The following is a 288,358-nucleotide window of genomic DNA, read 5'->3' as shown; positions in this document are numbered from 1 at the left end:
GTAAATAAATGTGGATAACCAGTTCCAGAGTGAGTGATGATCTTGTGAAGGATTATTTTCCTTGCCACCTCATCAGCACGGTGGGTCATTGATGTTTTTCTTCCATTTTAGATTTTTAATTGGTTTATTGATGTACAAAAACTGCACACTTTAAGGTGTACATGTTGAAAAGGTTTGACATGTGAACCTGTAAAACTTTCATCGTACTCAAAATAATTAACATATATATCTCCCACTCCCTGAAGTCATCTCCCTTCTAATGTCTTCCCCATTCTCACTGATACTTTTTGTCAGTGTATATTATTTTGTATTTTCTAGATTGTGCATGAATGGAATCATATAGTATATATTTTTTTGGAGTGGGGGGTCTGGCTTTTTGGAGGTCTTCCTTGTTGCTTGTATCAGTAGTTCATTTTTGGTGTTGTTGTTGAGCAGTATTCCACTGTATGGAAATGTCAAAGTTTGTTTACCTACATGCCTTTTGATGGTCATATGTTGTTTGCAGTTTTTAGTTATTAGAAATAAAGATGTTATGAACATTTGTGTATAGGGTTTTTTTTTTTTTTTTTTTTTTTTTTTACAAAAAGGTGCTCTCATTACTTTTGGATAAATACCTGTGACTGGAAGACTGGAATGGCTGGATTGTATGGTAGGTTTATGTTTAACTTTTAAGAAACTGCCAAACTATTTTCCAAAGGAGTGGAACTAGTCTATAGTCCTGCCAGTAATGTCTGTAAGTTCCGTTGCTCCACATTCTTGCCAGTACTTGGTACAGTTCAGTCCTTTAAAAAAAATTATAGACATTATAATAAAATGTGTAGTTATTTTAATTTCTGGTTTTAATTTGCATTTCCCTTACAACTAATGATGTTAAACATCTTTTTGGATGCTTATTTGTCAGTCATGTATTACTCTTTGTGAAATGCTTGTTCATTTTTTTGTACTTTTATTGGATTGTTTGTTTTTCTTATTATTGTTTTTTAGGAATTTTTAAAAATATATATACTTGGACATTAGTTTTTAACCAGACATGTGAATAGGAAAATATTTCTCCCTGTTTGTGGCTTCTTGTCATTTGCTTAACAATGTCTTTTTAAAAGTAGAAGTTCTTAATTTTGATGAAATGTAACATATCAACTTTTTCTTTCATTTAATATATATATATATTTAGTTGTGGATGGACACAATACCTCTATTTATTTATTTTTATGTGGTGCTGAAGATCAAATCCAGTGCCTTACATGTGTTAGGCAAGTGCTCTACCACTGAACTACAACTCCAGATCTTTTCTTTCATTTTTTAAAGACTTTTTTCTTGTTATTACATCGAAGAAATCTTCATTATGTAAAGTGAGTGAATAACAGACTTATAACTAAGGTGAAATTAAATGAAATAAAAAGTGACAATAGAGATCTGGGATATCCAGTCAACCCAATCTATCTATCTATCTATCTATCTATCTATCTATTTATTTATTTATTTTGCTATCGAATTTCTGAAAGAGTTCATTAGTTAGTATTTTCAATAAGTAGCATGATGGATTTTTATTTTCGATATGTAACAAGATGGAGTCTCACTTATTTAAAATGTAAGCTGGTTCAAGGCTCCTTAACTGAAGGCATAACCATGAATGAACTGCCAGATTCTGAAAGCAAACTAAGTTGAAAGCACCTTCATGACAGCTCTCTTTCCAGCCCAGTTATGTGTCTGTGGCTCTTAGGTAAACTGTGACTCCTTGAATTAATCTCTGACTCTCTTTTAGGCACTTTCTCTTTTCAAGTAGATATTGTATTTTGCTGAATGACTGGAACATTTTTTCAACTGCTGTGTTTTCTTCTCAGATGCCAGAATTATCTAACATATAAATGTGATCACACCGTGTTTTTATTTATAATTCTCTCACGGATTCTTCTTCTATACCTTTAAAATAAAGTCCAATCTCCTTCATGTGGACAATTAAAGTGACCAAACTATTTTTGTTCCAATGCTTTTATTAATAGCAACTCCATTCTGTTTCTAGAATGTTTGTTTGATAAGTGGTATGGTTGCTCCAGTTATTATAAGACCTCACTCTTCTGTACTACATTTATACCAAATTCCTTTCAGTTCTATTTTTTTTAAATATGAAATCACTCACCACTGAGCTTTGGGGCACTCAGCTCTTTCCTCCTGAAACACTCACCCTTTTGCCTGACCAGTTCCATTTATTCCAGTATATATCCTTCAGATGTCAGACTGCATTGAACTTGTTCTGCATAGCTTTCCCTGGTATTCCATATTCACTGGTCTATGTGCACAACTACTAAACGCATTTTGTGAGCAGGAGAATTGTCAGACCCCTTTTCTAATATATCCAGCACTTAGAACAAATAGTTGTCAAGTGCTTACTGATCACAGCATCTGCATATTAAGATCTGGAGACAATAAAAAGCACCCTTCCTTAATTAAAGAACCTAGAAACCTCTGATCTAGAACAAAAAACGATAGGGCACCCGCTATATTCTAAATAAATGAAAATACAGCCCTTCCAAAGACTGAGTAAAGTGCTCCTCTAATGATCAATGCCCCTGTGTGAGATTTAAATGTTCCGCAGTGTCTTTTGTGAATCCTTGCCTTTCTTTGTGGCATCTATCACTTTGATTCTCACTGCACATCTTGACTCTCAGAATTCAGTTTTTTTTTCTGTTTAGCCCTAAATATAAAAAAATTCTTTTATTAACTGAACTGAAAGAGACTGGAATTACTTTCTAATAGATATGTAAAGACCAATGACAGCCCAAAGAAAGGAAAAATCAGGAGAAAATAGCAATGCTACAAAAATTAAGCATGTCAAAAGTAAGGATGTCCTTAAAACATAATTTTTATCTTAAGTATTTGGTAAAGACAGCAGTAAACTGGACTGTGCCTCACATTTCTTTATTCCCTTATCATAATACAATGACAATATTAAAATCTCAATTCGGTTCCCAAAGTATCTTATCTGTTCTTATAGAAGCCCCGTTTTTTATTTCGTTTCCTCAGTATCTGGAAATATTCAGTTTGGACATCCTACCCAATTAAGGGCAAATATCAACTTCCTTAAGCTAGGAGTTTTTCAACTTTTCTTGAGGGTCTTTCTTTTAGACTTGATCTTAGTGTGAGATGAAAGCTACTGATTGCCAGCTGCTGATTGCCAGCACAGGACACTATAAAGCACCATAGGATTGTGCTGACTTTTAAGTTCTATGCTTTGGTTCTGTACTCCTGAAATCTGGAGTGCCAGCTCATTGAGTCCATAGCATATTTATTTATGAAATGATAACATGCATATACAGTGTCATTCAAATTTACCCACTGCATTTAAAAATTATAATAGTGCTTTTGCCATAGCCATCACTTGCATAATACAAGATTGAAACTAATAATTACACATGACCTAATATCTAGATTTTCATTTATTTGATTTGGTTTGTATAACCTGCAGAGTCTGGTAGGCTGTTATAAAAGGTTGATCTCAAAATGTGATCTCATTTGCTTCATTCCAGATTTGCAGAATCAGAACTATGGAGGTGGGACCCACATATCTATGTCTTAGCAAGCCCTTCAGGTGAAGTCTTAGACAGTTTTAAATATAAGAAGCACTGTTTTAGAAGAATAATCTCCATTTTAGAATGATATGTAGAGAATTGATTGCATTCAACTATTAGCTGCTTTGGTAAAAGGAAGAACTTTAAATAGCAACCAGCGAAACTTCACCTCTTCCAGCAAATTTCTGTGGGCCCGTTAAACATTTTTCCATTGCCAATAAATTTGGAAGGAATGGAGTGAAGTTCAAGGAGGCAGATTACAATCTCTGAACTAGTGAAAAGTTAAAATTATCCTTGTTGCGATTACAGGGAGGAAAAAAAATATCTCTAAAGCCTGAGCCAAAACTGTAAATGGACAGTGGCAGGGTGCTCCTTGGAATGAAAGGTAGAACAGGCCTTGGCTGTGGGATTGGAGAAAACTTTCCAAGATAGGTTGCAAATGGTGTTAATTCTGTCCCTATCTGTCTTTCATTTATGTGGCTTTCATTTGTGACTGGGTCTGCCTTACAGGTGCCCTGTGTTCCAAAGATTGAAGATCAAAAGAATTCATAGGAAGACCCTTCTCAGGATATCAGCAATATATAGCCAAGATATGAAATTCTCCTTTGGTATTGTCATTTTTTTTCCTACTAATGAGGCATCTAGATTTCTCAGAGAAAGAGAAGATAAGGGAAGATAGTTTAGGGCAGGTATCTTTAAGGGAAGATATTCTCTAAAACAACAACAATAACAACTCCTGTGTAAAGGCTTCAACATGCCTTCAAATTATCACTGTTCCCATTATCACTGTTTTTCCATAATTGTTGCAGGGCGCTTGAGTTATAATAAACCCAGGGAGAGTTTCAGCATTGTCTCACTCGCCAAGAGCTTTTAATGGTTTCTTGTTGTATGTATTTTACATAGTCCCACCCTGGTCAAGCCGTTGGCATGTGATGGAGACTCCTCAGAGGCAGCAGATTCCTGAGAAAGTGTAGTGGGTGTCCTGACACAGAATGACCTGGCAGGGGAAAGAGAAACAGACATTTTTTCCACCCTCTGCCTATGGAGTCACGCCATATCCTGTCTGGGAGAGAGTCATTTTGGCTTCCAAACTTGGTGTTTCATCTGGAAACCAAGTTTTTTTTTTTTTTTTTTTGTCTGACTACTTATGTTAGGATTGGTGTGAGGAGTCATCTGGGATCCTATTTTATTGACTTGACTATACTATGTCCATTCCAACATAAGTTACTTGTGCCTATTTTTTTTCCCCCTCAAATCTTGGCATTACATTTGGGAATTAGAAAAATGTTAGCTAGTTTTAGAAACAAATCTTTATGATTGCTATATATGAAAAATGCCTGTGGATGTGGGTTTTTAAAATGGTGCCCTTGAATCTCCAGACTCATTCCAAGGGCATGCTTGGCAACATATTATGTCTAACATATCAGCCTGGGCTTCTTCTTGGACTTCATTTTTTTGGTGGGGGGTCGTAATGGGAATTGAACCCAGGGCCTCATGTATGCAGGTGCTCTACCACTGAGCTACACTCCCAGTCCTCTTTTGTTTTCTATTTTGAGATGAGGTGTTCCTAAAGTTGTTCCTGGGTTTTCCATTTCATTCTAGGATTAAACCATTCTCCTCTTGGAGGGCAGTATAGGTCTAGCAGATCTAAATTTACCCATTATGTATTTATTTTTGTTTCTATATTTCAACAGTATAGATAAAATGCAGAATTTAGACCTCAGCTTTTAAGTAAAATTTGTTAATTTTTTAAAATTGAAAAATAAAAAAAATTGCCTATATATTGTGTAATGATGCTTTGAAAGAGGTATACATTTAAATAGCTAAATCAAGTTAACAGATTTATTATCTCACATATTTATTATTGTGTTATGATAAGAACACTTAGAATCTTCTCTCTTTGAAAACTTCTGTTTTTATGTCAGTACCATTCAGGTTTGATTACTATAGCTTTGTGGTATAATTTAAAGTCAGTTAGTGTGATGCCCTCCAGCTTTGTGTTTTTGGTTTGTTTTCTCAAAACAATGGCTTTCAGTATTTAGGGTCATTGTGGTTTCTTTTGAATTCTTTTTCTATCTCTATGAAAAATGTTATTGAAATTTATATAGGAATATGAATTGACACTGTATATTGCTTTGGGTAGTATGGATATTTTAATAACATGAATTCTCCAGTCTGTGAACATGGGGATCCTTTCCATTTACATTTATCACTTAGTTTTCATGGGGAACAGGTTCCAGGACTCCCCATGATACCAAAATCTCTAGATGATGCTCACCTCTTTGATGTAAAATGGCATATAACTTATGCATATTTAAAATGGTTTCTAGATTACTTATAATACCTAATACAATGTAATGCTATATAAACTGTCATTATACTAGGGATAATGTTTAGGGAATAACAACAAGAAATTAGGCCGCATGCATGCCAGGCGAGCGCACTACCGCTTCAGCCACATCCCCAGCCCAAGATACACTTTAAATAAATCAAATGTTCTGGCACACCAGTAAGTAGAAAACAATAGAATCATCTCCAAGTAAATTTGGTGTCAAGTGGGACAAATAGCTATGGTTTCCTGGAATTCTTACCATTCCCAGAACTCCATTTTAAGACCATCAGGTATGTTGCAAAATCTTATAGAGCTGTATACATTGGATTAAGAGGCAGGAGATCTGGTTTCTTCTTGTGCTTGTGTGACCAGTAGGCTACTGTCAACATGAATGAGGCAATTGCCTCTCTGTGCTTTGGTTTAGTCATTTGGAAACTGATGATTGAATCTCTTAATTTTTAAAATACTCATGTTCAAGCGGTCTAGGAATCTTACTAATGCTTTTCAAGGATTGTTAATAAGTTCCATCTCTATGTTACTTTGTCCTTCCCCACTTGAACATCTCTTTCCAACTCATCAGAGGAACTTGATTGAGGGAAAAGGCAAACCATAAATTAAAGAGAAAGGAAGATCTTGTTAATAGGTTATTCACAAACATCATCAGTTCCTGCCTCCTCACTGCCATATTATCAAGAGCTTTACCATCTAGGATCAGATCTATGGAGTTCCAGAGGCAATGGGAACCAAGCCAGGTATCTCCAAGAGCTCCACCCCCTCCATCAGAGGTGGGGAGGGGAAAGATGTGTGAAGTCTCTAAATCTAGAATGTGCTGGTCTTGAGGGAGGCTCTTGCTTTACCAAGGCACAGCTTTAAATTCTTTGCCTTTCACTCTATTACTTGAGTGTGCCTAGTTATCTGCTCACGAACCAAAAGGTCCTGACCTTCTATTAAGTTGTTATTTGTTAGAGTCTGTAAACAAGTCAGGATGGCGCCTGGCATTTTGCCAGAGAAATGTTAGAGTCCCTAAACAAGTCTGGATGGCGCCTGGCAAAATGCCAGAGGGAGTGGTTTGTGAAGTAAGGCCAGCGAGCCATTAAGTGTGGAGATTCCTTATTGGTTGACTGATGTATCAAGTTTATGTTAATTAAGATAAGCTGTGTGAAATGTATAAATACCTCTACAATAAATGGCTCCCATTCCTGCTGTATCAACGTACACAAGTTGTTCGTCATCCCCTGGTTATTTTGCTGCAGCTGGACTGCGGCAGTTATTAGTTCCCTGTTTTTTTGTTTTTTTTTTTAACTACAATAAATGTTAATTTCCAGTCCTTACCCCTTTAGTCACTGATGGAAATCTGATTTCATGGGAAATGGGCCTCAGTAGAACCACGATGTTTTCTCCCAACAGACTAAAATTACTGAATGCACCATGATGACTTCTGCTGTCAGCTTCCTTTTACCATATTGATCCTTGGAATTTGGACACAAGTCTTGATTGATCACAAAGTTTCCATATGTTCTTCCTGTGCACTTTGGACTCTAGATCACCCTTGACTCATAATTCAGGCCCTAGTTTAGTCTTTCAAATGAATGACCATTGAAATTTTTAATTTTCTGCCAATAAACCATATGGAGTTTGACTAACATGAAAATGAACTCCCATGTTAATGCCATTTTAGGTTGTTCAGAGAAGTCTTAGTTTTATTTCTTTTTTTTTTTTGGCATATATTTCCCCTGGAAATCTGAGAATATGAGCATTCTATAAGCAAAATATTTTAAAACTAGAGTTGATCACATCAACAAAAATGCTTTTATATTTTTCTTGTCTTTAAGAGGTAATGACTGAATAGAAAATTACCCTGTCAGAGCTAGTGGAGAAATTAATTGGTTGCCCATTTGTAACACTTGGACTTATTCCTGAGTATCTTCATTTGTCCAAAAATAACCCTAAAAATGAATTGCACATTAGAATTAGTACCTACTCTTTTGTATTTTGTAAGTACAATGATAGAAAGCACTACTAATTTATTAATTTAGAAAAAAATTGGTATAGTTGAGTGGTGTTAGAGTCTGTAAACAATTCAGCATGGCACCTGGCATTTTGCCAGAGAAATGTTAGAGTCCCTAAACAAGTCTGGATGGCGCCTGGCAAAATGCCAGAGGGAGTGGTTTGTGAAGTAACGCCAGGGAGCAATTAAGTGTGGAGATTCCTTATTGGTTGACTGCTGTATTAGTTTATGTTAATTAAGATAAGCTGTGTGGAATGTATAAATACCCCTCCTGTCCTACAATAAACGGCTCCCACTCCTGTTCTCCTGTTGTATCAATCTACACAAGTTGCTCGTCACCCCCCCCCCCCATTATTTTGCTGCAGCCGGACTGCGGCAGAGTGGAAATAAAAGTATTAAGAATCTGTTTTAGGGGCTGAGGTTGTGGCTCAGCGGTAGAGCACTTGCCTCGCATGTATGAGGCACTGGGCTCGATCATTATGCACATAAAAATAAATTAACAAAATAAAGATATTGTGTCCATTAATAGATTATTAATTAAAATTTTTAAAAAATAAAAAAAAATTTAAAAAGAAAAGAATCTGTTTTAGCTGGGCAGGGTAATCTGCACATGCCTATAATCCCAGTGGCTCAGGAGGCTGAGTCAGGAGGACTCAGCATCAGCAATTTAGTGTAGACCCTAAGAAACTTAGTGAGCCCCTGACTCAAAATAAAATATAAAAAAAGGGCTGAAATGTGGCTTAGTGGATAAGTGCTCCTGTGTTCAATCCCTGTTACCAAAAAGGAAAAATAAAAAAAAAAAAGAAAAAAATGTACTCAAGTTATAGTGAGAAAAAAATTATGTACTCAACTTTTAGGAAATATTTATGAATTTGATCAGAAAAAATTCTCATTTTGTGGTAACAGCTGCTCACTGAAAACATGGCAAGTTTGCTACATTGCAATACTGCTGCCTAACAGCTTAGTTGTCAGGTCAAAAGGTATGAGGCAAAAATCACAAGATGTTTTTGAGTATTTGAAAATTCTTAGGGAAGTCATTCTTATTTAAAAGGGGGTAAGTTTTTTTTTTTTAAGAGAGAGTGAGAGAGGAGAGAGAGAGAGAGAGAGAGAGAGAGAGAGAGAGAGAATTTTTTTAATATTTATTTTTTAGTTCTCTGCGGACACAACATCTTTGTTGGTATGTGGTGCTGAGGATCGAACCCGGGCCGCACGCATGCCAGGCGAGCGCGCTACCACTTGAGCCACATCCCCAGCCCCGGTAAGTTTTTTTTAAAAAAATAAATATTTCTTTTTTTTTTCTATTTGAAAGAATTCTTGGGACATCATTATTTATAATTGCTGTAGCTCTCTGACCCAATGTGGAGGAAACTCAACTTGAGACAGAGACCCCATGTGGTGTGCCAGTAGGACTGTTCCAGAACATGAAGGCTTGCTGGACTTCAGGACTTGGTCTGCAGTAAAATTGATTCAGAGGTTATAGAAGATTGCAGCTGCAAGTGTCCTTTCAGATCATTTAAACCAGACCCGAATTTTAAAGTTGAAGAAATTGAGACTCAGCAGGTTAAAGGAGTTGATCAGATCCCACATCTTTTTAGCAGAAGTGGTTGTAGAATTTAGGACTTCTAAGTTTCATTTTGATTGTCCTTGTACCAGATGCTGGAAAGGATTAGGACTAAATGAGAAAAACATGGGTGAAAGCATTGCTTTCATCGGTGCCTTCATGCAGACTTCTGGTGATGAAGCTGAGCAATGACATTTTAAAGGGATTTTTAACTCAGCCACCTTTCAGTTTATTGCCCTTTTCTGAGATAGGTCTATAGTTAGCGTGTTCCTTGTATTCCCAGTTTAGTATTTTGACCTCCTTTGAATTTTGCACATAATTAAAATAGATGGTTCCTTTGGATTTAGGGGTTGGCTTTTGTTTTCTGTCAGTTTATGGAGACAAAGTCAGATAAAGGAGTTCAAATGAATTATGTAAAGTTTCTGTGAAGAGAGGGATAACTGTCCCACATGCTGAGAAAATGTGCCTCTGTGTTCTGGTTTGGGACTGTGTGTATTTAATTATGCACAGAATGTGCTGCTGGGAGAAACTCTGAATGGATGGACTAGGCTGTCAGTATCAGCAATAGTGGTGTTTTGAATCTGAGGCCTAGCAAGAGGCTCAGGAAGGCAGCCAGAGGGAAGTGAGCCACCTCATGGGCCTCTAGAGGGCAGTGAAAACGTAGAAGTCATAGGTCAAGATCTGCGTGTGAGGCCACAAGGAATAAGCAGTACTGAACGTCCTCTTATCCACTCTTCTTGGAGTTCTCTACATGCATAAGAATAACTCATTGTATTATGTGCTGGTATTTTTTTTTCAAGCCTGGATGTCTTGGACTCATTTTGGACTTTTAATCTTTGTGATGTAGAGAAAAGGACACCAAAGTATTAGCTGGTCTGGAATCTTCTTCTCTGTCTGCCAGGGTTGTTTACTTCAGAGGTTTAAAGAGGTTTATCAAGATGTCTTGAGAAACCTCTTCTGCCATGGCCACCAGGTCAGAATCCTCTTACAGGATTGCTTCCTGACAATGTCACCCTGCCTAGCTAGTCACCAATATACCTGGTTAGCAGAAATTCTTAGTGAGGGTATAACTGGTTGGCAACGTCAGTAATTCTTGACCTTGGATTATTGACCCTCGTTATGGGTTGTATTGTGCCCATTCTTCAAATGTACATGTTGAATTTCTAGTTTGCACTATCCTGGAATGTGGTCTTATTTACAAATAGGGTCATTACAGATGCCATAAGAAAAAGTTAGGATGAGGTTTTAATGGAGTAGGTAGGCTACTAACTCAAAATGACTCAACTGGTGTCTTGATGAAAAGTAGACATTTGGTCATATACTTGCACACAGGGAGAATGTTATGTGAAGATTGGGGTTATGCTGCCATAAGCCAAGAAATTGCCAGAAAACAGGAGAGGTTCCAGGGAGAGATCCTTCCCTAGTGTCTGAAGAAGGAACACAGCCCAGCTGACCCCTTGTCCTTAAGCTTTTATTCTCTAGAATGCAAATCAATAAATTTTTGTTGTTTTAGCCACTTAGTTTGTGGTACTTCATAACAGCAGTCCTAGAAAATGAATATAACCATAATAGAACCTGTGGATCTTTGCACTATGTGTTAAATGTAGTTTTTCCTGGATGGCTAGGAAATCATAATGACTTGATCTTGTTTCCTGTAATGCACTGTCAATATCAAAGTCAATATCACTAAGGTTGTTCAAAATGACAGAAACTTTTCTATTGCATAGGCTATGTGATAATTTTAGTAGGAAGAATGCACCTATTTGAGGGTTATAGAATTTATTTCTTTAATATTTTGTAACATTTATGTGCTCCCAACTTAAATTGCCTTCTGAAGTCAACACAATGGGTTGGTTGGTCAGTGATTAAAAAATAATTTTCAATTTTAAATAGTATTGAAATTCAGGAATTTTCATTTGCCAAATAAATAAGGACAAAATTTGAACTTTAGCTTCTCCTAACAGAATAGGTCAATTCACAACTCCAGTTTTTGATCATAGCAATGAAGAGAGGGATTAACTATAGTCACTTATGTTACTGGAACCTGTCATCTTAGTCTGTCTCCAAGGATACCACCAAACCAAAATATACTGAGAAAACTAGGGCAAAGGAGGTATGCCAGGGACTGGGAGGTGAGGGTGTGAGGAGAAGAGCTTGGGGAGAAAGGCACGTTTTGTCACACTCTAGATTCCTGCAGGAAGCTCATTAACACTCATTAAAAGTTCTTTCACTAGGTATCCTCTATTCTCCAAACGAGGCAATATTTCCTTTAAATCAACATGTGCTGCCCAGAAAAATCTGGGACTTTAAGATATTTTGGAAATCATTTGGAAATTCTATAGCTTTGAGTTACATTATGTTGGTGTTGTTTGATAGTCCCTGAAGCAGATGTTGACTCTGACTTTATGCTGTCAGTTAAATTCATCCCTGATTTCTGTACTATTTGCATCCCCTTTCCATCATTGGATACTGTCCAAGGCCCAGATAACTACAGCCTGGGAGACAAACCAGCAGACCAAAGTCTCATGGTCATGGTTGTGAGTAAATATAATTCTCCAGTTATACTTTTGATTTTGATGGACAATTTTCATGAGTTCCTTTACCTTACAAGCAGGGAACAAAAGGTTAGCATTATATATATATATATATATATATATATATATATATATATATATATATATATATATATATAATTAATATAATATTTATATTAATATAATCATCTATCTATCTTTCTATCTATCTACAGGGAGACCTTAAATTATATATCTTTAGCCCTAGACAGGGTATAGATCATCAACTACTTATCCTGCTTTAGAGATACAAGGACATAGATTTTTGTTTTTCTTGTTTTTCCAAATTAACTTAAACTCTAAATTTCCTACCAGAAAAAGAAAATGAATATATCATGATTATGAGTATTAATATTTTTAGTGAAAGAAAGCATACCATTCATTTCATGAATAAAGGATTAAGTAACTAGACTTGGTTGATTGGAAAGAACTTGGCATTTTGGTGACATGTACCAAGTTGGCAGAAGTCTTGGCAAGATTTATAGAAGGGTCTGCACTAAGTGAAAAGATACTGTAAAGATACTGTTTTAAAAATTAGGTGCAGATTTATGAATAACTGTGTTTAAAATAAGTTGATAATAAATTTTCTTTGACAAAAGCAGGGTGCCTCATTTAGAGTCTGTTTCATGGAGCTCTGTTTACTTTTGGGCTTCTGTGGGCCATAGCTCCTCAATATCACCTGAAAATTGTTAATTAATTATAAGCCATCAGTTGCAGTCACTGAAATGTCTTTGTTCACCATTTTATTCCACAAAGTTAATTATGGGTTGTATGAGTTCTATATAACCCCATAACAAGTTATCCCCAAACTTTGTGGTTTAAAGTAACAAATTTTTGTTACCCTTCAGTTTCTGTGGGTCAAGAATCTAGGCACAACTCAGGGTCTTTCTCTGGTTGTGATCAAGGTATTGGTTGGGGCTGCCTCATGTCTAGCTTGACTGGAGAAGGATCTGCCTTCAAGATCTTTCTTGTGGGTGTTGGCAGAATTCAGTTGCTTGCTGGCTGTTGGCTAAAGGCCTCCCTTTTCCATAAGGAGCTCTTTTCCATAGGGTCACTTTCAACATGGCAACTGGCTTCCATCAGAGCAAGTGAGAGTGTGAGAGAAGGTAAATTAGATAGAAGCCATAACTTAATCTTGGAAGTGACATTTTATCACTTTTGTAATATATATATATTTTTATCTTTACTAGGTCTAGGCCTACTACCCCTACTAGGTCCAGAGGGAGCTACACATTAAAAGTAGGACATGGGCTCCAGTGAGAGCCACTTAAAGGCTGCTGACCACATGGACAGTAGGTTTTGTTGAATGAAGTAGCTGTTTTAATTGAATAATTTTCAAGGGTTGTGTCATCGCTTTTCTATTTAAAAGTAGTCTATTCCACAAGGACTACCTAGAAAAGCATATAATCAATGATCTATTTTTCTCTACCGTTTGATAAGGTGAAATGATATTTGCATAGTATTTTATAATTTTCCAAGCATACAAGTACTAATATCCTCAAAAATATCCTCTGTGAAGGACAGATTGCTACAATCATTTTGAAGGTGAGATACATATTGGAGAGATAAGTGGACTTTTACAGATCCTATGGCTAAAATATGACTTTCATGGTTATTTTTAAATGTATTATTTATGAGGACTTTTTGTCAAAAGTTCTTCATGACCCTAGGGAAAAACTGTTTTAATTGTTTCTTTTGACTGCCTTTTGGTCCTCTATCAATATAGGTAGCAAACAACACGCGTGGACACTAAAACTAAATTATGTTATTTGGAATCTCTTCAGCCTTTCCTCGTGATCCTGGCCCAGAATTCGGTTGCAGTAGATTGGGGCTATTTCTGTTTTTTTTTCCCCACATATTTTAACTGGTGCATTATAGTGGGATTTGTTGTTACATAATCTAACAATATAATTTGGCCAATATCATTGGTTGGGGATATTTCTGCTATGATTTTTTAGGGAATATCCGAGTACATAAATCATTGTAGCATAGTTCTATCTGGGGATGACTGAAAAAAATGTAAGATATTTTCCCCCAATAGTATGAATTTTTGATCCACTCAAAAAAGAATCTTGGTTTTTATCTTTTCACTTACTTTAGAAACCTAGAGGATAGGGGCTACAACTTGATAGAAAATAAAATAAAAGAGAGGTTGAAAAAAATTCAGATATGGTAGACAACAGGGCAGGGCACATTCTGGATCTCTAGCTATGCACTCAGATTTAGCCAGGCTGGAAGAGCCACTGCCTCCGTTGTGGTATGCTGCATGGGGAGTGGCTGCTCAACATGGGACTGACTAACAGATACAAAAATAACACCCTGGTTGTGTCAGTTGTAAAAAACTATGCAAAACAGACAGAAGACAATGGATTGTTTGACAGACTGAGATGGTTTTATATGGATTTTTGATGACCGTAATGACTAAATCAGTTGTGCATGTAGAAACTGTCATGTTTATGGTGTACTTGAGAAAAAATAGTAGAGTATGCCTCAGAAATTGTGAAGAAACATCTGAACTTTATAGCCTCCTTAAGGTCATAGACAGAAAAGAATTTTCAATTTCTTGCTAGTGTTCTCAGTTTGAACTGTGTTTCTGTGGGAAATAGGTTCAAAGCTCCGAACTGAGGTGGATGACCTCAGTTTCCTCCTAATGGGCTGCCCCACCCCAGCCTGTGTTGGCTTCTTTCAAACCTATACCCTGCAGTCTTATTAACTTCTCTAAAACACCTATGTCGCTATGTGCACAGAAACGTTTATTGGCTTCTTTTCCAGATTAAAGGCCATATTATTAACATTTATTCCAGGCTTTCACAACCTGCATAAACTTTCTTGTACCTTTGTAACATTGCTTAATGAATATGTGACCTTACCATATGTGACCCAATCTTCATCTCCAACTGGCAAGTTGATATCTTGACTTAGATACAGATAAACCTTCTATGTTTTGTGTCTGAGACAAAGACTTCTGATTCCCTTACCTGCCCCTCTGCCAGGGTTTCCCATCTCTGTACAGATGGTTTTCAACTAATGGTGGTTGGACTTAAAATTTTTCAAATTTATTACGGTGCAAACGTGATATGCATTCAGTGGAAACTTCAAATTTTGAATTTTGATCTTCTCTCTGGCTAGCAATATGCAGTGTGATAAGCTCCTGTCATGCTGGGAGCAGCAGCAGCAAGCTGCAGCTCATAGTCAACCTTGCAATCACAATGGTAAACAAAAGATGCTCTGCAATGTACTATGTTGCTATGCTATGATCTCCAGCAAGTTAGGTGTATTCAGCGAACTTTTGACTTATACTAGGTTCAAATTATGATGGGTTTAAGTGAACATAACCCTACTGTAAGTTGAGGGGCCTATGTATAAATATATCTCCATCTATCATGAGATAGAAAGGTTGGAAGTCATCCTGGATTCCTGTGCTCCCCTCGTGACTCTACCATAATCAGCCTGCCATAACTTTCTATTAGATCACCTGTTGAATAGTCCAAATTGTAATATTTCTTATCACACCCAGTGTGGCCACTGAGTCCACATTACCATCCTCTTTTACTTGATGATTCTTATAGTTTCCTAAATGTGCTCATGGAAACAAGAGCACATATTAAAATCTAAACTTCCATACATAAAGAAGAATCATAAGATTTAAACATATATTTTTAATTGATGCATAGTAATTATACATATCTATGGGTTACAGTGTGATAGTTCAGTGCATATATACTATGTGGAATGAGAAGATAAGGGTAATTGGATTCTTTATCACTTCAAATATTTATCATTTCTTTGGTTAGGAACATTAAAAATCTTCTATACTAGCTAGTTTGAAATATACAATGAATTGTTGTCAACCAGAGTTACCTACTGGGCTATAGAACATTGGAATTTATTTTTTCTTTCCAACTGCTCTTCTGTACTCATTAAACATACTCTCTCCATCCCCTCCTTCCTTCTCAGGCTTTGGTTACCACTGTTCTCTATTTCCATGAGATGAATTTTAATTTTTTTTGCTTTCATGTATATATGGGAACAGTTGGTGTATGTTTTTCTGTGCCTTACTTATTTCACTTAAGATAATGTCCTTCAGTTTCATTCATTTTGCTGGAAATGGCAGTGTTTCATTATGTTTATAACTAAATAATATTCCTCTCTCTCTCTGTGTATATTGCATTCTCTGTATCCATTCTTCCCATAATGGACCCCTAGCTTGATTCTATATCCTGTGTGCTGTGAATAATGCTATAATAAGCATGGAGCACAGTTATCTCTCTGACATACTGATTTCCTTTTCTTTGGATATATACCCAAGAATGGGTTGGTAGAATCATATGCTAGTTCTGTTTTTAATTTTTAAAGGAATCTCCCTGCTGTTTACCATAATGGCTGATCTAATCTATATCCCCACCAACAGTGTATGATAGCTCCCCTTTTGCCAAATCTTTTGTTATATTTTCCCACAGCACTTGTAATTTTTGTCGTTTGAAATAGACATCCTAATGGGGGTAAAGTGATCTCTCATTATGATTTTGGTTTGTATTTATCTGATGACTACTGATGTTGAGCATTTTTTCCATAGATGTGTTGGCCATTTGTATATATTCTTTTGAGATATACTTAGATCATTTGCCCATTTAAAAACTGGATTGTTGGGGCTTTTTGTTGTTGTTGAGTTTTTTAGTTTTGTTTATTCTGGATATTCATCCCTTTGGATGACTAATTTGCAAGTATATTCCTACATTCTGTAAGTTTATCTCTTTACTGTGTTGTTTTTGTTGCTATGTAGAAGCTTTTTAATTTGATGTAATTCTATTTTCCAATTTTTGCTTTTGTTGCCTGTGCTAACCCCAAACTTAGTCTATTCCAATGTCATGAAAATGTTCTTCTCTTCTTCTAGTAGCTTCATGTTTTCAGTTCTTAAATTTAACTCCATCTTGAGGCAGTTTTGATAAGAATGAAGTAGACCTCCATCTCTCACCATTTAAAAGAGGAATATTTAAAACAACGCATAGTCATGTATTGCTTAATTCCAAGAACACATTCTGAGAATTTTATCTTTTATCTTTTTGTCATTATGTGAGTGTCATGGTATATGCACACAAACTAAAACGGCTATACATTTAGGTAGATATTATAATCTCATGGGGCCACTGTCATATTTGTAGTCAATCACTGACCAAAACATTGTCATGTGGCCCATGATTGTATATATCACTCCCCTATTTAAAACTTTCCAGTGACTTCCCATAATGTACACTCGCCATTCTATTTTCCTGTTTTATACTCTTTGCAGAATTTACCACGATCTCAAATTATTTTTGTTCACTTATTTATCATGTACCTTTACCCACAAGACTTAAGTTCCCTGAGAAATGGAGCTCTTGGCAAACTCAAACTTTTTCACCTTCTGAAAATTGTTCACATCTTTCAAATCTCCATTCAAAGCCTGACTCAGAGACAGTGCTTTAATCATTACACTGCACTGAGTGTATAAATCTTAGGTAGAAATGGTACTCTTCTGGTTTCGCATTACACAGTGTTGTTATGGAAGACTGGCTTATAGGAAAACTTTATCACAAAAGCAGAGTGGTCTTCTGCTACCTGGAAGAAAGAGAATGGGTGAATGAATGACCGCAGTTCATTAGTTTCCTATTGCTGCTGTAACAAGTCACTACTAGCTTACTGGCTTAAAATACCAACAACTTATTATTTTACAGTTCTGGAAGTTAGAAAGTCCAAATTTAGTCTTATTGGGACAAATCCGAAGTACTGACAGGGCTGGTTCCTTCTAAAGATTCTGAGGGGAACATCCATTTCCAGGCCTTTTTCAGATTGTAAAGGCTGCTCACCTTCTTTGGGTCATTACCTTTTCCTCGCATCCTTTCATCTTCTTTCTTCCATTGTTGCATCTCTTACATGACCCTAGAGGGTCTTTGATCCTCCAGCTTTGCTCATCTTTATATCATTGTGTGTGTGTGTGTGTATTGGTGGAGAACTGGATAATCCAGGAAAACTCCACATCTTCGGATCCTTAACTTAATTAAGGATCTGTGAGTCCTTTTTGTAATTATAGTAACAAATTGATATTATGGACATCTTTGAAGGTTCTTTATTCAGCCACCACATCTACATATACAGATACCTTTGAAGGTAACTTGTATACTGATGGAGTCAATGTTTTAACAAGACCCCTGAAACTCAAGAAATAAAACCTAGACTTAATAAATGGGATGGTATGAAATTAAAAAGCTGTGTGACAAAGGAATAAGATTGTGGAGAGCCTACAGAATAGGAGAAAATCTTTTTCAGCTACTCCTCAAATAGGGGATCAAGATTCAGAACATATAAAGAACTAAAAAAAAAAAAAAAAAAAACCTTAACACCAAACAACAACAACAACAACAACAAAACAAAACACCCAAACCCAAACCCAAACCCGAACCAAAGCCAAATAACCCTGTCAATACATGGGCAAAAGAGCTAAACAGACATTTCTCAAAAGAAGAAATACGAATGGCCAAGAAAGAGGATCTCAGGTGGGTGGAGTAATATGTAGCAAGATCATGTTAAGGAACCATAAGTGTGTGGTATGAATGGGGAAAAGTATCTTTCTCTGGAATTACTCAGTGAGTCATGTGTGGATGTCCTGTAAGAGGCAAGTTGATTTACTCAGTGTCTTAGACAATTTGGGCTGCTGTAACAGAATACTAGACTGGGTTGCTTATAAATATAAATACATATTTATAATCCATAGTTCCTGAGGCTGAAAGAGATTAAGATGCTATCCCAGTCAGATTTTGGAAAGGGCTGTTTTCTGGATTGGAGACTATATACCCATGGTAGGAAGAGAGGGAGAAAGCTCTTTTTTTATAACATCACTAATTCCATTCATGGGGAGCTCTACCCTCATGATCTAATTGTCTCCCAAGTACCTTCCCTCCTAATATCATAATATTGTCTGTTAAGATTTTAACATGTAAATTTTGGTGGGGAGGGAAACACAAAAATTCAATTCATAGCACCAAGGTTTAGAGTTCTGCTGTGATGTTGGGACAGCAGGTCAAGGGGGTTTAGGATGGTGGTAAAGGCACATTTGAAATAATGGATCTAGTAGACTGTGCAAAGAAATGCTGCAGGAAGTGAGGTGAAATCTGGGAGAAAAAAATATGGTAGAGACCTTCATGAGGTTCTTTCCAGGTGTGGAACAAAAGAGCTAGCATGTTCAGGAAGTCAAGCCTCAGAACTGAAGGCTATAGAGGTGGAGCCCTTCACAGTGTGATTCTGGGAAGATAAAAAAAATTTAAATTGACCTTGAGGAATGAGAATGGGTACAATCTGGACTGACCAAAAGGAGGGTAACAGGTTGATCATAATGCAGTTGGTTAGGTTTGGCTATTTTATCCCAGAATTTGAAAAAAAACCTTAATTTATAGGAACCAATTTGTGGAAAGTAACATACAATTTGGAGATTTCTTTCTTTTATTTCCTTTAAGAGTACATCCATTGGAATCTATAATTAAAAACATTGTTTTACAATGTACACTGAATTGATAAACATGAGGATGAAAACACTTTGCTTTCTGTTTATAGTTAGAAGACTTCTTATTTCTCTTGGAAGGAAATGCCTGATAACTACTGCATAGATGTCTACCTTTTGGAAATGACTGCCTCTGGCTATGGTGAACCTCTGGGGAGAGGCCACCCCTATCTCCCACTGGGGCTATCCCCTGTATTGGAGATTACAGAATGTCAGGCTTCTTCCAGTGAGACATGTGGTATGAACATTTTAAAATATGTTTCTCTGTGAAATATGTTGAAACCACCTCTAATCATTCCAACTCACACACTGTTAGCTTCATTTGGAAGCAGTTTGTGTTCCCTAATTAATCATAATTATAGGGAACATTATAAAGAAAATAAAAATGTTTAATGAAAAATTGACAACAAATTCTACTCCAGAGTTCCAGGGACATAATATGTAATATTATCATTTATAGTCCCTTCAGAGATTTGGTTCTGACAAAGAGCTGCTGGTTATTAGTCTCAAGTTATTTAACATCTGTTAAAGCAACAATGCTGTGCTATGGTGACTACACACTGAACAGGCCTGAAAAAGAGAGATGGACTTCTTAAAACAGCATTCAAAGAGGATCTTGTTATTTCAGTCTTGCCTCATGAATCCAGTTGTATGTGTGTTTTAAACAGTCCAGAGTACATTTTCTTCATTTTCCATTCTTGATACTGTGATTTTTTTTGGTACAAATATTAAGCAGAACTGAATCAGTTCTTCGTAGTTCCTGAGGATCTTCAAAGGAGTTTTCCAAATGATTCATACATTGATAGCTGATTGACTCAGCTTGGCGGGGCATTTGTTTGTTGTGTCTTATAGTCTGGATCCTTCTTCTTATAAACAAATTCCTTTTGAATAATAAGGGACATAAAACCTCATGCTTGTGGCCCAGAAGCTGGAACTCTTTTAGCAGTTAAGCTCTGCTCTCAAAATTTATGGGGAACTGCTGATTGTAATTACCTGAAAACATTCAGAAGTCTAACTTTAAATAAAGACTAAAAATTCTCAGAGTAGTTATTTATTTATGACTGTGATTGTGGGGAAATTTCAAACCAATAAATCTAACACATCAAGTCAGGGAATGAAAGAATTCTAGTGGTTGAAATAAGTATGTAAAACATTTGGCTTGATAAATCTGTCTTTGCTTTAAGAACAAATAAATATTTGGACCCTTTTGATTTATCTAATAGGGTGGAAAACAAATTTCCCCTTAAAATGTGTCATCATTATTAGCCTGGATTGTGATAACTAGGCAGTGAGTTGAGTATCCTATTTTTGTTTTTATATAAAAATTCTTTTTAAAAAACTCTTTAAAGGTTTATATACTGATTATAGAAAACCCAGAAAATAAAAAAATAAAAAAACAAAGCAAAACAACAAAACAAAACCCAGTAAACAAAAGCAGCCTAAAATATCCTCATATTTGAATCCAAATACCTTGTCTTCTATCTTGTCTGTTAGTTTTCATTCTCTTTACCCATGACTTTAACTGGCAGCCACTTTAATGTGGGGGATCACATTCTAAGAGAAACTTGGGGTGATGATAAACTTTAGAACAGTTATGAGTGGCCAATGAAAGACAATGAACATTACCTACATGGAACATGGGATAATCACGTTCCATATCATTCATAAATCTTTAAAAAATTGTACACAAGTTGGGCACAGTGGCGCATGCCTGGAATCCCAGTGACTCGGGTAAATAAGATATAAAAAAGGGTTGGGGATGTGGCTCAGTGATTAAGTTCAATCCCTGATACAAAAAAAAAAAAAAAAGAAAAGAAAAAGAAAAAATCTAGACAAATAGGTTTAGTGTACATTTATCATGATTTAGTGTACATTTATCTATCTTTTCTCGGGAAACTGTTCACTTTTCATACCTTTTATCTTTTGTCTGTGGTTAATATAAACTATGTATTTTCTATTCTGGTTAGAATATCTTATATTTTAAATTGTAGAGATTATGCTAGATGTGTCTAATAATGGTCGTGGGTTATAGGTTATACACAGCTGTTGGAAACTAAACTGGACCAAGACAATGATAGCAGTTTTGCTCCATGACCACTAATCCTGAGGCTGCAATGGCCCCTTCCAGGTCTACCTGGAGAGATCAGTATTGACCATTTTGCAATAGTGAGCCTAGAGCTAGGAAAATTGAATACATTTTGACTTACTTTTTTGTGTTAGGGGTAAGGATCTTCAAATGGCACCAGAGCACAGGAACTTCCATGGCTCTATAGATCTGTGCCCAATTAATTTGCTTTAAGAAATGTAAGTAGTTTTGGAAGCTAAAGGCATGATGTTAGTACATTTAATCAATTAAATTTATTTGGGAATTCCAAATAGGGAGTAAAAAGGAAAATGAGGTAAAGAAGTTTTTTTCCTCCTCATACATCTAACTCTTATTTAAATTAAGCAAATTGAAGAGATAGTGCTGAAAGTAGTCACTGCTGCCATGGCTAAGATAGAATTGGCATGGAATTCAGTAGTAGAAGGGAACGTCTCCTCTAGTAAACATACTGTATTGCCTAATCTTGGAGTGACCCTGAAAGCCAGCATCAGAACAGTTGCCTGATTGGCAAATGATCTGAATGATTGAGATGACTTCAGTGAGAACCATCAACTTCTTCCCTGGGAGTCTGTAATACACTTGTGTGAGCAATGTCAGGACGGGGTTGGGCCGGCAGGGGCTCAGGAGAGAGCCAGACAGATGTCTGAATTAAGCCAGAAATTTGGGAGCCAGAGAATGAAGACCAGGCAGTTAGTAGCTTATTGTAGCCAAGAACAAGATGGAGGTCAGAAAACGAGGACAGACAGGGTCAGGGAGGAGTAATCAGGCCTGGGCCATGAAGGATGAAAGAATAAGAGGTTCAGAAGTTCATGTCATTTGCAGATCTGGTATAGAACAGGCAAGGAATGAATCCAAAAGAGAATCAAAGCAGACTCTGTCTGGCAAGGTTAGGCTTGGAGTATTTTACCAAGTAACTCTGGAGACTTGGGAGATGTGGTCTTGTCTAAATTTCTACATCCTCTAATTACCAACAGCATACCCTTGGTCAAGTTATATAATACCCCTAAGCTTTAATTTCTTCACCCATTAAAAGGAGATACTATTGCCCACATTCCATGAGTCTTCTGAAAGTGTGTTTGTTTTGTGATAATTTGTCTGAAAACTTAAAATACATGTACTTTTCTGGTGATGTGGCATGTATAAATAACATATTTATTTAAAAATCTGCCTGGTAGATAGTGGAAACTATTATTAGTGATTTAAAATTTAATGCAGGGAGTGGCAGTTATAAATAGATTCATGAAAAAGTCACATTTGAGATAATTCTTCAAACCTGGTTGTATTATCAAGAAAGCAATCCCATTTTCAATAGCTACCAAAAAAGTACCTGGAAATAAATTTAACTAATGAACTTTATAATTAAGGATATAAGATATTGATGAACTAAATTGAGGAGGAATAATAAACTTTAAAAACATCCTTTGTTCATGGATTAATTGAATCAATATTGTTAAAATGTCCACACTACTCAAAGCAATCCACAGATTCAACTCAATCCCTATTAAAACACCAATGAAATTGTTCAAGGAACTAGAGAAAACAACCCTAAGATTTATATGGAATTTCCAAACACCACAACAACCAGACCCATCTTGAACAACAACAACAACAAAACACAAACCAAATTGAGATAATTGAATAAAAATTTTAAAATATAGGGCTCACAAAATAGAAAAAAATATTCTTTAGATTTAAAGCTTTTTAACCTCTGAGAATTTATTCTTTCATGAATATTTATTACTAGCCTACTATGTTCTTTATGTTCAATATTCTGGAATACATGAATGTTAATAATTTTATTTATGAACAAATAACTATGACCAATATTTTTGATATTAGCTCAATGAAAATTGAAATATTTGTTATAGCCTGGACTTACCTCTGACATTGGTGTGTGTGTGTGTGTGTGTGTGTGGTGATACAATGTTGGAGCTTAAGCACTGAACTGCTAACTTGTAGAGAAAAACACTTAAAGATGTTGTTATTTCACTCTTCAATGTTCCTTTTGATTTGATACTTTTTTTTCCCTTTTTCATCTTCTCAACATTAATGTCTCTAGCAGACTGAAATAATGGTCATCCTCTAAAGCCAGTTTAACTCAAATTAATTTTAAAATGCAAGATGACCTATTTAATCAAGGTGAATACATAGGTGGTCATTTGAAACAATATTTTTAAAGGTGACTTCACCAACCAGACAGTGCCTTGAAGAAACACTCTGTATAAAGTAAGCATGGATTGGCTGTGAGCAGTAGATTACTATCCTTACTCCACTAAGTATGGCTCAGAACAGTGCACTTGAACCCAACCCAAAATAAAGGCTCCTGCACTGGGTATATGATGGTGGTGATACTGGTCTTTGAAAATTAGAATCGGATCCTCATTCCCTTGGTGTTGAAGATGGAACACCTGAGAAACGCTTAGGCAAGAGCAAAAAGTTAATTTTACTTAAGAAACAGGAGGGGATGGGGTGGAGGAACAGACAGACACAGACCTCCAGAGAGGAGGGAGCCCAGAGCTGGTGCCCAAGGAACTGGGGGTGTCTTGACCCTTTTATATATTTCAGGTTTCCTTTCTTTTCATGACTCCTCCTCCTCTTATCTTCCTATGTGGTGACCTAAAGGTAGGAAGAGAGCTGTCTGGAGGTGATTGCTTTGTTGGAAAGCCTCCCCCAGAGGCAGTTAGCAACTGCCTGATGGGGAGTGCTATCTACCCATTTCCTTTTCTTTGGCAATCACCTTCCTGTCCTTTGCCCTAGCCTTAGTGGAAAGGCCAACATTACAGGTGTAGTTTGCCTCTGTCCAGGGTCCCACTCCCCTGGGGGACTCCAGATCATAGCTGTCCAGTAGCTAGCCTCTTTCCCAAGATCAGTTCCAGGCTCATAGTGTTAGATGGGCTCACTGCTCTGAGCCGAGGAAGATCCCCTACTTTTCTAACACCCCCAACCCCACCACGCCCTGCCATTTTCAATATTAGTCTTCTTTACTTGGGAGTGGGAGGACCTCATATTTGGTTGAGGGTATGGGAGAAAAATGGGCAAGAAGACCATTTTTGTTGTTTTAGTTTTAGGTTACATATGCTTTCTTAACTTTGATATGGAGTCTACCACAGCTCAGGGTGCTGGTCTACCACAGCTCAGAGTGCTGGTCCAGACCCAGAGCAGTGAAATGTTTACTTAATGGCCATTGCCTTCTGTGCATGTATTTTCTGTGTATATATGTAGTTCTCAGAGAAGCAGGAAGGAGACAGTGTAAGGACAGGATTTTGAATCAAGTTCCAATGTCTGAGCTATGTTTTCCTTCATTTTCATAACTGTAAGTCTGTACCATTGTTGAAATCCTTCAGATATACTTTGCAGGAAACTAGACCTTCAAATATAATAGGGAGAAGAGTTGGATTTTATTTGTTTACTTATAATGAAAAATGAAATATAATAAAAATCAAACAAAAATAAGTTCAAAATGATTATACCATCCATAACCTTGAGTTCCACTCACCAGAGGTAGTTCCTTTCAACAATTTCTAATGTATGTCTCCAGAAGTTTTCCATTCATGTATACTCATGGATAATTTTGAAATATGTGAATAAAATTAAAATAGCATTTTAAAAACACATGTTCCTGAATGGAATTAAACCACTGTGCAATTTACTTCTTAAAAGTTAGCAATATCTTGAAGATTGTGTTATAATAGTGCCTGGGGACATACCTCATTCTTTTATGGCTGCATAGTTTTTCTCAGCAGGGGACGTATAATAATTTATTCAATTGCTTTAATGATAATAATTATTCAATTGAACAGAGTGTTTTGGATTGAAGATATTTCTCCCAAAGTAAAGATCTCCTTTTATTTCTCCCTGGAAAATAAAAATTCAATTGTATATATATTGTTGGAACTGTGAGTTTTGGAGATTTTAATGTTAGCATCAGTTAAGATAATAGCAACACAAAGAAATACACAGCAACAAAAACCTTAACTGTATAGTACCCAAGACATTGATCTGTGTTTTGAATATTTCTTTCCTTTGAGTACCTTGACAACTCTTCCTTCTCGATTGTTGTATAGGCAACAGCCACCAGCATCTGAAGCATTCTCCAAGTCAGGGAAATTTGTACAGAGAGGCTAAGAGGCTAAAATGTCAGGCCAGGAGATTCAGAAATATTCTCTTTGGTCTCAGAAACTATATAATACTTGGGTTGGGATAAAGAATCAAGGAACTACTCAGAGAGAGGAAGGAGTGGGGAAAAACCTGGGAGAGGAATAGAAAAGAACCATTCTGGGAAGTGGAAATTTCCTTTCCTGTGTAGTTCTCATTCTCCCCTCACCTCCTCTAGTTTACCACCTGTGATCAATCCTGGACAGGAAAATTTTCTATTGTTGACCAAGGCATGACTGGACAAAGTAGTTGGGAATATCCTTGTGTGCTACCTCAATGGTAGACACAAGTCTTATGGCCAGCACTGAAGCCAAAGCTTGGGGAATGCAGAAGTGAGCAAAGACCCTTTGAGAAATAAAGTCAGTGTATGTGGACAATTCTTTGGAAGAGTTTGGCTATAAAATTGAGCAGAGAAATGAGACAGTTGGGTTGAAGAAAGGTAGTAATTAAAATGTAAATCAAAACACAGACATTCATATCTTTAAAGGCATTCTATATACACATGTTGGGTTGAGAACTTCATCTGTATTATCTCAATGAATCATATCAACAACTGTAGAGCATACTTCTATCTCTATCTCTTTATATCTACATAAATCAGGTAAGAGATACAACTGTAAATACTTGGTCAAAGTCATGATAAATCCCTAAAAAGTAACATATAGAGAATTTGCAGCCTATTAATAGCGTTGAGTTATAAACTATTCTGTAGAACAACTGGTTCCATTTTTAGTTTCAGTTCAATATTCATGTTATGTGAATTATTCCAAGAGATATGCTCAACAGCGATTTTCCATGGTTTAAAAATTTGGAAATATATTATTCCTATTTTATTTATACCAGCCATTAGTCAATCTTCCATTTGTCAAATGTAAATAATTTAAAGTGAAAGATAAAATGAATAAATGATTTTTTAAAAGAAAATAAACTTTATATTTTATTTATTTCAAAATATTTATATGTACTGTTTTTACATGTATTTATATTGTTCGAAAACAATTGTTGCAATTTTGTCAAGTTTTTATTTTGACTTTTTATCCACATAGAATAATACTTTGAAATTCATAAAATTCCAAAAGCAGTAATTTTCCTTTGAACAACTTATCCTATGCCAACATTTCATGCTTAGAAAATTATGGCAAATGTACTATAATAGAGAAAAATTGAAAAGGGTTTCTAATGGTAATTATTTTGTAACTAGGTAAAAATTATTAAATTTGTTTTAAAAGCACTTGACTCCTTCTATCTGGAGAACAGAATCTTAAGCTTCTAAATTTCTCATGATATTTTGGAGTAAACTATGGAGTTATTACCTTAAGATAATCAAGGATGGGCTTATTATTGGAAAAAATGAGTATCTTTTTAATTTCATTAGATAATTTTTTATTAAAGTTATATCCATTTTGTATATTAAATCGGTAAGTTTATTTTTTCTCTTCATAATAACTTTAAGTATATTTTGTTTTTATAAAAAATGAAGATGTTTAGTTTTTAATAGGAAAACCAGCAAAAAAGGATTGATGCCAGAAAGCACTGAAGATATCACCTTTTGGCTTCCTGCATTCCCAATATTTTCTACCATGAGTGAATAATTTTTAATAGCTTCTTCAAAAGCATGTATTCATAAACTCAAACTCTTTTCTTCCATAGTATCCTTCTAAAATACTAGCATAGAAGGGAATGACCACAGCAAAACTCTTTGTATCTTATTACTAGCTTTGTCTCTTTCTATATTTCAGAAGGTTAAAACCGTAAAAGAAGATTCTGCATTTTTCTGTGTGGACTTAAATCATTATATGGTGAGAATGATAGGAATATAATTTTTATTTATATGGTATTTAAAAGAAAGCACAAGTTTGCCTAGATTTTAGCAAACATTTTTTATAGAAGACATTCATTTGTCTGGAATCCAAGTGTCTAGAAATCTGATATAAACACCTCTCCATCCCCCCACTGACTCCTCAGGAGAAGGGGAACTGGAGCAGTCCTCTTCTGGTGGGTGTTTATCTCTCAACAGTGGCAAGTGCTGGGAACTTGGTCATATGGAGACAGAGAAAGAGGGGAAATCTAGTTTTTGTGAGAACCAGCATATTCACATTCTTATGAGGATTGTAAACTCCTTGAAAGTAAGGGGATGGGTTTAGTTTGTTTCTGTGATCTCTCTAATATACTCTTTGTACATAGTAGGTACTAAATACACTGGTATTAAATAAAAAGGACAGAGACCCAATCTTCTCCTGGGGCACCCATAAAATGATTAATTAACTAAGAATCTGAATGTACATGAAGGACTTAGAGGTGATATAGGATTCAAAGAAGAAAACTGAGCTTTGGCTGATGGGAGGATAATGTATCAAGACACAAGTGATAACCATGAATTCATTCACCAAGAAATATTTATTGAACAATTACTCTGTTTTGTACATGCACTAGACTTTTGGGACAGAGGAATGAATAACATGGATGAAGTTTCTCTGGTAGCACTTAGTCTCTATCAGGAAGATTTAACATTTGACAAGTAATACAATATTAGTGATATATGCTCAGAAGACATGCATGGTTCTATAAGAACATGGGGATGCCTAATAAGGTGAGAGTTAGAAGATCTCCTTAGATGACACTTAATCTGATTTCTAAAAAAAGCAGTGGTCAGGTGAAGAGGAGTCTGTTTAGGTAAGGAGTGCACCATCTGCAAAGATGCTGAAGTAGATAGGAACTTTGTTCTTGTGACAAACTGAGAAAAACCAGTGTGGCCAGCAAGAGACATTAGAAGGGAATAGAACTAGAAAGTGGTTATGAACCAGATTATGCCAAACCATGCAAGACACTTTAAGGATTGTTTTGCTTGCAAACAATGGAAACATTTGGCTGACTTGAAAGGAAAGAAACGGGGTTAGTTATTGCAAGTATGATATTGGGTTGGCTTATAGATGGAAGGAAAGCTGAACAATCAGCACTGTGCAAAGCAGAGACTGGGCAGCTCCAGAGATCTTGGAGTGTTGAGAGCCACAGCCAAAGGGGCCCCAGCAAACTTCCAGCTGCCAGCAAACTTCAGCTGCCGGCTGATGATTGGCTCACAGCGGCCCCAGCAACATCTAGCTGATTGGCTCCCCTGCGGTGATGTTCATTGGGCTGTTTCCCCGCCCTTCAGACTGCTAGCTGATGATTGGCTCACAGCGGCCCCAGCAACATCTAGCTGATTGGCTCCTCTGCGGTGATGTTCATTGGGCTGTTTCCCTGCCCTTTCAGACCACGGAGCTGCTCATTGGGGGACTTCTTTGGCTCTGCCCACGCGACCCAGCCAATTGGCCTCAAGAGCAGGAGGATATTGGGAGGTGGTGAGGCTTGTGTGGGTGTGAGAGGCTTGTGGGAAGCCTGTGGTGGCAGTTGGGCTCTGAGGGTTTTTTCCTGAGGAGCTGTTTTGTTTGGCGTTTGTAGTTCTAAAAATAAAGTTAGTTTCTTTTGACAAGTGGCTCCTGAATTGTGCCCAGCCAGACTGTGGCTTTTGGTGGCTCGCACAGGGAGTGACTGAGGGTAAGTAAACTGCTCGCCCCTGAGGGCAGGGCGAGAGGATGGGTAGCCATTTTAAGAATTCTTTTGCTTCACTTTTGTTTTAAGTTGCCTGTCCCTGGATATGTGTAAGGTGGAAGAAAAACCGCTCACATCTGAGGAGCAGATAGGGAGAAAGGACGGATGGACATTTCAGGAGGCTATTATAATGATTTTGTGTTGTTCCAATTTTGTTTCACTCTGTTTAAGTTTTGTTAGGCGTTATCTTGTTGGGTTGTATTATAGTAGAAATATGGGATCAGAAATTAGTAAAAAACAAACTGAAAGAGTGTTAAGTAAATTGTTAGAGGAAGGAGGCATCTCAGTAAAATCAAGAACAGTCAGGGCATACTTGATACAATACAAAAATGTAGCCCATGGCTTTTTAAGGAGGAGTTGTTAAATATCTCACAATGGAACCATCATGGTGAAGATTTAAAAAGAATAGAAAAAAAAAGCCCAGGGACTCTGCCAGTTGTGGGCAGCTTCAGAGATCTTGGAGGGGGGATGTTGTATGGCAAGTACTGCTCTTAAACTTGAGCCAAAACTGTCTCTGTCACGGGTCCTGTCCTTTGGAGGGTCCTGCTTTGGTCTCCCTAGCTACGCCCCTCTGCATGGAACAAGGGGTTCTCAGGGCCAAGGGTAAATGCCTACACTATGGCTACACCCACTCTCTAGCCTTTATAGTTTGTACCTGTGATTCAGTCTTATGTCCAAAGGTTTCATACCTACTTTTGTAATTTGTGGGGATCTTTTCCTCCAGAGGGTAAAAAATTCACTGAAGGTAAGGCCCTAGAAATAGTCATTAAGAGGTGCTTATGTTTGAAGATAAGATGTGAAGGCTGAGATAAGCTGGTTCTCTAATATATTGAAGCATTGCAGGTACTCAATACATTGCCAATCAATGAATGAACAGTATTAAGCTGAAGAGGTATACTGGCATGCATATAGGATCTTTCAGAGCCAGAAGATGCCAAAGCTGAAAGAGAAGGGCATTTGTTTCAGAACTTTTAGGAATTGAAAAAGTGAATTTAAATTGACCTTCCAGATTTTTATGAAAGACTTAATATATCTTACTTAATGTATTGTAAGCTCAATTTATGACTTTTAAACATTTTGAAGTATATTGTAAGCTCAATTTATGACTTTTAAACATTTTGAAGTATGGTATATTGGCCTCCATTTGTATTTTTCACCCTGGGTCCTGCAAATATTATGGGTGGGTCTCAGTGTGGAGTTTTTCTAAGACTCTTTCTTGTATTGTGTAGATTCAGGAACTAACTACAGTTCTTGGCATCTTTGAGACTCAGGCTTCATATATCCAGGAAAGAAAATCAGTTGAGGACAAGGCCACATGAAATATATACTGTTTTAGTCAGTTTCTACATCATCACTGTGACTAAAATGCACAATGAGAAAACTTAGAGAAAGGAAAGTTTATTTGGGGCTCCTGGTTTCAGAGGTCTCAGTCCGTAGATAGCTGGGTTCATTGCTCTGTGCCCAAAGTGAGGCAGAGTATCAAAGGGGAAGGGCATGACAGAGGGGAGCTGCTCAGCTCATGGTGGGGTCAGGAAGTATGGGGGAGAGGGGGCCAGAAGGAAGAGGATCCCTTCTAGGGTCTATCCCAGTGAACTACTTCCTCCAGCCATACCCCACCTGCCTACAGTTACCATCCAGTAAGTCTATTCAAACTAAGATGGACTGATTAGGTTATAGCTCTCGTAATCGAATCACTTCCCATCTGAGTACTCTTGCATCAACAGGAGCTTTTGGGGAAACCTCATACCCAAACCATAACAGACACCAAGATTAGGAGAAAATTCTGAGTATCGAATAGCTCTAGGTATGTGTTTTAAGAATTTTGAAGTTTATTCTGAAACCGGTACAAACTATTAAAATGCTTTGAAGGGGAAGGTGACATGGTTCCATCTGAGTTTTGAAAGGATCCCATTAGTTTCTTTTGGAGAATAGACTGGAAGGCACCAGCAGTGGTTGTTGTGGGCCTCCTAGGAAGTTATTGAAGTAGTGCAGGTAAGTTGGCTTGGACAAGAGTCTTGGGTGGTGGCAGTGGACATGGAAAGAAATTGACAGAGACATGTTCAGAAATATAATCAACAGAAATTGCTGAATCATTGATTGTAGAAGGAGAATAAGAGGGTGATGTCAAGTATTTATCCTAAATTTCCAGCTTAGGTAAGAAGACTGACACAAAGCTAACATGAAGAGCTATATTCTTTTTTGAATCCAACTCAATTAAAGTTTTGTCTTTACCATTTCTGCCAAACTCTCCTTATCAAGGCCATCAGGGAATTCCATATAGTCAGATTAGTAGTTAATTCTAATCTGTCTTCTTACCCTTCTATTAGGAGAACTGGACTGAGCTGGTCACTCTCTTTAAATCACTTTCTTAGGCTATAATGGAATCTTCCCTTCAGGTTTTTTCATCTCATCAGCTGTTCCTTCTTAGGCTAATTTGCTAGAGCTTTCTCATTTTTGCAACATTCAAAGACTAGATGAACTTCCTGAGTCCTTGGACCATTTTGTTTTCTTTATTTTTGTCCATAGGTAAGTTTATTGAGTCCTGGCTTTAAATTCAACCAGATACTTGCAAATTTATTATTCCCTTCCTCATTTCTGTGAATTGTAGACTTATACCCCACGCTGCTGCCTAAATCTACTACTTCCAGAGTTTTCCCACCCCTTCCATATTTGATAGCTTCCTTCTCAGGCCAAAAACTATGAAGTCATCCTTGATCCCTTTCTTTCACGCCCACATGTAATTCATCAGAAAATCCCGACAGCATGCTCTTTGAAACATATTCAGAATACTCCTGGGACCCACAACCTGCTCTGTCCCAGCCACCACCACCTCTCACCTGGAAAAGCGCAGCAGCTTCCAAGTAGCAGGTACACTTATTCCAGTTCAACCATTCCCCTCCATGGTGGTCTTTCCAAAGAAGAAAAGAAGCCAGTCATCTTTCTATTAAAAATCTGCTGCCATTTTATGTTGGATAAAAATCAAAGCCCTTATTAAGGCCTACCTGACTCCATGTTATTTGACTGTCTGCTACCTCACTAATGTCATCTCTCATCACCTGTATGTTTCTCTGCAGTAGCTACAAAGGCCTCACAGATATTCCTCAAAGACCCGCATCTGCTTCCACTTCAGGATATTTCAATTACTGTTTTGTGTGTCAGAAATAACAATTGCTTCAGGTATCCACATTGCTTTCTCTTTCACATTTGTTCAGGTCTTTGCTACCAAACCATTTTATTAGTAGGGCTTTCCAGACTCCCCTTTAACAACCAAAAACTCACGGCCCTCTGACCATCACCAGCACCATCTTCTTATTCTGATTTATTTCTCTTCACAGCACTTACCACCATCAGACCTGTTGATGATCTCTCTCCTTTCTCTAGAATGCAAGCTGTAAGTTCACTGGGATTTCGTCTCTGTTTTACCCCAGCAGCAGTGCCCAAGTTGCCTGCTACAAGTGTAAGAGTACTGACTAGTTTTGAAAACAAGAAAGTTCAGACATTAGTGCAAAGGTGACGAAGGCAGAACTGAAAGAAGGATTTGGGGTAAGATGAGGAAACTGCAAGGCTGGAAAAGTGAGACTAAATTTTTATGTGGGGGATTCTTGGGAAAAAAAAAACAGAATAAAGCAAAGTTTAATAGGAAAAATGTGCTATTTTCCAAATTTTGCCCAGGGCAGACTCAGCCTGACTCATACTCAGATTTTTGACTTCCAGAACATGTCCTTTGACCACTGACCACTCACTGAAGACGTAAAGCAGCTGGGTCTGATGTTTAGAAGTTTTGTGGCCTGGAAATTTCAAATGATAAATGGCTAATCTTACCATAAAATAAACAAGATGCATCTTAAAATAGCTTTTAAATACACAGAATCTCATATGCTCTCTGATTAGGCTTGATAAGGTCTTGGGAAAATAATTTCAGTCCAACAGAGAAAAGAACTACAAGGTTGGGTCATTCAAGATTGATTTGTTGGTCTGCATAATTCAAGCACTTTATTAAAAAATAAATATTTTTGGTGACTAAATTGAAAGATTTATGAGACAATGATATCAGTATTGGTGTACAAATGAAAAATGCTGTAAGAGGAAATGGAGATTAAGAACTTGATAAAGTTTGGCATTATTTTATTCTTTCCACATAAATATGGGGATTCAGGGCTTGTAGTGTGCACCATCCTGTTACTGTATCCATCATGTGCTAAACAAATATTTCTGGGCATGATAAAGACCCAACAAGGGTTGATTGGAGCTGATAGTAGTTTTCTCCATGAGAAAAGAGAAGTTTCTTGAAGTTTTGTGGTTGTTGAGCTTGCCTTATTCGCTTGAACATTATTGTCTTGTTTATTTATCCTGTCCCCATGCCTCTAATCAGTTAACATTTTTTTTTTTTTTTTTGCAATCTTTCCATCCTCTCTCACATCATTCCTCTTCCTCCTTGCATCTAAGCTCTCCTGGTGCTTCATGTCTTGGTTAACATAAAGACTTTTCATTCACTTTATTTTAGCTAGTATGGTAAGTATGAAATGGTATTTCTTTTTTCTTTTTTTTAAAATTTTTTCATTGTTGGTATACCTTTATTTTTTATTTGTATGTGGTGCTGAGGATAAAACTCAGTGCCTCACACATGCTAGGCAAGTACTCTGCCACTGAGTCACAACCCCAGCCCGTGAAATGCTATTTCATTGTGCTATTAATTTGAGTTTTTTGAGTGATTGGTGATTGTTAGCTTCTTTTTGCCATTTGGATATCCTTTTGTAAAATACCTTTGAAATCTCTTGCTCATTTTTCTACTAGGTTGTCTGTCTGATAACTTAACCTTTTTGTATATTATGGATCAAAGCTCTTTGTTGATTGCATGCATGGTAAAGATCCTCTCCCAGTCTGTGGCTTATTTGTTCACTCTCTTAATGAAGTCTTTTGCAAAACAAAAATTTACTACTATTAATGTTGTTCAATTTATCAATTTTATCCTTTGTAATTGGTATGTTCTATGACATGGTTAGGAAATAAAACAATGTCCTCTGCTGTATTCCAGAATCTTTGTCTTTATTTTTGTCACCTTTAGATTCATAATACATCTGAATATATTGTCATGTATGGTGTGAGATTATTTTATATTGTTATTAAATTACAAATGATACTATTAATAAAAGGGCTTTATGTACTGTCTACTTTTCAGTATCAACTTTAACAAACAGATATCATGTTCCCATGTACATGCTTGTATTTTTCTTGACTTTCTGTTGTTCCATTGGTCAGCCTGTTAAAATGTGCAAAGTCATGCTGTTTTTGTTGTTTTCTTGGAGAGAAAAGAAGTACTTTGAGTCTAGATTTATGTCAAGAAAATACAAGTGAAATAAAATATGTGAAAAATTTGTGTAAATATGTCATGATATATATGTGTCACATTTATAAAAAGGTATAATGTATTGTGAATATACAATTATATATATGAACTTTATATATGTCATATATATTGAGGTATAATTTACATATAGTAAAATTTACTTCTAGATATTTAGTTTAGTGAATTTAGACAAATGCCTACAGCTTTGTATCTACACCATAATCAAGATTTCTATTTCCAACATCTCTAAATTTTTCTCAGTCCCCTTCCCGCCAATTTTTCCCCTACTCTCAGTCCTTGACAAGCACTGATTGCCTCTGTTCCTATAGTTTTCATTCTCTTAACAATGTGTTTTTCAGGACAGATAATTTTAATTTGGATGAAGTCCAATTTAACAATTTTTCTTATAGATCATGACTTCGGTGTTGTATCTAAGAAATCTTTGTCCAATGTAAATTTTTTCTCCTATTGTTTTATAATTTTAGGTTTTATGTTTATGTATACGATCAGTTTTCTTTTTCTTTTTTTGTACTGGGGATTGAATCTAGGGGCTCTCAATAGTGAGCCACATCCCCAGCTTTTTATATGTTTTATTTGGGGACAGGGTCTTGCTCATTTGCTTAGGCCCTTGCTAAGTTGCTGAGGCTGGCTTTGAACTCACAATCCTCTTTGCCTCAGCTTCCCTAGCCGCTGAGATTATAGGCCTGTACCACCACAGCCAGCATATGATCGGTTTCAAGTTAATTTTATATATGATATGAAGTAAGTCAATATTTTTTTTTTTTTTGCATATGGGTACTCATTTGTTCAAGTACCATTTGTAGAATGTGTATATAGGTCTTTCCCATATACTTTTTATTTCTTTAAGTCAAATAATATAATATTCCAAAAATCAAATGGTAGTACAGGTATATATAGTATAATTTAGGTACAATGTGTGGTTCTATTTCTATTATATAACCATATAAAGAGTTTTTCTCCTATTTAATATACATTTAGTTGTGTTTTAATTGAACACAAAACCACCCTTGTATCACCACTGATAATTGACAATAGCTCTTTCCCCTATATTTTTAAAAATCAGCATGCCATTTTGTGCAAAAAATGTCCTCCTGGGATTTTAGTGGAATTGCACTGATTCTATAGACCAGTTTAGGGAAGGTTAACATCTTCACACTATTGGAATTGTTCAAACCACAAGGCAACTGTATCTCTCCATTCATTTATAGTTTTAATTTATCAGTTTTATAGTTTTCAACATATAATCATGTATACATTTTGTAAGATTAATATCTAAATATCTCATGCTTTTTGGTGGTGCTTCAAATGTTACTTTTTCAAGTTTTATGTCCAGTTATTCTTTCTAGCATGTAGAAATTCAATTAATTTTCTTTTAATACTGGCCTTAAATATTTCCCAAAGATAGAGGAGGGGAGGAGTAGGGAGGATAGGAAGGGCAGCAGAATAGAACAGACAATATGATTGATGTATGTACATTCCATGTATGTATTATATGTCAAAATACATTCTGCTGTCATGTATGACTAAAAAAAATAATAAATCGTATGGTTAAAAAAAATCCCAAAGAGACTTATTTCATTGCTTTTAAACATTCTGTAGGATTTTTCTTTACAGACAATTGTGATACTTTGGATCTGAAGTGTCACCCAAGGGCTCATATATTGAAAGTTTGGTCCTCACTGGAGTAATTTTCATAGGTAGGACCTCCTTGAAGGGAAGGGGGTCCTTGGGAGTGTGTCTTTAGGGACTATATCTTGTTCCTGGCCTCTTTCTTTCCCTGCTCTCTAGCCATCATGAGGTGAGCTCCACCTTGCTTCCTGCCCTGATATTTTGCCTCACTGCAGGTCCATAGTAATGGAACCAGTTGGCCATAGACTAGGACCTCTGATACCATAAACCCAAACCAAGCTTTCCTTCTTTAAATTGTTTTTCTGAGGTATTTTATCACAAAAATGAAAAGCTGATAAATATAATAATCATCCTGTGAATAGAGACAGTGTGATTTCTTCTTTTCCAGTTTGTTGGCTTTTATTTCTTTTCCTTGCCTTATTTGCATTGCCTAATACCTCTGTGTGATGTCGAATATAATTGGTAAGAACAGACATCCTTGCCTTATTCCTGGTCTTAGGGAGAAAGAGTTATCTTTCACCATTAAGTATGTTACCACAGGAAGTATTTTTTTATAGATACTTTTTATTATGTTAAGAAAGTTTTCTTCTTTACCAAGTTTTCTGTTTTGCTAGGTGTTTTTTTTTTGTTTGTTTTAAATCAAGAAAATGTGTTGGATTTTGCCAAATGCATTTCCTGTAACAATTGAAATAATTATATGATTGCCTTCATCAGTTGATATGGTAAATTATTTTTGAACAATTTGAGGTTTTTCAATATTGGATTAGTTTTGCTATTCCTAGATAAAATTCTCTTGTTCATAATGTTTATGTTTTTAAAAGTAATATTTCTGGATTAAATCACTAGCATTTTATTGAGAATCTTTGTGTCTTTGAGCAATAGCCATTTTTTAATTTTAATTTTTTTAGTCATACATAACAGCAGAATGTATTTTGACATATAATACACACATGGAATGTACATACATCAATCATATTGTCTATTCTATTCTGCTGCCCTTCCTATCCTCCCTACTCCTCCCCTTCTCTCCCATCCTTTCTCTCTATCCAATCTAATGAGACACACTTTTTTTTCTTTTTCTCATTACAACATCATATATGTATTCTGTATAACAATGAGGTTCTCCTTCCATCTTCTGTGCAACTCCCCTTCTCCCTCTTTTTCCCTCCTACCTGTCTTCCATATTTAGTGGTAGTCTTCTTCTTATGCTCTTCCTCCCTATCCCATTTTGAGTCACCCCCCTTATATCAGAGAAGACATTCGGCATTTGTTTTTAGGGATTGGCTAACTTCAGTTAGCATAATCTGCTCTAATGCCATCCATTTGCCTGCAAATGCCATGATTTTATTATTTTTTAGTGCTGAGTAATATTCCATTGTGTATAAATGCCACATTTTTTAATCCATTCATCTATTGAAGGGCATCTAGGTTGGTTCCACATTCTAGCTATTGTGAATTGTGCTGCCATAAACATTGATGTGGCTGTGTCCCTGTAGTATGCTCTTCTTAGGTCTTTTGGATATAGTCCTAGAAGAGGAATAGCTGGGTCAAATTGGTGGTTCCATTCCCAGCTTTCCAAGGAATCTCCATACTGCTTTCCAAATTGGCCGCACCAATTTGCAGTCCCACCAGCAATGTACAAGTGTACCCTTTTCCCCACATCCTCACCAGCACTTGTTGTTGTTTGACTTCATAATGGCAGCCAATTCTTATTGGAGTGAGATGGTATCTTAGAGTAGTTTTAATTTGCATTTCTCTGATTGCTAGAGATGGTGAGCATTTTTTCATGTATTTGTTGATTGATTGTATATCCTCTTCTGAGAAGTTTCTGTTCAAGTCCTTGGCCCATTTGTTGATTGGGTTATTTGCTTTTTTGTTGTTTAACTTTTTGAATTCTATGTATTCTCTGGAGATTAGAGTTCTATCTGATGTTTGAGGGGTAAAAATTTGTTCCCAGGATGTAGGCTCCCTATTCACCTTGCATATTATTTCTCTTGCTGAGAAAAAACATTTTAGGTTGAATTCGTCCCATTTGTTGATTCTTGGTTTTAACTCTTGTGCTATAGGTGTCTTATTAAGAAATTTGGGGCCTGCCCCCATGTGATGAAGATTAGGACCAACTTTATCTTCTATTAGACGCAGAGTCTCTGGTCTGATTCTTAGCTCCTTGATCCATTTTGAGTTGACTTTTGTGCATGGTGAGAGAAAGGGGTTCATATGGATTTCCAGTTTTGTTGCATATGGATTTCCAGTTTTCCCAGCACCATTTGTTGAAGATGCCATCCTTTCTCCAGTGCATGCTTTTAGCACCTTTGTCTAATATAAGAAAGTTGTAATTTTGTGGATATGTCTCTGTGTCCTCTGTTTTGTACCATTGGTCTACCAGCCTGTTTTGGTGCCAGTACCATGCTGTTTTTGTTACTATTGCTCTATAGTATAGTTTAAAATCTGGAATCACAATACCACCAATTTCATTTTTCCTGCTTAGAATTACTTCAGCTATTCTGGGTCTCTTGTTTTTCCAGATGAATTTCATGATTGCTTTTTCTATTTCTGCAAGGAATGTCATTGGGATTTTGATGGGAATTGCATTGAATCTGTAAAGTGCTTTTGCAAGTATGGCCATCTTAATAATATTAATTCTACCAATCCATGAGCAAGGTAAATCCTTCCATCTTCTAAGGTCTTCTTCTATTTCCTTCTTCAGGGTTCTGTAGTTTTCATTGTATAGCTCTTTCACCTCTTTTGTTAAGTTGATTCCCAGGTATTTTACTTTTTTTGAGGATATTGTGAAAGGAGTAGTTGTCCTCATTTCCATTTCCATTTAGTTTTCTTTTATATTTATATATATATTTTATTTATTCTGAGTTGTTATACATGATGGGAGAATGCAAATCATTTTATATTATACATATAGAGCACAATTTTTCAAGACACTGATTGTATACAGATATTTTTACACCACTCATGTCTTACACATATATTTAGGGTAATGATGTCTAACTCATTCCATCATCATTCCTACCCCCTTGCCCCCTCTTTCCCCTCCCTCCCCTTTGCCCTATCTAAAGTTCCTCCACTGCTCCCTAGCTCCCCTCCTCCAATTGCCATTATGCTGTCTGTGTCCTCATTAAAAACAAAACAAAACAAAACAACAACAACAAAACACTGGACTTTGTTTTTTTTTCGGATTGGTTTGCTTCACTTAGCATTATATTCTCTAACTTATCCATTTCCTTCCAAATGCCATGATTGTATTCTCTTTTAATGTTGACTAATGTTCCATTGTGTATATATACCAAAGTTTCCTTATACATACATCTACTGAAGGGCATCTAGGTTGGTTCCATAAATAAGCTACTGTAAATTGTGCTGCTATAAACATTGATATGGCTATGTCCCTGTAGTATGCTGCTTTTAAGTCCTTTGGGTATAGACCGAGAAGAAGGATAGCTGGGTCAAATGGTGGTTCCATTCCCAGTTTTTCAAGGAAACTCCATACTGCTTTCCATATTGGCTGCACCAATTTGCAATCCCCTCAGCAATGTATGAGTGTTCCTTTTTCCCCACCTTCTTGCCAACATTTATTGCTGTTTGTATTCTTTTTTTTATTGGTTGTTCAAAACATTACAAAGCTCTTGACATATCATATTTCATACATTAGATTCAAGTGGGTTATGAACTCCCATTTTTACCCCAAATACAGATTGCAGAATCACATCAGTTACACATCCACATTTTTACATAATGCCATATTAGTGACTGTTGTATTCTGCTATCTTTCCTATCCTCAACTATCCCCCCTCCCCTTCCCTCCCATCTTCTCTCTCTACCCCATCTACTGTAACTCATTTCTCTTCTTGTTTATTTTCCCATTCCCCTCACAACCTCTTATATGTAATTTTGTATAACAATGAGGGTCTCCTTCCATTTCCATGCAATTTCCCTTTTCTCTCCCTTTCCCTCCCACCTCATGTCTCTGTTTAATGTTAATCTTTTCCTCCTGGTCTTCCTCCCTGCTCTGTTCTTAGTTACTCTCATTATATCAAAGAAGACATTTGGCATTTGTTTTTTAGGGATTGGCTAGCTTCACTTAGCATAATCTGCTCTAGTGCCAACCATTTCCCTGCAAATTCCATGATTTTGTCATTTTTTAGTGCAGAGTAATACTCCATGGTGTATAAATGCCACATTTTTTTTTAATCCATTCATCTATTGAAGGGCATCTGGGTTGGATCCACAGTCTAGCTATTGTGAATTGTGCTGCTATGAACATCGATGTAGCAGTATCCCTGTAGTACGCTCTTTTAAGGTCTTCAGGGAATAGTCCGAGAAGAGCAATAGCTTGGTCAAATGGTGGTTCCATTCTCAGCTTTCCCAGGAATTTCCATACTGCTTTCCAAATTGGCCGCACCAATTTGCAGTCCCACCAGCAATGTACAAGAGTACCCTTTTCCCCACATCCTCACCAGCACTTGTTGTTGTTTGACTTCATAATGGCTGCCAATCTTACTGGAGTGAGATGGTATCTTAGGGTGGTTTTGATTTGCATTTCTCTGACTGCTAGAGATGGTGAGCATTTTTTCATGTATTTGTTGATTGATTGTATGTCCTCCTCTGAGAAGTGTCTGTTCAGGTCCTTGGTCCATTTGTTGATTGGGTGATTTGTTATCTTATTATCTAATTTTTTGAGTTCTTTATATACTCTGGATATTAGGGTTCTATCTGAAATGTGAGGAGTAAAAATTTGTTCCCATGATGTAGGCTCCCTATTTACCTCTCTTATTGTTTCTCTTGCTGAGAAAAAACTTTTTAGTTTGAGTAAGTCCCATTTGTTGATTCTTGTTATTAACTCTTGTGCTATGGGTGTCCTATTAAGGAATTTGGAGCCCGACCCCACAATATGTAGGTTGGAGCCAACTTTCTCTTCTATCAGTCGCAGAGTCTCTGTTTTGATATCAAGCTCCTTGATCCATTTTGAGTTAACTTTTGTGCATGGTGAGAGGAGGGGATTCAGTTTCATTTTGTTGCATATGGATTTCTGGTTTTCCCAACACCATTTGTTGAAGATGCTATCCTTCCTCCATTGCATGCTTTTAGCCCCTTTATCAAATATAAGATAATTGTAACTTTGTGGATTAGTCTCTGTGTCCTCTATTCTGTACCATTGGTCCACCCGCCTGTTTTGGTACCAGTACCATGCTGTTTTTGTTTCTATTGCTCTGTAATATAGTTTGAAATCTGGTATCCTATACCGCCTAATTCACACTTCCTGCTTAGAACTGCTTTTGCTATTCTGGGTCTTTTATTTCCATATGAATTTCATGATTGCTTTATCTATTTCTACAAGAAATGCCGTTGGGATTTTGATTGGCATTGCATTAAACCTATAGAGAACTTTTGGTAATATCACCATTTTGATAATGTTAGTTCTGCCTATCCATGAACAGGGTATATTTTTCCATTTTCTAAGATCTTCTTCTACTTCTCTCTTTAGGGTTCTGTAGTTTTCATTGCATAAATCTTTCACCTCTTTTGTTAGGTTGATTCCCAAGTATTTTATTTTTTTTGAGGATATTGTGAATGGAGTGTTTTTCCTTATTTCCGTTTCAGAAGTTTTGTTGCTGGTATACAGGAATGCCTTTGATTTATGCATGTTGATTTTATATCCTGCCACTTTGCTGAATTCATTTATTAGTTCTAGTAGTTTTTTTGTAGACCCTTTTGGGTCTTCTAGGTATAGAATCATGTCTTCCGCAAATAGTGATAATTTAAGTTCTTCTTTTCCTATTTTTATGCCTTTAATTTCTTTTGTCTGTCTAATTGCTCTGGCCAGTGTTTCGAGAACTATATTGAATAGAAGTGGTGATAGAGGGCATCCCTGTCTTGTTCTAGATTTTAGAGGGAATGCCTTCAATTTTTCTCCATTCAGAATGATGCCAGCCTGAGGCTTAGCATATATAGCTTTTACAATGTTGAGGTAAGTTCCTGTTATCCCTAGTTTTTCTAGTGTTTTGAACATAAAGGGATGCTGTACGTTGTCGAATGCTTTTTCTGTGTCTATCGAGATGATCATATGGTTCTTATCTTTAAGTCTATTGATGTGGTGAATAACATTTATTGATTTCCGTATATTGAACCATCCTTGCATCCCAGTGATGAATCCTACTTGATCATGGTGCACAATTTATATGATAACATGAAAATTTTAATAATTTAAGTATGATTTAATTTAATACACTTAGATTTATAGTCACATACTTGCTTTTTCATGCTGCTCATGTTACCTCTTGTTCTGTTTGACTGCTGAGTTACTGTTTACTCCTATAAATTTATTTGATGCTTGGGAGGAAAGGTATTAGAAGGGAAGGGAAGAAGTCACTAAAGAGAATGAGAGTAAGCAGGTAGAATACAAGGAAGGGGGTATAAGAAAATTGAAAAGAAATGAGAAGACAAAAGAAAAAAATAGAAAATAAAAAAATTTAAAAAATTTAAAAAAATAAAAAAATTAAAATAAAAAAAATAAAAATTTTTAAAAAAAATTTAAAAAGCAACAACAAAAAATGAAAATGAAAAAAAAACCCAAATTAAAAAAAAATTAATAAATGCAGTCTTAGAGTTTGATTAACTTCTCTTCCAGTAGGTGGAGCTGTGCCCACCGGGCCAAGCTTCTCCTCTCAATACGTGGGAACCAATCACTGTGCAGCAGCTCCTCCTCCCAGACTGGGTGGGTCTCCAATCCTGAGTGCCTAGGGCCTTCTCTTGTGTCTAGTCACTTTCCCACTTTTCCTCAAGCCAGGCCCCGCTCACTGGTGACACTCTCTACAATACTGGCTACACGCCAGGTCTGCTGTTCCCGGGAGCCCTGTTTTCATGAAAGACTGGGCACACTCTACCTGTTTGCCTCCCTCAGACCCTAAGTTTGTAGAGCTTGGGGCTGAGAACGCTCAGCGAATTTTGCTTGCCCTCTGGTAGCCACGCCTCCGGTAGCTGGTGCAAGAGACCTCAGTTGTCAGCACTGGTGGGAGCAGTAGCCTGGAGTTCCGCGCTGCGCGTCCCGCACCACTCCTGATTCCCTGGGTCTGGCTATCGTGCTCAAGGGAGAGCTGGGAGGGGCCCTTAAGGTTTCCCCGCTGTGTGGAGAGGGAAGGCTGGGGGTTACACACCTGTCGCTGCTGGTTTCAATGAAGTTATCTCCTCCACTGCATTCTGGTGACGTCAGTTCTCTACCATGGTGGTATCCCATGCAAATGGCAACAGTTCATTTCCCTTTGCTGGGTGACCAATGCAACGGGTGGGTCATGACTGGCTCTCCCCATCCCCTTTTCAATCCTGTGGCCACTGCCTATGAAGGCTCGGTTGGCATTTACATCCATAGGTTCAGAAGGGCCGACCAGTTGTTTCAGCAGGATCCTTTAGTGCTGAGTCACAGCAGTTTGTCTGCGAGAAGCAGGCGAACGGGAGCTTGAATTCAGGGATCCGGGCTTGGTGTGTGTTCTAAGAGGCCCAGACTGTTCGCCCCAGATCCATGTCAGCTCAGCATTGCCTAGTGATCCTAAGAAAACAGCATTTAGACGGTTTATGACTCCCTATGCCCGAGCAGCTGAAGAGGTCAGAGACTTGATCTCTCCGCGCCCACCGCCATGTTGGATCGCCTCTGCTGTTTGTATTCTTAATAGCTGCCATTCTGACTGGAGTGAGATGAAATCTTAGAGTGGTTTTGATTTGCATTTGTCTAATTGCTAGAGATGTTGAACATTTTTTCATGTGTTTGTTGATTGATTGTATAACCTCTTCTGAGAAGTGTCTGTTCAGTTCCTTGGCCCATTTATTGATTGGGTTATTATTATTTTTTTGTGTGTGTTAAGGTTTTTGAGTGCTTTATATACCTTAGAGATTAGTGCTCTATCTGATGTACTTGTGGTAAAGATTTGTTTCCATTCTGTAGGCTCTCTATTCACCTCACTGATTGTTTCTTTTGCCGAAAAGAAGCTTTTCAGTTTGAATCTATCCCATTTATTGACTCTTGGCTTTAATTATAGTGCTATAGGAGTCTTATTAAGAAAGTTGGGGCCTAATCCAACATGATGGAGATTTGGGCCTACTTTTTCTTCCATTAGGCACAAGGTCTCTGGTTTAATTCCTTGGTCCTTGATCCACTTTGAGTTGAATTTTGTGCATGGTGAGAGATAGAGGTTTAAATTCACTTTGTTACATGTGGATTTCAGTTTTCTCAGCACCATTTTTTTTTTCTCCAATGTACTTTTTTGATGCTTTTGTCTAATATAACTGTAGTTATGTGGGTTAGTCTCTGTGTTTTCTATTCTGTACCATTGGTCCATATGTCTATTTTGTGCCAATACCAGGCTGTTTTTGTTACTATTGCTCTGAAGTATAGTTTAAGGTCTAGAATAGTAATACCACCAGCTTCACTCTTCTTGCTAAGGATTTCCTTGGCTATTCTGGGTCTCTTATTTTTCCTGATGAATTCCATGATTGCTTTTTCTAAATCTATGAAGAATGTCATTGGGATTTTGATTGGTATTGCATTGAATTTGTATAGTGCTTGTGGTCATATGGTCATATTAATTCTGCCTATCCAAGAACAAGGTAGATCTTTCCATCTTCTAAGGTCTTCTTTAATATCTTTCTTCAGCATGCTAAAGTTTTGATTGTAGAAGTCTTTCATCTCCTTTGTTAAATTTATTCCCAAGTATTTTATTTTTTTTAAGACTATTGTAAATGGGGTGATTTTCCTAGTTTCTCTTTCAGAGGATTTGTTACTGATGTACAGAAATGCCTTTGATTTATGGGTGTTGATTTTATATCCTGCTAGTTTGCTGAATTAATTTATTAGTTCTAGTAGATTCCTGGTGGAATGTTTTGGGTCTTTTAGATATAGAATCACATCCTCTGCAAATAGTGTTTGCTAATTTGACTTCTTCTTTTCCTATCCATATCCTTTTAATTTCATCTGTCTGACTGTTCTGCCTGGAGTTTCAAGAACTATGTGAAATAGAAGTGGTGAAAGAGGGCATCCTTGTCTTGTTCCAGTTTTTAGAGGGAGTGCTTTCAATTTTTCTCCATTTAGAATGATGTTGGCCTGGAGCTTAGCATAGATAGCCTTTTCAATGTTGAGATTTGTTCCTGTTATCTCTAGTTTTTCTAACATTTTGAACATAGAGGGATGCTGTATTTTATCAAATGTTTTCTCTACATCTATTGAGATGATCATATGATTTTTATCTTTGAGTCCGTTGATGTGTTCCTTATGTTGAACCAACCTTGCATCTTTGGGATTAACCCTACTTGATCATGGTACACTATCTTTTTAATATGTTTTTGTATTTAACTTGCCAGAATTTTATTGAGAGTTTTTGCATCTATATTCATTAGAAATATTGGTCTGAAGTTTTCTTTCTTTGATGTGTCTTTGTCTGGTTTTGGAATCAGGGTGATATTGGCCTCACAGAATGTGTTTGGAAGTGTTCCCTCTTTTTCTATTTCATGAAATAGTTTGAGAAGTATTGGTGTTAGGTCTTCTTTAAAGGTCTTGTAGAACTCAGCTGTGTGTCCATCCAGTCCTGGGCTTTTCTTGGTTGGTAGGCTTATGATAGTGTCCTCTATTTCCTTGCTTGAAATTGATCTGTTTAAATTGTGTATGTCATCCTGATTTAGTTTGGGCATATCATATATGCCTCTTAGAAATTTGTCAGCGCCTTCAATATTTTCTATTTTATTGGAGTACAGGTTTTCAAAATAATTTCTAATTATCTTCTGTATTTCTGAAGTATTTGTCATAATGTTTCCTTTTTCATCACAGATGTTAGTAATTTGAATTTTCTTTCTCATTTACTTCATTAGCATGGCTAATAGTTTATCAATTTTATTTATTTTTCCAAAGACCCAACTTTTTGTTTTGTCAATTTTTCCAGTTGTTTTTTGTTTCAATTTCATTGATTTCAGCTCTGATTTAAATTATTTCCTGTCTTCTACTGCTTTTGGTGTTGATTTGTTCTTGTTTTTCTAGGGCTTTGAGAGCTAATGTTAAGTCATTTATTTATTGACTTTTTCTTTTTATAAGGAAGGAACTCCATGCAATGAACTTTCCTCTTAGAACTGCCTTCATAATGTCCCAGAGATTTGGATACGTTGTATTAGTGTTCTCATTTACCTCTGAGAATTTTTTAATCTCCTCCTTAATATCTTTTCCAACCCATTTTTCATTAGCATATTATGTAGTCTCCAGATGTTGGAGTAGCTTTTATTTTTTATTTTATCATTGATTTCTAATTTCATTCCATTGTGGTCTGATAGAGTGCAGGGGGGTAGTAGCTCTACTTTTTTGTATTTACTAAGATTTGCTTTGTGGCATAATATATAGTCTATTTTAAAGAAGGATCCATGTGCTGCTGAGAAGAAAGTGTATTTGCTTGTTGATGGCTAATATACTCTATATATGTCAGTTAAGCCTAAATTATTGATTGTGTTATTGAGTTCTATAGTTTCTTTGTTTAGCTTTTGTTTGGAAGATCTATCCAGTGGTGAAAAAGGTGTGTTAAAGTCACCCTGAATTATTGTGTTGTGATCTATTTGACTCATGAATTTGAGAAAAGTTTGATTGATGAATGTAGATGCTCCACTGTTTGTGGCATATATATTTATAACTGTTATGTCTTGTTGATTTATAGTTCAGTTAAGCAGTATGAAATGTCTGTCTTTATCCCTTTTGATTAACTTTCGCTTGAAGTCTAGTTTATTTGATATGAGAATGGAAACCCCTGCTTGTTTACATAGACCATGTAAATGGTATATTGTATCCCCAACCTTTCACAATCTGTGGGCATCTTTTCCTATCAGATGAGTATCTTGAGACAGCATATTGTGTTTTTTTAATCCAATCTATCAGCCTATGTCTCTTGCTTTGTGAGTTTAGGCCATTAACATTTAGGATTATTATTGAGATATGAATTGTATTACTGGTCATTTTTGTTTATTTTTGGTATTTCACTTGTTTGGTTTCTACTTTGGTTGGCTTTTACTTTATTGTAGTTCTTCCCTTTGCAGATTTTCATTGTTGCTTTTCATTTCTTCCTTGTGGAATATTTTACCAAGAATGTTTTGTAGCACAGACTTTCTTTCTGTAAATTCTTTTAGCTTTTGTTTATCATGGGAGGTTTTAATTTTATTATCAAATTTGAAGCTTAATTTTGCTGGATAGAAGATTATTGGTTGGCATCCATAATCTTTTAGAGCTTGGTATATGTTGTTCCAAGATCTCCTGGCGTTGTAATTTTGTACATTTGGTGTCTTATAGGTCTCTTGTGTTTGATTTTACAATTCATTCTTCATGCTTAGGAAATTTTCTGATATTATTTCATTGAAGAAATTGTGCATTCCTTTGGTTTCAATCTCTGAAGTTTCCTCTGTCCCAATAAATCTTAAGTTTGGCCTTTTGATGGTATCCCAGAATTCTTGGATGTTCTGTTCGTGGTTTCTTACCATCTTCACTTTGAGGTCAACTTTATTTTCAATATTGTATATTTTGTCTTCCTGTCTGAGGTCTAGTCTGTTGGTAATGCTATCTATTGAGTATTTTAATTGGCTTATTGTTTCTTTTATTTCGAGGATTTCTGTTTTTTTTTTTTTCAGTATCACTATCTCTTTCTTGAAGTAATCTCTTGCAACCTGTATTTGCTCTCTTATCTCTTTGTTGGTATGATTGATTTTTGCCTATATCTGCTAACTTGGGTCATTTTTAAATTCCCAAATCATTTCAGTTATGTATATTCTGAACTCCTTCTCTGACATTTCACCTACTTCACTATCTATGGTTTCTATTTTTGTAGTGTCTTGCTTTGTTTGGGGCACTTTCCTCCCCTGTGTTTTCATGATGTCTATGTGTCTTCCTCTCTTGCAGTGTAGGTCTGAGGTATTACAGCTTTTGCCCTATTGTCTTATAGCATGCCTACAGGTTACCAATACCTCAATTTTAAGGGTAAGATCAATATTATAGCACTCAATGTATCCATCATGCAGCCATATATCAGTTAGCTTCCATTTTTACATTTATAGTTTTGTCAATATAAACAGAAATGATGAGTTTGGTTATCTTCTACCATACAGTCAATAGGTTTTTTTTAATGGTTTACAGTTTCTGATGGTGGAAGTGGGGGCTGGGGGTTTGGCTAAGATGTTTATGAGTTGGGATGTGAGAATATAGATGTATTAGATTATATGATGAGTGGGAGGATAATCATAGGAAGTTGGCTGTTAGTAGGAGAAACAAGAGATAGGCAACCCCATGAAAGACTCCCTGTTACCTTAGCAACAGGATAACTATTAGCATCCCTTGTAGAGAAACCTCTGGTACAGCCAGTCCACAGGGACCTTGGTGACATCTTACTAGGTCCTTATTGTTGTCTCTTGATAGAGAGATATCCCAGTTTTGTAGTGGTGGCAGCCTCAAGCCTGTATGTTTCCTGATGTTGGGCTGTGGAGCCATGCTTAGATGAATAAGGAACCCAGTGCAGGGTAGCTTTCCACGTGGGTGCGGGGTGGCTCTGACGTGGGTGTGGGGTGGGTAGGTGAACTCTGCCTCTGGAACTCGGGGCCTGAGTTTGGGTTTTGTTGTTGATACACTTCTCTTCAGCATGCCACACACAATTTTGATTGATGAACAGGGATAGAACAGAGTTAATGTAGGATGTGATGATTATGAAAGAGGGGGAGAGAAAATGGAAGTAAAAAATTAATGGACGAGTGAAAGAACAATAGAGATTGACTGTTAGCAGAATAAAATAGAGAAAGAGAAGAGAAACAGATAAGTGAGAGAAAAAATATGTAAAATAAAATTTTTTAAATTAAAAATAAAATAAAACAAAACTGAAACATACTAATTAAACATCCTAATCATCAAATACTGACCCATGAAAAATAAGTGCCTTCAAAAAATGATAGAAATGAGAAAAAAAATAACAAATATGAATATGTATAAGTGTCCAGGAATCATTCTGGTTACAATTTAACAGAGAATGGAAAAAGAAAACAGATGAAGAAACATTAAAAAAAAAATCTTGATGAAAAACTAAAGAAGTGTTTCCATTGGCATTCAAAAGATTCTTGGCTTCCTTTCTCAGTGTTAGTTGGTGTTCTTGGAGTGTGAGAAGAGATCCTATAGGTGGAGTTCCTGGAGGCAGGGTTTAGGCTTAGGTTGGCTCCAGGACTTGCTTTTTTTTTTTTTTTGTGAATAGTGATCAGTCTAAAGATTTTAAATCAGCACACCTGCAGGTCCCAGCAGGTGCTGGTTCGTGCTGGGAGATAGCATGCAGGGATCTTCTCTAGGTTCCACTGTGCGGCAGAGGAGCCAATCCTTAGGCTCCTCTATTACCCATGGAAATTGCATTTCAGTCTCCAATCACTTCTGCCCTTTTGAATTCCTGGATGAAAGCATCTCTCCCAATTAGTCCTGCAAGCAGTTGGTTTGGAGGGGAAGCAGGGAGCCTGGTGGATTTTCCCCTTTTCCATGTTTGATTTTCCCCTGTTCATTTAGGCACACTCTATGTCTTATGGTGTGGCTTTGCCAGGCCTGTATTTTGGGCCAAGCTCGGGTTTGTGGAAATTGGCTCCCCTAGCTGCTGCTCCAACATCTCAACTGCAAAATGGTTCCTCCCTCTTTTCTCTGCAGGCTGCTGGGGAGATGAGGTTTCTCGCACAGTGCAATGCCTTTCAGGTTAGTCCTACAGGGTCTTTGATCTCTGATCTCTCCATAACCAGGTGTGCTTCATGCCTCCTAAAAATAAGGGTTTCTTTAATCCCCTTATCCTTCTATTTTGTTTGTGTAACCCACTCTTCACTGTCATATAGGTGTCAAATGAAATCCCCACAAACATTCCTTTCAGAGTGGGGAGAGATATTCAAAACTATCTAGTATATTGCTTCAATCACAGAAGTAGAACTGCTCACATTCATACCATTGAAAGGCTGATCTGGATTAAATCTCAGGGTTCATCACATCTTCTTTAAGAAGAAAAAAATCATAGGACATATTCCCATAAATGCCAAAAGAGCCTTTGACAAAATTCAGGTTTTGTTTTGAATTTAATGTCCAAGAGGAATTCTAGGTATACTTTTTTAGCATACCTTTTTGTATGTGTACCTTAGTTCTAAATTCAGCTCCTTACATAATGCTAGAGTAATATCCATGTGATTAGCAACAAGGCAAGAATGCTTATTATTTTTACTATTTACTAGACTTGAGACTTTAACCAATTTGATTAAATATGAGAAACTAAAGTCATGAAAACAGGTAAAGAAGAAATCATGAGTTTTGATTTGTAGAATATATGATGAAATATCTGGAAAATCCTAGAGATTCAAGGGTTTTGAACACAAATAATAATTTAGAAAGTCAGCAGTATATAAAACTAACATCCAGAAGTAAATCACCTTTCTATATCCAATAGTAAACAGAAGACATAATGATAGAAATGGTAGCTTAACATGAGATGAATGAAACCTCTAAAAGACAATTATTGAATGTTTCTGTTTTAATCTGTTGCATGGCTGTGACCCAAACACCAAACAAGAACAACTTAGAGGAGGAAAAGTTTATTTGGGGATCATGGTTTCAGAGGTCCATAGATGGCTGACTTCATTGCTATGGGCCCAAGGTGGGGGAAGGGTCAGAAGGAAAGCTGCTCAGCTCATCGTGGGGTCAGGAAGCAGAGAAAGTGAGGTATCAATGACAAAACATAAACCCCAAAGGCACAGGCCCAGTGACCTACTTCCTCCAACCCACACCCTACCAGCCACCTATCATTAACCACTTAATCCATTCATAATTTAATAATCTAATAATTTCACTTTTGACCATTCTTTCCTAGTCTTACACAGAGGTTTTGGGGGATATCCAAACCATAACATATCCAAACCCTACAAACTTCTCAAAAACACAAATGTAAACTTGAACAAATGAAAAGGCATTTCTTATTCTGGCGTAAGATTGTTCAACATCACGATAATGTCATTTTCCCCAGTTAATAAATTTAACACAAATTTAATAAAAATGCAATATTTTAAAATTGAAAATATTCAGTTTATACCAAAGTCCATATTTAATAATGAATGCACAAGAATGATGAAAAGAGAAGCTGTGAGGGGGAAACTACTCCCATAAGTTGTCAAGACACACTATAGAACTTCTATTGTTAAACAGTGTGGTGGATGGCACATGAATAGATAGATCAGTGAATAGAATAGACATTCCAGAAGATGACAAAAGTGCATGTGAAAATTGATAATGAGATAAAGATAATATCTCAAATTACTGGGAAAAAAGATGAACTTATAGATAAATGGTCTTATGAGAAATCGACGATCTTTGAAAAAAAATAAAGAAATCTAATTATTTCCACAGGTCACAACATACCCAAGAATCAATCAAATGGGTCAGTGATCTAAACAAATACCAGAATTTCATACAATATTTTTAAGGGGGAAAGACTTCTTTAAGGGATTCCTAGGTTTCGAATGTACCAGCTGTTGACAAGGAAAATGTCCAAGCCTTGGTGAATATCTTCTGAATGTCTCTGGGTGTGCAGGAGGTAATTAACTCTAAGGGCACATACTGGCTAGCTGACTTATTGCAGCTATCAGTCTCTCCCACCTACTGTGAGTGCCTTGAGCATACGAATTTGTCTTGATCTATAGGAATTTGTCTTTTGGTTCAATCTTTTAAACAACCAAGAGGTGGCAACTTCAGGCCTGAATAATCCACACTTTGCTGGGGTCAGTAGACCTATTCTTGGCTCCACTCACCTGCCCTATTAAATTCTGCTCTGTTGTTAATGGGAGCTATCTTCAACTCCATTAATACCAACTAGCCCTAGCTAAGCTTGAAGGCAGAAAAATACTATCATTATAAAAATTGCATAATATGCTATGGCCATGTTAAAATTCCACTCCTCATTTGAAATTAAAACTATTTTTTTTCTGATGTTGCCTCTGAATATTGGTCAAGTGTTACTCATATAGTTTTTAAAATCACAGAGTAAATGTGATTAGGCCAGTGCAGTATGTAAAATATTGGCTTCTCACAAAGATATTCACATCCTAATCTCCAAAACATGTGATAATATTACCTGACTTGGCAAAAAGGACTTTGTCAGTGTATAAAAAGAATTTGAGATTGGGAGATTATCCTGGATTATATAGGTGGGCTCTATCTAATCAGGTAGGTCTTTTCCTAGGTGTGGGTAGAAGCTAGAAAAAGGTAAGGAAATGAATTATCTGGTAGAGACCTCAGAAAGCTTGGGAATCACTTAATTTTGGTTCAAGAGATACACATTGGACTGTAAGATAACAAATTAATGTTGTTTTAATTTAATGGTAACTAGAAAGCCATAGAAGTGAATCCAGCCAGTGTTTCTCTAAGATGGCCCCTCAAGGACCTACATTGCAATCAAGTTGCCTTCAGGGCAAGGAAAATCATGGATAAAGGGGACATTACATAATGATAAAGAACTTAATTTTTAAAGAAGACTTAACAATTCTTAATATGTATATTACTAACAATAGAGCATTAAAATATGTGAGGTAAAAGCTGATAGAGTTGTAGGGAGAAATAGATGAATTCGTTATTATAGTTTGAGACTTGAACACTCTTCTTTTAGAAATGGACCAATCCAGAAGACAGAAAATCAGGGATGTCTTTGAACTTGAGAATACCATCAATCAACTGGATATAATGGGCATCTCTGGGCTACTTCATCCCCAAAACAGCAGAATCCTTGTTTTCTTTAGCTCACATGGAACTTTCACAAAGACAAACCACATTCTAGGCCATAAAACACATCTTAACAAGTTTAAAAGAGTAGAAATTATACAATGTCCGCTCTTGACCATGACAGAATTAAACTAGGAATCAATAACAGAAAACTAACTGGAAAATCTTCAAATACATGGAGATTACACAACATACTTCTAAATAACACATGGGCCAAGGAATAAGTCTCAAGAGAAATTACAAATAATTTTGAACTAAATGAAAATGAAAATACAATTTATCAACATTTGTGGGTTGCAGTGCAAGTAATGTGTGGAGGGATATTTATACCATTGAAGGATTAAGTTGTCAAAAGTACAGATTCTGGTTTGTTGCCACAGATCCTTTGAATTGGGTCTCTGGGGTAGGGTGGAGCTAAGAAAACTGCAATTTAGTTACAGCCCTAGGGGACTTTAATATACTCTGAAAGTTTAGGATTTCTTGATTAAACTTTATTTTTCTAATTTGTTCATCATGTAAATAAAGACAAATCATTAGCATATTTTTTTGAGGAGACTAATTGATTTGTTATAACACTTCTACTTTTATTTCCAAGATAGCCACCTATCATTCTTGCTATTCCCTACTGGCTAGAAACTCTCTTAAAACATCTTAAACTGCACACTGTGATTTCTCAGCAACTTTTAGACATTATTAGAATGTCTTTGTTCTGATGTTTATTATTCACACCTTTAAGAACTCTGATTAGTTATTTGCTTAAAAGATCTTCTTTTCTTGAACTCATTACAGGCTAGGGCAGGGCTGGGAAGGAAGAGACTCAGAGGAGGGCAGAGGAAAAGGTGGGTGTCTTCTGACTAGAGGTTGGGTCCTCCTCTGTGTTCCATGCAGTTATGTTTCTTGGCTTGTTCCAGTGTCAACCTCCAAGCAGCACCCCTGGATACTGATGATATCAGTGAGCAGATGGATCTCAGTCGATGGTGCCATAGGCATCCTTCTTTTCTTCCCACATTCAGTGGTCCCAACAGGAAGGAAGTTGTCAATCTCACCTACCCTCCTAGGTTAGCATTCTGATCTGGGGACACAGGGAATCCCTTACATACAGTTGTCTGTCTGGGATGGAGACTTGAGGTCCCCACTCTCCCTTGACAGTGCATATTGTTTTGTCTTTGTCTTTCACTTATTTGCAAAACTTCCAGCCAAACATTCCACTGGAGTTCCCGCCTTTACATCAGAGTTCTTTCCCCTGGAGCTCAGCAGGGAATGCACTTGGCTTTCCTCAGTCACAGGACAGAAGGAATGGTCCCTCAAAATATAGGCAGCTCTACTTCCCATACTCCTTGCCAAGCTTACTTCCTTTACCTCTCCGTCATCTTACTCCTGATGGGCATGTGTGGGAAGTTGGGGTTTATTTTAAAGCCAAAAATAATAAATTGATCTCTCACAGTTAACCCTGAGAGAGATCGTCGTTTCCTAGAACTTACAAGATGGAGTAGCCAGCATTTGTTGTCTGTAGCTATGGGCCTTGGTGTTGGCTCCAGGAAAATAAGAAAAAGCTCACTTGACATCTTATTACATTCCCTGATGGGAGTGTTGTATCCATTTCAGAGCCAAGAAATATCAATTGTCATCAAAGCTGTTTATACAATATACTAACCTATTTTATGTTTTAGCAATATAAACTATCGTAAATGAATGGATCCTCTCCAAGACTCTGAATCATAATTGCTATCTTAACATGAAGCTTCTGGGTATGGTCCTGTCCAGTACTTCTTTTTTAAAAAATATTTTTTAGATGTTGATGAAAATTTATTTTATTCATTTATTTATATGTGGTGCTGAGAATTGAACCCAGTGCTACCCACATGCTAGGTAAGTGCTTTACCACTGAGCCACAACCCAGCCCCTGTCCAGTATGTCTTTTTTTTTTAATTTACAAATCATGTTTTTTTTGGAAATTTTTATTTGTTTTAATTAGTTATACATGACAGTAGAATGCATTTATGCACTTTGATATATCGTACATAGATGGGATATAATTTCTCATTTTTTTGAGTGTACATGTTGCAGAAGTGTACATGTCATGCAGTCACATATATACATACAGTAATAATGTCTGTTTCATTCTACTATGTTTCCTGTCCCCCCATCCTCTCCGCTCCCCTTCCATCACTTCCCTCTACCTAATCTAAGGTAACACTATTCTAGTGCCCCCCCACCTTATTGTGAATTAGCATCCGCATATTAGAGAAAACATTCGGCCTTTGGTTTTGTGGGATTGGCTTATTTTGCTTAGCATGATATTCTCCAACTCCAACCATTTACTGGCAAATTATATAATTATACTCTTCTTTAAAGCTGAGTAATATTTCATTGAGTATATATGCCACATTTTCTTTATCCACTCATCTATTGAGGGACACCTAGGTTGTTTCCATAGTCTAGCTATTGTGAATTGAACTGCTGTAAACATTGATGTGGCTGCGTCACTATAGTATGCTGATTTTAAGTCCTCTGGGTATAAACCAAGGAGTGGGATACCTGGGTCAAATGGTGTTTCCATTCCCAATTTTCTGAGGAATCTCCACACTGCTTTCCTTAGTGGTTGCGCTAATTTGCAATCCCACTAGCAATGTATGAATGTACCCTTTTCACCACATTCTCGCCAACATTTATTGTTGCCTTTATTCTTGATGATTGCCATTCTGACAGGAGTGAGATGAAATCTTAGAGTAGTTTTGATTAAAGTTGATAAATTTGAGTGTGGCACTAGCTGGTTAGGTCTTAGGAGAGTTGTATTATGTGGATAAAGCTTCATATTTGCAAAACTGGCCAATTATTATAAGACTGCTAGGGAAACATGGGGTGTGGTGAGCATATTATAAAGCTTGGGTCTTGGTGTAATGAAATCAGCCATTAGGGTAGGTTATGCCTTTTGGTTCTTTCATGCAGTCAAAACTCTTTGCAAGCCAAAGCATTCTTTTTGTCGTCAGTCAGTTTCGTTTTAGTAGCACTTTCTACTGTAATGAATTTTCTAATTCTTAGCTACTAAAATGGGGAAAGGAACTGAGTTTCAAATTTATAGCAATATAGCCAAATTGGAAAACATGAGTGAATTAAAAATTTATAAAACTGTTTGTATAAGGCTTAAATCAAGTAGAAATTATTGAGATTGAAAAAAATAAAATAATTTGAATATGTACGGGAATATCAACAAAGTATTTCTTAATGAGTACACAACCTTTTAAGTTTACAAATATCACAAATTAGGTAAAAATATTTGACATTTAATAAAGTCCAAGCTCATTGTACCCAGTATTTTCTCCCCTTACTTATTTATTTTTACACCATATGTAATTTTTTAAGGCAAATTTAATTCACATGTTTTGAACTCATTTGGCTATGTCATCAAAATTCTGTTTTGTAAGAACTACATTGGATCCAAGTAGTCCTTGAGTGTATTTGAAAGTAAGCTTTTTATATATTTTTTTATTATGTTGTTTTTTACTTTGTTAAATAGGACCATATTTTTTTCCTCTGGTAGATGTATTCAAACACAAAGAAATTTGTTTTATTGACAATCCATAACTCTGGACACTAGATTATTTGTTACACTGAAAAATTAAGTTCATAATATTACAAAATTAATCAGTTTAGTTTACTGTCTGCATTTAGAGAGCATTTCATTAGTGATAATGATAGACAGGACTTGGTGATTAGGAATATAATCAGGGAGGTTTACATAGTTATTTGGTAAATATAAACCAAAAGTCCCAAATCTAATCTCACTTTCAACACATGCAGCAAGTTCCAACTAGTATTATTGATTATAATATATATGGGGTAATAGACTTGAAATTTCACATTTAATTTAAAAGCATTTATTTTTACATTTCTCTGAAGTGGGCATTTCATAAAAGAGACAGCCAACATTCAGTCAGATTAGATAATTGTCCAAGGCCATACACAGAGTAAATGGTAAAATCAGGATTTGGACTAAGGTAGTCCAATTCCAAAATAGTTTCTTTGTTTGCAAAGAAAATAATTCATCATATCTGTTTTAATTATTTAAAATAATATTATGAATTTTCCTAGAGATTAAATCAATTTAAGTACAACAAGTTATACTCTATAAATGTTACAATGTAAGGATTCAGGTTACTTAAGAACGTGATCATATCATTGTTCTTCAGTTAGACAACTTCTTAAATTCAGTAATTACATACTGAGTGCTTACTGTGAGCAGATAAATTAGTATTGAAAAAATAATTATTGATTTATCAATATTTGTCACAAAAATTCTGCTTAAAGATTACCAATTAGTTTTAAAAGAGGAATAATCTTAGAACATTAAACAGCAACAGTAACTATTACTACCATCACTAAAGTAGAGAAGAGGTTTATGTTGATATGCTACAAAGAAAATTTTCTTACCTAGTTTTGTCTTCCTGTCAAATTGGTAAAGTGCATGTTATACTTCAGTAAGAAATATCTCTCAAATCTCAATAGCTTAAAATAATGAAAGATTTTTTTCTTGTTTATATTTTATTTCCAAAAGTCTATGGTGAGAGCAGATAGGAGGACTTATTTTAGTTATTTAGGAACACATATTGATGGAGTTTCGATTTTAACAGTGAGAAAAACTTGAGATCTACTTCTATTAATAATTTACTTTTAAGTGTTAGTCTCATAGGTTGCTAAACTTCAGAGATGGCAGGAAATAAAATTATGGAAGCAGAGGGAAACCAGAAATCAATGAACAAGATAATGTCTGCTCTGGTGCTTAACCAGTGTTTGCTTTTAATGAATGAACTAACTTATCCAGAATTTGTGTTGATTTAGAATTTATTTTGGAAATAAACAGTAACTAGAATAATTATGTCCAGTATAGATAAAATTCATTTAATGTATAATTACATTACTTTCTCTGTGTATTAACTATACAATTATTAGTAGGTAAAAGTACAAACCCAGATGTGATTTATACATTAATTGATTCCACATGTGTATGTGAGTTAGCTTCTGCCAGGATTATCATATTATTTTGGTGATCTTCCATTGGTTGTGTTACTTAGATATTTGATGTGTTAGGTAGTAGTTAGATGATCCTCATCTCTAGGATCTGATTCCATCTTTTCTCTATTACTTTTCTCCGTGTTTTACTGTATTACATGGATTTGTAAACTCTGAATTTTCCCTTCTTATGGGATTATAAATTAACTCTAGGGTTAAGAGAGGACCACTTTGGGCAGTGCAGCAGGGGAGACAGAAAAGTTTTAAACTGAGTACATTTTCTCCTGCAAAATGCAAAATGCAAAATGCTTTCTTTTTCCTTGTGGCTTCACCATCTGTAGCAAAGCTGTATGGAAGGAGGCCAGAAAGTTAAAAAAAAGAGGAAGGTGTTGGAAATGTAGGGAAGATTTTTGTATTAGTTCTCATAATTGTGCTGTGGTATTTAAACAAAGTTTTTCTTTTCTTACACATTCTTAGTTATCATTAAAATTAATATTAAATGGAATAGTATAAATAGTATAGTGTTAGAATTACAATGTCATTAGCTGAAAAAATTCTTTTGTTTTCCAATAACAATGACATGTGACATGCTTAAGGAAATTATTTATTTATTAGTTCTAATAATCACTTATACATGACAGTAGGAAACTCTTTGGTTCATTGTACACAAAAAGAGCATAATTTTTCACTTCTCTAGTTGTGCATGAAGTAGAGTTACATCATTGTGCAATCATATATGTACCTAGGGTAATGTTGTCCATCTCATTCCACTGACTTTTCTACCCCTTTGCCCCATCCAAAGTTCTTCCACTTATCTCATGCATTCCCCCTATATGGATTAGCATCCAAACTACCCCATTCACAATAGCCTCAAAAACTCCCCAAAACTAAAAACCAAAAAACATAAAACAAAAACTTGGAAATGTGTTTCTTGATATAAAATATTTTATGTCTTGGATATAAGTTTCTTTCTCTGCCCCTGTGGGAAGGCATCTCTAATGTGATGATGTGAGTCAATGAGATACCTCTAACAATTCATAGTTATTATTATATTTGAAAAATGTTTGTAATTTTTTTTTAAAAAAAAAGAAAATCAAGGTGAAGTGCCTTTAAGATAAGTCACCTTATTGTTTATTGTTTATTCTTTTCAAACCATAGTTTGTGTGTTGGCAAAGGAGCAGATGTTTGGATAAATATTTATGAAAATATAAAACACGTGAAGAGAAATTATAATATCTGGTATTTTTCTGTTTCTTTATTAAGTAGTTATTACTTTGTTTTTTTTCTCTAAATTTATGCACTAAAATAATTACAAGCACCTTAAGAGATTTAAGAAAATTATGAAAACCAATAATCTAAAAAATTACAAATAACAAAAACTAAACTGACTCCTTAAGACTGTTCAGTTTAATTAAGAATTTTTCATGGAAAGTAAGCGTTGGCATGTGGCTTGGTGATCATGCTCGTTTGTATTGTTTATTTGCTGCTCTATGGCAACCAGACCTCATAGCAGATTAATAGTGAGGTGTTTGGCAATTGTTTACTTGTGAGAGTCATTCTGAAAATTCTTGTACTAAAATAACTTTTGGTCATTATATTCAATTAAAAATTTTGAAAAAAACCTAAGTTTTTGTACTAGTCAGATAGATGACAAATGCAATTTGATTATCACTACATTTTCTATACTTATCAATACTGTGGGAGTTTAAGGAAAGTTATAAAACTCAGTTAATTTCCCAGTGGCCCTAGATAGTTGGAGTAGTGGGTAAACCCTCACTTCTCTTTTTTCCTCTTACAGCTTTGCTTTGAGATCTACTATGGTTAAAATCTTTTGAACATTAGCTGTGAAATGATTACTTCCAGGTTTACAATTTTGCCACTGTCAACTCTTTCCTTATTATGGTGGTGACTAGAAGATATCACTGACACCGGAAGCAATGACATTTTATGTTTAGGAGGTGTGGGCAGTTGCATACATAATTATTATTTGTAGACTTTCAGAGTATTCACTTCTCTACAAATCTCTGTTTTTGATTGGTTAGGGCTTAGCCTTCTATTATTTGTCCTGTATCTTTCCTGTTAAAGAGACCAATAACTTACAAGCACAGTAGCATGGGTCAGTACTGCCTCTCAGTGAGAGAGTTGATAAAATCTTTTCCCATGTTTTGGACAAATGGGAGAAGAATCTAAGGGATGGCATGGGAGGAGTCTGGGGAAGAAAGGAGAAGGAACCTAGAAAAATAGGATAGAGAAGGGCTATATTAAAATGTCACCTTACTTCCGAATCTTGTTGAGAAATAATTCTCATTATTAGTTAATAGCTTTGCAGAAATAATGAGAAAGCCAGTTGGAAGTGCTTTCTGCATCTAACCTAGGCCTCCGCTGTCATTTTCCTGGATAGAGTTAAACATGTGGGACAGTGTTGATCTAACTTCTTTCCAAAACAGTAAAATGTGTTTTTCAAACACTTCAGGGACTTGCGTTTTGTTTCCCTTCAGCTACACAGTAACTGAATCATTTTTAAGTCAATAGACTTTCAGAAAACTGAACGTTCACATAAAGTTTGTGAGAGACCAGCTTGAATAATGTCACAAGTCACTAAGTTCCTGGGGGCAGGCTGGATATTTTATGTTTTATAGTTTATGTTTATAATTCTACTGCTACCCACATTATTTGCTAGTTTCTTAAAGGAAATGTTGCCCTTGAACCTTTCTTCTCAGATTAGGGTTGGCATTTTTTAAAAGCTGCTTAAAGATGTGGTAAGCAGGATTGCTGCTTGTCACCTGCCACTTAAGTCCTGGAGCAGGCGTTTCCCAGGCACACCCTCAGAACAGGTGAAGCACAGGATGGAGAGAGATCCTGGATGCTCATTCTGTTGCTATCGTTAGCTGCTGCCAGGAAGCACATGCGACCCTGGGAAGTGACTGCAATATTAAGCAGACTTTCCAGATGCTCTGGAATACTCTCACTCCTGAGCTCCAGGGAAAGGAGCTCTTTGGACTGGGGCCACTTTCTGCAGCTTTGGCAGCTGCTGAGCCTGAGGGGTGGGGGATAGAGCCAGGAATGATTCTAGTTCCAGCAGCTATAAGAGAAACATTTCCTTTCACAGGGCTTAGAGTAATTTTGTGAGGGGGAAAAAAAGAATTCTAATTTTACTTTATTTAAACAATTCTAAAAATTATAGAATTAGACAATTGTGGAATTAGAAGATTCCTTAGATATCCAACTCTCTAGTTTTGTGGATAAGAGAATTAAAATCCAAAGAGGATAAGGAATTGCTGGAGACTCAAGCCTAGTTCTTGCAGGGCCTGATGATTTTGTCTTTGGTGACTTTTGAATACTCTTCTCCATAAGTGTCTTGATTTGGCTAATGCAGGAATTTTGGTTCTTACTGTGTTATATTGTTATCGTGTTATGTTTATACTATGTCAGTGTTCTACTTGTTGGATGCAAATAAAATATTATCTTTGGAGTTGTATTCACAGTCTGCGGTCTACAGAGCTATTTGTTCAGTGCTACCATTTCTGAAAATGGAACTACTTTCTTCTTTTTCTCTTTCATAGAAATTTCTCGTGACCCTAAATAATATTCCTAAATGGGAAACAGAATGTTTCTTATAGTCCCTCAAATATGGTTTTCTCTTTGTCACTAATGTCCCAGATGCAGACTTAGGGCCTCCCAGAGAGTCTCCTGCCAGATTCTGATGCAAATGGAAGATTGAACTGTGGTGTGTTTTGATTCTTTGTTCCACACGCAAAAATCATGTGCTTTGGGCCCTTGGTTTTCTATTAGAACTCAAAGAATGACCTCACAACTTGTAGCCTTAAGTCCTGCATGTTTGATCTGCTTGCTTTTCCTGTTCTGTCTCTTGGGTTCCTCACCACTCAGCCTGCTCTGCTCTTTGCTATTCCCATGTACTGAGAGGGAGAATGTATTTTTTTCCTGTCTGAATGTCTGTGCAAGTTATACTTTAAAAGTGCTTCACCCCGATAGACTGTTTAATGTCTTTGCAATAAAATGAATGAATCTCACAATTCCCATTATCTTGCTAACATTATCAAAATTACATTAGTTAGAATTGCTAAAGTAATCTAACATTAGTTAGAATTGCTTAGTGTATAAATCCACAGGAGTTTTGCTTTTTTCTTTTTAACATGAATCAACTTAATTACAGGTTAAATTGTTGACTTTGCCTTTATTTAAGTATATTAACTACTTGTACAAATGACAACTAATTTAAAATCCACAGTTCAAATGTCAGACACCTTTATAAAAATTTTTATTTTACCTTAAAATCCTGGTAATGTGGTACTCTTTTGAGAACTATTTGTCAGATAGTGAATGAGAGCAATAATTAACTTTATTCTTTGGTACTTTGAGTAAAGATATTTTTAGCCAAACTTTTGATCACCATTAGTAAATCTTGCTCAGAACCAAGCTCATATAAATGATTTAAAGCAGAATCCCATCACATTTCAAATCTTTAGGCAGAAAAAAAATCAATTCTCCCTTCCTCCCTTCTGTTTATCCCCTGCAGCCTCCTCCTCCAGGTCTTTGGTTCTTGAGATGAAAACTCGGAACACAGTTTTAAAAGCAAATTTTAAACAACTAAAACAATCATGCAAGCAGTCTTAAAATTGAGGATGGGTTATATTTTTTAAAAAGTACAACTAAGTTGTTTAAAACTCAGAATTCATTTCCCTTTAAAAGCATTGGATTGGAGAACAAATTGGTGTAGCATTTTGGGAGACAAGTTTGGCAATGTAAATCAAAATTATTTTTCTGCTCCAATAATATTCAGTATCCTCACTCTTACAAATATATCCATTATAAATAAACTGAAATACTTAAAATGTATATGTAAGTATATTAGTAGCAGTGTTGCATGAAATAGTAAAACACTAAGAACAACCTAAATGCTAGATAGGACAACATTTATATAAATCTTGATACATTAATTAAGATAAATAATAATAAATAATTAAGATAAAAAATAGTGATATAGTTATACCCTTTTAAAATTTATGTTCAAAATGGAAATGTCTGTAATATGTTAAGTAACAAACAAAATTGAAGGCAGTGTGTATACCTTAATTCTGTTTTGGAAACTACATGTATGTACATATATAAAGTCTGGATGAATGTTAACTGAACAATTCAATGATGATTTCTGTGGGACAGAATTAGAGATAATTTTCAAATTATTTTGTTACCTTTATGCAGTTCTTAACGTAATGAATATGATGCTTTTGTAGTTGGTGATGATGTTATTTTAGGTATTTTCCACTTATTGCTCTATTACCAGCTTTCATACTCAATTATTCCACATCGAGAATGGGGAAAGGGTAAGTAATAGAACTCTTGTTCACAAAGTGTATGCTTCTTCTTCTTTGCATTCTGAAATTACATTTTGATTCTTTTGAGTTTTAATACTTACTAGAGGTCTATAAGTAGTGTAAGGCTGAAGGTCTGAGTGGGTTTCTCATGATGACAGCTACCTCAGTGGCATGAGAACACTTTGGCAAAGGTCCAGAAAAGCTTGCAGTGGGCATGGTCATTGAAGAGTTGCATGCTTTTAAGACAAAGGTTGTATGTATTAAACATCACCATGAGCAATAGCAATGTGAAATTAAATAGAAACTATTTATTTCTCATCTAAGCCTCTAAGGCTTCCTCTGTGAAGTCAGCAAAGGGCTACACCAAAGAGCACTTCTTAGTACAACTCTCCCTGGCTCAAAAGATGAAACTCTCCTTCATCATTCCATGGAGTATTATTACAGTCCAGATGTATAGTTCACCTCTTCCAGCATATGTCTGTGGGAATTGTTCCCCTCAGAGGTATTAGAGTATGTGTTTCCAAATTGACTCTTCCTGGCTGCACTCAAAACTCTTTAGTGCTATGGTGTAACTAATAAGAGGTAAAACTCTGAAATTCAAATGTGAGTGATTATTTAAGGAATAGAAACAAGAGGCCAAATTTTCACCCAATCTTCCAGCCAAAGGACTTAGAAAGCATCATATTTAAATTAAAAGACAATGTTTTGTGTTCACAGAAATGTATCTCAATCTATATTCTCTGTATCTATATTTATATCCATCTCAGCAGACATGGAAATGCACATGAGAACATACATGGCAAAATTATCTCATTAGAGTCAAGTAAGAAAGTCTAACATGACCACAAGCTTGATAAAAAAATGTTCAGCAGTAGTTAATCAAGCAGATTTCCTGTAGGCATATTACCTCGTACTAGATATGATAAGGGAAGAAACTGAGGATGGAATTATTGAAAGACAAATTAAACAATAAGATAACAAATAACCCAATCAACAAATGGGCCAAGGACCTGAACAGACACTTCTCAGAGGAGGACATACAATCAATCAACAAGTACATGAAAAAATGCTCACCATCTCTAGCAGTCAGAGAAATGCAAATCAAAACCACCCTAAGATACCATCTCACTCCAGTAAGACTGGCAGCCATTATGAAGGCAAACAACAAGTGCTGGCGAGGATGTGGGGAAAAGGGTACTCTTGTACATTGCTGGTGGGACTGCAAATTGGTGCGGCCAATTTGGAAAGCAGTATGGAGATTTCTTGGAAATCTGGGAATGGAACCACCATTTGACCCAGCTATTCCCCTTCTTGGACTACTCCCTAAAGACCTTAAAAGAGCGTGCTATAGGGACATTGCTACAACAATGTTCATATCAGCACAATTCACAATAGCTAGAATGTGGAACCAACCTAGATGCCCTTCAATAGATGAATGGATTAAAAAATGTGGCATTTATACACAATGGAGTATTATGCAGCACTAAAAAATGACAAAATCATGGAATTTGCAGGGAAATGGATGGCACTAGAGCAGATTATGCTAACCGAAGCTAGCCAATCCCTAAAATATAAATGCCAAATGTCTTCTTTGATATAAGGAGAGCAACTAAGAACAGAATAGAGAGGAAGAGCATGAGAAGAAGATCACCACTAAACAGGGATGAGAGGGGACAGGGAAAGAGAGAGAGAAGGGAAATTGCATGGTAAAGGAAGGAGACCCTCATTGTTATACAAAATTACATATAAGAGGAAGTGAGGGGAAAGGGGAAAAAAACAAGAGAGAGAAATGAATTACAGTAGATGGGGTAGGGAGAGAAGATGGGAAGGGAGGGGAGAGGAGAGGAGGGAAGGGGAGGGGAGGGGGGATAGTAGAGGTGAGGAAAGGCAGCAGAATACAACATACACTAGTATGGCAGTAGGTAAAAACGTGGATGTGTAACTGATGTGAATCTGCATTATGTATATAGGGTAAAAATGGGAGTTCATAATCCGCTTGAATCAAATGTATGAAATATGATATGTCAAAAGCTTTGTAATGTTTTGAACAACTAATAAAAAAAATAAAAAATAAAAAAAGAGAAAAAGCTCACTCTGGAAGTTCCTTGAGGGCTGACTTGAGGTAGAGAAGAGTCTTTCTGTAAGAAAATGTAGCTGTGGGTTATTGAAGAGGAGAGACAAGGAATTCTAATAGGAGAATAGTAGAGGAACTGAAAGCAGAGTGTTGCGATGTAGGAGGGACAATAGGAAGGTTGGTAGACTGGAACGCGGGGATGGGACGGGGTGGAGAGTCTGGTGGGGGCACCATTGCTTCAAGGTGAACATTTCCTTATGTTCTGGGGATGTCAGGATGTTAATCATCCTTGGCTACTGCGTAATAAAAGCTAGTAGCTCTGCCCAGTCATTGTGATAACCAAAAAATATCCCACAAGTTTCCAAACATTCTAGCTGGGTGATTGATCATCCTGTCTCAAGAACCGCTTGGCTAGATAATGAGAGCCTCTGATGCCAGGATGAAGTGTCAGGAAGCGTCAGGTTTTCGTGGGTGAAGTTGTTGTTTTGATTCCCCTACTTCCTTTATGTAGGCATGCTGTAAAACTATACTTCTCTATGGTTGACAACACATCCACATCCTCTATAATCTGTGGGGTAATTCAGTTCATAGTTAATTCTTGTTGCTATAGCATCCATTACATACTGCTGAATTTCACTCTATGGCTGTTTATAATTATCTTTATTTATAGCAGGCTTGGGTGAAACTTAGGGACACCACGGGGTTCATCAAACATCTGGAACAATTTTTCAAAAATTTTGGATTTACTAAAACCCAAACATTTTGCTAACCACCTCTTCTCACCCTCTTTCTCTAAATTTTTTTAAAAACATATATTTTGGAGAACATTGATTCCATGTGTTTTTAATTCACTTTAGTCTGTACCATCAAAAAAAATTTTTTTTAAGTGATTTGGCATCTAAAAAGTCCATTGAGCCTTTAAAATAAACCCTTAAAAATTGTCACATAAATATATTGCAACAGCAGAAGAATGAAGTTTTGATGGAGGCTTGATTGGGATTGAAATTTGGCAAAATTATTTTTCCACATTGACTTACAGAGTTCCATCCAACTTCCAATCCACAATCTGGAGAGGAGAAATTGGGTTGGTTAATCTAAAAAAAAATATTGTATCGAATTTTCTACATCAAGACATAATATCGTCAGAGAAAAATATTAAAAGAACCAACTTAAATCAAATATTTTATTAATCCTTAATACTGGGGATTTTTACCATATAGTTGGCAATAATGATATAAGAAACTCTTAGGACACACTGGAAAATGTTAGAAATAATAAGAATAATAGTAATTTGAAAAGATAAATAAATTTGGTTAATTTAAGATTGTGGTATAAGTTAATAATTCTCATGATCTGGAAGAAGACTAAAGATTCACCAGTGTTCACCAATGAAAAGTATATAAAAACACATACCATTGCACATACCCAGAGCTATATACACATTCTTGTTCATACATTTATGTAAAATTCACCACAGCAACTGAGGCAAATGAACTGAGTGATATAAAATGGCTAAAAACCTTATTTAAATCTGACATAACCTAAGAGCATCTTCAGGACCACCATGGAAATGACTTTTGATGGCCAGAAAGTAAGAAATCTGAAGTTATATCAAAGACTAGAAATATAGATTATTTGACAAACTTGGGAAAATGTTCAATATTTATTGTTAGTATGAAAATGCAAATTTAAATTAGTTACCACTTTTCCTTTTGCATCAGAAAAGATGTTTAAACTAGGAATATCTTATAAATCTTTACCTTCAATATTTTTCAAGATCTCAAATGAGCAAATCCATGTATTGATGATGAAAATGTAAGATAAACATGAAGGTGCATATCAAGAATCTAAAAATATTAATGATGTTAAGCCCAGCAATTCTATCTTAAAAATGATCCTAAGCATACACACTTATATGTTAAACTGAAGCCAAAAATTTGAAGCAATGTAAGTGTCCCAAAACAGAGAAGACAAACATATTGATAGCCATACAATGGAAAACTATAAAATGTTCAAAATGATGTCGATAAAAGGCTTATCATAAATTAGGGAAATGTTCATGTTAGGTGAAATACAAAATATTGTGATGCTAATATTTTAAATTGCACAGAAGGAGTATGATATACAAAAATTGATAATGATTTTACTTTATCCATTATATAGCATTAGGTCAGTTTCTGTGGCAGGGACTCAAGAGTCCCAGAGTTTCTGACTTTATTTTAGCATACGGTAAATGCTTGATAAAGGAAGACTATTTTTCTTTTTAAAACTGTCAAGTTAATTGCATACAAATTTTCTTCTCTAATGAAAAGGAAATTATTAGAAAAAGCAATTTTTTTCCACATAGTGTTTGAAAACAAAAGTAATGTGGTTTAAGTAGTTGTAAAAAATAAAGAGGTTTGAGTGGAAAAATTCTGTACTTTAAATCACAATTAGAATTAGGTTCAATCATTGTGAAAATTAATTTTTCCATTAGAAAATAAATTTTGCCATTAACATTTTACTGTGTATTTCAGGGGCATTGAATTTGAGGGGTAAGTAGAAAGTCCTAATCAGGCCAGAGTGTACTATCATTGCCACTAAGAGAAAAAAGTCCAGTATTTTCCACTGCAAGTTCTCATTATTCCTCTTTTATATGTCTGTGACTCTCTATTTTTCAGTGGTTTGGAAAGGAAAAGAGAATTGATGGCTATAAGGAGTTTTCTGCTTTCTGAGTAGAAACTGCCTTTGAGAATGTATGGGAAAGACAGATGATAAAGCAGAGTTCCTTGTGCTACAGTCATTCTAGGTTCTGAATGGATCCTGCTTATTTATAAAAAGGTGGGGATTTCCCCATTTACTAGGTTACCTCTGATTTAAAAAAAAATTCCCCACAAACGGGTCGCTTCAAGGTCAAAGTTCAAATGATTCCTGAACCAAGTCATTTCTATGAGGGTAAAAGTTGCCTATGCAAGTGGATGGAGACTGAATGCCCATTTCATGACAGATGAGTAATGATGAAGAACTTGGCTCAGTGGAAATGGGCCTGTGCACAAGGCTGATTAAGAACAACCAAGTTGTCTTTGGGAGGAAGCATGGGCAACAGAAAGGAACCAATTTTTTGGGTAAAATTTTCCTGAACTTAAGAGATTAGACTACCTTCTTCAGTAACAGTCCTCCCAAGAATGAGAGGGAGAAGTGCTATTCCAGGTTCAAGGAAATGCTAGGCCTCCGATGTTGAACCTCCAACGTTTCAGCTCTGTCAGTACTTCACACTGCTGAAATCAAACCATATGAATTTATCATTTTGGTGAGTCATAAATGGTTGGTATTGGCAATTCTATGAGGTTCTACCTAACAATAGCTCCTTGGACACAAGTGGCTCCAGGAAGAGTAGGTCAAGATGGCTTCAGCACTTGGATCTTGCATGTTAGTCCGAGTCCCCTAAGAAACAGATGCTAAAATGGAATTAAATATGTAAAGATTATAGGGAGAAAGTCGAGTATGATGCCTGTATTCCCAGTGATTTGGGAGGCTGAGACAGGAGGATTGCAAGTTGGAGGCCAGGTTTAGCAAGGCCCTAAGCAACTTAGTATGGGTCCTGTCTCAAATTAAAAAAAAAAAAAATGAAAAAGAAGGACTGGGGATGTGGTTCAATGGTAAAGTGCCTCTGGGTTCAATCCTCAGTACCAAAAAGGAGAAAGAAAGGAAGGAAGGAAGAAGGAAGGAAAAGAAGGAGGGAGGGAGGCAGAGAGGGAAGAAGGAAGGAAAATATTAGAGGGAAATGCCTATGCGAAAAGTAGAAAGAGCTCAAAGCGGTATCAGATTGTGATGCTGGTCTGATCACAAGTGAAGGAGAGAGGGAGACAAGGCTGGGTGCAAGCCTTCTAGATTGCAATATGGCTAAGGAAAGTTTGGCAAACCTTGCGGGAGTTCTTGAGCCAAAGTCAGAGAACAAAGGAGTTTCATTTCTCTCCAGGTCCTTGGCAGGCAGCAGCCTTAGGGAGATGTGACCTTGGTGCAAACACAGGGATGGGTTTCAGGGTGTGGCATTTGGGGATCAGACCAAAACAGCTCCTATGAGTGAAGGGCCACCAGGCACATGTTCATGACTGCCATACCTTGAGACTCAAAGGCTCAGAGGATACCCCCATTCAGTTCGGATCTTGCTTGTTGTCCCTTTACTTCCTGTGCTTACTTCAACTCTATTTCAGGAGTTTTGGTCTTTATTATCTCTTCAGGCCTTACAGTCTACATTGACTTTTTTGGAGAGGAAGGGAAGGGGACTGTAGTCTTTTGTATTCCAGAAAATCATTGGCTCCTCATGCAAATGGGCCCACCTCTTCCAAAATCTCTGAACATCAGAGGAATAACTGCTTTGATAATTAGTTGATAAGTAAAATAAAAGTCCCTTATTTCATATTTTCAAGGTGAAGGCTCAGTGTGACAAAAGTCTGAAAAACTAATAGAGCTCTTAAAATAATCCTTGGATGACTTTTGAATGCCTACAGAGAGCACCTAGGTGCTTTTTGTCCCCATTGAAAGGGAAATGGCCTCTGATGGGGCTTCCAGCTGCATAGCTAATGGCCTATTAAGAGAAAACCCAAAACAACAACAAAATTAACACTTACCAAAAGTGGAAATAAAACCTTATATTATAAAATATACTTTCTAAATAGAATTTGATTTTCATGTGATAAAAATGTAAAATTTGCCAATAAATAAAATATAGATGTGCTAAAGAGCTGGATATAGGAGAAGATTCATATAAGGGCCAACTTTTAAAAAGTAAAGTTAAAATAGAACTTGAATAATTATCCAGATAAACCAAACAGAAGGTTATTTAGATTTTTGGGGTGATGCCTCATTTATTTGTGTGATTTTCATTTCTGTTTAGCCCCCTGTTTAAGAAAGTTTTGTTCCAACATTATATCAAAATCTGTTCTGGAAGTAGTATTTATCCATATTACTTTCCTAGTATGGCTCTTTTGTGGGGAGTTTTAACTACTATCTTAAGAATAGGCACATGTAAATAAAAAATTGCATGCAAGGGAAAAAACAACAATGTGAAAATCAATGTCAAAAGGAAGGGTGAAAACAGAACTTGAATTATTCTGTTTGAAGAGGAGACTAAAACCGTCCACACAAAGCATCCAGGAGATCTGGCAAACATGTCCCTGCACGTTCCTTACACAAGACGCAGTCTTACACAATTCTTCCATTCACTCATGGGCTCATGTCTGTTGGCCACCCATGCTCCCTGAAGAAAACTTATGGCCCTGGATTGCATCAGCAAGGCATGATGGATGAGTGGGGACATCTCACCAGGGAGGGAGTATTCTGCATTTGGCTTGGTTTAGAGTCAGATGTGAAGCAAAGAAGAGCTGTAAATTTGGAAGTGATGCTGGAAGAAGCTAAAATTTATTTTTAATCTCTCTAAGTTCCAAAAAAGGAATAAAACCTGCAAATATAATGGCGAGATGATTGGGATAATTTGTAAGGTAATCCATCAAAACATAGGGACTGGGAGTTCAGCTCTTCAGGCATGGGGAGGTGCATAGAAAGGTCTGCGTTTTAACTTTCCCACTTGGGAGTTCTTATATAGACCTCAAACTCTGGTTCTACAAATGCAGTTAGAAAGGCAGAGAAAGTAGAATCTCCTCTAAAATCTGCTTTTTGATCCAGCTAGGTTTTGAAAAAATGTTGGAATAAAACATGTTTAAACAGAGGGTTGAACAGAAAAGAAAAGGACTTAACATATAAGCACATACATTTAATTAAGAAGAGTAAAACCGAATAGCATTGTGGAAAGTTTACATCAGTAAGCTTCAGAGAGATTTGTCTGTTTCTTCCCCTGTGCCACCAATTAATGAAGCTGCATTTAAAGTAGAGCGCTTTGAAGGAGAGATTTTTGTAAAGGTGTTTGTGGGATTTCCTTGATTCTTGTGTTATCTTGCTACCAAGTTTGTTCTTGTGTGTACTGGTTTTGTTGACCACTTTTTATGGCAACATTTCTGTGCTTATTTTAAAGGAATTCTTAGGAGACTTTTCAATGGCCATATAATACTCCAATGATGCCCTACTCTCCATCTAGGTAAATAGGATCCTGAACTAGCAATTAAATCTATGTTTACTGAATCAAAGTCAAGAAGGGCATTTCATGTTTTTTTTTTTTTTTACAACTAAAAGAAATTGTTGAGGATGTAGTATATGCCAAGCCATCTTTTGTGTATAATTATGGATACAAAAATTGAATCATTTACAGTTTGTGCTCTTATTTACTTATTAAGTTAATTAGACAGGTAACCAAATGATTAGATTACAAAGCACAGAATGAAAATTATCACAAAAGAATTTTAGGTGGTTTGAGAAATTCAGAAAAGGTGAGAACCTGCGTATGTTGTAAAGTGAGGTCCTCATTAGAGGTGAGGGAGGGAATTCAAGGCAGAAGTTTTGGTGAACAAACTGTGATGTTAACAATTTCAGAGTGTGGGTTGAAATGATCAAATGATTCAATTGGGCTAGAGTAGAGGAATTGTTGACAAGAGTAGGCAGTAAATCATGTTGGAAAGAGAGGCTACAGGCCATGCCATGGGAGCATGAGAAAGGGAAAAGAAGTTGGAGGCAATGGAAAGCTACCCAAATGTTTTGGAATCAAACTAGCTTATTCATAATTATGATCATGAAGAGTATATTGTAAAAGGGATTAGGATTGCCATATATTCTGAGGGCTGAGAGACTTGTAAGTCATTTCAATATTATGGGTGATAAGGACTGAGCAAGAGGGGAAAAGTGCTGACAGAGATGAATAATTATTTAGAAAAATATTGCAGAGGTAGAATTTATAGAATTTAGCTACAATTGGGAGATTGGGAATAAGAGGAAAAAAGAGTTGAAGATGATGACAAAATTAGAAATCTCAATGTCTGGAAAGATGGGGATACTGTTAGTAGGAATGGAGAGTCAAGAGGAGTTGCTGGCTGAGCAGGCAAGGGGACAAGGACACTGAGCATGAAAGGCTCATAGAACAGGTGGAGAGCTTCCGGAAACAGCAGAAAAGACAGGACTGAGACTCCAAAGACAGAACTTGGATTGTGTTTCAGATCTGGAGGTCATAGAAGTGTCAGCTGAAGACAGAGGATTGAATAAAGTATTCAAAAGAAAGAGGCAGTTAAGAAAGAGGAGTGAAAGTGTTTAGCGCAAAATCTTGGATCATAAAAACCTGCATTTCAAAAAAGAGAAGTCACCAGAGTGGTGGTAGGAGTCCCAGGGAACATTCTGTTATTGGAAGCCAAGGGGAAAGAAAACAAAAGATCCACAGATGAGAATGGAAATACAGGGGGAAAGACCACTGGGGCTTTGTCTATCTAGGATTCAAGTCATCTGGATTTTCATTTGAAAGACTTTTTTTTTTTGTCTTGATCTTTCTTCCTTTTATTCTTTATTGACCCGTATTAATGACACATGTTAATTGATTTCAGTGTGATTATTCCACACATGCATACAACATGCACTAGATCAACTTCAACCTCCTTTTTCTTTTTTCTTTTTTGGCAATGCTGGAGATTGAACCCAGGTTCTTCTATATCCTAGGCAATTATACCACTGAGCTAAATTCCTGGCTCAAATCCAACTTCCCATTTTCCAACATCCTCACCACATCCTTCCCAACCTCTATTAATCACTATTCTACTATAAGGTCAACTTTTTTTTAGCTTCCATATATGAAACAGAACATGTATTTGTCTTTCTGTGTCTGGCTTATTTCACTTAATGTAGTATTCTCCAGTTACATCCATTTTGCTATATAACCAGACTTCATTTCTCTTTATGGCTAAATAATATTCCATTGTGTATATATGCCGCATTTTCTTTATCTGTTTCTTTGTTGATGGACACCTAGGCTGATTCCATGTCTTAGCTCTTTTGAATATTACCATAATAAACAAAGGTGTGCAGGTATCTCTTTGGTATTCTGATTGCATTTCCCGTGAGTGTACCCAGAAGTGGGATAGCTGGATCTATTTTTAGTTTTTGAGGAACTTACACTGTTCTCTATACTGACTATGCTAATTTACATTCCCACCAGTAGTATCTAAGAGTTCCCTTCTCTTCACATTCTTGCCAGTATTTATAATTATTTGTTTCCTTTACTTTTTTCATTTTTTTTTTGAAAGCAGTCATACTAACTGTGGTGAGATGGTATCTCATGGTAGTTTTCCTGATAGCTGATTTGCATTTTCCTGATAGCTGATGATGTTGAGCATTTTAAAATATATTCATTGAATATTCATTTGCATTTCTTCTTTTAGGAAGTGTATATTCAGAATATTTTCTCTGTGTGTGTGTATATGTTGTGTGTGTACACATGGGGGTGCTCCGCAATCAGCCCAAGTCCTCATGCAAATGCTCTATCACTGAGCTATGTTCCCAAATGCCCATTTTTTTAAAAAATATTTATTTATTTTTATTTGTAGTTGGACCCAATACCTTTATTTCATTGACTTATTTTTATACAGTGCTGAGGATTGAACCCAGGGCCCCAAGCATGCTAGGCAAGCGCTCTACCGATGAACTGATATCCCAGCCCCAGCAAATGCCCATTTTTAATTCAGATTACTTTTTTTTTTTTTGGTTAAGTTGTTGAAGTTCCTTATATATTTTGAATATTAACCCTTCATCAGATGAATAGTCGACAAATATTTTCTCTCCTTCTGTAGGTCATCTCTTCACTCTGTTGATTGTTTCCTTTGTTGTGCAGAAGCTTTTTAGTTTGCAGAAATCCCATTGGTCAATATTTACTATTGTTTCTTGTGTGTTTTGGGTCCTATCCAAAAAATCATGACCTGTACTAATATTTTGAAGTGTTTCCCTTATGTTTTCTTCTAGTAGATTTAGAGTTTCAGGTATTTCATTAAAGCTTTTGGTCCATTTTTAGTTGACTTTTGTAGAGGGTGAGAGATAGGGGTTGAGTTTCAGAGTTCTGCATGTGGATATCAAGTTTTCCAAGCGGTATTTATTGAACAGGCAGTCCCTTCCCCAGTGTGCAATTTTGGCACCTCTGTCAAGAGCCTCTTGGCTGTAGAAGTATGGATTTATTTCTGGGATCCCATTCTGTTCCAGTGGTCTATGTGTCTGTTTTTATGCCAGCACTGTACTGTTTTGTTACTATGGATCTGTAGGATGTCTTGAAATCAGGAATTGTGCTGCCTACAGCTTTGTTCTTTTTATTCAAGGTTGCTTTGGCTATTTGGTTTTTTTTTATGCTTCCATATGAATTTTAGGATTTTTTTTCTAGTTCTGTGAAGAATGTCACTGGTATTTTGATAAGTACTGCATTGCATCTGTAAATTGTTTTCGGTAGTGTGGACATTTCAACAATATTTATTTTTCCAATCTATGTAATGGTGGTTCTTACCATATTTTTGTGCCTGCTTCCATTTTTCACTTGTATTTTGTAATTTTAATTTAGAAGTCTTTTACTTCCTTGGCTATTTGTAGGCTTTAGTGTGTGTGTGTGTGTGTGTGTGTGTGTGTGTGTGTTAACTATCATGAGTAGGTTTTGTTTTCATGATTTCTTTCTCAGTAAATTTGTTATTGGTGGGGCTGGGGTTGTAGCTCAGTGGTAGAGCACTGGCCTAGCATGTGTGAGGCTCTGGGTTCTATCCTCAGCACCCCATAAAAACAAGTAAAGGACAGGTATTGTGTTCATCTACAACTAAAAATAATTTGTTATTGACATATAGAAAAGCTACTAATTTTTGTATGTTCATATTGTATCTTGCAACTTTGCTGAGTTAGATGCATGTAGATTTATAATTGTTATACCTTCTTGTTAAATTGATCCCTGGTCACTATGTATTGATCTTCTTACAATTTTTTTTTTTTTTTGAGAGAGAGTGAGAGAGTGAGAGAGAGAGAGAGAGAGAGAGAGAGAGAGAGAGAGAGAGAATTTTAATATTTATTCTTTAGTTTTCGGTGGACACAACATCTTTGTTTGTATGTGGTGCTGAGGATCAAACCTCGGCCGCACACATGCCAGGGGAGTGCGCCACCACTTGAGCCACATCCCCAGCCCAGATCTTCTTACAATTTTAAAAGACTGTTTCGTCAGATATAAGTAAAGTTATGCCTGCCTGATTTAGGCTTCCATTTGCTTGGAATATTATTTTCCATCCTTTCATTTAAAGTCTGTGTTTTTACTAGTAAAGTGAGTTTCTTGTAGGCAGCAAATTTTGGGATTTTTTTTTTAAATTCATTCAGCCAATCTGCACCATTTAACTGAAGAATTTAGTTCATTTACATTCAAGGTTATTATTGATAGGTAAGGACTTACTCCTGTTTTTTTGTTGATTTTCTTCTCATTGTTTTGAATATTTGTTATTTTTCTCCTCTCATGGTTTGATGGTTTGCTGTATTGATTATTTTTTTATTCTTTTTGGTTTCTCTTGTGTGTACCTGCCCTTCTAGTAAGATTTTTATTTTCACCTGCTTTCAGGATGGTAAGTTAACTCTATTAAACTTGACCTGCATCATTCTTAATAAATATTATGTTTGTTTTAACCTAGGCAGTTTGATTTAAAATAGTACCCCAATGCAATTGTTTTAATAATGTTAAAAGGCTCATTTTTTAACTTCTTGAATAATAAATATTAACTACATGGTCATATTGCTGAAGAACAGACACTGTACTTAGTTATTTATATGTATGATTTTATTTAATCCTCTTATTGAAGTATGTAGTTTTATTCTTCCATTTAACAGATGAAGAAATAACAAAAAGAGATTAAGTCATTTGTTCAAGATCACGTGATTAGTTAGTGGACAGGGCTCTCTAACTCCATGTCCTTGCCTTTAACTACTGGTGTATATTATTTCCCTATTTTCATACATATCAAAGTACCAAAAATCTGAAGTGTATTTCTGTGACATTGGAAAGTAGAGTATTTTGGGTCAGGGTGGTTTGTAATAGAAGGCTAACCTGCTTCATGGGTAATGTTCTGTATATATTTTCTTTCATTATGAAGTATGTTTTTGACTCTTTCTTATTTTCCCTTATCCATGCTATAAGAACCAAATGTTCATTTAATAATGAAAATCTTAGATTCATGGTGTCTTTATAACACTGAGATCTACAAATAGCCAAAGGAATTTGGGTATAATATGACACGAGGGATAGTAAAAGAAAAAAAAATCAGTTTGATACTTTAATCATTCAGAAATGTGACAGCTAGTCCTCATTCACAATCTATAAAGCCCAGACAAAAAAAGGTCAGAAACAATCTTAGTAAGCTTGAAATATACAAAGGAACAGAAAATGTATATAGTTATAAAGGACTGGAGAGTGAAATAGGAAGCAAACTGATTTCTCATTTTTAGAAGCAATAAAATATTTTTAGAAAGACCACACTTTGTTTGAATCTCTCGATAGAGCTCACGTATGACTAAAGTGTTATTTAAATCTTAGGGGTTTGTGTGTGTGTGTGTGTGTGTGTATATATATATATATATATATATATATATATATATAAATAAAATCCTGCTTCCCTATTCCTGCAAGTGTGTGTGTGTGTGTGTGTGTGTGTGTGTGTGTGTGTGTATATATATATATATATATATATAAATAAAATCCTGCTTCCCTATTCCTGCACCAATGGATCTGATCTTTCTGCATGTTGAATTGGTTTGTTATTTGGGCAAATGCTCATATTCAACCAGAAATATATTATGTAGAATATGAGTGTTTCTATCCCACTCCTGGTTCATGATGACTTCCCCTTTTTTACTTCAGTGCCCTTTATAATCCCCATTAGAGGAAAAACCCAAGAAGGGAATGGAGGGTGATCTTGTTTGGGTCATCATCTCTTAAATAGGGGGATTTTAAAAATGTGCCGTTTCTCTTCTCCTTGGCATAAGTGTATGAAGAATTGGCCATTCTACTGTTTTGATAGAGTTCATATGCAACAAGCAGCCCTTGTAGCTATAATTCAGATTTAAACAATATGACCTTCCATTTAATAAAAATTATGTTTCTGTCCTACTTTGAAGATGGGATAAGAGATTTAGCTACTTGGTATGTTTGGGAAGGGTGGAGACTTTATCTTAGTTATTCACTGACAGAACATTTATCAAGTGACTACTAAATGCCCAACACTGAATTCAAAGACATTGAACTTGTTTTGAGTTTATTTGACTTTGGATGTCCCAATCTTAGGTATTGTTGGGAGTTGCCACAGCTCCAAAGGCTAACTTTCCCATCCCCCAAGAAGAGCCATCCAACGGTGAGCCCTGCTGGCTCACATGATCCTTCACCAACATCAGACTAGCCCTGCTGGCTCACAGGATCCTTACCCACCAATCAAAAAGCACCCCATGACAACTGTCAAACCCTTCAACCATTAAACTGTCATAACTGTCAAATCACCCCTGGCTCTATAAATATGCAGAGCTGTTCCTCAATAAACAGGCATTTTTCTCCAACGAAGAGCCTTGTTTGTACTTTCAGGTATGAACACACATAAATGTAATTCCATGTTCTTATGCTAATATCATATATTAACCAAGCTTCACTTTGTTTTGTCTCCTGTGTGTTTGGCCTCAAAGCTGCATAGAGGATTCTCCAGTAGAGGTGTGAGGGGACATGTATAAATACTTGTGGAAAATCTCTTTTGGAAGGGATTGTTTATTATTCTATCCATCTTTATTTTTTAAAAGATAATAATACATTCTTAGCTATAATTGGGCTGTCTTAATAGGCTTTGACAAATGTTGGTCCATTTTCCTCAGTGATTGAAGGAGTTTAATTTATACTTTAGTGTTTTGTTAACATTGATTTTGAGCACTTAAAAATTAATATCTTTATATCCTCAACACTTGGCAAAGTACTTGTTCATTAAATGAGTAGAACATATAGTCCTTTAATATAGATAAGACCAGGAATAATGAATTGATGTGATTTTTATTATCTTCTGTGGGAGAAACACTTAATATACTGGAAAGAATTAATTTTTTTGTGTGTGTGTGTGTGATGTTCAAAATTGAACCCAATGGCCCTATGTGTCCTATGCAAGTGTTCTAGCACTGAACTTCTTTCCCAATCTGAGAACTATCATTTTAAATATCCTACGACCATTCAAAAATACTTCCTTTATTTATACACAACTAATCTTTTTATTTTATGAAAGCACATGTCTATTAACTACTCTTTGGAAACAGTTTTTCAGGCTGAAATGGAATTATATGATATAAATAATAAAAATTTCTTCAGAAACTATATTCATAGTCTGATCTTGCTTCTCAAAGTCACTTCATTAATTTGAATTATCTATGTGTATATTTTTCATATATATATATATATATATATATGTAGTTTGTGTAATTTTTTTTATTGGTTGTTCAAAACATTACAAAGCTCATGACATATCATCTTTCATACATTTGATTCAATTGGGTTATGAACTTCCATTTTTACCCCAAATACAAATTACAGAATCACATCGGTTACACATCCACATTTTTACATAATGCCCTATTAGTGACTGTTGTATTCTGCTACCTTTCCTATCCCCTACTATCCCCCCTCCCCTCCCCTCCCATCTTCCCTCTCTACCCCATCTGCTGTTGTTCAATTCTCTCCCTTGTTTTTTCCCCCTCTTTCCCCTCACAACCTCTTATATGTAATTTTGTATAACAATGAGGGTCTCCTTCCATTTCCATGCAATTTCCCTTCTCTCTCCCTTTCCCTCCCACCACTTGTCTCTGTTTAATGTTAATCTTTTCATCATGCTCTTCCTCCCTGCTCTGTTCTTAGTTGCTCCCCTTATATCAAAGAAGACATTTGGCATTTGTTTTTTAAGGATTGGCTAGCTTCACTTAGCATAATCTGCTCTAATGCCATCCATTTCCCTGCAAATTCCATAATTTTGTCATTTTTTAGTGCTGCGTAATACTCCATTGTGTATAAATGCCACAGTTTTTTAATCCATTCATCTATTGAAGGGCATCTAGGTTGGTTCCACAGTCTAGCTATTGTGAATTGTGCTGCTATGATCATTGATGTGGCAGTATCCCTATAGTACACTCTTTTAAGGTCCTCAGGGAATAGTCCAAGAAGGGCGATTCCCAGCTTTCCCAGGAATCTCCATACTGCTTTCCAAATTGGCCACACCAATTTGCAGTCCCACCAGCAATGTACAAGAGTACCCCTTCCCCCACATCCTCACCAGCACTTATTGTTGTTTGACTTCATAATGGCTGCCAATCTTACTGGAGTGAGATGGTATCTTAGGGTGGTTTTGATTTGCATTTCTCTGACTGCTAGAGATGGTGAGCATTTTTTCATGTACTTGTTGATTGATTGTATGTCCTCCTCTGAGAAGTGTCTGTTCAGGTCCTTGGCCCATTTATTGATTGGGTTATTTATTATCTTATTGTTTAATTTTTTGAGTTCTTTGTATATTCTGGATATTAGGGCTCTATCTGAAGTGTGAGGAGTAAAAATTTGTTCCCATGATGTAGGCTCCCTATTTACCTCTCTTATTGTTTCTTTTGCTGAGAAAAAAAACTTTTTAGTTTAAGTAAGTCCCATTTGTTGATTCTTGTTATTAACTCTTGTGCTATGGGTGTCCTATTAAGGAATTTGGAGCCTGACCCCACAATATGTAGATCGGAGCCAACTTTTTCTTCTATCAGATGCAGTCTCTGATTTGATATCAAGCTCTTTGATCCATTTTGAGTTAACTTTTGTGCAAGGCGAGAGAAAGGGGTTCAGATTCATTTTGTTGCATATGGATTTCCAGTTTTCCCAGCACCATTTGTTGAAGATGCTATCCTTCCTCCATTGCATGCTTTTAGCCCCTTTATCAAATATAAGAAAGTTGTAATTTTGTGGATTGGTCTCTGTGTCCTCTATTCTATACCATTGGTCCACCCACCTGTTTTGGTACCAGTACCATGCTGTTTTTTTGCTCTGTAGTACAGTTTGAAATCTGGTATCGCTATACCTCCAGATTCACACTTCCTGCTTAGAATTGCTTTTGCTATTTTGAGTCTTTTGTTTTTCCATATGAATTTCATGATTGCTTTATCTATTTCTTCAAGAAATGGCGTTGGGAATTTGATTGGCATTGCATTAAACCTATAGAGAACTTTGGGTAATATCACCATTTTGATGATGTTAGTTCTGCCTATCCATGAACAGGGTATATTTTCCCATCTTCTAAGATCTTCTATTTCTCTCTTCAGGGTTCTCTTCAGGTTTCATTGTATAAATCTTTCACCTCTTTTGTTAGGTTGATTCCCAAGTATTTTATTTTTTTTTTGAGGATATTGTGTATGGAGTGGTTGTCCTCATTTCCATTTCAGAAGTTTTGTTGCTGATATACAGGAATGCCTTTGATTTATGCATGTTGCTTTTATATCCTGCCACTTTGCTGAATTCATTTATTAGTTCTAGTAGTTTTTTTTGTAGACCCTTTAGGATCTTCTAGGTATAGAATCATATCATCTGCAAATAGTGATAATTTAAGTTCTTCTTTTCCTATTTTTATGCCTTTAATTTCTTTTGTCTGTCTAATTGCTCTGGCTAGTATTTCAAGGACTAAATTGAATAGAAGTGGTGAGAGAGGGCATCCCTGTCTTGTTCCAGATTTTAGAGGGAATGCCTTCAGTTTTTCTCCATTTAGAATGATGCTAGCCTGAGGCTTAGCATAGATAGCTTTTACAATGTTGAGGTAAGTTCCTGTTATCCCCAGTTTTTCTAGTGTTTTGAACATAAAGGGATGCTGTACTTTGTCAAATGGGTTTTCTGCATCTATCGAGATGATCATATGGTTCTTATCTTTAAGTCTATAGATGTGGTTAATAACATTTATTGATTTCCATATATTGAATCATCTTTGCATCCCAGGGATGAATCCTACTTGATCATGGTGCACAATTTTTTTGATATGCTTTTGTATTCCATTCGCCAGGACTTCATTGAGGATTTTTGCATCTAGGTTCATTAGAGATATTGGTCTGTAGTTTTCTTTCTTTGAAGTGTCTTTGGTTTCGGGACCAGGGTGATGTTGGCCTCATAGAATGAATTTGGAAGAGCTCCTTCTTTTTCTATTTCTTGAAATAGCTTGAAAAATATTGGTATTAATTCTTCTTTGAAGGTTTTGTAAAACTCCGCTGTATACCCATCTGGTACTGGGCTTTTCTTGGTTGGTAGTCTTTTGATAGTTTCTTCTATTTCTTCCTTTGTTATTGGTCTGTTTAAATTGTGTGTGTCTTCCTGACTCAATCTGGGCAGATCATATGACTTAAGAAATTTATCGTATCTTTACTATCTTGTATTTTATTGGAATATAGGGTTTCAAAATACTTTCTCATTATCTTCTGAATTTCTGTAGTATCTGTTGTGATATTGCCTTTTTCATTCCATATGTTAGTAATTTGAGTTCTCTCTCTTCTTCTCTTCGTTAGCATGGCTAAGGGTCTGCCAATCTTATTTATTTTTTTGAAGAACCAACTTTTAGTTTTATCAATTTTTTCAATGTTTTTTTTTTGTTTCAATTTCATTGATTTCTGCTCAGCATATTGTTGGTTCTGTTTTTTTTAATCCAGGTTACTAGCCTATGTCTCTTGATTGGTGAATTTAAGCCATTAACATTTAAGGTTGCTATTGAAATATGGTTTGTACTTCCAGTCATGTTTATTTATTTATTTATTTTAGTTTGGCTAGTTTTTCCTCTTTGGTCATTTTTCTCCCCCTTTACTGAGATACCTCCCACTGTTAGTTTTGGGTGCTATTTTTCAATCCTCTTCTTGTAGTATTTTGCTCAAAATGCTTTGCAGTGCTGGTTTTCTGGCTGCAAATTCTTTTAACTTTTGTTTATCGTGAAATATTTTAATTTCGTTGTCAAATCTGAAGCTTAATTTTGCTGGATACAGTATTCTTGGTTGGAATCCATTATTTTTCAGAGTTTGAAATACGTTGTTCCAGGATCTTCTTGCTTTCAAAGTCTGTGATGAAAAATCAGCCGTTAACCTAATTGTTTTACCCCTGAATATAATCTGCCTCCTTTCTCTCGTACCTTTTAATATTCTCTCCTTGTTCTGTATGTTGGATATCTTCATAATTCTGTGTCTTGGAGTTGGTGTTTTACAGTTTTGTAGGCTTCCAGGATTTGGCAATCCATTCCATCTTTCATATCTGGGAAGTTTTCTAAGATTATTGCATTCAACATATTGTTCATTCCTTTGGGTTGAACCTCTATACCTTCTTCTATCCCAATGACTCTCAAGTTCAGTTTTTCATGACATCCCATATCTCTTGCATGGATTGCTCATGATTTTTTAACATCTTTTCTGCGTTGACTATATTCTTTTCGAGTTGATAAACTTTGTCTTCATTATCTGATGTTCTGACTTCTATTTGATGTAGTCTATTTGTAATATTCTCGATTGAGTTTTTAATTTGGTTTATGGTTTCCTGCATTTCTAGGATTACTGTTTGATTTTTTTTTAGTATCTCTATCTACTGGTAGAGTTCCTTCTTTGCAATTTGAATTTGCTTATGCAATTTGTTTTCAAAGTATTCCTTCATTGTTTCAACTTGCTGTGTCATGACTTCTCTAATATTCCATTCCATCTGAGTCAGGTATGCCTTGAGTTCTTTCTCTGTCCATTTTTCTGATGCCTCTAGGTTCTCTTGTAGATTTAAGTTGTCCTGCATTGTTTGTAATCCTTTTTTCCCTTGTTTTTTTATGTTGTTCATGTTACTTTCCAACTCTGTTTAACTGCTGTGTTTCTGTTTTCTCCTATAAATTTGTTTTGGTTTTGTATATCTCTGTGGTCTCTCCTTTGTGGTGGGAGACTATGCCTACAAATGTTAGGCTTTATTGTACTTTAAAGCTGATTCATTCAATTCATAAAAGGCTTCCGGATTCTGTATGCATATAGTGATTTGTTGTTTGTTCTTAGGACTTTATGTTTAGGTTAGGTGCTTTGATGGTATGAGGGTTAGTATGTCTTGGCTACTTTAGAAGATTGCTCTACTGAAAGGGGATATTAACAGGCAATTGGATCAGGGTGTTTGGTAGTAGCTAGGTATTAAGGAGCCCTATAGACAGCCTCAAAACATTCACCTATTTGCATTTAGACAATTACACATAATGGAAGACGTAATGCTTGGGATGAAAGTTGGAGGGTAGGGGAAGGAAGGTGCTCTTAAAAAGAAAGAAGGAGAGAGAGATAGATAGATTGGAGGAGAATGGAAAGAACAATAAAACTTGAAACGGGAAAGAAAGAAAGAAGGAAAAGGGGAGAAAAGAAAAAAGAAAAAAAAATTGAAGTCTTAGAGATCCATTTTCTTCTCTTCCAGTAGGCGGAGCTCTGCCCTCCGAGCCGAGCTTCTGCCCTCTATGTGCCGACAGCAATCCCTGTAAGGCGGCTCCTGGGAGTCTCTCAATCCTATTAGTCCAGTGCCGTTTCACTTCTCCGGCCCCTCCCCCCTTCCTCCTACCAGCCAGTCAGGTCCTGTTCACCGGAGGCGGTTCCCCAAGGATCTGGTTACACTTGCAGCCCCACTGCGTGCCCTATTTCCTGAACGACTGAGCACTCTCTCTGTCATTCATCTAAGCCCCAGTGCTGTGGAGCGGTGATCTGGGAACCAACAGTTTAATTTTTCCGGACCCCTTTGGTGGGCACGCCCCTGGAAACTGGCGGCTAAGACCTTGGGTGTCGCCGCTGGTGGTAAGGGGAGTTGGGGATCGGGAATCCCCTCTGCTTCCCTCTGCCCCTACCTTCACATCCACTCCGCTGGTGGTAGGGGGAGTTGGGGGTCGGGAGTCCCTCGGCCCCTACAGTCACACCCCTGGAGAGATTCCCGAGGTTTCCCGGCTGCTTGTATCTGGTGGGGATGGGAGCCACACACCTGCTAAAGTGGATTCCGCTGGGAAGGAATTCCATCTGCCGAACTCCGGTGACATCACCTCTCTGCTATGGCGGGCCCCAGGCTCCTTGCCAGAGTGTCCAAAGGGAGGGGTGGGACTGGTCTGTCTCTGGTGTGACCCAATCTTGGTTGGTTTCAGTTCCCAGTTTGCTATTTCATGAAGGCTTGGCTAGAGACCTCTTCCTAGAGTCCCTGCGCCGCTCCTGCTGAGCTGCGCCTCAGAGGCTGGTTGCCGAGTCGCGCGGGCTGCTGATGGTTGCCGGGTAGCGCAGGCGGCGGCTGGCGGGTCTGGACCTCCACACTGTGAGGCGGAGATTCACTCGTCTGGGGCAAACTGTCACCTCCCCAAATCCTACTAATTCGCGGCCAGTCTCTCTTCAGTGGAATTTTGCTAGAAGTTTCTCAGCAGGTAGAATCTAAGTGTATCAATGTGTCTCTCTGACCCCGTTATTGAGGAGGTACTGAAAGCGCTGCTTCCCTGCCGGACGCCATGTTGGATCCTAGTTTGTGTAATTTATCTAAGAAAGATCAATTGAGTTGGGGCTGGGGATGTGGCTCAAGTGGTAGCGCGCTCGCCTAGCATGCATAAGACACTGTGTTCGATTCTCAGCACCACATAAAAATAAAATAAAGATATTGTGTCCACCTAAAACTAAAAAATAAATATTTTAAAAAAATAAAAAAGAAAGATCAATTGAGAATTGTTTTTTATATATTGAAGTATCAATGCTTCTAAGTAGTTAATCTGATTAGTAAATGGTAAAGAAAAAATTGGAGGATATAATTCAAATTAACTCAAGTTATAAAATTTAATAAAAATAATTTCAAATAGATATCAGGTAAACTTTCTAGTAAGCAATTCTATTGGAAAGAGATATGGTTTTCCTAGTGTGATGATGAGAACACAGTTGTCTTCAGACACTTAGGAGGTAATGAAGTACTGAAATGGATGGTATAAAAGACACTAGACTGAAGAACCTTGGTAAATAATCCATCATGTCTTTCCTATTTCTTTTATTTTGTGCACATTTCTCCCACATAAAATCATTCAGCCACTGGAGGTCTCTGTTGGTACAATTTTTAGTAAGATGTGTGTGTGTGTCTGTCATTATTTATGAGAAGAACCGTTCTTTTAAAAAACCATTCCTATTGAATAAGGGAGGTTAATGAGTTATATTTCTGTTTTTATTAGTACATATTAATCACACAGAATAAGGGGTTCATTGTGGCCTATTTGTACTTTTACATACATACTGTATGTAGCTTCTAGATGAAGTCATTAACTTTAGTTCATGTAGCACAAGGTTCATTCTAGTGTGTATGAGATTACATGGTTATCCACCTTCCAGAATATTCAAGTAGTTTTGTCTTCACTATTGTTTTTACTGAAGTGACAAAGTACCAAATATAGGTAGTGAACTGATTTTATTAAAGCTTTCTCATTTTGCATATGGGAAAATTTATCCATTTGTTTTTAAAATAAAATAAATTGAGCATAAACGGAGAATTTGAAGGGATTATGAGAGTATTTGCCTTTAAAATATATTTGCAGACCAATAAAAATTCAGGTTAATATATTGGTTTGATATAACATTTGAAAATGTTACCATTTCTGGAGCAATGCCTCATAACTGTAGACATAAATGTCTATGAAGATTCATTTTAATGCAAAATTTATTTGGTGAAAACTCCTATTATGTAAGTCAGTATGCATCTCTATGGTGCACACAGGTGAGGAAGTGCTAGTCTGTTTCAAAAGAAGTTCTAGCAGGTAGGGAGTGAGGACAAAATCAAGAGAAAATGTGACAGCTCAAATAAGGTGCTGTGGAAACTCAAAGATGAAATAGATCACATCTGCTCCACGGATATCAGAAAAAAATTTGTGTATTGACATTGAAGTGGGTGAGACATTGATAGGCAACTCTTGAGAGGACAAAACTGGGGAAGTGTGGGGTAGATTTGGGAAACAGCAGATGGTACTGGTTGATTAAAGGACAGGGTATGTGAGATGCAGTGATGTGATTAAGACCTTAAATATGAGTCCAAGAATTTTGAATTTAATTTAGAGAGGCAGAGGAACGAGTGGGTTTATATTTAATGAATGCCTATTATAAGCTAGGCTCTATGCTAGAACTTTTTTCATAATAACATTTGTAATTATTATCACCATTTTATCAATGAAGATGCATTAGGAGATGAAGTTGTCTGCCCAAGGTAACAATTTTAAAGTTAAATTGTTTGAGGGAAGAAGAGATAGTCACTTAGTGTATTTCACCAAATCTAAGATACCATTATTCTAAGACACACCATTATTTTAGGTACCAGTCAAATGCTACTAAGTTAAACCGATGGGCTATTCTAATAGGTATCTTGGATTCAGAAAGGTTAAAAAAATATTTCTTAAAGATTACCTTTGAGTTGAGGCAAAGGAGTACTTTTAAGCAACTAAGGCAGAAAAGGAAAGCTGATCATCCCCAAAACTATACAGGAGGAGTAAGTTATGAGGAAAAAGTCCCCAATAATAATAAATGATACCCTAATTATAATTATAATATCATACTTTTGCATAATATGATTATCAATTTATTTTCACATACATTATTTAATTTGAATATCACAAAAGTTTATTTCTATTATGTTTTCAACTTGAAGAATATTATGTTTAGTGTGTCTAATTTTTAAGAAATTGACATACATTATATGTATTTTTATTTGAAATAATCATGTACTTATTACTGTATATACTTATATAGAAAAAAGTGTAAAGATGGCAACTCTAAGTAGTATCATTGATAAAGGAGGAACAAGAATTTCCCTTTATATAATTTTATATCATTTAGGCTTTATATAATAAGCACATGTTAATTAAAATCCAAATTTTTTTTTAAATAAAGACTTGGATCCCAGAGAGTTTCTGAAATTTTTTGAAGGTCACATTGATAGTAGCTGGGAAAGAAAAGAAGCACTCTGACCTAAAGACACGTCTCATGAACTTAACACTCCTTACTGTTCTGTGGATATTGGCAGAGGCCAACAACTGCTTACTCATTCAACAAAACACAGGAAAGAAAGAATGGAAAGCAATTTTATTAGAAATCTGTCCTTAAAAGGAAATTGATTCCAGGGGAATTATGCTGGATGATCTGTTGGCTTCTTCAAGTAGTCATTTTAATGCAGCTGAAATAAAACAAATATGGATGCAAGAGGGAGCTTTGAAAGAGAACCTCATTTTACAGTGTTCCATATAAAGATGCATATGGCTCAGGGTGTTGAGAAAAGATAAACTGTCATATCAACATAGCTCAGTTTATAGTAATGGATGTTCATTGACCAAGTGTGTGCGAAAGATAAAGAAAGAAGTACTCTGTGGGATAATCTCAGCAAGGTGTCCTGTTCAAAAGAAACACCACTTATGTTCCAGACATCTTTGAAAAGCCATAGATGTGTACTGGAGTCTGGAGTGAAGAGACTCCACTAAGCACACAGAAAACTAGGCTAATAAGCTTTATCCATCTGAGTATCTTAAACATTACTCTTTGACCTCTGTTTCAGTCTCCCACAATACTTTTCTCAAAACTCCCTAGAATTCATTTGCTGAACTTAGTCCACACAGGCCCTTCCCTTTCTTTTCATGAGACATCTTCCTTCTTTCTGGTTTGGTTGTTTCCTCCTACTAAAGTGGTTACTCATTAGTTACAACACACCAAAGGCTGAGGAAGCTTATAGTGAAACGTCCTTGGAAAGGATACCTCCTCGGAAGGAAGGCTTTGTACAAACTTATATAATCAGAGTGTAAATGGGGTCCCATGTGGCACAGGGTCTGGGTCCTATCACTGTCAAAGAAATAGCAGTCTGACTCCAAAAGCCAAGATAAATTGTGTTGATCTCTGAGTGTTTTGAAAGAGTAGTGCAGGGGTTTGATATAGCACCTTATGCAGAAAACTTCCTAAAAACTTCCCTCGCTCTCTCTTTTCCCACCCAAAGTATCCCATTTAGGCAAATATTAGGAATCCCCACGTAAGAAATTCATTGGATTACTACTAAGTGGAATGTGAGAGTAGTTTATCATTTTTTACATAAAGAGTTCATTGATAGCTTCTTTCATTCAATCAATCAACAATGTTCAATAACCACCACAAGGGGCTCCACACTGGTATAGAAACTGGGGAGACCAAAGTGAATCTGACACCTAGCATGGGTCAGAAAATTAAGCATTACACATTTAAATTGTGAGGAGTATAATATAACATTGTGCACATACTCAATAACTCTGTGCCAAGTATTGTGTTAAAAGCTGTATATTTAATCTCATTTATTGTCTAATCTTTTTAAGAAACCAATGTGATGAAGACCATTTTTACTTTCATTATTCAGATAAAGAAACTGGGTGTAAATTAACCCAGTGTTACACATTAAATAAATTTTAGATCCAGGATTTAAAACAAAGTTTAACTTCTGACTGGAAGATTTTAGCCAATGTTCAAGTAATATTGCTTTCTAGGAGGGAGGGAAGACATAGAACATAAAATGGTTGTTATGGTTTGAATATGAGGTATCCCCCCAAAGTTCATGTGAGACAATGCAAGAAGGTTCAGAGGAGAAATGATTGAGTTGTGAGAGTCTTAACCTAATCAGTGAATTGATCCCTGATGGGATTAACTGAGTGGTAACTGGAGGCAGGTGGAGTGTGGCGGAAGGAAGTGGTTCATTGGGGGCGTGGCTATGTGGTCTATATTTTGTATCTGGAGAGTAGAGTCTCTCTCTCTTCCTCTCTCCCTTTCCCTTCTCCCGCTCTCTCCCTCTCTCTCCCTCTTCCCTCTCCCCCTCGCTCCCTCTCTCTCCCTCCCTCCTTCCTCCCCTCTCTTCCTCTCTATCTTCCTCTCTCCTTCTCCCCCTCTCTCTCCCTCTTCCCCTCTCCCTCTCTCCCCTCTCTCTCCCTCTCTCTCTACCCCCTCACTCCCTCTCTCCCTCTCTCCTTCCTTCCCTCCCTCTCTCTCCCTCCTTCCTTCCCTCCCTTCCTCTCTCTTTCCCTCTCTCTCCCTCCTTCCTTCCCTCCCTCTCTTCCTCTCTCTTTCCCTCTCTCTCCCTCCTTCCTTCCCTCCCTTCCTCTCTCTTTCCCTCTCTCCCCTCCTTCCTTCCCTCCCTTCCTCTCTCTTTCCCTCTCTCTCCCTCCTTCCTTCCCTCCCTTCCTCTCTCTTTCCCTCTCTCCCTCCTTCCTTCCCTCCCTCTCTTCCTCTCTCTTTCCCTCTCTCTCCCTCCTTCCTTCCCTCCCTTCCTCTCTCTTTCCCTCTCTCTCCCTCCTTCCTTCCCTCCCTCTCTTCCTCTCTCTTTCCCTCTCTCTCCCTCCTTCCTTCCCTCCCTTCCTCTCTCTTTCCCTCTCTCTCCCTCCTTCTTCCCTCTCTTCCTCTCTCTTTCCCTTCTCTCCCTCCTCCCTCCCTTCCTTCCTCTCTCTTTCCCTCTCTCTCCTCTCCTTCCTTCCTTCCCTCCCTTCCTCTCTCTTTCCCTCTCTCTCCCTCCTTCCTTCCCTCCCTCTCTTCCTCTCTCTTTCCTCTCTCTCCCTCCCTCCTTCCCTCCCTTCCTCTCTTTCCCTCTCTCTCCCTCCTTCCTTCCCTCCCTCTCTTCCTCTCTCTTTCCCTCTCTCTCCCTCCTTCCTTCCCTCCCTCTCTTCCTCTCTCTTTCCCTCTCTCTCCCTCCTTCCTTCCCTCCCTTCCTCTCTTTCCCTCTCTCTCCCTCCTTCCTTCCCTCCCTCTCTTCCTCTCTCTTTCCCTCTCTCTCCCTCCTTCCTTCCCTCCCTTCCTCTCTCTTTCCCTCTCTCTCCCTCCTTCCTTCCTTCCCTCCCTTCCTCTCTCTTTCCCTCTCTCTCCCTCCTTCCTTCCCTCCCTCTCTTCTCTCTCTTTCCCTCTCTCTCCCTCCTTCCTTCCCTCCCTTCCTCTCTTTCCCTCTCTCTCCCTCCTTCCTTCCCTCCCTCTCTTCCTCTCTCTTTCCCTCTCTCTCCCTCCTTCCTTCCCTCCCTCTCTTCCTCTCTCTTTCCCTCTCTCTCCCTCCTTCCTTCCCTCCTTCCTCTCTCTTTCCCTCTCTCTCCCTCCTTCCTTCCTTCCCTCCCTTCCTCTCTCTTTCCCTCTCTCTCCCTCCTTCCTTCCCTCCCTCTCTTCCTCTCTCTTTCCCTCTCTCTCCCTCCTTCCTTCCCTCCCTTCCTCTCTCTTTCCCTCTCTCTCCCTCCTTCCTTCCTTCCCTCCCTTCCTCTCTCTTTCCCTCTCTCTCCCTCCTTCCTTCCCTCCCTCTCTTCCTCTCTCTTTCCCTCTCTCTCCCTCCTTCCTTCCCTCCCTTCCTCTCTTTCCCTCTCTCTCCCTCCTTCCTTCCCTCCCTCTCTTCCTCTCTCTTTCCCTCTCTCTCCCTCCTTCCTTCCCTCCCTCCCTTCCTCTCTCTTTCCCTCTCTCTCCCTCCTTCCTTCCCTCCCTCCCTTCCTCTCTCTTTCCCTCTCTCTCCCTCCTTCCTTCCCTCCCTTCCTCTCTCTTTCCATCTCTCTCCCTCCTTCCTTCCCTCCCTCCCTTCCTCTCTCTTTCCCTCTCTCTCCCTCCTTCCTTCCCTCTCTTCCTCTCTCTTTCCCTCTCTCTCCCTCCTTCCTTCCCTCCCTTCCTCTCTCTTTCCCTCTCTCTCCCTCCTTCCTTCCCTCTCTTCCTCTCTCTTTCCCTCTCTCTCCCTCCTTCCTTCCCTCCCTTCCTCTCTCTTTCCCTCTCTCTCCCTCCTTCCTTCCCTCCCTCCCTTCCTCTCTATTTCCCTCTCTCTCCCTCCTTCCTTCCCTCCCTTCCTCTCTTTCCCTCTCTCTCCCTCCTTCCTTCCCTCCCTTCCTCTCTCTTTCCCTCTCTCTCCCTCCTTCCTTCCCTCCCTTCCTCTCTCTTTCCCTCTCTCTCCCTCCTTCCTTCCCTCCCTCTCTTCCTCTCTCTCTCCCTTCCTCTATCCCTACTTTCTGATCATGATGTGAGCTGCTTCCCTCCACCACCCTCTCTTGCCATGATGTTCTGCCTCACTTTGAGCCCTGAGGAATGGAGCCGGCCTTCTATGGATAAAGACCTCTGAAACTGTAAGCCCTCAAATAAACTTTTCCTCCTTTAAACTTTTTTTTTGTTTAGATCTTTTAGTCACAGCAGTGAAAAAACTGACTAAAACAATGGTGCCATCATGGAAAGGAACCCAAAAGATTCCACCACCCCCACCATTAGAAGTTGAGCTGCCTGCCAGCAGCTGACCTCAGAGAAACAAGAATGTCCAGAGAGGATCCTTTGGGGTTGGGTGCCACAGTATTCAGTTGAGGACCTGGTAGAGGTTTTAAAACAAAAAGGCAGATTGGTCCACATCTCCAATCTAGAAAAGGGGCACAAGCTTCAGGGAGGGGAGGAATAGTCTGATGACAGACCATGTCGTCACTATATGAAGGGATACTTAAAAGATTGCCAATTGATAGGGTTCTCAATTTCTCTCTGAAATGCCTTAAATCATAGAAAGCATCAGCTGTGACATCAAATAGTTCTGGGGTAATGATGTAACTCACAAGCTATGTAGCTTTGGGGAAGTATTTAACTTCAGTGCCTCAGTTTATTTATATGTAAACATTAGCTAATGTTTAGGAAGCACTTCCTATAACAAGATAGTATGCTAAGCAGTTTACACAAATCATAGCATTATACAAATCTACAAGGTGGAAATTATTATTCATCCTATTTTAAAGATAAGCTTACTTAGTTCAAAAAACTAGGTAACTTCCCATTTAATTATTATAAATAAATCTTGGTACCAGGTTTTGAACCCAGTTGTGTCTCCTAAATTTGAAGGAAAGTGACTGGTCTCTCAAGTGGGCCAGCATGGCAGTCAGAGCTTTTGTTCTGTCTGCACAGGATGCTCCTTTCCTGATTCACCCTGATTCTTAGCTTTTTCTTGATGCATTTCTAGGTCACTGTGGAGAAACAGGATCACACACACTGGAGAGAGGAGGGGAGCTGCCTCCAGGAAGGCTTGTGTTCCTACTTTGTCTGTGACATCTGGATCTGTGACCTGTGAACAACTTTTATAGGGGGTTTGAATTAATGTGGCTCCCCATGGTTGACAGGAATGGGCATGGGGCAGCAGTTCAGGCTGTGAAGTAGCTGCTGCTGGGACTACATAATCCATAGGCTAGGGCTTTTAATATCAGTAATGCATTTCATGCTCAGTGGCTCATCTGAAATCTTTAAAAATGTCCTTGGGTATCTGAGCTCCGGAGGTGAAGTATTAGGAAAGGATGAATGTCCAGGGAGCAGTGAGGATTAGGGCCATTTGAAGCTTTCCATGTACGGAGGGCTTCCAGCCACTCAGGCTCCATTTCTTCCTGGAAAGTTTTCTTTCTTTTTTCTTTTGGATATTCTATCTGACTGGGATTATCACATTTTGATTTTCTTGGAATGGCTTGGAGCTCAGAACTGTGGAAAATGGAAAGCTAGTGTGAACGTTCTTTCCCTTCTCAGGGATTTGGAGTCTTATTACTTTATAGTTGCAGCTTTCCATGTTTTTTTTTTTTTAATATTGTGGTCTACATGGAACTAAGAAATGTGTAACACTATCATTTTGCTTCCCTGAGATTTCCTTCAGAGCTGTTATTGTTTATAATTTATAACTTATTCTATTTCGAAAGAAGCATTTAAGGTGGTTTCCAATATGAAATAAATGAAATACAGTATGATTATAACAAATACAGTACCATTATTAATTAAAAGGAGATAAATATAGTGATTACTATTGCATCTGAGATTTAAATTTAGCTTTGAACTTATCAGAAAACAAGGGAAAAGTGATATGATAGATTTTTATAGTCTTTTTGAACTGAGGAAAAAAGTATACAAATTGTTCCTGTACAGAGAAAATTCTTCCTGGAACAAAATTCTAGTAGAAAAAATGTGTAAATTATTTTGTGTTATAGAAATATTTGATATATGAGGGAATAGGTACTTATCTTTGTATACAGATACAAATATATATATATATATATATATATATTCACACACACAGATGTAAAAACATAAACATATGCAGTTTAGTCCTGGTGTGTACATACATACATACATACACACATACATACCTGTTGTAATAAGCAGACTAATGATCACCCAAAGATGTACACATCCTATTTCCTGGAGTTTGTTAAATGGGCTAGGGAACTAGTTTGCTAATTAAAGATATTAATCATCAGACTTTAAAATAGGAAAATTATCCTGGATTATCTGGGTTGCCACATGTAATCACAAGGGTCCTTAAAATTGGAAGAAGAGAACAAGAGAGGTCAGTAATGTAATGGGAGGTGCTGGATTTGAAGATAGAAAGAAAGGACCACAAATCAAGGAATGAGAGAAATCTCTAGAAAGTGAAAAAGCAAGTAAGCAAATATTCTTCTAGAGTCTCCAGAAAGAATGCTCTCCTGGTCCCTTGATTTTGGTTTTAAGAAATCCATGTTAGGCTTCTAAATTATAGACCTATAAGAAAATAAACATGTATTTGTGGTAATTTATTATAGCAGCATTAAAAAGTTACAATACACACACACACACACACACACACACACACATACATATACATACTATTTACACAGAGACACAAATAAACCAAGGATGATAGAAAAAGAACACAAAGAAAAAGAAAAGAGATCAATGAAGATTTTTTTCTGTAGGGAATTAAGATAATGCAGTCTAGATATCTTGACTGCAAACATGCAATTTATTTCTCATATACAATACAACTATATAATAGTATGTAATTGTATGAAAAACTACAACTTATTGACTAATGGATACTCAACAGGGTTTTAAGCTTTGGTCCATACTGAAATAAGAATTCTTGGCTTTATTTCCTCCTCAAAGCTTATTACTAACAATAATATGCTGAAGCTGACTTCTATCAGGTCCTGAAAGCATTAGTGATCATCACTCATTCAAGGATGTCATGCCTATTGACTGAATTAGGCAGTGGTGAGAGTATTCACCCGATATACTGAACATTACCAAAGAAGGATTTTTCCTCCTGAGACATGGTTGTTAAACATTTACTGGCATACTATACTGCTTGCATAGATTTATCCATCTCAGTAAGTTGTATGACCAGCCTCCCAGATGCCCAAAGCCTAGAAGTCACCTTTTATTCCTCTTTCTCTTGTGGCCTATATCTGTTCAGTTAGCTCATTCTGCCACAGCATATCCATTTTTTTTTAATCTTCATGGTTACCACTCTAAGCTAACAATACTTCTGGCCTGAATTATTACAAAGAACCTATAATGGACTACCCAAGTTCTCTTGTTCTCAATTTGCTATCTTTTATAATGTAAATCATGTTACATTATTTCACTGATTAAAATCCTCTACCACCCTTAGAATAAAACCTAAGCTCTTTAACTCCAATCCATAATACTCTTCCTTCCTTGCTTCTCCTGTTTTACTCTCCAATTTCATCTTCTCTATATCTGGTGCCTGTGTTCTTGCCACACTGGTCTTTCTGTTCTTGCCACACTGGTCTTTCTGTTTTTGCATTCACTGAAAGTTCACTGAAGCTGCCAAAGCAGCTTCCTTTGCCTAGAATACTCCTCTCCCTCCCCTCAGATCTTTGCATGGCTGCCTCCTTCATATCAATCAGGGCTTAGCTTAAATGTCCTACTTCTGTAAGGCCTTCCTGACCACCCAATTTAAAGTAGTCTATAACATTCCTAGAATATCCTGTGTGATTTTCATCTTAGCACTTGTTCCTACCTGATATTTCCTTGTTCATTTATAGTGCCTGGCACAGAGTAGGCTCCTAAGAAGTGCTTGTTGAAAGAAGGAACACTTACGGTTGTTTAAACATTGGCTGAAATATGTTCCATAGACAGCTTCTTTCCTGTCTGGGTCTTAGTGGTACGGGGTGGCTGGTAAAAACTCTCAACCCTGGCCTGGCATTAGAAAGTGGAAAATGGTTGAGGTGGTAGAAATGTGAGTTAGAAGGTCAATCAGTTTAAAGAGGTGGATGAAATATTGCAGCCTCTGTAAAAGGTATCAGTCAGATATTAGGATGGGGAGAGTGATTAAGAAATGCTGAACTGTGAGCTAGAAAATAACTAAGCACATATTCAGTCCGGGGACCAGACCTGACAAGGGGGGCGGGCGGTGCTAGTGCCTGAGCTCAGACTAGGCTCCCCAGCGCTATTGGATGGTGCTTACCTACCTTAGATTCTCAAAGCCTCCTCCAGGTCTGACCTTGCCCATTCTAAAAGTTTGACTTATATATCAGATGTCACAACTAAATTTTCTCTTCTGAGGAGTTTCAGGAGAGAGAAATACTCCACTTCTAGAGTTGATTGTTTTTCCCACAATTGACTGGCACTTGTTCCCATTCATTACTTTTTGGACTCTCTAGATATAGAAAGGCAAACTTTTTTTTATTTGTTACATTGAGGATTTTCTTAAGCAGAACTTTCTAAGAATGACTTTTCTTATCATAGATTCTCATTGAGAAAGGGCCTTAAATTATTTCAGTGGGATCTCAAAGAGAGTTTTTACTGTTCAAGATCACAAAGGTAGAGGCAGACTCCAGGCAAGAATCCATATTTATTGACTTCAGGACTGGTAATCAGAAGTGGGAACTGGCATTAAACTGTCATCTGCAAAGGAAAAAGAGAGGAGAGGGAGAGAGAGAGAGAGAGATAGAGATAGAGATAGTAAGTCATCATTGAGATTAGGGGTTTATTAAAAGACAGCAAACTCTTCAAATGTTTTATGAGTTAGTTCAGCTTAACTCATTTTCTTATTCTTTTTGACCTGTAAAAGGCATAATGGCAATCTGAATACTGGTTGGGTGGGATATCTTTTTTAAAGTACTTTAATAACCTTTGCTAAAGAATTAAAATTCTATGTGTTCTTTATTATTTAGATGGGCTCAGAACATGACAGTGTTTTAGTAAATCAGAGAAATGCTTCCTGAGTCTAAATTTTTAAAATTTTGCCAATTAAAAAAATCATTGAATTTCTATTATTCATAAAGCACTATGAGACGTGGGCTCTATCTTCCAGCTTAGATTCCAATGTTTTCCTAGTGTGATAGGAACCTTGTTTGACATATAAATAGAGAAAGCTTTTTTTTTTTTCTTTGCTAATGCTCTCTAAAGCTGGCAATGTTCCTTGACAAGGAGAAAATTACATAAAAATGGAAATAAAAAATTGGGCATTTTGCCTTATCAGGGGGGAAGATACTTCAAATCTCATTAAAATCTGAATCATTGTTTTAGTTGTTTGAATAGCACCAAAAGCTGAATTATAGCAGGGGGGGGACCCCTTTCAGGATAGAAGGAAGAAAATATGTATTTTTAGCATAAATCTTGGCATATTAAAAATACAGAATGCTTTAATTTTATAACTTCTTAATTTTAAAAATAATCTGACTTGTAGATAATTAGGAGAGAAAAAATGGAAGCTAGATTATACCAACCATTATTTAGTTTTGGATAATAATAAGTGAGGACTACTCATATTGATTATAAATAAAAAGCAGTCAATCCTGGGTAGGTGAAGCTGAGTTGAGGTTATTATGTACCTCCAAAAGCCAGAACTGCTGGGAGTCATCTATTTGTATTTGCATGGTGGGGTCCTCTCCCAGGAGCCAATTTTGGGGGAAGTGTTAGGGCCTAAAGATTATCTAATCACTAACACTCTATATTCTGGGACCTCACTAAACTATATAATAAACATATTTTTTCTTATGCCTATTACATTTCAAGTCATTGGATTAGGGACTGTGCTATAATTCCAGAAATCATACAAAGACAGAACTCATGATCTAGTGGGAAGACAGCTATTGCATAAGTGATTATGAATGTGATGTATCATGAAATTCCTAGTATTATGGAATCACATAGCCAGGCAACTTCATTTAGTCTGGTAAAAGAGAAAAAGTTTATGTAATGATGTGTTATTCAAATGGAGAAGGAACGATGAGTGGAAGTTATCCAAATGAAGCCCTGTATACGGAGGGAGTACTGAACAGTGTGGATGAGGAAGATGAAGAGATGAAGTGCTGGGTCAGGAAGGTATGTATGAGTTAGACAACTGACAGTCATGTGAACAGAAGTAGATGTGGCTAGTGTGCAGGGAATGAGGGTTGGGGTAGGACAAGGATCTGGAGACAGAGGTATGAACCAAATCACTCAGAAGCAGGCTCGACTTCTTCTATGTGTTGTCATGAGAGTAACAAGAAATAGGACAATATTTAAGGAGGGGATTTTGTTGGTTAAAAAAGATCCCTCTGGCATCCTCAAGGCAAGGGTGAAAATCAATCAATGACCTGCCGTGGAAATCTAGGTAAGCAGGCATTTTGGAGACCTTCTCCAGTTAACTCACTGTTGCACCATCTGTGCTGATATTTCTTTCATCCCTATTCTCCCTTTTCATTTCTATCATCATTAGCATGTGCCATTTTGTTATTTCCAAGATTTCCCCCTTATCTAGTCTGTTGAGTACACCAAGAGAAAATTATTATTCTTAAAACACCTAAGACAACTATATGCCTTGATTTAGTAAACTTTGTGTTGTTGTGACAAAAATACCTGATGAGGCCAACCTAGAGGAGGAAAAGTTTATTTTGGCTCATGATTTCAGAGGTTCAGTCCATAGTTTATCGTGAAACATGACAAAATCAGTCAGGGTCATTCCAGGTGAAATGGGTTGGCACGAAATAATCACACAAAGACAGAGAAAATACCTTTTTCTTTGAGTTCTGTGATGGCTCCTCTGACCCAGCTCCTACCAAGGGGGCAAGGCAGGCAAGAGAGAGTGGCACTCCTCAAACCCTCGTTTTATTGGGGGAGGCTGTTTGAAAGAACATTACATCCATATAAGATAGAGGGGTAATGTTACAACGGGCAGCCCACTCCCATTGGATAATGCCTACTCCCAAAGCTATGCTCCTCTACTGAGCAGAGATGGGGATCCACCTGCTTCCCAGTCAGGGAAGCCAGTCTCTACATTTCCATCACTCAAATTGAGGGGGTGCTCAGGTCTTACGTGGCAGCCCCTGACAATGGTCAGCTCTGAGCCCTAGGTGAGTCAGAACATCTTGGCAGAGGGGCATGGAGGAGGAAAGAAACTCTGGACATGATAACCAGGAAGCAGAGACAAAATAGGGACAAAATATAACTCCCAAAGATATGTCCTCAGTGACTTACTTTCTAAAGTCTCTCCCTCCTTGCCTACAGTTATCACCCAGTTAATCCATATTAATAGATTAATCCACTGATTTAGTTACAGCTCTCCTAATCTAACCATTTTACTACTGAACATTCTTGCATTACCTCACACACGAGCTTTTAGGGGATACCTCATACCCAAACCATAACATTTACCAAGACTCCTGGATGAACTCTATTCCCCAGTTGCACACGTATTGTTTGTTTCTTTCTGCTTATGCATGCTCTAGCACTCTGGTCTCAATGCTAATCTCCTCATGGCCTCAAAGAGCACCATAAACACTGCAGGGCTTTTTCTACCCTCACCACCTCTGTTGCCTGCAATGACTTTCCACTTGTCTGAATCTCACCTAATCTACAAGTCCCAACTCTCTGTGAAGCTGTCTTGGATTTTGTCTTCCTTTATAATTACTTATTGCAGGGAACACACTGTAAACAATTGTCTCAATAGCAATCCCCTTCTCTTACAATTAATTGTTTCAAGTACAGTAATGTGCTCCATAGCATTTTAGAAAAATTTCTATTGCCTAGTGACATCATAGGTATGACAATATCATAATTCAATGCATTGTTCACATGTTGGTGCTGCAGAAGCTGCTGTGGTATAAAAGTATATAGCACATACCACTGTGTAACTACATAATACCCGATAATGATAATAAATGGCTATGCTATAGATTATCTATGACTGGCTTATCTGTTTACCACCTTTTTCCTTCCTTCCTTCCTTCCTTATTATTATTATTATTATTTGTGATTAAATACAAGTCCTCATGCACACTAAGCAGGTGCTTTAGCATTGAACTACATCCTCAGCCCTGAGCATACTCTTTCTACTTATAAAAACAGTTAGCTATATATCAACTCAGGCAGAATATTCAGAAGGTATACCAGAAGGTGTTGTTTTCATCTGAGAGGCCAGCTCCATTTGTTATTGCCTTGAAGACTTTCTAGTAAGACAAAGTGTGGAGGAGGATGACAGTAATGGTGTTGACATGAACTTGCATAGTCCTAGGCTATTGTGTGAGTTTGTGTCTTAGTTTGTTACAAAAAAGTTTAAAAATTTTAAATGGAAAAAGAGCCTATAGAATAAGGATGCAAAGAAATTATTTTATTTATTTTTTGGTATGGCTGTACAATGTGTGTTTTAAGTGTTACAAGCCAAGAAATCAAGGAAGTAAAAAGTTTATATAGTAAAAATGTTATAGTAAATTAGAGTTATTTTATTATTAAAGGGAGAATTGTTTAAATAAATTTTACATAGCCTAAATGTGTATCATTTGAAAGTCTACAGTAGTGGACAGTAATGTGCTAGGCCTTCTTGTTCACTCACTAGTCTCTGATTGACACCTAGAGCAACCTCCTTCAAGTTTTATTTATGCTATTTACCCTATACAGGTATAACTATTTTAAAATATTTTAAACTATATATATAGTTTAAAATTATTTATTAAACTATATATGTTTATATATATATAGTTTAAAATTATTTATTATAGTTGAAAATTTATTATATTTTTAAAATTATTTATTATAGTTTAAAATTATTAAACTATATATATTTATTAAATATATATATTTATTATTTTTTTACTTTTTGTAGGTTCACATATCTTTAGATACACAAACACTGACCATTGTGTTTTGATTGCCTCAAATATACAGTGTAGTAACATGCTGTATAGGTTTGTACCTTAGAAGCAAATAGGTCATACCACAGGTATGTAGTAGGTCATACTATCTAGGTGTGTGTAAGCATACCATATGATGTTCACACAATGATGAAAACACCTAATGAGGTGTTTCTTGGAATGTATCCCTATCATAAATTAATGCATGACTATGTATTTCTTGGCTCAACAATTGGATTGATGGTTTCTTCTACAATCACAAAATATACATAAATGATAAGACATATTGCTGTCACCAAAAGTAATATTTCAGAATCATAACAAATATTATCATTTAAACAATTTATGGCTTCTAAATATTTTATTATTTTTATGTTAAAATTGATAAAGTTCTTTTCTAAAATGTAATTGCACTTTTAAATGCATTATTTACATACATTTAGTTAAGTATATGCTTTTGGTGCTTGCCTTGCATACACAAGGCCCTGGGTTCAATCCCCAGCACCACACACACACACACACACACACACACACAAAGAAGTATATGCTTTTGTATGAAGGGTCACTATTTTCCTAAATGCAAAGATATTATGTATATTACATGTAATATAATAATATTATAATAAATACATAAATTATTTTATACTTTAGAAAAACAGAGTTCATGTCTAATAAATTTTACTATATAGAAATATTTTAAACTGTTTTGTGTTTATAAACAAATTAAATTTCTTTCCCTTCAGCATAAATAATTTTGCCAAAGAGAAAGAATATTCTGTACTGAGGTGCTCCTATCTGCTTTTCTATACTGTGTTGAAACTAGACAAGCATCTGCTTTATCAAATCAAAGTAGCCCTTACTTACATTGATTGATAATGACCTTTTGAGTTACATAGCGATTCTTCATTGAAGAAAAGAGAGGCCATGTTATGACCAATTTTGTAGCTCTTCAAATCCTAAATAAAACAGCACTTGACAGAGTATAAGCAGGATTTATTTTGTTTGACTTAACAAAACTAGAGAATGTTTAACTTCATTCAGCTTTGTCTAAAAAGAAATTAGGGAATGTAAACTAGCAAGTACAGCACACAACACATACGTATTATGATAGAGTGAGACAGCTACCATCTATTCTGGCATCAGGGAAAACTTCTAGAACATACCCTTTAATCGGAAGTGCTATTCAGGGGAAATAACATGTGCTAAGGTCCTGTGGTGAGAAAAGAGTGTTGGAATTCAGAGGGGAGAAGTGGGGGCAGGGAAGGAGAGGAAGAAAAATTTGGAGAAGCATAGGTATCAAGGTGTTCTGTGTTGGAGCCATGTTGGAGAAGTTTGGAACTCTAAAGAGAAAGTCTTCCTCAGATAAATTTTCTTGTTGTTTCTTTTCAAATATTTTCTGTCTTAAAAAAAAGATTTTAGAAGAGGATGTTCAAGTTAACCAGCCTAGAATTTTAGAATGCTTATTTATTCTTTAGATTAGTAATGTAAAAGTCCTTTTTTTCATCCATAGGGTTTTATAAAGCACAGAGGCATGAGCTCCAACTGCAGTAGAAGGTTACTGAATCAAATTGCTGGAAGGACTTCTTCTGTAGTAAGACTCTGTCCTTGAAAACTATATGCCTGTCCATATGATGGAACCTGATAGCTGTGGAAATATTGCTTTTTGGGGGCTTCATATTTCTTCAAGAAGAGAAGAAATGTAATTTTCTGAGGAAAATTGGAAGCAATGGATGTCATAATGTAAGAAGAATCTAAAATCTAGTTAGCTGCTTTAAAAAAGAGTCTCCAAGTCAATTGTTGGTAATCATGATTATAATTAGATATTTTACATGCTATTTTTTCCATCTGTGACTCAAATCCCTTACACTGAATTTCATAATTGACATCTGTAGAGAAAGAGGACACTGAAGAAGAAACTGAACTATCCCCAGGAAGCTGTGCCTTATTTCTCATCCCAGTGGTTGTAATTTGAGGAACACCTGTTTGATTCAAGAAGCTCTGTAACTGGTGTCGAAGAACAATCAGTCCAGTTAGTATGGAGATGGAGTTACTGAGACACATTCCAAACGTCTAGGGGTTTAGAATATAGAATGCTTATTTTAGGGAAAAATCTGCCAAGTTTTCTTTTTTCTTCCTTTTTTGTGTGTTGATGTAGACTTAAGCTTTGGCTTTTCAATATATATTTGAAGTGACTGTCCATATGCAATACCATCCAGTAGAAGAAAAAAAGTATTTCCAGATGCCGTTCCTTTGTAAGCAAATGTTAGACTTGGAAGAAGTCAGAAAAATTTTGCCACCTAACATTACAGCTCCCTGGAGTGACTACCTGCCTCTGCCATTGTGGCAAAAAAACAGATGGTAGGTGGTCCTTCCACATCCTCTCCCTCCATCTTCTATCTCGGATAATCTGAGCCTTGTAGATGGGAAGTGAGAGTCCTGATGTTGGGGTGGTCCTCTGTCTTCCTTCCTCACTGTTAACAGGAACCTACATTCATGAATACAAAGAAGGTCTCCTGAGTGAGCTGCATAGTTTGGAGGCAAAATAATAGATCTTTCTTTCTTGCCTTTAGAAAGCTATGTCCCTCAGCACCATACAGTTAAAACCAAGGGAGCACCATGTAAGATGTGTCACAGAAACTCCTGTAAATCTTTGTCCTGATATGTTACCAGACCTTGCTCAAGTTTTTCTGCTCTGTATTTAATTATGAGATTATATCTTTTTAATTTTATTTCATATAGTCTACATTTTTGCATGTAAAGATTATGAAAGAAGATGATAGAAATGTTAATTTTTAAAAACTTTATTGGGAAACAAATAGTTGTCAATTATACTGGCCAGTATCTAAAAACTGTCAAGAATTGTGAATGGTCTAGAAATTTACACTACTTATAGACCAATAATCTTATAAAGGGTGGGAGAAGACACAAGATTTCTGGTCAGATACAAAGGACTTTACCTCTTGTGGCACAACAGAAAGCATGAACACCAGCATACTTACATCAGGTTTCTGGGTCCCAAAGGCAATGCAGAGGGTCAGATGATATCTGCACAGGCAATAAGTTGCCTTAGAGGAGAGGAACCCTGAGTTTAAGGAAACTGACTCTTTTGTAATGGATTGTAAGCATCTTTCCCTTTGACCAGGAGAAAAATGTCATCTCTCTCCACAAGGTAGTTTGTGAAAGGTACACTTTTTGGAAATATGGTCTAGAATAAAAAGCAGTTAGAACCATAAGTAGAAGCACATGTTTCCTGTTAAACAAAAAATAATTTTTTAATTGACCAAATCTCTAAAAGTACTAAATTGGATATAATTACAGAAAATAGGAGAAAGGCAAGAAAGAGAAAAAAGAGTTAATTTGTTCAAGTGTGTGGACCAAAGAATAGTTTTTCCTAAGATTTTTATATCTAACTTAATAGTTTTTCCTAAGATTTTTATATCTAACTTACTCCTTATTTTAAGTAATTAATCAGCTCTTAAACTTAGTATTTACTCTAAGTGCTAGTACTATGAATACTGGCTTTCAACAATTGATTTATTGTCATGATGATTCTGAAGTGCAGTTGATTCTATAGCAAACAATGGGACTGTGTCATTTGTATTGGTTGGTGGCTTTGCATGACTAAAATTTAATCGACATGAACAATATGAATGTTAGCATTTTTTGGGGGGGTGAAAAACAGATGATAATCTTGCACTTTTGTGAAGGGCTCACTGTTGTTTTCAAAATGATTAATTCTTTTTCTATAAAAGAATAATGGGTATCTTTTGGGGGAGAAAAAAGTATAAACATTTACAAAAAGCATCTTACATGAAGTCTTTCTCTAAATAACTACCCTGATGTTTTTATATTAAGAATTTGGTTTTGTTAGGATTGTATCCAGTCAGAAATAGTTGTGTGTTTCCAAAGAATACAAACTAAGGAAGGCTGTGGGTCCTGACTACGTGTCAGACCTACTTGCTTGAAGAAAAAGGAAACTTCTGTAGAAGCTGAAGAAAAAAAAATCATTTTTTTGTGGCAAGAGTTATTTTAAAATATGGATTTCGAGGAAGCATTTTCATCAAAGATATTAGAATACATACTCTGAAGACTTGCATAAGCTTTGAATACCTAGTTTCTCTGTCAAGATTTTGAGATTTCTATATCACTTTGGTAAAAGTGTACAAATTATATTTTCAATGGTAAGGTTATTAAAGGTATTTCATGAATTCCTTGCAATATGGATAAGACATACAAATGATATTGTTTTCATTCCTTTGGGAACAATGGTCATCATCTGTGAGTCAAAAATAATAATAATAATCAAAAATTTCATATCTTTTGCTGCAAATAGTGGAGATACAAAGTAGTCTAAAGAGAAATAAAAGGAAGAAAAAACAAAAACAATGAAAAACAAGTGGGTTTTCCAACAGGAATAATTCTGTTGATGGCTGACTACCAAACCACACAAACCAAGTACATCTTTCTCTCAAATAGGGAGACCAAACATGTGGGCATTTCGTTTCTTTCTTTCTTTCTTAATTAATTAATTAATTAATTTTAATTAGGTATATATGACAGCAGAATGCAATTTGGTTCATTGTACTCAATTACAGCACAACTTTTCATTTCTCTGGTTGTACATGATGTAGCATCACACCATATGTGCTGTCATACATGTACCTAGGGTAATATTGTCCATCTCATTCCACCATTTTTCTTGCCTCCATGTCCCCTCCCCTCCTCTCCCTCCCCTTTGCCCAATCAAAGTTCCTCCATTTTTCCCATGCATCCGTCTTCCAAGCCATTATGGATCATCATCCACTCCTCAGAACATTTGGCCTTTGGTTTTTGGGATTGGCTTACTTACTATCATGATATTTTCCGATTCCATCTATTTACCTGCAACTGCCATAATTTTATTCTCTTTTAATTATGAGTAATATTCTGTTGTGTATATTTGCTACATTTTTTAATCCATTCATCCACTGAAGGGCATCTAGTTTGGTTCCATAGTTTAGCTATTGTAAATTGGGCTGCTCTAAATATTGTTGTGGCGGTGTCATTATATTATGCTGATTTTAAGTCCTTTGGGTATGGACTGAGGAGTGGGATAGCTGGGTCAAATGGTGGTTCCATTCCAAGTTTTCAAAGGAATCTCCATACTGCTTTACAGATTTGTTGCACTAATTTGCAGTCTTTATGGGCATTTCTTGTTGGTTATAGCACTAGGTGAAGAAGATTTAATTTTAAAAAATGTAAGAAGCATTGATTACAAGACATTATAGGACTAGTGGCATTGTGGCTAGTAGGGCAAGAGACAGGTAAAGATGAAGCATGTGAGAAAAATCAGACTAAAAGATTCTGTCTAACACCAAAGTCTGGTTATGAGAAAGTTGAAAATATATTAGCATATTCAATGCAATCTCCCTCAAAACACCAGTGACATTATTCACAGAATTAGGAAAAAAACAGTACTGAAATTCATTTGGAAGAATAAGAGGCTCATAATAGCCAAGGCAATCCTGATCAAGAAGAATGATGCTGGAGGAATTGTAATATTGGACCTCAAATTATTTACTACAGAATTATACTAACAAAAACATTATGATATTGGCACCAAAGTATACATGGTGACCAATGGAATAGAATAGAAGACATAGACAAATCCATATACATTCATTCAGTCATTTAATACTTGACAAAGTTACCAAAAACATACGTTGGAGAAAAGAAAACTTTTTAAACAAATGGTGCTGGTAAAACTGTAGTAGAATGAAACTAGATCCATTTATCTTGCAAAAAAGTCAACTCAAAGTGAATCAAAGACCTAGGAATTAGACCAGAAACTTTGCAACTGCTAGAAGAAAATATAGGCTTAGTATCCCAACATATTGGTACAGGGACTGAATTGCTTAACAAAACCCCTAAGCTTAAGAAATAAAATAAAAAAAATGTGAGACAGCATCAAATTTAAAAGTTTCTGCACAGAAAATGAAACAAAAGCATGAATAGAGCCTACAGAATGGAGAAGATCTTTGCCATCTGCACCTCAGACAGGGAATTAATATCCAGAATATATAAAGAACTCAAAAAACTGAACACCCTCTCAAAACCACCTAAAACAAATAACCCAGTTAATCAATGGGCAAAAGAACTCAATAGACACTTCTCAAAAGAAGAAATACAAATGGCCAACAGATATATAAAAAAAATGTTCAACATTTCTAGCAATTAGGGAATTCCAAATCAAAACAACGCAAGATTTCATCTCACTTTAATCAAAATGGCAATTATCAAAAATGCAAATAATAAATGCTGGTGAGGATGTAGGGGAAAGTATACATATCTGATGGGATTGCAAATTGGTGCAACCACTCTGGAAAACAGTACAGAGATTCTTCAGAAGACCAGGAACGAAGCCACTATATGACCCAGTTCTTACACTGCTTGACTTTTATTCAAAAGAACTAAATTCAGATACAGCCACATCAATATTTATAGCATTGCAATCCCCAATAGCCAAACTATGGAACTATCCCAGATTCCCATTCAACAGATGAATGGATTAAAAAAGGTGTTATATATACACAATGGAGTTTTATTCAGCCATTAAGAAGAATGAAATTATGGCATTTGCTGGTAAGTGGAACTGGAGACTATCACACTAAATAAAATCGGGTCAAATGTTTTCTCTCATATGTGAAAGTTAATCCTTCCCCCTGAAAGGGCAGGGAATCCCATGAAAATAGAAATCAGTGGGGTAGAGGAAGGATAGAAAAAGAGGAATAGTGGAATGAAATTGACCAAATTATGCTATGTACATAAATGAATATACCACAGTGAATTTCTTCTTTATGTATAGCCATAAAGCACTAATTTTAAAAAGATCTATAAGTAAGTATAAAGAAGACCTGTAGAGTAGAGGAAAGAGAAGGAGGGACGGAGGGAAAGAGGGAAGTACTGGGGATTGCTTTGGAGCAAGTTATATTCCATGCTTGTATAATTATGTCAAAATGAATCCCAACATTAAGTATAACTATAATGCACTGATAAAAAATAAAAAAGTAAGAAATAAAAATAAGAACATATTATCTATATAGCCTAATTGCCATTCCCTTAATGGAAAATCTGATAACAGAAGTAAATTGTGATAGCAGCAAATGTTCTGGATTGCTCTGTGGTGACACTAAAATAAAATTCCATCAGAAAGGGATGGTAGAGAAAAGCATAGCATACTTTACATTTTTAAGGCAATATTGACCAACTTCAGCCAGATGGGGCCATCAGAGGACTTGGCTGTGGAAAGACTGAGGAAAGCGCGTTGGGCCTATTCTTCAGTGTCTTCAGGGTGTGGGTGGTTGGAGTGGATAAGCTCAAGTTTTCTCTTTTGCTTTATTCTTGTTCCCAGAAAGGAATTATACTGAAATTCTCTGTGAAATACTGAGAGCAGTATTTGGTGGGAGGAGAAAGGAATTATCATTGAAGACTTTTTATAGAAACTTTCTGGTACAGGGCATGCTTTCTTTCTGTTCTCTGCAATCATGCTGGTGGATAAATATCAGATGTTAGGGCTTTTCACAGGGGATAATCTAAACCTTGTAAGTCTTAATCAGCATCAGGTTTGGACCAAAGTAAAAAGATACCAGTTACTTAAACATGTTTAACTCTTTGGTCTGGTTCTTTGTTGTTTCTTTCTACCAGCATAAGAGAAGAAGAACTGAGGGCAGGTTGCTTGCCTACTTCTGTTCAGGTCTTGTGCTGGAAAAAAAAATGGTACTCTAAAAGTCCAGTAGGCTCTCTATTAAAACATTAGGAGTTCCTTGGAACCACTACTTGACCCAGCTATCCCACTCCTCAGTTCATACCCAAAGGACTTAAAATCAGCATACTATAGTGACACCACCACATCAATGTTCATAGCAGCCCACGTCACAATAGCTAAACAATGAATCCAACCTAGATGTCCTTTGATAGAGGAATGGATAAAGAAACTGTGGTATTATACACAGGGAATATTACTCATAATTACAAGAGATTAAAATTATGGCATTTGCAGGTAGATAGATGGAGTTGGAGAATATCATGCTAGTAAGCCATCCTCCCAAAAAACAAAGGCCAAATGTTCTCTCTGAGGAGTGGATGCTGATCCATAATGGGGAAGGAGGATACATGGGAAAAATGGAGGAACTTTGATTGGGCAAAGGGGAGGGAGAGAAGGGGAGGGGACATGGGGGCAGGAAAAATGGTGGAATGAGATGGACAATATTACCCTAGGTACATGTATGACAGCACATATGGCGTGATGCTACATCATGTATAACCAGATAAATTAAAAGTTGTGCTGCAATTGTGTACAACAAACCAAATTGCATTCTGCTGTCATATATACCTAATTAAATAAATTAATTTTAAAAATTAGGAATTTCTAATGGAATTTACAAAGTATTAAGCATAATACCAGCATTTGATGTAGGAGTAAGCCCGTTCTCTAAACATGGCGACTACTCAGTAAATATCTAGTGATTGGGTGGATAAATGTTCTCCCTTTCACTGGGAGACCTTGCTCTGAAGTAAATAGTATAATTCATTTCAGTTTTCCTCATTTAAATGATATTCTTAAGATATTCAAAATGTCACATCAGGATGAGAAGTTATAGTCTCTATTGACTATTGTATACCTGGCAATGTGGCAGATTATGAAGAACCAGGGAGACAATTATATGATTTCTGTCCTCAAGAGTTCTCACACTTGTACAGAAAATAAACAGAACAACAAATAAGTAATATATGTGTTTTATTTTACAAATTTCTTAAAGATGCTTAATTCTGGGCATTCCAATAATACTGGACTGTGAATTACAGGGCATTTATTAGTATTGATGATGTATTTCTGGTACCTCCTGGCACACAGTGGAAGCTCAATAAATGATTATTGAATGAGAGAAGGCAGGAATTTTAGGTGGCGAGTTTAATACAATAAAGAATGCAACACTGTTGTGGTTTGGATATGAAGTGTCCCCCAAAAGCTCATGTGGGGAACAATGCAAGAAAGTCCAGAGGTTGAAATGGTTATATTATGGGAGCTGTGACCTAATCAGTGGTTTAATCCCCTATATGTATTAACTGGGTGGTAACAGCAGGCAGGTGGGATGTGGCTGGAGAAAGTAGTCACTAGGGAAGTGCCTTTGGAGTTTATATTTTGTCCCTGGGAAGTGGATCTCTGTTTCCTAGTTATCATGTCCTGACCTGCTTTCTCCCACTATGCCCTTCCACCAAAGTGCTCTACTTTTCTTTGGGCCCAGAACTATGGAAAAACTGATCATGGACTGAACCTTTGAAACTGTGATCCAAAATATACTTTTCTTCCTTTAAGTTGTTCTTGTCAGTTCTTTTTATTACTGTAAGGCAAATGTTGACTAAAATAAACAGATATGAATAAAACCATATCTCAGTCATTAGTGACTATGAAAGGTTACAAACACAATTCTGCCCTAAAATCAAATAAAAAATATATACCTTTTCTATCCACTATCCAAAATAAAGTCAGGATTCTCATGGTCTATAAAGACATAGCCCAGTTTTTTAGAATGTCCTGTGACAAATACATCATTGAAATATAAATAATGCATAAGATGTATAGACAATTTTTTTCAAAAGAAAAATTTGGTTTCTTCTATTGAGGAATTAAGTTACTTTTAAATGCGTTTAATCCTTTTGATATCAGAATACATTTACTTTGAGGGAGTTAATAATTTGTAGGAAATATGAGATAACAGGAGAAACTATTCTTATAAAAAAACATTATTTTTTTTTGTTTAGCAAGTTGTGTTTACTAGTAATTATAACATTAGACCCTATAATTAATTATTTCTTAATTGCTCAATTCCAGGTAGAATCCAATCATTTTCTGTAGGAGCCAAATATGTAAATTGCTTTCTGTCGAGTACATAATGCTTTCCATGCAAAGAATGAACTAGAAATATATATATTTTTAAAGGCAGTTTTGTTGGAAACTGATTGCTGGCTTGGAGACAGAGCATTTTGGTAACTGTTTGAACATTCTGAAAAGTGAGGATGCATTTATTCACTTACCTTGCAGATACTGCCTGTGGAGTTTAAAGGTTACAGGTCTGGTTCCTTTTTCCTGAAATTCTGGAATTTTCAGACAGTTCTATGATAAAGGCAATTTCCCTCAGAAAGTCCCATAACCCTTCAATGAAAAGACTCTTTTTGACCAAATGCTCTCAGGAAAACATGCTGACCCTTCTACATGTTGCTTTTGGGCTTCCTTGCCTGAAATTATTCTTGGAGCCATTGTTCATGGCATAGCTATGAGGCTCATCTGCTTAGGGGCTACTGTTGCCAGAAAAGCTTATTCTGTTTTAAAAATAAAATGTGCACTGGTGTGCACTTCTGTACAGACAAGAAAGTGTTTCACAGGATATAACTTACAAGTTTCTGTGATGGAACTAAGAGAAGAGGACCAATGCACTTGGCCAGGGAACAAATGATAATATTGGCAACATTCAAGGTGCAGGACATTGATCAGAAATCATCAAATAATCCGTTTTAAGAAAAGGAAGATGATTCATTTTAAGAGACAACTGAGAGCAGTTTAAGGGAAAAAGTACATATTCAAATATTTTTATCTGAATTTGACTTTCATTGGAAACTAGATGATTGCTGGCTGGAAGGCAATGCCTTTTGGTAAGTGTTTGGTATCTTAAAACTGAGAATGCATTTATTCACATCCTCATTTTTCAGATAGCCCATTAAGTTAAAAACCATACATAAATAGAAGTTTAAAATGTTAGTAAAAAATAATTACTGATACATTAATGCTTCAATTCCTGGAACTCTGTTAGGGAGCACTTCTACTTGGAAGTAAGACATGACTTTTAGAAATAAGTCTTAAGGAATAAAACTGGAGTACTTCTTGATTTCTGAAGTCATTTGTTTCCCTGAGCATTCACTAATCTGTCAGGTATTTTTGATGCCTACTATGTGTCAGGCAATAGCCCTAGGTACATAAAAAATAGGTCTAAGCAAATAGGCTTACATTCTTCTTTAATCACAAGGAAATCAATATATATATATATATATATATATATATATATATATATATACTTATGTATTGATATACTGAGAAGTTTTGTGAAGAAAAAGAATAGTAGTTCAGGAATTAATAGGGAAAGGTCAGGTCTGACAAGATACAACTGAATATCCTGATGGGGGTCCAGAGTGTTAGAAGGAAAGCAATTAGGGAAGAAAGAGTTTGGATAAATGAGAGGTATTTGTTATGGGATGAAGAACACTGAGGGAGGAACAGGATATTAGAGGGAGCAGAAGTGTTAGTGGTTAAGTTGGAAATGCCTATTGAATATTCAAATTAATTTATTGAGTTGGCAGTTGGATAGCAAGCTTATTGCTCTGGGAGAAGTCAGGTTTTCACATAAAAATTTGGGAGTCACATGTACATTAATGATATTTGAAGCTACAGGATTGGAAAAGATAGCCTGGGGAGTGAGAATAAATGCAATTAAAGGAAGTACTGAGGATTGAGGTCAAGGTCACTCTAATAGTTAAGGGTCAAGCAGAGTAGGAACAGCTAAGAATAGGAACAGAGAAGGTATAGCCAGTGTGGTATGAAGAGAATCTAGTGTCCTAAAGCCAAGTGGTTAAAGAAACTATGAACTATCATCTGTGACAAGTGCTGCGGAGAAGAAAGAGTCCTGGAAAATGACTTAATTTTATCAAAATGGAAATAAAATACTTCAGGAAGAAAACATATAATAAAGAATACAGAAGAGAAACATTAATATTATAGTTGGCCATTAACTCTCTTCATGTCTGTAATGCAACTTCCCTTTGGAATATTATCTATCATGATTTAAGCCTCAAAAAGAGATGTTTACCTTAGAATCTCAAAAGGAGCTTTATTCTGTGACACAAGAGGCAGTTATATTTAAAGTTTCCAAAGACTGTAGTCCAATGCCATTTGATACATCTTAAAATCCCTGCCTTCCACCTCAACCCACAGCAGGCATTATTTGGTATAAAATATGTCAATACCTGTCAGATTAGCCAATGTCCTCCTAGTTCTGCCCCTTGCTGGGACTACTATAGCTACTCCTGTGTTAGTTCATTAGAGAAACAGCCACTGAGATGAGATTCAGTGTACAAGAGACTTTCTGGGGGGAATACCTGCAAAGGACAAAAGGGAAGAGGTGGGTAAGAGTAGGCAGAAGAGCCTTCTGGCCCCATTACCTTTCCTTTTGCTCTTCATTTCTTTTACTGAGGCCCTACCTCCCTCAACATTAGCAGTCTTCCAACTCCTTAGGGTGGGTTTGATCACCCCTTTATGAGGGGTCTCCCTCAGCTATTCTGGCCACTTTGGGGTTCTCTAGTTTATTTCCACAAAAGCACTAATGGCATGCAGTTCATTCCTGCATTTTCCTCAAGACACTGCAGATTGTAGATGTTCATTAAATATTCTTGAACTGATGGAATTGGCTCAACAGCCTTGGACCATGGGATGTTTGTACAGAGAGGTCATTTGCTGTAGGGATCCACCAACCCCATTGAGAACTTCCTTTCAAATGGCCAGATGGTAAATACTTTAGATTTTGCAGGCCTAGAGGCAAAATCAAGGATCTTAAGGAAGTGCTTATATCAGAGTTGCCAAATAAAGCATTATTTGATGTAAGCACACCCATAACAGCATTTGGGAGACATGTAGAAATGATTTGTTGTTTATCTGAAGTTCAAATTTAACTTTGCATCTTGTATTTATTGAGCAAATTTGGCAATTTATATAATATTTTAAAATGTGGTCATTTAAGAATGTGAAAACCATTCTTAGCTCACAGGCCATAAAAAATAGGAAGCTGACTTCAACACTGTAAAAGCTAAATATGACAAACCCAAGGCTAACATCATTATGAATGGAGGAAAACTGAAAGCATTTCTCTAAGAACTGGAACAATCCAGGGATGCTTTCTTTCACCACTTCTATTCAATACAGTCCTCTAGCCAAAGCAATTAGGCAAAAGAGAGAACTTAGAGGGATACAAATAGGAAAAAGCTCAAACTATGTTTGCTGATGACACGATACCATATTTAGAAGAATCAAAAAACCCCACCAGAAAACTTCTAGAATTCATAAACAAATTCAGCAAAGTAGCAGGATATAAGATTAATACCCATAAATCAGTTGTGTTCCTATACACCATTGATAAATTAGCTGAAAGAGAAATTAGGAAAACTATTCCATTCACAATAGCCTCAACAAAACAAAACAACTTGGGAATCAAGCCAACAAAAAGAGATGGAAGGCCTCTACAATGAAAACTAGAAAACATTAATAAAAGAAATTGAAGAAGACCTCAGAAGATGAAAGGATCGTCCATGTTCTTGGATAGGCAGAATTAATATTTGTCAAAACTTTGCCATACTACCAAAAATGCCATACAGATTTAATGCCATTCCTATTAAAATTTCAATGATGTTATATATAGAAATAGAAAAATCAGTCATGAAATTCATTTGGAAAAATAAGTGGCTCAGAATAGCCAAAGCAGTCCTTGATGAGAAAAGTAAAGCAGGAGGCATCACAACTTCAGACCTTAAATGATACTACAGAGCTATAGTAAGAAAAACAGCATGGTATTGGCATCAAAACAGGCATGAAGACCAGTGGAATAGAAAACACAGAGACAAATCTACATAAATACAGTTATCTCATACTAGACAACCAGAAGCCCTGAACCTACTGGAAGTAAATGTAGGCCCAAATCTCCATCATGTCAGCTTAGGAACCAAATTCCTTAACAAGAATCCTAAAGGGGGCTGGGGATGTGGCTCAAGCGGTAGGGCACTCACCTGGCATGCGTGCGGCCTGAGTTCGATCCTCAGCACCACATACAAAGATGTTGTATCTGCCAAAACTAAAAAATAAATATTAAAAAAAATTATTAAAAAAAAAAAGAATCCTAAAGGGCAAGAAATTAAATAAAAAAATCAATAAATGGGATGGTATCAAACTAAACAGCTTCTTCACAGTAAAGAAAATAATCAAGAGCATGAAAGGAGCGCCTACAGAATGGTAGAAAATCTATGCCTCCTGCACCTTAGATAAGGTGTCAAATTCCAGGATATACAAAGAAATCAAAAAAACTTACCACCAAAAAAATCCCCAAGTAACCCAGTCAATAAATGGGCAAGGGAACTAAGGAGACACTTCTCAAAGGAAAAAATATGAATGGCCAACAAATATATGAAAAAATGTTCAATGGTTCTAGCAATTAGAGAAATGCAAATTAAAACTACCCTGAGATTTCTTTTCACAAGAATACAAGTAACAATAAATGTTGGTTATTATGTGGGAAAAAAGGTATACTCATACATTGCTGGTAGAATAGGAAATTCCTGCAACCACTCTGGAAAGCAGTATGGAGATTCCTCAGAAGACTAGGAATGGAAACATCATTTGACCCAGTTCTCCCACTCCTTGGTATCTATCCAAAGGAGTTAAAATTGGCATACTGCAATGATGCAGCCACATCAGTGTTTTTAGCAGCACAATTCACAACAGCTAAGCTATGGAACCAACCTAGGTAGCCATCAACAGATGATAAATAAATTATGGTACATCTACAAAAGGGAATTTTACTTAGCCATAAAGAGAAATGACTTCGTGACACTCACTGGTGAATGGGTGAATCTGGAGACTATCATGCTAAGTGAAATAAGCCAATATCAAGAAACCAAAGGTTGAATATTGTCCTTGATATGTGTATGCTAACCCACAAGCAGGGTGGGGAGAATAGAGTTCAGTGGATTAGACAAAGAGGACTGAAGGATATGGAGAGGGGAAAGGAATAGGAAATATAGTGGAATTAAACTGACATGACTTCAATATATACAGTGAATCTCCAAACTGTGCACATCCTCAAGACTGTATCCTAAATAGAATAAGATATATTCCATGCTAGTATAAATATATAAAAATGGATTCTACTGTCATATGCAACTAAAAAGAACAAATAAAAAAAAATATATATATATAAAATAGGAAGCTGGAAGTTTGGGCCCAGGATTGTAGTTTGCTAATCCCCACCTACTGTATAATTCAGAGTTCAATTTTAGGAGGCAGAGCCACTTTCAGAAAAGGGTATAGTATAGAGACTTAAGTGCTTACAAATGATGGGAATAGTTGGAAGAGGAATTTTACAGTGTTCCTCCAGGAATAAGCCCCCAGGAAAACCTGCTGGAATTGACCTGCCAAGGACACAGCTGTTCTGGTCTTTATCTCTAGTACTATGGCCTTTAGCCTCTGGGAGCTCTGTTGGCTCTCAGAAAGTACTTTACCATCTCGCCTCTCATGGAAGAATCAGAATCTACTACCAGTACTGTTGATTTCAAAGCCACAATGTCTTCTCATCAGTGCCAGCTAACTATGTTTCAAGTGCTTCTTCCTTTTTTACCATTTAATTCAAATTGAAATTTAAATTCAATGCACATACATCTGATTGGCAGTCACACATAGAACAGTAGCTGCAAGGTGTCTGAGAAATTTAGCTTTTAGTTTTCCAGTCTCTGAGAATATGGAAAGCTTATGAGGAGAAGAGCAGATGCGATATGGAACAAACCTGTTTACCATGTCTGTCTTCCTTCTTCCTGTCTTCTCGTATTTTCTCACTACCTGATTGTGACTTGCATCTCCGAAAATATGGATCAGGTCTGTAGTGCTATACCAATGAATATAAATGTTTGCCTCTCCATTCTGAATCCTCATCAGTTATTTCTTTTTTTTGTCTTTTATTTTTTGGTACCAAAGATTGAACTCACAGGTGTGTTTTTTTTTAAGAGAGAGAGAGACAGAGAGAATTTTTTAATATTTATTTTTCAGTTTTTTTGGCGGACACAACATCTTTGTTTTTGTATGTGGTACTGAGGATCGAACTCATGATCCTACTGCCTCAGCCTATCAAGCTGCTGGGATTACAGATGTATGCTACCATGCTTGGCTCTCTTTTATTTCTTCTAGGTCTTTGTTACTTTTAGCTTTGTTTACTGTAGTTGGTATTTCCCTAAATCTTGTAATTTGTATTTCTTTGTTATTATGACTCCAGCCTCTCCATTTAAATTGTTTAGGAGTATTCTTTCTCAATCTGAGGTAAATAGAGCATAAAGACAAGGTACCAGATACAAAGCTAAATTCAAGCAAAACTAAATGAAAAATTCACATGAAACATAAGCTTGTTATGCATGATTTATCCTTGACATAGTTTATTCGTAATGACAACCATTCATAAAGACATTTGGAGAATTTGGACTGAATTTGAAGTTACTCCCTTTCTCAAAACATCTCCACAAAAGTCATCTTCTCCTCCCTCTCCTTCCCTGGGCTCCTTCTTCTTCCTCTTCTTCCTCCCTTTCCCATTCCCTTCCCTTATCTCCACTCCTTGTTCTCCTTTTTTTTTTTTATCCTCCCTCCTTATATGAATAAGTCTTCATACTATGCTCTACATTCAATTTTTTTTTTCAATTTCTTTCTGGCTTACACCAGCAATTATTCTCTTTCTTTTTATACCTTTCTTCTTCTCCTTCTCCTTCTTCTTTCAGAATCTTCCTCTTCCTTGCACACAGACCCAGTTTCCTCCTGGCTTATATGCATTCTTCAATTCTGCAATCTCTAGAATTATGACCTGTTCTTTTCAGTTTCTTCACAACAGTTCTCAAAAGACTGCTTCATATTTATTGCCTCCCCTTTCTACCTTTCCCTTCTATCATTCTGCTGTCTTGCTTCTGTTCCTAATAATCTGTTAGCGATGCTCCCTTCAATAGCCCAATTTGATCTCTTTAAAAAAATAACCAGTGGCCTTTCTCAGGTTCCCTTCTTCATCTTTGCCCAGAATTTGAAGCTGTTAATACCCCACAACCATGTTCTCCTTCCAGTTCCCTGATGTGTCATTACCCGATTTCCTTCTAACCTAAATATTTTTTATTTCTTCTGATCAACGTGGTGATCTTCTTTCTTCCTTCTCTCTTATTTATCTTCATATTTCCATTTCTGTGCCTACATTATTTGTCGGCACTTCAGCTTCAGCTCTCTATTTATAGGAAAGAAAAATCCTTCTCTTGAGCCTGATCCCCCACATTGTTTACACTTCCAAAATTCTTAAAAGTTTGTTTTTGTACTCTCCACTGTTTTGCAACTTACTCTCTTGTTTGAGATTTTCACAACTTCTGTACTATACTCCTTGAAATCCTTTCCTTTCTTGGACCCCATAGCCTGTCATATACTGGTCATTTTAATCCATTTATTTATTTATTTATTTATTTATTTATTTATTTATTTATTTTTCTTTCTATCTATCTATCTGTCTATCTATCTATCTATCTATCTATCTATCTATCTATTTGTGGTGCTCATAATTGAACCCACATGCCAGGCAAATGTTCTACCACTGAGCCACCTCTCTGGCCCTTTACTCTCTTTTGATGGCTATTTTCTTGTGCCCACTTTGTTCTATTTTTTCCTTCTTACTCCTAAAAGTAGCTATTTCCTATAGACGTGATCATTTTATTGCTCTGCGATCTCATCCCTGCTAGTCTTGTTTATGCCTTTAGTTATGGTCCTTGAATGACTCCTAAATTGCCATCTCCAGCTCTTTCTAAATTCCTTCATGATAGTTGTCTGGATGAACTGTTTGGGTGCTGGAAAATGGGCCAGGATGGAAGCTGGCCTTGGAGAAGCCACCTGGTGCAGACTGTGTGGAGCAGCAAGAACTGTGAGGGGTTATTTCATGTTAAGTTCTTCAAGGGAAGTTGAATCTATCTGGGAACACCAAAAATCAATAAAAAGTGCTTATGTTAGGACTTGGATTATAGAGAGAGACTTGAGTTAAGAATTGGAGTCAGCAAAAACAAACAACCCCCCCACCCCGCAAAAAAAACACAAAACAAAAAACAAAACAAAAACAAAACAGGTGATTAAATGGGAAGGATTAAATGGGAATTCAAAAAAAGTAGTGAACATCCAGAATCACTCCTGTGAGTGCTTTTGGGAACACACGGGTAGTCTCAACAGCATCTAAAACATTTGGTCTTTCTTTGACTTTTCTCTCAAGTTATATATAGAATCAGCTGACAGATCCTTTCAACACTTCGTGATATTTCTTAGATTTTTTTTTCTATTTCTAATACCCTCCCTCTCACCCTCATTTACATATGCCTGGGTACATGTCAATGGTTTTCTAATTGATCTCTTCATGTGTACTGAGTTTAAAAAACTCATTTGAATAACAATGATAAGATAATATATGCCAACCACTTTCTTCTGAAGCATAAAATATGTAAGGGCACTGTGGTATAGGGTTGTTTAGGAAGGTGTGTTCTCTTGGCTGTTCTTTGGTGTAGTTCCATAGGGTCCTTTGCCCCACTTAAGTGCCCTGCTAGAGGACCAACACACTTGACATCATAATTTTAATTACCATTCTTTATGTAATAATATAAAAATTGTATTGCCTAAAATTCAAAGTACACAGTTTGATCCTAACCTAATACTCCAATAAGCTGCCACAAATCTTTTATGGAACAACGTAAGACATAAATAAATGAACATATGACTTACCAACATTTGTTTACAAAGTCCTGTTACATACAAGAACATAATAAGCTTTCATGTTTACAACTGTTTTTAAAAATAATTTTTAAACCAATGTGCAGAAGCATAAGAACTGTTCATATTTGTATCTTATGGTGTTTTGATTAATGTATACATTGTGCAATGTTCAAATCTATCTCCTCAAATGTGTGTTACCTCTTTTAATTTATTTATTCATTCTAATTTGTTATACATGACAGCAGAATACATTTAAATTCATAGTACACATATAGAGTACAATTTTTCATGTCTCTGGTTATACACAAAATAGAATCACACCATTCATGTCTTCATACATGCACTTAGGGTAATGATGTCCATCACCTTCCACCATTTCATCTTTTCTACCCCATGCCCTATCCCTTCCCCTCCCTCCATTTTGCCTTATCTAAAGTTCCTTCATTCCTCCCATGCTCCCCCGCAATCTTCATTATGGATCTGCATCCACATATTAGAGAAAATATTCGGCCTTTGGTTTTCTGGGATTGGCTTACTTCACTTAGCTTGATATCCTCCAACTCTATCCATTTACCTTCAAATGCCATGGTTTTATTCTCTTTTAATGCTGAGTAATATTCCATTGTGTATATATACCACATTTTCTTTATCCATTCATCTATTGAAGGGCATTTAGGTTGGTTCCAAAGTTTAGCTATTGTGAATTAAGCTGCTGTGAACATTGACGTGGTTGCATCACTGTAATATGCTGTTTTTAAGACTTTTGTGTATATATTGAGGAGTAGGATAGCTGGGTCAAATGGTGGTTCCATTCTAAATTTTCTAAGGAATTTCCATACTGCTTTCCAGATCGATTGCATCAATTTGCATTTCTACCAGCAATGTATGAATGTGCCTTTTCCCCCACATTCTTGCCAACACTTATTGTTGTTTGTATTCTTAAGAGCTGCCATTCTGACTGAAATGAAATGATATCTTAGAGTTCTGTTTTGATTTGCATTTCTATAATTGCTAGAGATGTTGAACATTTTTTAATATATTTGTTGATTGATTGTATATCATTTTCTGAGAAGTGTCTGTTCAGTTCCTTGGACCATTTATTGATTGGGTTATTTGTTTATTTGGTGTTAAATCTTTTGTTCTTTATATATCTTAGTGCTGTATCTGATGTGCTTGTGGTAAAAATTTGCTCCCATTCTGTAGGCTCTCTCTTTAACTCACTGATTTTTTTTTTTTCTGAGAAGAAACTTTTCAGTTTGAATCCACCCCATTTATTGATTCTTGATTTTATTTCTTGCACTGAAGGATTCTTGTTAAGGAAGTGAGGCCTAATCTGACATGATAAAGATTTGGACCTACTTTTTTTCCTATTAGGCACAGGATCTCTGGCTAAATCCTAGGTTCTTAATCCACTTTGAATTGAGTTTTGTGCATGGTGGGAGATAGGGGCTAATTTCATTTTACTGCATATGGATTTCCAGTTTTTTCAGCACCACTTGTTGAAGAGGCTATCTTTTCTCCAATATATATTTTTGATGCCTTTGTGTAGTATAGATAACTGTATTTATGTAGTATGAAGTGTTATGGCTATGGCAGTCTCCAGACCCTGTCCCATGTCCCCAAGTGCAGGATCCTGCATATAGGAAACTATGGCAGTGGTTTTGTTATCCCAACATGGAAGCAACTGGGGGAGCTCCATGTTGGTGAATGGGGGTCCACATGGGAGTGATGGCAGAAGGTCCTGGGTGTGGGCAGTGGAGGGTTATCCTGCATGGGAACAGTGGCCATGATTCCTTAGAGGATGGGTGGCCAGGGGTCCTGCACAGATGCTGATGCCTGTGGTCCTGCTCAGGCATGGCCACTGGAGGTCCTGCAGGGCGAGTGGCTGGGAGTCCTGTGTTGATACTGAGGCCTAGAGATCTATGCCAGCAGGGTGGCCGGGATTCCTGCACGGGAGCTGTTGTTAGGGGTCCTCTAATAACTCACAGAGAAACAGTATTGCCACTACTAGAATCCCAAGTCACAGAGCAACACAGAATGCAGCCTCCCTCTAGCCCGCCATCTTGGATCCCTCTCACTCAATCTATATCCCTTTATGATACAAACATTCAAAATCATTTTTTCTTGCTTTTGAAGTATTCAATATATTATCATTAATGATAGTTACCCTTTAATACAAAAGCACACCTGACTTCTTGCTCCTAACCTCAATTTTGTGCCCATTGGCCAACATTTATTTCCTTATCAATCCTTCCCTTATAATGCCCCAGCCTCTGCAAACTGTCATTCTATTCTCAATTTCTATGACATCAACTTTGTAATACTTTGCATAAAAGTAAGAAAAAGTGGTACTTGTACTTCTGTGCTTATCTTATTTAATTTAATGTAATGATCTCCATTTGTTTGGGGTAAATGATAGGATTTTACCCTCTTCTGGTTGGTGTAGTATTCCATTGTGTATATTTACCACATTTTATGTACTATTCACAAGTGTATATAGATACCACAGTTGTTTCCATTCTAGGTTCTTGTAAATAGTGCTATGATGAATATTGGAGTTCAGGTGTTTCTTCAACATACTCATTTCATTTCCTTTGGATTTATTACCCAGTAATGAGATTCCAGGATCATATAGTAGTTCTATTTTTATTTTTTGAGGTATCCTAGACTGTTTCCTTTAAAGCGTGTATTAATTTATATTCCCAACAATAGTGTGCAAGGGTTCCCTTGTCTCCACATCTTTTCCAGTGTTTGTACCTATAAGGTCCTTGCTTAGCATATGGATGACCATCTTAAGGGACAGCTGCCATTTTAAGGAGAGAAAAATTTTTGCTTTCCCCCTGAAGGGCATTCCTGAGAATGGCTCACCACTCCCATGTACCAACTCAACCCGTAACCACCAGCATTAGGATTCCTGAGCCTGCCCTATAAAAATTCCAGAGCCCAAATCTGTTTTGCCTCTCTCTCCTAAAGAGAGATGGCCTTTATTTGTCAGCTCTGACAAATAAACTCTCATATGTATCTCTGCTTGGTCTCTGTATTTCACTTCTCACTTACCTGTCTCTCATTTCTCACTTTCCCTTCAGTACCTTTACTCATTTTTTTTCTTTTTTTTTATTGGTTGTTCAAAACATTACAAAGCTCTTGACATATCATATTTCATACATTAGATTCAAGTGGGTTATGAACTCCCATTTTTACCCCGTATACAGATTGCAGAATCACATCAGTTACACATCCACGTTTTTACATATTGCCATACTAGTGACTGTTGTATTCTGCTCTTTCCTATCCTCTACTATCCCCCCTCCCCTCCCCTCCCATCTTCTCTCTCTACCCCATCTGCTGTAATTCAATTCTCTCCCTTTTTTTTCCCTTTCCCCTCAGCATGAGGTAATATCTCATCTTGGGTTTGATTTGCATTTTCTTGATGATAGTGATGTTAAGCATTCTTCACATACCTCTTGCCCAGTTGTGTATCTTCTTTTGAAAATTGTCTAATTTGCAAATATCTCCCATCATTCTGTAGTTTGTCTCTTCATTCTGTTGATTGTTTTCTTTGTTGTGAATGAAGCAACAATTAAAGAGAGACAGTCATTGTAGATAGGCAATTGGGTTGGACTGAGAAAATGGAGGCCAGTTTGGGTTCAGGAAGTTCGAGATTACCCCTGGGAAACTGGAATGTTAATGCCTCCAGATCACTTTAATTACCAAGATTATGTGCCTATACTGCCTCTCCCAGAAGGCTGTGAATGAAGCACTCCTAAATGGTCCAGGAACTGCTAATTAATGCCCCCTAGGCTGCTGCTTCCTTCCTGTCCCAATCACTCCACCTTGGCCCTTCTAGCCCACCTGCTTCTCACCTTTTGGCCATTCCACTGGTATCTCCTGGACCTAATCACATACACAGAAAGGAGAGCCATAAGAAGGAAGAGGGCAGGAGAACAAACAAAGTCTAAAATGTATAAAAAGGGCAGAGCTCTCTCACTTCTTGGGATACCAGGATACAATCTATGGCCCCTTTCCCCCTCTGGGGAAAAGTCTGTTAATATATAAATATATATTTTAATAAAACCTGCTTTATACTCTTGTCTCAGCACCTCTCTAATGTTCAACCTTCAACATTTGAGGAAGCAGAACTCATCACCAATAACTGATGGGAATATGAAGAAACCTTTGAGTTTGATGTAATCCCATTTATCCCTTTTTGTTTTCATTTTCTATGCTTTGGGGGTCTTATAAAAAGACAGTGGAATGAATCGAACATAATTTTCCTATGCTCATGTATGAATACACAACCAGCATAATTCCATATTATGTACAACAACAAGAATGGGAAGTTATACTCCACGTATGTATGATATCTCAAAATACTTTCCACTGTCATGTATAACCAAAATGAACAACAACAACAAAGATTCTTTGCTCATTTCAAAGTTTTGAAGTGATTCTCTTATGTTTTCTTCTAGTAGTTTCACAGTTTCTGGTCTTACATTTCAGCTTTTAATCCATTTTGAGTTGATTTTTGTAACTGGAGAGAGATAAGGATCTACTTTCATCCTCCTGCCAGTTGATATCCAGTTTTTCTGGCACCATTTATTGAAAAGATTGCTCTTTCTCCAACATGTGTCCTTAATATCTTAGTTGAAAGTCAGTTGGTGCAACCCTTCTTTTGGTCACAATGTCCCTCTGCAAAGCTCATCTTGTCATCTTCTTCAGATGCCTTTAAGAACTAGGTTCTACCTCACCTCTTTCTTTAACCATTTTCTTTCTTTCATTCTGTCTTTCTCCCTCCCCCCATACCTACCTCTCTCTCTCTCTCTCTTTTGTTACAGGGAATAAACCCATGTGCACTTAACCACTGAGACACATCCCCAGTCCCTTTTAAAAATACATTTTTATGTAGAGACAGGGTCTCACTAGATTGATTAGGTCTTGCTAAGTTGCTAAGGCTGGTTTTGAACTGCAATCCTCCTGCCTCAGACTTCCAATCCACTGGGATTACAACATGTGCCACCATGCCCAGTTCAGCATTTTCTGACCATCCCAGCCCATAAACATAATGTCCTGAATTTTTATACTGAGTATTACCTTTGTTTCTTTACCTCTGTTTCCTGTCTCTCCCCAAGTTTCAATGAGTCCTTTGTCACTGTGTCCAGGGATTGCTGGACTATCAGGAGATTTATTTATTTATTTTTGACCAAGAGGGCCAGAAATGTGTGAGTTAATGGTACATTCTCAATATTACCTTTCATCACCGTGTTAAGGTCTGAGTCAACCCAAACTATGGAAGGTCAGCAAAACAACTAGCCATCATAGTTTCATTCCACTGTTCTCCATTATCCTGAAGCTTTCTCCCCCAGAGAGATACCCATTATAGGGCTCAGACTTGCTGTACCAATCTCATGGCTGACATTGATCAGCACAATCATCCATCAGAAAATATTAATAATAGGATTATATCGTGGAAAGAAGCCATATACAGATATCACTTGGCTAAATCAAATAGGCTTAATGATATAAAACAAATTAAGGAAATCAGCTCAATCAGAGTACACAACAGAGAAAGTGCAATGTAGTTTAGTGACAGATGGAAGTATAAGCTTATGTAATCTTCACAAGCGGCTAACTTGTGCATGCACCATTGCATATATTAAGCATGACTGGATGAGTGTCACATGAGATCTCATAAATAAATTTCCCACTTGCACAATGTAAAATTTGATTGCAAAGGTACAGAGCACTGTACACTCAGTACACTGAGGCTTGAACATCTTATCTGCCATTCCCAACTGCCTAAGCTATTCCAGTTTGGGCCAAACACATTCCTAGGTTAATTTCTGTGGAGTTATAACAGGAATCCTCTATCCAGATGTTTCTGGGAATCTGGAATTTGGCAGGCTTTTCTAATTGGAACCATTCTGTGTAAGATTTAGAGTCTTATAGCAATTTCTGGTTGCACTTTTTTGTTTATCATCCACTTTTTTTAAACCTAACAGTATCATTTATTTTCACAAGATCAATATTATTAAATCAGTGATGTTTTTATACATTTTGTATCTATAATGCCTAACTCACCATATTGCACTTAAAATGCAATTTCATTAAGCATTGAGTTATGCACTCACAGAGTCTTAGGTACTGTAGTGAATTCTGGAAATAGACTATGACTTGGTCTCCACTTGGAGGAATTCATCATGAGCTAATCTGGGGAAGCCACCAAGGTGCACTTCTTAGGTCACCCTTCAAGAAAGAACCTCCTGCTTGTTGCTGTTCTCTGACTACTCTCATGCTGCCCCAGGACACTCCCATCCAATGACTGCAAGTGGCAAAGGTGCCAGGCTCAACCATTTTTTACCCAAAGCAGCACTGTGCCCTTTGTGCTGGATTCCCCATTTGTCTGGCCAAGACATTTGTAGTCCTGCCCTGAAGTCTGAAGCTCATCTAGCCAATCTCACCTTCTTTACCTCTCACAGGTGTATCCTGGGGTAAAGACCTTCTCTGTCTACTTTTGTCCCTGCTTTTGTTGTGTTTTGTAAACTCTACCCCTAATAAAGTTCTTGTATTCCTCTTCAACATCTGCTTGTCAGACCATCTCAACCGACAACACACAGATATACAATATCATAATTTAACAATATGGTAAAGGTTATAATTAGAAGTATGTGGAAAATGATATGGGAAACTTCTCTTACTTTCCACAAAGAGATTTGAATAACTTTTTTCTTATGTTTTCATCTTTACCATGTACAAGCTCTACCTCTAATACATCACATCTCCTATTATAACTGTTGTCACTGTGAGCTCTTTGAGAGACAATGGTATTCATCTTTATATAAAGGTCTTTTATCATGCTTAGTGGTGCCCCAAATGCTTGTTGAGGAATGGAGGAAACTGTGAAAATAACCCAAGGAAGAATCAGTGATCTGGGTTTTGAAAAAAGTAGGTATCTTCCAGGTGAACAAAGAGAAGGTTGGACATTTGATAGAAGGCCCATCATCTAGAATCATGTGCTAGGTACAGACATATGGATGGGTATTCGAGAAGGGGCAAGTTACTTGGGTAGATGAGAGCTTACTGTGCTTGGAGGTGTTGGAGATGGGTGACAGTGATGAAAAGACAAGTTAATTTTGCACAACATAAATTCTTGCTGAATGCTTGTGTTTAAAAATCATATAATCACTTCTCAAAATGTTTGAAGAATTGTGTGTGTGTGTGTGTATGTGTGTGTGTGTATGTGTGTATTAAGATGAGGTAAAGTATCTGATACAAAAAGGTTCTGGTTGTATTTCATTCTACGTGAAAAAGGAAGAAAATTGTGGTAGAAAAATGACCTGTGATCATGCATGTTTCAATTTTCTGTAAAGAGACCAAGAGAAAAATCAATGTCTAATGGTTTGTTCATAATAGCTACAGCAGTGCAAGTACATTCTCTCATCTCAAAAACCTCAGAGCTATTTTTGACTATTCTCCTTTGGCACATAATATGCCAAATATTTCTGGGTTTTCCTTTGGAATTATTTAGGAGTCACAGCTTTATTTCCATATCCACACCATTGTATCCAGGTAGATACCACAGTCTTCTGCTTAAATCTTTATATTGAGTCTCAGTGTCTCTACTTCAGACAGGGAAGATCTTTATTCACTACTTTAAGAAAAAAAAATCCTACAAGAACTATTTTTATTATGTTGCTTCCTTGGAAATTTATGGTGGTTTTCTTGTTATTAGTTATGACAAATTGAAGTCCTGAACCTGGTTTTTAAGACCTTCTAATTTCTCCTTCGATGTGTTACCATCTAACCACCCTCTCTTTGTGATACTTCCCAACATGGCCAAGAATATTCCCTCAGTTATTTTTTCATCCAGTTTATTTCTTTGAGCACTTCTTATAATATTGTCTCTTATCTAGGAAATTCTTTTATTTGTACCAGTCTACTTTCTATTTACACATTTTTATTCTGAGTAAGCTCAAGCAATGTGTGAGCGTGCGTGTCTATGTGTAAATATACATAAAAGATTAAGGCATATATAAAACATGTTTTATGTTTATTGTCTCTTTTTCATTCATGTGTATTTTCTTATTTTTATAAAAGTATCTGTTGTATATTCCACAGGTTCTTAAATAATGAATAAGTGATAAATAAGTATGTACCTCTCTGATAATATATTTTTAGACATCAATTTCTTTGAACTCTTTAACTTCAATTGCATCCTCTTCATATTTCAGTCTTTGTAAATCTTTCAAAGGCACCAATCCTTAACTGAGGATTGGAGGATCAGGAAGAGGGGTGGCCTAGTGGATAGTTACGAATAGATAGCACACCTCAGGGGACTATATGATACTCAAAAAAAGGCAAATTTAGTTTGAAGACATTTTCTCTGTATTATGATTTGCTCTCTCCTCTAAGTTGCCAAAATCACTAATCACCAAACTATAATATTCTTCAGACTCTACAACTAGATTTCAGAATCGGTTTCATTATGGTTATCATATTTTCACATATAGAGAGTTAGATTCAATTGATTTTTAAAAATTTGTTCTAATTAGTTATACATGACAGTAGAATGTCCTTATGCACTTTGATGCATCATGCATGAATGGAGTATACTTTCTCATTTTCTGATTGTACATAATGTAGAATCATACTGGTCATGCAGTCATATATATTATATAGGGTAATAATGTCTGATTTATTCCACTATTCCTCCTACCTTCATATCTTCTCCCCTCTCTTCATTCCCCACTACCCAATCTAAAGCAACTCTATTCTTTATTACCCGCCGTTTATTGTGAATTTGCATCCACATATCACAGAAAACATTTGGCCTTTGGTTTTTTGGTGTTGACTTATTTCACTTAGTATGATATTCTCCAGCTCCATCCATTTACTAGCAAATGCCATAATTTCATTCTTCTTTAAGGCTGAGTAATATTCCATTGTGTATTTCTTTAAGGCTGAGAAATATTCTATTGTGTATATATACCACATTTTCTTTATCCATTCATCTGTTGAAAGGCACCTGGTTGGTTCTCTAGTTTAGCTATTGTGAATTGTGCTGCTATAAACATTGATGGGTCTGCATCACTGTAGTATGCTGATTTTAAGTCCTTTGGGTATAAACTGAGGAGTGGAATAGCTGAGTCAAATGGTGGTTCCATTCTAAGTTTTCTAAGGAATCTTCATACCATTTTCCATAATGGTTGCACCAAGTTGCAGTTCCATGAGCAATGTATGTGTATACCTTCTTCCCCTACATGCTCACCAACATCTATTGTTGCTTGTATTTGTGATAATTGCCATTCTAACTGGAGTGAGATAAAATCTTAGAGTAGTTTTAATTTGCATTTCTCTAATTGCTAGAGATGTTGGAAATTTTTTCATATATTTGTTGATTGATTGTATTTCTTCTTCTATGAAGTATCTGCTCAGTTCCTTATCCCATTTATTGATTATGTTATTTATTTTTTTTGGTGTTAAGTTATTTGAGTTCTTTTTATATCCTGGAGATTAATGCTGGTGTGTATGTGCTAAAGATTGCTTCTTTTGCTAAGAAGAAACATTTCAGTTTGAATCCATCCCATTTATTGATTCTTGATTTTTACTTCTTGCACTATAGGGGTCTTGTTAAGGAAGTCAGATCCTAGGCCAACATGATGAAGATTTGGGCCTACTTTTTCTTATATTAGGTGTTGGGTCTCTTTCAATTGATTTTTTTAGTGGTGAAATAGAACTAATCATTGCAAGTAAACAAATAAACATCAGAGAAACATTTTAAAAAATTTATCATAAGAATGGCAGCTAATATTGAACAATTAGATTTGTAGAGCACCATATCATATCAAATACTATAAAGGTATGGCACTAAGAGGAAGGACTCCTCTCAGTTCTGCCACCATCTTCATGGCCTTTAGGCCACGTCCCCTTCTCTCTAGCATGAGGCTAATGTGCCTTATGTACTTGCAGTTCCAATGCCCTCTTTAAATTTCTGCTGGGTGCCCACCATGGGGCGGCATGATAGTAAGTATGTTTTTTTTTTTTTTTTTTTGACTTCTTCTTTGAGTTCAGTAGAGACTGTTAGAGAAATAGCACCATGGGTGCAAACATCTGCCTTGGAAGTTGTTATCTATAAAAAGTTTTACAAATTTACAAAGAATGTAAATCTACTGTCAACATCTCTGGGAAGAAAATATATTTTTAAAAACAGCCAGACATATCATCAAACCTTCAAAAATTCACAAAATCAGTTATGCAGTAAAACACAAGTTATAGTTTCATTTGTAACAGAGAAAATATTTTAAAAATTTCATCAAGAAGGGAAATAAAATCCTAACACCATTATCTTTAAGAAATCTGAACTCCCTTTTCCTCCTTCCAAGTCAAGTATATTGGCAATTCCATGTCTTTGAAGAAGTCAAAGAGGGCAGTGAAAGAAAGACTGTTGGGTGTCTCTGGAGTCAGTTTCCTTCCATGACTGCTGTATGGCACACCTCTAGATCCTCAGTTCGCAAAGGACAGGATTTCTACTTTATTCATTTTTATTACCCTGGAGATCCAGGTAAAGGCTGTTTACTATGGTCAATAATTATTTGTTATCGACTAGACAAATTGAAATGATTTGAAAATTGTATCTCCCATTAGGTCCTCAACTTTTTATGTAATACTGTGTTTTTAGATAATCACTTCCTTCAGTTCTTTTATGTATCTCTCTTCCCAGAAATCCTCACTTTGTACTTTTTCTATGTTAAATCACACTGTGTAAACAAAGAAGTTAAAAAAAATGGTGGCTGAAGGACAATGGCTTATTTCTGTCCATTTTCTCTGAGACAATTGTTCTAGGTTGACAGCTGGCTATATTCCACTTCAGAATTTTGGAGCCAGGTGAGTAGGGCATTGCCACAGTCAACGAGTTATTTTCTAGGTCCTTCAGCAAGCAGAAAGGGGAAAGAGCAAAATCCCTGGAGCCAAGGACTTCTACTTAAGCAAGCAATATAGAAGTTGAATATATGTTTTTTTGCTTCCATTCCTGCAGTCAAGTTTTAATGATAGACCACACTTAGGGTATGGACCTGGATAGCTCAGTCCTGGGCTGCGCAGCCATGTTACAACCAGAACTCTATCACAATAGAAGATTGACAGCTAGTTGTCTATGCCATATGTTCTTTACCTTCCAGCAATTTGCTTTATTTTCCTATTAAACTATGTTTTAGTCAGAATTTTTATTGCTCTGATCAAAAGACCTGACAAGAACAGCATAGAGGAGGAAAAGTTTACTTTGACTGACAGTTTCAGAGGTCTCAGTCCAAAGACAGCTGACTCCATTGCTTTGGGCCTAAGGTGAGGCAGAATATTATGGCACAAGGGCATGGTGGAAGAAAACAGCTTGGGACATGACAGCTAGAAAGCAGAGTGAGAACTCTGCCCATGAAGAACAAAATATAATCCCCAAAGACATGTATCCCATGATCTATGTTCTCTAGCTACTTCCCACATACCTACAGTTACCACCCAGTTAATTCATATCAATGAATTAATCCACTGATTAGATTACAACAATCCAACCATCGCACCACTGAGCAATTCCTTCATTGTCTTACATATAAATGTTTTGGGGACACCTCATGTCTAAACCACAAGAGATTCTAGTTTTCATATCCTTGCTGTGGTTTCATTTTAATGAGATACTTACCATGGGTAGTGATATTACTCAGGTAAAAGATATTTATATCCTGTTTTATATCCTATTAGTTTGGCTAATCTCATATTTCTTTTTAAGATCTTGGCATTTGTCAGTTTTAAAAGAAAAATTTCAGAAAGTTTTAATTAAATTTTCAGAAATTCCCACATTTGTGTCTAAACCAAAAAAAAAAAAAAAAAAACAACAACAACAACAAAAAAAAAAACCAAAACAAAGTATTTAAAATGATGGGAAAGTGCCCAGGTCTCAGATTTAAAGCAAATATCATTCCTGGGTACACAATTACAGTCTGGTTTGAAACATTGTTTCCATGCAATTTGCTTTTGTATAATAACTGTACTAAGCTATTGCATTGCCTTTTAGAATGTAGTAAGGAAGAGTCTCTCCCAGTTTTGTAATTCTAAATTACAATCTATAAATATATATTCTTGAATAACTCTAAAACAAGTTAGATTTACAAATGATCAGTTCTGGGTATTCATATAATTTTGCTCCAGGAGAACGAATACAGGAGAAAGAAATCTATAACAAATAATTTTTCTATTTCTTTTTATGCTTTCTCCCTTATGTCCTTCCAGATAAACTTTAAGGATATTACAACTGCATTTCTTTGGCAAAATAATTTTAAGGAAAGCTGGAATGAAGATCACTCAGATTTTAATGGCTCTGTGTGTCAACAGCTGACTTTCTGTCAGTAGTGAGCACATTGTACTTGCATAGGGATGAGAGTACAGAACATATCCTTTATTTGTATACAGTTAGGGCCATCTGAGTTATTACTGGTTTTGGAGATGCTGACAAGTATAGACAGAGGTGCAGAAGGTTTCTGGGTTTTTTTTAATTGTAGATGAAAACTGTGATGTCTGCATAATAGGTAGAAAAATGTTTCCAGTGGCCAGGCTGGCAAGATGACCTGGGTTCAAAGGAAGTGGCTGTGTTAGTAACTAAGAAAACGTCAAAGAAACCATGCAGCATAGGAACATGAGTTTCTAAGATTGAGGGCGGGACTGCTCAGTAACCCCCAAGGGTCAGCCCCATGCTAGAGAGCACTGGAAAGAGAGAATGCACCCATATTCCTTTTATTTTATACCTGTGTGTTGGGGGGCCCACACACACAAGGAAGATTCAATGGAATGTTCTTCACCAAGTAAAGCAGGAAATAGGGTTTCTAAGGTGGAGTCTTGCTTGGTGATGTCTTGTGGTCAGCAGATTGATTGACATCTTGGCAAGTCACACCTATCTCAGGTGCTGTATGGGATCTCAGGCAGAGTGAGAGGAACGGCACATTTGCATTGCATGTCCAGCCAGCTTGCAATGCCAGATCAGTGCCCTCAGATGCTCAAATGCATATAGTTTGCACACACAGCCCATGACAAGAAAGATTCGTATTTACTTTTCTTCACACAGTTTTTTTGTCTTTTCTTCACACAGAAAAATTGTCTTTCATTTTAAAATTATAGAAAAAGATGCCATGGTATTATCTATTAATTACCAAAAGGTCATGACTCAAAACTGAGGAGTTTTAGACTGGAGAGTTTGATATGACTGGTATATTTGAACTTAAGGAAATATTTACAGTAATTATTGTGAAGAAATAATAACATCCAATAAGAGTGCTTATGTTTTGGTATTATGCTTAGTACTTTATATCCACTATTGTTTATGGAAACATGGCTACAATCCTTAACTATATGTTTACATTAAGGACAGCAGAGTGATGACAATGATCTGAATACTCTTTATGGGAGCCATCTAAATGCTCCTGATTTCCTTTTAAGAGAGGTAGAAAAGTGTAGCAATTCAAATACTTAGTTCTTGGGATTTTAGTTCTTGTGATTTCTCACTTTGGAGTTTGCCTTTCACTGTTTTTATTCTATTACAGTCTAGGTGAAATTTTTTTCCTCCCTTCAAGCTCTCTATTTAAGAGTTTTTTTAAATAATAAATACTGGTAAGTTAGCTAAACAGTTCTGTTATCTAATATTTACATCTTTGTATAAGGAGATCTGCAGTGGGATGGTGGGGCTTCTACAAGAAGAATGTCCTGTGGAAATGGCCAGCTGTGTTCCCTGGGGAGGTGTCTATGAGGAAAACAAGGAAGAGTGCTTTCCCCAAAGCGTGAGGAGAATGCACTATCTTCCATTTCCACAGTTGGGCTCCATCTCATCCCTGTGGCCACAGGGATTTGGTTTCATCTCCATGTGTTGAGCCACACGGATTCCAGCCCAAGTGGGGATTTTGCAGGGTGTTGTATCATGTTGTATGTATGGACAGTGTTCAGAAGGAGAAATGAGTGAGTACATTTTATGAGAGGATGTTATTTTCAAAAAGAGCTATTTCTTAATGGTTCTTTGTCACCACAGAAGACGCTGTGTAGGAAATTCTTCAGTTGCAGGGGAAGTGGAAAGGACTGACACCTGTAGTCAGACGCTCAGTCTGTAATCTCCTGGACATCTGCCACAGGGCCTGGGAGCAGGAGATGCTGCTCCTGGAGGAATAGTGGAGTGAGCATAGGGATGTCTATTTATGACATTTTTACTTTCAGAATGCAAAATTTATTTAATGAAATAAAAAGTACTCGAACAAAATGCACCATGATGTCATCTTCAGGCAAAGAAGATGACATAAGGTGGATTTCTTTTTAAAAAAGGTCTGTCTATTGAGAGTTGAGGTGTGGATAAAGTGACCTGTTAGATCTATTTGCTCTATTTGCTCAGCTCCAGTGTCCTTTACATTTCAGAGAAAATAGAAAATAGGCTGATTTTTCCTTTAAAAATGAGGTTTTATTCTTTCCTGATGTGATAGGATAAGGTGTATATTTGTTTCCATATTTTGATAGTGTGACTGCAGTGATGTTTTGTAAGATCTAAGAATTCTTTTGGTGGCAGAAACCATAAGCTGATGAAAGGCAGAACTCTTTATTTACAACTCTAGGAAGAATCCAGAGAGAAAGAAAGGTTCCAGATAGGACGACACCAGGGGTTTGGACTAAGGGATAAGGTGTCAGCAAGCTGGAGCTGTAGGGTGCTTATGGGACAACCAGGGTGGGGTTAGCTAGATTTCTGGGGCTCCCTGTGAATTGACTTATTTGAATAGTTGAATAGTTGGTTCCTAGAACTTTGGGGCTATTTTTTCTTTCCTTGTGCAATATCTGGCCCTAGAACAATTAGGGATAGTACACAATGGGCTTCTGAGTGATTTGGATGTGGACTTGACCAGCTAAGGACTCAAGACTAGGTCAAGAGAGAGCATTAAAAAACGTCTCCCCTCCATATTGGCCAGAGAGGACAAACTCCCATTTAAAGCTTTTTGAGTATTGATGGTAGTTCAATATAAAGAGATAACATTCAATGCCTAGCAAACACCCTACTCTTTTTTCCTTCATGTAAATGAGGAGGTAAAAGTCAGTATTTGTCATTCATGGCAACAGCAACAAAGAATATCCTGCTTTCACATTTATTCATTTTGCCATTTGTTTTCTGTTGTTTGGGTTTTACTTTTCTGATAAAGCTGGGGAGGGAAGGGAAGGTGGAAGGATTTGTATGTGGGGATGTTAGGGTTAGTAGCTTAGAGAGCAATGCTACTGAGTTAAAGGTGGAAGATCAGCTCTCCTCTGGGACACCCTTCTTCTGCTTTGATTGTGGGGATTGGATTAATCCTCCAGGTTAGTAGGAGAGAGGAGAAGGTAAAAGCCTAGGAAGTAAGCTGTAGGAAAATTGCATATCTGTGACCAGGTGAAAACAGGTGGGGTTTTCTCCTCTGTATCTGGTCCTACATGTGACTTTAGTTGAGTTTGTTCCTAGAACATACATGAAAGCTCTGGATGGGTCTCAAAAGACCTCTGCTTGTACTGTGGGTAGGCATTTTATTTACAATAAACTTTCAGTATGCTTATTCAAACCCATGAACCATATTCCAGTGTCTAGATAATAGAAAAGACCTGAGATAAACCAATTAAAATCAACCATGTCTGCTTAGGCTATTTTAAAAATGGAAAGGAGTATTAGAACTAGTATGATCCTGATTGGTTTTCAATATTCTGTGCTGAATTAGCTTTATAAGGAAAATATAGTGCTGTAAGGATCATAGAAGGCCTTATCTCTTGAATTCAGGCTCAGAGCTCCTGAGATTAATCTTTGGATGTAAAAGATTTCCTTGGATTAGTATGAAAGAAATATTGGAAATTGGAAAACCTCCATGTTTGACTTCATTCTGCTTTTCCATGTGCATTATTAGTTTAGTTAGGGCCTATATGATCTTAATGTCACTTGGTACCCCTAACAAATGACTGAGTTATTGCAGAAAATGAGGTAGTATAGAGTTTCATTCCAATGAGTACACATACTTTTTGTCACATACTTTAAATTTTAAAGTACACATACTTTAAATTTTAATGTTTCACTCCATTGAATCTTAAAATTAAGATCACCTTACAAACAAACAGTAGAAATGGCATGTTAGACCTTTAAGGAGAGTAATTTATAAGAACTCATTGGTCTGAGAGTACTTTGGAATCTCTAAAAATTGTTGTTTTTCAAATGGGTTTTAATAACTACAGTCTATTATCTAGATAGAAAAAATATGGACACATTTTGAATATAATGATGATCTACTGGAAATGCTTCACTGGGGCTATTGAAATCTTCGCCAGAAGTTCAGAATGATAATTACTAGATATCCTTATCAACTTGTCATGATGAATTAGGAATGTCTCTGGTCTGAATGTGTTTGTCCCTTCCCCTCATTTAATGTGTTGAAGTCCTAACCCCCAAAGTGATGATATCGGGAGGTAGATAATTACGTTTTGGCATCACCTTAGGGATTAAGTGTGGAACTCTCGTGAATGAGATTAGCACTCTCATAAAATAAGCTCCAAGCATGTGAGGATGCAATGAAAATGTGCCATCTATAAGGAACAGCCCTCACTAGACACCGGGTCTACTCATGCCTTGATCTTGGATTATCCAGCCTCCAGAGCTATCAGAAATAAATTACTGTTATTTATAATCCCAATTCTTAGGACTTTGTTATAACAACCTAAACAGACAAAGAAAGAACTTCAGTGATCTAATTGCAGAAAAGTTATTGGAGGGTTTTTCCCACCCCAATTTAAGTACTGGAGCAAGGGCAAAACATGTAAGGAACAGACATTTCATCAATAGGGAAGATGCAAGAGTTCTGCTTTATAGGGGCTCAGTGATGCACTGGATCTGGGAGATCTGAAGGACACAAGAGCAGCACCCAAGTTGTATCCAATATGACACTTGTTGTTTGCCAGTTTACATTGTTTCAGACTCATATTGGTCCCACCTAGGTTGTGGTGTCCAGTTCTGAATGGCTTTGACTAGTTTTGAGCAGATGTATCCTGACATAGGCTCATAGTGTAAGCCTTTCTTTCTGCCCTGACCTTTGGTAGCCTGTAGGAACCATCCAGCACTCAGGCATGCACAACTGCTAGGACGTGGAGGATAGTTCGCACAGATCAAGACCCATGGCGTACAGGAGCTCTGACATAAGTGTTTCTGTCTTGCTTATATCCTATAAAGTTTCTGACAAAATATGTTGGTTTCCCACAGTTGAAACTAAAAAAACTCATCTTTGTATAAACTTTCTCTTCTTCCACATGTACTTCTTTCTCCCATATTTGCTTTCTGGGGTCATGTTCCTCACTAAAACATATAGAAATGGGTTTTTCTCAAGACTGCTTTTAGATGACCTTAGGGAAGGATTATAAAAAAATTCTATAGACCAATACTGAATGACAATTTACATACTAAAAAAGGTGGGCAGAGGTTATAATCTGACAGCTTAATTAAAATAAAAAAACAAAATTTTAAATAAGAAGTATGAATTAAACAAAAATGAGATTAAAATTCTAACTTTCGCAAATTAAAATAAAGCTGATAAATATATTTAGTAAATGAGGAAGTAGTTTATACCTTAGAGGTAGGGATGTCAAATTGGAAATTAAGTTGATAATTTCCTTTGGAAGATAATTCTTCATGAAATTTCCCACATTTCTGTTTTGCCTGAGACTTCTGAGCAATGGACATGCTTAAATAAAAATGTTCTCAGAATCTAAAGATTTGTGAATTGTTCTAATGTTATAGAAACTTATTTTCCCAGAAATATCTAAAGGTTTCTTTCACTCTCCCATTCTTCTTCTTCACCCTCTCCCTTCCGTTCTCCTCCTCCCCCTCTTCCTCCTCCTTCTCATTTTCCTCCTCTTCCTCCCTCTTTCTTCTCTCTTTCTCTCTCTCTCTCTCCAGTGGGAGAGAAAGGAGAATATCTGCCTGCTGCCCTATATAAATTGTGAATCTCACAATTTCAGGGATTCAAACCCTGCCACACATGTGCATTCAAACCATGTCACATATTGCTCCCTCAATCTGTGACCTTGTGGGGACTTGTGGCATGGGGAACTGACACAAGATACTGTGCTGGCTGTAGTTTTGCTGTGAATAATCAATGATCTGTTTTCCAATCCAGAGGTCTGGCTGCAGCAGGCTAATTTGTAAGTGAAGGTAGAGTAAAAATCTCTGTTTGTGGTTGTGAATTTAACATATTTTTCAAAGTTAAAGGAGAACATACACTTTAAAATTTCTCAAAATTTGTTTTTATTAGTTATACAGGAAAGTAGAATGCACTTTGATACAACATATATAATGGAGTATAATTTCTCATTCTTCTGGTTGTACATGATGTAGAATCACACCAGTCTTATAGTTACTTATGTACAAAACACAAACTTTTAACTTAGTTTTAAACTTCTAGATTTTTATGTGATACATATAGTCATTTATATATATTACATACATATGTAAATGAGCATATCAGTTGTAGAATTATGCATAATAAGAAATATTGGAAATAATCTAAATGTCTATTAGTAGAAGTTGAATAAAAATATTGTGATATACAAAATCAATTTAATACTATGTCATCATTAAGAAGAATGAAGCAAATATACATGCCATGAAGTTATCTTTGGGACATATACAGTAAGAAAAGAAATATGCATTTAAATTTATTTGCATATGTTTTAAAATATATTTTGAAAGATACACAGATGACTACATGAATTATCTCTGGGGATGATAACAATGTAATGGATAGAGATAGAAAGGACTTTTCCCTTACTTTTTACTATATACATTTTTTGTAGATTTTATATTTATACACTTTATATATATATATATATATATATATGCTATTATATATAAAGCTGTTTACATAAAATATAATTCAAGGATTAACTGTATGTGTTACCATTTTAATGTCTACATTGTATGTATTCCATGTATTTAATGCTTGATTAATCCGTATCTTGTTGAATGTCAGTATTTACTTAGTGTATCTATCTATATTACAATCTTGTAGATTTCCCTGTAGTCTTTAATAATTATTTTCTGAGTGAAAATTATCTAGATGTGTGTATGACATAGGATTTAGTCCAGGAAATAGAAAACATACTAGGCATTTTAAACAGAAAAGATTTACTACAAGGACTTTGGTGCTTACAGATGTCAAGGGAAAGGCGAAAGAATGGAAGTGATGGGAGTTACCACCACTATTTAGTTTCAAGGTCATACTTAGGAGGATGAAATGCAGAAATAGGAAGCTGCTGCTACTTCAGCTATCACCATTCCCAAACCAAACTGTTTCATGACCCAAAGACAGTGATGAACCCTGGAATGTGCCCTTTGACCCACACAGAAGTTCATGGGTCGGAAATTGCTGGTTAATTATTCTAACCACAGAAAAATGGCTCTGCCTCATGTCTTGCCTTCCAAATATTATGGCCACATATTGCACTTACAGAACCCAAATCTCATCTAGAATCTTAGCTGTGAGGAAGTCTGTAAATTGTGGTTTAGACTTTGTGCTTCTGTAGTGTGTTAATGTGTGTGTGTGTGTGTGTGTGTGTGTGTGTGTATGAGTGTACAGGGACACACAGAGGAGGGTAGGAAGGACTTCCCAGCATAAACAGATGTCTGACAAAAGAGGACACTGATGCAGAGAAAACTAAGAAACTTTCCCAAGGGTACAAGTTGGTGGCGTTGAAACGTTTTGAAGTCAGGCAACCTGACTTCAATGATTTATCTTTTAAATCTATTTTGTTCTTTCCTTAAGTCAAAATTATAAACTCCTTCTTAATATTTTAAATATTTAATTTATTCAGAAGTTAGTTTTTTTGCAAGGTAAAATTTCATGTGTAAATGTATAATATATAAACGTATTTCTTCCTAGATAGTTGGCCAGCATCCCAATAGCATTTGTTGAATAATATATTCTTGATTTTTAACATTGATTTGGGATGCAGTCTTTTTCTTATGCTCACTGGGAGGCTTTTTATAATTCTTCATGTAGGTACAACTCATTTCCTAGCATAACCATTATTATTCTATCATCATAATAATTAACATTTATTTTATGATTACTGTGTTCCAAGGACTTTTTAAAGTTCTGTATATTCATTATATTACTTAATCCTAGAAATGATTTTTTATAGATCCTATGTTACAAATGAGAACACTTTGATGTAGAAGGTTTAATTACTTACCTAAGGACATAAGGGAGTTAAATGGTAGCATTTGGATATGTAGTTTTTCTATTATCCTGAATGTAATCTTTATTTCATTTTATTTTCTAATTGATTATGGTTGGTATTTTAAAAAACTATCGTCTTCAGTTAATTTATTTTGAAATCTGATTCTCTATTTTATTCTGCAATTATAAGCTGTTTATAGGTAAAAACATGTCTTAAGAAAAGTATTACAAGGAAAACACACATAAATCCCTAAACAAAGAGGAAAGCTTAAAATGTATCACTTGTGGCTTTCAGCTGGAACAGCAGATGAAAGGGATCATGGGATTAAAATGCACTATGGCGATCATTTGGAGTTATCAGACAAACTGTAGCAGGACGCTGCACACAAAGCTGGCCCTTTGCTGAGGGTGTGCCCAGCATTCATATTCACTCTTCCCCTTTCTAATAGCACAGAATTTCTTTTGGAGAACTACCTTCCTCTATTGCAAATTAATCAAACAGAGTTTTGCAGGGAGTGATTGAATTCAACTCAGTTTCCACAGTGAGTCCTAACAGGTCTAAGTAAATCAACTCACTGATACAACTGCCCTGGTGATCAAATCAGTGATCAAACCTGTGACTATTAGTTCATTTTATTTACCTGGAAATTGTTGTCATTTAAAGCAAAGTGAGATAAAGAGCTTTCATCCTAAGATAGAATGGAGAAAATATCCTCTTTCTCTAAATGTGATGGGTACAGATGTGAAGGCTGAAACTGCTGAAGTCATTTTTTTAAAAAATTCAAATGTGCTTTGTATTGTCAAAGCTTTTTTTAAAAAAATAATATCGACTTATATGCAAAAATTTACAAAAATTACTTATAATTTGTGAAAGATTCCTCAGGTTTTATAGATATTAGAAAACATAATACTAAACTCAGTTTAGATACAAGAATGGGTGTTATGCAGATATTTATGTAACTTAGTTTAATTTAGAAAGAGAACACTAAATAAAAATTATGAATTATGTGATTTTAAATGGAGCAATTTCATACACAGGAAAATTAGGGTTTTGGGGGTTCTAATTAGTTATACATGATAGCAGAATTCATTTCAGTTCATTGTACACAAATAGAGCACATTTTTAATTTTTGTTCTTTTCAGTTGTACATGAGAGTAGAGTATATTTGACTTATTTATACAAACATGGATTACATCTTATTTTAATTAGGATTCCAGTTTTGTGGTTGTCCATGCTGTAGAGATTCACTGTGGTGTATTCATATATATTCATAGGAAACTTATGTCCAAATCATTCAACTGTCTTTCCTATTCCTGTCTCCCTCCCTTCATTCCCTATGTCTTGTCTATTCATCTTTTATTCTGCCCCTCTTCCCTTGTTGTGTGTTAACATACATATATCAGAGAGAATATTTGACCTTTGTTTTTTGGGGATTGGCTTATTTCACTTAGCATGTTAGTCTCCAGATCCATCCATTTTCCCGCAAATGTCAAATTCTTTTGTTATAGTTCAGTAATATTCCATTCTCTATCTATACAACATTCTCTTTATCCATTCATCCATTGTGAGGCACCTAGGTTGGTTCCATAGTTTAGCTATTGTGAATTGTGCTGCTATAAACATTGATGTGGTTACATCACTGTAGTATGCTGATTTTAAGTCCTTTGAGTATAGACCAAGGAGTGAGATAACTGGGTCAAGTGGTGTTTCCATTCCAAGTTTTCTGAGGAATCTTCATACTGCTTTTCAGATTGGTTGCTCCGATTTGCAGTCCCACCAGCAATGTATGAGTGAAAATTTCTCCCCACATCCATGCCAACATTTATTGTGGCTTGTATTCTTGATAATTGCCATTCTGACTAGAGTGAGACAAAATCTTAGAGTAGTTTTGATTTGCATTTCTGTAATTACTAGAGATGTTGAACATTTTTTCATATATTTGTTGATAGATTTTATTTCTTCTTCTGTGAAGTGTCTGTTCAGTTCCTTTGCCAATTTATTAAGTGGGTCATTTGTTTTTATGGTGTAAAGTTTTTTGAATTCTTTATATATTCTGAATATTAATTTTTGCTGTCTCTGAGGTACAGGTGGCAAAGATTTTTCCCATTCTGTAGATTCTCTATTTAGGCTCTTGAGTGTTTCCTTTGCTGTGAAGAAGATTTTTAGTTTGATATCATCCCATTTATTGATTCTTGATTTTACTTCTTCAGCTTTAGGAGTCTTATTGAGGAATTCAATTCCTAAACTGACATGATGAAGATTTGGGCCTATGCTTTTTTCTAGTAGATGTAGGGTCTCTGATGCACTTTTAGTTGAGTTTTGCACAGGGTAAAAGGTAGGGGTTCAGTTTCATTCTGCTACATATGGATTTCCAGTTTTCCCAGCATCACTTGATGAAGATGCTGTGTCTTCTCCAATATATGTTTAGGGTGCCTTTGTCTAGTATGAGATAACTGCATTTATGTGGGTTCATCTCTTTGTCTTCTATATTCTATTGGTCTTTGTGTGTGTTTTTGTGTCAAAATTATGCCATTTTTAATACCATAGCTCTGTAGTATCATTTAAAGTCTGGTATTGTGGTGCCTCCTGCTTCACTGTTTCACTAAAGATTGCTTTGGCTCTTCTGGGTCACTTATTTTTCCAAATGAATTTCATGACTGCTTTTACTATTTCTATGTAGAACATCATTGGAATCTATCGGGAATGGCAAATCTGTATAGCACTTTTGGTACTATGGTCATTTTGATAATGTTACTTCTGCCTATCTGGGAACATGGGAAATATTTCCATCTTCTAAGTTCTTCTTCAATGTCTTTCTTCAGTGTTTTGTAGTTTTCATTATAGAAGTCTTTCACCTCTTTCGTTAGATTGATTCCCAAGTATTTTCTTTTTTTTTTTTTTGAGGCTATTGTGAATGGTGTATAGGTACACAGTTGATTTATGGGTGATAATTTTGTATCGATGATTTGCTGAATTCATTTATGAGTTCTAGAAGTTTTCTGATGGAGTTTTTGTAGATCATGTCCTGGGCAAATAGAGATAGTTTGAGATCTTCTTTTCCTATTCATATGCCTTTAATTTCTTTCTTTTGCCTAATTGCTCTGACTAGATTTTCAAGTACTATGTTGAATAGAAGTGGTGAAAGGGGGCATATCCCTCTTGTTCCAGTTTTTAGAGGGAATGCTTTCTGTTTTTATCCACTTATAATGATGTTGGCCTTGGGTTTAGCATATATAGCTTTTACAATGTTGAGGTGGATTCCTATTATTCCTAGTTTTTATAGTGTTTTGAAGATAAGTTAATGCTGTATTTTGTCAAATGCTTTTTCTGCATCTATTGAGATAATCATATGATTCTTGTTTTTAAGTCTATTAATGTGATGAATTACATTTATTGATTTCTTTATGTTGAACCAACCTTGCATCTCTGGGATAAACCCTACTTGATTATAATGCACTGTCTTATTAATATTTTTGTATGCAATTTGCCAGTGTTTTATTAAGAATATTTATATCTATGTTCTTTAGGGATATTGGTCTGAAGTTTTCTTTACTTGATGTTTCCTTCTCTGGTTTTGGAATCAGAGTGATATTGGGTAATAGAATGAGTTTGAAAGGGTTCCCTCCTTTTCTATTTCATGGAATAATTTTCAGAGTATTGTGTATGTTACTTCTGGAAGTCTCTACTTAAGTTCGGAAAACCCAACATGTCTGACTGCTCCTAATACCTCTTTACTAAGTGAAAACCTGGCTGTACTTGACAACCTAATTTGCAACTTCCCCCCTCCAGGGATGTTTAAAATTCATGATATATAAAACTTGTAGAAAAAGGCACAAGGCAAATCTTCTGTAAGTGCTATTAGCATCGTCATCATCTTTATTTTTCCTGCTTGTATCAGAGCAAGCAAACATTGCTGGGGAAGATCACACAACAGAGATAATTGGTTTCTTTGAATTCAGGATTTCAGCCCTCAAACTCCCTTGACCCTGCCTGGCAATCAGTGCTGCTCCCAGTGAAGCTTGCTTCCTACTTAGGGAGGTGACATGCTACACTTTCTCTTCCTATCTACCACCCCCTTCACTCTAACTCTCAGCTGATGATCTCAGCTCACACTTAGTTGACACAAAACAGATCAGCTTGCATTTCTCTAGTGCAGCTCACTCCTCTTTCTTCCTTTCTGTTTCCGTGATGGACATGGTCTTCTTTTGATCATAGCCAGTCCTATTTGCTCTTTGCACTCCTTTTATGATTCTTTCTGAGGACTCTACTCATCCCATGAATCCACTGTCCTATTAAATCATATTACCAATCAAATACCAAGAAGCTTCAATCACAACTCCTAACAAACACTCCCTCTATTCCTACTGTTCCAAGCCATGGTAAAGTTCTAACATAGCATGATGCTATTTCCTTACCACCTTCTCACTTTCAGTCCTTTCCTGTCTGATATTTGACCCCACACCTCTGCAGACACCAGGATCATTCCTGATGAGGTCGATATCTCCACGTATTCAGATTCAATGGTCCCTGTTTGGTTCATCTTATCTCTTTCACAATTAGCATTTGACCTAAGTGAACAATTCCCCCTTCTGGAAGAATTTTCCTATTTCACTTGTATGAACCCACAGTTCCTTGGTTTCATTTCTGATTTTTATATTCAGATGTCATTACATCTTAAAGTCTTAAATACTTGTAGAAAGTAGAAAATACGAGCATGCACTATAGAGCCAGACTTCTTGCATACAAATCCTGGCTCCACAACTTATTAGCTGTGTGACTTATTAGAAGATTACTTGACCTCTCTGTGTCTGTTTCTTTATGCATATTTTGAGGATAATAATGCACTAGTTATAGGGTTATTATGAGAATTATAATAACAGAGAATGGCACATATTAGGTACCTAAAAAATGTTAGCTATTGTTGTATCCTGGAGACTCTCAAATTGCTATCTTCTGCCAAGACCTTTCAACAAAGTTTTAGATGTATATGCAGATGCCTACCTAATAACTCACATGGATGATTGGTGGGATCTTCAAATTAAGCTACTCATAACAAAATTCAGGATCCCTGATTAATCCTGTCACTCTTCTCAGTCTTCACACTCTCACCGAATGGCATTGTCATCATTCAGAAAAAGATTATTTTTGAAATTGGAAGTGTCTGTCAATACTTCTTAACAATCTGAAAGTAGAAAATTAAATTATGACTGGGCTGGAAAAATTAAAAAAAAATTGTAGTCTCTTAGACTAAGTAATTTTACCATCAACCAAAAAACTTGTTAAACTCTTATGAGACAAAACTGTACATGATGTGTGTGTGTGTGTGTGTATATGGTGTGTGTGTATCTGGGTGTATGTTGGCATAAGTATGTTTGTGAGAAATTAGGAAAAAAGTAACGTAGTACAGAAGTAAAAGATCTAGTCTTATGACTTCTAGAGGAATGTTTTAAATTATGTGGGCCACTAAAACACATAGCACCATGGAATCATACCTATCTTTCAAATACTTACAAAACAACCAAGTAATAGGTAAATATTTGTCATGTTTCATGACTATTTATGTCTTTGTTTTATTTCAAGTATTTCTTATACATATTTTTGTAACATTTTCTCTTAAGTGTTCATTTGTTTCCTGCAAAATTTAATTCTGGCCAGGTATAGTGACACATGCCTATAATTCCAGCAGCTCAGGAGTCTGGGGCTGAAGGATCACAAGTTGAAAGCCAGCCTCAGCAACTTCGTGAGATCCTAAAAAAAAAAAAATAGAAAAGGGATGGGGATATGGCTCAGTGGTTGAGCACCCCTAGGTTCAATCCTTAGTTAAAAAAAAAATTCAATTCTGGTGACCTATGCTTTAATGACTAGTTTTGTTTGCTTTCAGATTGACTTCAAATATAAATACATGTTCTATTACAGAATAGTAATTGGAGGGATGTTTTTGGTTCATAACGAAAATAAATACCCTGGAATTTCTTGATAATCTTTTTTGTTTTTGTTTCTGCTACCAGGGATTGAACTCAGGAGCACTCAACCACTCAGCCACACCCACTGAGTTGCTTAGCACTTTGCCATTGCTGAGGCTGGCTTTGAACTTTGAACTCCTGTCTCAGCATCCTGAGCTGCTGGGATTACAGGTGTGTGCCACCGCACCTGGCTTCTTGAAAATCTTTTAGTGATTACTAAATCTACTTTACAGTCTCGTTGTTAAGCACATATGACATCTAGCTACTGGACTGAACAATTTTCATACATTCCGTCATTCAAGCACCACATCAACTCTACCAGGTAGAAGTATGATTAAGTTCAAATATCAGATGCAGAAACTGGACTAAATGAGGCTGAGTCATTTTCTCAAGGTCACAGAACTAGTAAATGACAGAGCCCACATTCAGATTCATGTCCTCCTATCCCCAGTGGGCCCTTCAGCATTAGTTTAACTTAAATAGTGATTACAGAAGAAGTTTATTTGGTAGCATATTCTAATGGTTTATTAAATGGCCTATTCTATTTATATTTTGTCTTTTTCCACTTGATGAGAAAAAAATTTTCAAAGATATTTTTGCATGAATAGCTTTATTAATTTTTTGCTCTCTGGATAAGAAACTTCATTACCTCATTCTCCATTATTTACCCAACTGTAACATTCAGCTTCCAAGTTCCAGCTAAGGGTTTATAAATCAGTTTTTGTTGTATTCACCATTTCTCTTAGTACTATGGTTTCATTGTGTGATGATCATTTGAAGGCTGCATTTACTGCAAAGGTAAGACTTTCCACATATTAGCTCTTTAAAAAATTTAGTTCGATTCCCAGATCATGCTTTTGGGCTGCCAAAACAGCTCTGTGGCAACACTGAAAACGGATGATAAATAGGGAATGTTTAGATTGACACTTGTGAAGCTGGACTGAAGCACTTATCTTTAGATCCAATTTTGGTGATGTATGTATTATGATTCTTGGCAAGAAAAAGCCGTTTCTAGTTGTTGAAAACTATTTTTTTTCTGAAGTAGATTCTCAAAGAGGTTCCCTAGGCAGCAATGAAGGAAGAACATTGAATTCTCTGACTCTGTCCCTGAAGAACTAACGAGCAGTGTCTTCAATAGCAGCTTTACTGATGATGCAGAAAATGTCATCATAGGGCTATTTCCACAATATCTACTCTCAATGAACATTTAAAGAATCATTTTACAATGCATTCATAAAGATATTCTTACAGGGAATGGATAAGATGTAGTTCAGGGAAGCAACTTTCTTACGACCAGATTGGGTCCACAAAAGGACTGAGGCTATGGGGTTGCAGGGATTTAACTAGAATATTTCTTAGATTTTTTTCTTTTGTCAGTCCTTATTAGTCAACATCCCAGGTCATATTGTAAAAGCTTTTAAGCTCAACTCAAAAAAACAAACACTTTAAATAAACCATTATCAGTATCTATGTCCAGAAAGAGTGGCTAGAGGTGACTGGGAATTAGTCTCTAAATTTCCTATAGCCAAAAAAGAAATGAGAGATAAGTACAATGATCAATGTATTATAATCAATGTGTGTTTTACAAAAAATCCTATAATGCATACTATTTTGCAAATTGCCTTTTTTCTAGTTAAATTGTTAGTTAAAGTATATTTTTTATATCAAATTTTATTTAATCTCCTGATCAGTACCTATTTAATATAATCCAACTATCTCCAAATATACTCTATATAACTGGTTTGCTGAAACCCAGAATCCAATCTGGGTCTACACATTGAATATTGTCATCATGTTGGTTAAGTATCTGTTATCTGTTGTGTGGTGACTCAACGTGTAATCCCAGCAACTAGGGAGGTTGAGGCAGGACGATCCCAAGTTCATGTCAGACTGGGCAATTTAGTGAGACCCTGACTCAAAGAAAAAAAAGAATTAAAGAAAGCCTGGGGAAGTAGCTCAGGGATAGAGTGCCCTCAGGGATAGAAAAGGGAAAAGAACAAAATGTACGACAGAAGTGTCTGTTAACCTAAACAGTATTTTTTATCATATCCTTGACTTGCCGAAGAGACTGTGCCACTTGTCTTATGAAATATCTTACTTTCTGTGTTTATCTGATGCTTTATTATGGAAAATCATCTGCATTTCCTGATAAATACATTGTTTCCTTTATATTACATTATTAGGAGACACATTTTATCTGGTTACACTACAATTAGTGATGCTCAGTCTGACCAGTGGATTAGGATGATAAAACTGGATACCCCTCTGTACAGACATGTTTTCTCACTGAATCATGAAAATAGTCTGTTGGGATTATATTGTCACTACATAAATGCTTATAGATGAAGTAATATTTTCTATCATATGATATCTACTTTTTGACATTCTTCTGGAAAATAGATGAATAGTTCCAATTGGCTTATTTGGTTACCTTAAAGTACAGTTTTTGTTGGAAAATCAAGATAAATGATAAATTTAAAACTATTTTGCTATTCTCTAATAAATGAGAAAGATACAGAATCTAGAATATTCAAAGAACATAATTAGTTTTGACCAGTATAAAATCAAAATTAGTTAATATATGAAGAAACAGGAAAATGTGATCCATATAGAAAATAAAACTGATAAATGCTTAACAAGATTGAGTTAAAAAATAAAAGCAAAACCGAGAGATTATTTAAGTATCAATATCAAGAATGAAGGGATCCTGCAGACTTTTAAATGATAAAAAGGGAAAATTATAAGTAAATTTATATCAAGAAACACAGTAGTATAGAAGAAATTAACAGATTCCTTAAAAAAGCATGAATACCCAAACTGGCATAAGAAATCTTACTAGCCCTATTTGTTATTACAACCTCCCACAAAGAAAACCTCAAGCTAGATGTACCAAGATTGTACCAAGTGCTATATACACAGATTGTACCAAGTGCTATATTACCAATCTTATATAGCTCTTTCATAAAAGAGAATCACTTTGCTATTTGTTTTGGGGGTCAGCATAACTCTGACATCAAAATATAAAGAAATACCACACTCTGGAAAATTGCTATCTACTGTTCCTAAAGAACATAGATGCAGGGGTTGGGATTATGGCTCAGTGGTAGAGCACTTGCCTTGCATGTGTGAGACACTTGGTTTGATCCTCAGCACCACATAAAAATAAATAAATAAATAATAAAGGTATAGTGTCCATCAACAACTAAAAAATATTTAAAAAGAACATCATTAATAAAATATTAGCAAACAAAAGAATATTGCATAATGACTAAGTAAGACTTATCCATGGACACTTAAGTTTGATTTAACATTTAAAAACCAGTGTAATTAATCATGCTGCCAGAAGTAAGGAGAAGCACCATGTGATTATGTTAATAAAACAAGTATTTGCAAAACTCAACACTCATTAATTATAAAACTTTCAGCAATTATGAGACAAGAGCTTTGTCAGTCCAATAAAGAGTATCTATGGAACAAAGACTATAACTAGCATTATATTTAATGGTAGAAAACTCTGTTTTATCTTAGGATGAAAAATGAAGCAAGATTATTCATGCTTACCACTTCCATTCAACCTCATCCTAGAGGTTCCATTCATTACAATAAGGCAAGAAGAAGAAATTAGAAAGCCAAAAAATTGTAACTGAAGATGTAAATTATCAGTATTTGTGGAGGACATGATTGTCTTTGTACTTATTTTTAAGAAGTTTCAAAGCAGTTGTAAGAAATAATGGTGAGTTTAGTAATTTCATAGATACAAATTGATTTATAAAAATAAAAATTATGAGCCAGGTGCTATGGTGCACACCTATAATCTCAGTGATTTGGAAAACTGAAGCAGGAGGATCTCAAGTTTAAAGCCAGCCTCAGCAACTTAGTGAGGCCCTAAGTAACTCAACAAGACCCTGTCTCTAATAAAATACAAAAAGGGGCTAAGGATGTGGCTCAGTGGTTAAATGCTTCTGGATTTAATACCCAGTACTCCCCCTCCCCTCAAAACAGTCTATTTACTAGGTGTAAATAGAACAAAATTATAACAAAATATTTACATTTAAATGATTATAAAATCTTAAAATATTTTGGTATAAATTTGATAAAATATACATAGTCTTCTGTATTAAAATCCACAAAATGATGCTGAAAGACATAGAGTCATTTGTCCTCTATTCACAGGTTAGAAGACTTAATTTGTTAATTTTTTCCAATTTACTCTGTTAGTTCCATGTAATACCAGTCATAGTAGCAACAGAGATTTTTATACAAATTAAGAATCTCATTATAAAATTCAATAATTTTTAGAAATAATGAAGGTGGAGGATTCAAACTGCCTTATGTATATATTCAATAAAGAGTCATTGTTTGAGAGAATCAGGTATTGACATAATGATAGACCAATAGGTTAATAAAAAATAGTCTGAAAATAGATGCACACATATATAGTCAGTCAATGGTTGATAAAAGTGCTAAAGCAATTGGGGAATGGATGGTATACCATTCATTCGTATAAAATCCACACCTGTGAAATTTTTAGAAGAAAACATTGGAGATTACTTTTTGAAATTTGAGTTTGGTAAATAATTATTAGAGATTATTATGGTTTGGATGTGTGGTGTCTCCCTAAAACTCATATGTGACACAATACAAGAACTATCAGAGGAGAAATGATTGGGTTAGGAGAGCCTTAACCTAATAAGTCAATTAATCCCCTGGTAGGATTAACTGAGTTTCAACTGAGGGTGGGTAGGGTGTGGCTGGAGAGATGGGTCCCTGGGATGTATATGTTTTGGGGTATATATTTTGTATCTGGTAAGTGGAGTCTCTCTCTGCTTCCTGATCACCATGTGAGCCATTTCCCTCTTGCATACTCTTCCCCCAAGCTGTTCAGCTTCACCTAGTGTTCTAAGTAATGAAGCTGGCGGTTTATGGACTGAGACTTCTGAAACTATGAGCCCCCAAATAAACTTTTCCTCCTCTAAAATTGTTCTTGTCAGGTCTTTTCATCATAGCAGCAAAAAAGCTGACCAAAGCAGAGATTATATATAGAATAATAAAGATAACATTAAAATGATTAATTGTATTTCTTCAAAATTAAAAGCATCCTCTCATCAAAGTACACTTAAGAAAATGAAAAGACAAATTAGATCAGTAGAAAGTATTTACAAAATATATAACTGACAAAGAACTTCTTTCCAAAATGTTTAATGAAATAATACATCATAGTAATAAAACCACAACAAAAATGGGAAAATTTTTGAATAATTCATCAAGAGAGATTTATCAAATGGCCATTAAGCTTATTGGAAAATGTGTTTGAAATCTTGGTCATTAGCAAAATGTAAACTAAAACTACAATAATGTAGTATAAAAGTATACAATTATAAAATATCCCATTTCACTTTGGTGAAGTCCTATGATAAAATCTAGCCAGTGGAGTTGGGAGAAAAAGTGACCTGTGTCACATCTGGTCTGACACAGACCATACTTTTCTTTTTTCTTGTGGTGTGAGGACTTGTAACCTTTGAGATGGTGGCCAACAGTCATTCAACAGATTCCCTGAATGACCATGATGTTCAGAGCCTCCCCTCCAATCTATAACTGGACATGGAAAGAAAGAAACTTTTGTTATTTTAATCTACTACAAGTTTGGGATTATTCACTATAGCAGCCTAATCTAACCTGATATAAGAGAATGGTTACAAAACATAATTTTTGATATATACATTCCCTGGATTAAAAATTCCAACTCAGTTCATATTATGATTTATTTGTTTATTTTGGTAGGTATTCTGCTACATTGTTGATAGTTTGCATAATTACCACCACATCCTCTTGAATAATGATCTTTCAATTGTAAATTTTGAATGTAGTCATAGATATGCAACCTGTGTGTACATTGCAATTCTGAAATGTTGACTGTTGTGTGACTGGGCCCATCAATTGTGACCTCAATGCCAGCCCTGACTTCTTACTTCTTATTGTGAAAATAGGTTACTGCTCATGTTATATGTTCTGATAATATTATTTCACTAACTCTGAGAACTTCTCAAATAAATAATGAACTTCAAAGGTTATGATCTTTTAAAAAGAAATCATACATCAATTTTTGTATATTATTTCCCAAGATTGCAATATTTCTCTATTTTATGTACTTCCCTTTTTTATTCTCTAGGGTAGTCATTTCTCACTAGCATAATAAATATTAACCTAAAAAAAGAAGAGCTACATCTTTCTAAGTTCTTAAATTATTGGCAAAAATTTATGTAAGTGGGAGCAAGTAGGGTCTAGTTTGTGAGTTGCCATATTTAGTGTAAAACAGAATGGAGAATTTTTGAATTTTAGATGTTTTGTATGTTTCATATGTAGTCTATTTGTCTGAAAAATTGTTCAAAGTTGTTAAATTGTCCATAACGACTGAAATTTCCTCTTTGACTTGCCAGAAATTAGGGGGGGAAATGTTTTCCACTGAAGCCAAAGCTCATACCACTAAAAGAATCCTCAATAAAAAACTCTTTTTACATTTATCATATGACTTAATATGACAGAACATAATTACATGTAATTCCATTTCTCTTATTTATTCTGCCATGTCATAATATGTCATTTTGGGAGGAAAAGCCAACTTCTGATGTATTTGCGGTGCAGACCAATAGTTATTATGTAGCATCACAAGACTACTTCTTTTCTAAGAATTTAGTAGTTTGAATCACCTATCTCTTAACTCCATAGCAGTCTAGACAGAATTCTGTCACAAAGCAGGATGTGAAACATGCCATGATCAGCCCCCCGACGGGAGCTCATGCTATATCTGTAGCTAAGCTGAAGTGGAAAAGGATAGTGCATGTCCCATGAGTGGCAAAATAATTGCATATGTGCTAGGAAAGTTCATGTGCATGCCAAGGCATCTCGTGCAATCTGTTTTGGTTCTCAGATTCAACATCTTAGCTGGAGAGATTGAAGATACCTTTTGAACAAAATCACAGGGAGGTTCCTGGCAGGAGCATTTCCCCTCTTAACATCAAAGACATGCTCTTGAAAACTTTGGTGTCACTGTCCTTTAGATCACTGAAGTTTTAACGTTATTTGGAACTTTGGGGAATGACAAGGGGATACTATTATTAATTATGCCAAGATATGTGCATAAGCCTGAACTTTAAAAATCAAACTGGGATGTATGTGCACATTATCATATTGAGTTTTAGAGGAATTACAGAGACACTTAAGCTTAATTTAACTCTACACCCTAATTTAATGTTTGGCACATCCAGAAAGTTTCATAAAGATTATGTTAGCTGTGTGAAAAACTAAAGCAAGAAGAGGATTATAATCTATCACCTTTCTTGTTGAACACTAAAGGTTCCTGCCCTAAAACAAAATGAAACAAAACCCATGGCTTAAAAATAAGCAGGGCCATTTTAAGAAATATTTTGTGTCCTACTTAAGAAATCCAGTGCATAGTTAAGAAAACAAGACTATTTAAAGTAATTATTATTTTTATTTATTTTTCTATTTTTTGTTATCAATGGACCTTTATTTTATTTATTTATTTATGCGCATGCTGAGGATTGAACCCAGTGCCTCATCAGGACTAGGCAAGTTCTCTACCACTGAGCTACAATCCTAGCTCAAGTAATTATTATTTTTTTTTAAACAGAAGCAAGAGTGATTCTTGACTAACCAGGATATTGATGGTAAAGAACATTATGAATACCCAACCAATGGGTGGACTAAAACTAGTCAATCATGACATATAATAGGATGATTGTGAATTATTTGGTTAAAATTGTATTTGATTTTTGAAATTATATTCACTATTCTATAGGTATTATTCATGTATGAAAATAATTGATACATAATAGTTCAGAAGCTTGAAGTATTATATAAAATCTTTGTTAAAAAAGGACTAAAAATCTTTTGAGAATGTCTGTTATCTAATTTTCCCACATGATTTCTACATTTTCTTTCCTTCCTTCCTTCCTTCCTTCCTTCCTTCCTTCCTTCCTTCCTTCCTTCCTTCCTTCCTTTCTTTCTTTCTTTTTTGGCCCAACCCCACAACAAAATAAGAGGGGAGTTGAGCAGAGGTGCACAGATCTGTGCATGTTCTCTTCTCCCTTTCAGCTCTCACCAGACATCCCTAGATTTGCAGTCACCAACCTCGGAGTCAATTACAGTCTGCTGTACTTCTGTTAAAAAAGGTCTCCCATTTGGTAGAGGATGAGTCCTTTTATCTTGGCAGTGAATACAATTGTTCTCTTTCACTGTAATCAATATAGAGCCTGATCTTAAAGGTGAATATTTCCCAAAGAGTAGGAAGAACTGCTGTACGTGCAAAAATGTGTTTGTGGTAGCAAATATTCAACTAAAAATCAAGGGCAATGTCTCTATTTTCCTTGTTGCTTGAAGTTGAGAAATTCCTTTTCTTTTAATTCAGAGCTTCCTATAAATGAACATTTCCCAAGATCCAGCTTTTCTGGAGAAACTGCTCTGTGCAACTCTTTGGATATGCAGTTTGCTCTGTTGAAAAATCATTTCTTCTAAAATTTTTTCCTAACAGGTCTGAGCTGTTAGAAGAGAAACAGAACTGAAAGCATCTTATCTCTTTTCTCATGATCCCAAATGCATTTAAAAACAACACAACAAAAAAATCAGATCAAAGCATAATAAATCCAAAAATGTGTTCTGCTTCTACATCTGAATCTTACTTTGATTTGAATTAAAAAAAAAAACCTCAATAGAGAGAGGAGTGTTAAAACAAGAAAACAATTCACACAAAACAACCACAGTCTCACATACTTGAATCTCACCCCAGTGATTCAAAACATGTTTTTAGTGTCCTAAAGTAGTAAATGATTTCAGTGTTTTTTTTTTTTTAATTTAAAAACAGGCTGGTCTCTAAAAGCTATAATTGAGAAAAGGATTACAGTTTGCTCCTTGATCTTCATAGCTACATATGCACATAAATACTACTACAAGCAGAGTCATGTTTGCATGAAAAGACATTATTATAATGTATTTAAATCTAGGAGAGCTAATCAGTAACAGAGAAATTATTGTAGTTGACCAATTTTATTATTCTTTTTCTTGTGTCAATGAAAATGGGGAACATTTTTATTGAAATAATAACCTCAAGTAAAATAACATAGCAGGATGATGACTGTAGGAAGAAAAGACTAAGCAGGAGATTAGAGGTATTTAGGGGAAAAGGTAGGAAAAATGGAAGACAAGACCATACATACAAAGTTATTTTAGATATAATTTAGAGTTGGAATTGAAATAGTAACAATTACTTATTGATTATCTGATTTAATGCTCAGTTTTATGTAGTCTTTCATATTATCATCTCAGTTTTATAAATTAGATACTATTCTTTTTATTTTTATAGACAAGAAGCAAAGATTCAGAAAGAACAAATAGTCATAAGTTACATGGCTGATTTGTGGCAGTATTTGAGTCTAGGTACTTAACTTTATGATCCATGTCTTTCTACTTTGCCAAAAAAAGGGGAAGATTGAACCAGGAGCTAGAGGGCTGCCATACCAGGTGACCTCTAAGCTCCCTTCCAGTTTTTACTTTCTACTCAAAACTTACATGTATGTTTTCTTTTATTTTTTGAGATTATTTAATTAATAATCACATCAATTTAAAGCTGTAAGGGACAATAGTATAAGCACTGACAGTATTTTAAGGGATCTCATCCAAAGAGAAAACCAATACTATAATAAAATTCTATTTCAAAGATAATTTAATGTCATGTTAAACATGATAAATTGAGAATACCAAGATTTAAAAACTTGCAATTTTCCTGAGTTACAGATAGACTTAAAAATATTTCCTTTGTATGTTTGCTTGCTGTTGGAATGAAAATTAGTACAGCCATTATGGAAAACTATATGGACTTTCCTCAGAAAATTAAAAATAGAACTAACACATAATCCAGTAATTTCATTCCTGAGTATATATCTAAAGGAAATGAAATCTGTATGTTGAAGAGACATTGACAGTTCCATTTCCATGTTCATTGCTGCCAATTTCACAATAGTCAAGAAGTGGAAATAACCTAAGTGTCCATCAACTGATGAATAGATGAAAAAATGTGGCACATATACACAATGGAAAACTATTCAGTTGTATAAAAGAATGAAATTCTGCCATTTGTGGTAACACGGATGGAACCAGAAATCATTATGTTAAGTGAAATAAGCCAGGCAGAGAAAGATAAGCATTTCATGATACCACCCATATGTGGAAGCTGGGGGTGGACTTGTGGTTAGCTGAAGCCAGGAAGAGCAGGGGGAGGGATGGATGGAGAAAGGTTGATCAATGGGTATTAAGTTGTAGTTATATAGAAGCAACAAGCCAGATGTGCTATTGCATTGTAGGGTGACTGTGATCAACCATAATGTACTGTTCATTTCAAAAAAACTAGAAGAAAGGATTTATTTATAAATTTTTTTAATTATAAAGAAATGATAAAGGTTAGAGAAAATAAATATGTTTAACCTGATTTAAACATCACAATACATACATGTGTGGAAATATTATGTTATGACATTAATATGCACCACTTTTATATTTTTATGTATCAGTTTAAAGTAAATTTAATTTTAAAAATTCTCCTTTTTAATAATTTTAATGCTGTTTCTCAAACTTGATAATAATAATTGTTTTTTTGCTATGCATTGAGAACTGGTTTAAAATTTTGAAACATTTTTGAGAGCCTGGAAATTACTTTTCAAATACAAAACACTAAGTCACATTTTTGTTGAAAGAAGGCTTGTGTAAGCACATGTGATTTCACTTAGCCAGCCTTTCTACAGTGTTACTGGTGGGAGTGGGCAGGGAGACCCTTATGTGTAATATGAATGCTTGTGGCTAAGGCAGGGTGCATTGTTAGCATGGTTCTGGGTAGAAAATGGACACTGAACCCATGAGAACTTGTCCAAACTTCCCATTGCTTAAGTAAGGTCTGTGATTTCTAATAACTGGTTTCTGCTTTAATCTATCATTTCAGCAGGAGTACATCCTGACTTTGTTGATTTATTGATTCACTTATCGCTGAGTTTATATATTGTGCCTTTTCCCCAAAGTCTTTTAGACCCTGGATAAGCTTCAGAAGAAGATTAGTCTTAAAACCACTCTTTGAACAACAAACTTCATATAAAATGACGTAAAAAAAAGGTTCATGTCATTTAGTTAACCACAGTCATCTGAAGATCAATTATGTGGTTCATTTTTGTGGAATTACATATGAGCATAAATACATTTATTTTAGCCCATATATGTATATGATGAAAAATTGCAAGTCCATTGCTGTGGATGCTGGAGGGCTGGAGGATTAATGCTCTTTAAACCACGAAATGGGTGTGTGCTCTTAGGCAATTTAATGAAACTCTCTGAGCCTTAAAATTTTCCTCTTGGGTTGCTTGAAAGTATGTGGAGTTACAGCAGCACCAATCTCTTGTCCTCCCTCCTCTTTAACCCTCTTTAAATGCTGTGTACTTTTCCATTTCTCTTGTTTTTGATATCCCTGATATTTCTCTTTCTAGAATTCCTTCTTCTATTACCAGAATCCTACACATAATTCTTTTAAGAAAAGAAATATCCCCATGAGAAAACTGTAGTTGCATATGCATTATTGGAAGATGATAACAGAAATGCTTTCATTCAGTTCTCATATACTTATTGAATAATTGCCCTGTACCATACAGTGAGCTGAAGACACAGTGGGAAATAAATCAAATGTAATCTGAAGGTTTACAACAAAAAGAAATGATAAGTGTTTAAGGAGACAAACACTAACACCCTGATTTTATCATTACACGTTGTATTCATATATTGAATTATTACACTGTAACTCCTAAGTTTGTGAAATTATTATGTCAATAAAAATTGAAATAAAACCAATACAGGAAAAAGTATTTCAGTAAATACAAAACCATGAATATAGAGGAACAAACCACTAATATCTACATATGGTATCAGAGTGATTTGAGAAAGGAGCAGGAAGATAACAAGATTTTGTTGATTCAGAGAACTGGAATTCTACTGTTATAGTCAGATACTTGCTGGAAAGCTTCAGGGGAAATTCTGAGGACAGAACAGAAACTGGGAGAAAACTGTCAATCTTAAGTTAGTGCAGAGGTCTTTAGGAAATTCTAATGATGGTGGCAATTTGGCAGCATAATTTTAGGCAGAGAAGCTAATAGAAATCACTCTGTAGCACAGTGATTTGGTTGTATGTTTCTAAAATTTTAAGGACAGAAGAGCTGCTGATTATCCTAACTTTATAGTATTCATGTAGTTGATGGTAGTATTAGTATTGTTGTTCTTGGACAACTTTATTTGCATGTGTGATTAAAAAAATAATTATGTTAGTGTCATGGAGAATAGATTTGTTGTTTTTTTTTTAAAGAGAGAGAGAAAGAGAGAGAGAGAGAGAGAGAGAGAGAGAGAGAGAGAGAGAGAGAGAGAGAATTTTTTTAATATTTATTTTTTAGTTCTCGGCGGACACAACATCTTTGTTGGTATGTGGTGATGAGGATCGAATCCCGCCCGCACGCATGCCAGGCAAGTGCGCTACCGCTTGAGCCACATCCCCAGCCCCTAGATTTGTTGTTAAGAGGGAAAGGAGGCATAGATATAAAATTGGTAGGGCTAAGTAAAAACCATATAATGTATTGAATTTTAATTTGAAGTATCAATGATATATCATGATATGACATGACCTATTTCATCTTGAAAAGGATTATATATTTACTGGCTTTGTCAACTGAAAGAATTTAGAAACAATATGCTTCCACATATCAATTCACTTATCTAATATTCAGATTGCATTCTTAAATGCTGTTTCCTCTAAAAAGAAAGATCCTTAGATGGATCTTTACTTACTGGACAATAAAGAAGCTGTCAGAACTACTGGTTTATGTCAGATGGGCTCAGAACCAATGTAAATGGGCTTATGCTGGCCAAAGATGGCACAATTTGTGCATCAACAAGGAAAATAACCTCAATGGATTGAAATACATGAATACATCAAATACACTAAAATTCATAGCTTCAATGAAATGAAAAATCATTGATAACCATTGGAGGATGTTAGGAAAATAATGCATTATTTTGAAAATTAATAAATAAGGGAAGACAATCAAGAACTTATCCTTCTCCTTGTAGGATCCATGTCAAGTAACTAAACAGAGGACATTTCTTTCTTTTTGTGAGTATCCTAATTAATAAATTAGGAAAGAAAGAAATCAGAGTAGTAGTGTTTTGCTATTGCAATAAACAACCTATGAACTAGGCAATACTCATAATGGCTACTTATATTATCATTATGTTCCTTATAAATAAAGCACAAAACATGGTCTATGAAGTTATGTGTTAGTTGGCTTTCCATCACTATAACAAAATACCCAAGATATCCAACTTATGAAGAGAAAAGGTTTATTCTGCCTCACAGTTTTGTAGGTTTCAGTACCTGGTCAGTTAGCTCCATTGCTTTTGGACCTGTAGAAAGGCAAAGAAGTCCCTTACACGATAATGCCTACACCATTACAGAGAGATGCGTCAAAGCAAAGCTGCTCATCTTAAAATGACTGCAGAGTGAAAGAGAAAAAGCCAAGCATCCTACAATCTGCTCCAAAGGTATTCCTCCAATGGCATAAAACCTCCCACTAGGCCCCACTCTTAAAGGTTTCTATCACCTTCAAATAGTGTCATGCTGAGGACCAAGCCTTCAGAACAAAGGAACTTTGAGGGATATTCTAGATCTGAAGCATGTGGTCTAGCTAAATAAACCACTTGAACCTGAATCTGTTCAAGCTTCAGTGTCTAACTATCAATTTGCAGGAAAAACAATGGAAAGAGAATCTCTAAATTATACCACAGAGAGGCAATTTAAAAATTCAGAAAGTGGGAAACTTGAAAGAAATAAGTACTTAGTTTCTTTAGCAAAAGTTTTACAAGGAATAAAAGAGAGATAGGGAGAGAAGTTATAAAAAAGCAATTAGAGACACATTAACAATGGCAATGTATAAATCTTATTTGGGTCTGGATTTGAACCTTTGAAAAAAATAAATAGAAAGAAAAGAAAAAATTTAGAAGATAACTACAGAAATGTGAATGCTGAATTGGTTCATTGAAGAATTTTGGATAATCATCTTGGATGGGATGATAGTACTGTGGCTATGTTTTAAGTTGGTTGTTCTTATTTTTTAGATAGCACAAATGGCATTATTTGTCTAGATTTTCTTCAAAATACTCAGGGGTGAGGGAAAATAGTTGAGCATAAAAAGAAGCAGGTTTGGCCAGGAGTAGGTAGTTGCTGAGCTGGGTAATAGGTGCATCAAGATTCCCTCTACTATTCTATTTTGTATAGACTTGAAATTTTCCATAGAAGTTAAGGACATATCTGTAACCATCTTCCAATTTTGAACAATGCCATTCAGTTCTCACACCATTCTTACCATCAGTACTTTGGGTACAACCTTTATTGTTTCTTTGCAAGCAGTTACCTGCATAGTGTTATTGAATTTCACAAAGAGTAGTTTGGTTTGGATCTTTGTTTAAACTTTGTGCTGAGAACTTGGTACAGATACTTCATTCTTGAAATTTAAATCTGGAGAATTTTCTTTTGTTATTTACCTGACAACTTCTTGCCTGTTTTCCCTGTTACCTATATTCGCAAAATTTATTTGCCACATATGAATTTCCTATAGTGAGTCTCCTTTATTTGTCTTATTCTTTTAAATAATTCTAATCTCTTATTCTTTTAAATAATATTTTCTGGGGGGATTTAATTCTCCTGTCCTGCTATTGGACATTTTTCTTTCTCCATTTATATTTGTAATTTCTAAGACCTTTTTCTCACTTTTAGTCTTGTTCCATTTGCTCCTCAACAAATGTGGTAGTTCTCTTACCTTTCAAAGATTATTTTTTTCAATTTCATTTTGCTTTGAATTATATCTACTTTTTTGGAGTATTTTTTTCTTAGGGTGACTGAGGTCACTATTTCACATTGGAGGTTTTCCAGTCAATCTCTGTCCACTCATGTTTGACAGTAAGGAACTAAAATTCAGGAAATTCATTGGATCAACAATGTGGTTATTTCATTGTGAGACCTTTGAGTATCAGTTTTTGTAGGCATTTTCTTTTGAATCCACCAATCTCCTCCTTAAGAGTATAACCCTAGTCTTTACATTCTAAGAGCCAGAGTGGGAAGCAAGGGAGAAAAACAAACATCTCTGTTCCCAATATTAATTTTCATTAAATCCACCTGATTTTTTGCATGCATATTTCCCTACATTTCCTTCTGGAACTTTCAAATACATAGTCCCCATGTTGCACAATCCCCAGAGATCAGTTCTCCCACTAGGTTAGATAAAATAACACAGAACCTTGATAATATCTTTGTGACTTTTAACCAGTCCTAAGATTGCTAGTGCAACACTCTCTATCTTAAGATGTACCCTAGATCCTCTAACTCCTGAACTTTCCAGACCAGGAATAGGAAATAACTTTCAACATTGGATTCAATTGATAATGTCTCTTTCCACAACTATGTTGATGTAGGTATTTGGGCCAGCTTCATGATATGATAGTTTAGGGATTGTGGACATGGTAAAATGTTGAGACCGGGTTTCAAAAATTCCTGGAAAGTAAACCGTGATTCTATGATACCAATTGAAAAGCTGAGCAATTTGATGTTCATTTAAATGGATTGTCAAGAATTTTATGAAATGAAATACATGAATACGATTATTTGCGACTTTCCCCCTCTTGGGCAAAGGTTTCCTGGAGTATTAAAATCATGTGCATAAGAGATTTGAAGAATAATGTTATATTATTAAAGAAAGAAAGCCAAGTGGGCTTAAATATTTCAATATTACTAATAATATTAAAATGAGAAGAATTCAAAGGCTATTCCAGGAATCTGTCAAAAAACATTGATTCTTACTGTCATATATAACTAAAAAGAACAAGTAAAAAAATATTGATTCTTGCTTGGATTAGACAGGCTTGTTTTGGTTATGCTGCAGCAAGCATTCTCAGATCTCAGCAGTTTAACATGCTGCATTCCCTTGGTGGCTGTGGGAGGCCCAGCTTGGCTGTCAGAGGAGTCACCATCTTTCAGTTGTATCCTCTGACACTCATGATGGTTAATGAGTGAGAAATCTTGTACCTACAATTTAATGTCAGGACTGAAGGACACCATTTCTGTTTATTGTCTTTCAGTTGGATCTAGCCTGCCTGATCATTAGGTGCAGGGAAATGTGTTTTTCCACATACTGAGGATGTATAGGTAAGTCAGTGAGTCTATCATATATCTTCAGAAACAGCTGAAGTTTAACAGCAACACAATAGAATAAACTTTTAAAAGCATTTTTACATTTCTTAAGTATTGGGCTCTGTTTTTTATTGGTGTTCTATTCCACGGATTGCTGTTCATATTAAAATTCCAGTTTTGGATTTTATAGGCAACATTCTAAGAACAATTTGCTTTCTTATGATCTCACATTGAAGAAGACACAAGGATGATGAAGTTGTTATTTGTTTTTAGCAATGTTGCCCTTATTAGGTTTAGGACTGAAATATTTTGCATTACCTAGCAAGGTAAGACCTGAAAAGAAACTTTATATAATGAAACTTTATATATCATGGAGTATCTAAACTTGGTTGAGTATCAGCAGATCTCCTATCTCCCATCTCTCACACTAAATGTGTTTCTCTCACGGCATTTCCTGTATGGGCCTAGTAAATGTTTTTGCTTGCATCTGGACCTAATTCTGAGCTATGTCACTGATGACACTGTCCAGACTATAATGCAGATGGAATTAGAGAAAAGGAATGTCTATAATCACACACACAGGCGAGCTTACACAACAGAAAGCTTCTAATCCAGTATAGTCCTAAGTAATATGCTCCATGTGTGTGAGTGGGCTCAGTGTGATACAGACATTATTGAAGATTTACCTACTTGTTTATAGAACAGTATGAACTTTGCATACTGTCTTTTAACAGTGTATACTTTTAGAATTTTATTATATTGAAAGTTTTAGTGTCTATTCTCCTAGACAAACATATGAAGACATTTACCTTTTAAAGCAGAGCTAACAACTACACTTTTGGAGCTCTTATGTGCTGGAGAGAATACTAAGTACTTCATTTGAATAACTCATTAATTCTCAAAATAGTCATGATTTTGGTACTGTTATTATTTACCCATATGGGATGGAAAATAGCCTCAGGGAAGCTAAGTAACCTGCCCTGGCTGCATAGTTACAGTTCAACTCTGACTCAGGTATCTGACTCCAGAGTAGTGCTTGCTAAGGTTCCCCACAAGAATTACTTCATGTATATCCTTGGTAGCTAGGTGTTCAACTGGAGTTTTATTTAAAAAATGGAGTTAGTATAATCCATGATATTTAATATAACTGTGAATGAATATTTCATAATATTTCCCCCAAATTCTGGAATTTTAAGTTCTCATGGGAAGCCTAAAGTGAATTTTATAACCTCAACTCTGATTCACAGCAAGAAGATTTTTTTAAAAAAGGAGATGGGTTGATGTTGTTAGGCTAGAAATTCTACGTTAGGATTGATGTTTTAGGTTCAAACACTATTTTTAAAAACTCTGGCATCACCTCTTAAAATTCTGACTTTGCCATTGTTTTCCTGAATAGTCTTTCTTAAGTAATATTCATCAATTAGCTAAAATAAATTTGGAGAAATTGAATTAAAAAAACTTGCCAAATATATTTAGTTTTAGTTTTCCCATCTGAAAAATAAGGTTACTTGTACCTAAACTACATAATGGATTGATTAGAATAATCCAACATGGGCAACATAGTTACCAAGAAAACATACCTTTAATGATTCTCTTACCCCCTCCTCACCTTTTCTTTCCCTCTTTTTTCCTTTTCTTTATCATTATTCTTATGTATTTTTTGCAAGCAGTTGTTAGCACCAGAACTTAGAAAAAAATGCCTTTTTACTGAATTTATGCTGTCTGAAAGTGAACATTTGGGAGTATCTTTGGAATTCCTACATGTTATTAAAATTATCTATGAATTAACATGATAATTTTTTTCAGAATTGAGCAATTAGTTGTTTCATTGCTATGTCTAGATGTTTTGACTCTAGATAAGTATAGCCTAAAAGAATTGAGGTAAAATTAAGGTTTATAAAAATGATTAAGTCTCTGTATTAAATTCTTAGAGCAGCAAGTGCTAGATTAATAAGGTGAAAATCAATTACCTAAAATAAATTTGGAGAAATTGAATTAAAAAATCTTACCAAATATATTCAACTTAGTAAAGCTGTTTCCTTTAAACTATTTTGAAAGTTTGTTAATTATATAATGATATTAACAACTCATAATGATTTCTGCAAAATTTAATTGATCAATGCTTTTATAGTAGCACTGGAGTAACTTTGAACTTACCAAGACAGCATCACAAGTTATTTTTTATCTGTCATGAATGTTTTTATTATTTACAAAAAGTCAATAAACAAAATTTCAAAGTGTATCATGGGTTTTTTCATCATAATGATTTTGTTTAGGTCATATTTTAAATTTCAAATTTTAATTCTGATCAAATTTTAGTTTTTTTATGATTTTAGTTTATGACTTATAACAGTGAATAATCAAAACTTATTATTAACTCCTTGTGTATTTATTTTGTCATTTTGGAGAATTCATAAGCAACTTATTTTCTTGAAAATTCATTTGTTATTTTGTTTATGACTGTTGAATACAAAACGTTAGATATTGTTATGGTTTGGATATGAGATGTCCCCTCAAAGCACCTGTACTAATGCAGCTATGTGAAATGATTAGATTCTGAGAGCTGTAACCCAATCTGTCCACCTTATTTTGAATGAACTGATTGGGTAATATTATGGGCAGCTGGGGCATGGCTAGAGAAGGTGGGTCACTGGGGGCATGCCCTGGAAGGGTGCATCTTTCCTGTGATGCCTTCTTCTTCTGCTCTCTGCTTCTTGTCTGCTAAGAGAAGAGCAGCTTCCCTTCTCCACACCCATCCCTCATTATATCCTCCCTCAAGGTTGGGCCCAGACCAAAGGAGTCAACCATCTTTGGATGGAGCCCTCTGAAATCATGAGCCCCAAATAAAATTTTCCTCCTCTAAATTGTTCTTTTTGGGTATTTTGGTCATACCAATGCAAAGCTGACTAACACAGAAATCGATCGTATGATTAATTCTAATAATCCCTTCTGGCTTTCTTTTCCTCACACCTCTGATTGCATGCAATCATTTATACTTTCATGTTTTTTTAAAAGCTGCTATCAACCTAACTGCTTCTTGTAAGGAAAAGAAAAAAAAAGTTATTTTACTCTATGGGTACTGTTTTAGTCATTTCTGATTTATTTCTGCTTTTGAATGACATTTTTTATGGCTTCAAATTTTAACCACTTTTAGTTCTTTTCATCAATTCCTCATATGACATGTGTATCAGTCAGAAAGGGTAAAGGTAGGCTTAAACATAAGTATTTTACAAAAGTTTGTCAAGTTAGTCCCATTTGAAGCCCAAATTGAAAGTCATTGGTTAGGATGTCCAATTTTCAATGTCCTTTCTCAGTGGAATCTGTTCTCTTCATTCAAGAGACTGCATGAACTGGTTCAAGGTTGGTAACTATATATAACTATTTATAGCCTGAACACTTTGATTAGAGTACCTGAAGTCAGGTTCCTGCCTTCTAGGTCTAGAATTTTCTCACTTGTAAACATTAATCCACCCTTATAATGACATTAACTTAGGTACCCTGAGATCAGTCAGCCATTGCCACAGAACTTTGTAGGTAAAAACATTCTCACTACAGCCACTGTCCCTACAGCTGATATAGCTTTGACTGTTAATCACATCTACCTGGCTTATACCATGTAAAAATACCGTGGTTGCCACTAAATCAAAATCCTGATTCCTTCATAGCATGTTTCTCCAACATCAATGGTACAAGGAAGACAGATTTCACAGAACTCTCCAAGAACATTGTAACTTCCTTCACCAATGCATTTCTTAGTGTTCTTGTGCAAGTGTGTATGCTTCTCCTCCCAGGGCTTATGATTTGGGAGAGTCTGAACATTCTGTGCAAAATAGATACATCCCAGATTTTTCCTCTTCATGGGATTTGGGACTCCTTTCTCTATGGAATTTCAGGGATTTAAGTTCTAGCACTTAAATGTAACTGATTATAAGCCATGGTTCAGTCCAAACTTCAATGAATCTTCTTAACAGATTGTTACTGGAGTTGCCTGTGGCAACACATTAAACCCTGATTTTCTGATTATAAACTATTAGTTTGTTTACTCTATTCCAATGTAATATTAGGATTATCCATCTTTATGCATGCTCCCCAGACTCCTGTTGATTCACATTGCCAAAAATTCTGAAATAATTTTTAGGTATGTAGGTCATTTCCTTCTGGGTAAGGCTTTATTCTTCTTCAACTGGTATACGCTGGGATTCAACTTTCTTTGTGGACATGGAGATGATGAAGTATGGTAGAGAGAGATATTCATGGAATAGGCATTTTCTTGTTAGCCAACTGTCCCTGGTGGTAGGGGAAGGTTGGTATTAATGGGATCTTGATCCCATGGAATGCCATGGATTACCAATGTCCTATCTCCTCTCCTCACCAAGTCAGGAGAAGAGTGACTGCTTCTGCTGGTAGGAAATGTTCAGGAACTCAAAGTTCTCAGCCTGTCTTTTCTGCCCACATTCCCATCTCATGTCTCAGACTTCTGTTACTTTCCCAGTGATGCCCTTTCTTTGACATAAGAGACATATCAAAGTTACACATTTACTTGATGTTACAACTCCCAAACCTTACATTCAGGCCCTGGGCTTGGCTGTGGCTCTATCTTCTATGAGGAAATTGATGATGAGGTACTCTTTCAAAGCTGCTGTAGAAACTTTCTGATTTTCAACTTATGTCCTGGGTTATGCATTGGAAACTTTTAATTTATGTTTTTTTCCTGTGATGGCCTCTAGGATTATCAGAAGCAGCCCTGATATGATACAATTATATAGTCACCATTATCATCATAGCAACTAAATGGCATGTCCACTTGATTTCTTAATGTCTTACTCTCCAGCTGGGCTCCCTTTCATACCACGCTAAGGGATCATGATGCCATGGAATGCCATGGATTACCAACGTCCCATCTCCTCTCCTCATCAAGTAAGAAGGTTATTCAAGTGCTCATTAACTATATAAGCAAACCCCGTCCCAGAACATAATTTTGAGGTCTCTTCTGTTTCTGAGGGCCTGATCTGGTACCAATTACTATTGTTTCTTGGGTCCTGGCAGAAAATAGGTGCTGCATACAGAGAGGGATATATAAAACATGTGATTTTGGGACTAGAATTTTTTATAGGGGTCATTATTAGGACAGTTGGAAAATCGGAATACGATCTGTAGGTTAGATAATAGTATTGAGTTAATGTTAATTTTTCTTATTTTCAAATCATTCCATGGATGTTTAAGAGAATGTCCTTGGCCCTTATATTTAGAAAAAACACACTGAACTAGGTAGCAGAGGCGTCCATGAAACTTATTCTCAAATAATTAAGGAAAAACTACTCATAATACAGAAGGAGGGAGGAGAGAGAGAAAAAATATATATATAATGTTAAACAATGTAGAATCTGAGGGAAAGTTTTAGAAGAGTTCTTTATAATATTTGTATTTCTTTTTATATTTATAATATTTTAAAATCAAAAATTACAAAAGGAAGGAGTGATGTGTAAAAGAGTTAAATAAGTGACTGAGACATGGCAAGGTTAAAGGTAATTAGTAAGGAATGGTGTTAAAGGTTAAAGGTGTTAAAGGTCCACAGAACTGGCAATAGAAGGGAGTTGCTGTCAATTCTAGGTTTGAAAGATTAAACTGAATAATTCTTAGAACTCAGCAAGAACTGTCCCTATTAGAGAAGGTAAACTCATAGGAACCATAGAAACTATGACCATAAGGAGAGGAACTCAGCCCTTGGCAACTTGTGGAGGAACTCACAGAAATAAATAATTTGACCTTTTTCTCTTATTTGTATGTTCCTCCCTATGGCTGGAACCAAGTGGATACAAGATGAAAGTAGATACATGGTATAATTACTGCAGTAATGCCTGTGAGAAGAAATGGGGAGGGAAACATATAGATTATGTGAATCATCAGACCATCATCTAATGTCTATGGAGGGAGGGAAGAAGGAAGACTTGCAGAACAGGCTTGATTGTGATACAGCTCTAATAGAGTTTTGAAAAAGTCATTAGGAAGTTCTCAAATCAAAGTCATCCACCAGAGAAGTCCTAGTTCTTTTAGAATTTTTTTTTAGCTTCTTTGCAGCACTCAATAACTGCCTGAGAGTAGCCCAGGGGATACGTGGCATTGACACAGATGTGGTGATGGATTGCAGAATGAACCAAGTGGGGAGAGAAAAGAAAAGAGAAGAAAGAAGCTGCGATAGTGTTTCCAAATTCCAAAGACTGCCTTCTTTACAGGGAAGAAAATAAATATATATAAAGAAAGCCAGTTGTCTGATATATGCATTTTCATGGCTGCTATAACCTCCATTGGCTAATCAGCTAAGAGTTAGAGGGCAACTGAGTCATGTTGATACAGTTAATAAAGCTCCAATTTCCTAGAGAAAAAGCTGGAGCAGGATGAAGCAAGGTAAATCTCCAGAGTTCCACAGAGAATCTCCAGCCCGTAAGTCAGGAAAAAAAAATAAAAGGAAAATAAAACCCTTGCAGACAATTTGGGCAACTGTTCTTAGAGGTTGGGTGTAATCATGAGGTCAGACAAGATACAACCAATAATTTGCAATTGAAGTTTGAAAAGGAAAGAAGGAAAATTGCTCAATACCTGGCAATGACATATTCGGGTGGGGGGGAATGGGAGCGAAAAAAGGGGACAAAGATTCCAAGTGTGGTATGGCTGGAACCCAGGGGGAATGACTGCATGCAAAAATGAAAAGATAATGAGAAAGCCAAGATTTGTGGCAGTAGGAATCCAGGTGAAGTCAGCTTCCTTGAGTAAGCCAGATGGCCAAAAAACAGATTGTCCTAAAACAGATTGTCCTCTCTCAGAGAACTGTGAAAGTCCCCAAGGAAGATGAAGCAGTGAGCCTGCACAATAAGACATAGTCTAAACCTATTTGCATCTATTTTTGCCAAGGGGACAAGCTTAGAACTTTGGCACCATGAGGACAATGAGTAGAAATGACAGCAGTACATTGGTTAGAATCCAAGCTCTCCTTTCCTGACTGTGAGAGATACTGAGAGCCCTTCATCAATTATGTACAGTCTGTAGGGTTGGGACAATCTAGCCCAGTGCTGAGAACCTCAAAATTTCTCTAAAAGAAGTCTGAAAGGGATCCTCAATTTTGAGTGCAAAAATGTTTATGTCTTACATAATTACCAATTACAAACAGCAGACTCAATTCTAATGACAGACTGACAGGGACTTTTAAAGATATTTTCTGTTTTTCATATGAAGAATCTGAAGGAGAAGGAAAATGACTAAGCAAATGACAAAGCTAGATGATAAACTAAATTTCTTGATTCTCATCACTGACTTATTTAAAAGGGTCCTGAAGGATCATAAGAGAACAAAGTGGTTAGCAGGAGAAAGACTCAAGGAAAGGAAGAAGAGTAATTAGTTTTTCCAATAAGGTATAATTAAATGGCAAGAGATGCAGGGTGAAAGAGGGAGAGGGAGAAGGAGAAGGAGAAGGAGAAAAAGAAGAGGAAAAGGAGGAGGATGAGGAGGACAATGACAACTACAAAGATGACTACCACAAGGAGGAGGAGGAGAGAAAAGAAAAGAGAAGAAAGAAGCTGTGATAGTTTTTCCAAATTCAGACTGCCTTCTTTACAGGAAATAAAATAAATATATAGAAAGAAAGATAGATATAGAAAGATAAATATAAATATCCTCTAGTCACTTCAGTCTTACTACCACGATAGTGACTTATCAACTACTTTCTAAAGTTTCTACTTGTGATTTTGGGAAAAATATAGGAAATCAAGAATTTCTTTTGTAACAATTTTTGTATTTTAATAATTGATACCATTTTGAGAGTTAAAACCACTTTGGCAGCTCTTTCATTAATGAACAAAGAGTTATCTGGTAAATTTTCTAAGATTTATTAACAGATGGGAGTTGCAAAATATTAAAGTAATTTAGTGTCCTAACAAAAATACCTATGAAAATTTATAGCTTTGATGTTCTGTGACACTTTTCTGGAGGACAGGGTGTAATGTTACACACATGCTTCTGATTATAATACTTTTTAAAAATAGATTTGTTTAGTAAAATTCCTAACCATGATTTTTCCTCGCCCAGGACTTCACTTAATTCAATTATACATACAGATGGCTTTTCTAACAGGGATTGCCTTTATAATTCTGTCACAAATATTTTTGTTGCTGCCATCTGTTTTGCAAATCAATCAAAGTTTTCTGATGGTGATGCTCATCCATTTAGTCGACTTAATACAAAACATAGTGTCTGGAAAGTAAGGATTCTTATTGAATGAGTGACTCCCTTTAAGTCATTCATTGAATACAGTTTTTCCACTGGAAATACTTATGTTTTATTTATAGATTTATTGTTATATTGATTTTTATTATTTATAAGTTGAAGAATTGCAATGTTAACTGGAAGACTTCATATGATTAAAATTAAGACTGAAATGTCCAGAACAAAAACATGTATTTGAATTTCTATTTAATTATTAACAATGCTGTTTTAACTGCAATTGCAAGTTTATATGATTGTGGATATCACATCAAATAAGGCATCTGCTATTTCATAGGAAAAAGAGTCATGCTAGTTATCATCTGACACAATGAAATATTAAGGTTTTCCCTTTAGGATATTGAATCAGTCAAATTAATTTTCTCAGCCAAACAATTGCTCTAATCTGTAAAAAAAAAAAAAGAGTTCAAATTTATTCTTTGAGCTTACTAAAGAGATAATCATCAGCAGATTCAATAGTTGAACTTTATAATTCTCTGTGGGCTTAAAACCTCCATCTCAGATAAAATTCAGTGGGTAAATTTTATTGAATTTTTGGATATAGAACATTCTTCTCTTTGGAGCTATTATATTAAAATGTAAGTAAAATATTATGTATTTATTTAGCAATATGATCATTATAACTTCAGGCAGTATTTAATATTGACATTGTCATGACTGTCATAAAAATATCATGTATTAGCAATTCTTAAGCTTTGTAAGAATGTTTACATTTACACAAACTATTTTAAGAAAATGTAATACTATTCTCCATGTTTATTGATTCAAAACTGATGGTATTTACTAACAAACCAAGATAAAATATTTGAAGCCATTGTCTTAGAAGAATAGGGTATACTGGTATATGAAAAACAATAAATAGTAAAATAAATTACAGAAAAAAATTGGTGTGGATTTAAAAAGAAAAGGTGTAAATGAATTAAGTTTCTGATGAAGTTGGAAGCAGAGGTGAAATGAGTTATTACTTCCATTTACAAAAAGCCCTGTAAGCTTGCCTATACATCCCTGACTTGAAGGAAATTAACCTTTATTTAGCCCTTGCTTTATGGGTATTGTACTGCGTTTTTTTTTTTTTTTGTCTGCTTTATGGAATCTTCTAGTTAAATTCAGTTTTGGTGAGCATTTGTATATGATTTAGAACTCTAAGACATTGCCCTGAGATTTTATCCACTGCTTTGTACAGATAAGAATATCGTTTTAAGCTTAGCTATAACTCATAAACTGAATTTAGCATCTTAGTAGTTGAACAAATAATTCTATGTAATGCTGAAAAATTTTAAAGTAACTTTTCCTTCTTTCCTCCCTCCCTTCCTCTCTCCTCTTTTTTTTCTCTCTCCCTTCCTTCCTTTCTCTTTCTTTTTGCATATGTGAAAATTAAAAGACAACAGATAGTTTTGTGATTACTTTTCTTATATGTGTTTAGGATTAAGTCTATTAGGCTCTGAATAATGAATATGAAGAGCCAATTGCTCAGTTTTCATAATATGACATATAACTACATGAATATGGTAAAAATCAGAGAGCATTTTGCTAATTAATGTAAAGAAAACCATTTGAAACTTGTTGTGTCAAGAAGTTTCCTTGATCTATCTACTATTGGTTGTCAAGAAAACATACATTTATTTTTAGGTAAATTTACTTTTACTAATCAAAGTCTCTTGGGATTAATCTCTTCAACATGGGTTTAATCTTATAATACAAGTATGTACTTTTCACAGAGCTTAGCCCATAATAGGCAACCATGTTTGTTCATTTTTTTTAACCACAGTTCTATTTGGCAGATATTGAATCTTTTTATAAAGAATATGCAGTTATTTCCATGTTTACATTTTCTGTTATCTTGCTCTAGCCATGATTCATCTTCAGCACTGTAAACTATTCACTTTCTCTCATCCTAGTTTAAAAATGTCCTCTCTCTCCCCAATTCTTAGCAAACATACAAACTGTAACCTTCCTCTAATTCTACCTTTCTCTCAAGTTTACTTTTTTTTTCCTGGAATTTTCAATCTTTTGGTCTTATTCTTCATTACCCTTTTCTCTTCGGACACCTAGTTAGGTTGTGACCATTAGCACTCTATTGAAAAGGCTCTCTAGTGGCCAGCCATGCCCTCTAGCAGACGTTTTCCTTCCATGTTTTCTTGACCTGGAAACCTTTGAAACTCATAGGTAATTGCTCCTTCTGGATGCTTGGTGTTGTCTCAGTCTTTGTGACCCTGTGATCCACAACGTAGCTTCCCATTTCTCCTTTTCCCTCTCTTTTGCTGTCTCTAGCTTCACCAATTGTAGGATATTCAAGCATCCTAGCTTGCAGGAGACTCTTGCATGCCTAGCAACAAAAGTCCTCTATTAGGAAGCTCCTCAGTCCTGTGCAAACCAAGAAGGTTGATCAATCTTAGCTTGGTATTTATTTATTTACTTGGTGCAAGGGATTTGAACTCAGGGGTGCTTACCCACTGAGCCACATCCTCAGGCCTTTTATTTTTTATTTTATTTTTTATTTTTTATTTTTTAAATAAGGGAGAGGGAGAGAGAGAGAGAGAGAGAGAGAGAGAGAGAGAGAGAGAGAGAATTTTAATATTTATTTATTTTTTTTAGTTCTCGGCGGACACAACATCTTTGTTTGTATGTGGTGCTGAGGATCAAACCCAGGCCGCACATATACCAGGCGAGCGCACTACCGCTTGAGCCACATCCTCAGCCTTTTTAAAAATTTTTTCAGACAAGATTTCACTAAGTTGCTGAGGGCCCTGTTAAATTGTCAAGGCTAGCCTTGAATTTGCACACCTTATGTCTCAGCCTCTCAAGTTGCTGGGTTTACAAGCATGTGCCACAATGTCTGGCTTAAGCTTGGTCTTCATTTTTAAATTTTGTTGTTGTTGTTTGGTACTGGGAATTGAAAAAAGGGGTGCTCTACAGAGCCCCTTTTTAAAAAATGTTTTTATTTTGAGACAGGGTCTTGCTAAGTTGTTTAGGGCTCAATAAGTTGCTGAGGCTAGCTTTGAATTTGTGATCCTCCTGCCTTTGCCTTTAATATTATCATTCTTTAGACTTCTGTCCTCAGTTCTCAATAAGAATTTTGGGATTCTGCAGACTTCAACTATTTATTGCTGATGACCAGTCTTACATCTGCCATAAGTGCTCCACTAAACCCCAAACACTGTTTCTGGGAAAAGGACTCGAATTTGGGGCTAAGCTTGAAAAAGTCTTGTGATCACATACATGCTATATCAGTTACTATGTGAGAAGTCTTATATAATTACTTAACTCTCCAAACTATAATTTACTAACTTGTTAATGGGGATATGACCTAACTTTAGAGGTCTGAAGTGAGAATTAAAGCTAAAACTTGTAACATCCTCAGTTCAGTGCTGGTACAAAGTAGGTATTCAATAATTTGAAGTTATTTTTATTTATAGTTATTGGTGTTACATTTGAATCTACTGTATTTGTGCATTTTTTTCCACCTGAACTCCTCTGAAGGGTATAAAAGTACATCAATAAAAAGAATGGCTTACTATGGCAGAAATTTCCAGTGGGGAAGAGGAGAGAGAGGTGACTAACTTAGAAACAGGGCCCTAATCCTCCTTGTGTGCAAGTTCTGGAAGGCCAGTCTCTTGAACTCTTCCCTCCTTTTGCTCTTGTTCCAACAAGTTCAAAAGACTGTTACTTATAGATACAAATTTAAAGAACACAACTCACAATAAAATAACAATCATTTTCTTGAATCTTCTTACATTTCTAAATGTTTCCTTATCCCATTCTAACAATGTGCTTATTCAGTTACCTAGCATTCATTAATTAAATATAACCTCTTTTTTTGTTAAAACAAAATATCTTAAAGTTCTGCACGTCAGAATCATATGGATGTTGTGTTAAAACATATTCTGGTCCCATAATCAGAGTTTCTGATTTTGCTGTTCTAGAGTGAGGCCTAAAGACTCACATTTCAACAAACCCCCAGGTGATGCTTGTCCAGGGACTATGCTTTGAAAACTGCTATTCTAGGATACTTCAATGATATTGTAGTTTAACTTAACTTTAGCAACAAATATTTATTCTGTTTTCTCTCCCTTTTCCTATGTTGCTCTTTCTTCCCTTATTTTTTGTGTTTTTTTAAAAATAAACCTTTAAACATGATATTTCTTCTGGCTTTTTGACATCTTAAATGAATGATATTGGAATTCTACTTATTATTTTATCTAACCTTTACTTCTAATGCAATACATTACAGCAATCTAATGGAGTATGTGAATTAAATATAATCTCTAGGTCTTTTCCTTTAAGATATATGAAGCATGATAGTCAAGAGCTTCCATAAATGTAGTTAGTTATATTTAAATAGTTTTAGGAGCTAGGATTGTGGCTCATTGGTACAACGATTGTCTAGCATGTGCTAGGCCCTGGGTTCGATCCTTAGCACCACATAAAAATAAATAAATAAAATAAAGGTATTGTGTCCAACTACTTCTAACAAATAAATATTTAAAAAACACAAATAGTTTTAATTTTAGCTTTTCTTCTGCCTACTTTACTTGATTACTTACAAGATTATCTTTGAGTGAAAACAGTAGAAGGTATATAATGAAATTGGAGAAACATTAAATCAACTTGTTTTTTTGCTTTGTAAACCTAAGCACTAAGAATGTGAACGATGTTCTGGGTCACAATCGCATCTCCAGGAAGGACACTCAGAGTTTCTAAGTTTAATATATTTCTCACACAATCACACCTTCTGTTAATACTGATAACAATTCAACTTATGGATGGGAGTAATATTGAGGTTACTGTTAGTGTAAGGACATGGCTATCTATGGATTTCCATATTTCCAGAGTTGTCGACTCTGCTTTCTTTGTAAAGAGACATTCAACTAAGTAAAAATAAAATGAACCATTATAAAACATTACAAAATTCTGTTTTTCAAATGGGGAATTTTCAGAACCTCACTCTTGCTAATGGGGATTTTTGCTTTACTGCTTTACTCCTTGCTTTTCTGCCTGGGCATGTAACCATTGTTTTTTTTTTTTTTTTTTTTTCTTTTTAAAAATAGAGTAATGCAGAGCAGCGTGTGGAACGTGTGTGATCATCAAATGGGGAACACAGAACATTTTAGCCTAATGAGAACTTTCACTTCCCAGGGTGACCTGTTTGTATTCTGTGCCAAGAGCCCTCTAAGAGGCCTACAGCTGCTTTCATTTTTGTCATTTCATACATGAAGTGCAACCCCTACAGCAGCTGCAGAGCCTCCCTCCCTGCTCTGCATATACTCTGGGAACAGATTCTTAATCTCTGGGCTTGAGAAAATAGTTTATTAAGGAAAGAAATGGGGCCCTGGGATTTCTAGGGTGAGCCTCAGGAACATAGACTCCATGACAAAATCAAGGGGAAGGGTTCAGTTTCTTTTTGAGGCTATGCATAATTAGCAAAGGACATGTGGATTACAGCTGTCCCTTAGAGAAGACCACATTTTGCATTTCCAAGAATGAAGGACGGCTTTCCATCTAATGAACTTGGATGACTCTCTTGGCAGGTTGTTTTGTTATAAGCTAGATATTTCCAGTTATACTTTATTTTTATTCTTTCCTAAAAGCAGTTCCATACAGTCTAGCAATTCTGAAAACACTCCTAAAGTTTGCAATAGGAAATGAGATTTCTTGTCTTTCCTTTTACTTCTTTTTCTTATTTTTACTTTGTTAAATGTGGTCTTTATTAATTCTTGGACAAGAGGGCTCCCTGTGTTACATCAGTCTGAAGGAGACCTGTTGGTGGTGATGGCTGTCTGTCATCCTGCTTCCAAAGTAAACTGAGTGTTCAAGCTGAGGCCAAGGGCCAGTACCAAAGACAAATGGCAACAGCAGTAGCAGGCTTTTAAAAGAGTTTTTAAAACAACCACCCTCCTGGAAATTTTTAGGGATGATTGACCATAGAGAAGGCAACCAACAGGTTCATTTCAGTACACAATTATTCTTGATCTCCTGCAAGCATAACATCACCAAAGATGTGCATAACTTCCAAATTGTCAAATCTAATGAGATATTAGGGGAACTTGATTTTTATCCCCTAAATCATAGTACTTTTTTCTGTTGCCTGTGGTCAGTCAGTATGTTACTTCCTGTACATATTATCTCCTGGGAACCAGGTAATGAAAGTGCAGTAAAAACACAAGAGTTTACTAATTTGCAAATATTTATCATACTATGTATTTTATGATAATTACTCACTGAATATTGTGTCCAGACATTCTTGATATTATCTACCAATAAAATAAATTTGATAATAAGGTTATTTATTCATTTTATTTCCTTCTTTTAGCAAATGAAGGTAGAGATCAAAGTAATTTTTTCCATTATGCTTTCCAAAAGTTAAAAAAAAAAAGAACAAAAAGCTAAACAAAAACTAAACTGGCTTTTGTGGAGACCTTTATGTTGTTTGCTATGTCTGTGCCCAGAATGACAAGAAGATACATAGGAATCATAAGTGTTTGTGACTGATGCTTTAAAAATTTGGTCAGATATGAGATCCTTTTTCAAGGTAATATATTTATAGTCAGCACCAAAACCCTCCAAAGAGGTGTCACTCCTTGCATTTTGTTATTTTAGATACAAAGTATAAATGCTAAAACAGCTGTGAACCCCCTTATAGTCTGCATGCCACCTCTCTCCTTCTTAGGGATTTCCCTTTCTTCTTTCCAATGACTAGCAGTTTCTCAAACCCACTATGCCAATAAGTTGGATGGACCCTTGACCTAAAATGCCCTTTCTCTCTTTCTTCTTTTGGTTTTTATTGATTCTTCAAAGTGCAGATTAAGCTTCACCCGCTCTAAGAAGCTTTGATCCATAACCTTCTCACCCCTAGTCTTTATGGGATCTTCCATGTGCTTGCATAACATCATGTGATAAACTTTGTCTAAATTATTTGTTTCCTTGTCTCCTTTTCCAAGGAGGTGGAGAATTCTTTGGGAACAAAAAGTATGTTTTACTGTTTTCCCTTTTCTTTGTGACTATAGAAACTGGGAGCTGAAAATAACAAAAACAAAAACAAAAAAAGGCTGTCAAGTGAAAAGCTATAAAATGACTCCAGGCACATATTCAGGATGTATTTAATGAGTGATATATTATGCTAGTGTTAAGTGCCGTTTCAAAAAGCCTCCAAAAGGCACATAGCTCAAACACAATAGAAGTCTGGCTCTTCCTCACATAATCATTTGAAGCAGAGTTTCTGATCAATGGGACCAGAACTTTGTGGAAACAACCAGTAATTGTCAGAGGTTGACAGAGCCCCGCCATCTTTGAAACATGACTTCCAAGGAATGTAATCTGAGTCCCAGGTGGCTAGTAAAGTGAAAGGGCTAGGAAGTGCCATTCCGAGAGCAGAGGGCATGCATGTGACAGACTCTTTCTGGCCAAGCTAGTAGGGACACCGTTCACTTTCACATTCACACTGGAGCTCTGTCATTTGGGAGCGAGGACTAACATTCAGGTACCTGAAAGTTAACAAAAATGTCTCTGTGGTTGTACATTCTCTGTGGAAGGAACTGCTGAGCTAGAACCAGTCCTTAGTAATGATGGTAGAATGTGATGGACATCATTATCTACAGTACATGTATGAAGACATGAATTGGTGTGAACATACTTTATATACAAACAGAGTTATTAAAAATTGTGCTCTACATGTGTAATCAGAATTGTAATGGGACTGGGGTTGTGGCTCAGAGGTAGACACTTGCCTACCATTCATGAGGCGCTGGGTTCAATCCTCAGCACCACAAAAAAATAAAAAAAAATATATTTTGTTCACCTATAACTAAAAAAAAAAAAAGAATTGTAATGCATTCTGCTGTCATGTATTTAAAAAATAAAATCAATTAAAAATGTCACTGTGACTCCTTTTCACACTGATCCAAGCATTAATTTTATTCTTAAAAAGGAAGAAAATGGCTTAGTTTTGAATGTTTAACTTTACATTGCCAAAAATACAACTGCTTTTGTTCTATTACAAAATACTTTTAAAAAGCTAAAATCATAATAAAGATAACTCAAAATATATTTTATTTGCCTAAACGTCACCACATGTCTCCCTCTTTGGATTTTGTTTTCCAACGTGTGTGTGTGTGTGTGTGTGTGTGTGTGTGTGTGTGTGTGTGAGAGAGAGAGAGAGAGAGAGAGAGAGAGAGAGAGAGAGAGAGAAAGGGTGGAGGGAGAGTTTCATTAATCTACCTCTTATTTCTTATTACATACCAGATGCCATATTCAGAGCTATGAATACAAAATGATAAAACCCAGTATCTGCTTTCAAGGTTCATTGACATTCACATAAAGGAAATTATGAATCTGTGTGGTGGGTTTGCTTCTGTTTTTTCCCATTATTGATTTTTAATCCATTCCTGAGCTTTATTTCTCCTATCCATGTTTTCCTCAAAGTTTAGCTTCAAAACCTCCAGTCTTGCATAGTTATAGATCTTTATAAATTCTGTTAATATCCTGTCTGGAAGAATTTTTATTTTCTCTTCGAACCAATGCTAGTGAACTGTAAGAGCTACCACTGGACCACAAGTATTTTTATTTATGTGTTATTTGGGGGAGGAAAATAAATTTATTCATAAGACATTTTAGAAAAATTCCTATTCATCACATTTATACAATACGTACATAGGATTCTCAAATAATTTTGAGAAGTTCTAAAATTTATCATTTATTTTATGATACTTAAATTTGGAAGTAATTAATTTAAAAAGAAACTTCAGGGCTGGGGTTGTGGCTCAGCAGTAGAGCACTCGCCTAGCATGTGCAAGGCTCTGGGTTTGATCCTCAGCACCATATAAAAATAAATAAATAAAATAAAGATATTGTGTCCAACTACAACTAATTTTTTAAAAAGAAATGTCACTATTCATTTTATATTATTTTTTGTATAATGTTTCCTTATATCATAAGAGAGTAATTCTTTTAGAAAACCCCTCTATACATATCTTTTTCTGTAAAAGTTTTCAGTTGAATGATTTAGGTGGAAAAGAAACTGATTTTGAATAAGTTCTGGGAAAGAACACTTGATACATATTTTCAACATGGATTCATATAAAGTAGAGTCAATCCTCATAATGCAAAATAAAAAATTGTACTAAATGTTGACAAAATGTTTTATGTGGATGTGCTTCATCATTGAGGTTGCAAACTTCTTAAGGATTGAAATCAACATCTTGTTTCTTGTTAATTTCTCCATAGTGGTAGTATGTCTCATAATTGCTAGTTGTTGAATCATGTATAATTCTCTTATGCATAATATACTACTAAAAATTTTTCTTTTTACTTTCTGTCTATACATACATTTGAAAACTTTTTGTTAATAATAACAATTTATTATTTATTGATAAAATCATTTTGACCTTATGTTAAAAATAATCATTTGACAGTAAATTAACTCAGGTAAATAAAAAACAATACTTTGCAAGAGTAACTATCAAAGTAATGGATAAATCATTTAAATATAGTAAAAACTAAAATATGTAAAAGAAATAAAACATTTTTAAGTTTCATAAATATAAGAGAATAGAAGGAAAGTCAGTCTTTGCAATGGGACTGTGACTCAGAAGTTCCACACTTCATCAAAGACTTAGAAAACAAAACAAGAAGAAGACAAAGAAAGAAACCAGATGCACATTTGGGGCCCATTTATGGAAAGTATTATATTTTTTATGGTTTCAACAAAGGTACTAGAATAATAAAATGATCATTATATTTCAGTAGACCTCACAGTGAAAGTGAGAAAGTACAGAACCACTTAACCAAGTACTTGTTGGATTTAAAACCATGAGCTGAAGGTTCCTTTATATTTCCTATTGAATCCAATAAGATATCCTTAAAAAGTTGTATTTTTCCAGGTTGAGCATAGATACTAATTTAACAGTTGGAAATATAGACACTATGGTGATGATATTAGGAAGAAAGGAAAACAAAATTCCTTAAATTTGAGCAAGCTACAACCAGTAAGTTACAGCAGTATTAGGAATACTTTAAGTGTCATTGTGGCTGGTTTCCTTGGTCTGTCTTCTTTTTATCTGTCTGTCTATCTGTCTATCTATCTATCTATCTATCTATCTATCTATCTATCTATCTATCTATCATCTACTCACCTAAACTGATGTATAATTTAAATACATAGTTGGCTGAATTTTGTTAATGGTATACAGTTGTATAAATACCACCAAAAAACCCTGGAAAATTTTCTTGTTAACCTCTAGAGTGATCTTCTCTCTTGACTCTTGGCCACAGACATTCACCAAAATGCTTTCTGTCACTTCAATTTTTCCTCTTTATGAGTTTAATATTAAGAGAATTGTGTCATATGTAATTTTTTTGAGTTTTGCTCCTTTGATTTAACATAAAAGTTTTACAATTCATCCATATTGTCATGTATGTTAATATTTTGTTTATTTTATTGCTAAGTAGTATTTTACTAAATGAATGTATCACAAATTGCTTTATCCATTAACTTGTTGGTGGGCATTTAGATTGTTTCTATGTTTTTTCTAGTAAGAATAGCATTAAGGGGCTAGGGTTATAGCGGTAGAGCCCTCTCCTTGCACGTGCAAGCCCCTGGGTTCAACTCTCAGCACCACATAAAAATAAATAAATAAAATAAATAGTCATAAAAATTTCTTTTAAAAGAGAATAACATCAAAAATGAATACTGGTATGTTTCTGTGTGGACATAAGTTTTCATTGGCCTTGGAGTAAATTTGCTGGGTCCTATGATAATTCTATGTACAATTTTATGGGGTGCTCCCATTCTATGTTCCAAAAATGGGAGTACTGTTTTCCTTTCCTACTAACAATATATGAGGAATCTAGTGACTCCATACCCTGACCAACACTTTTTTTTTAATCTTTATCGTTAAGTTTAAGGTGGACACACAATATCTTTATTTCATTTTTATGTGGTGCTGAGGATCAAACCCAGTGCCTCACGCATGCTAAGTGAGCGCTCTACCACTGAGCCACAACCCCAGCCCCCTAACCAACACTTTATAATGACAAATCTTCTAAAATTTTTGCTATTTATGTGGATGTGGTGATATATCCTTGTGGTTTTAATATGCATTTCCCTGATGGCTAATATTGTTGATCATCTTTTCTTATGCTGATTTCATATTTGTGTATATTTTTGTGGATATTTTTGTGAATTGACCATTTTGTAATTGTTTATCGTATAATTATGTTGCAAGAGTTCTTTATGTATTCTTTTCCCTATGTATTCATTTTTAAAGTATATGTTTCAAAAGATAAAAAGTCTTAATTTTGTTGTTAATATGTTTTATAATATTTGATATTATAAATTCTAGTTTTAAAATTTTGAATTCAAACTACTCATTACTAGTATGTAGAAATGTTATTGCTTTTTTGTATATTGATCTTTTTCCTGAAAAATGATTAAGTTAAATTAGTAGGTCAAGTAACTATGTATAAATCATCAGAGTTTCTACATAGATAACCATGTTTCCAGTAAGTAAGCACAGATTTAGTTTTCTTTCCAATCTGTATTCTTCTTTTTCCTTTTTCTTATTTTATTAATCTAGTGCAATGTGGAATAGAAATGGCCAGAGCAAACATCATTGTGTTGCTTCTGGTATTAATGGTTATCATTTGGGTTTCACCATCAAGCATGATTTTCATACATTTCTTTTGTCATATTGAGGAGGTTTCCTTCTATTCCTAGTTTGCTGAAAGTTTTATTTTTTTCCTTATAATTGAATATTAGCTTTTGTCAGTTTGTCTTTTTATGCATCTGTTGAGATGATAATTTAGTTCTTGTTTGCATATGACCAATTTTTAAATGTTGAACCAACTTTGTATTTCCAGGATAATACTCAATTGGTCATGCCACACTTATATACATATATGAATTTTGATAAATTTGATAAGAATTTCTAATTGTTTGAATTTGTATTAATGAGAAATAATTGTCTGTAGTTTTCTTTTCTTATGATGGCTTTCTCTGCTTTTGGTATCAGTATAAATCTTATCTTATAAAATAATTATGTTCTCCTTTCCAACTTCCTTAGAGATTGGGCTGAATTGTTATTATTTCTTTGTTGAAGACTGTTAGAATTCCTTAGTGAAGAAACCAGATTTGAAGCCTTCATTATAAAAAAAGTGTTAACCACAAATTCAATTTCTTCAATAGTTACAGCATTCTTGAGGTTATCTGTTTCCTCTTAAGTGAATTTTATGTTGTGTCTTTCAGGAAGTTTATACATTCCATCTAACTGTCCAATTTATTGGCATAAAATTGGTCATAATATTTCATCCTTATCTTTTGTACTTGCCAGGCAAGTGCTTTATCACTGAGAGATACCTACAGTCTCTTATCTTTTTAAAATAAAATGGCTTTGTAAATAATTGTATATTTACATGAACTTATAAGAAATAATACAGACAGATCCCATGTACTATTTACCTTACTTTCTCTACTGGTGGTATGTTATAAAATTGTAGTACAATATCACAATCAGGAATGAACATTGACACATTCAAGATACAGAACATTTTCATCACAGAAGGATCCCTCTTATTGCTCTCTTCCATCACCTGCTTTCCATTCCCCCTTCTACAACCCTTGGAAACCACTGATCTGTTCTCCATTTGTGTAATTTTGACATTTCAAGATGTTGTACAAGTGATATCATACAAGATGTAACCTATAGGGATTGCCTTTTTTCACTCAGCATAATTCCTTGGACATTCACACAGGTTATTGTATATTTCAGTAGTTTGTTCTTTTTTATTGTTAAGTATTCTATGGCATGCAAGTCCCATAGTTTGTTCAACTATTCTTTCTTTGAAGGTACTCATTGTTGCCAGTATTTGTCTATTATGAATAAAGTTGCTATAAAAACGTGTGCACAAGTTTTTATGTGGGTTTGCATTTTAATTTCTCTTGAGATTGATTACAGGGTTGCATGATAGTTGCATGTTTAGTTGTTTAAAGAATGTTGAACTGTTCTCCAGACTGACTGAAACCTTTTCACTTTCCCAACAGCATTGTATGAATGATCTAATTTCTCTACATCATTGCCAATATTTGGTATAGTCATTGTTTTTTATTTTGGCATTTTAATAGGCATGTAGTGACATATAATTGTAGTTTTAATCTTCATTTCTTAATGTCCAATGATATTGAACATATTCTCATGTGCTTATTTGCCATCTGTATATCATTTTCAGTGAAATGTCTGTTTAATCTTTTGCCCATTGCTAATTTGATTGTTTTTAAAAATTAAGTTTTAAATTTTATTTTCTATTCTAGATATTGGTCTTTTTATTGGTCATTTTTTGGATCTGAGGTTTGCAAATATTTTCTTTCTATTAATAGTTTTCATTTTATCCTATTTCTAGGGCGTTTTGAAGAACAAAAGCATGATTCTTGATACAGTTCAATTTATCAGATATTTCTTTTATAGGTTGTGCTTTTGGCATCAAATCTAAGAAATCTTTGCCTAACTTTTTATCTTTTTATTGTTTTTTTCCTATTTTAAGTACATTTCATAATTATTTTACTGGTAAGTCAGTGATCCATTTTGACTTAATTTTTGTCTTACATATGAGACATAGTTTAAGGTTTGCTTTTTGCTTAATTATTGGCTCCAGCCCTATTGATTGAAAAGGCCCTTCTTCATTAAGGAAGATGTGTTTGCAGAGGTCTGTGTTCTCTATTTTAGTCTCTTGATACATGTGTCTATCCCCTTATTTTAGCTATAGTTCCTCTGTCTTATCATATAAATTTTAGAATTATTTTGTCTGCATGTATAAAAAAATTTGCTGTTATATTAATAGCTATTGTTTAAAAGCTTTGTTAACGTTAAAAGAACTAAGAATCTTTATATACTGTCTTCCAGTCAATGAATATAGTGTATCTTTCTATTTACTTAGATCTTTGATTTATTTAACAGAATTTTGTAGTTTTACTACATGTGCATATCCTTATATATGTCTTGTTAGAGTTTTACATGAGTATTTCCTTTCTTGAGCAATTTTGTTTTGTTTTGTTTTCAGTGTTGCAAATTGAATCCAGGACTTCTCACTTGCTAAGCAAGTGCTCTACCACTGAGCTATATACCTTGGCTTAATGTTTTTGAGAAATTTTAAATGATATTGTGCGTTCATGCATTCATTCTTAAAATGTGCAAATGAAATACATTTTTATGCTTGATCTGTATTTGTAAACTTCTGAATTCACCAGTAGTGTTTGGTAGATTATTGGGATTTTTAATAACGAACTTCACACCATCTGCAAATACACCGACTAAAACTTTCAGTATTATTATGTTGAGCAAAAATAATGGGAGCATGAATGGTTGTCTTGTATTTAGGGGAAATGCTCAGGAGGATAGTTTTAAGTCTTTTATCATTTATGTATAATGTAGCTATATATTTTGACTGATACTATTTATAAAACTGTGAAGTTTATGAGTTTTTACTATGAATGGTTGATGAATTTTCTGCAACAATTTTAGTATGTTGTATGATTATTTTTCTAGTCAAGTTGACACCCCAATATAACCACCATACTTTGTATCTCTTTTTATAGCTTTTCTAGTTGTTTTAAGGTATCACATTGAATATACACATGTGTGTGTGTGTATGTGAATGATATGGATATCTTGTCTCCTTTTCTGTCTCTTTACCTTCTCTCATTTATTTATAATATAATTACATTAAATATTTTCTTTTCATGCAGTTTAAACCACACTTGTCAGGGTTACAATGTTGCTTCTACTGTCAAACAAACATAACTTAGGACACTTAAGGGGAGAAGAGAAATGTATTTATTCATATTTTTAATCTTGATTCTTTTTACCTTCTTGAAGTTTCAAAATTCCTTCTATTATTTCCTATCTGTTTAGATAATAGGCATAATGACATATTTTATTTGTTTAATTTCATTTGAGAATGTCTTGATTTCCACCATCATTTCTGAGGAATATATTCACTGGATATAGGATTTTAGTTGGACACTTTTTTTTTTTTTTAGCACTTAAGAAATTATTGTGCCCCTCCCACTTTGCCTCCAAGGTTTCTGAGGAGAAATTGCCTGCCATTTAAGCTAGGTGTGGTTGTGCATGCCTAACCTCCCAGCTTTTTGAGAGGTTGAAGCAGGAGGATTTTAACTTTGAGGTTAGCCTGGGCAACTTAGGAAGATAATGTATCAAAATAAAATTTAAAAAAGGCTCAGTGGTAGAACACTTGTCTAGCATTGCATGAGGCCCTGAATTTGATACCCTCAGGTGACTATCATTTTGAATTGCTTTCTCTTTTATAAATGAGATGTTGTTTTACTTCCTGCTTTCAATTTTTATTATTTATTTATTTTTAGCTTGTACAAGTCCAATTATAATGTGACTTGGTACAAACTTGTTGGTTTTATTTTGTTGGGGTTTATTTAGCTTTTTGAATCTAATCTGTAGGTTTATGTCTTTCACCAGGCTAGTAAGTTTTCAGCCATTTTTTCTTTTTCCCCCACATTTTTTTCATTAGTGCATTATAGTTGTGCACATGGTGAGATTTGTATTACATATTTGTCTCATGTACACAATATAATTTGGCCAGTATTACTCCCCTGCACTTTCCTCCCCATTCCTGCCCTGCTCCCCTTCTTCTATTCTACTTTGAATTTCATGAGAGTTTCCTCACCCACTTTAGCTTCCACATATGAGAAAAAACATAAGGCCTTGATATTCTGGGTTTGGCTTATTTCCTTATCATAATGATCTCAAGCTTCATTCATTTTTCCTGAAAATGACATTATTTCATTTTTCTATATGACTGAACAAAACTCCATTGTATATATATTCCACATATCATTTATCCGTTCATCTACTGATGCACACCTAGGTTGTTTCCATAGTTTGGCTATTGTGAATTGTACTAATATAAACATGAGTATGCATGTATTACTATAGTATGACAACTATAATTCTTTAGGATAAATACTGTGGCATGGTATAATTGGCTTTTTATTTATTCTAGATATTAATCTTCTGTCAAAAGAGTAGCTCTCATTCTATAGGTTCTCTCTTCACATTTTTAATTGTTTCTTTTGCCATGCAGAGATTTTTAATTTTATGCCATCCTATTTATTAAATCTTGGCATTATTTCCTGAGCTTTAGGGGTAGTACTGAGAGATTTTTGTGCCTGGGCCCATATGCTGGAATGTTGACTCTATGTTTTCTTCTAGGAATTGCATAGTTTCTGGTCTACTTCCTGGGTCTTTGATCCATTTTGCATTGATTTTTGTTCAGGGTGAAAGATAAGGGTATATAGTCTCATTCTTCTATACATGGATAACTAGTTTTCCCAGCACCATCGTTAAAAGCCTGTCTTTTTCCTAATGTTTTTGGCACCTTTGTCAAGGATCAAATGACTGTATCTGTGTGGGTTTATCTCTGTGTCTTCTATTCTGCACCATATTCTACGTGTCTGTTTCTATGCCAGGACCATGTAGTTTTTGTTACTGCAGCTCTGTAGTATAATTTGAAGTCAGGCATTATGATACTCCCATGTGAAGTGACTTGGTGCAAACTTCTTGGTTTTATTTTGTTGGGGTTCATTTAGCTTCTTGAATTTGATCTGTAGGTTTATGTCTTACTGATTTTTTGTTAGCCATTATTTTTTTTTTGAGAACTTTTTCTGCCTGCTACCAGACAGGAGTCCTCAGATGTCCTACCAAGGGGGTGTGAAATCTCAACTAGACTTATACCCCAGAAAAGAATCTCAGAATATGTCAAAAGCAAGACATAAACAAAGATTTATTGAAGGACAAAAAAGGTATACATACTCTAAAAGCAGGATGTGACACCCTTCACCTCTCAGAGACACACACACACGTATATATACTTTTACTGGAAAGAAAAGTTCAGGCAAGCTTTTTCAAAAATCAAATTTCATGTCAATCATCTGATATTTGAGGTTCAGTATATTTCTTCTTGGTTAGGCAGTCCAGCCATAAACCAGTCATCTGCACATAGTATAGGTATTTAAATCTGGTGAAATTTAAATTGATTGGTTTTTTATTCTAATTATTCTGGTACAAGCATATTCTGGAGAGTTTTTGTTTGTTTGTTTTGTTTTTAATCTAACTAAACATACAAGCATGGCTGGTCATGCTCATAGATCTGGGTCTTCATGTACTAAGGGCCTCTTTTTCTCTCTGAGAGCCCACCTATCTCAAGTTCCTCTCTGAGACTACAATAGCATGAATATCACTAGAGTTCTATATCTCTAATAAAGCTTTTTTTCCCCCAAATTGTACCATCTCTGTTGTTGCGATTGAATATCATCTGTTGTTCTGTATTCAAGTCTGCTGTGTTCACCATGCTACTATTAAGCTGGATTTCTCAGACTCTTTTCTAGCAGGAGTTGGGGATACCTCTTTATTACTTCCAAACAGGGGTAGAAATCCATGTTTTCCACTTGGTCTCTGTGGACACCTGAGTGGAAATACCTTCTTACTGTTGGGGGATAGTGGGAACTGTGGGTCCCCACTAGGTGACCATTGATATCTCCCTGGCCAGGAGGGGTGAGAGCCCCTGTGTCTACTCTCCCCACATGCCCTGTACTGAAACTGTAGATGAGCTGGTCCCATTACCAACTCAAAGTGTTTCAAGTGCTGGCTCTTAACAGGGCCTCCTGGAATGACACCCTGGGAGTGCTACTGTCAAAAGAGGGTGTAAATCTAGGTTCTCTGCTCAGCCTTTCTGTGTCTACTCTGTTGGAGAGGTTGGAGTTCTTCATTTAGGTCTGGAGAGGATCGAAATCTAGACTCCTCTGCTTTTGCTGGCTTGGGTAAATGTGAGGCCATATATATATTTTTTTCCTGTGAAGTTTCTCTAGAGTCATGTACACATTGTCTAAAAGACCTCTATCTTTCTAGGTTGCCAATCTCTTCATGCTTTTCCTAGTGGATGCCAGAATTTCATCAGGGATTTTGTTGTCTGTGCCTAGTGTCATTTCCTCATTTATATTGCCATGTCTTTGAAATTACTAATATTTTTTTTCTTCCAATTCTAGTCTATCTTCATTCTATCCAGTATATTTTCCTTCAAGAAATGTCATTATCCACAGAATACTTTGGCACTAAGGCTGAAACTCATCTACAGCAGAACCCAGTTTGACATGGCACACCATACCATATATTTATCTCAAATGCATCAGAATAATTTCATAGTCTGAGTAGAATATCTAAAAACTATTCTTAGATCATATATCCTCTAGTTTATGGCTTCACCTACTGTTTTAGTGTCAGGTTATGTGTTGTACAAATTTAAAGTTATATTTCCATATGATCTAATGACCTCAAAAATTAAGATTGCTCAAAAATTAAGTGCAACTAAGATTGTACTTTTATTTGGTAAGCACACCATTTTATTTCCAGTAACAAATATAAAATAATTAACATGCTCTTCTCACACATGTATAAATTAAACCATGATAATGAAAGCAAATGATTTTTCCATCCCTGAGTACTTAGAATAATGATCTATATTATTATACTAAAGGAAAAAATATTGATAGTGTAAATAGAAAAATGCATTTTATGATTTTTAATTGACTGTAGTAATTCTGCTTTTTTAAAAACTCAGTTTGTATTTAAGGTTATTGCATAAAAATTAATTATGAGTAACTGCCCCATGCTCCAGGATAAGGAACGAATCAATTAGTGTAATCTTCCATAGTCCATGTGGAGACTGGTAGCATTCTATGCTGTAGTTGATCAAAAATTGATATCATTTGATTTTCCAGAGAATTTGTTCACATTCTAATGGCCCTCTCTCTTTCTTTTTAGTTTTACTGACATAAGCCACCTTTCATAATGAAAAATGATAATGCAGATACTTGATTTTTCAAGAAAACTCATATCTTGGGAATGAGCTTATGATTCAATTCTGCACAAAATAAGCAGAGGGTCAAAATATTAGAGGTTGTGATAAAAGATATAAAGACAGATGAAAATATAATCTCTGTGTTGGAAATGTGACAATTAGATTCTTGGAGTTTCTGTGGTTCATATGTTATCTTGAAGGGAAGACCAAAAGTGTTGTGGACAAGGAACCCCTGAACCCTAATATTCTGGAGACCTTAATGTTATCATTTTCCTTCAGACTTCTGGCTGGGTAAGGAAAACAAACCACAATTATTTTAGTTTCTATAAATATGAGTCACCTGGAGATCTTACTAAAATGAGGATTTGGGTTCAGTCGTGCTGGGGTAGGTTTGCATTTGTAACAATTTTCAGGTGATTCTGATAGTGTTATTTTATGGGTTTTATTTTGTGCAATAAGGGATTAAGCTATTTTGATCAGAATCATTCATAGCTGCATATGAAAACTACTGAGCTAACTATAGTAGAAGACTTCTGGCAAAGAACAATACTAAATAACTTTTAATTAATTTAATAATAAAATGAAAGTATAAAGGTATTTAGGGCCATACACAATAGTCACACTAATGTGATGGTAAATGTTGAACAATTAGCTGTGTTGAAAAAGAGAAGCCTAAATTTAGAAAGAAACTTTAAAAAAAAAAAAAACAGTTGCCAGTTTTCATGATGCAAATACTCCCATCATGTCTGATTTCACATTTCCAATGTAACTTCACAGAAAATGGAGTTGGGAAGAAAAGTTTGACATTGACTCTTGTGATCTGATACTAGTTAGCTCTTCTACTCTCTTGGCTACATAAACCATATTTCATTAAATCAACTAATGAAACCTCAAAGAAAGCTCTGGTTAAAAAAAAACAATATTCCTTACTTTGATTAGAATAAAACATATGCTTACATGGACCATAAACTTGTGACAAGGAAACCAAAACCAAGTTATTAACATTTCAGATGATTTAACACTTTGACAAATAGTATTCTAAGTTAGAATTCTTGATTGCAGGCAATAGATGTGATTCTGGTTTAAGTAAGAAGGAAAATAATTTATTAAGTGAATACTGAGTAGCTTAGAGAATTGGAGGAAACCAGGAGAGTCAGATTTTTTAAAGCACCAGGGAAAATATCCCAAATCCAAACAGGTTCTATAGGAGGAAACTTTACTGTTGTCCCCAGATAGAATACTACTCCTCTTCTACCACACTGGACAGTAGCTCTTGAGCCAAAGCCTGTGACAGTAGCACAGGCCAATTTACAAGTCTATGGCTTAACTTCAAAGAAATCTGGGAAAAAAAAGTATTGGCTTCTAGATTCTGGAGACCACTCTTGACTCCCAGAAGGTATTAAAAGGCAGAAAATTGCCCAAATATTGAAAGACTGTTGAATAGTCAAAGAATTACATATTTTCACTGCTGTATGAAAATTGGAATTATATAAAAGGGTTATGTATTTTGATTTTAAATTGGTTAGCATTTTATCATAAAAATTTTCTTGTTAATAAATGTTCTTTGAGAGCATGGTTTTAGCAATTGTATAATTTCCCAACATACACTACCTCCCAATTACACAGATTTTATTTTTTTTTCTTGAAAAAAATTAAACTCTGTAAACTATTTTACAACATTTAATTTCAATGATAAATATTTGATTTCATAACATTTATGAAATCTGAGAATCTGCTTTCTTTGTTTTCTTAGCCTTATGTCTAATCTTTTGTCGTTTAAAAAATTTCAACCATTTAAAATTTTTGGCATATGATTTGCAGGAGTGTCTGTTTCCAAGGAGCAAATACCTTTGTGGCATCTACCATACAAATGATGCTGCAATGTCACTTTATAGGTATGCATTAGAGTTGGCCCAAAGCAAAGTTCTGCTAAACTCTAGTTTTTTTCATCAATTATTGAGGAGCCTCTCTTGAATATCTCTCAGTTCACTTGAGTTTTTGATCCTGAATAGTTGGAAAGCAATACTTATTTTTCTTCATAATATTTCTCAGAACTGTGATCCTAGGAATTCTTTAATTTTAATTTTATATCCATGTGTTGTGCAAGCAGGAATCACATATATTCAGAGATCTTCATTCCATCATAAAATATGGCATTTGAATGCTACCAAACTCCTTTTTTCTAACTTGCTTATTCATAATTTCATCAAGGAAAAAAACTAATAGCTTAACCTTTTACAATCCTATCATTTCTGTGCCCTCAACTGCTCACAAAAGATGACTATTGAATGGCTTGAATTAATGTTGAATGATCAGTGAGGAAAAGTGTTAATTACCATGTAACTTTTGTTGAAATTCAGCAAGTATATTTTATGCATATTAAGAAGTTGAATTTATGCAAATACATGCTTAGTTTACTCTTGTACACTGTACTTCAGTCTGATTTTGGTAAAAATGTCTTTTTTAGTTTGGAGATTGATTTTTCCAATAAAACAGTTTTGTTTATTTATTACATAAATCTTTCCCTTATTGTTAAAATTTGTATCACTTTTATAATACATTTTATATAGTATGCAATACTTACTGATAAATGGTAAATTTTTTTGAAGAACATAGAAGATAAAATATTTTCTTTATGGGGGAGAGTTATGAAATATTATATTTTTTTCTGAGCCTTTGCTATTTTGTTGACAACCATTATTGGCTTGGAGTCAAACTAAAGTGCTAAAATGCTTAGGCATTTTATCTTAAGTAAAACTAATTTTAAATTTTATTGCCACTGCTAAATTTAGCATAAGAAAAAATACATAAAAATATAGGCCCAATTATCAAGGAAGTAAAATTATTCTATTTTTAGAAAGGAGAAATTTTCAGAGAAGCTAATAATAACATTTCAGCAATTTATTTAATTCAGATCTTAAATTTTAATATTTAGATGCTTTAAAAGTACAATATTTTTATAGTAATCATGTTATTATTAACATTCAACTTCTTGAATGAAAAAAATGAGTGAACTGATATAACAAAGATTAAGATATATTTAAAGTTTTCCTTCAATTAATTCCACGAGTAATTTTTTATTGACACTATGGAAGTCCATAGAATCTATTTCTCCTGCTAGTAACTGTGCTTGAATGATGGGTGACATTAATTGATATATATGGTATGAAAACTGCATTATCTCTGTAAGCAAAAGAGATAACTTTAAATGTTCTGTTTTCTATGTGAAAGTGGTACTGACCTCCATCTGCGGGGCATGTGTTCTGAGATTTGCTGATAGTGGGGATGAATTAACAATGATTCAGACACATTTTGTGCCAAGATCCCACTCACATTCAACAAATTGGCCAGGTTTAGGAGCTGCTGGCTACATACATAGATCACAGAAAAACTAACTGCCTTCCCTTAGTCTGCTATTATAACCAATCAGAATCTTTGTATATGGCTTCTTTTGAATGTAGAGTCTGTAGGGAAAACTTCAGTTATGGCCAGGTACACCATGCCTGAAGCCAGGCCTAGCCCTCTGGCATAACTTCTGAGGGTGGAAAGATACAGCATAGGAGATCTCAGCACTAAAATATTTCAAGTCTATGGAGGAGCTATTCCAGGAATTAATAATGCCTATCAGCCTATCAACAACACAAATACCTTTGGAAGAGTTTGACAAGATTTTTAAAACTTTTCTTAAAAGAAAAACAACTGAATACAATTGATAAGAAAATACAGGTAGAAAACACACACACACACAACATATATATATATATATATATATATATATATATATATATATATTCTATATATACGTACAACACATAAATGATGTAGGCATTTATTAAATATGCAGCTGAAAATAACAGCTAGATATGGAAATTACTTAAATTGCTATGACTCTATACCAGAAGTTCTTCCCAGTAATGAATTTTATTAGCTATTATTAATCAAATAAAAACAATGCAAATTTTAAAAACTATTTCAGATAGAGAATTTTAAAGTAGACTATAATGAAAAAAATTTAAAAAATAAAACACTAAACAGATAAGCTCTGTTTCATGGAAGTTGTGCAAGATGTCCTTCTTCCCAGCTGTTGATGTTTAATGTTTTTATTGTTTTTTATTTCTTTGTGTGTTTTTTTAAATGTTTTTAGATTCTATATGTAAAAATGTGTGTGTGTGTGTGTGTGTGTGTGTGTGTACAGTACATTCTCTTTATTAACTCATCTGTTATTGGACATTTAGTTAATTCCATAACTTGGCTACTATGAATTTTGGCAGCAATGAACATGGGAAGATAGATTTGTCAACATATGGATTTTATTTCATTTGGATGTATACTTAGTGGTGGAATTACTGGGTCATATGGTTATTCTAGATCTAATTTTTTGAGGTACCTTCATACTGTTTATATGATGGATATATACTAATGCACATTACCACCAATACTAAAGTGGTTTCCTTTTTTTTTTTTAACACCCAGCACTTCTTATCTCGTAATCCTCTGAGGCAGAAACAACATAATTCATAGCCTAAATCGTCAATAATTTTCTCACACAATATCTAGTACTTAATAAAAAATAGCTAAACAGACAATCTAAGGAATAACTGAAGCCAAAGAAAAACCACAAAAATTGAAAGTGACTCAGAGAATTTAGATAAGGCTGTTATTAGACTCAAATTTTAAAATGGCTATAATTAATATGTTTAAAGAATTCAAAAGCAAGATTGATAATTTGTCAGAGAAGTGTAAATAATTAACAAATACTTTGTAAATCCTAGAACTAAAAAATAGAATAATAACAATTAAAAAAAACACAGGGAATGAAATGTCTATAAATCATAAACCATTGAAAAGAAAATATATGATCTGGAAGATTAGTTAGAAATAGAGTCAAGGTTAGAGATACTAAAAAATGGAAAGTAAGAAAAGGAATATGGAAGATATAAAGATCTAACATAGGTATAATCTGGGTATTAGCCAAAGTAAAGAGAATAAAGCATAGTCAATTTAATTTTATATTATTTATTTTTTATCGAGTTGTTATAGAGGAGAAAATTCAAATATCTTATCATGGCATGTCTGTCCCTGACCTGTAGTTTTCTCTCTCATCTCTAACCTCTAATCTGTCCATTGTTTACCTTTACATATGCTACTTTTTTCTTCATGGAAGATCTTTCACTTTTCCTTTATAATTGCTTCCCTTTACTCAAACTTTAACTCAAAAAACCTTCCTTAAATATTAGAATCTTGTTAGATACCTTTCTTATATTACTTTATCAAAGCACTTTCACATGACTCTCATGTCCCCTGCTAGAAAGTGAGCACCTAAAAAAAAGCTTTTACCTTGATATCTGCCAGAATCAATAGACATTATGAACTGAATAGAGAGTTTTCCAAATTTTACCTGAGATATCAACTATACACAACAAAGCAGTTGAAAACCATAGAAAACATTTAAAAATCAGGCAGAGAAAACACAATAATTCAAAAGGAGTGACATCACAGTTAATGGCTAACATATTCATTGAAATTATGGAAGTAAGAAGACAGTGGGTTTAAAAATCTTTGAAGTGCTTAAGGAATGCAATTATCTTTCTAATGAAATTAATTGTATAACTCCACCAGACTGGTATTTCATGGGAAGGGAATGAATTACTCTGTAGAGATAATTCTAGTCCAAGGACCCAGACACTAGTGGTAGAAAAAAATTAATGCCAACCTATAATTTTACATACAGTAAAAATATCTTCAAAACCTAATAAGAATTAAGACACCAATAAGAAAATTTCCATACAACCAAAAATGGAGAGTTTTTCGCTAGTAGAAATGTACTAAAGGATCTCATATTTGCTTTCTGCCAGGCAGATATGAAATAGTTGTCATGTAAAGATATAATAAAACTTATTCATAGATATTTATAGCTATAAAATACTTCTTTTTATGTTTTGATTTTCTGCTAAAAGTGTTATTGCACAATGGGTATCAGCATTTTGGAAAAAATACCTTGACATAAGAGTGGAACATTTTTATAAGAAATGATTCTTCACTAATGTACTTGATGATGCTGAGGACTAAAGTGTGGAAAAGACGGATACTAATGACTCTGGGTTAAAAAATAATTAAATCAATGCAGGAAATTCTATTGGATAGTGTAAGAAAATAAGAAAGGATCCATAAAAATAAAAATACAGTGATGGGGTTATGGCAAGAGACAGATAAGCCAACTGAAAGAGTATATAATGGTCAAAGCTGTAACAATTTGAGCAACAAAGTACACAAAATAGAATTAGTTTATAATCTAAAGTGTAAAATAAATATCTTGAGTTCACCCTGATATAAATAAATGTTTGAGCAAGTAGGTAAATGTGAGAGGTGATACAAATCTCTCCTGTGTCAGAATAACAAAAATATTTGTATAGATATTGCACCCTCAAGCAGGTGGAACACAATTCTGCACTTGTAAGTGTAGGACATGCATAGTGACTTTCTTCCAAAGAGTACAGTGTGCAAAGAGTAACTTTGATGGAGATACCTAAAAAACCCAAGTTCAGCCAAGTGATCAAACTTAACAGCAAATTCACAAGTTTTCTTGATAATACCTGTACGTAATATGATGGTATGAAACTAGTACTTTATCTCTGTGGTATCTCTCTACAGAACCCATATCCCAGTCTAATCATGAAAGAAACATCAGAAAAGTCCTAATAGAGGGACAGTCTATGTAATACCTTCCCAAAATTGTCAGTGTCATCAAAAGCAAGGAAACTCTGAGAAATTGTCATAGTCAAAAGGAATCAAAGAAATGACTGCCAAGGGGAATATGTTATACTGGATGAAATTTTGAAACAGAAAAACAAAGTTAGGTAAGAGAATGAAGGAAATCTGAACAAACAGTGGACTTTAGTTAATAGATAATTGATATGGATTTATTTACTGTGACAGTTATACTATGCTAATATAAGTATATTAATAACAGGAGAAATTGTGTGTGAAATACTTGAAAACTCTATACTGTCTTTGCAGCTATTCTGAAAATCTACTTTTATTCTAAAATAAGTAGTTTATTTAAAAATATGATTTAGAAGTGTTTGGCTATGAGTGAGAAGAAGTTTTAAGAATAATTTAACAAATTTTATGTATATTTAATACGTTATAATATAACATATAACTCAAATATAAATCAGTCTAAAAAGTTTAAAAATATTTCTCTTATAAAACTTTTAAAACATGTCTAGTAGAGAGAATAATATAATAGACCCAAATATGTCTGTTATCAACCTTCCAAAGTTACCATTTTTTTGTCATTTAATAAAAACTTATCTCCACTCCTATCTATTCAAAATCAAATTGCAGATATCATGTCATTCTTAAATTCCTGTTTATCTATAATATATCAGGAATTTTAAAAATTAACCATCCTAATACTATTTCAGTCAGTATTATTAATGGTTATTCATTAATAGAAGCTAATCCCCTGCCCACATTCAGTTTTTGTTTTTTTTTTTCTGAAAAATTATTTTTTATAACTGGTCTCTTGGAGTTAAGTTTTAAATTAGACCTATATACTGCATTTGGTTTATATGTTTTAAGTTTCTTTTAATTTATAATAGTTAATTGTTTCTCAATACCACCTTTTTTGTTTAAAGTCATTTTGATTTTATAATAGAATTTCTGTAGCAAAATTCTAAGTAATAAAAAGTTTGCTATAATTTAATAATATGTCATTTTCTTTCTTAGTGATCTATTTATAAAGGTGTATCTCACAGTGACACTAAGATCTAATAGAACAGACTAGAAATGAGTTCATTTCTCTGTGTTCCAGGTTCCTCTTTTGCACAGGCAGAAAATCAGATAAGAATTTTTGAAGATCGGGATTGGGTCTGTGGCTCAGTGGTAGAGCACTTGCCTAGCATGTGTGAGGCACTGGGTTTGAACCTCAGCACCACATAAATAAATAAAATAAAGGTATTGTGTCCACCTAAAACTAGAAAATGTATTTAAAATTTTTTTTTTTGAGGATCTTTTCTCATTCTAATAGTATCTGAACTTGCAAGGACAAGATCCTAACATCAAGTTAATAGAAACAGTTCTAATAACTTCTTTTCCTTTCTTAAAGTAAAGAGAATTTCTTTAACACATCTCACAGACAAATCAAGTATGACACTGGTAGGTCATAAGCATCATTTTACCAAAGATTTTGTTGGAGACACAGAGTATAGCATCATAGATCATAAGGCAAACCTTAAAAGAAAAAAAGCTACTAGAAGTTCTTGTTCATACAATACGCTCCAAGTTCTTTTTCAGCCTCTGGCTGCTTTCTCTATTGAAAAATTATCATTACAGTTTATGTAGTTTCATTTTTATCTTTCTCTACTCCCTGAAATTCTTATCAGATATCTGTGTCTTTGGCTTTTTTTTTTCTTTTCAAGAGGATACATTTGCCTTTCTTTGTTGTCTCTGAATCCTCATACCTACCACACTGATTGTCAATCTACCTCTTTTAGAAAACAGAAAAGTGGGAGATTTTCTTCATAATGCTTAACGTCTTACACAGACTTGCATACTGAATCCATGTTCTCATGAAGCATCTACGTGCCGTGCCAGCAATTAGGCTATATGCTGAGAACAATAACTAGCAACGCCAGTTCCTTTTCCTTGTGAATTTATGATGAAATTGCTTACATGAATTAGTAAGAAGTCAAGGCTATGTGTGGAATGAAAGTCAGTGTGGTGTGATGATAAAAATAAACAGATAGCGATTCACAATTTAGTTCTCTTTTGCAGCCTGGATCTCCATGGAACATTTGCATATTCCCTGAGGGCTTCTGGGTGACAGGAAGCTGTAGAGATGCCAGGACTCCCCAGCCAGGATTCCATCAGGAGTTACATGCTGGCTGTGTCTCAGTCTGTTCTCAGAGCCAGGGCAAGAAAGCTTTGCCACAGGAAATGAGATAATGCATCTACTAACTCATTTATCTTCCCAGGAAAATATATTATCCCCAGATATATATTTATGACCTAGACATTTTAGCAGACATACAACAGTTAAACTTGGTTTTTCTTTTTCTTTGGTGTTACCGATTCACAATCCTAATTAAGACTGCTAAGCATACTTTAATGTAAAACAAAATAATACTTTCCCTAGTTTGTTGTGCAAAACAGTCCAAAACAACAATTTTTCTATAAACAAGGCAGCAAGGTGGTGCTATAGGGTTTGAAGACCTGGATTTATCATTTTAAAGCCATGTACTTTGACCAAGCTACTTAGATCTGCTTACTCATCTGTTAGATGGAAAAAAAAATTGAGAATGTTAAATTAGATAATGTAAAAGAAAAGACATCTGAAATTACAAAGCACATGAAAAGAGAGAATCTATTAGACAACTGGGAGCAGATCGATTCTTTAAGCCCACTCTTACTGGTTTCTATGCAGAAAGCAAATATTTAAAAGTTAAAAGAGGTAGTGACATCACTGGCTGATTTGAGTCAGAAAAGTTTCAATTCAAATCCGTCCATCTGTGTATTTAGGGGACAATTTCCCTTCAAATGGAAAGATTCTGTTAGTCTATCAGCAGCCTTGGTTGGATGTGATTTCCTGTTTACCTTGCGGTTTGTTCTTAATGATTGGAGGAAGTTCCAGTTCCTGGTTAAATGATCTCATTTAAACATAGAGCAGGATATGAGAAAGAACAATTAATCTGTGGTTCTGATTGATGCTGTATAATTTATATACAACTGGATAGATATCTGAATGTAATAATTAAGGATTACTTTCATTAATTTTTTTTCATAAGTCTTAATATTATGTCCCAAGCATTGTTGTAGGAACTAGTCATGACAACAGTAAGACTTAGTCCTTGATTTTGAGGAGCTGATAATCTGGTTTAGAAAATAGAAAAAGGAATTTGTAATTATGGTAAAACGTGGCAATATTCTCCAGAAGGTGGTATAATCTGTTTGATATTAGATGCTTCTCAGCTACTTCATCTGGAGTCTTTTTTAACAATGCTGCATAAGAATTCCAGTGTTCATAAAAGTATAAATGGAAGGTCTCCTTTTCAGCTCAGATTCATTTATTTGTTCCCTCCCTTCTCCTTTCAAGAAAGTACTTACTGAGTGTCCTGAAGTGACAAAGAGCACCTTACTTTTTCCATTATAAGGTTTTTACCACCCCTTGTTTCTTGTCTAATATTCACAAATTTCTGCTGGAACAGAGAGAACATAGTCCCCAGAAACAAAGACACAGATGATTTAAGTGTCTGAAGTTCAATAGGAGAACTATAACATTGTATACTCACAACCAAATTTTATTAAGTTGGAAGGAAACCAAACCTTTCATAGAAATCAGCTCATAATGATTCAAACTTTGAAAAGGTACACGGGAAAGATCATTGCTTAGGAATGAAAGCCCAGAAGCAGTCATATCAGCACTGACAGCAGGGAACAAGAGAGACACAGAGAACAGGACAGGTTCTTTGTCCTGGTCACTCTGAGTCAGAGTTATCACCTATTTTTGTGTGTGTGAGGAAGAATTTGAGAATGAAGTTACTGAGTATACCATATATGTCTTTGTGTAGTGGGTGCTATTTTCACAGAGGAATGTGAAAATGGAATTCCTTTCATCTAGACATTTCCAGATGAGTTCCAGCATTTTCTGATGTTTAACTAACCCAGGACTTTCTGCATTCCTATCCTTCAATTCAGAAGTCAACTCCATCTCCAGCTTTGGGGAGCTGTCTGAATCTATGCTGGTGCATCAAGATGCCACAGCTTGCTTGCATCAATCTGGGTTCTGTTCCTTTGGACTTCCTATCTTCTCCAGAGCTACAGATTGTTTCTCAGCTAACATCCAGACTCTTTAGCTATTTTACTTTTATACTTACAGATGGGACTATTGAAGCTGTCTTGGACTTTAAGCCCACTGGGGTCTAGGCTGCCCTGCAACCCTTTCTCCCTGACTACATCATGGAAACAGAAGGAGGTTGGGCAATTGGCATGTCCTGAGTTTCAGAGAGGCAGACTGTATACTCCCCTTTACTCTGGGAATTCTCAAAATGTATCTTTCTCTGGAGCTCTGCCTATAGAGTAGTGGGTATGGATATTCCCTCCTCATTATGGGCTCTGAGGGTCTTTAGCTAGTTTGTGATAGAAGGATGGGATAAAATCTCCTATTACAACAGTTTTGTTCAAATATGACTGTCATACTTGTAGACTGTTTGAAAATTAAAACCTAAGAATTTTATGTCTTATCTGTGATCTGATTCTGCTTTTTTGAGGTGAACTTATTTCTAGCTTGTTATAAAGTTTGGAAAACCACTATTGTCTTATCCCACTATTGGATATTAATATGTACTATAAACTGAAGAGGTTTTAATGATGATAAGCAAAGTCATTCTTGAGAAATTTTACTATTATCTCCATAAATACTAGGTTCAGTAATGCCTCTGCCTGTCTTCACAGGGAAGTAAGAGCACTAGGTTTCTTTTCTGGGTATAGTTTTAATGGTTAGAGGGGGTAAATATAAAAAGCAGTTTTCTGAAAAACTCTATTTAACCATTTATTTCTGTCTGGAGTAGCAACAGTTGTTAATGTGAAGTGACAAAGAACCATGAAAGAGAGATATATTAACATTTTAACTGAGGATAGCAAAATATGATATTTAGTTAATTCATTTTACTACTTGGGCTCCTTTAGATATATTTTATAGCTGAAAGAGCTAAATCAACCACTTTATAGGAAACTCATTAAAGAAAAGTCATGCATTATATGTATTATAGCATTACATCCTTATTTGGAGAGGAACACTGAATGGGACCTTAAATTGTATTAAATAAGTAGAGTTTCAGGCTATTGAGTACCTAGTTGTTTAAAATTTTATCAGGTATTTGTTGGTGTTTTCCAAGCATCTTCTTTAGGACTCTCAAACAAAATTGGCCACATGGAAGTTAAAGTGATGAAGATGAATTTAATTTAGGACTACTGAAATAGGGGAAGACAGATCCCTGTATAGTAATGAGCAACATTTCAGATATATGAGGGATAAATGGGGATTCATGGGCAAAGAAAAGAAAGTTGATAGTTGGAAAATTGTTAAGAGAAGGCATAAAGTCTTGGGGGAATTCTGGCTGAGCCACCTAATAGGATTTCTGCTGAAGGCAGGCTAGGTGATCAGATACCCAGTGCCGGGAGAGAAGAATTTTGAGACACAAGATTAATGAGGCATGAGGTTGGGGGATTCTTGTTAAGCTGCACTGGCAGTGTTAGCTAAAACTGGATTTTGCATGGAAGTGCACAGAGAGGCCCAGGAGAAAATCTAGAGGCCTGAATAAAGTTTGGCCAAGCATCAAGTCCTTGTGAAAATATAGCCTACAGGAAGCCAAATCACAAAAACAAAAACAAAACAAAAAAGCAAAACAACAGAGAGTTTCTTGGCAAGAAGAGTTTGAGAAAAATTTGAATGCACCTTTGGGACAGTATTTTAGATAATCTGTACCCAAGTTGCTATTTTTTCCCATAGGTTTCCAAAGTTCCATTGGAATGAAGTGAAAAGGATAGATCATTTGGATAGAAGATTTAAATTTATTAATGTGTGTATAGGTATATAGGTAATTACAAAGGGTGATTATCTACTAGACCAACATGATTCAGAAACTTAACCACACCTCTCCTTAGAGGAGGTGGGGGAATGGGAAATATATGATTTTAAGGGGAACAGTAAATGATTTTAGGAGAATTTGATGGACTTGGAGAATATACAACAGTCTGGGACAAAGTCTGTTGGGCCTACAGAACAGACTACAGTTTGTAAATGATTCCCTCTGAGCCATTGAATGGGACCAAAATAGAAGACAATGGGGTGTGCTAAGTCTTCCAGGTGTGCTGATAGACTTCTGTTTTTCTTCTTGTGATATGAATTTAGTTAATGAAAACTCAGGGAAGGTACCAGAATTTAGTTGGGTGCAGACTTTAGGCAAGTAAGTGGGCGTCAGGTTAAAGCCTCTTTTATCATCTTAGTTTGTCTGATTTAAAATAATCAATATACCAGAATACCATATTTTGGGGTTATAGTCCTTTTCTTATTTATTAAATATTAGAACTTAATATACTGACTTTTTATTTTCTACAACTGATCGTGATATTTAGGATTTATTAAATGTCTGATTTCATAGGAATGGCTTTGAGGAAATATGGAAAAGACAAAGTAGGCTTTGTTTATCTTTAGGTTTATTTTAATTATACTGCTTGTTGACATTTTTAGTCAGTATTCAAGGTTAAAAGGACACATTGGAAATTCATTCTTAGGAGAAGTTTATAATATATAATAAAATTATTAACAATTAAGGAGGTGGAATTTTTTTCTTGCCTTCTTAAAATTAAAATAGAAATTAGCCTTCCTAATTTCTTCAAGGATATGCTTGACTCTATGAAGACGCTTTTACCTGGCCATCTGCAAAAATGTTATTTTTCATTTGGTGGTGCTAGATTAAAGGAAGGCAGCTGTTATAAATTGCTAAAAATAATATACTGAACTGTAAATATGAATCATCACTTAGATTCCAACATATTTATTTCTTCTATATACATATGATCCTATTGCTAAAATAATTTGAAGGGGTTTATGATTTCATGTAAAGAATTTTTTATGAAGACCATAATAAGTAGAGTGAACACAGCTGTAATTACTATTCCAGTCCTGAAAGCCACTGTGATGAAGTCATGGAATTATGATCTCTTCTAAGCTTATAATTGTGTGTGACCATATGTACAAGTTTATATTATTACAGTGGGATCCTCAGAAGGAATCATACTCTGGAAACATTTAAGACAAAATAAGCCTTTCTGATCTGTTAATAAAGTAAACCATCTTGATTTTAAAAGAATAAATCATATGTTAGGGACAAAAATGTCAAGTTGTTTGTGTGGGGTCACAGCTCAGTGTTCTCTTCACAAACAGCACACACAGACAAAAAAACGTTCTGCAGTTGTTTTTATGGTTTAAACATAAATAACTCACATTCCAAAAATGTCTCTTCAGGCTAAGTCAGCATCATTTCAAGGTGTTTTTTTTTCTCTCTCTCTGGGTTTATGCTGGGCCTGGAGAGCGTCTCTTACAGGAGTAGGATTTGTTCTGTAGAATAATTGGGACATCAGTGACCAGTCAACCCTGGGGCACAGGGAGGAAAGGAAACACTCAGGGCTGTTATATATCTAACACTGACTTCATAAGAGGCTGGGCCTGGTGAGAAAAAGGCCTGGGCATCCAAATGTCTGCATTTGGAGGTTCTGCAAAAGAGTTTCCCTCACAATGATTCCTTTATGTAGCTCACATTTTTCTGCAAGAAGTACAGGACAGAAATGAAAATTGTGAGTTGATCTACCTGCTCAGGATATCAAACTTATTAAAAAAAAAAAACACAAACAAACCATAATTCCCTCAACCCTTCTGACCCCATTACCTTGTGTGAGAGAACAAAAGGAACTTGACCTTTTTTTTCTACCTTTTTTTTTTTTCCCTCCTGCTTCTGGAGCCTGGCATGAGTTGTGAATTTGGAAAAGTTAAAAACATATTTTGCTGTTAGACCTATTCAGAAAGAAAAAATACATTTAAGTGTGTATAATTTTCAACTTTCAAGGAAAAATATCCTAAATTCAACAAGCAATGCATTTTTAAGCAAATACAAAAGCATAATTTACATTAAATTGCCAATGAGTTTTAAAACACTAAAAAATTATCTATTGAAAAAATTTGCATTTTACTTGCTGATTTCAGAAAACTTAAAAACTGTAGAAAATATGACATAAAAATGATATTCTCATAATTTTATTGCCCAGAGGAATGTCCTGTTGATCTTTTAGCATATTTTCTAGACATACATTAGGCAATAAATAGCAATACAATCTGCATGCATTCAATAGTTTTGTTTGTGACCATGATGATCTTATCAGTTAATATCACAAAGAGTCAGCACATGCTGACATCCCTAACTGTCTATTATCATAAAAGACAAATGACATCAAACAACACCTTGGCTTTGGGAATATCTGGATCTTCACACAATTCTTTGAACAGTCAAGTTAGTGAGTTCAGAAGCTGATTCCTTCCTTCAGTTAAGCCTTCAGATAGGACCTCACCCCTGGAAAACTGCTTGACTATATATGACACTATACTGCTTATGAAGAACCCTCAGCCAGAGGCATCAAGTTAAGTTTTAGGTGAATTCCCAGCACATAGAAACTGTGACATATGTTATTTCAAATCTCTGGATTTTAGGGTAATTTGGAGCCATACATAGCTAAGACACTGCATAAAGCAGTTAAAAAAAAAAAACCCTTTGGTATTATACAAACTGGCACTCTGGTTACTATATAAACTGCCTCTCAGTTTGTAGTGTAATGTTGGTTAAGTCACTTAAGCTCTCTGGTTGTTAGGTTCTTTGTTCATAGAGTTTGATCAGATTAATATTTCCCAAGCTTTAGTGATTAAGACTTTCTAATACTTTTCTATATCTACTTATAATCTCTAATGATGTTTAATGGATTCTTTACATAGTAACACAATGCAAAATTACCTTAAGCCAATTAGGCTATTCAGCAAAATCCGTTTGTTAAAAAATTGGTAGTCCTATAATAGTTACAAGCTGGTGCATAATATTTTTCTCCTTCTGACACCTTGGTTATCAGGTGAGATGTTATAGTGAGTGAAAGTCTCAGACTAAAGTTGGTTAAATATACAAACATTGTAAGAATTCGATATTATGTAGTGTAAGATGCACAGTAATTTTATGGACCAGAGAGAATGGAAGAGGCACTGATAATCATAATTACAAAATATCATTGATTATAAGATACATCTAATTCTAGGCATACTATAATGTCCAAAAAACGCACATCTTAAAGAAATAAGGTATTAGCACCTGAACACTAAATGATATTGTTCATTTTATTCAGTACCTTTGAAGTCCTGCTTCTGCCCTAAGAACAGTAGGCCTAGAAAGAAAGACTTACTCCAAAAGGGAAATCTTGATTTTCTGACACCAGAATCAGTCATCCTTGTAACAAGATGGGTTCCCCATGTAGTGGAATGATGGAGGATCATTATGGCTTCCAATCCTGAGTGCTCCTGATATTGTGTGGCTTTGCAGGGCCTGTTTAGTATTCTTAACTCATCACCAATCTTGAAGAGCAAGCATGTAACCTAATAAAGATAATTTCCAACATATCTTACTTTAATTAACAAAGCCTATGGTGCAGGTTTTGCTGTTTGGTGTTAACCTTAAATAGTAATTGACCATTCATGGAATGCAAAATAGAAATAACTAGTTCAAAATACACATCCCACTGTTTGTACTAAAGCATTTTAAGATAAATGACCACATCACAGTATATAACACTTCGTTTTTACTAAACTAAATTTATCTATTACTACTCTAAATGGACAATGAGGAAGGATGTTACAAATAGAACTTATCTATAAAAATGAACACATACATGAAATAAACACTAGGTGCCATTGTCTAGTTAAGGTTTTAAGCTTGAGGTCTGCTCACATTTGTTTAAAAAAGATTAATAATTGAGATTATTTTACTTGAATTAATTAAAAGGAGAAAACTAAATTAGACCATTATTTGAAAATATTTAATGCTCAGAAAGTGTACCACCAGAGTTTGGTCCTATACTTGGAAGGAACTAACTTTGAAGATTCAAAGTCTGCAATAGATCTAATACTTTCTGAGATGTAATTTTTCTTGTTCTTATTTTGTAAAGTTGTGGTTGGAAATATATGTCATCTCAGAAAACAGTACATAGGTCATTGGCATCTTACACAGTTTAATTGCTGCAAATACTTGAACCAGGGAAGTATTTATTTTTCTAATGAGTTCATCAGTAAATGAGAATATTATAGGCAATTATGTATTTTTTCCTTATAATGTTCATATTATTTACTTGTAATGTTTATATTAAGGAATTTTATGCTTATTAAAAAGCAGGTTCAAGTTTTTTGGTTTTAGAAAAAAACAACAAAAGTTTATTTGTCTCAGAGCCTTTAAAATTTAATAAGCAATCCCCTCTCTCCATTTTACCTGCCAGTAATGATGTTTCCATATCTGGTATTTCATTTTTGACACACCTCATCTTAACTTCTCAGATATAGGGTTCACACTCTTTGTTGGATAAATATTTAAAGTGGCCCCTATAAAATTAATCACAATGTCAGATAAACTAAAGACGCTTGTATTGATCACCAGAAGTTTGATTTTCTATCTTCTTTGTAACATGATTTGGTGGAATCATGGAACATCTACATTGTTTTTGAACTTGCTGCAGAAAGAACTATGTAGGTCTTAGAGAAAAAAAGGGAAAAGTTTTTTTTGTCTTCAAAGAGTGAAATAAGTTCTGGTGTCTGGAATCAATCACCTGTTGACAACTGACACTCATACATTTGTAATCATGGGGTGGGACAAACATTTATAGTTTCTTATAATTTTCCCTATTCATTTTAAAACTTGTTCTCTAATATGTATTATATTAGCCTGACAAATGATTTGAGAGAAATTTTATTCGGATACTTAAAAAAAATCCTTCAACAATCTCTCTGAATTTCTTTCATGCAATTTTATGAAGAACAAAAACATCCAAGCACTGGTAATTCTGTTTCAGAGCTGTATCATAAAATGCTTATCTCTTGCTTCCATTCTCTAATAGTTATTCATTTAATTTTAATTTTAATACAATAAATATTCAATAGTTCTAAAGTTTAATATAGAAAGTAGATTTTTGTTTATTCTTAATATTATAATAATTATTCCAAAAATATTTTCCCAAGCACCCTAACTAAATATTAATAACTAAAAGTGACTTATATTACGATGAGAAATAAAAGTACAATGGCAACTGAAAGTAAAATTAGCGATTAGTTGTTGGAGCTTTCTTCGATGGTCTTTTAATCTCTACTAGCATTCAGTTGTTTCTGTTTACTGATTCTTTATCTTCCAAAGTTCACTTTCATCCATCAATAGTCAAAAATACTATGTCTCCCTCCCATGTAGGATAACATGATAGCTTAGTCATCTCTAAGGTATTAGTTACTGACTGTTTCTATTTTCCTTAAAGGCACAAAGCCCATTTGACAGCTTCCTTTTATCCAATCCAGAGTAATGACAGACAGTGATACTTTGGCACTGAAGCTGAAATGTCACAAAGAACTTTTTGTTATATTTTGCAAGTGCTAGTTTTTTTCTTTTTTATATGCATCAAAGTACACCAAGCAGATGGCTATAATTTGGCACAAGCTCTGAAGGATAACATAATTTTTCATTATTGTTATACTTTTTGTTCACTCTGTTAACAGAGTGTTTCCTTGCAAAAGAATGTGTTTCTTATTGAGGTACAGGAATGCCAAGCCTGAAATTTAAAATCTAAAATATACGCTATTATCAGAGAGAAAATAAAACTTTGGAAAAAAGTGCCTGATGGAAAATTACTGGACTGTCTTTTTCCTGGTACCCAAATATATTTTCCTATAAATATTTATCATCAAATCATTTTGTAGCTGAAAAGAAATAAATATGTATTTGGGAAAAACATAGAAGCTATTAAAACCAATAATGGCAGGGTTCATAACCCTGGAAGTTTATATGCATACTTTACTCCAGTAGCTTTAATGTTGCCATGGATGTTTTATTCTCTGGATCCAGGTGATTTATTTAGCTCATTTTTTTAAGCATAGTATTAATCCTGCACAAATTGTGCCAACTCGACAACTATGTGGTCTGATGTGAAAATAATAATAATTATATTATTAATAATAATAATACTGCTGGGTGTTTCAGGTTGTATATCATGTATGCAGTTACATTTGTCAGGAAACAATTGTTGCATTTTTGACAAAATATTCTCTAAAATGGTTCTTGCCTTCTATTTCACTTATCTCATGACTTATGCTGATTCTGAACTATCACAAGTACTCACTCAAGATATAGAGGCCTTGGTGTGGGTAAGAACAGACTTGAAAGAGTGTGAGTAACAGCATGGATTCTATATTCAAATATTCGGACTCTGTCTCCATGACTACAGTGCAGGAGTCATTTAACTTCAGCAACCTCCTCTATAAACAAGGAGTAAAATATGACCAACCATGACAATCAAATAATACTGTGTTTGTTATTTAGAAGTTGCACAACTAATGCATATACATTTTTTAATCTTAGAGAATTAAAATTGTTCAACAGATGCTCAGGGTAGGAGGAGTGGTACCAAGGGGAGTAGTAAATATAATCAATGATAATAATTATAATTTATTGACATGAATAATATAATTTTTTTCTTTTTTCTCAGACTGATTTATTCTTTCACATTTTAGCAAGATCAATTTAAGGAATGGTGACGTTGTAGTCATTGGGCCTGGAATCAAGGTAGCTGGCCTAGTTAGCTTATCTATTTGCCTTCTTTTCTCATTTTTCCTGGTCTGTATCTTCCATAGTCAGGAAAATACAGTGGCACAACTCTTTTCAGTATAGTACATTTGATCAGTGAGTCTCTCCTGTTAAAATTTTACTAAATTAATAATTGTTGTTGTTTTAGGACTGCTTCTTTCCTGTTGCCTTAGGGGGGTTGTAGCAAAGCTTGGGGCTAGTGGCCACTCAGGTATTTCAGAGCACTTTCCAGATTTTTAAATATAATAAATAACATGTAATATCATTCTGCTCTTTTAAAACACCATTCGATTTTTACTCAGACACCACAGCAGCCATTCAAGGTTAGAGACTCACAAATGTTGTTGAAATTATATGGTTTTCAAAAAGCAAAATGAAACCAATTTTAAAATGAACAAACCATTTTCCCTTTATCCACTTACCCCAAACAATTCTGAAAGCCATGTTAAAATATGTTCCTTAAGTCTTAGCTTAAGCCTGAGTCCTTTAGTTATACCTTGGGCAGGAGAGATCTATCAGGGAGTCTGGTCTCAGCAAGGAAATCTTGTCATGGGTCTGTTATTCAATTATCTCCTTTTGAGGAGTGAACTCTGATGCTGTGTTCTGGGTTTCTGCCTATTTCCCATTGTCACATCCTTTACCTCTTGATGCAGTGTGTGCTTGCCTACCAGAGCCTTATTAGAGTTCCAATGGATCCCTGGTTGACTGACCTTCCTCTGGAACTTCACCAGTCACACTTTGAGAAGTGTTATGTGATTTGTGCTAACATCCTAATAGGCTAACAATATTTGCTCGAATTTTGGAATGTGTGGTTTTTGCCTGTGACCTTTTTTGGAACAGTGCCATTATTTTTGCTTGTATTTTTTTTCTTTCCTCCCTTCCTCCCTTCCTTCCTTCCTTCTTCAAGCCAACCTACCTACCTCCCCTGCCTCTTCTCTATCTGTACTTTGTAATTCCATGGTGTTTATTTTTAAACTTTTAGTTGAAGTGCATCATAAAATACATGAGGAAAGCACATAGCTTGATGAATGAAGTCACATCCTTGTTACCATTACCTTAATCAACAGCTAGACTCCTCCTTTATCAAATTTTCACTTTTAACATACACTTTCTGTATATATATATATATATATATATATATATATATATATATATACACACACACACACAGTGTATGTATGTAATATTTCACAGAAATACAATTAGATCCTTCCCTGATTGAACAGTTGAATATACATTATCTTGAGAGTTTCTAGTGTTGTAACTTGTGGCCCTGCCCATGGCCTTGTGCTGTTAAACCTGCTTGCTGTTGACTTGGATGAGGCCCTTAGAGTCAAGCTTATCCATTAATGGCTGAGGTCAGGGGGAAAAGGAAGCCTGCCTTTTCTTTGCAAATGCAGAGACTGTCCCTCTTCTCCCCCACTCTACCTTTTTTTTTCTTTTCTTTTCTTTTTCTTTTTTTCTTTTTATTTTTAGTTCAAGGGGAAAGGCAGGTGGAGCAAATAAGATATGGATGGCATTTTTCCTAATGGTCTGTTGGAAGCTTGCTCAGCTTTAAAGCCACTTTGTGTCTTTTACTTTTTTGTGTGACATTGGATTCTTTGTGAGGTTAGCTTTATTATAATTCTCAGAGGGCAGAACATTGTGTACATTGTTTCCTAATTTGAAAGAACTCCTAGGGCGGTTCTGTTTACTAATACCTGGATTCCCTGCTTGTAGTAAATTTAGCATACTCTGGCTTAGCTTGTCCTTATTCCCTTGCTTTCAGTGTCTCCCAAACAGATGATGTTCCCAAACAGATGTTCTGGCTCTGTGCTCCAGTTTCAACCTAGAAACTTTTGGCAACTGCAGTCACTTCTCAACACAAATTTCTCTTGCAATAGAGGAAAACCAGATCCCAACACCTGGAAAAGTCTTTTTATGACCTTTGTCTTGCTATTTTCTGCTTAATCACTACCGTATAATTTACTTAGATTGCTGCTACATCTCTCACTTTCCTTCTGTTCCAGGATACAAACCCATCTTTTCTATAAATGTAAGATTTTCTTTCTGCTGCTGAGTGTAGTTCAGAAACTTTATTTTATTAGTCTTTAAATTTCAAGTCCTCAAAAGTAATTGATACACGATGAGTATATAAGCTAACAAGAATCTCAATTTTGTTGACTGCACATTTCAGAAACCACCTAATTCTTCCAAAACAACAACAACAACAACAACAAAAAATGGAGCTTCATTTGTCCATCCATTTCCTTACATCCACATTCATTTTATATGACCTACTTTTAGTTGTCCTCACTAATGGATGAGAACAGAAACCATAAAGTCATTAATATGCAATTGAATCCCCTACCCATTTGGTTTTGGAATACATTTGACTTTGGAAGGCAAATTTATATGTCTAAAGCCTGGAGGAGATATTGCCAATAAATCAAGAAGTCTTGCTATCTCACAATTTAAGAGGAACTGGGAAGATCTCCAATTCAATTCTCTTTTCTATTTCCCCTCCCTCCCTTTTCCCACATTATACATGGACATCTTGGCTGAAGACAAGAATGAACAGAAATGCCCTCTCACATCTTTCCTGGGGGGAAAAAGCTGTCATCTAAATGTCTAGAGTTAAAGGTCTTCTTTGTATAAGATGTTCAAAATTAGTCTCAAATCCTTTTAGAAAATCATGGTATAGAGTGATTAGGCATTGGGGAGATGCAGATAGAGCCTAATCTTAAAGTAGGGGTGGCAAACCATTTTACAAATAAAAAAATTCATGCAAGGCAGTAATAATAATCACCTGCATGGTACAGATAAATAAAATCTATGGGCTTTTAAAGGAAGAATAAATCATTTCACCTGGAAGCAAAGAGGAACAAGAAATGGAGGGAGTAAATTTTATCTAGGCTTGGCATGACAAATTCATTTGTAGTGGTAGAGTAAGTTAAAGGTTTGAGATTGAGAAATTGGCCTGAATAAAGGTGTAGAGGCAGAGCACAGCCAGTCCCATTAGGAAAGCAGGGCAAATATATGACAGCAGTGACATAAGAGAGGAAAATGCATAGTGGGCTTAAGGTGTGTTTATTTGTGTTGAATGAACAAAAAAGTATGACATGATAGAATCACCAAAATGAAAGAAGATTATATGGCAAATAGCTGGTATAAGCAAAAACCAACTAGGAAGTACTTCCAGTAAGAGAAAAAATATGCAGTAAAATGTCCTTGAATATGATGCTAATCATGCCAGTTTCATGGACGTAGAAGCTGTGGAGTGTATGGAATCCCATAGTATGAGGGCCATATACTTGATTTAATGCTCCACTCTGCAGTGGCCTTGAAATTATTAATAATTTTTGAATAAGGAACTCCATATTTTCATTTTGTACTGAGCTCTGCAAATTATGTCATTGGATTTTCTGGTAACATGGAAATTAACAAAAGGGTCATGAACAAGCATAAGAAGAAAGAAGAGGAGTAACTTGGAGACCAAAGTGTAAGATTCTATAGTCATAAATTGGAATCTCCATGTTATAGGCAATATAAAAAGAATAGGATTGGGATTGAAGCAGGCAATTGTTTGGAACCATTGTGTTTAAGTATTGAAGAGAAGAGGCCTGTAATAGGGCCTAAGGTAGACTTGAAAAAATGTCAAGAACAGTAATAAGTTAGAAGCTAGAGAGAACGTCAAAGAAAGCATATATTCTATACTCAGTACAGGTAAAAATGGGGTGCCCCAAACCCAGCCACAACACAAGTGCCCTGTAGAAGGAGGAAAAGAGAGTAGACTGGAGAAGCCCTATTGAAGAATACAATGCCAATCTAGATGACTATGGTTCTTGTGGTTTCACACAAAAATTGGTGAGCAAATCTATCTTGCATAGAAAGAGGAAAAACATGTTTTAGTTTGTGTGATGGATGGACTCAAGGAGGTCCTAGAGATGGGAACCTGGAGTTGCTAGGATAGTGCAGGCATAGAAACAGTTTTAATAACAAGTGCTAACATTTTGACAAACACTCTGCTAAGCTTTTTCTGTGTATCCTTTCTTGTGGTAGAAGGACCATCAGATGGTATGTAATAGTCTTCTTAGAGGGAAAATTAGCATCTTATAAGGGAAGAAGGACCTGTGAAAGCTAGATTTAGAAGAAATCTCATTATTACATTTTGTTTCTGTATTTAAGACGCTTCCCTTACTCATAAAAAAATATTTGCTTCAAGACATTATTTGCCCTTTGGATCATGAGATTTATTTTTGATATTACATTTTTGTATAATAATTGGGATATCAAGATAATTAAGAGATATCAAAACACTGTGTAGTTGTCATAAACTTTAGAAATAAACAAAATAGGTTAACTACATTTGCACATTTGCTTCTGAGTTTCAGAAACTCAAACTAAGCTTAAGGACAAGTAGGTTAATCAAAATATACTGGTGTCTAGTAGATATTTTTCAGTTAGAGTTAATCAAAATTCCATCTTTTATATATGTTGTTAAATATATGAATCCCAACTTCTCAATGTAGAAAACAAGAAAATTAAACATCCCAGCTTTTTTTAGAAGTCAATGTGGCCATATGTTCAGGTGGGAGTACCTGGAAGCCTCCTTTTCTCAAATAAAATATCAAAGAGGGAAGGATTTTGCATCTTTCTTTTTACCTGTTCTTCATCCTATCTGAAATTAGGATAAGTACCTGGCAGAGTCTCACCAAACCTAAGAGTATAGGTCTCTTTTATTATGATAAATGCTTTAATGTAATTATGATGGATCAGGGAAGGTGGACAGTACCTGGGTCCTTGATGGCATCTTGAGTTCAACCCTGGACTTCTTGTAATCCAAGAAAAATTATTTTTTAAAAAAACTGAAGCCACTTTTGATTGAATTTACTATTCCTTATAGTCAGTGGATAATTTTTGGCTTAATGCACTGAGTATTTCAGAGAATCCAAAGGTAACCATGTGATTAGTTTTTAAGAACACAAAGGCACAAATGAAATCATGATTCTATTTCTGTTTTCTTTCAACTTTGGCTTCATTCTCTACTTGCAGAAGAGTAGCATTGGTGGTGAAGAGCATAGAAATTCCTACCTCCCAGGTTTATATTTCATAGCTCCTGACACCAGGAGACTTTGATTTCAGGTCTCCAAATCCTGAAGATCTGTTTTCTTGTCTGGGCTGAGGTCAGATTCCATTTCTGTATTAGTAAATTTTGGCAGTTCCCAGGAAAGCCATATAGATGAAGAATAGATGAGAGGCATCTTGGGCACGTAAAACAATCAGTCTCCATTGTGATTTGCATAAGTTACAGGAGAAAACTATATTATGTATCTGATTGCCCACTATGAGCTACATATTTTATGTGGTTAAGGAAAAGAGTAGTTGTTTCATCCTTTTAATTTTTTTTTTACTTTTTATGGATTAATTTCAATACTCGATTTAATAAAATTGTCAAAATAGATGAAATTTCCATGATATAATGAATATTGGTAATTTCAGAAAGTCCAAAAAACTAGAATCTTTTTAGCCCAAATGGTTCCTTTGAATATAGCAGCTCATAACATAAGAATCACTAATAAACCCCTCCCCAGCATTTGAAGATATAGCCATCACTTTTGTGATTGGTAACAGAAGCTTTTATCCTTCCACATCCCTTCAGTGATCTCACTGTTTACTGTTCATGCTGTATAGTGGCAGATGTTTATTTGCTCTGTATACAATGGTTTATTGGAATGTTCTCTTCAAATTGGAATTATTTGTGTTTTAAATTTTGAACTTACTTACTATCTATGTGTAAAACTCTGCATACTTTTTTTTTTTGCTGTGGATACAGTATCCATAATATTTAAAATAACAAGAAAGATGTTTCTCTTTTTAATATATGTTTATCATATTTTTACCCTAAGCCTATTGATATTAGTTAAATATTGTTGTTTCCTAGCAATGATATCCTTTGATGTATGATACATTCTTATTGGAATCCAGTTTCTGTAGTGGACTGCATTTTAATAAAGAAGTTAAATCAACTTACAGATCATTTTACATGTCCTTTTTACAATGTGACAATGACACTCTCATGATTAATTGGGGATTATGGTTTCTCTCTTTGAATCTGGATGTTTCATCAATGTCTGGTGCAATAGAACATGACAGAAATAATGCTGTGTAATTTATAAGAGTAGTCATAAAAGATGAACTTGTTCTCTCTCGCTCTTTGGTGGTTTGTCTTGGGGACCTAGCTATTGTGTTGTAAGGAATTCTAGGCAACATGAAAGGCTGTATGTAACTATTCCAGGCCATGGCTGCATCTAAATTCTCAGCTGAGAGCCAAAGTCAACTGTTAGACGTGTGAGTAAATGATTCTTCATTTGATTCTACACCTCAGCCTTCAATTCCTCTAGCTGAGGCTTGGTTATTTTATGGCACTAGGTCCTGGGGATAAGTTTTTTATGGCACTAGGTCCTGGGGATAAGTTTATTCTATTTCTGAAAGGCATTTATGGGTCAAAAGATTAGAAATAAAATCTTTTTAAATTGGTGCTGGGGGACTGATCTCACGGTCACATGCATACTAAGCATGCATTTTACCACTGAATTACACACAAAGCATCTTTATTGATTGATTGAAACAGGGTCATGCTATGTTACCCAGGCTATACTCAAACTCCTGGACTTCCACCTCAGCCTCCCAAGTATGTCTCTTTCTAGTAACCCTATACACTACATAATATAAAAAGCCTTTACTTGTTCACAATTAGATATTCTAAGGAAGCTGTTCAGTTGTAGATTATTTTTGCTATTAAATTACTTAAAAAAATCACAGTAGGCCTGGGTTCATCCCACTACTGGCAGACACCAGCTGGAGTCCACCCTCCTGCACTAGACTGCCCCTTCCAACCAGCAGGCTACCACAGGAGGTCAGGCCTGGACCAGATCTTCTCACTGACTTATGCAGGACCCAGGTTCAAGGTAGATCCAAGTTCATCACCCCTCTCCCCCCACCTAGGAGCCTGAGCCTAACTCACTTTCATCTTGGGACACTGCAGTCATCACCATAGACTTCCCCATGCAGTAGCCCCTACCTTTTTGACAACAGGCAGGACCTAGAAGCAGCTGCATCTCAGAGCAGGTATCCCAAAGACAGTGTAAGGCCCACCCTTTCAGCCCCATCTCTGTAAGACATTGCATTCATCTTGAGGCATCGCCACTATTATCTTGAGTTACCTCGGCTATCACTGCCTTTAGTTGCAGTAGCATACATTGAGGGACACCAGCAGGGTCTGTAAGCCCAGCATCAAGGTGAGGCACAACAATCTGTATGGGTACTACAAAAATATAGGATAGAAACTGAAATATCTCAGGTCCACACTGCGAGAAAGGAAGACACATAGATAACATGAAAAAACAAGGGAGAAAAGTGCCCCAAATAAACCAGGATACTATAATAACAGAACCCATGGGCAGCAAAGTTGATGAAATGTCAGAGAAGGAGTTCAGAAGGTTTATAATTAAAATGATCTGTGAATTAAAAAATGACCTAAATGAGCAAATACAGGCAAAAATTGATCACTCCAATAATGAGATAAAAAAGCAAATATAGGTAGAAAGAGATTACGTCAAGAAAGAGATAGGGATTCTGAAAAAAAGTCAGAAATCCTTGAAATGAAGGATACAATAAACCAAATAAAAACTCAATAGAAAGTATAACCAACAGACTAGACCACTTGGAAGAATGAACGTCAGATAAAGAAGACAAAGTATACAATCTGGAAAATAAAGTTGACCACACAGTGAAGATAGAAAGAAACCATGAAAAGAACATCCAAGAATTATGGGACAGCATCAAAAGATCAAATCTAAGAGTTATTGAGATAGAGGAAGGCACTGAGTTTCAAACCAAAGGAATGCACAATTTCTTCAATGAGATAATTTCAGAAAATTTCCCAAGCATGAAGAACTTCTTGGAAACCAAATACAAGAGGCTTACATAACACCAAATGTACAAAATTACAACAGATCTACACCAAGGCACATTACAATGAAAATTCCTAGCATACAGAATAAAGATAGAATCTTAAAAGCCGCAAGAGAGAGGAATCAGATCACATATAGGGGGAGACCAATTCGTATCTCAGCAGATTTTTCAACCCAGATCCTCAAAGCCAGGAGATCGTGGAACAACGTATACCAAGCTCTGAAAGAAAATGGATGCCAACCAAGAATCTTATATCCAGCAAAACTAAGCTTTAGATTTTACGATGAAATAAAAAACCTTCCATGATAAACAAAAGTTAAAAGAATTTACAACTAGAAAGCCTGCACTACAGAACATCCTCAGCAAAATATTCCATGAAGAGGAAATGAAAAACAATGATGAAAATAAGGAAAGGGAGGGATTACATTAAAGGAAAATCTAATCAGAGGAGAAACAAAGTCACATTAAATGCCAAAAATAAACAAAAATGCCTGGGAATACAAATCATGTCTCAATAATAACCCTGAATGTTAATGGCCAATCAAAAGACATAGACTAGCAGATAGGATTAAAAAAAATCCCAACAATATGTTGCCTCCAAGAGACTCATCTCATAGGAAAAGATCCAAAGACTGAAGTTGAAGGGTTGGGAAAAATCATACTACTCACAAGGAATGCAGAAGCAAGCAGGGGTTTCCAACCTCCTATCAAATAAAGTAGACTTCAAGCTAAAGTCAATCAAAAAGGATAAAGAAGGACACTACATACTGCTCAAGGGAACCAAACACCAACAAGACTTAACAATTATAAATGCCTCTACCAATGGAGCATCTACCTTCATCAAACAAGCTCTTCTCAAATTTAAGAGTCAAATAGACAACAACACAATAATTTTTGGTGACTTTAACATACCTCTTTCACCACTGAATAGATCTTCCAAACATAAGCTGAACAAAGAAACTATAAAACTCAATAATACAATGAATAACTTATACTTTACTGACATATATAGAATATAGATGCAGAAAAAGCATCTGACAAAATACTGCACTCCTTCATGTTCAAAACACTAGAAAAATTAGCGATAACAGGAACATATCTCAACATCATAAAGGCTATCTATGCTAAGCCCCAGGCTAACAAAATGGAAAAAAAAGCATTCTTTCTGAAAACTGGAACAAGACAGGGATGCCCTCTTTCAATACTTTTATTTAAACATAGTTCTTGAAACACTGGCCAGAGTAATTAGACAAAAGAAATTAAAGGGATACACATGGGAAAGGAAGAACTCTAATTGGCAATATTTGCTGATGATATGATTCTATACCTATAAGACCCCAAAAGCTCCACCAGAAAACTTCTAGAACAAGTAAATGAATTCAACAAAGTAGCAGGATATAAAATCAACACTCATTACTCAAAGGCATTTCTGTAAAAAAATAAAATAAAATACTTGGGAATCAATTTAATGAAAGAGGTGAAAGATTTATACAATGAAAACTAAGGAATCCTAAAGAAAGAAATCAAAGACTTTAGAAGATGGAAAGATCTACCTTGCTCTTGGATAGGCAGAATTAATATTATCAAAATGACCATACTAACAAAAGCACTGTACAGATTTAATGCAATTCTGATCAAAATCCCAATGACATTCCTCATAGACATAGAAAAAGCAATCATGAAATTCATCTGGAAAAATAAGAGATCCAGAGTAGCTAAAGCAATTCTTAGCAGGAAGAGTGAATCAGATGGCATCACAATGCCAGACTTTAAACTATACTACAGAGCAATAGTAGCAAAAACAGCATGGTATTGGCACCAAAACAGACTGGTAGACTAATGGTACAGAATAGAGGCACAGACTAACTCACAAAATTATAATTTTCTTCTATTAAACAAAGGTGCCAAAAACATGCTTTGGAGAAAAGATAGCCTCTTCAACAAATGGTGCTGGGAAAACTGGAAATCCATATGCAACAAAATGAAATTAAACCCCTCTCTCTCACCATGCAGAAATCTCAACTCAAAATGGATCAAGGACCTGGGAATAAAACCAGAGACCCTGTGTCTAATAGAAGAAAAAATAGGCCCTACTCTCCATCATGTGGGATTAGGCCCTAACTTCCTTAGTAAGACTCCTATAGCACAGGAATTAAAATCAAGAATCAAGAAATGGGATGGATTTAGACTACAAAGTTTCTTCTCAGCAAAAGAAATAATCTGTGAGGTGAATAGAGAGCCTACATCGTGGGAGCAAATTTTTACCCCTCACAATCAGATAGAGCACTAATCTCTAGGATATATAAAGAACTCAAAAAGCTATGCACAAAAAAAAAATAACACAATCAATAAATGGGCAAGGACCTGAACAGACACTTCTCAGAAGATGATATTCCATCAATCAACAAATATCTGAAAAAATGTTCATCATCACTAGCAATTTAGAGAAATGCAAATAAAAAACACTCTAAGATTTCATCTCACTCCAGTCAGAATGGCACCTATTATGAATACAAACAACAATAAGTGTTGGCGAGGATATGGGGGAAAAGTTACACTCATGCACTGCTGGTGGGACTGCAAATTGGTGCAGCCAATATGGAAAGCAGTATGAAAATTCCTTGAAAAATTTGGAATGGAACCACCATTTGACCCAGCTATCCCTCTCCTTGGTTCATACCCGAAGGACTTAAAAACAGCATATCAATGTTTATAGCAGCACAATTCATAATAGCTAAACTGTGGAACCAACCTAGATGCCCTTCAGTAGATGAATAGATTAAAAAAAATGTGGCCTATATACACAATGGAATAGTAAGTCAGCAATAAAAAGAGAATAAAATCGTGCCATTTGCAGTTAAATGGATGGAGTTAGAGAAGATAATGCTAAGTGAAGTTAGCCAATCCCCCAAAATCAAATGCTGAATGTTTTCTCTGATATAAGAAGGATGATTCATAGTGGGGTTGGGAGGGGGAGCATTGGAGGGATAGACAAACTCTAGATAAGGGAGAGGGGTGGAAGGAGTAAGGAGGGGGCATGAGGTTAGAAATGATGGTGGAATGTGATGGACATACAGGAAATGTATGAAGAAATGAATTGGTGTGAATATACTTTGTATACAACCAGTGATATAAAAAAATTGTGCTCTATATGTATAATATGAATTGTTAATGCATTTTGCAGTCATATATAAATAAAAAAATTAAATAAAAATCACATCAGGGTGATTATTTCTCACTAAAATGAAATACTAAAGTTCAAATAAGCCAGAAAAATTATTGAAGAAACAAGATCCATGATATTCTTGTGATAAAATGCTGGAATGGACTATTGATGGAGGCAGAATAATTTTAATTTCTAAAAATATTTGAAAACAACCAAAGATTTATCAGACTTCATTTGAGAGTAGTCATATAGAGTAGAACAGGTTCTGAGTTTTATTGTCTTGTTGGTTCTTGAATTTCTTCAACTTATCCATTTAGTATGAAGAGAAAATTATGCATTAAAGACAAAACATGTAATTTTTCATTTTTATTTTTGTTCATGAAAAGGAAGTTAGGATCTTACACCAAGAACTTTAAGATCTGACATATAAAATAGAGCCATACAATATGCTTTCTATGAAATGGATCCAACTTTATTTTCAGCTTTTTAAATGTTTTAGATTGTGAACTTAAGAGTTTCAGAAAACTAATAAAATGTGGATTTTATTTGTAAGATATTTAGGTTTTATTTTTCTAAATAAGATCTTAATTATCATAGCATGTTATATATAACATCTTAATATCCCTGAGATTGAAATTAAGTTTTGCTTTTGCATTCTTATCCAACCATATTTTGGTTTGGATTATCTTCATATTTAACTTTATATCTTCGAGTATTTGTTGCAACATATGCCAAATTATTATAGTCCTTTATCCATTTGGTAACCTATTATAAATAAAGACTCTAAACCAACAATTAAACAATAGCAGTATATCCTGAAAATGACAAGTACTATTAAGTGGAAGCTCTATCTTCTAGAATAAACTTGTACACTAAGAGAAAATTTATAGCCACTCTACAATATATCTAATATATCCCACCTTAAGGGGGGATATATTAGATATATTGTAGAGTGTATGATAAATATATGTATGATAAATATAAACAAATATACAGTACTTAGGTTTCTTTTTTGTACATTCGACATTGAATGATATTATGGATTATTAATGTCTCATGAAAAACCTGTGTTTTGAAAGCATAGTCTCCAATAAAGCAAGGTGCAGAGGTGTTAGTTTTAGGAAATAATTAGGTCATGGGGGCTGTAACCTCATCAGTGGATTACTTCATCTAATGGTTCAATAAATTGAATTAACTACTTGGCAGTAACTGTAGGCAGGTGGGGCATAACTGAAAGAAGTCTATCACTTGGAGGTAGGGCAATGGCCTTGGACTATATTTTGTCTCTGACTTTCTCTTGTCCTCTCTACTTCCTAGTTACCATGAGCTGAGCAGTTTCTCTGCTATACCTTTCTGCCAAGATGTTCTGCCTTACCTCAGACCCACAGCAATGGAGTCAACTGACCATGAATTGAACCTTTGAAACCATGAACCCCAAATAAACTTTTCTTCCTCTAATTGTTTTTGTCAGGTATTTTGGTCATAATGATGAAAAGCTGGCAAACAGATATTCCACTTAGAAATAGAAAATTGTATAGGCAAGCTGTTTAAAACATTTCATTAACTCTTTCAAAATTATAAACAAAAATTGCAGTCAATAAAAGAAAAACAAACAAAATTCTTATGAAAAAATCCTTAAAAAAACAACCAAACAAACAGACAAAAACAAACAAACAAAACATGGCCACCCTGTTGGGTTGGGGAGGGTTCTCTTTCATCACAATGGCTCAGTTAAAGACTTTTTCTTTCTATCTATCCCTTCAGATAACAAAGCTGCACTCTTCCTGACACTTGATAAGTCTCACATAAAACTCATGTATTCTCTGAACCATTCCTGATCCTGTATTTCTTGTTTCAATTATGACCCAACCAACTATTCAAATTCCAAACCCAGAAAAGGTAGAATAGTTCTAGGCCCTTCTTTGTTCTCAACTATCAAATAATCCAGTTCTTTTCCATATCCTGAAAATCTACTTCTGCAATCATTGATAAAATCTGCTTTCTTCACATAGCTACTTACCATTGTTCTAGCTTTGATCCAGATAATTTTGGCATCTACTATAGTAGTCTGTCTTTCTGATTCCAGTCACATTCTTATAGCTATGTCTCTCCTCGGACATCAGGATGATCTACATAAAATTCAGTTTGGATCCTGACAATCTAATGCTTAAACCATTCAAAAACTATCACCTACAAGATAAAGTAAAATCTTACATAGCATGCCAGAACATCTACAATCATGTCTATCTTTTCAGACTCCTTGATTTTACTTTATTTTTGTTTGTTTGTTTTTAACCTAGTTACATGGACTCTACAACTTCCTATGCTTCCCCTAAACTTTGTAATTTTTTTGTCTTTGTGCATTTGCTCATAAAATTGAATCTAGGAATGACATGGTAAAAGGAATTGTCTTTTATCCCCCTATATCAGCTTAGCTGAACCCAATTCAGCTAATTAGTTGAATTGTTCACTTCAACTTTTTCATAGAAGCTTTTGCTTCCTATTTTTTTTTCCTCTGAGAACCATTGCAGAGTTTATCTCTTTGCACCACCAAATCATGGTACAGATGCCACAAACCCAATAACTATCTGTTGAATAGAAGTAAACTGAATTAACAAGGCATATATCAGAGTTGGCATAATCACAAGGTTCCTTAACCAATTTTGTTTCCATAAACTTGGCTACTGCAATCTAAACATTCAACAAATCCTTGTTTTATCTAACCAAGCAGGCATAGCTTGGTTATATTTTCTTAAAAATAGATAAAATTCATTTTATTTGTAATTAGACATATTTTACTGGCTGGACTTGGTTAGTTTCAAAGAGTGAAAGTGAGAACCTCAGAGCTCCCACAGTTTTAAACGTCTGTCTTAGTTCCTATTGCTGCTATAACAAGTCATCGCATACTTACTGGCTTGAAATAACACAGATTTATTATTGTATAGCTCTTAAGATTAGAAGTTAAAAATAAAAGAGTCAGCAGAGCCATGCTCCTTTCAGAATAATTTATTCTTGCCTTTTCTAGCTTGGAGAGGTCATCTCATTCTTTGTCTTGTATCCATGTTGCCTTTTCTAACTCTGACTTTTCCTATTTCTCTCTTTTCTCTAAGGATCCTTGTGATTACACTGACCTCACCTGGGCAATACAGAAGCATCTTTTCATTTAATGACCCTTAGCATACTCACATCAGCAAAATCCACTTTTCCACATACAATAACACATTAATAGGTCTGGGTATTTGATATCTTGGATAAGACAGTGTTCTACTACTACATCATCTATTTACATTGCTATGCATGGCAGCTTTTATTTTTCAACTGGGAAAATGTATGGGTTTGGGATGAGAAACTGAAGGGTTTAGAAAGAAAGTAGGAATGGAATATTTGCTTCCCATTAGGTCCAGGGAATAGATTGAACTCCTCATTTTGGCAAAGAATGGTTTTGAAATGTGGATATTATTGATTGTTAGTTGGTTGTTTGGTCCCTTCTCTTCATCTATAGTAGGATCACCAAAATGTGAGCTGTCATGATCTCCTATCTAAATGACATAATTGACTCATGGGATTTCTCCATAGCCTCTTCTCTCTCAAATCAGTTATTCACGTTATAGACAGAGCACATGCCCATAATTATCTGAAAATTTCTTAGGCTTTCCGTGTAATTACACAAACTGGTATAGCTCTCTTGGAAAACAGTTGGTAATACCTTATAAAGTTCAAGATACTCAAGTCCTATGACCCAAGAATATTGTTCTTAAACTGTTAAATATGCTTTTTTTATTATTTATTTATTCTAATTTGTCATACATGATGGCAGAATGGAGTTCATATCATATTACCCATATAGAGCACAATTTTTAAGTCACTGGTTGTACACAAAGTATTTTCACACCATTTGTGTCTTCATACATGTACTTAGGGTAATGATGTCCAAATTATTCCACCATCATTCCAGAGACCACACCTGAGACCATTCAGGTCTCATGAAAACCAGAAGGAATGCAATGTCTATCGATAGAAGAGTTGAATAAAATTCTGGTGTATTTACACAATGGAATAGGGTGCAGAGGTAAAACTGAATTAACTATAGCTACACACGTTGATATTTGTGACTCTCAAAATAATACAATGCTAAACATAAGAATGTGACAGATGAACATATTTGAAATTATTTCATTTTTTATAAATCGAAAACAGGCAACACTAAACAATAACATGTCTGTGTCTATGTGTGGCAAAGATCAAGATGTGGGACGCTACAATGGAGAGAGGGGGCTACTATTTGAGATAGAAGACTTTTTAAGACCATATAAGCAACATTCTGTTTTTAAGCATGATGTTGCGGATACATGGATGTTTACCTTACTTTTCTAACATTGAATATACATGACTTATATATATTTTAAAAAGAAAAAAAACACTAGAAAAAAAGCATTAGGAACGCAGACCTAAGTCTCAGGCACATAACTAATGGCTATTTACTTCAGCAAATGTTTGAGCCTAAGTCTTCTTATTGTAAATATAGGATTTGAAATAGATGATCTTGAAGGAGTCCTCAAACTCAAGTTCTTGACTGTTAGGAGATATTCAGTCTTTGAAAACTTGGCTATAGTGATTTTCAATAAGGCAGAACAAAATTCCTCTTAGGAAGGCTACATTGTGTTCTGACTATCATAGAGGAACATAATGAACTTGAAGGTCCTGAAGTGGTCCATCATGGTTGACCTGACTCTAAACAGAGTGAAGCATTTGTGAAGGCTAAAGAGTATATTGTACACTTTATTCCTGGCATAGGAGGAATTGTGGGAGCAGCTACTTAGGATTAATAAAAGGAATAAAAAATTATAAAATCAAAAGAGAGAATATATACCTGTCATATCAAAAGTGTTTTTGCTTTAATAGAAAATTAATTCCTAGAACCATGCATAAATTACAAAACTTTTTTATGCATGTTATCTGAACACAAACTGTACATTAAAAAGTGATTTAATATGCTATTTGGTCTTTGCATAGCAAGATTGAATTTTGGCTTCAAAATTAGTTGAGGACTTTATTATTTCGATTAAGAAAAGCATTTTATCCTATGATTTTAGAAAACCAAGGAAATATCTTTCATACCATGCTCTGACCCTAAATACATAATTTAGAAGTTAACTATATGTTTATTAAATACAACACATATGACAAAACATATCTTTCCTTCAACTTTAAATTCTAATAAAACATGGAATATGCATAGGAAAGTAATGGTAAGTTAAGGATATAATTTAGGCTTGCAGGCAGTAAATAAATATCTTTAAAAATTTTTATAAAATCTGACCTCCTGTCAAGCTGCTAAGACAGATTCTCTATTGTGGAACACTTTCAATTACCAAAATCATATTTGAAATTTTTTTCAAGTGAAATAAAGCAATGCTCTAGACAGGTTATATATCAGTTGAATTGTTAGCATTCTGTTCTAATTTCCTCCATAAACCAAAAGTATTAAGTGTCATGCTCACATCTGTGGCCTGAGCATAAAGTTGACAAAAAAAATCAACCCTAATGGCTTTTCTCAATCTAAAATAATGTCTAGTTTCAACCTGTGGTTTTAAAAGTAAGTCTGGAGTGTCAAAGGAGTATATGTCTCATGTTCTAACCATTTTGAGTTTTCACATTGAATGTGCTTTCGCTGGATCTGTTTTTTTTTTTTTTAATTTGGTTTATGATGACATTTTGTGTGGTCTCAAATGTTCTTTATGTCGAAAGCTCAAAGCCATGAAGACTTTAGTAATTAATGAATATAACATTTTTGTTTTAGATATGCAGAAAAGTGTCCTTTTTATTCCATGGGGTCCAAATCAATAGGAAATGGATAACTGACTCCAAAACCAGGTTCAAAGGCAGTGTCAGCTGGTGTGTGTAAATCCTGGATGAGTTGCTGATAGGAGTTGGCTACAGCCTGTACGGATGTAGCCTTATAAAACTTATGAAAACATATAACAAGATGTATCTATATCTATATCTATATCTATATCTATATCTATATCTATATCTATATCTATATCTATATCTATATCTATATCTATTTGTTTAGAGTTCCCTAACCTTGAAGGAAGTTAATTCACAAGTCCATCTTCTTTTCTGTGCTTACAACAAAAGCTATAATCTGTGACATCTCTGATTTCTGATTCCCAGCATAGTGTGTCTTTAGCTTTTCCTTTTGCTTCCAATAGAGAATGGATGTCCTTTGTTTCAGCTCATTGAAGTAGATCTATTTTTTTCTGATTGTCTTTTTTTTTTTCTGACCATAGTCCTTTGACTGTTCATTTGAACTGCTTCAGGATTCAGCGATCAGCTCTCTGTCACATACACAAAACTCCGATCAACCAAGTGCTAACAGGCTGTATTTCAGGACTGGCACACTCCAGGAATCTGGCTTTATTCCTTGGGAAAAATTTTGTCCTGTTATTTGTTGTTGATGTGGCTCCTAGGTGACCCTAGTGAAAATATCCAGAAAGTTGAGTGTGATGTTGACAGTTCCAACTCTAGCAGCTGCTTGTTATGATGGACATTCATCATTATCTGGTGGCTGATGGTTTTGTTATGGTTTAGTATTCCACTGACTGGATTGTGTTAGGTGCTATTCATAATACATGACTTGATCTCTGTGTTTTGGGAGCTGACACTGTCTAATTCATAGAACTTGAGAGAGAATAGGGCCACCCACTACATATCTAGAAGGCCAGGGGACTTTCCTTTAGCACTCTAAGCTTTTGAATTTATTTCACTTTTTTCTTCTTGGCAACTAACACCCTGATTTCACACCCTTCATTCATCCGAAAAGAATAATTTTCCCAAAACAACACGAAAGACTATCTCTAAATAAATTGTTTGAATCTCAACACTGAGCTGATCTCAGACAAAAGTAAGTTATAGCTTCTGAATTTCAAACATCAATGTCAGAGGAATAACTTTGCACAATGAGTTCTTTTCTTCATTGCCTACTAATGCACATGACCATGGACCTCAGTTTGAGTCTGTAATTAACAGATTCACATAATATTAATCCATGTATGTCCATCTAAATAACTCCTGTTAGAACAAGTAATTTCCTCAAACACAGGGGAGAATATCAGCTGACCCATTGGTGCATCAGTAATCCTTCCATATGAATGATTAGACTATTTATCACAACATTCTGTCTTCTAGCCAAGGTATGCTTTTGATCATTGGCATCATTAGGGTGTACATGGCCTATATAACCAGGAAAGAAGACCTGGAATTTTAAATTTACCAGAATATGTAAATATACAATATTCTATTCGTTTTCTATTGCTATGTAAAAAAATCACCCCCAAACTTAGTGACTTAAAACAATGAAAGCTTATTAAATACTAGTTTCTGATGCAAATTTGAGTGAGTTCTGGTGTGGGGTTTCTCTTAAGCCTGCAGCCAGCTGTTCACCAGGGTGCATTCATCTGAAGGCTTAACTGGGGCCCAGATGCCTCATTTACATGGTTCTCTTCTGTGCAGTACTGGGGACTGAACCCAGGGTGCTCTAATAGTGAGCTACATCAGAAGCACTTTTTAAAATTTTTGTTTTGAGACATTGTCTGGCCAAATAGCTGAGGGTGGCATTGACTTTCAATTCTCCTGCCTCAGCTTCTCAGTAATCGCTGGGATCATAGACATGTGTCACCACACCTGGCTTTATTCACATGGTTGTTTATATGAGATGTCCATTTATTGTCACCTGTGCCTCTTTGTAGGGATCCTTGAGAGTCCTTCATGACAGCTGGCTTCCCTCAGAGCCAGTGATCCAAGAGAAAGAGCAAGGATGACACTTAATAACTATAACTGTAACTATAACTATATATATATATATATATATATATATATATATATATATATATAATTGCTATAGGATTATTCTTTTTTTATTACTTCTTAGTTACACATGACAGAATCCATTTTGATAAAATTATGCAAGCAAGGATTATTCTTAATAAAGCCTAATAAACTGCTGGAGAAGTGACACAGAAATTATATATTTGTTCTCCTTTCATTTTTTTAATCATATGTTAATTATGACTCTTTTGTTGTCCCAGAATGGCAGTAGTCTTCAAGCTGGAAAAAATGCATTTTAAGTGCTCTCTTGTCCTGAAGGCCAGTTCTTACATTTCTCTAGGACTTTCCAAGATGGGGAAACAAGAATGGTCTCATGAACCTTAGCCAATATTGCATGAGATGATAACATTTGGAGAAGGGGGATCTGAAGTAGGAGGAAGATCCTTTGAGAAAGATTGCTGACCTATGTAGAAGGAAGCCGTTTTCTCCTAACTAAAACTCAGAGGAGAAGATGCTATATTAGTCAATGCTTTGTCATTGTGACGAAAAGACATGACATGAATATCTTAAAGGAAGAAAGATTTATTTTGGCTCTTGGTTTCAGAGATTTTAGTCGATGGCCAGCCTGCTCCATTGCTTTGGGCCTCAGATGAGGCAGAACATCATGGTGGAAGGGCAGGGCAGAAGCCAACTGTTCAACTCATGGCGACAAAGAAGGAGTGGAGGGGGAGGCAGAGGGAGAGGGAGAGGGAGAGGGAGAGGGAGAGGGAGAGGGAGAGGCAGAGAAGGAAAGGGGTCAGGGATAAGACTTCCTTCCATATTCAACTATTTCCTCCATCCTTGTCCCACCTGACTACAGTTTCTACCACCTGATGATCCAATCACTTCCCCAAAGTCCCACCTCTGGATAGTACTGCATTAGGTACCAAACCTGCAACACATGAGGTTTTGAGGGCCATTCCATATCCAAACCATAATAGATGCCCTCTTTCAGAGAATCACTGATGAGGAGGGGAAAATGACATATTGTTCCTGTTGTTTGGTGGCTAAACTATGAAAATAAGTAGGCCCCTTTTGTATTCAACCAGAGTGAAGTGGATTAGCAAATTCTTGGGTGATCCTAATCTCTTCATCTTGGCTTCAGTAATTACCAGCAATATTTTTCACTTTTACTTAGAAGACTATAAAATGTGAGAGGCTGTCTAGGGTCAATGTTGAAGGCCACATAAGGAAAGAAGGCTTCAACTAACTCCATTACTGGAAGGGAAAATGTCCATTTCCTTGAACCAGAGAGGGCACTCTGAAAGGAAGAAAAATAGAGACCTTTGAAGGCATGTCTAACAGGACAAGGACACCCAGCAAATGGAGGTTTAAAGGGCCATTAAAAACGGGGAGTAAGGATGTCATATGAAATCATCCAGAAAAAAATCTTGTCCAAGTTGGTAAATGTGTAATGTTGAAGGTTCTTAGAGGAGGCTCCAGTTAGCCCCCCAAAATCAGATGCAAGGGAGAGCCAATGTTTAGACATCTCCTATGACTGTTTTTTTATCAACCAAGAGAGAGAGATAGTTGATGCCTATTAATTTAACCTACATTTTTCCTTTTAGCATCCATTCTTTTGCCCAAATATCAGACTTGAGGAAAGAAATGGAAGCCCAGTGAGTCATGGATGAAGATGGAAAAGCAGGTAGAGTGAAATCTAAAGATGTGTCCTTGTTTCCAAGGACTATGGTGTTGAGGTCTGAGCGAGGTTAGAAGAGAAGCTTGACATTGAGTGGGAACTGAATATTTTTGACTTATTTTAAACTGAAAAGGAGATGGAAAAGAAACTATTCTAATGCCTGAAATAATCATAAAGCTAAGGAATGTGTCTTAGATATGGCTAAGAAGCAAGGGAAGGAAAATATGACTAAATAGTTTTGAAGAAAGATATGAAAAAAATTTTAAAATGTTTCTACTTATCCTCTACAGCCATTCAATAAATTGGTTACACAAGAGCTCATTGGGCACAATGACTTTAAATTGATATCCTGGCATGCTGGATGCCTTGTTCATCACTTGTAATAAAGAGGAACAGTGTGTCTCTGTTCTCCCTGAGTGCTCATCCTGTTAAGGAATGAAATGGTGAACTTGAGAGGTTCATTCAAATGGCACTGAGGGTTATGCTGGTCTTGAGCAAGAGGGAAGAGGGCTAGTGTCAAGTGTAAGTGCTACTAAGGAGCCGCAGGCACACTGGAGTGTATACAAGGTCGACTGACCAGTCAAAAGAAGTGAGCAGATCTGAGTAGACATGAAAACAGATGGTGACCAGTGAGTAAGCAATACTGTGGATGTTTCTCTAGACTGTAAGCAGAATAATTGCACTGTAGCCTTCTCTGATTTATTTAGAAATTATTTGAGATCTTTTAATTTCTTTATTTTTTATGTAACCAGTTTGGTAGATAATAAATGGACTGAAGTCAAAGGACATCTGAGAGAAAAATATAGTTAAAATAATAACCAGAATAAAAAATAGTTGTTCCTCATTGCTCTAACTATTTTATATAGGTTACTCATTTTTTTTTTGGATAGGTTTGCCTTGCCATAGCATTGGCAAAGATTTCCTTAATCTTTTAAACATATCTGAGTTTATTTAAACATTTAAAATTTTATTCTGTGCATAGACATTGGAACATAAATAGTTTGATTGCTTTAGTTATCATTAAAGAATGATGTTACTTTTAGAAGTGTCATATGAACTTTTTTAACTGTATTTTTAAGCCAGACTTAACTGTTACCATTCATGTTTAAAAGACAAGTGACATCTAGTCTCACCCCTCAGGGAAAAAGATTAAGTATTCATTTATTTTTTCTTGCTTAGTACAATTTTACACAAAGAGCTCCTTTTAAATACTTGAGAGACTTTTCACCCAAAGGAGCTGGTGTTTAAGTTGGGATTTGCCTTACATGTTTAGTGAAAAATACTGTATCAGTGTTAAAAGCGCTCCTGAATGATATGGTCTTTACTGACATACGTGTTAGTTTACTGTGTGTATTAGATATTTAAAACAAGCATAAGTGAAACAAGATTGGTTAGGGTTTCTCCAGAGTAAAGAATACAGAGAACAAATGGAAAGATGCTTGATTCCTTGCACATGGTTTCTATACTTGACTCAGCTGGCTTCCCATTTTATGGTTATCAGATTTATGTGCTTTGAAATTATGAACATTGGATCAAATTTTATGTTGGAAAACACTCAGAGGTGACATGAAGTGAGCATGTGATTTGAACAACCTATAATTTTTTACACAATTTTGGATGACCAAAGTAAAAATATTTCCCATAAAAGGCTGTGAATTTGGTAAAATTGAACACAAATTACCTATAGTATAGTAACACAAAGAAACTGTTTACTGAAATATTCTGAAATTTCTTTTTTTTTTGAGTTTTATTTTAAACAATTTCTAGGGAGAGACATTTTATAGTTACCAAGGAAATATATCATCTGTTCAATTTACAAAGTTAATTTTAAACAAGCTTCTGTGACTGATCTAACATGAACCATTACCAGGGAACTTTGTTATTGACGTGACAAAATTATCAGTTGGAATGCTCTTAGAAGATCTGAAGTCAGTGTGGTAAGGACTTTTAGTCATAAGTGATTCAGCACATCGAGTTATCAATTTGTATTCATTTTTCTGATGCTGTGTGACAAATCACAATAAATTTAAAACAACTCCTGTTTATCCTCTCACAGTTGTGTAGGTCTGAAGTCTCAGCACAGTGTAACTAGATTCTTCACTTAGAGTTTCACTGAGCTAAATTCAAGGTATCATCTAGTGCTGTAGTTCTTTTTTAGGTTTGAGAATCTCTTCCAAATTTATTGGCAGTATGCAGTATTAACTCCTTGAGGGTGTAGGAGGAACCCCTCATTATCTGTTAGGTGTAAAACCTCTGACTTCCTCTTCTGCAACCAGTTGTACTGTCTTCTTTTTTAGGGATCCTGTGATTAGGTCAGGCCTATTTGAATAATGGTTTTTCAATATAATATAACATAATACAATCATGGCAGTGATGTCTCAAGATGTTTACAGGTTCTGCTTACTCTCAAGGACAGGAAATTTTACAGGAGTGTGGGTCACGGAGGGCCTGTGATCTTGGAATTTTGTCTGCTACATACCTCTATATATACACCAGTGACTGCAACTTTGCGTTCTGTATTATGAATATCGAAGATGATAGGAATCAAGAAAATCTTCTTTCTGAACAGTGATCAGGAGCTCTGGCTTGTTTGGTAATTAACTCCATTTCTACTTCATTTTATTCAGATTTTGTTTTTTGGCAGTGCTGGGGATTGAACCCAGGGACTTGTGCATGTGAGGCAAACATTCTACCAGCTGAGCTATATCCTTAGCCCCCATATACTTCATTTTATTCATACATCTGGATTTAACATACTTTTTGGAAAGTAGACAATACTTCCTCTTGCTTACCTTTGGCTTTTTGATGCCAATATTCCAGCCTTAATCTTATCTCTTGCATTCCCACAGTGAAGACTACTTCAAGGTCTGTGGCAGATATGCAGGTAATAGTTTTGCAGCACTTAAAATAAAATGTTCATATTTTTTACTTATAAGGAGATTATTGGCTCAGATTCTTTTACAGAAATATACTCTTCTAGAATTCTCAGGCACAGGTTAAAACACTTACTAAATTGGTCCCTTCCCAGTTTTTTTTTTTGTAATAAATAATAATATATGTCCCTTGATCTTTGAGGTTTCCAAGAAGAGCACATGTCTGACATTTTGTGAAATTTACTCGCTTAGCAACAGCACATACTTTTTCCTTCTTGTTAATGCTCTCATATTTCAGTGGAAGGTAAAATTTTATTTACTTGTTGAATTTGCTTCAATCTTTCACACACATTTTTTAAGAACATGCATGCTGAAGTTGGTATATTATAAAAGGGATTAAAACTTAAGTTCCTTTTTTGTTCTATGTTCTTTGTAAGATCAAGTAGCCAAGGGCCTTTGAAGAATTCAGACAAATATATCTGAATACTTTCCACCAAACGGAGGTAGAGGATCAAGCATGGATTTTCTCTTCATAGCACTTCTGGCAAGAGGCTTCTGGAATAAAATTCACATATTCCTCCTCCAACTTGGTTAACCACAACATCTGTTTGTCTCCATTGGCGTTGGGCCATTGACCTACTGTCTCCTGTAGAGGACACCCACCATCCTTCTTAAGACCAAATGTCCTTGAGAAACAAGCCTTTCTGAAGTGATTTCAGTCAGAGAACTAGTCACAAGCCAAAAGCAAGGCCTGGCTACATCATCTAAACTCACTGAAAAGGGGATTTTATGTTTTTCTCTGAATTTCGAGATTGAATTATTAATAGTACCAATTTATTTGGAAGGGAAAAGGTCAAAAGATTTAAACAGGAACATTACAAACACACTCCCTTTTTACTAATATAGTACTGGATGTGTAGATTTACTTTTTTGGGCTAAAAGAACCATCAAAGGAGTTTAGTTAACTTTCAAAAATGTAGGGAATAAAAGTTTAACTAAAACTTTATGCATATGTATGTGCATTTATGCATATGCATATATGTATATATACATATATTTTTATAGCCATTTTGAAATCCAAGTACATTTACCAACTTTTTAAAAAAATATTTTTTGATATAAGAAGAGCTCATAATTTTCTGCAGAGTTATTGCTGCTTCTAAAACTGTAATTTGCCTCTGCTGGCACAACTAGGAAAGGCTCAGTACAGGTCAGTGCCTGTGAGATTCTGGTGTCAAATATTTCAACAACAGCTCTACTTTGATCAGAGAGTCTCTCAGAGTTGCTACCTCTCTTCAAATTACTATCTGGCTTTGTCCTGGCCAGACACTTTTGCTCTTTTTACATTTTCAGATTGTTAGAATTTACCTGAAATTGTTTAAGTTGTAATACACTGAAAGCAAGCCTGACCCATTTAAAAAAGCGGAAAAAACTGGACTGGCAACCCAGGTTTGTTCTGTAGAACTTCTCTTTAGATTCCCACACCAAGGCAGTTTTCCTTGGATTTCTTAGGTAAAGTGCTCAGATGTGAATTTTTTTTCTTTTTCTTTTTCTTCTCTCTCTCTCTCTCTCCCTCCCTCTTTCTCTCTCTCTCTCTCTCTCTCTCTCTCTCTCTCTCTCTCTCTCTGTGTGTGTGTGTGTGTGGCCTCCAATCTTTTCTTCAATACATCTGCTTTCTAACCTATGCTTCTTCTTTCTATTTTGGCCACTTGGTCTTCTCTGTTTTGGTATCAAAATGAATATTTTCTGGTACCCCTCAGGTACTCTCAGTTTCTGATTATCTTTCTTTTGTGGTTCTCTCATATGACCTTGGTTTGTCTTTGGCCCAATTCAGGCCTCTTGCCCTCAAATCTCTTATCTCTGCTCCAGCTGAAGTTGAAGCCCAGTGTGATGAGCTAGAACAGAGGAAACCCGGGGGAACAAATAGAGTGGTACTCACCCTAGAGGAACCCATAGACTGGTAAGAATGTCAGACTCTCATTAGTTAATTAGATCTTCAGTCCTTCACACTTTAATCTAAATACTTAAAAATATGAAACATTATCTTTTTTTCTATCCTGTTTCAGTTATCTTTAAATATTCTAATTCCATACACATAGACCAATGCTGGTTTTTAATCTGAATATATCTCTGCTCTAAGATTCTCATTTCATCTCCTTCTGGGTCAAGGAAGAAAAATAAGTCATGGAATGGACAGATTTAATCCGAGGCTGCCCTTTGCCATAGCAGGGCCTTAGCCTTTGAGATGTGATAATGAGTGTTTCTTTCCAAATTTTTCATACCTATGAAAATGCCACTATATGACCATCATATTAACCAGAAAGAAATTACTAAGTAATAAACCTAATCTATTTCAGAAAAGAATGCTTCAATAAACAGAGTACCTTCCTCCATTTAACCTTTATAATTTAGTCTGCAATATTTTCTGGAAAACATCTTAAGGAAGTATGCCAAATCTTAATTATATTTATGATAAAATAAAATATAATAAGTATAAAAATTATCTAGAAACCCACAACAAGTGGAAGGCAGATCCAGAACTTTACACTTCAATGTTCTAGCTGTTGGGCTTCACAGTCTCTCTTTGTTCCTTTTGCAAAGGGATGACCAGAGCAGAAAATACCATCAACCAATTAGCCAAGCTGAAATCTGGTGATTATTCTGAAAATATATTGTGTATTACAATATTTGAGCTGCAATTACAGCTCTGTTCATCATTGCAGGCAGCTCTTTCCAAAGAAATGAGCTTCTGATGGAGCAAGGAGAAGATTTCTTCTGCTGGATGTTACACATTACATATTCAGAGTGCTTGATCATTTCAGATCTGTGCATGGAAGGGGAGGAGCAGGTTATTGCCAAGTTCCTAAGATTATTTCTAATCCTACAAATCAAATTTGATTGCTACTAGATTTAGCCTTATGTCAATCTTTTACACTTTTAATATGATTGTAGAAGAGTACTATTATGATATTTTAATTTTTATTAATTGAAAATCCAGACTATTTCAATCTGTTTTTTTCTATCATAAAAAATCAATTTATTGTATTATTAAAAGATTCCAAATTATCTAAATCTGGCAACTGTAAAAAATATTAGCCAAATACTAAGTTTGTACATAGGTATATTTCAGGTATATTGAGGGTTCTGTTTCAGACTTCAATACAGTGAAGATAAAAATAAATAAAGTTACATTTTTTTTGATTTCCCAGTATATATACAAGTTATGTTTCTAGTATTATGAAATCTATTAAGTATGCAATAATATTATATCTGGAAAATAATGTGTCTACCTTGAGTAAGAATACTTTATTGTTAAAACCACTGTTTATCTGAGTTTTCAGGGAGTCCTAACATTGTTGTTGGGTATTGCCTTGATGTTGATGGCTGTGGACTGATCATGATGGTGGTGGCTGAAAGCCAGGCTGGCTCCGGAAATTTCTTAAAATTAGATAATGATACTTTTAAGCATTGATTGTCTCTTCAACTAATGAAAAGATTCTTCTGTAGCATGTGATGCTGTTTGGCAGTATCTTACCCAAAGTAGAACATCTTTCAAAATTTGAGTAAGTTCTTTCAAACCTTATCACTACATTAACTAAATTTAGAAAATATTATAATTAGTTATTATTTTAATAATGTTCAAGCATGTTCACTAGAAGTAGATTTTATTATAAGAAACCAATTTCTTTGCTCATCCATAAGAAGCAACTCCTTATCCAGTAAGATTTTATCATGAGGTTGCAGCAATACAATCCCTTCAAACTCCACTTCTAATTCTAGTTCTCTTGATATTTCCACCACATCTTTAGTTATTTTCTCCACTGGAGTCTTGAAAAAAGTCATTTGTAAAGGTTGGAATCCAGTTCTTCCAAACTCCTGTTAATGTTGATATTTTGACCTCCTCCCATGAATAATGAATGTTCTTAATGGCATGCAGGACAGTGAGTCCTTTCCAGAAGGTTTTCAACTTACTTTGTCCAGATCCATCAGAAAAACAACTATCTGTGTCAGCTTTAGCCTTATAAAATGTATTTCTTAAAAAAAAAAAAAGAAGAGTCAAAATTACTCCTTGATGCATAGGCTACAGAATGAAGGTTAGGTTAGCAGGCACAAAAACAATGTTCACCAATTGTGCATTTCCATGAGACTTCTGGGTGACCAGGTGTACTTTCTTTTCTCTCTTTAAAAAATATTTTTATTAGTTATTGATGGACCTTTATTTATTCATTTGTTTATTTGTGGTGCTGAGAATCGAACCCAATGCCTCACACATGCTAGGCAATTGCTCTACCACTGAGCCACAACCCCAGCCCACCAGGTATATTTTCAACAGCAGTATTTTGAAATATTCTGGGATGTATGTTTCAACAGAGAACCTAAAATATTCAGTAGATCATGTTGTAAACAGATGTGCCATCATTCAGGCCTTGCTATTCCATTTGTAGAGCACATGCAAGATAGATCTAAGTGTAATTCTTAAGGGCCCTGGGAATTTTGGAATGGTAAACAAGTGTTGTCTTCAACTTAATGTCACCAGTTGCATCAGACCTTAACAAGAGTATTGGCTTGTCCTTTGAAGCTTGTAAGCCAGCCATTTACTTCTCTTCTCTAGCTATGAAAGTCTTTGGGTGTCAGTGAGGCTGCTGAGTCTACAGTGAAAGTCTGTTTAGTGTGTGCACATTCATCATGTCAACCAGAGCCTCTTGATAGGTAGATCTGCATCTGCATCAGCTCTTGTTGCTTCATCTCACACTTTGGTGCAATAGAGATGGCTTCTTTTCTTAAACCTCACAAATCAACCTCTGCTACCTTCAAACTTCTATAATTCCCACACTTCTCTGAGCCTCCCCTAGAACTGAAGAGAGCTACAGTATTCTTATGGCTTAGGCTCAGGAAATGTTGACACTGGTTTGGTTTAATATCTAGATCACTAAGTGCCGTAGTCTGTCTGGGCACAAATCACTAGCCACTCAAGCAGGAACAGACTTTATTTCCAAACTCCACCAGCACACTCCACACACCCCCCAGGAACTCTCCACCCACGCGGCTCCTCCAGGAACACACCACACACCAACCGGAAATCCCACCACCGTAACTTCACCAACCAATGCGAACTCTTCAGGAATCCCCACAAGAGCTCAACAGGAACTCAATGGGTACTCCGAGAGAACTCAAAAGTCATCATCTTAATGGCTCACTGGCATCACCTCTCAACCACTACTTCTGGCAAAAATGCTATGCGTCATCCCGACTTTGCTGTGGCCCTCAACAACTAAGCCCTTTTTTATGTCAACAAGGCTGTTTTGTTTTCTTAGCATTTATGTATTCCCTAGAGTAGCACTTTTAATTTTACTCAAGAAGTTTTTCTTTGTGCTCACACCTTGACTGTTTGGTGTGAGAGGCCTAGGTTTCAATCTATCCTGGCTTTTAACATTCCTTCATCACTAAACTTAGGCATTTGTAGATTTTGATTATGGTGAGAGATGTATGACTCTTCTTTTCACCTGAATATTCAGTGACCATTGTAGAGGTGGCAATTGGATTAATTTTAATATTATTGTGTTTGGGGAGATAGGAAGACCTAAATGGGAGACTGAGATGGGGTAATGGCCTGTTGGTGGAACAATCAGAATACATGCAACTTTTACTGATGTAGTTTGACATCCCATATGTGCATGGTTTATGTTGCTCCTAAACAATTACAATTTTAACATCAAAGTTTACTGATCACAGGTCACCATAACAGGTATAATAACAAAAAACTTTGAAGTACTGTTAAAATAAAAACTGAGACACAGAAATGAAGGAAGCACGTGCTATTGTAAAAATGGTGTTGATGGACACTCCATGTAGAATTTGCATAAACTTTCAATATGTTTTTTAAAAGTATTTTGGCTTGCAATAAAGCAGATACTAATCTATCTTTTATACTTTTTCCCCTTGTTTATTTGATTTCTCTATAAATTTATTGACAGCTGGTTCATGTCCTATGAACCTTCAGTCTATGAATTGCTATTTTTATACAATTTATAACTTTGTACATTTCCTCTACCTTCATGTTGCCAATACCTGGTACTATTTCATTCCTTTTTCTCTTAAGTCCATTGCAGTGATCAGCAAACAGTGACACAGTCCTTCCAAATGTTCTATGGTTTTGGCCTCAGAGTCCTTCTCAACACATCTGATACAATTTTTAAATGCATTCAAATTCTGAGTTCTTCCAATTGATACATCTACTGTGGATTTCTCTCATAAACTCAGACTCCTATACAGATGGTTCATCTTGTAATTTTTCAACCCCATGATGGTGCCAAAGTGCCATGTATCGTTCACTTGCAGTACAGTATTTTAAAAAAGAAAACACAAGGCATTGCACACTTCATTACAAAATAGGCTTTGTGTTAAATTTGTTTTGCACAAATAGATGCTAATGAGTGTGTTCTAAGCACATTTAAGGTATGTGAGGCTAAGCTATGATGTTTGATAGGTTAAGTGTATTGAATGCATTTTTAACTTATTGTATTTTAGCTTATGTAAGTTTATGGGGACTTAACACCATCATAAGTCAAGGAATATCTTATACTACTCCCTTCCTGATATTACTATTTGGATTTTTACTAGGAATCTTGACTTTCACATGTCTAATATCAGACCCATGATCTTTATTCCAGAACCTTCTTTTCCTGATCTTTACTATCTCATTAAAATCACTACTCTCCTTAAGTTTCTTGTGCTACAATCCATAAGCATCCTGGACTTGCTTCTTTCTCTCCAGCTTAGATCCATGTTGTCAGAATGTTCTATTGTCTCTATCTTCAAAATAAACATGTTCAGAATCTGAACACTCCTTAGCTCCTCTAATGCTACCACCTGGGCCAAGCCAGTATCAGCTAAATATTCATTTTTATTATTTACTTATGTTGTATTTCTTCCATTTGAATATTTGTGCCATGATGATAATTGTGAAAATATAAACATTATTATAAAAAACACAAAGTATCAAGAACTGAGTAAGTATTTGTGTATTTGGATTAAAGGAGGTTCCTGAACAAATATTTAAGAGTTCAGTTTTCAAGCTATAGTAAATGTAGAAATAAGACTTCAGTGGGTAAGGTAAAAGGGACAGGAAACACAGGACAGCTGTGAAGGCAGTATGAATTGAACATGGGTCTTTGCTCAATAATAAAGCATATGAGATGGATAGAGGGAAACTGGGGACAAGGATTCTGTGGACAGAAGTGCACTAAGCCTTTAGACAACAATGCTAATATTTGCTTCTATTATGTGAATAGATTAAAAAAGCTGTCAGAGTCATATCATGAGGATTTCTGAGCACATATTAGGAAGACAAGGCTTGGTATTGTTGAAACAGGAGCATAAGAGCTGGGACTGGTTATAGATTTGCAACTGAAATCTTAATCCTACTCATAAAAATAACACCCCAATGCATGTTTAAATCCAGATAAGAAGATCATCTCTCCTCACTTATGAGAGGGAATAAACTCTCAGCAATATTTACTTCAGTTATACACTTCCTTTTGTTTATGATTTGTTTAATTAAGTGAGGAAAGAAATGTTTTAAAAAGTTGATTTTATTTCAAGTGAAATAATTTTGGTCACATGAATAATAAGATGTTTTAGTTTAAATGGTTCAAGTACTTATCCCCCAACAAAAACAAAAGATTTAACAGATACCTACAGATTAAAAGAATGCTGGAGTACAAATAAAAAGCTGAAGCAACTCAGTGGAGCACAAAAACCAATGATAGTTCCATAAAACAGAGAAAGGTGGGGTTGGGGAGAGACTTGTGGTGTTTTACTTGGGCTACCCCATTCTCTAGCTGGAACAGCTCAGCACCAAGAAGAATCCCTTTGGCCATGACAGCTGCCACCCCACCCCACGAGGGAAAAAGTGATCAGGAGGACCCTAGCAGCCTTTGCTACTGAGGACCTTTGTAACCCTTGCCACAGTCAAGGACTCCCAAAGTTTTCTTGCTGATGCAGACCCTGCTTATTGAAGCTGCTTGGAGCCATCACTGTGACTCTCCCAGTGTTGGAGCCACTGAAATACCCCTTCTAGCCTTAGTACCACTGGACATGTTCTTGTGTTCTGGACCTGATGCTACCATATGTGTTTCAGACCTTGTGTTCATGTGGTGCCATTGTGCATACCACCCAGGTAGTGCATTCATGTCCACCTAGAGGTGAAAATCTTTGCCAGCTGAAGACAGTGTGCAAAATCTTGAAGAGGAGACTAAGTGGAATGTATAGGTAACTATTCACTCAAGGTATCAAGGAATACACACAAAAAATGAGGGAAACATAACACTACCAAAGGAATCAAATAAATCTCTAGTAATTAACCCCAAAGAAATGAGTTGTAAAAATTTTCTAACAAAAATTCATAACAATTGTTTTAAAGAAGCTCAGCAAACTACAAAAGATACAGAAACAACTCAACAATATCAGGAAAATAATGAAATGAACAAAGCAATAAGTTTGAAAAACAGAAATCAGAAGAAAAAAACAAATTCTGGAGCTAAAGAATGCTGTGAATGAAATAAAAACTATAATAGTGACCTCCAACAACAGACTTGATCAAGCAGAAGAAAGAATCATTAAACTTGAAAATAGATTGTTTGAAATTATTCAGTGAGAGGAATCAAAAGAAAAAAAATTGGAAAAAAGAGAAGAAAACACAAGATTTATGACACTATCGAGAAAACCAATAAGCGCATTATGATGTCCCAGAAGGAAAAGAAAAACAGAGGAAGACAGGGCAGAAAGGTAAAGAGAATTTTAAAAGCAGGAAGAAAAAGTTAACTTGCTACATAAAAAGAAGCCCTTTCCAGGGCTACCTAGCAGAGTTTATTAGCAGAAACTTTGCAGGACAGGAGAATGTGGAATGATATATTAAAAGTACCAAAAGATAAAAACCTGCCCCAAAGAATATGTACTAGCAAAGAAGAGATAACAAAAATCAAGATCAAATTGTATTTTTCTATTACATCTCAATAATACAGTGGTGGGGGACAGGAGAAGAGGTTGGATGTGACAAATTGAAAAAAGCTAATTTTGAAACATGCATTTAAGTAACAATTTCTGATGTGCAAAATATTGCTGTTTTTACTGAATGTGAACTGAACAAGAACTTTCAGATTAATATACTTGCATGTTTAATTTTACTAGAAACATAGAATTTCTTAGTTTGAATATAAATGTTTCTACAACAGAATTTGCAACTTCAAATTATAAGTGTGATTTTTTTCCCTCAAAAGAATTTGACTTTAATTGTTTTAAAGAAAAAAAAAATCTTGAAATGTTCAACATGATTACTAGGTCTTTAATTACTAGGTCTTTAAGGAGAAATCTAAATATTTCTTCCAGGATTGCTAAAGTAGTACCTAAATTGCATATTTCTTAACCTTCCTGGTAGTTGAACACTAGTTACAATGTGGTATTTTATTTAACTAAAGGAATTGCTGATTTTATTGATTTGTCTCTAGAACAGGCTTGTTTTTCTGGAGATATTTGGAACTTTCAGAAACATAGGTAGCCAGGAAAATGGCTTTCCACATTTAGGATTTAAATGATTTAACATTGTCTTCTGTGAGGTAATTTTGTACTCACCTTCCTCTTCTGTGCACATAACCTTAAAAGGGCAAAAGATGAAAAACCATTTCCCTGGCTTCCCTTTCCCAAAATTCCCAGGTTAGATTCTGTTGATGGGAAGACATAGGACCCAATCTGGATGCTGAAAGAGGGAGAAACCATCATTTTCTGGTTTTCTAATTGCATCAACTCTATCAGAAGTTTCCCCACCATTTGTTTTCTCAGGCCTTTCCATGGGTGTGTAACCTGCTATTTCCCTGTATTTAAGCCCCTTTTATTTGATACTGGGGGATTTTCTTTTATCATCCTTCATATGAACTCTTATGTCACTGAATACCTGTGGTTTTTGGAGTGTTGGATGGCTGGCACATTTGGCTAATTCAATATCCCCAGTGGCCTTACCAGGGGAAAAGTGCTGAATTTTTTGAAACACCAAATATAATAGCACAAAAATCCCTGAAAGACTAAGGGCTAGCACAGACACAAGCAGTACAGTCTTGCAGTAGCCAGGAGCCTCTTTTGGATTCCTTTTGTGGACAGGATGCAGAAGAATTGGGGCATGGGTCCTGGAGAACTGAATATTTTGGAATAATAGTGATGAAGAGGAATATATATGTTTATACATAAAATTCAGATGACTACGTTTTAAAAATATTTTGGATCTGAAAGGCAAAACTATATATAAGCTTTCATATGTTATCACTAGAGGTTGACTGTTTATTTGATAAACTTTGCCAAGAGATTAACTTTTCCTTCTTATTCTTCCAGGATAAGAAATAGAAATGGAAATGCATGCATTGATGCTAACTATGTTAAGTGTACATGTACATGGTTAAGTTTCTCAATATTGCTATAAATTATTTTATTGTCCCAGATTTATAAAAAGAGGACTATGAGGCTTAAAAATTGCTTTAGAAATGTGAATAAGATCATGCAGCTAAATTGTAGTAAAATTAAGATTCAAATCTAGGTTGATATTCCTAAGTGATTTATCCAAAAATGTTTATTTGCCATGGGCCAGGCTTTAAGTTAGTTGTAATATTAGTTTTCTTGGTCTGCTATTATAAAATAACATGGACACTATAACTTAAGCAACAGAAATTCATTTTGTCACAATATCAGAGGCTGAAAGTCTGAAATCAAGGGCCAGCAGGGTTGGTTTCTCCTGAGACTTACAATGGGTGCCTCCTTGCTGCATCTTTGTGGGGTCTTTTCTTTATGTGTACATTTTACTTTTTGGTTTCCCAGTGTGCTTTAAGGATACCAGTGCTATTGAAATACAGCCTAACCTAATGACCTGATTTTAACTTAATTACCTTTTAATTGCCCAATCTCCAAATTTATTCATATTCTGAGGTACATTAAAATAGGAATGGGGGAGTATTCATTCAGTCCATAAAAAGATGTTATGAACCCAAAGTTGAAAAAGAAAAGTAGGGACTCTTCTGTCTTCAAGGAATCTATAGGCTAATTTTTAGAATTACACAAATTATGCACATTGCTAATGTAATGAATGTTCCAAAGTGGAGTTAAATATTGTTACAAGAGCTTATTATAGGTCTCATCAGTGCACACAGGAAAGGCTTCCTTGAAGAAGTAATGACTGAGAATAGGGTAGTGGAGATTGGTCCAGACAGATGCATCAACTTGTTTGGGGAAGGCCCTAGTGTAGAGGAAACTTAGGAGCTTAAGAGGAGCCTCTTATGTTTTTGGTCATTTGGTTAGGATTTTGATGTCTATGCAAAAGTATTCAGAAGCTATTAAAAGTTCAAAGTTGATTGGTGTTTTGAAAAAAAGTACTCTTTCTGCTTGCAAAACATTCAGCTGATTGACCACATTTTTCATTTGCTTTTCAGTTGGTGGCTGTACTATTGTGCACATTCAGAGAAAACTTACAAAAAGTTAGGTTAACTTTTTAGCATTTTCAATATTTATTATTTTCTAGCCTTAAGTTTGCAAGATATAAAAATAAATTATAAAATTTCAATTCTGCCATGCAAAGGGAGATTCTATAATTCAGTCCTTGAAAATAAAGATAAAATATTTACAACATTGATATTAATCAAGATCTTTCTTACAGTTAAATCTTTCTTTGGCATTTCCTGTCTGCCTCCACAAAGTTGTCAGACTATGGATCTATTGTTCCTGCAATGAACACTACTAACTTTCTTTTGTCTCAGTGGGAATTACATGATTACACCAAAGAGGAGGAAAAAAGTTTGAAAGACTAATGACAAAAATAGTGAAGTATATGTAGTCAAATGGTTAAAATGTTAAGTGTTTCAAAAATGGTACAATTTGAGATTTCAGGTATGAAATTGAGTAAGGATGATTTTTTTAAAAGTGAAGATTTTTCTATTTTACCTTTAAAAATATAATTTAATAAATCTTTCTGTTTAAATATTTAGTTTTCTTTTGAAAATTAAAAAAATATGACTAAGTTGTTTTATTAGGTAATATGTGATCTTGACACTGACAATGAATTTTTGAAAAATAAAATTTCTCTTCAACTTCAGAAGATACTTCTGTGCTACTTAAGTGTTACAGAAATCAAATAACCTGAAGTTCAAATGAGACCAAAATATTAATTTTCAAGTATTAGAATACATAGCAAAGAGATGTCAGGTTATAACCATCAAAACACCCTTCAAACCAGACTCGGTAGCACATGCCTGTAATCCCAACATATCAGGAGGCTGAGACAGAGGAATTTCGAGTTCAAAGCTAGTATGAGCAATGGGGAGGTGCTAAGCAACTCAGTGAGACCCTGTCAAGCTTATGAATTGCATTTATTGTGTTCAAGTATTAGAATACAAAGTATTAACAAAGAGATCATAGGAAAATAAATAAACAAATCAAAACATGAACATTTACTAGTTGGTGAAAATTACTTTGTATATTTTGTAGAGCTTCACAAGGAAAATAATTTAATGGGAAAATTAATGATTTAATGAATGAATGTCAAGTGAGTTGTTTGGGAAAATGGTTGCATTTTGAAGAAAGGGCTTGTGGCATTATGTTAACAGCATGAAGCTATTTACTGTTAAGATATAAAAATTTAAAAAATATTTTTTCTGAGTATAGCCAAGTGACTCAAATGAAGAAACTGCCTGATCCTTCAAATTAAAACTCTGTCCCCAGACTCAGTCTGAAAACTTCTCTTTTCCTTTATTGCTCAAGGTAGATTTCCTAAATATCTAATGGAAGAAGCAACTAACTTAGATATTAAAACATCTGCTATTATTTATTTTAAAATATTTTTAAAAAACCATTGCCCTACTCCACACAGAAATAACGTATTTAATTTATGTCATTTCCAAAGTTGTGCTCCAAGGTAGACAACAAGAGTACATGGATAAAAGTACTCATTTGGGCTGACAAGTATCTCTAAGAAAACTTTAAAAGATGCTTAAATTTGTGTAAGTTTCCTTAATCTTGTTACTTGACATTTAGATGTGAAAAATTCTGCCATTCAGACATGTCTCACTTCTCAAATAAATAACTTTCAAGGATTTAAAAATATTTATACTTGGGATTGTGGAAATATCAGTCCCTTGAAAGATCTATTCATTTATGAAATATTTCTGTTATTAGTGTCAGACATGGTAAATCTATGACTGAAAATGTGGGAAATTAGTTGTTCAAATATGAATTTCCACTCATCAATTTTGGCTGCCCTCACTGAAAGCTTTCACTGAAAGTATTGTCAATTTTCACCTTTCCTTCATTCCCATGCTGTCTTGCAAAAACAAAAGGAGGGAGGAAAAATAATCTAAAGATTAAATGACTCTCCCAGAAATTTACATCCAAAATTAAAACAAGAATATTTCAGACTACTTAATACAGTCACTCCCCAACCAGCCCTCCAGCCCCCACCCTCACCCCCACCAAAAAAGAAGAAACAACTTATGAAAATTTCTTATACCTTTCTGGAACACATTTGGTCTTGTAAGAGAGTGGAAATAAACAAGACATTTATAGTACTATAGTCTCTTGGGTAGTAACAGCTGTAGTTGTTTTAGTGGCAATGGATTGGCAAGTTTTTATTAATCCATGTGGCACTCTCCCATCCCCGGCTGGAAAGCTTCAGCTGCCTCTCCACTTTCCTTGGTAGATATTTACAATCACACTGTGTTTTCTCTGGTGAAGGCTTCTAGATCTCTGTGATAGAAAATAGCATCAAGAGAGTTCTCATTATAGTCTTAGAGAGGAGTAGCTCCTACAAATACCGAAGTATCCTTGAAGAAAAAGTCCTTGCTAAGGAGAGACCAGTTGCAAAAGTGAAGTTTTAATAGTTCACTTCCTTCATTGGTTACTTTAAAACGTCTGTTTTACTTTACTAGAAATATTGCTGCAATGTTGATTTTAACATTTAATATTCAACTTTCACCAAGATCAAAACAGTATCCTAGAGTTCAATGGAAAAAGAGACATTCAGCAGCACAGTTATAGCATAAAAGTAAGTTACTAGTAGCATAGAGTCTAACATATGTTTTTATTAGTTCTATGTAATTTGCTTTATGTCAGTAGGTTTAAGAAAAGAACTTCCAAGGAGACCATGGATAAATTTATATCCTGTCTCTCAGGAGTCATTAAATTTTTTTTTTAAGAACAGTAGGCTTTTATTTATTTAGACAACTACCAATATTTTTAATTTTTCCAGGTAGCTAGTAGAAGTGTTCAAATATTTAAAGTTAGCACCAAAGGAGAGTTTATTGTTTAAGAAGTAAAAGAGTATTTTTTTATGGATATATTGTAGCAAAAACAGTTACAATTTATAGTGAAGCCAGTTACCAGGACCTGAAAAATTATATTCTAAGAAGAGTAAATTTTGAAAAATTTAAAATCCTTTACTTTAATAAAAATATGTGTAGCTCCTTTAGGCCATTTCTGTGGCAGCACTTTAGTTTGTGTGCTAAGCTGTTCTTACAAGCGTAAGGAGTCTTTAAATGATCTGTTTCAGTCATAAAAAGAGGAAATACGCTAGTCTACAGCAATTAAAACAAAGAATTAGCTCTTTTCCACTTAGAAATTAAAGATCTCTTGAAATATTATTTGATAATTATTTAAAACTAAAAGCAGTATCTTTAAGTTAGCAGGGCACATCCTTGGAGTTGTTATTCCACTGGGATATTCTATGATTTTCAAGTCATCCTTTATCGGTATCATGTATCTGCACAATGTACCATTTTTTAAAATAGATGATCTTTGTATCTTGCAATGATGATATTTCATAGTTTGGGGTTTATTTAATAAAAATGTGATTATTTAAAATTAACAAAATATATGAAATGCAACTACTAGCTCTTTAGTAATTAAAAAAACTCTTTTGGGACTCTGAATTTCTCAATCATAAAATAGTAACATTAAAAATCCACATATAAGATCATTATTAAAATTATGACCCGTTTATCAAGTATACTACTCACTATTTGATTTATTGCTATAGTTATTATTTTAACATTTTGACAATAGAGATAAAATTTTGCATACCATTTCATTAATTTGACTAAGACATATTTTACAGACAAACTCCCTGAGTGTACATAACTCAAACTTACAAAGAAGCTGTTGTAAAAGTTGAAAGACGTATGACGTATCATAATGAGACTACATTTTATTTCAAGAATAGTTAAAAAAAAAAAAACATGCCAGGCAAAAGAATGTTCTTTTTCTTTTCTTTCTTTCTTTTTTTTTTTTTTTAAGTCTGGTGTTGTCTTGCTTAGAAGGGAAGTACTTTTCAAACATCTGAAAATATTCAAAAATAGCTGAAGTTAGGAGAAATATATATTTTTATATGTGTATTTTTACATTTTTACATGTGTAAATATAGACCAATGAAATAATCTGTGCATTGAGGTAATTATATGAACATTTTAAAAAGTAAAACTAAAACAAAAGTAAAAATGAAACTCTTATCTAGATATTTCAGCTAAAAGAATACCATAGAAATAAATTATCTAATACAATCTACCTAATACAATTTATTTCCTTGTCTTTATTAATATAGTTTTATTTGTTGTTTGTTATAACTGTTGAATTAATCTTGAGATAATAGATAATACAAGCCTTAACCCAAATGATTTCAAAGAAAAACTTACGAAAACTTAAATCCAACTTTCTCCATGTAGTTTCATAATTTTGCCTGTTTTCTAAAGAAAATATGATTAAAAAATACATCTATGATTTTCAGTTTCTATTTTTTATTTTGCCCCTTCTTTATTTAGAACTGACCCTGATAAAAACTACAAAGGAGTGTTTTTTTTTTTTTTTTTTTTTTTTTCTTTTTCTCCTAATTTCCTTCTCTGTTGATGGCACTGTTTATCCAGAGGTGATGACAGGGCACATCCTTGGAGTTGTTTTTCCAAGTGGTAGCCCTGCTCTTTTGTGGTCAGAATCCTGCACTTGCTTCACTCCTGGTCAACATTAATTGTTCTGATTTTGCCTGAGAACAGAAGAAAATTAAATGACCTGGAGACTGCAGTTGGCTATTATCAACTAAAATGGAAATTGGTGGCCCCTTCCCAACCATCCTTCCTAACTCTTCCAATCAACCGCAACTGCATCTGAGGGCTAAGAATTCTGGGAGGATTTTTGTACTTAATTCTTTTTTCTTCTCTATAGGCAGGTCTAGGGGGATACAACATAAGAGGAAAAACCTATAAGTTATGTGTATTTTCAAAAGATGTCTTAGGAATTATGAACTCCCTGCAAGTAAGAAACTCTGTATTTTAAATATTTTCTAGCTGTATATTGCCCTATTAAAGGAATTGTATGCAATACTATGCCAGAACTTCCCTAACTTCACATTGGCCTATGTCTTTTGCCTTTAAAATATCCTTAATTCTTTCATTGAGTTGTTTAACTTTTACATTTCCAGACAATCTAGTCATCTGAGAGCTCTTGTATTTCTGAATTCCTCGATTAAACAATATTTAGCCAGCTGAAGAGTTTAATTAACAGACTTTACATTAGTCTCAGGTCAAGAATTCTTAAGAAACAATGAAAACATTGTCAAATAATCCAATTATGCAGAAGATATTAATTGTTCTCCCTAAAAACATGAGATTGCTGTAACATGTCAATTTTCATGTTTTCCTAATGCACACATTTAGCCCACTCTTCACATTTCAGAGGATAAAATGTCTTGGTCCACAATTAAGGAATATATTTTTTCTGAAGTACATTTTTGCACTTTGTATGTTAATGCTGTTTGTAGGAAAGAAAGATCTATTTTAATTTTAATCTGTAAAACAAAGAAAAAAGAGACAATAATTAAATAAGCACATACCATGCTGTGAGAAATATAACACTGTAGAATTGCCACAGCAGCCTATGGTCTAGCCTCATGTTCAATTTCATAGTGAGGAGACACCACAAAAGTAGGATGATATAGATATACTTCATCTTATAATTTTATTTTTTTATTCACTTTACTGGTAATATTATAACTCTAATTCTAAATCATTAAAATATATTTCATTTTTTTGTATTTAAATTGCCATGTTTTCTAATCTCTTAGTTTACTGGTACAAACATTGAAATTAGCTAAAGAGAAAATTAAGAGAATCCATTTAACAATTTTTACAAATTTTTGAAACAATCTTGCAGTTAAAAGAAATTTGCAAGAATAAAAAATAGAAAGGCTTTTGATTTTTATTATGTATCTTAGTATCTGATATGATATTTCATCACTACTCTCAAACTCCAAATATTTTGGTGTGTATTTCTTACAAACAGGGATATTTTCTAACATGATTGCAATAATCTTTCAAGTCAGAAAATTGACATGGATACTTTATTGCCATTCATAAATTCCACTTGTTTCCAAATTGTCCCAATATTCCTCATTTTAAAAGGTATAGTTGAGAGCACATTATATAATCAACTATATCTCCTGATTTCCTCCAAGTTGAAAGAATTTCTCAGTCTTTACCTTGCTTTTATGACTTTGTTAGTGTTTTGTTGTTACTCTGTAGAATGTCCCTTTATTTGGATTTATCTTTTGTCTCTTCCTGTTTATATTGAAGTTATGCATATTTGGCAGGAATATGACAAAAGTTGTATTCTTTTAACTGTATCCTATTAGGTGGCATGCATTTTAAAATTTTTCCTATTAATAATAATGATTACTTTTATTACTTGACTATTGTAGTATCTTCTTGGTTGCTCTACTGTAAAGTTATTCCTTTTGCCTTTGGTAACTAGTAAATATTTTATAAGAAGGTGGCTTGAACCGATGTAAATATCCTGTTCCTCATAAAGCTTTCAATTTATTTGGTTATATCAATATGAATTCATAGTTTCCTATTTTGCTCAATAAGTTAAGATCCATTACTATATTTACTTTGATGCTCACGTTGTGTCCAATTTAGCCAACGGTTTCTATGAAAAACTTTTATTCTTAAAAATAAGAAGAGAAAGAAATGGAGCCCTGAGGGTTAGACTTGCATATTCCTATTAGCTGTTGCTGTTCCCAGGAGATTTTGGTGAGTTCACAGGATACAAGCCATTCTAGCCCAACACCACAGGGTTAATCCCGTTTTTCTCCTTTTATACATTTTAAACCATCATCTCCCACAGTGAGAAATCTGTCATTATCCTTATATACTTACTTGAGCATTTCCCTGCACGCAACACATCTCTCACTGCTGCTGCTGACCCCTTTCCTTCCTAGGTATCCTGCTCTTGGCTCTACTACTCCTCAATAAGAGTACTTTCCTCAAGCCTCTTGGGTCCCCAAACCTCACCCTGGGCAGGCCTCCATCTTGGAGCCTTCAAAGCTCCCCTCCCTTGCCTGGCATTACCTAAAAGTTCTGAAATGAATCCCTTGGAAAGGAGGACAACAGAAAAAATTAGGAGCCATCTTTTATGTTTTAAAGATTCTAGTTAATTCAAAAGTACCTACTGTTTGACATTCATGGCATGTTTATCTTGATCTCTCTGAGCAGCATCCAATGATTTAGTCATGTTTTCCTTTTACCTCTGTCTTGAAAAACTTTTCTCTTTTGTTTTTTAATGTTGTCCTGATTAGTTTTTTTAAACTAAACTATTAATCATTTTCCCTAGTCTTCTGCATTGGTTCCTTTTCTTGAGTTCATCCATTTAAAGATTAATCTTCTTCCGAGCCTTTCCTTTAGACATTTTATCTATGATAGAGCAACTTGATAGGATTCAGCAATGACCTACATGCTATTGCCTTGAAAAATCTAACTGATGGGTCAGATTTACTTGTTTCACAGCCTAGAACAAAAGCCAGATTCCTGCTTCAGCAGCATAACTAAAAAAATCTGTGAGCCCTGAACACTAAGGGTACCCTATGAATATAGGCTGCAAGTTGATCTGTGATTCAGTGGATTGACCCAGGTTCTCACAAGCATACCAGTGGGTATCAAGTCCAGGGAGAAAGTTAGGGCATCATCAAGCTAAACTAGGAACTTATCATATAAGCATTGAGTTCCAAATTTGTTATCTGTAGCCCATGAGATGAGATGTCTATTCCCGTAGGTTACCTGGTTAAGAGAGTGGGTATAATCAAAATTCTGTGAAAAGGGTGTGGGACTCAGAACATAAGAACCAAAGGCAAACCTAAGGCTATAGAATAAGTGAATGTTGGAGCAGTTTCCAAAAAATGCCTAGAAGAACTACACTGGCATCTAGGTAGTTGAAACATCAGGCCGGGGCATGTATGAATGGCAGGAGCCAGAGACAGTGATTATCTTTATTCCATTCTGGCAATGGGAGTTCACAATGCATTTCTGGTCATGCCCTTGTCTCTGTTTCTCTTTATTAATTGGTGAAGCTTTCTTTACTTTTCATTAAGAAAAAATAATACAGAATTTTTCCAAATTAACTTTTTAGAAATATTTGTGCAAAGAATAAAACTGAGCTGAAAGTAAGGAATTATAGCAATATAACAAATTGACATGTTTATCTCAACACAAGCAAAAACAATAAAATAGGAAATTTCTATTTCTTACCTAGTCTATATCACAATTTTTGATTAATCAATGTTAGATTGTCTACTTGTTTTCAAAAGAATTGCATATTATCTAATTCTTTTTTGTTTGTTGGGTTGTTTTAATGAAAGCCAGTTTTAGCAGGACTAATAATTTTAGAATTCCTGTGCAGTTAAGGAAAGTAATTTATAATATTATGAGGTAATTTACCTAGAAGTTTAAAACAATAATACTAATGGGACTAAATTACATATTTCAAAAGAAATTGAGTCAACCAAAGAAAGAACTTGAAAATAATGTTCACATTGTCCTCATTTCATCTCCTTTTGGATATCATATCATTGATAGAAGAATAAAGACAGTGTGAAAGGCAAAATATGGAGAAAATAAAAAGAAAAACAGAAAAGACTGAGCTCATGTCCAGCCTCAGCTGCGTCTCAGCACAGTTCGTATTTATCAGAGGTCCCAAGTGTGGTGGTGACAAATCCTTTTTCCTGGCTTCTTGCCTTCCACAGGATTAATAAATAACTAGCTCGATATTTTAGGAAAGAATTATTTCATTATCATATCTTTCTAAAATATTTACTTTGGTTAATAGCCACTATTAATTCATATTTGAAACATGAAATGCTATGATCTATATCTATCTATAAATCTCTGCTTGAAGACAGCATAGTACAGCATATATACACATGTGTGTATGTGTGTGTGTGTGTGTGTGTGTGTGTGTGTGTGTATTTCATATACGTATGAAATTTTGTGTCCATTCATTATTCTAACACTAATTATCATCATTTTCTCCTGCTGGCTTACAATTTTATTCTAAAAACTTGTATTTTGATTTCATGGCTAGGTTTGGAAAAGGTGCTTTGAAGAAGAATAATTGCAGAGAGCTCTTCAGGATTTTAAATCTCTGGCATCTCATAACCAATCCCAGAGAACATTAGTGATGGGGCACAGGGAATGAATGTCAGCAAGTGACAGCTGAAAGCTGCTGGCACACACAGGCTGACTACAACACTGAGCTTGCCCAAGAAGGGCAAATCACAGAAGGGACCCTTGATTTGACAGTCATCTGTTCAAATCTGCCTTTTCATGGAAAACCACCACCATTTAGAAATTAGTTATCTCTTTGCTGATTTATTATCTGGCATAAAATTATTACAACTCTCTTCCTAATGAGCAGAAGTGTTTTATATTATCTTGATGTCAAAGGAACAGAAGTAGCCAAAAGCATAGATGAATGCAATTGTGTAATATCTAGTAAATGCCACTGTGTATCATAAACATTAAGTTCATAACTTTCATCCAAAAATGGGATTAATTTGATTCAAACCAGATGAATGAGGAAAGTAGCTACTGTGTAAATAGTTCACTAGTTACTTTTCCAGACAGAAAACAAACTTTCTATAAATCATTATTGGACTATTTAAAAGGCTTTCATAGTTTGGTCAGGATAACATTAATTTTTGAAATTTTTAGAATGTAATATTTTCCAGAGATAAACTCTAAAAGCATAGATGAATAAATAGACACATAAAAATTTAAGTGATGCAACAGCAGATTTTTTTTCAGTTTTAGAATGGGATAGACTTTTTTAGGTAGTGCTCTTAAGGCCTTATATTGAGACAGGTATAAAGAAGGCAATTTGTTTTTTGTAGACCTAGTATAATGAGAGATCTACAAAGAAAATCTTTGTGATATTTGCTTCAGATCTTGGTTATTGATTCATTATCTACTTTAGCAAAAAACAAGCAGTAAAATTTTCAATGAAGAATGTCTTTGTCCTAGCTATCAGGATGTAAAGGATCACAATGTTCCATCAAGTTCCGGTACCATCACCCTGGCCCTAAGTCCTTCTTAACATCCCATTCCTATATACTTGGGATGGTTAACAGTGAAAGGAAGAGAGGAAAGAACAACTCTCTAGACAAAGATGGAATCCCTTCTTCTCCAAAAGGAGAATTTCTTTGTGAAATACTTATCCCATCACCTCACTTCCTTCCTCCTTCCCTCTCTCCTCCTCCCTGCCTCCCTCCTCTTCCTTCCTCTCTCTCTCCCTCCCTCCCTCCCTCCCTTCCTCCTTTCCTCCCTCCTCCTCCCTCCCTTCCTTCCTTTCATTGTCTCTCTTTCTCTCTCTCCCTCCCTCCCTCACTCTCTCCATCTTTATTTTCCTCCCTCCTTCCCTCCCTCCCTCATCTCTCTCTCTCTCTCTCTCTCTCTCTCTCTCTCTCTCTCTCTCTCTCTAATTTTCCCAGAACGAATCCTCTTCTCTTTTAGGTTCAGAACCTGTGATGAATTTTCAACTTCCTCTACTTTTTCTACCTGTGTCTCCTTGAATTCTAAAGCCCAAGGTCCTTTCAGTAAATGACTTTGAATTTGTTCTGTTTTTCATTCCAAGTGTTCATATTCATATGCCTCAGGATACAGGTAATCCATAGAATACAGTATTTTATTGAATATTAAAGTGAGATATTATCTGGAGGCCAGGTTCTGTTTTATTCATTTTTCTACTTCCCACTTGGACAAATGGAGAAGCTAACACTGTGCTTGGCACATGGCCAAAGGCACTTAATAATTAATTGCTGAAAAATAGAACAAGACAACTTGAGTTCTAGCTCTGGTCCAAGTAACTGGGCCACAGGGAAATTTGTTTTCTCTCTTACAAAATAAGAGTAATGTGGCTTTCAAGACTTATCTTAACTAAATGAGACAGCTTACTTTAAAAATGCCTTGTACAATTTTGAGAATATCATAGATCCTCTGTAAATATTAGTTCCCTTTTCTTAGGCTAGATAATATATTTTTTGGAACTTCTGTACAGAATAATTCTGAAAATGACAAGATTAGGTATTTAAAAGATCTTTTCCAATATCAAAAAATGATATAGAATGTTGTTAAGGTATTGAAAATCTTTGTCACACAAAATTACTGGGGAATAAGACTAATCAAATTATGTTGTGTGCATGTTCAAATATGTCAAATATTATGTTTAACAATTATAATACAACAATAAAAAAAGAAGAAAGTAAAAATAAAATCCTAATGGTCTAAGGAATTTAAAACAAGGCTGAAGTAGAGAGACTTTTTCTTTTGAAAGATAAAAGTACTTACTGTTTGAGGGTGTTTATGATTTTTTATTGCCTGTTAACCTACAATGTACAACTTGGTGGTCATGACCAAATTTCTGAGACATCATCTCTGCCTGGGTTAAATTCTGGCTTTAGTACTTTCCAGCTGTGTAATCGTGGGCAGCTTTTCAATGTCTCTGATTTCCCCTTGGTGCAATGGTGATAGATCTGAACCTGTGGAGTCCAGATGCTGTGTCACTGCCGGAGACAATGTGTGCAACATATTTGCAGCAGAGCCTGATGTGTCCCAGGTGCTTAGTATGTGCTTCAAATAGAACCAGCCTATGTTCTTTATTTGTGTTTTCATTTATTGACAACTTCAAATTTTTGGTCAATCCCTTTTTATGCTTCTTTTCAAATAAACGGCTACACCATATTTTGATCTAAACAAAAAGGACATGAAATTAAGAAAATTAAAGAGTTAGCTTGGCATCCTTCAACCAATTAAATTTTTTTTTAAAATTTTGGTACTGGAGATTGAACCTAAGGGTGCTCTACCACTTTTTATTTTTTGCTTTGAAACATGGTTATACCAAGTTGTTGAGGGTCTCACTAAGTTGCCAAGGCTGGTCTCTAACTTGCAATCCTCCTGATTCAGCCTCCTGAGTTGTTGGAATTATAGGCATGTGCCACTGTACCCTGCAATAAGTTGATATTTTATATCAAAGATTGAATGAAGTTTTTTTAAATAGTTAAGTCCTTTCCTTTAAATGATTGATACCTATGATAAAATTGTATATTATTCTGTTAAGAAAAAATATTATGTCTTGGTCAATATTCTTTTTATTGAATAGAAATATACATTAGCCCACTCCTTGGTATATATCCAAAAGATTTAAAATCAGCATACTAGAGGGATGCCACCACATTAGTGTTTATAGCAGCAAATTCACAATAGCCAAGCTATGGGACTCACTTAGGTGCTCCTCAACAAATGAATGGATAAAGAATGTGGTATATATAACCAATGGAGTATAACTCAGCCATAAAGAAGAATGAAATTATGGCATTTGCCTTTAAATGGATGAAACTGAAGACTATCATGCTAAGTGAAATAAACCAGTCCCTAAAAGTCAAAGGTCAAAAATTTTCTCTGATATATGAAGCTAACTCAAAATAAGAGGGAAGGAAAGAGAGGCAGTGGGAGAGGAAAAAGGGGAGAGAATTCCATTAAAATAAAGGAAAGATCAGTAGAGTAGATGAAGGGGAGTAGAAGGAAGAAGAAGGACAAGATAGGGGCAGAACAGTGGAATGAATTACATGCATGAAGACTTGAATTGGGTGTCAACATACCTTATATTCCAACAGAGATATGAAAAATTGTGGTATATATGTGTATTAAGAATTATAATGCAAAAAAGTACATGTATAATGGCATAAATTGAGGTGAACATACTTTATATACACAGATATGAAAAATTGTGCTCTATATGTGTAATAAGGACTGTAATGCATCCCACTGTTGTTGTGTATTTAAAAAAATAATAAAATCAATAAAAAAACCATAGTGAATCTCGCCATCAAGTATATCTACAAGACTAATTAAAAAAAAAAAAAGTCTCTAAGTAAATACCAGAAAGATCAATAGAGTAGAGGGAGGAGAGCAGGGGGATATGCTAGGGACGAAATTAGAGAAAATTATATTCCATGCTTTTGTGATTATGTAAAAATGAATCCTAAATGTTAAATATAATTTAAAAATTGATAAAATAAATATACATCAAAATAGTGCAAGCTAGAAGGAACTTTTACAGATGAGGGCAAGGCATTTCACAGAATTCTATATGAGATGGGTCACAGGAGAACTTTTTCTATGAGTAGCTATACTCTCAGTCTTTTTTTCTATTTTTCTACTGCTTGGCTTATGAGTGGCCCACCCTTCCTGGCTAGGGCATAAAACTGTAAAGTGAGATATGACTCTTGAGGGACCCCTACTATGTGTGGGGCAGATCTTAGAGACAGAAGCTAACTGAGCAACACCCAGAGGTCTCTAGTACAGATTTCTTGTAAAAAATAAATTTAAAGTATAATGTCAGAGTAGAAATCTTTCAGTGTCATATCTTAAAATAACATCATATTTTATTTAGTAATGGGAAAATAAAATCACATGTATTGTATACAACTTGATGATTTGAAATGTGTATACATAATATAGAATGGCTCAATTAAGCTAATTAGCATATGCATTCCTGCACATTTTTGATAAAACAGCAACAATAACAAAACAAAACCCAGAACAGTGATGATAAAATCACGTTGCATTCCGTTGCCTGTATTGTTTCAATTTAAAAAGCCTCATTGTTTACTGACTGAAAATGGATTAGATTCAGTGTTTTTGACAAGTTTATTTTGAATGGAACATTCACCACTTTTTAATACTCATTTTTGAAGCAGAATTGCACAAAAATGACTTGAATTTTAACAGTGGGCAGGAGAATCATGAATGGCAAACTTCCTATAGACCTAAAAACCCTCTATATTTCAAGTTGATCCTTTGGACTTCCAAGTAGAATATGCTCATAGAATAACTATAATAATTCACTCCTGTCAATTACTGGCTGGCCACATTTGTAGTCTGCCCCCAAATTGTTTTTGGAAGCTTCTTAATCTCTTCTGGCTTGATGGGAGTTGGCAGACAAGCCAGCAGGGAGCTATTACAGATTTGTCTGCTGATTTAGGGCCAGAGCTTCTGCTCCTGTCCTGAACTAGGTTCATTGACAACTTTTCCTTCACACCACCTCACTCTTTCCCAGACTTTATTTTAGAATTTTTTTTAAAAAAATATTTAATTTTTAGTTATAATCGTAATACAATATCTTTAATTAATTAATGTATTTTTTTAAGTGGTGCTGAGGATAGAACCCAGGGCCTCACCCCTGTTAGGAGAGCCCTCTACCACTGAGCCACAACCCCAGCCCCTATTTTAGAATTTTTAAGGTTCTGTTGGATGCAAAGATAATAGATTTGTGGATAGAACTTTCAATCTGGGGGGATGAACAAGAAAAAGGACTAGGGAAAAGATACTTGAAGTTAAGGAATGTAATATATTTTCATCATCTTGATAATTCTTAGCAGCACTTTTAGTTCACAAGCCAAAAATAAGTATATGTGTATATTTTGCAATGATACCTGTGGGTGTGTGTGTGTGTGTGTGTGTGTGTGTGTGCGCGCGCGCGCGTGCACTGCATATCATAGTGCATACAATTTTGCTTTGAAATTTTGTAGTAGCATTTGCAGTATACAAGAAAACAATAATGTATTGTGTCTCTGGCTAGAATTGTTTTTTAATTTTGAAGGGTTATTAGAACACATAGTTCTTTGGCAATTCAGACATTAAATGAATTAGCAGACAGGGACTTTACAATTGCTTATTTTACAATTGTAAAGTAAATAAATTATTTTGCATTTAAGTTAATTGATGGTTCATGTCAAATAGCACAAACTGTGAAGATGATGTTGATGCTGATGATGACAAAATCAGTACCTATTTCAGGAAGAATTTTTTTTTTTAACCAGGGATTTTAAGAGAGATGATTATTTAGAAGTATCCAGGCAGCCTTCGAGGAATCTTGCATTGAATAATTAGGTATGACAGTTTCTTTATAATAGAGCTTGTTTTCAGAAGAACAAGGAATTCCATAGTTTATCCCAGGCTACCATTATTTTCATGGATACTACACATGACCTTTCAGAACTGTACAGGATTGGTTTCTTTAATTAAGTGTCTCATTCCTCCTGGAGGAAAGCTGAGCTTTTGTGAGACTTCATTTATAAAATGAGCTTGTAAAATAAGATATCTATAATCTCAAAAGGTTCCGGTCTAAATGTAAGAACATTTGAAGAACTGTGAATAGTAACCAGGCTTATCTTCAAAGATCTGTGGACAGGCAATAACTTTTGATTTTGAAAGTCAGTAACTATATGTTTGGTATTTCATTGGGAAGTGCTGAATACAGTAGAGTCTGACACGGGGATCCTGGTGTGGGAAGTAAGGAAACCAAAGCAGAACAAGGCTCTCAAAATTAAAAGCATTATGTTTGCTCCTTTCCCACACATGTTTACTTTTATTCATTGTCTTTAAGATTTTCTACTCTTCAGACTAAGTCCAAATGTGAGTCTTTATCTCTCAGTCTACTTTAAGGATATCCTGGAGATTGAGTTTGTACCTGAATCTTACTAATACTTACCAAGGCCAATGGGGGGATTTTCTTAGAAAGTGTGCATAATGGAAAATATTATAATCACAGCTATTTCCCCATAAAGTTGCTTTCACCAGATCCATTTCTCTGGAACATATCCAGTACTTTTAAAAGTTTAGGTCCAAAAACAATTAGAACAGAGAAGTAAATCCTACAGTTCTATACCACAGTAGTTACCAACAATTTATTGTGCATTTCAAAATAGCCAGAAGGGAGAATTTTGAATACTTTCAACATAAAAAATGATCAATATTTGAGCTGATTAATATGCTGATTATTCTGACTAGATGATTATGTTATATACATGTATTAAATACCGCACTGTACTCCACAAATATGTACAATTAATATATGTCAACTAAAAATTGAAAAAGAGAATTTACTGAGTAAACTAATTCTATTTGAAAATAATTTTTATGGTACTTGAATACAAAATAATTTTTAAAAGTTCTGAAAACTGAGTATGAACTTATATGATGACTACTGCCTGAGTGAACAATCAGATTTCTTGATTTATTTATAGTAAACAAGACAAATCTGCCCTGAATTAATTTTATTTAAGAAATATTAACTTTTCTTTGTTTTACCCCTGGTCACCCTCCTTCCTTTCATTTCCTGTTCCTCCCTTTTCCCTGAGGTCCTTCTTTGTCTTCCAGCATTTCTACTTGTTTCGTCTCCTTTTCTTAATATTGTCTCCTTTTTTTTAAGTAGTCATATAAGTCATATAATATAGCAAATATTTTTATAATAACACATATTAAATTTGTTTTACATTTTGCAAATGGAGTATGCTTATGAAACTTCCTGAATCTTAAAAAGCTTTTTAAAAAAATTTTAAATAATTTTCTCCTTCAATCTTTTAAAGTTTTCCAAAGACACAAATATCTTGTTATGTGTTTTATAGGGAAATACTGTATGACTTTATACATTTAAAATTCCTATTCATAAAGGGATCATAGAGAGGATCCTAAACTCTAGGGAGGTATTAATTTTATATCAGAATAAGCCTAAACTAAGAAGTTCCTAAGGTACTTTATAAATAGAACAGTATTAAGTACTTTTCTTGGCACAACTCACTACTCCTCTAATAAATCAATTCTAAAGGAGTAAATCCATCAATGGTTGGAAAGAAAGATTATCATTTCACATTCATAGTTCTTTTCAGGAACTGGGTGGCTGACATGCCACCAGAGAAAGAAAGAAATAGAGTTGGAGATAAGAAATGATGGTTTCCCAGAGATGACAGAAGAAATATGATGTGTATCCTTAGGTGTAGTTAAGACTTCGGCTTAGCCAAGTTCCTCTTCTCACAGTAGTGTCACATGTGCATGATCAACCACATTCCCAAGAGCTCAATGACCACCTGCATCCCATTTTTAGCTGTAGGATTTAGAACAGAGTCTAATTTCATCAGCAGGATAATGTGTTGTTATTGAGTTGATCTGCTAAAGAGTAAAAAAATGTTACCACATATTACTATTGGCACATTTTAGATATGTTCCAAATGGAATTTTCCTCATTCGAGATGAAATCCAGACCCCATAACTCTAATGGGTAGGAACTTCTCTGGAGGGATATACCATAACTCTTTTTTTCCCCCATACTGCTCCCTGAGGTTGGTGGTGAAATAATCATTTGCTCTCTGAGCAAAAAATTTACCTTAACAGTTCATTTATCTAAATGCTTTTCCTTTGGTTTACACAGAAACACATTCCTTTCATTTTCTTTTATTCTTCTTTGTATTTTATAAATAAGTTCATAACTAGTTTGTATGAATTATGTATGGTTGAATGATCGTTTTTTAATATAAATTTCTCCTCATTTTATATAGATTGAACTTTGTTAATCATAGAAAAGTTTCTTACCATCTGACATTTGATTATTTTTTCAAATATTAAATTAATGCAAAGGTGCAGAAGATAATGAGGGGAAGTAAATGAAAATAGTGGTGTGATGTGGTGTGGGAGTGGTTCAAATTGATGCTGTGTTTGTTAGAGCTGATAAAACTCAGCTGTTTAAATATTTCAGTGAAATAGAAATTTAAGCTCTATTTAAATGTCTGAAATGCTGCTTGATGTATTGCTTACTCCTTTTGCAAGAGAAAAGATTCTGAAGGGAAGATATTTAGGCAGAAAACATTGCATTTTTTTAATATGCTGATGCAACCCTATAAAAGTAAAACACAAATGATCATAAAGAATCATAATCTGAATACCAGGCCCAGCACTTATCTGTTTGGACTAGATAAGCAAGAGCCAAAGAGCAATATTTCTACAACTTTGCCTGGAAGTGATTAGGGTGGAATATTTTGAAATTTTACTTTTAGGGCCCGTATTTGTGTGTGAAGAGGGCAAATTGCTATTCTCTTTCTTGGTGATTTCCTTGAATCCCCTGAAATCTACCTGAACCTCTTCCTTGCTCATAACTGTTGCTCTTACACAAAATTACAGCTTGAAGGAATAGATATCAGGTGATAGAGGAAATGGAAACACCCTAGCTTGCAGAAGAGATACATATTTCATTGTAGGTTGGAAGACTAATTTATAATCTTGTTAGCATTAATTATTTGATCATTGTGTGTCCAAAACTGTGTTTAGTGCTTCCACACACACTGTTCCTTTTAAGTTCAATTGGATGTTTTGATGCAGACACCATCAATTTTATCATTACAGTACTTCTGCTTTCCAGTTGGAAAAATTAAGACATAAAAGAGTTCAGGAATTTTCCTGAGGACTACATGATGGAGGTAGGATCTGAATCTTGTTTATACTGATCTCCTAGCACTGACAGTTAAATACTATAGCTGAAGAGTGGTCATTCAGCTTGTTAAAACTTAACAACTGAGGAAGTAACAACCCTCAGAAAGAAGCTGTCTCACTTTTAGTTCTGCAGAGATGTGAACATTTCTTATGAAGTCTCTAAACAACCATGGGGCTTGTTGTTCTCAACCTCTCCTTACCTCCTGCTCTCCCTCCTCTCTTCTCCTGTTCTCTCTTGTCCTATCCTGTTCTCTCCTTCCTTCCTTCCTTCCTTCCTTCCTTCCTTCCTTCCTTCCTTCCTTCCTTCCTTCCTTCCTTCCTTCCTTTTCTTCTTCATATATTCTTTTTCTTTCTATCTCACATACTCTCTATTGATATTTCTTTCTTTGATTTTCTCTCAGCTGTACTCCCTCATTTTTCTCTTGTATTCTTGTTTTCCTCTTTCTTTTCTTGAATTAACAAGAAATACATAATTCTTTCTGCAATGTTTTGCTTTAGCAGCCTAACACTTAGTATTTGACTCTTAGAGAATAAGTATGTGGAAGTTACTCAGACTAAGTTGCTCCTGTTTTTAATCAGACGTTATTAACTATATTTTACAATTTGAAAAAAGTGAAATGTAAGCAATAATTAATTAAAAGTTTGTAATTAATTTTTCATCTTTATCCTATTTCTTGGGAAGGAGATAGGATATAATTTTATACTATTAAATAAATTCTAGCAGGAGCTAGACTTGATATGGATGGACAACTACCAAAATTGATCAAGTGAAACTTTGCAAGCTCCTCTCTCTAGGTTACTTAACTACACTGCTGACTTACAGAGCCCTTTGCTGTATCATGACTGCTCCTTACTTAGTTTCACCTGCCTGATGTTAATGGCAAAAGAGAGATTTCATTGATTATTAACTACATAATTTCATAAAATAAATTTCTTTCTCTGAAGTGATAGAAATGATTCTGCTGACAGGATGTAAATCCATCAAAATAGAAAGAAAGAAAATATGTGTAGGTTTTTATGTAGCCCAACTGTAATCAAAGTAAATTCTGGTATTTCCCACCAGATGGCAGCCCTCTTTTGAATTTTAGAACAATGCTGAGACTTAGAAAAGTCACTCTCAATTTAGAAATGGGACTGGTTCTTGGAAAAATATCCAGCTAATGGAATTGAATCAGTAGAAAAAGAATACACTCAAACTATTTTAAGATGCTTCCAAAGTAAAATTCATAATAAACTAATACATTTATATTGGGAAAAATTAAGTCTGTATAAACAAAGCCAATCACAATTTAGCTTGAATTTTCCAGAATAAGTTCCACTAAGTCTTCATTTTCATTTGATTTTTCCAGTCAGCTCTCATTTTGAGAATCTCCCTAATTTTCAAGCAAGCACAGCAACCAGTATGTATTTAGCAATTGAGTGTCTTACATGATGACCTGATTTAATTCATAAATCAGTCATCAACTTGCCAATCAAACAGTCCTAGGTAAACTCTTTAATATATATTTTTTTCTAAACCATGGGATTGACATCGTGGATCTTCCAAGTTATACAAAACTAGGGCATCTCTGCTGGCCACATGTTTCTTGTCCATGATGTGGCTCTTTCTAAATGGAAACTGTCACATATTCTTGCTGCACTACTTAGTGGATTATTTTGTGAGGATCAGGGCATAACATTCTTTACCAGTGTCACCCCAACATAGCCAGTGGAAAAGCAGCCAGTGTCACAGTCCTGTATCACTTAAGGACATCAGGTTTTATGGAATAGGATCCAAATAGGATGATGCATTTTACCGTTCTTGGGGTTTTATTCACTGATGATAAACAGCCATGCTGAAAACTCAGGAGCAGATCTTTGTCAGTTAGAAAAAATGGGAACAAGTGAGTGACATCCATGTAACAATATTAATTTGAGGCAGCAGGGTAGGGCTTCCTGGACTTCTGTGATATACAGCTTGTACTCTGAGATTGACAAATAGAGTCAAATTACTGAAGAATGTGGAAGGGAGGGAGGGAGTCAATATACAAATGACTGACTTAGCTGGATATTCAGGGTGGCTTCCGTGACCCTTGTTGTATTCTTGCTTAAAAATGAGATAGTCCCCAGAGATGGCCAGCGAAGCTGCGTCTGCAGCCTCAGTCCTCACTCTGGCTCTGCCTTTGAAACAGCTTCAGCGCTTGGCGGCCCAGCTGCAGTTGCTTCTGATTGGAGTGTGGGGTGAGCTGACGCTGTGGGGAGTGGCAAGGTCAGTGGTGACCTTGGGGGTAGAGAAAAGCCCAGGCAGGTCAAAGCGGGCAGGACCCCAGCGCAGGAGGTGGCTCCGCTCTCTTCAGTTTTTCCTTTTGTGGCGGTTCGGACCACCACACTACACCTGTCCGCGAACCCGGGGAGACCCCGGAGGAGTTTAATCAGGAGAGGTTCTGGAGAAGACTCAGTGAGGCAGAAGTTTAAGTGGGGAAGCCACCATTCTGATCACAGGATCACTCTAACCACAGGAAACCCAAAAGATCCGTGAACAAGTCTGTGCTGCCATTAGGCAATTATTGCAGTGCACTAGTCACTTTCCAAGGAACAGGGGATCACCTTGAGAAAGATGGTAAAAAGTGTCACTTTGGACACGGTGGAAGGCATGGCTCAGCTTGAGGAAGTGCTTCTCATCACTCCACCTCAGAGCCCTGAAAACAGTGACCTTATTTCCTGCAACAGTGTCTGGGTTGCATGCCAGCAAGTTCCTCAGATACCAAGAGATAATAAAGCTGCAGCCCTATTCATGCTGACAAAGAATGTGGATTTTGTGAAGGATGCACATGAAGAAAAGGAACAGGTTGTGGAAAAATGTGACCCTAACTGTGGCATCTTGAATGATTCTGAGGAGGACAACCACAATGATGAAGTGAGACTTATGTTGGTCTGAGGAAGATCAAGAGCTCATAATCCCATGCCTTGTACTGGTGAGAGCATCCAAATCCTGCCTGACGAAAATCCAGATCTTAGTGACAGAGAATGGGAAGAAGGATCAGCTGGCTCAACTGCATGACATTGTGGATATTTCTGATGAGATCTGCTCTAGTGTGGATGATTTGGCTCTGACCATATATCCACCTATGTGCCACCTGACTTTGCAAATCAATTCTGCAAAACTTGTAACTGTTTTAAGAAAGGTACTTGAAATTACAAAAGCAAGGCATGTGACCCCTCAACCAGAAGAGAGTTGGATCCCTTTACTCATTAACGCTGTTGATCATTGCATGAGCAGAATTCAGGAGCTCACTCAGAGTGAAATTTAATTATAAGTTTTCAGGCTCATTCATATTCTCTTTTCTCTCTCTTTCTCTCCGACTGTCCCAACCAGATCTATGATGTCTGCTTTTAAAAATGAAGCTAGAATACTTAATGGATGGAAAGAGAATTCCTGTCTATATTTAACAAGAGACTCTATTACCAAAGATTGTTGATTAGGCCAGATTGGCAATTATTTATAAATAGTATGCGTGTGATATATTTTTCTGCTAGATGCAAAAGATAATTGCATGAATCAGTGTTCCTGAGTGGCCTCTGAGAGACTCTTAGGGAAGCTGCCTTTTTCCGTATTTGTAATAAAGTATGTTGTCTCTGTTACAGATAAAAAAAAAATGAGATGGTCCCTTCTTTCCACAATATCCTATATATAAATGTTGGATTTGATAGCAATTTTTTTTCTCATTTCTGAATTTACTCTATATCAAGGTAATCATGATCTCAGTTTATGGGATGAAATGGTAAAGAGTAGAGAAATTTATTTTTTTTGTAGTGTTCTCTTACTTTCTTCCAATGCAGCTCACGGTTTGTCAAATGTCAATTTATTTGATTTCTAGAGGGAAAATATCAATTATAATACTTGATAGACTCGTAAAAGTTATGTTTCTGATGAAGTACCTAAAAATGTTCTATAGAAAATGCTATTATTCCCTTCTTCTATAGTAAAAACATTTTAATCATCTGTTCACATGGTTGCTAGACTTTGAGAATTGGATGACCAGTTTAATTTTAGATAAGTAATTGTAGATTTTTTATTTAAGTATCTCTCATGAAATATCTGTAACATATATGTTAAAAAAACTATTCATGATTTATATGAAATTTTCATTCAACTGAGCGTCCCTTATTTTTTTAGGAAGACAATTCTGGGTATAATCCTCCTCCATAGTTGCCTCAGTAATGGTGGTGGAAAATCTTCTGTAAGACAAGCCATGTAAGAACTCTCAGCTCTTCTGTCAACATATTACTCTCCAAGTATGAGCTCCGAGTGTCAAATTGATCAGTGTAGCTTGCCATCAGTGGGAAAAGTGCACAGCAACTTCAGCTGGAATTTCAGAGCCAGTGTGATGGAAAGCCACCAGAGGGGTATATGGACTTCTGAAGAGAGACTCCTGGGAAGAGCAACTCTAGAATTGCCTCCTAAACATCAGTTCATGGGACTAAATTGCATAAATGACCTGAGGAACATGGTTTGTGAGTATTCAGAATAAATTTTATTTTTTTCATACGTAGCAGGAAATAGACCAGGAAGGAATTTATCTAGCATATGATTATGTCTTGTCTTCTCCCCTGCCCTCCATGCTGCCTTTTCCTACAATGAGGAATGGCTGCAGAGAATATAAATTTATTATGCTAGTCACAGAGTTGTCTGAAAGGGTTATGAAACCAACCCTGTAATGCCTCTTTTCCTTATTAGTGGAGGAATATCTCGGGCCCTAGGCATGCATTCAAAAATAAGTCCTGTTTCTCACATGTGTTTGTCTTACCCAAGGTAACCCATAAGGCTTATTTCAGAAATATTGCAAGATAAAAATTTATTAAGAAAGAAGAAAATGGAAAATTGCAGCTTTCAAAAACTCCTTTATAACATACTTATAAATAATTAACTTTGCTTTAGTATATGCTTTTTTAAAAAAATACCAGAGGCAGGGGATAGGGTTGTGGCTCACTAGTAAAGTGCTTGCCTAACATGTGTGAGGCACTGGGTTTGATTCTCAGTATCACATATAAATAAATAATATAAAGGTCCATTAACAACTAAAAAAATATATAAAAAATAAATTCCAGAGGTACTATGTACATAATACTTTTTTTGCCAATTGTAGTTACAAATAAGTATATAAGGATAGAACAAAAACCAAAAACCAGAGTTCTTACCATGCCTGAGATTGCATTCTGACAGGGGATGGTGCTCTTTGCATATGAATCAGTTGAGTGATATGAGTTTTGCAAAATAGTATATGAAGAAGTGCCAAAATTGACCACAGAAAGGATAACTGAATTATATATCAAAGTACTGAGAAATCCATGTAGGCTTATGTGAACCTTGAGGGGTGAGTTCCATGTGGACTGATGAAGGGTAAAGGAAAGAACATGAAGAAAAGCTGAGAAAGAACAGAGCACTTAAGGATCAACCAGGACCTTATCTAGATGGGGAAAAAGATCTCTGATGAGGCAAATGTGAGGATAAATTTGCATGGGGAGAATGATGCAATATTGTGACAAACTCTGGAGCTTAAACTCAGTCCTGTAGACCATGGGAGCTGTTGAAGATTTTTGAATCATGGAGACATGATGAAGGTAATAACCCTGTAAACTGGATGAAAGAGAAAGGAGAATTTTCATCACTATTAGTGTGAATTGGTTGCACACATACACTCTAAGTCTGAAAGATTCCTCTTTGCATACCAGTGAATATAAAGTATGCACTAATATACACAAGAATCTGTAGAACATGTGTACACAGCATAGTCTCTGCTCTTGGCTTCTTTCCTGAGGAATTATTCTCCACTATGCTATGCAGTCCCCAAGAGAAACTCACTGAGAGTTGAGTGAGTTTCTTATATTTCCTCTGATCTTTGGTGTAACCACATTTAGATTGAACTAAACATTATGTACATTATGTTCGCAGTGTTCAATGGAACCCTATCATCATTATTTTTGTAAGTGGGGTAGGCAGGCAGGGAACAACAGCCCTTCTTATCCAGAAAGAAGTTTTTAAAAATAAAGGTTCTATAAGATTTCATTATTATAAATAAATTAAACCCAGGAAGAGTGGTTTCTCTTGGCTACATAATTAAAAATAGTCTTTTAAGTGACATGGTTAGTTGTCAAAGGGAACCACAACTGTTGTCAATTCCAGAACAGTTCCCACAGATCTCAGGAATGAAACTCATTTGATATATGTAAGTGGAAAATAGGTTTTAAAAATACACATTTTAAGGGAAGAGTAAATAAATAAACCATGGCAAGGTCTCTGATACTTTTCAATGTAAAAAGAAAGCACATTGTAAATAACATTTACATTTGAAGCTTTATTCTAATTTTCTTTGTGATGCTAAATGTGTTCCAGAATCATGAGAGAAACAAAATGGGAACAATGCTATTCTAAAAAATATTTGATTTTCCAAAGAAGATCTCCTGTTACTCGGGTAACTGTAGCTTTTTGCAAGTTAATCTCAATTTTTATTTTCAATTACAAAGTCCTTTTGGCTGTGTTTCCAGAATGAAAATCAGAAGTGGAGGATGAAAACTGGATTAATTTACTTACTTGATTCGAGTCTTTGATGGTCTTTGACTAATCAAGAAGTTAATTTCCATGGCTTGAGCATATTGGTAGATAATTCAAATACATCTCCACTAGGGATCTCTCAGAAGAGATTTAATGCTTCCTCTCTTCCCCAATTCTGTTTAAATTTATATTTGTGAATGGGGAGAAATACATTAAAGAAGCAAAAAATTATTTTTGAACTTACTATTCTGAAAAATACTATTAAGGAAAATTGTAAAATGTTATTAGAAAATCAAATACATGGATAATTTTGCTGGAGCACATGGCTATGTGCAAAAGCAAGCCACAAAACAACAAACACTGAATGTTCTCACTCATACGTGGAAGATATGTTTGCTGGCGGTTAGGAAGTGCAGGCAGGAGGGAGGACACAGGGATAATGGATAGCAAGTCTTGAAATACAATTAGACAGGAGGAGTAAGTTCTAGTGTTCTACAGAAAAGTAGGTTTACAGCAAATTACTATATACTTAATAGGGAAATTGAAGGAAGGAGTTTGAAGGCTTCCAACGTAAAATTTGCTACTGCAAATATATATTTAATACATATATATTTAATATATATAAATTTATCTATCTAATACAAATAATATATTTATTTTTTCCCACAGTGATTTATTCCATTTCTGTCCTTAGATGCCTCCCTGTTCTATTGGCTTTGGGTTCTGCTATATTATATTGTTTGAATGGTAGGGGATGAATGGACATATCAATTTTCAGGTATGAGCTAAATCTTTGAACATAATGGCATGACTTTTTTTTATAGAAAGATGCTTTATTGTTTTTTTATTGTTGGTTGTTCAAAACATTACATAGTTCTTGACATATCATATTTCACACTTTGATTCAAGTGGGTTATGAACTCCCATTTTTACCCCGTATACAGATTGCAGAATCACATCAGTTACACTTCCATTGATTTACATATTGAATGGCATGACTTTTATGGACCTTCTTTTTCCTGTTCTTTGCCTTAATAGAAAGCATGCATCCTATAGAGACTGATCCTCTGGCCTTCATACCCAAATGTGAAGAAAATCACATTTCCCCTCATGGTCTGAAGAAGAGTCTCAGAGATTCAGCTGACCCAGAATTGCTTTGTAATGTGAGTGATAAATCAATCTTTGGGTTACCATCTTTGGAGATTTTTGGAAGTTGATTTTAGACATTATTAATACAAAATTAACTCAGTGATGTTGAAGAAAATTGCCCAGAAATGTAGACAAAGGCCAGGCCATACAGGGACATGTAGGCAGTACTAAAGATTTTGATTCATCACGAGAATAATAGAAAGGGTTGAACAATATATTGACACAATCAGAATTTTATTAAAAGAGAAAAAAATATTCTTGCTGTACTGAAAACAAAACAAAACAATAACTAAAAAATACAAGAATGTATATAACATTGATAGGTTATTGCAACAAGGAAGGCTTTCTGAAATTTATTGAGTACTTATTTCCAGACTCTCTTCTAAGCACCTTGCCTATAGTAGCTAATTAAATACTCAAAATGAGGTAGACCATTTTATTTTCACAATTTTACATGGGCAGAAACTGAAGAACATTAGTCCATCTGGGCTGCTATTAGCAAAACACAATAAAGTAGGTGACTTACAAACATCAGAAATTTTTTTCACAATTTTGGAAACTGAGAAGTTCGACATTAAGGTATCTGTTGAGGGCTAATTTTCTGGTCCATAAATAGTGCCCCTTTCATCATGTAAGAACACAGAAGTCACTAACTCATTCATGAAGCTCCACCCATGACCTAATAACTTCCCTAAACCCTACATCTTAATACCATCACATTGGTGATTTGGTTTTAACATGAATTTTGAGTAATGTAAATATTCAAACTATAGCAGAAGATAGGCAATTTTCCAAGGTTGCTCATCATCAAAGAGTAAAGCCAAGAATCAAATTCCAACTATCTGGTTTCACTACCAGGGTTCTTTTTTTTTTTTTTTCAGAAAAAGAAAGTTGCTTAGTAATTCAGTGAGACCCTATCTCTACATAAAATACCAAATAGAACTAGGGATGTGGCTCCGTGGTTGAGTGCCTCTGAGTTCAATTCCCAGGACGCAAAGGAAAAAAAAAATCTCATGTCTGCCTAAACCTCCAGGCTCACCCCCACAGTGTTCCAAACCTCTGTGCTTTGCCTGGTGACATTCTCCCTACCTTATTTGCCCTGGCCTCCCACTTTATCCTGAAATACCTGTTCCACTTTCAAGACTCAGCTCCAGGTTCTTCTCCTCCATGAAAAGAGACTTGATAATTCCATCTCTGTGCCTCTATTGGGCACCAAGCATGGGATGTTCTTAATGCTGCTATTTCCATATTTTACTTGATCATGGCTGGGCATAGGAGGTTTCTAATTTATTTCTGTACCACTAAAGTCTGGTATAGTGCCTGACACATAGTAACTGCATTTAAAAATGGCTATTGATTAAAAAAACAAAACTTTCTCCTAATAAAATTAAAAGCTAGTTTCTCTCTTTAGTTCCTCTTTTCTCTTGATGATTTGAGCCAATTCCTGAGCTGCTTATTTTTTTCCCCAAATAAAAACCCCTGATCTTTTAAATTTTATTTTATTTTATTTTATTTTATTTTTTTTATTGGTTGTTCACAACATTACAAAGCTCATGACATATCATATTTCATACATTAGATTGAAGTGGGTTATGAACTCCCAATTTTACCCCAAATGCAGATTGCAGAATCACGTCGGTTACACATCCACAATTTTACATAATGCCCAATTAGTAATTGTTGTATTCTGCTACTTTTCCTATCCCCTACTATCCCCCCTCCCCTCCCCTCACATCTTCTCTCTCTACCCCATCTATTGTAATTCATTTCTCTCCTTGTTAATTTTCCCATTCCCCTCACAACCTCTTATATGTAATAGTGTATAGCAATGAGGGTCTCCCTTCATTTCCATGCAATTTCCCTTTTCTCTCCCTTTCCCTCCCATCTCATGTCTCTGTTTAATGTTAATCTTTTCTTCCTGCTCTTCCTCCCTGCTCTGTTCATAGTTGCTCTCATTATATCAAAGAAGACATTTGGTATTTGTTTTTTAGGGATTGACTAGCTTCACTAAGCATAATCTTCTCTAGTGCCATCCATTTCCCTGCAAATTCTATGATTTTGTCATTTTTTATTGCTGCATAGTACTCCATTGTGTATAGATGCCACATTTTTTTTATCCATTCATCTATTGAAGGGCATCTGGGTTGGTTCCACAGTCTAGCTATTGTGAATTGTGCTGCTATGAACATTGATGTGGCAGCATCCCTGTAGCATGCTCTTTTAAGGTCTTCAGGGAATAGCCCGGGAAGGGCAATAGCAGGGTCAAATGGTGGTTCCATTCCCAGCTTTCCCAGGAATCTCCAAACTGCTTTCCAAATTGGCCGCACCAATTTGCAGTCCCACCAGCAATGTACAAGAGTACCCTTTTCTCCACATCCTCGCCAGCACTTGTTGTTGTTTGACTTCATAGTGGCTGCCAATCTTACTGGAGTGAGATGGTATCTTAGGGTGGTTTTGATTTGCATTTCTCTGACTGCTAGAGATGGTGAGCATTTTTTCATGTACTTGTTGATTGATTGTATATCCTCCTCTGAGAAGTGTCTGTTCAGGTCCTTGGCCCATTTGTTGATTGGGTTATTTGCTATCTTATTGTCTAATTTTTTGAGTTCTTTGTATACTCTGGATATTAGGGCTCTATCTGAAGTGTGAGGAGTAAAAATTTGTTCCCAGGATGTAGGCTCCCTATTTACCTCTCTTATTGTTTCTCTTGCTGAGAAAAAACTTTTTAGTTTAAGTAAGTCCCATTTGTTGATTCTTGTTATTAACTCTTGTGCTATGGGTGTCCTATTAAGGAATTTGGAGCCCGACCCCACAATATGTAAATCATAGCCAACTTTTTCTTCTATCAGGCAAAGAGTCTCTGATTTGATATCAAGCTCCTTGATCCATTTTGAGTTAACTTTTGTGCATGGCGAGAGAAAGGGATTCAGTTTCATTTTGTTGCATATGGATTTCCAGTTTTCCCAACACCATTTGTTGAAGATGCTATCCTTCCTCCATTGCATGCTTTTAGCCCCTTTATCAAATATAAGATAGTTGTAACTTTGTGGATTAGTCTCTGTGTCCTCTATTCTATACCATTGGTCCACCCGCCTGTTTTGGTACCAGTACCATGCTGTTTTGGTCACTATTGCTCTGTAATATAGTTTGAAATCTGGTATCGCTATACCGCCTGATTCACACTTCCTGCTTAGAATTGCTTTTGCTATTCTGGGTCTTTTATTTTTCCATATGAATTTCATGATTGCTTTATCTATTTCTTCAAGAAATGCCGTTGGGATTTTGATTGGCATTGCATTAAACCTATAGAGAACTTTTGGTAATATCACCATTTTGATAATGTTAGTTCGGCCTATCCATGAACAGGGTATATTTTTCCATCTTCTAAGGTCTTCTTCTACTTCTCTCTTTAGGGTTCTGTAGTTTTCATTGTATAAATCTTTCACCTCTTTTGTTAGGTTGATTCCCAAGTATTTTATTTTTTTTGAGGATATTGTGAATGGAGTGTTTTTCCTCATTTCCGTTTCAGAAGTTTTGTCGCTGATATACAGAAATGCCTTTGATTTGTGCGTGTTGATTTTATATCCTGCCACTTTGCTGAATTCATTTATTAGTTCTAGTAGTTTCTTTGTAGATCCTTTTGGGTCTTCTAGGTATAGAATCATGTCATCTGCAAATAGTGATAATTTAAGTTCTTCTTTTCCTATTGTTATGCCTTTAATTTCCTTAGTCTGTCTAATTGCTCTGGCCAGTGTTTCGAGAACTATATTGAATAGAAGTGGTGATAGAGGGCATCCCTGTCTTGTTCCAGATTTTAGAGGGAATGCCTTCAACTTTTGTCCATTCAGAATGATGCTAGCCTGAGGCTTAGCATAGATAGCTTTTACAATGTCAAGGTAAGTTCCTGTTATCCCTAGTTTTTCTAATGTTTTGAACATAAAGGGGTGCTGTACTTTGTCGAATGCTTTCTCTGCGTCTATCGAGACGATCATATGGTTCTTATCTTTAAGTCTATTGATGTGGTGAATAATATTTATTGATTTACGTATATTGAACCATCCTTGCATCCCAGGGATGAATCCTACTTGATCATGGTGCACAATTTTTTTGATGTGTTTTTGTATTCGATTTTCCAGAATTTTATTGAGGATTTTTGCATCTAGGTTCATTAGAGATATTGGTCTGTAGTTTTCTTTCTTTGAGGTGTCTTTGTCTGGTTTCGGAATCAGGGTGATGTTGGCCTCATAGAATGAATTTGGAAGAGCTCCCTCTTTTTCTATTTCCTGAAATAACTTGAAAAGTATTGGTATTAATTCTTCTTTAAAGGTTTTGTAAAACTCCGCTGTATACCCATCTGGTCCTGGGCTTTTCTTGGTTGGTAGTCTTTTGATGGCTTCTTCAATTTCATCCATTGATATTGGTCTGTTCAAATTGTGTGTATCCTCCTGACTCAGTCTGGGCAAATCATATGACTTAAGAAATTTATCGATGTCTTCACTATCTTCTATTTTATTGGAATATAGGTTTTCAAAATAATTTCTAATTGTCTTCTGTATTTCTGTAGCATCTGTTGTGATATTGCCTTTTTCATCCCGTATGTTAGTAATTTGAGTTTTCTCTCTTCTTCTCTTCGTTAGCATGGCTAAAGGTCTGTCGATCTTATTTATTTTTTCGAAGAACCAACTTTTAGTTTTGTTAATTTTTTCAATAGTTTCTTTTGTTTCAATTTCATTGATTTCCGCTCTGATTTTAATTATTTCTTGCCTTCTGCTACATTTGCTGTTGTTTTGCTCTTCCTTTTCTAGGGCTTTGAGATGAAGTGTGAGCTCATTTATTTGTTGGTTTTTTCTTTTTTGGAGGAATGACCACCAGGCGATGAATTTTCCTCTTAAAACTGCTTTCATTGTGTCCCATAGATTCCGATATGTTGTGTCTGTATTTTCATTTATCTCTAAGAATTTTTTGATTTCCTCCTTTATGTCTTCTGTATCCCATTGATCATTCAGTAACATATTGTTCATTTTCCATGTGATGCAGGATTTTTCCTTCCTTCTTTTATCATTGATTTCCAGTTTCATTCCATTATGATCAGATAAAATGCATGGTATTATCTCCACCCCTTTATATTTACTGAGGGTTGCCCTATGGCATAATATATGGTCTATTTTTGAGAAGGATCCATGTGCTGCTGAGAAAAAAGTATATCCATTTGATGATGGTTGATATATTCTATATATGTCAGTTAAGTCTAGGTTATTGATTGTGGTATTGAGTTCTATAGTTTCTTTATTCAACTTTTGTTTGGAGGATCTGTCCAATGGTGAGAGAGGTGTGTTGAAGTCACCCATAATTATTGTGTTTTCGTCTATTTGATTCCTGAACTTGAGGAGAATTTGTTTTATGAATATCGCAGCGCCATTATTTGGTGCATAAATATTGATAATTGTTATGTCTTGTTGGTGAATGGTTCCTTTTAACAGTATATAGTGTCCTTCTTTATCCCTTTTGATTAACTTAGTCTTGAAGTCGATTTTATTCGATATGATGATGGCCACCCCTGCTTGCTTACAAGGACCGTGTGCGTGGTATATTTTTTCCCATCCTTTCACCTTCAGCCTGTGTATGTCTTTTCCAATCAGATGTGTCTCCTGGAGGCAGCATATTGTTGGATTTGTTTTTTTAATCCATGATACCAGCCTATGTCGCTTTATTGGAGAGTTTAATCCATTAACATTCAGAGTTACTATTGATATATGGTTTGTACTTCCATCCATGTTTGATTATTTATCATTTTTTTAAAAAATTTAGTTTGTTTCTCCATGATTATCTTTCCCCTCACCCTATGTCTTTACCGAGGCACTTCCCTCTGATGGTTTTGGTTATTGTTTTCCATTTCTTCCTCGTGTAGTGTTTTGCTCAAAATGCTTTGCAATGCTGGTTTTCTGGCTGCAAATTCTTTTAACTTTTGTTTATCATGAAAGATTTTTATTTCGTTGTCATACCTGAAGCTTAATTTTGCTGGATACAGAATTCTTGGTTGGCATCCATTGTCTTTCAGTGTTTGAAATACATTGTTCCATGACCTTCTTGCTTTCAGTGTCTGTGATGAAAAATCTGTTGTTAATCTTATTGGTTTACCCCTGAATGTAATCTGTCTCTTTTCTTTTGTAGCTTTTAATATTTTCTCTTTGTTCTGTATATTGGATATCTTCATAACAATGTGTCTTGGCGTTGGTCTACTGTGATTTTGTGTGCTCGGTGTCCTGAATGCATCTTCAATTTGTATATCTGTTTCCTTTTTTATTTCTGGAAAGTTTTCTGTAATTATTTCATTCAGCAGGTTACTCATTCCCTTGGTTTGAATCTCTGTACCTTCTTCTATCCCGATGACTCGTAAATTTGGTTTTTTTATGTTATCCCATAACTCTTGGATGTTTTTCTCGTGATTTTTTACCAGCCTTTCTGAGTTGGCTAGACTCTTTTCAAGATGATATATTTTGTCTTCATTATCTGACGTTCTGGCTTCTACTTGCTCCACTCTGTTAGTGATACTCTCAATTGAGTTTTTAATTTGGTTTATCGTTTCCTTCATTTCTAGAATTATTGTTTGATTATTTTTTATAATCTCTATCTCCTGATAAAGATGCTTAACTTCTTCTTTTATCTGTTTATGTAACTCATTCTCAATGTGTTCTTTTGCTGCTTGAATTTGCTGTCTCGTATCCTCTTTAAGGTTCCATTCCATCTGTCTAAGGTGTTCCTTGAGTTCTTTATATGAACATTTTTCCGATGACTCTAGGTCCTCCTGAATATTTAGGCTGTCCTGCATTGTTTGTACTCCTTTTCTTCCTTGCTTTTTGAAGCTGCTCATGTTACTTCTTGTTCTGTTTGACTGCTGAGTTACTGTTTACTCCTATAAATTTATTTGATGCTTGGGAGGAAAGGTATTAGAAGGGAAGGGAAGAAGTCACTAAAGAGAATGAGAGTAAGCAGGTAGAATTCAAGGAAGGGGGGATAAGATAATTGAAAAGAAATGAAAAGACAAAAGAAGAAAAAAATAGGAAATAAAAAAGAAAAAGAAAAAAAATTATAAAAAAAGAATAAAACAAAAATTAAAATTAAAATTGGAAGAAAAAAAATTTTTTTAAATTGTAAAAAAAAATTTTAAAAACAAGAAAGAAAAATGAAAATGAAAGAAACCCCAAATCAAAATCAAAAAAAAAAAAAAGAGAAAAGAAAAAAGAAAAAAAAACACTAATAAATGCAGTCTTAGAGTTTGATTAACTTCTCTTCCAGTAGGTGGCGCTGTGCCCACCAGGCCAAGTTTCACTGTGCAGCAGCTCCTCCTCCCAGACTGGGCGAGTCTCCAATCCTGAGTGCCTAGGGCCTCCTCTTGTGTCTAGTCACTTCCCCACTTTTCCTCTAGCCAGGCCCCTCTCACGGGTGCCGCTCACCACAATACTGGGTACTCGCCAGGTCTGCTGCTCCCGGGAGCCCTGTTTTCATGGACGATTGGGCACACTCTCCCAGATTGCCTGTCCCTCAGACCCTAAGTTTGTGGAGCTTAGGGCTGAGAATCCTCAGCAAATTTTACTTGCCCTCCGGTAGCCACGCCCCCGGTAGCTGGTGCACAAGACCTTAGCTGTCAGCTCTGGTGGGAGTGGTAGTTCCGCGCCGCGGGTCCCTCGCCACCTCTAATTCCCTCGGTCTGGCTATCTCCACTACCAGGGTTCTTAGCCCGAAGGCTGCAGAGGAAAGATTATGGGGACTTAAACTAAGGTTGAGGAATGAGAGATGAAGAACCTTTGATGATGTTGACAGATTTTTGCAAAGCCGAAACATTAGAACTTGTGTTTTTTGTTGGATGTGGGAGATGAGAAGGAAATTTCAAAGATGGCTTTCTGATATGTGCAATGGAAACAGGAGATATCAGAGAAGATGAGTTGAGAAGTGGGATTCTGAATTCATGTTGTAAGCTGCTTCAGGGTAGGAACTATGTAATATCAAACTTTTGCTTTGTGTGCTATAGAGGCTCACTAATAATAATATATCAACAAATGAATAATCAATTTACAAAACCCATTTTAAAATAGTGTAGGACTTTGGTATAACATTTTTCATGCACGAAGAATGATTTTCCTCAAGTGTTCCTGTTCATAGAGTTAAAATAGTTGAATCAGAAAAACTACTGATGCTTGACATAAATATTTCCTCTAAGCAGGAGATGGGTTCTTGTACTGTAATTTTGTACTTGATTTCTACTTCTTTTTATTATTGTAAAATGCTAATTCCTGAGATGTATCCATACAGTTTGTCAAATTTATTGCCATATTAGCACAAATCTAATGTGATTCTTAGTTTCAACATAGAACAGCATTTATTTTGTAAATGCAGTAGTGAAAGAATAAGCATTTATTTGGGACTGTCCTGGGGCCAACATCATGTTAACAGGTTATAACAAGGTTATTTAGTACAACTATTCTTTTAAAAAAAATTGCAAGTATTTTTTGTCTTGACCACAGTTTCCTCCTGTGGTCTTATATTTCTGCATTATGTCATTAGATTGTAGTATTTTTCGAGAAAATTTTGATTTTATAGTACTTATTATTAAATATTAATAATAAATGTAAACTTCCCATAATTCACAGAAATGAATCTGATGATAATAGGCAGTGACTGTTCAGAAAAACTGGAGTCTTTTAGAATGAATGCTGCTGAATTACTGCATACATTATAGGGATCCAAAAAAGCTTGCAGTTTTTCTGTTTTAAGAACACATATTATTACTTTGCATTCTTTTCCTCCTTCTTGGCCGAGTTTAGTGACATCTCATTGTCTTCTGCTGAGATACTTAAGTGAAATATTGAGGTTACATAAAAACTTTGTGTGCAGAGATCCCTGGGAATGTCAAAAATAGCAATCATAGTGGCTTAACTATTTATAATCAGAACAGACAGATCCACCCATTAGAACAGAAATCAATCCTGGATCATAATGCATAGCTACCACAAATACTTTTCGGGTCTAGAGATGCCTTTAGGCTAAACATCAGGATTCTAGGTAATTTTCCAAGTTTCAAAGTATGAGTTTTAAGAAAGCCAGGGATGTCTACACTATATAATTTATGCACTTATTCATCTCCATAATAGGAGATAACTGAGCTGTGAAGAAATAATAGTGTCATGTTTTAATAGTCAAAAATCTCACCTTTAATAAAGATGTTTGCTAATAAAATTAATAATTGTATTATTGTAAAATCTTGTGAATATTTATTTAGCATTCTATAATTTAGGGAGCACTTCCATATCTGCAGTCTCTCTGAATTCACACTGGAGTCCTAAAAGGTAGACAGGATTAGAAAGGTTAAGTAATTTGTCCAAAGCCACATGAGTAGTCATGATGTGACAAGAATTGTTTTAAAATCCACACATAAGTCTCAATTAATGTTATTCACTTTTATTAAACACAGGTTTTACCATTAAAAAAGATGTGAAATCATGAAAAGAAACTCTCAATTTTCTCATAAACATGTCAAATGGCTTCACAACAACATAGGGAGGTTTAAAATTATACTGAAAAATAAATACTATTTTTTCCAAAGGAAATAAGCAAAATAAGGTAAATTCTAATATTTTTATGTTTGTGCTTATGAAAATAAATAAAACAGCACATGTTTGTTGGTTCCACAAGATAATTGATATTAATTTTGCTAAAAATATATTTATTCCTGCCCATTGTCCAAGTCTTGACTTTTAAATACCATTCTCCAATATAATGAATCTGGAGTCCTCAGAGAAATGACTCATTCTCCGGCAGGTGCAAGAAACATAAAGGTGGATCCAGATGGTTTTGCATTGTCGGAAAATAAATAACTATAAAAACAAACAAAAAAAAGAAACAAAAGAATGTGTGTGCTAAAAGGATGGGTGCCAACCTGAAAGAGTTACCTGTTGTGAAATCTGGAATAATTTGAGGAACAAAATAAATAATGTAGCACTGAATTATAACCTAAAATATAAAATAAATATTCATGAGTTTAAAGTGTTATATTTGAATGGTTGACAAACCAGGGCAAAGATACAAATTGTCCTTACAGACAATTTCCAAATAATATATGTTTGATTGGGCTAGATGCAGTGACTTTCTTCTAAGGAAAAGCGTATGAAAAGGGTAAAACAGTAACTCACTAGTGAAGAAACATGGTAAACACCACCTTAATCAAGTGATCAAGGTTAACATCATTAGAGATATTGTGATCATTATACTTTGTAATCCTGATATGATTTGATGGGAAGGAAATTTCACCTTTGATGCAATCTTTCCAAAAAAACTATACTCTCAATCTAATCATGATAAAAGCATAAGATGAACCCAAATTGAATGACATATTATGAAATATCTGATCAGTACCTCTCAAGGCTTCAAGATCATGAAAAACGCAAAACTGTCAGACCAGAGGAGCCTAAGTAGTTAATAAGTAATTGTAATGTGGGATCCTGGATTGAATACTGGAACATAGATCTGATTTTAATGGAAAAGCTGTTGAGATAAGGATAAAGTCTGAAGCTTCTTTGATAGTAATATGGGAATATTTGTTTCTTAGTTTTGAAAATATATCATCACAAAATGTAGCATGGCAAAATCAAATACAATAGGGGCAACTGAAACCTGCTGTGTAAGAACTCTCTGTACTATATTCCTACTCTTCTGCAAATCTAAATTTTCCAAAATAAAAATTTATTAAAACAATTAGTTTCAAAGAATGTCCTTGTGTGTGGGAAAGCCATTGTATTTGACTGTCTATATGTTTGTGCATGAATGTCAATCAGTAGAGTTTAGCATATTATCCACAATTCTGAGCAATAGTGACGACAGTTTTTATTTTAAGGTTTCCATTATACTTTGGCTATTTTTTGATGTGTTCATAAACCCACATCTTATATGGGTATATTGTTATAATTCACATGATCTTCACTTTTATGTTTATGTTCATAAATATAAAACTCAGTGCTTTAATTGACAACTTGTTTGAGCATTAAAGACACTTCTATCTAGGGATATGAGCCAATGGGAAGTCAGAGTGTATACATAGTTGCTTCTATTTCTTAAAGTTATTAGGAACCATTGTTTCAATAGCTCTATCCCAGAGGCTGTAGTGCTCAATGTTACTTCTGCTGGGAGCAGCACAGGATAGGTCAGGTTGCTGTCTTTCAGCAGCAGCAAAGAAACATTAGATCCAAGGACTCAGATCTCTCTAGAGACTCCAGACCTCACAGTTGTTTTTTTTTTTTTTTGTCTCTGGTGATCATCAAATCATAAAGTCACCAAAATGGCATATCTCTTGCTTGATGAAAAACAGCTTGGCATCATTTTTCTGTAGTGACATGAATAGAAAGAATAAGAAGATTTGTGAAAGCAGAAGTGGCTATTTAGTAAAATGAGGAATGTGCTTACTGCAAAGCTTTGCTGCTCAGCAAGTTCATTTTGGTGTTTCTTGCAGGGAAGAACAAGAACAAAGGTATTAAATTTCCAAATGTTGAACTTATTTACTTATCAATAACATCATCCACACATAGTTTTTATATCTCTACACTAATCTGGCCTGATAGGAAGAAGCTACCGATCTGTTTTTCATGTCTAAATAATTCCAAAATGACTCGATATTTTCTGTTTGTATTCCCAGATTTTCTCAGTCAATTCCCCTGTCTTTTAGACTGTGTATATAAGATAACAAGCCAACTAGTAAATTCAGAGAAAAAAAATATTCATCAGCTTTATTATTGGGTGTTGTTTTGATAAAATGACTCTCTGATTGATGATGGTTCTTGTTCCAAACTATTGAGAAGCTGCATAGACACAGCCTTTTATTCTGCCAAAGAGCACTTTGGGGAATTTTTTTTTTAAATTGACTTGAATGATTTGCCAATGTTGACAATGTTGAAAATTTGCTCATCATGTGAAGCTTCTAGATAATGATGGAAAAATTCACTCCAATCATCCTAATATTTAGAAACACCCTGACAATATATTGACTTTTAAACCTTATATTCAATAATTTTACATTGGTTGTATATTCACATCTTCTTATATAAATGCTTAGACAAAATATAGCTGTGAAGTAAACTAATTTTTTAAGCTGAATAATCAAACATTGTCAATATGTAGAAATTAAAGTAAAAATAAAATCCACCATCACATATTAAATTCTAGTCAAGTGATAAAAGCAATCACTATACCAGGAAAGGATAGTTATTCCTAATTGTTAGTCATCAGATCTAAATAGATTACTAACAAAAATATTAAGATTAGCAGCTTTTCATTTCTGATTTTATACACATATTTCTTCAGAAGATAATAAAATCAAAGATAGTAAGATTTATCTTCATTTACTTTTTAAGGAAAAGTAATTCTTTCATGAAAAACATCTCTGAAGAAATATTAACTTATTTCCTGAGGATATGTGAGGCAGTTTTTATTATTGCTTTTTTCATTTCCTCCTCTTGGCTTATGGGCTCTAGAATCTGATCCTTACCACTTACAGTCTTGAAATTTGAGTCTGGCGAGATATTATTTCTTATCTACACTCCCTGAAGGTACTAACTGCTGAGTTTTGTGGGGCAACGCTTTACCAATGGGGTCTTCCACAGGGTGCTCTGTGGGAACTGCCTACACTCCTAATTTAGTGGAGCAACTGCAATAAAACTTTTGGGAATAGAAATAAAAGAGAAGAGATAGAATGGAAATTTCCTAGACTTTGCTAGCTATAGAATATTTTAACCAGGACATTTTTTCAGGGTTATCTGGTTCTTGGGGGTATAAATTCTCTGGTAGGAGTCTGTGGAAAATGTTTCTACAGTAGCAAAGATTTGTGTTAACAGGGTCTGGAACAGAGGCAACAAAATGTTCTCTCTTTCTCACTCTCCCCTTTTTGTTTGTCCCAAGTGTAATCTTTGGTTAGAATTCTTGCTCCCAACTACACCCCACTGTTTGTTTTGAGAATGGGTTTAGTGAAAATCTAATGTTTTTGCTTGCCTGTTTTACTAATGAAGAGGCTTTTGTAGGATAATGTATTTGGGAAAGAAACTTAAAATATAAACTATTAGTTTCATGTAAGCAAGGCAAATTTCTGCAGATATTAATCTTTGCCATATCAAAGTCCATAATGATTTTTGCCAGAAATTGTTCTCTGCAAATAAAAATGCATCATGCCAAAGACCTTGTACAGTCATGCCTGAGGAGCTCAAATGCAACTGTCTCAGTTCTGGCTCCTTGGGAATATGAGTAAGAGGTGAAACAAAGGATGATTCACTTTGTTAACCAAAGACTGAAAATATACTGTTTTGAAAAATACCAAATGCCATTAAAATTTCTGAGAATATACAATGGGAATTTATATACTCTTGTTTTCAAAGTAATGTACATTTTCTGCATGTATTTAGAAAATATAGAAAGGGAAAAAGAAGAAACCAGTAAAAATCTCCCAGAGATAATATTAACATTTTTGACCTTAATATTTTTTAAAAAATGAAATTCTTTAGTAGTTTTTATATGTATATCTTTAAGACCCCAGAAAAAAATCTTTGGCTAACTTTTTATTTTTGAAGTAAATCAAATATTCTTGTTTGTTCCATTATTTCTGGGTTGTTACTATTTTGAGAAAGGTATCTTATTTGTTTCTCTTAAAGGTGAATTTTTAGAGAAGAAACTATTCTTAATTTTTCAAATACATTATTTCTTTGAAATTGGAATTTTGACTCTCTCCAATCATAATCAGAGCTGAGAAGACAGAGGTCTCTGATATTTATCTTCTTAATAGGAAGACAAATGATGAAGCAAATTAACAATTATTGAATGAAATACAAACATTGCCTAAATATTCTTTATTTAAAAGTTATTCCATAAGCTTTAATAGTTTTTTAAAAATACCATTAAAAATCTGAGACTTAGCTGGCTGATCCAAGACATCAGCTTATTTACCAACAATATCCTGATAGACTTGACCCAAGACTTCTACTCCCTTTTCTCTTGGGACAGGTGAAAGGGAGGCGGGAGGAGAGGCAAAGGGAGTGAAGTCCAGCACTTTGGTCTAGTTATCATCAGCTTTCTCACTGACCACAGATTGAACTTCTAATGCAGCCAACTCTCTCAAAAGGACTTGTTTTTGGTCACAAAGGGAAATGAAGTGAGGGTGCATGAGTCACCGCACATTTTTTAAAGTTATAAGCAAAACAATTTTCCAAAGGGATGAGCAGTAGTGTCATCTTCATCTTGGAAGAACATACCTTAAATAATTGAAAGAGATGAAAAACTATAAGAGATGATGCAGCATTTAAATTTAACCAAGTGTTCTAGCTGAATCCTCTCTTTTAGTTAGGACTATTGCAGCAAAGCAGCAGAAGTTTTGGAGTTTACTGGAAACATCTTGAGAAATCCAGCTGTCAAGGGCTGCTTGAAGCTTTTGTACCCAGAGCACAGCTGCTAGCTGTCACCTTGAAGCAGTAGTTTCTACTGTGGAATTAGTTGAAAGAAGATATTGCTTTGAGACTAGGGCCAGAAAGTTCCCCTCAAAAAATGTGCAAAATTTGAGTCAAAGAGAAATAGAATTTATTGGAAATGCTTCATCAAAGTGCTTGGTGAACTAAGCCAAGCTGCTCCCTTCATTTCTCTGAACAAATAGCCCCAAGGGAGAGGTGGTCTTGTAGAGTTTAAGAAGGTATTTTTCTTATTAGGTTCAGAATATGCTGCTCACTGCAGTTAATGATTAGTAGCTTCCTATTAATAAACTGATTATCTGCCTTAGTTTGTGGAATTATTTGTGCATTATTATTGTATATAACAAACTACTAAAAAGTAATGAAATTGTCAGTGTCATGAATTGACTAGTAAAAAGTGGATTAGAAAAATGAAGATTGTTTCTGTATAAAATAAAATAATGTAACCAAAAGAAAATTGAGCTCAAAGGTGTCTTGTTCAAGAAAATGTGGAATGTTTCCTAAATTAGCAAAAAATACATGTCATTTTTCATTTTCCATTGATCTAGAAAAATGAAAGAGACCATATCACAAGAAAGGAAAGTTAGACCTTGGAATAGACTAGAACCCTTGGTAATATAAACATTTTTATTTTAATACCACTAAATTCTTTAAAAGGGAGGAAAACAAAGCTGATTTTTCCATCCTATCAAATAGGATCCCCAGACTATTGTGTATATTTTTGAAAAATTGAAAACTATTTTTCTAATATATTTAGTAAAATTATACTTAAATTTAATAATGAGGATGCATCTTTTCCCCTACAAGACAGCTGTTAGCTATTACAATAATTGACTTTGAACTTCAATCTTTAAAACATGTGCAAGTATTTATATATCTGCAACTTGAGAAAAATGTTTTCCTAACACTATTTAACAAAAATTCTTAATCTCTCCTTTATTTTCATATTATTGTAACATTTCAGTACTTCTTAACTGGTCAGCTTCTAATAATATTGACTGTGTCCAGCCATATCTGAGGTAGCTTAGTGGTTAGATGATTTAGTCAAAGCTGAACACTAAGCGTTCACCTGTTTATTTTGAGGGGCACATTTTTTGTATAGTTTCAATTATTCACAAATAATTATGAAGTATTATGTCATCAATTGAAAGTTGGCTTTTTATATGAAACAAATTCTTAAATTTCATAGTAATTTTAATTTGACTAGAATGTCAACAGAAATCATCCATTAGAATTGTTCTTTGTATCATGTATGGTTTATGTTTATTATTTTACACTTTTTTTTTTGTACCGGGGATTGAACAACTTAGGGCACTTGACCACTGAGCAGCATCTCCACAGCTAGTCCCTATTTTGAATTTTACTTAGAGACAGAGTCTCACTGAGTTGCTTAGCACCTTGCTTTTGCTGAGGCTGGCTTTGAACTCGTGATCCTCCTGTCTCAGCCTCCCACCTGCTGGGATTACAGGCATGTGCCACTGTGCCTGGCTATTTCACTCGTTTCTTAAGCATTCTAGTATGTGTAGTAAGAGCATGGCAGGAGGCAGGCTCACAGAGGCACCAAGAAACAGTGCTTGTCCCTGAGCAGTTAGAAATAAATCATAGTGATACTGCATGATATATAATAAGTATTTGTAGAGGGTGTCAGAAGAGGGATATAGCAAGGTTTAATGGAGTTTGGATAAAGAAGTGAGAACACATTTCTGAGAGGAGGTGACATAGTCCGATATTTAAAGGTTGAGTACAACTACTTGTCTTGTGGTTAAAGGTCAAACAAGTTAATCTTTCTTTGATAGAAGAGGCATTTATTTACACATGTGTTCTGATTAGATCTGGCTGCCCTTTCTTAGATTCTCCTATGGATTAGTCTTCTTACTAATCTTTGATCACACAACTGCAAATTTGACAGTATTTTGTCCCTCACCTATCCCTGTAGTTCTCCAGTTTGAGTGTATCTCTGGATTACAAGAATGAATTGTAAATACAGACTGCTGTTTCTCACCCCACAGTTTCTGATTCAGTAGGTCAGGAGTGGAGACCAACAATTGCAGGTTTAATAGGTCTTCAGATAATATGGATGGTACTGGCTTGTCTTAATTTGGGCTGCTATCCCAATTGCCATAAACTTTTAGGTGGCTTATACACGACCAAAATTGATTTATAACAGCTCTGGAAGTTGAGGCCTGAGATCAGGGTGCTAGCTGGATTGAGTTCTTGCTGAGTACCCACTTTCTAGCTTATAGATACCCATAATCTGCTGTTTCCTTACATGGTAAAAAAAGAACTGGTAAGTACTCTGGCCTCCTCTTATTAGAATACTCATTGCATATGTGAGGCTCCACTCTCATGACCTAATTACCCCCAAATGCCCGCATCCAAATACCATCACACCATGATTAGGGTTTCAATATATGAATTTGAGGGGATACAAACATTTAGTCCATAATATTGTTCATAGGCTGTATTTGATTATCAAAATCAGCTGGGAATTTATTTAAAACTATGGACTTATGGGGCTCATTCTTGAATATTCAAATTTAGTAGAACCTGAATGAGAACATTGTGTATTTTATTTATCTCCCCAATTGATTCTGATTATCAGTGAGGTTTGGGATTAATTGATGTTGTCTAGTTCTCTTTTCACAAATAAAACTGAGATGTAGAAAAGTTAAGAGAATTCATAAAAAAATATACCACTCACAAGGAGAAAGGCAAGTTCTCTTTCCCATCTTTTACCTTCAGTAAACAATGATAATTCATTCTCTGCTGACTCAGTTCTCTCATCCTAACATTTAATAATCTTTTAAATTTCTTCTTGTACCCTCTTCAGTGTTGTACATAAGTATGTCAGCCACAGATCAATGAACATGAAAAAATATCTACTATATAACATGGGGGATGGGTAGGTTCAGATGAGACTAAAACTCAGTTTCTCTCTTTCAAGGATCTTCCAGATTTGGAGCAGATATCACATTCCCACACATGCAGAAATATACATCCCCACACAATTGTAATAGGAGACAGATTTATACTAAGTGCTATTGAAACAGTACAAAATATCAGAGGAGGTTGAGCATGATGAAATAAATATTTATACGATCTATTTGCCAGACAATGTGCTTAATTTTAGGGATGCAAAAACAGTATTAACATTTAATTTTCCAGCTAAGGAAAGCATAACATGCTATGCAATACACAACTGGCTATATGGTAACATCACCAAATCTATGAAAATGACATGAGCAAAATGCTAGCAAAGGATTGAAGTGGGAGTGATTGATTCAGCTGGAATGTGTGAAAATGGTGATTCATTTGTGGGGTTTGTTTACATTTGAATACTGTTTTCCCTTTCCTCTCCTCTTGATTTGCCTTTATGTTGCCAATATGAGAAGGAGGCCAAGAAAAAACACAAAGATAAACCTGCAGGATGGACGTTTTCAGAAATAGGTAACAGACTCATATGGCTAGAACACATAGCATATGAAATCAGAATAGTATTCATGGATGTTAATGTGAACTGGGCTTTGTAGTATGCATAGAATGTGGTAAATAATATTCAATTTTTAGTATGTTATTGATTATAATAACTCTTTAAAATTCTTATTTCCTAACTAGAGAAGTTTTGTCTATTCTCCAGATTCAAATGAAGGCCCTTAAAACTTCCTACATTAGTGTTTGTCACTTTTTCTGAGCATCAGTTACCACTGATGTTTAAAAAAAAATACAGAAGCCCTGTATACTCTTGGAAGGTTTTGATTTTGGAGATGTCTATTTCAAGAGGTGCAATGGTAGGATTTGTAACTGGTGGTGTTATTGGCTTATTCAAGCCCCCCAAATACTGAGAGCTAGGATATAAAATTGCTGAATTGAATGTTTATCTGCAATCTAAGTGCCTGAGGTCTCTTCATAAATTTTCTTTATATGAGAAATATAGTTTCAGTGTATAATATACTTGCTCTGAGATCCTAATAGTTCAAATTAGAAAATAATTTCCTACAAAAACACTTCAGGGATAAGGAAACCCAATTTGTCTATTTATCCACTCAAGTTCATGCACATGCTATGATCAAGAAATGCCATCTTGGGCTGGGATTGTGGCTCAGTTGCAGAGTGTATGCTTCACATGTGTGAGGCACTGGGTTCAATCCTCAGCACCACATAAAAACAAACAAACAAACAAATAAAAATATTGGAAAAAAAAGAAATGCCATCTTAAGCACGAGAGGTGGAAAAACATGCTAAGATACAGTACTTGTTTGAACTGTAACAAAATGGGACTTTCAAATGCATGCAGGACTTTTCTGTCAATATTATCCTTACATAGCTTTAAGATGAATTTTAGTTCATCAATTAAATTGAAATACATTGTTCAAATTGCATAGATGTTATTAAAAACCTCAGGGAATCATTTTTTAATGTATTCCTGTTGGATAACGAAAAGTTAGTGATCACTGAGTATTGCTACAGTTCCTAATTCTGTCTTTTGGTAGTCACATAAGTCATACAGCTTTGTGTGGGTGTGTAATGTGGTTAGACCAGTTGATGACTTGTTTTTCTTTGACCATTTAGTAAGCATTTTTAATGAATAAGGTTTGAATTATTTGTAGGCACTCACAGGCCATAATGAATTCATCATTTCAAAATACAAATAAAATATTTTTATTTCTGAGACATGATGTTCTGAAGAGTCAAATCCCATAGCTGTCTTTTTAATTACATTTTACTGGATTGGAACTTTATTATTAGGCATTCCATTAGCTCAATACTCAAGCTCACTGCAGATGTGACTAAGAAACTGTTTTCTCATGGACAAAAGATGTGACCTTGGAGAGAAAAGCAGAAGATAGCCATAGCCATGATACAATGACATTTAAAAATATTTCACAATTAATTTTTTTCTGAGCACTACAGATTTACTCCCCACCTCTCCAGTCCTTTTTTCTTAAA

The 288,358-nt window shown here is 35.4% G+C and overlaps 1 pseudogene; it reads left to right on the top strand.

The window, feature by feature from the left end:
- The first annotated feature begins 263,349 nt into the window (after nt 1-263,349).
- LOC113175976 (cyclin-D1-binding protein 1-like) lies at nt 263,350-264,528 on the top strand (annotated as a pseudogene).
- Nucleotides 264,529-288,358: the final 23,830 nt, after the last annotated feature.

Source organism: Urocitellus parryii, chromosome 8, assembly GCF_045843805.1.
Source record: "Urocitellus parryii isolate mUroPar1 chromosome 8, mUroPar1.hap1, whole genome shotgun sequence".
NCBI lineage: Eukaryota > Metazoa > Chordata > Mammalia > Rodentia > Sciuridae > Urocitellus > Urocitellus parryii.
Note: the sequence above shows the minus strand (reverse complement) of the source record. Positions and strands in the feature narration are given on the sequence as shown.